Genomic DNA, 288,358 nt, shown 5'->3' with positions numbered 1-288,358 from the left:
GACTGATGGGACATTCATGCTCGTGGTTGCCTTTGCAGGCACTTGGGGCATAGCTGCGGTTCTGCCAGTTCGGAGTCTTGGTGGTTTTATATTTTACTGTTTTAAGAACATAACAAAAGCTGCAGGGACTTCCTGCTCCCTTCCAGAGGGAGCAAATAGAGATGCCAAGGCCAAACCAAGGGTGGGAAACAGGAGAGTCAAAGGAAAGAAACATGCATGGAGCCAAATCAGGAATGTATCCTGACTACACAGGACAAAAATATTTGCCCATTTTAATCAAGCTTCTTACTGGAATCCCCATCGCCCCTTCCCCACCCCTCCCCAGGCCTGCTATACCTCCGCCATGCTTCACACGAGCCCACAAAGAATATCGTCTCTTATTCCTGCGTTGGGGTTGGTTCCCCCCCACCGCCATATTCTTTCCAACATTCATGGCCTGTCAACCAGCCCTGGTAACAAAAGCCCCACTAATTGGAATGTTCATGGAGATCGTTCGTCTCGCACAAGAACAACACACGCATGCAGGAGCAGTCGGGGCGCCTTTCTTCCTAGCAGTCCGCACCTGTCCTTTTTCACAGCTGGATTTCTCCAACCTGGAACCTAATCCCAGGAGGGTGGGGCGGGGGGTTATTTTATCTTCAGAGAAAACCAAACAGGATGGGCGCTCATCGATCTTGAGAGAGAAACATTAGCCAAGTCAAACACATGATGGGGGCTGAAGCAACAGGATGGCCATGCTGCAATGCCGGGATTCACCTTTGCTGTCTCCTTTTACACTCAGGACATTCTGAAGAGTGGCTCCAGCACGAAACAAAAGGAAACTTTAAAAATGCCTTACCCAAAGCAGCTGCAAATCAGTGCCAGGATCCCAGCTCCACAACAGAAAATGAGTGCAGACTTGCTGTGGACAATCAATACATGCAAACGTAACAATACATCAGACTCCACTTCAAAGAGCTTCCCTGATAGATAGCAGGGAGAATCTCTGTCCTCGCTTCCAGGCTTATGCCATACCACCAGCTGCAAAGCAAACTTTTCAGAAGCAAATAATTGCAAAATGTGGGTGAGAGCATGCAGCTGTCTAGCTACCTGACATCAGGACACTAAAACTGCATTAAAATTATTCTACTGGTCTCTATTGATTTATGTTGATTAAACTGGATTCTGCTGGTCTGTTAGTTTGGACTGGAAAACCAGTAATTCCGCAAATCACTAAGCCAATAGACCCATTACTCTGTTCCAAAAACCTATCTGTGAAGTAGGAAGCAGTTAAAAAGTCTCCATGAGGCTCAGGTAATTATATGTCCAGGTACCATCATTTGTGACAGCAAACTAGCCCCAAAAATCAATTTTGCATGAGCCAAATTGGAAGCAAGGTCCTTAAAATTCTACAAAATCAGGTTGGCACCCTGCAAGAATGTTCTATTGCATGAGATTTTCAGTGCTTCCTGCTTCTAGTATGGGCCCCAGGTGCTGCAACAAGAGTCTTTGGGGACTTCCACTGGAAGTCCTGGAAAGAACAGAAGGATGAAAATGAAGACTGTTGGGGGTGGGAAGGGAAATGACAGGAACACTTAAATTGGTTCAGGTTTGGTTTAAGCTGAAGGATCAAGTTAATTTTTGTTTGATCTGAACTACTTCATTCAACATTAATTCAGAGTACAAACTGCTGGCATGAACCTCAGTTTATTATTCCCTTGGCCTCTCTCCCATGCTTATGTTGCCTCCGTTAACAAAAACACTATATAATTAATAGACATCCATTATTGCTGAATTCCATGTTAACTCATGAATGGAGAGCAAACAAACCTAATATGATCATCCGTGCATTGATTAAAACAAAATACCCAAGAGAAGGGATTCAACAGTGGGGAAGTCTTTAGCATTAAAAACCAGTCATTTTCTAGTGATTTGCCTCATTAACCTCAAGCATTGTGGACTTGCAGTCTCTGCTCAGATACTGAATGACACTTCAAGCAGAGCTGCAGGTGAAATGCCACATCACCTATGGAGGTTTCCTTAACCAGCCTACATTCGGTTTTGATTCTTTAAAAAAAATTCTTAAACCTAATATTTTAATGCCCAAAGCAATATTTTTCAGCTGAAGGAGTCTTTGTAAGTTTCCAGAAGGAAACAAGATTAGTATTATAGATGGTCAAAAACCTTTTCACTGGAGAAGTTGTTCAACAAAACATTTTTTGCCTTTTGAAAAGCAAGTTTCCTTTGAAAGGTTTTGATTTGTCAGTGAAATGAAAAATGTCTCTCTCCTATCAAACATTTGTTTCATTTCAGTTCAAATTAAAAGAAAAAAAGTGTCATTTTCATTTTCAGATTCTTCATTTTCTTCCCAGATTGAAGAAAATAATAAGCTGAAAAGTAAAACGAAACAAAAATTTTATTCAATTTGTTTTATAAAAAAATTCAATGAAAATTTTAAATGAGTCCAAAAATTCATTTTGCTCATAAAATTTCACAGAAAATATCTACTTTTGGCAACTAGCCTGGGCTAATTTCACACCGAGTACTTCCTTTGTGACCTAACCCATCTATTCTAAATGCAAAAAGAACAGATTCCATGTGCATGAATTAGAAATTAGAGTGTTGCCAGCCATTTAAAGTATTAACGGCTTTTACTTTCTCATGGAACTAGCGGCAGGTTTGAGAGAGTGGGATTTGGTTTTGCAGAACCCTGATTTTGATTTTGGCAGGCAAAATGCCAATCAGTAGAATTGGTCAAAATATTTAGAATGAAGTTTGCCAAAAAATATCCTTTAAATACAAGCAAACATTTTCTTCATGGAAAAAAGAGTTTGTGGTAGCAATTTTTAAATTGTCATTTTTGTTGAAAGTGATACTAAAATGGTTATCAAAAATTTCTTTTGCCAAAAAACTATTTTTCAGTCAAAGTTTGATAACCATTTTGATATGTTTCCATTAAAATCTTGCAATTAAAAGAAACCCACAAAGAGAAAATGACTAAAATTTCAAAACTGCTTTTCCATTTTTTCCACCTGTTCTAAAAAGTCAGGGAACCATTCAGATCTAGTCTCCAGAAGACTAAGAAAGTTTCAGATCAAAGTCCTGGTCCACCTTCATACAGCAAAACCTTTCATGATTTCCATTGCATTGAAAGAGTCAGTATCACTATATTTTGGCTTGCAGTAGCACGGAGGGGAGGATGAGGAGGGAGTATTTTTTTAATTTTGTTTTATGGCAGGCAGCTTAAAACACACACACAGGAACTGAAACCAAAAATAGACTTGACCCACAAACAATCACCTCATACACAAGAAGAAAGTCACATGACTGGGTGGAAGCAGGCCAAATGCAGCCCAAGAAAGAAAGAGCCAGGAGCAGACACTTGTGTTTATTTTCTCTTGATCTGCAAAGTAAGCTGCCAAGCTGAATCACTTACCTCATGAGTCCACAGAATCACTGCAGCCGGACAGGCAAGAGGTGAAAGGGAATGCTCAAAGAAAGTTCAATAAGCTGCCTGAGAATACAAGGAGTATTTTCCCCTTAAGTTTTCATCTGAACTGAGCCCCAATTTTTCCTTCAAAACTGAACTTTTTTACACTTCTGGGTTCTATCCTGAGGCTTGGTCTTACTGCAAGGAAGGCAGTTCTTCCATTAGGATATTTCTGTCCAGTCCAAAAGCAGGAGGCAGCAGCATCCCACGAGAAGTCCTGTTCTCACAAGCCTTCCGCCCAGTTTTTCAGGCAAAGAGATTTTAGTTCCCATAAATTTGAAGAGGCTTCTGAACTTTGAGGTTCTCTATCTTTTGTGGTTAACCACACACTCCCGTCCTCTCAACATCCCTACCGCCTGAGAGACTGTTCCCACCAGATGAACCATCCCACCAGTTCACACAATTAAAAAAAAAAAAATTGAATCACCCCTTAAAGAGAAAACACCCAATGAAAAGAGGTCCAGGGACTGCAATCCACCTCTGCCACAACCCCAGACCCAAAATGGCTCATGAACCCTCAGATCCCATGAGGTCCCCTCATCACTAGAATCATAGAATATCAGGGTTGGAAGGGGCCTCAGGAGGTCATCTAGTCCAACCCACTGCTCAAAGCAGGACCAATCCCCAATTTTTTACCCCAGATCCCTAAGTGGCCTCCTCAAGGATTGAACTCACAACCCGGGGTTTAGCAGGCCAATGCTGAAACCACTGGGCTATCCCTCCCACCCTAGGCTGCAACTGTGTTGCTTGAAATCAGAAGATGTATTCTAATTAGAGTGGTGTGGGAACCAGAATGTCCATTATTGTAGGAGATTCCACAGATCCCTTCTGCATTCCTCAAAACAGCGGGCACCCCTGAAGAATCCAGGCCAGGCTTATCCCAATTCTCTAGAGCCAGTACATACAAAGGCAGGACACGTGGGGAGTTCCACTTCCAGTACTAGCTGTTTTACTTTAACACTATGCCTTTGCATGTTAAAGGGTCCCAAACGAAACTAAGTCACAAAAATCATCATTGTTCTTGGAAGTTGAGGCCACTATTAACCCCTGAAATAACAAAACCACCTTGAACACTCCTGGTTGACTAACAATGCTGAGACAGGTCTTGCAAGTACCATGTGAAAAAAAAGATGAAGACTACCTCCATGGATCCTTCCAGCAAGAACAGCAAGGTACAGTCCGGAGGGGACCCCACTCTACTTCTCTTTAATATGTAGGCACCTGAAATTACTTGGGATGCATCATCCTAAATCATTCTAACAACTAAAAACCCATGTGGTTTTCCTTTCTGCTGAACTCCATTGTTAACGTTGCTTAACATGTACCTAACCACGCACTTTTCATCTACAAAAGCACTTGACAAAGCTTAACTAATTAATGCTGCAACAACAGTCACTGCAACTGGCAATTCTTGCACCTTCATTCTTTCAGCCAAAGATGAAATTCAGCTAAAAGTCATTTACAAGAGACCAAACGATACATTTGGGCACAAGGTGCCTTTACATTTACAAGATGTTTACTAGTAGGACTCCCACACAAGGGTACTAATAAACCAAGTGTCTCAGCCCCTACAAAAGGCAGGAGAGTTTCAGAACTCAGGTCTGTCATGAGACCTCAGGATTATGATGAGGTTTCCACATCATCTGTGCTAGGGAGTAAAGAACAGCTGAACAATTATAGATCCAGCCTGAAGAACATCATTGTCTTTTGTAGAGTGTTTAGACCAGGATTTTCAAAGAAATTTGCAGGGAGAGCTGGGTGCTTAACTCTCTTAGGCCCTTTTGAGCATTCCATCTTTAATGTATTAGCCTGTTTTTCTAGGCATCCCCATCAAAGCAGCACATGTATTGTCCCCATACAGACTGATGTGGTCCAACGTTCTTGCCCTGTTTCATGACTCCTCTCCATTTGTCTGCTTTAAGCATTCTCATATCTAGTGGCCTCTTTCCTCTGTAAGTAGGGTACATCTGCTCTCTCTGGATCACATTCATTATGCTCACCAGCTAGGCACTGCCAGGCATGAGGATTGCAAATCTCTTCTGACACATGGACCCTGTGCGGGACCACATGCATCCAGAAACGAACTGCAGCAGGCCCATGTGGAACGTTCGCATTACTTGGCTACAGAAATGCCCCAGAGACCCTATCATCATACAGGGGGAAGATCTTGGGTCAGTTAGCAACTCCGTGACAGCTGCAAGCTTGAGTTAGAGGCACCATGTTGACATTCTTCCCATTACCTGCTATTAAATGGGAACAGCAAGAAAACAACCGTTGTTTCTCCCTCTGACCACAGCTGGTGACCTTTTTCCCCTCCAAAATATTTCTTTGATGTGAAGTGGCCGGTTTCCAAAAGCAAAAACAAAACCTTTCTGAAAATTCCCAGTTTTTTCTTAAACACAAAACAACCCCAACTGGCAATTTTTCAGTCTGGGGTTCTTCATTGACCCCCTCCCCCCCGTTTTTTCTCCCTTCCCCAAGAGTTTTCCACTTCTCCTCTTTCTTCCCTGTGGAAGCACTGCTCACCACCAGAGCGCCCCCTCATGAGTGGGTGTGGCGTAGCCACTCTTTCATCTAGCGCCCCCTGCTGAGGGTCACCTCAGCGCTGCATGGTCCGCCTCTTCTTGTGGCTCATCCCTCTCCCCAGGTGACTTTAACATCTCTCCCCTCCTGGGATAAACAATAAACTGAACTCAAATAAACATAGTTCTTTGCCCCTACCTGGACTGCTCCACAGATCTCCCCCTTCCCTTCCCAGTGGCTGGCAGGGGACCCCAAGCCCTCCCTCTGGGCTCCAGTCCAGGGACTCTGTGGCAACCAGCTAAGATCTGCTCCTCAGATACCTCACTGCCTCGTTGCACTTCTCCCCTCAGGCCCCTCCCTCAGCTTACTATACATCTGCGCCTCTCCAGGCTTTTTCTCCACTCTGTAGCAACCAAAAAGGGCTGCAGAGTCCTTCTTCCTGCAGCTTCTTTGCCTCTGGGCTTCCTCCCTTTATACTCACCACGCAATGCCTCTCCCAGCTGGGCTTCATCTTCAGTTGGTCTGGCCTACCCTCCAGGTGCAACCAGGCACCTTAATTAAGCTCTGGAGCTCCAGCTCTTAGTTCCAGGGTGGGGTATATGCCCTGTCATACTCTCCTTTTCCCACTTTGCCCCTGAAAAAGGTGACAGGAAGAAAAAAGGCAAAAAAAGATGGAGGGGAGAAGGTTGAAAGCAAACACTGAAGAAAACAAAAATGGAGAGGAGGGTCAATTTTTTGTTTTACTCTTTTTTAAAAATTAAATTTTTGGTGAATTTAACAACAACAGCAGCATTTTAAGTTCTCTTGCAAGACACACGCACCATTTTTCAACCAGCTGTCCCTGCGACTATTTTTAAGGAGCAGGGTTTGGACTGTTACTGTAGGTTACTATAGAACATCAAGAACGGGCTGCATGAGGAGATGAGGAATTTGTAAGTCAGGGGAGACCAGTTCACCAACAGCCCAGTCCAGCAGAGGAAGAAACTCTGACTGTGGAAGGAAGAAAAATCTTGTTGGAAAAATACAGTTTTGGTCCAAATTTAAAAATAAATGGATCCCTCTCTGGTCAGAGATGACTAGCAATGTGTAGTAAAGTGGTCACCAAGGATTTAACTGAGTTACTCAGAGTATTATGGGCTGACGCCATGCTCTGCCTTCTCTCTTTCTTTCTGTTCAGTTAGTGTGTTCCCCCACATATATAGTTGAGTAAAACAGCTCATTCCTAGCCTGCGGTACTGTAAGGACAGGATGTTTCTTGTGCACTGAGCACTTGACAAAATAGTCATTTTGCTTCTGGGTTTTCCCAGGTTTCACTGTCAGATCATTGTGACCTGCTCACTCTAGTCATCAACAATCTCCAGCTGGTTTCACAGGTAGAAATCCCAGTCTCTCTCCACCCTTCCGCTGACAGCCTGAAAAATAGCCAGTATCCAAAGGGTTAACATGCATTCTGTCTTCAGCAACAGCAAATGGCTATTGCATCCCCATGGCTTTCCAACAGTTCCTTGGGTTAAATGCAGATTTCATCCTATGCAAATCTACTCCAAGTTCTCAGCTGCTGGGAGAAAGATAAACTAGAAGAATCTCTGAATAAAAGAGCAATACAATTCGAATACTTTGCTAGTCGTTAAACCCACCTTCAGTACCAATCCAAGTCAAGGGATGTCTGTAAAACACTATTAGATTTTTGTTGGTTAAATTCTGTATCAATAAAGGGCAGCAGAAGGCTCTATAGCAGGACATTTTCAAACCAACCCATGGTGCAGCATGTGTGGACACTCAGACTTCCATGAAGTGCTCACAAGCTGCACTGGGGTCTCCGCCTAGCTCCAGCTTTTGAGCTCTGTGAGTACTCTAATCAGGAGCACTGGGGTATTTGAAATCTCAATTATTTATGTGTTCATGCTGCGGGTTAATGCTGACTGACACTAAAGCACTGCCTAGATTTAGCTTCATAAAATTTTTATCCCCACTATGAACTGCAAGTCTTTCTCCAATTTCATTTAAAGGAAACGGAGTATTGAAAAGCCTACTGAGGAATTCATGAGCATTCAGCTACAGCCCCACTATTCCTCCAAGCCAAATCCTGGGACTCGATTACCATGGCAACATATCATAATTTTAATTCCCTTCCTGGTTGCATTTGCACACAGACAAATAAATTTTGCTTGCTTTCGTAGTAACCAGCCATCTACTCCAAGTATTGTTCATGGCTCTTGCTTCCTACATCATGGCACAAGGAGGACGCAAGGCACATGTTGATGTTAATTCATTCTGCGTGCAAAACATTTGGAAAATGTAGCAGTGAATTCAGCAAACTCAATCAAATATATATTTTCAGTTGCACTAATCTTCAGGTGTTGCATTGCACTCCAGTTGAGAGGGCATCTGTATGTGACCATACAATTTATAGTAGAGGTGAGATTTTGTAGGTAATTACACTTAATAGCTGTTGTGTGCCTTTATGAATTATTGCAACAAACAAAAATAACTCTTACTAGACTATAGGCAGAATTAAAAAGGGAAAGGGGCTTTTATGGAGGTATAGTCTCCTCAATGGTGATTTCATTCACCCACCTCAGTGACTTCTCTGGTTTTTCAGAAGAGGCCACAAAATTATTATACCCAGGTAGTTAAAAATTCTTATTGGATTATAATCCCCTCCCCTTCCACAACATCGGATTACAAACACAATAGATGCCTTTCTGATTTTATCCACTGTATATTCATGACCTATAGTGATACAGTGTCTTTGGACATACAGGTAGGGTTTGAGCAGAACTATTATAAAGCTCCTTTCTTGGGGATTTATGGCTGGGATGTAGATTTGAACTTGACGACAGAACCTGATAACTATAGTGTCAAATCACAATCATTATTTCAATCAAATAAAATAATATGATTTCAGCCCACCATGCCCCCTTTTCACCCCATGCCCCATCAATGAGGCCCCATCATTAAGTTTTAGAAATGTTTTGTGTATTACTTTTAATATGCACTTACAGCATCTGAAAGTGAATGTTGTGACTGTCTAATATGGGCAACAGTGCCATGTCCTGTTATGGATTCACAATCACCTGAGCTGCATAATATGTGAAGGCCAAGACTATAACAGGATTCAAAAAAGAACTAGATAAATTCAGGGAGGATAGGTCCACCAGGCCAGGATGGGCAGGGATACAAAACTATGTTCTGAAGTGTCCCTAGCCTCTGTTTGCCAGAAGCTGGGAATGTGCGACAGGGAATGGATCACTTGATGATTACCTGTTCTGTTCATTCCCTCTGAAGCACCTGGCATTGGCCACTGTCGGAAGACAGGATACTAGGCTAGATGGACCATTGGTCTGAAGCAGTATGGCCATTCTTACTTTCTACTATGTATTGTTGATCATACACATTAATCGGAGGGGGCAATTGTGGTCTAATCTGTGCATGTTTATTTGCATGCACATAAACACATGTTTGTGTGTCCCCCTAGAGTTTTGTGGGAACCAGAATTTCCATTTTGCAAGAAATGCCACAATTTTAAAATTTTTATTCATTGTTACTGTTGTTGGTTTTGTTTGACCCAAAATGATTAAAACATAACAAAGTGTTTTGTTTAGATAAGATTGAAACATGACATTTCAATGTTGAAATTATTTAATTTTCCTTTAAGAAATTAAAATATATTATAAAAAAATTCAGAATGTAAAATTGGAACGTCCCATTCCAAAAATGTCAACATGGAACATTTCAACCTTATCAGGCATGCTTTCTTTCCCCCTGAAATGAAATTTCATTACATAGACATGCTCCCGTAGAAAGTGTTGGTTCTGACAAAATGGCAATTTCCCAACAGAAGAACGCTCCATTGTAAAGTTTCCAATCAGCTCCATGTCCCACTATGAGAGTGTGCACTCTTTGCCCCTAATGTGCTGGGTTCTCCTGGGTATTGCCAATGAGGCATTCCAAGGAGTAGGTCTCCTCTACTTTCCACAGCTTACACTTGTCTACTGTAAGAGGCTCTTGAGGTAACGCTAAAATTCAGCCCTCAAACTGAAGGGAGGGTGAAGTTGATTTCCCTTCTTCTGATGGAGTCATTCCTGCTGCCAAGGACTCCTACTAGACCTAATGATCACCAGCAATTATATGGCCTTCAGTATGGGCCAGACTGCACCAAAGGAAGGTATTTTTGGAAGGTGTTCCCAAGGGACAATCCCTCCTCCTGACCCCTCAAGTTGTCCACACCACCTTCCTCCGGGGGAAGCGGCACACTGTGCTGCATCCTCAAAGAGCTCGGGGCAACATCCTCAAACAGCAAAGGATGAAAGGAAGTGCAGCTCCATGTATGGTTGTTGAATCTGTTATGAGAAAGCTTTTTGTGCTTAAATGAAAAAATGAATATCTAGATTCCTTAGCCCTTTACCCAACCCCTCTGTGAAACAAATGCATCCCAATACATGGGATGTAGCATAATCTAAAGGTGGAACATATTTGCAGGAGTTTTCTGATAAAAATATTAGCAGCAAGTCACTGTTCTGGAATCTCCAGTCATTTGCCCCAGTCACAGAGCTGGTACAGAAATGTTTTTCCCACCATTAAAAACTTTGATGAAACATATATATTTTTACAATTGAGCATTTTCTTCAAAATGTTTCAGGTTTTTGGTGAAAAATTAATTGTTTTCATTTTTTTGGCAACTGAAAATTTTCTCTTTGCAGCTCTTTAGGTTTTCAATTAAAACCTAATCATTTTTAACAAAAAATGAATTATTTTGCAAACAGTTTTGTTTAGTCCATTTTCCATTGGGGAAAAAAAAACATTTCAAAGGACAATCTGCAACCAGCTCCACCCTGGAGGTATGTATTCTTCTCCTCTAAGGCTCAGATGTTGCCAACACTTTGGCTCATGCTTAAGTTTAAGCAGAGGAACGCTCCATTGAAGAGAATAGGTTGGTGCAAGAATATTCTCTACAGAGCCATACGTGTGTTTTCTACTCCATCTTTAAATGTAAGAATTCTGCCTCCCTCTCTGTTAGGGACAAGAAGATTCTGCATAGAAACCACACTGTATTCTCCCTCTTTCATGGAGGCTTTGTATTCGTTCTTTCTTTGATGTTTTCCTTAATCACAAAAAAAAAAATTTCAATCATAATCATAAAACCAAAGTGAATAAGTTCAGTGCTGTGGATGTTGTTAACTATATGATCACTTTTCTGGGAAATGTCATCTCTGTTGTACCTAAACTTTTTAAGGTGTGCCCAGAAATTACGATAGGCACCTCATAAATGCTTATATGTCCTGAATCAGGAAAGCACTGAAGCACATTTGATTTCACCCCCATTCAGAAAAGCGCTGAAGAATGTGTGTAAAGTTAAGTGTATGCTTAAAGTTAAACAAGCGCTTAAGCACTTTCCTGAATAGGGATGTTTTCCTTAACTGGGGCTACAATGAATATGGACAAGACGGTCTGATGAGCCTGCCTACGATGGCATTTAGCTGATCTACAACTGCTAGCAGCAAATATCTCCAATGAATGGTGATAGGACACTAGATGGGGAGGGCTCTGAGTTACTACAGAGAATTCTTTCCCAGCTATCTGTCTGGTGGGTCTTGCCCACATGCTCAGGGTCTAACGAATTGCCATTTTTGGGGTTGGGAAGGAATTTTACCCTGTGTCAGATTGGCAGAGACCTGGGGGGGAGGGGAGGGGAGGTCACCTTCCTCTGCATCATGGGGCATGGGTCTCTTGTTGGTTTGAACTAGAGTCAATGGTGGAGTCTCTGTAATTTGGAACCTTTAAATCAGGATTTGAGGACTTCAGTAACTCAGCCAGAGGTTCAGGGTCTATTACAGGAGTGGGTAGGTAAGGTTCTGTGGCCTGGAATGTGCAGGAGGTCAGACTAGATGATCATGATGGTCCCTTCTATAGAGTCTATGAGTCTATCAGTCTATGAATAATAGTATAATATGCTAGCTCAGCAAAACCAAATACCTGGGGCCAGATCCTCAGCTGGTGTGGATCAGCATAGCTCTATTGACTTCAATGGAGTTTTGCCGATTTACACCAGCCAAGGATCTGGCCTTTATTGTGCGTTGCATATCCAGATATAAAACAGCCCTTTTGCTCAGGATTTTGCTGCTTTTACACCCTATTCATTTTTTAAATGGTAAACTGTTCTGGGGGGCGAGGGGATTCTGCCTTAATAAAGGCAAAGAAAAATGAAAAATTGGCTACTGGGCTGAGACTTCCAGTTGACATTGCCTTTAGAAATTACCATTTATTTTTAAATTCATATAAAATCCTCTGAAAATTAGAGTTGTGGACAGAAATGTTGAGAGACCCAAAACTCTGGCAGGGCTAGCTGTCATTACTTTAAATGACGGGTATACTGTACATAGACTGTATATGTGAGGAGACTGTTAATGGTTATGGATTTTGCACACACTGTTTCAAGGGTCTACCATCCAGATGAACTCACTGTAAATATAGGCCAGTGTCAACTATAGCGATTACTCAGAGTTTGCAAGGTAAGTATCCAACAGTCATACGTATCCAAAACCCACCATTAGAAACTGTGTACGGCATACTGCGAAAGTGGGCTTTAGTGATCATTCAGGTACATGGCCCAAATCTTATTCTCCAAAACCCATTTCTGATGGATGCCACTGTGTTTCCTGTTACTCTGCTTAGAGCAATCAGCCAGGCAATTTGATTGTAAGGATCTGATTAGAAGTGATTTCTCTGCCCCTCTGATATTTTCAAAGGCAGAAAAGAATTTCTCACCTTTTAAGTACCATCCGGCTCCATTTTAAAAATGTAACAGCTTGTGGGAGAGAGCTAGATAGAGCAATGACAACCTGTCGGACCTGCACTGGCTTTCGCTGTCTCGCAGAAGTGGGGAACGCACCATGTCCTTCTAAGGTAGAGAATTTGTTTCTACACTCGTATCTGCTTCAGGAAGTTCACTGTTTCGTGCATCGACAGATCCAAATTTGAAGTGTTTCTAACTGGATAACGGACACTTGTACTCGTTGTACCATGCTGACAATGCTTGTGACAGAATTTCCCTGTGCTTGTGTGAGAGTACATCATCAGATGGTATGTGATGAATATTACCCATCCCCAGCATATAAGCGTGCATGCTCACACCCACACAGCCCAGTGTGAATTGTGTTGCACCGTGGAGCCTTGCCAGGACTTTTATTTTATATTTTTTTTGCAGAATTTCACAGGTTTTCCCTCACTTGACCAGGGCTTTGTGGAACAAACTCACACCATTTGCTTATGCTCATGGAACCTTTCAGCTGAGCCCGGAATTCTAAGAAGCATGGCCATGAACCAAAACCTCACATCCGAACCAGCCTGAGCTTGAGGAAAGTTTTGATCTAGATCCAGATTGCACAGCTGAACTCTACACTTAGTAACAGGCAAACAAAACCCCTTGAACTGAATCTCTCCAAACTTTAGGTCTGGGTCTCTTTGAGGATGTCTACCCTGCAAAGAAAAACCCACAGCACCACATCTCAGAGCCTGGGTCAATGGACTCGGGCTCGCAGGGTTCAGGCTGTGGGGATAAAAGCTGCAATGGAGACACTCGGGCTCAGGCTGGATCCCGGACTCTGAAACCCAGCGAGGAGAGGTGGGTCTTGGAGCCCAGGCTCCAGCCCGAGTGGGAACATCTGCACTGCTGTTTTTAGCCCCACAACCCAAGCCCTAGTCAGTTGACCCAGGCTCTGAGACTTGGAGCTGTGGGTTTTTCTTTGTAGTGTAGACCTTCCCTCTGGGACTGAGGCTCATAGTTACTATCTATCTGAGGCACTTATTACCATAGAATCTAAGCGCCTCACAATCTTTAATAGGTTTATCCTCAGAACCCCCCTATGAGGTAGGGAAATGCTATTATCCCCGTTGGTCAGATGGGGACTAAGGCCCAGATCTGCAAAGACATTTTAAACTGATTTAAGTGGAAATTAGGAGCCTAAATACCTTTGGGGTTCTGGCCCCTGAGTGATTTGCCCAAGATAAAGGCTGGGGTAGAGCAGCAAAGTGAATACAGCTCCCTTCAGTCCAAGGTAGCACCCTAAGCATTAGACTGTCTATCCCAGGACTCGGCACACCACTTCTGAAAGGTTGCCGACCCTTCATTTATTCACTCTAACTTAAGGTTTCATGTGCCAGGAATACATTTTAATGTTTTTAGAAGGTCTCTTTCTATAAATATATAATATATAACTCAACTATTGTATGTAAAGCAAATAAGGTTTTAAAATGCTTAAGAAGCTTCATTTAAAATTAAATTAAAATGCAGAGCCCCCCTGGACTGGTGGCCAGGACCCGGGTAGTATGAGTGCCACTGAAAATCAGCTCGCATGCCGCCTTTGGCACGTGTGCCATAGGATAGACCATGGGTAGGTAACCTATCAAAAGCACTGAACAGCCTAAGGTCCCATCAAGGTCAAAGGTGATCAGCACCTCTGAAATTTTGTCCAGCACTATACAATTAAATTACCTGATTCCCAGAATGCACTGGGGTGATGCTTTTGTTTGGAGCGGTTAATAAGTATGAAGCAAAGGGCCATCCAATCCATCACCAGCTAACTGAGCCATCAGCAGCCATGGTACCCACAGCTCAAACACTTGCCAGGGACTTTGGTGAACATCCAGGCAGTCAAAAGCACCAACTAGGGCCCTGAATAATAACATGCATTTTTATGCTAAGTACTTTTTTTTTTTTTAAATGCGCTGATTTTTTGGCAACACGACAGCCAAGTTAATCAGACCTTTCATTTCTCTAACCAGCTTTAAAGGATTTGTAATATTATACTCGTATATTAAAAGGCAGAAGGAAATTGTTTGTCTGATTCAAAATCTGTTATTTATTGTGCATTACCAGTGCAAACTCTTTATGCAGTCAACAGCAGGATACTTTATCAGGGCTTGGGGGGGGTGAGGGGTCTCCAATCCTACCAAATGGCATAACCTACTCTGATCCTTAGAAGCCACCTCTCGAATACTAAAGAGCAAGGGCATAAAGAACATACTTTCCAATTAGGTCATTGGCTTCAAACACAGGGTGTACTAAATTAGTAACATTTGGTGGTAAATTTCTTTGAAGTTCTCATTAATCTTGCTGTTGGGTTTGAACTTTTCTTGGCCATGTTCCTCATAGAATCTGGATCCCAGTTATGTCAAAACAACTGATTAGCCCCACAGTTTGAAGGCAGGGGGGGATTAGGTAGGGCGGGTGTTAGATTTCATGAAAGGCCTATTTACCTAGTCATTCAGCATGACCAAATGGGAGGGCAGCCAACAAGGGCGACGCGCTGGAAAAATTCCAGGGTTCCTGGCTCATTAGGGATCTCCATAGCGAATGGTCGAGTTGCAGTTGTGATAATAACTGGCATTAGAATTCAGCTGCGATTAGGACTAGGACAAGGCCACTTTCATTTAGTCTCATTTGCCATCATGACAGAGCTCTTCAGGCTAGCAGAAAAAGGCATCACAAGATCCAATGGCTGGAAGTTTAAACTAGAAACAGCAACCATGGAATCTTCTTAGAAAGACAGATACAGCCAAAAAACTATACTCGGCATCAATAAAATGTTCACAAATTGGGGACAAGCCACTACTGGAATCAATCTCAGACTCAGGCAGATTTCATGTACATTCAAGGTTCAGGTCAAATGTTTCTTGTAGCTTAAGCTACTGCACACTGGCTTGCAATGCTTCAAGTCCATTTTAATCTCTTTCCGTTATAATATCCCATACCTTGGTTGCAACATGCTGAGCTTGGTTGGAACCAGGATTGCAATGAACAACACAACTCTGGTGATAAATGCCTTACATCAGAAGTGGTGTTATAAGAGAGATTTTGGTCTAACTACATATCAGTTAGACTATGCCAGCAATATCATGTAAAACAGCATTTCTTCTGCTATACTAGCAATTCAACACAGATTCTGGGCAGAACCAGGTCATCCTACACCGAGCCACGTCATCCTACACCGAGCCACATCTTAAATCCATCGGCAACCTACAACCGATACAGAATTTGGTGGTGCGCTTGCTAAGCGGTATTTCTTATCATAAGCATATTAAGCTGATGCTGTGATCTGCACTGGGAGCCTACTGGCCTGTGTTGATTTATAAGATGTTGGTGTTGACCTATGAGCCCTTAAAAAGAGTGGGACCTACCTATTCAAGAAACCACCTCTCAGCCTGGGAGATATTGCCACAATTGTGTACAACAGAGGTATCTGAGCTGGAGTCCTATTGGTATAAATGAGAAGAGACTGCTAACAGGGCATTATCTGTGAGGGGCCTGTGTCTTTACAACTCATTCCGCGCCCTCCTCCCCCTGCCGCTTTGGGAAAAGTCAGACTTTATTAACATTCAGGGTGCATTTGAAAGCCCATTTTTTGCCGTTGCCCACAAGGTGGTGAGTGGGGATGGTAATAGTTTAGGGGGATGTTGAGGGGAGGGTCTATATTACATTTTGTTATGTCTATGTTGCTGCTGGATTATTTGATCTTGGGATAATTGATGGGTCTGCAAATTTATATGGGTATTTTAAAAAAAGATTGACAAGAGCATTGAGGGCTTTGGATGGGTTTGTAGAATAGTAGAAATAAAAATAAATTATAGCCCACAGGCAGCAGGGAAGACAACCAAGATCTCAGAAATAAGCAGTAAACTTCACTTCATTTAGGAAAAACACACACGAGTTTAGGGTTCTGTTTGAGTTTGGTGAAAAGGTTTGGTTTGATTCTTATTTTATGAACCTCATCTCTAGGGTGAATTGAATATTCAAAATTTCACCTAAAGCTTCCTCACTTTCTCCAAAATGTGACATGAACGATGATTTAGATCCTGATCCTGCAAACACTTGAGCATGTGCTTAACTCTAAACACACACACTGTAGTTTCAGTCACTTCAATGGGGACTACTTCCGTGAATAAACTTAAACCTGTGTCTAGTTGTTGGCAGTATCATGGCCTTACAATTTAAGCAGAATAAATTTTAACAAGCATAATTAGGGTTATTCAGAAATGTGAAAAAAAGTAGCAGCAGAATCTTACTGGCTGGAAAAAAAAATATCACATGTATGATTCATCTCTGAGAAGAACCATGTGGTCAGTGACCTCAGGGTAGCACTTCAGAAAACCCTTCCCATAAAACTGGAATTATGGGGAAACCACATTGGCTGGTCTGGGGTGAAGCAGAGGCACACTTTCCATGGGACTTATTTTTTTCCCCCAATTTTTTTCTCTTTAATAAATTTTGCCTCAGAATCACTTCTTCCATATTTTGGGGCTACCTCATGTCACACACTCAGAATGATGTCACAGTATGGAAAAAAATTAAAAAAGGAAAGAAATAGCACAGAACAGCCCCCTTTCAGAGCAGTTAGAGTTGATCTTTTGAGAGTGAAGGTGGTTATTTTCCAAAGTAAAAAAAAAAATAAAGTCTCTATTTTAGTGCGTGTTGTTCTGCAGTCCTCTGAAATGCTGGATAATGAAACTAAGCTTCAGCAAAAGCATTGGGGTTAGAAAGGTTTATTTGGTCAGTTAAGTGCCTAATTTGTGTATCATATACATTACAAAATCTTTGTATTTTAGAAGCAATAGTATTGTTACCTGCCTTGTCCATTCAGTTAATGAAGGTCTTCAAGGCATATTATCTCTTACTGTTGTACAGCACCTAACACGAGGCCCCAGTCTCTGCTGCTGCTATAAGGAAGGAAGAATGATCTAGTGGCTATGGGGCTAATCTGGGATTTAAGAGACCCAGGTTCAGTTCCTCATTCCAGCATGGACTCGATATGTCACCTAGGATAGGCTGCGTATACACAGCCTAAGCCATGCATAGGCTAGCATACTAGCTGGGTTCAAGCTAATGTAGGTAACATAAGGAGTTAAGATAGTGTAGTGTGAGCTTCACTGTGGATAGCGAAAGCCAAAGCGGACTCTGGGTGCGTGCTTGGCTCGCTGGCTTGCCCGCACCTGTGGCGGCCCACTCTGGCGGAGTTCAAGCTAGATCAGGTAGGCTAGCCTACGCACAGCTTTTGCGGCATAGACACAGCTTCAGACAACTGCCCTGGTCTGTTCATTCCCTTTGAAGCACCTGGCACTGGCCACTGTCAGAAGGCAGGATACTGGGCGAGACAGGCCATTGGTCCGACCCAGTATGGCCGCTCTTAGTCTGTCTATGCCTCACTTCCTCACCTGTAAAACCTCCAGCTGACAGAGGTGTAGGGAGGATGAACGTGTTACCAGTTGTGAGGGATCACAGATGCTATGATGATGGAGGCCAGATAAATACCTAACGGTAGGTGCTACTGTAATACCAACAAGAAACATTAGCTCGACAGTTAGCTGACACTTTGCAAATGTGCCTAAGGGTGAAGGGAGGGGAGCACGGAGAGACGGTCTTTCCTTGCCCTGCCCCTCCATGCCTCACCTACCCACCCTTGCCAAATGGATTCTGCTAATGGCCTACCCTAGACCGGAGTGTTAAAAAAAGCAGATGAATTAGCATGTTGTGCGGTAGTAAGAAAAGGCAAGACTGTTTTGTGGAGTAAAGTTTTTCCTCTGGTTTGAGACCAATTAAAAATCATTAGGTGGTCTACAAAAAGAAAAGGAGGACTTGTGGCGCCTGAGAGACTAACAAATTTATTTGAGCATAAGCTTTCGTGAGCTACAGCTCACTTCATCGGATGGTCTACAGCTTCTTCGCATCTGGCATAGCATGAATTCACACGCTATTTGCTATTTCAGCACAATTTACAGCCTTTTTGGAGAAAGGGGAAGGTGGTTATTTAGTAACTTCTCTGCTCACCCTTAGCAGGGTCACATCTTTTTGTTCCTTGCCAGAACAGTGCAAGCCATAAACTACGGGAGGGAGAGTGTAACGGGAGGCAGATTATATTACTCTGCACCTGGGTAGCACAACAAGCAGCAATGTAGCGCAGGAAGGTGGTGTATTAAGAGGCTGAGTATTATGGGATTGATGGGTCAGAGATGGTATGCTGAAGCAATGTTATAGGACTACGGCAGTATATTGTAATGCAGATTGGGATTAAATATATTCTGATGGAATCTGCTGCAGCCAGTTTAGGATTCAGGGGAAACTGCGAGGGGCAGGAGGGAGAAATCCTGCATCTTTCCCAGCAGAACTTCTCCCATCCGAAAGAAGAAAGTAGCAAGGCACCTTCAGCCTCTCTCTGCCAGAGCTGTTGCCATTCCACAGAAGAATGTGGAGCCATCCACAGAATTATACAGTTTAATCCACATTCTGTGTGGGGTTACTGCAGTTTACAGAATAGCACAGAGCTATCAGGGAGTGGAAACATAGTAAAACCTGCTGCAAACCCCTACCACAAGGGACTACGTGATGCAAACATCAGGTCAAAAATATTCATAACAGTTTTCAAAAGTTTTAGCCATTTTTCTGGGAGACTTCTGTGTTTTTGAAAATTTTTAGCCATGCTGATAAAAAAGTGTCACTGAAGTTTTGGACATTTGAACTTCTTTTTTCAAATCAGCTTTAGCGGACATGATCCACCTGATGCCATGCAATGGAACTTCCACCACCTATCTGGAAGGAATGTTGTCGTGGACCTGGCTCTGAAGTGGATCCTTGTGCACGTTCAACTATAGCATTAAAAGAATGGGGTAGGTTTGAAAAGCGTGGAGGCTCAGCACAGACATCTAGGAAATGGCTTCCCCATATTGCTACACCCATTTTTTAGCATTTCATCTTCCATCCCATATCATCAATGGAAACTAACCGTTAAACACAAAAGGACAATGGCCGATGGTCTGAAACTTGCAAGAAGTCTTCACTGCAACTCTCAGAGGATAAAATGAATGGCTTCCTATGTCGACACCGCTTCCCCCCCCCACACACACACACCCCTACCTTTAGGATTGTATCTTCTGAACAATAATTCTCCTGGCTAAACCTCATTTATCCCCAGGAAGTTTGCAAAGTCTGGGAAATCAGCAACTAAAGAATCATCAAGCAAGGCATTTTTGAATAGTCTGGATAAAGATTGTAATGCAGTCAGATGAACTTCCCCAACAACTTCCTTGCCTTCATTAGCCTGACAATCAACATCTTATTATGCAACCACAACATTCTTCTGCAATTTAAACAGGACACGAGTAATGGTGTGTGATCTTCAAGGTCACATTATGGAGAGCTGTCTTTAGTTCGGCAGCAGCTGGCTGGTTAGGAATAAAAATAACAATTTCGCTAAAGTAAATTAAGTCTTGGATGCATAATAAGATTCAGCAAGTGCAATGGGGATGATCAGATGGCAGATCTAAACTCTGCTTACATTTCTTGTTACCATATAAAACAGCCTTCTGAGATCCACAAGCATTCTAGACTAGTCCTTAAAGGAATAGAGAAAAATACCATTATGTCCTGCTACACAGGTTTATAATGATAGACAATTGAAAAGGGGCAATTTCTTGCTACTGTATGTGGAAACCCACGTCTGTTTAGAGTAGGTTTCCTTGGATATCCTTTAACTTGCAAAGGGAATTCATCTCACCTCAGACAGCCACTTTCATGCACAGGAAAATATTACACGCTACACATTAAATAACCCCTCGGACCTGTTGTGCAATTTTCTCTCTTTCCCCACCTTCCCATCTAAAGAGAAGCTTACTTTTATGCAATAATTGGCTCCCTTTTTCCTATATGATTAGTAATTGCACATGGCTTCAAAATCATTTCCAGGATGATTAATTGTGATGTCACAAATGCCAGATTGTGACATCAGTGAACGATGGGGGTTCCTTATAAAGGAAGATGCATCCATTTGTTCCTATTTTATTTATGGTGGCAATCACTATGTGCTAGACACACACTAAGGAAAGACAACTAGACAGATTTGGGGAAAGGGAACAGCAACAGGCAATTTGTATACAAGTCAGCTTGATTCACTGTAAACAGCACTGCAAAATAGGGGACTTTGAGAAGGACTTAAATGTGCACAGCTTAAGGGCCTTGCAGATAAATCCATGGAGGTAATATCATGCAAAGGAGGCTATGTGGATTAATGCACCAAGATGATTGTGCAAGAAGCTGACAAAATGGATGAACAAAGATGGCGATATTAGCAGAGCATAGTTAGAGATACATATCTTGGTGATTACCAATGTGTCAAATCATGGTGTCCTTCCTGATGGTAAAAAGATATTACAGAATGACTTGTGGAATAATTTGATTCTTAGTTGCCACCAAAGACCATGCATGTCCTCTCAACTTGGGTTTGTAGACTGGCTTTTCTACAGAACAGTTGGGTCAGATTCTCATCCTTTACTCGAATGGAGCTATGCTAATTTCCACCAGCTGGGCAACAAGCCCAATGCAGACATTCAGAAGAGCCTGCTTTGAGCTATCATCTGGAAGCTGGAATTATCTACTGCTGTATTCATTTACAGTGTACCTTGCAAAAGTCAACACCACACCATTCCTTCATGTTGGAAAATATTAAGACTGTTTAGATCAGTTCCACCTTAAATGTAAGCCACCAGAGAAAAACCCCATTCTGAAGTTCGATATTTACAGTTATTCAAATTCTCAGTGCTTGCATTTGTTAACATACCAATTTGTTGTTTAAGAGGAGGGAAAAACTTGCAAATAGGATTTTTTTCCTTGCAAGAATGACATCTTTAATATACTAAGTATATTCCTTTGAGTTACAGTCCACATACAAAGAATTTTTGAGCAATTTAACACCATATAAGTACAGTTTGCTAGCTTGCAAAATAAAATCTGGGCATTGCTGACTATGGACTCAATCCTGCAAAGACTGACCCACCGCTCAACTTTAGTTCCATTGACTTCAGTGTGCTTACTCACCTGCTTAAAGTTAAGCACACATGTAAATCTCTGCAGGACTGGGGCCTGGAACTTCAAAATGGGAAAACGTATGTAGCTTTGAGTTTATGAAAACAGTGCTCAGTGGGCAAAGGTTAGAAGGAACAATTGTGCAGTGCTGTCCTACAGATGCTTACTTCTAAAGTGGCCACTACCATTAGTCAACAGCACAAGTGGGAAACCTCTCTGGATTTTGATGGTTTCCAGTTAGAATCATAGATTAAGGTTGGAAGAGACCTCAGGAGATCATCTAGTCCAACCCCTTGCTCAAAGCAGGACCAACCCACAACTAAACCATCCCAGCCAGAGCTTTGTCAAGCTGAGACTTAAAAACCTCTAAGGATGGAGATTCCACCACCTCCAGAGGTAACCCATTCCAGTGCTTCACCATCCTCCTAGTGAAATAGTGTTTCCTAATATCCAACCTAGACCTCCCCCACTGCAACTTGAGACCATGGCTCCTTGTTCTGTCATCTGCCACCACTGAGAACAGCCTAGCACCATCCTCTTTGGAACCCTCCCTTCAGGTAGTTGAAGGCTGCTAACAAATCCCCCCTCACTCTTCTCTTCTACAGACTAAATAAGCCCAATTCCCTCAGCCTTTCCTCATAAGTCATGTGCCCCAGCCCCCTAATCATTTTCGTTGCCCTCCGCTGGACTCTTTCCAATTTGTCTACATCCTTTCTCTGGGGGGGGGGGGGGCCAAAACTGGACACAATACTTAAGGTGATCTAGTTCAGAAGGTTGCCATGCGCCACCTGCCGCCTTCAGTCACTATGCCAATCCATCTACAACAATACCCCCACTTTCACTCAATGATCCTATTTTCCAGAGAAAACCTCAGCATTTGGAAGTTTCACAACCTTTGCTGTGACCAAAATACATTTTTTTCTCCAAAACTTTTTTTAAAAAAATCTGAAACTTTCACAAGCTCCAAAGCAAAAACTTCATAAACTCAGGCAAAATTATACTCACTGTTTTTCAGATAGCCCTAATATAAAACTCCCAGAAGGTCCCAAGAGAGGGTTGTGTGCCTGTTGCTGGAGGAAGAGGATATGTCGTAAAAACTATGGCCTTGTCTACCCTGGGGAATTGCCCCAGTTTTACAGTCATAAATGAGTGGCTGACAATGTAACTGCATCAGTGAAAACTCCTATTGTAGCTGCTATAAACCAAGATTTGCACCAATGCAGTTTACATCAGTTTCAAGCTACACCAGAGCTGCATGAAATCTTTCAACTAAAAATCTTCCCATCGCCTCTGGTCAGTGAAAAAAAATGCAGATTCAGCAACACAAATGCTTTGCAAGTTCATGTCATTTTCACCAGAATATCTCAGTCAGACTAAAGAGTTCAGAAAAAGAAAACCAGAATGCTTTGTTTTTACAGTTTCAAAATGAAACATTGATTTTTCAGTCTGAAGTGACTTCATTTCAAAATTTCCTTTCATTTATTTTTTTTAAATAAAAAACATTAAAAGTGGTCAAAACTGAAGCAAAACATTGTGTGACTTGAAAAATGTTTTTAAAAATCCTTTCAATTTGCCAAAATTAAAAAAAACAAAACAAAACACACATTGTTTTCAGTTTGGTCCCAAACAACCTCCCCCCTCCCTGCAATTCTTCAGAATTGCCAGGAATTAAAAAAAATAAACAAATAAAATCTATTATTCACCCAGCCGTAGTCAATACCTGCACAGTGCGGTTCTGTGTTTCCCTCTAGTTACTGGCCTGTCTATGGAAGTTTTAGTCTGCTACTGCCTCTAACCGAAGGGATCTGTTCATTTAGCTCAAGCACTAGAGCCATATACTTTAAGATGCAAAGGTTCCAGGTTCACTCTCCATAGATGACCCATCAAGGACCTGCCATTACAAGTAAAAATTGTGCCTTTGCTTGTCTACACTAACAGCTTGTACTGGTGCAACTATACCACTGGTTGAAATCCCCTGTGAAGCCATGTACCTTTCACTTAACTAACTGCTGAGGCAATTAACATAGATTAAGTAAATCTCCTATGATATTTACATTATGGAAAATCTGCTAACCCTCATGAAACTCCAAGCACTACAAAATATTCACCATGTGTTTGCAATAAGAAGATAAACTCAATATCCTTGCTTGCTTGTCATGCTGACCGCAAAATTCAAATGAAGGCCATGCTACTGCCGGCATCTTTTGATCAGTCCTGTTGTCAACAGTGCATCACCAGTTTGTTAAGCATAGTTTGGGTTTCTTTATGAAAGTAAGTTTGAAACTAAGTCACTGCATATGCTCACTGCCAGCCCATCTAAACTGAAGCTCAATAGGCTGAAGGCTGGTGCCACAGCCTGAGGTCTGTGACATTCAAGAGAAGAAACAGTCTGTAAAACAAATTCATTGGACAGAATCAATTGTTCAGTGGCGGTATCAGGTACCTGAGTTTTCCCACAGGACTGTAACGGAGATAAGTGCACGCTGATGAGGTGTGTCAAAATTAAATGACCCGCAGATTTCCATCCAGCAGAGAAAGTGCACTGGCCTATAAACAAAACATTTCTGGATATTGGGTGGAAGCATCACATTCCATAATGCAGAGCTCAGCAGGAGCGGAAGGGAAATGACCTACATATTCCCTTTTAACCAACTGCAGGAACACATGGTTTGTTTGCAAAAGTAGATCTCCATAGCTTGACACTAGGCTGGGTTCTGATTTCATGGAAATTGTTTCACCTAAATTAGTTTGCTACTCAAATCAGGAATAGCATCACCAAGCTCAGGCCTTGTCTGCACTAAAGAAATGTTGCAAACAGCCTGTGTGTGTACAGCGCCTGGCACAATGGAGCCCGATTTGGATCTCTAACACCACCACAATACAAATAAGATTCAGAAACATTTCCCAGTGTTAGTAGCGTAACTATTCAGCCAGGTGTTGTCAGCAGCAAAAAGAGCTGGGTTCAACTTTCTAAGGGTTCCTTCTAAAGTCTTAACATCAGCTTGAGCCCCCACCCAGAAACCTGGTAAACTATATATGCCATCCTGGGTTCCATGGGTGAGCAATATTTCCCCACTTGCAAGCACTGTAGGGGTTAAAATACAGAACTTTATAGTGGGGAAAGGAGGACAACAGAATGAAGACCCCTTCCCCCAGGTGTCTTACCAGTAGGCCTGTCATAAATATACAGCTAAGGGTAGCATAAAATCCCTCCTTACCTGTAAAAGGGTTAAGAAGCTCAGATAACATGGTTGGCACCTGACCAGAAGGACCAATGGGGAAAGAAGATACTTTCAAATCAGGGGGGAGGCAGGGGAAGGCTTTGGTTGGTGCTCTGTGTGTGTTCTTCCCAGAGACGAAGGGAGAGACCAAGCAAGTAATCTAGCTCCCACTGAAATGATACATTTAATATTACAGAAATAGTAAGCAATAGCAAGGAAATGCATTAGAGTATCTTTTGTTTTAATTTGTGAATTGTCCCTATGCTTTATCCCTGTTTTTGTAACTTTAAAGTTTTGCCTGGAGGGGAAATCCTCTGTGTTTTGAATCTTTGTTACCCTGTAAAGTTATCTTCCATCCTGATTTTACAGAGGTGATTCTTATCTTTTTTTTTTTAAAATAAATTCTTCTTTTAAGAAGCTGATTGATTTTTCATTGTTCTTAAGATCCAAGGATGGGTTTGTGTTCACCTGTACCAATTAGTGAGGATATTATTCACAAGCCTTCCCCAGGAAGGGGGTGTAGGGCTTGGGGGAATAGGACTCCAAGTGGTTCTTTCCCTGATTCTTTGTCTAAATCACTTGGTGGTGGCAGCGTACTGTTCAAGGACAAGGTGGAATGTGTGCCTTAGGAAAGTTTTTAACCTAAGCTGGTAAAAATAAGCTTAGGGGGTCTTGCATGCCAGTCCCCACATCTGTACCCCAGAGTTCAGTGTGGGGAAGGAACCCTGACAAGGTCCAACCTCAAATCTCCTGGCAACTGTCAGTAGCTGATGGGCTCTGGCCACTTCCCTGCTCCCCACTTACCATTAGCTGTCCTGGGCTGGAGAAGTCCAAGAACTCTAGCAGGTCAGTGCTGCCTGGGCAGGTCCAGGGTCTGTACTACCTGACCCAGCTGGCATAATTTCAGTTGCTTGGTATAAAGACCCACACCAGAGCACCTTAGACAGGCTGCTTTTTCTGCCTAGAGCTGCACCCACTACTGCCCTGACCTATTCCTCATCTTAGAAGAGCCACCACACTGCACCATCCATTAGCTTAAAGGTGTGGCTGCTCTGCATTCTCCACAGCTTTGCAACAGTCTCATCTCAATTCATCCAGATCAGCATTATCTCTGGTATAGCCCTTTATAGAGTCCTCAGTGTTACCTATGGTATAGCCCTTAATACACTCCTCATCACCCAACAGCTGCTCCCAGCAAAAGATACTACCTTCTCTTAGGGCTCGCTCGGCTCCCTTGCCCAACTGTTCCTAACAGTAGTCTCAGTCAGGGTGACCCTAGACACATTTTCTATAGATCCCTTGCCCCTTCATCTCCTAACATAAAGGCCTGCACTTTATTGCCCCCAAATGCAAAACTTAACTGCATTGTAACCAAAATGTCACAAACCATCACATAAAACTGAAATGCAAATGAATCTGGGCTTGGCCCGCTCAATCAATTCCCTTTGCTCTCCAGCAGAGGCCAGCAGAGAGTTCCCTTGCCAGTGGAGCCCTTGTCCATCTGGAGTTCTCAAGTGGGTGACAATAGTGAGTTCCTGCTCCCTAAGCCTGCAGGCACAGGGCTCACTCCAGCCTCCATCTAACGCCACCAGTAGTAACGAGGTTGGGAGCCACAGTGTGGACAGACCTCTTGCTTCCATTGGCATTTCAAGCAGCACGTTGATTCAACCTGCTCTGAGCAGGGTTAGAGAACACAGTGTTTCAAATGCTGTCAGCTGCTGGTGGCCCATCAATACGTGGGCTGCCAGTGTTGTCACTACCACTGGCACACAAACAGTGCTAGAAACTGTAGGCAAAGTATGCAAAGTTTCTCTACCTGAACATCTACCTGCACCTTACCTTTGTGACCTCCATGCACATTCACTTCACTCCTCCAGCGTCGGCCCCTCTTCTCTTCCTAAAACATCTCCAGATTTCAAGGGTCACTTGCTCTTGTGCTCTACCTCACTAGAATTCTCTCTGCCTGCTACCTCTAAGCCACTGCATCGTTTCGTCTCTGGGTATCACTCCCCTTTCTCTTTAGCTTCCAGTGCTGACTTTCTTAGTACTTTGGGAGATTCCATTTGAAATCGGCTTCAGAATTTCAGGATTCTGGAAACTGGATCAATGCCCCAAATATGGGAACTACCCAAATGCTCTGAGTCTGCAAAACTAGGTTAAAATCCCTTATGAATGTGGAATGTTTATAGAATCATCGAATATTAGGGTTGGAAGAGACCTCAGGAGGTCATCTAGTCCAATCCCCTGCTCAAAGCAGGACCAACCCCAACTAAGTCATCCCAGCCAGGGCTTTGTCAAGCTGAGCCTTAAAAATATATGGAGACTTCTGTCACTTCCTGTCACTCCACAACCAGCAGCAGGGAAGACTAAAATTAGTTTCTTTTTAAAATGTTACTTGAACTTTTTGGAAACTCTCATATATATTTGGTTTGCGTTTGAAGCAAAAATTCAAGGGAGTTATTCCTGTACCTTAAAGCAGGTTCAGTCATCATTAGCAACTAAGGGCACTAGATCAGAAGTGAAATATATTGTACCAGTAACATAATCACAGTGGACTTCCATAAAATGTAACCACATGGAGAACTGGGTTGACTGAAATCTGCCATTCAAGCAGGCTTTATAGCATTTATATATAGAATCATTAAAAATAAATTAAGAATGGGGATGACCCATTGTCTATCTAGAGGCCTAAGAAAGATGTTAGCCTGTGATACAGCTTGAAAATTAGCATTTAATAGGACCAGGGATGCTGCCTGACACACAAAAATACATTATTTACAGAATTTTAAAGTAAGTAAATTAACAAGAGATAGTGGCTGCCATGAATAAGACATGAGATAAGTACCTTTTCTTTTCCTCCGATGCCTTGAGGAAAAAGTGACTAGATTCAATTCTTTGGAAAAAAATGCAAGTATTCAAAGTAATGATGGGGGAAACAGAGATAAGCCAGAGAAACACCTAGCCTTGATCCAAAGCTCATTGAAGTTAATAGGAGTCCTGAAAGGAAAGATGGTCTGGTGGTTAGGAGATCCAGGTTCAATTCCTTGCTTTGACACAATTAGTGTCAGGGCTGGGCCCTGGGCAGCCTGCATGCACTGGTCAGCTACTTAGTTGCAGTTAGGAGATAAGTAGCAGGGAAGGGGTCGAACTGGGTCAGGATATCAGGAAGTCAGGTTTCAGGCACCACCTTGCAGGAGGCAGGCAAATAGAATCAATGACAAACCAGGCTCAGAACCCAGAGTCCAAGGTCTACAGCAAATCAAGATCCAGAGCAGAAGCAAGCAGGCAGCTTGTGTTGTTGCTCAGACAGCTCTCCATGATGGTTTCCTGGGTTTTATGACAGCCTGGGCCAATCAGTGGGCTGTGGGGGGCTGCCACTCAGGCCCTGCTGGGCGGTACTTCCTGCAGTGCCTAGCTTCAGGGTCCTCCAGCGGAAACCTAGCCTAAGCTTCCAGTAGTGCTGCAGAAGCATCAGCTGCCCAGAACCCCCATGGTGGCAAGGTCATCACAATTAGTCTCTCTTTGCCTCATTGTCCTATCTGTAAAATGGGGATAATAGCACAATCCTACCTCACAGTGGTGTGTGAAGATAAATACATTAAAGATTGTGAGGTGCTCGGATACCATCGTGATGGCTGCTGTATCAGTATGCAAGTATGTTGATGGACTCCACTGGGCTTTCGGTCAGGACTCAAAACCTTACCCAAATGTCTTTTATCTGCTAAACTAGCTGGGCAGTCTCAGAGGGGCAAGCCTTCTCGGAGATGTTATCTTCATGGGCCGGAAATACAACTGCAGTAGCCTTCCCTGGGATGCTTTGGCTTCAGATCCTGAATCAATACCTATACGTGAAGAGAAGCTTAGAAAGGATTAAATGGGATTGGCCAAACATTCTCAAATACCTAACATGCTTTGGGCTGGATTTGAATCTTGGGCAGAGGTGTTCTATTAATGCTCTCACTTAGCTGTAACATTCTTATTTCCATATTTATTAGTATTCGGTGACCCTGGTGGAGATCAGGTTTGGAAGACATCTCCATATTTCAGGGAGATGTGCACGCATGCAGACACAAATGGTTGCCCTATACACATTGTTTTATTACATTACAGTTTTAACATCTCCCTGATCCTTTTTTTCAGTCCCAATTATTTTTGAGTGTGTTCAAAATTAGGGCAGGTGAATTTGTACGTAGTATTTAATGACCTCAAGCTCTTTTAATAGATCATATAACATCTTGTGTGGGTGTACTTGGATCCATGAGGGCATCTTTGGCCTTGTGAGATGGTGGGTGCCGCCTGACCTTTTCACTGTGTTCATTTGCTAGATAAGGGTGTTTTCGATGGCACATGAATTGGCTGTGGTAAGTGATACCAAATCAGGTTTAAACCAGTCAGGTTGTACTGGGCTGAGTGAAAGAAGCAATTGGCACAGAGAGGTGAAGTGATATACCCAAGGCCACAGAGCAAGTTAGTGTCAAGAGGTGGAATTAGAACTCAGGATTTCCTGGCAGTCTGCTCAATCTAAGAGGTGTCTCCAAAGAAACAGCACAAATCCAGACTGGGATCAGCACCAGAGAGCATCCAATAGGCCATACTTGTGCACTGACAACAGGGACTAAGTGACTTTATAAGGCTTTCTTCATGTGGTGTTTCTAGAATTGATGAGTTTTCAGGCTAAGGGAATTTCAGGGGGATGGCATTTGTTGCAGGTGGTGACGTCAGAGCCTCAAGACCCTAGTAAGGAATGGCAGTTTGTTTTCTTACACCTTTCTGCAGAGGGTTCACCAAGAATCCAGCTTCTCATCAAACCATCTCCGTGTGGATAGCGCTGAGAGCTTTGGAACAAACTCAGTGCAGCCATTAAACTGCTAATGTCAGTTACTGCCTCGAGAAAATGGAAGGATTTTAATTCAGCTACTGTTACTGTCAGATTTGCCTGCAAGTTCTTTCTGTGGTACAGCCTTCAGCAGTCACATACATCATTGCATTGAACAGTACTGAGGGAGGACATGTGGGCCTCTTGCTGGAAAAGGAGCTTCTGCATGACTGACAGGAAACACGGTCCCTCCCTGACCCATCCCTCCCAAGCAAAATATTGCTGTGTCCTCAATTCTATTTCATGCTAATGTGGTGTCGTCCATGGATAGGGTACTGGGCTAGGAATCAGTAGAACTTGGGCTCTGCCCCCAGCTCTGCAACTGATTCAGTGTGAGACCTTGGATGAGTCATTTCACCTGTGAACCTCAGTGTCCCTGTCTATAAAATAAGGGTGATAGAGACCTACATTTTTAAAAGTGCTTTTAGATCCATGGATAAAAAAAAATGCTCAAAAATACATTCAAAATATTAATTATCATAGGCAGTACACCGTGCTAGGTAATACATTTCAGGATAATATCTATGGCACTTCCTTGCTGTCTATCTAGGTTTTTATACCATACCTATACCCAGTGCATTTCCCTGTGTTAATAAATACCTTGGTTTGGCCTAGTGGACACAGCATGGGACTGACACTCAGGAGACCTTGGTGGATCTGCCACTGGCCTTCTGGGTGTCCTTGGACAAGTCATGTCCCTCCCTGTGCCTCAGTTTTCCCCGCTATAAAATGGAGGGCATGATACTCATTTGGAGATCTACTGTTGAAAAGAACTATATAAGAAACTGGGGTTATTATTTTGACCTTATAACCCACTGATTAGATCTTTTTCTTTTTGGGGGGCCCCAGGAGCTCAGGAGGGTAGAGCGCTCACTATCCCATGTTTGATGAGTGAAGCAACATTCAGCTAAATGCCCCTGCTGCTAAACAGAATGGTGATCTCAGCAGTTCTTGCCTGGCCACCTTTAACTGGCTCTACAGGAGCAGCTGAAACAAGCTGTACACACATGCCCTGGCATCATTCCCACCTGGACCCACAGCGCACAATGCTCGTTGAGCTGAGGCATGTGCAGCCACTCATGGGCTGAGCCGGACACACAATCCTGCCTGCTTTTCCTTCACACATCATCTTTCAGGAGAGAGTCAGTGCCCAGAGGAAGTTCTCCACCCTGATTAACAGCCTTTCCAAGGAGGAACGACTCTCCTAGGAATCTCGACAGCTTTAGCATCTAGGGACGTCTTTCTGGGTCAGCGGCTCATGTGAAGCTCTAATTAATGCATTTTATAAGTCAAAAATCAACTCAGGCTGTCCCAGCTCAGTATGAACTCTGATATGAATAGGACTGTGTTGTTTATTTAGCTAAAAGAAAAGGAGTACTTGTGGCACCTTAGAGACTAACAAATTTATTTGAGCATAAGCTTTCGTGAGCTACAGCTCACTTCATCGGTTGCATCCGATGAAGTGAGCTGTAGCTCACGAAAGCTTATGCTCAAATAAATTTGTTAGTCTCTAAGGTGCCACAAGTACTCCTTTTCTTTTTGTGAATACAGGCTAACACGGCTGCTACTCTGAAAACTTTATTAAGCTAATCACACATGAATGTATGCTCTAAGGGAACCACAACTAAGCGACAGAGGGAAGGACACATCAGTTGCGATTCTTGTTGTATGGCTGACCTGGTTTAGATTGTAAGCTCCTCCCAGGAAGGAACTTGACTTTGTAGGGGTCTGGGAAGCACCAGGCACGCATATGGTGCTATAGAAATTGCAGGGTCCCAGTCACGTGGTTGGACCCCAGTACGGGTTTGGAGCCTGGAAAAATGACCCCTCATCACCCTGATCAGTTTACCAGGAAGAAGAATTACTGTTTCCTGGTGAAGGAAATCGATTTGTCCACACAGTGAGAAGTTTGAGAATCCCCTGGCCTAACAGCTTGCTCCTGGGTGAAATTAAAACAGTGGCACGGCTAGAGAGAGGAGCTGATCTTTCCCCTCTATATATGAACAGGTGATATTCTGCCTCATTTACAGCTGTCTCAGTGAATTCACTAACTAAGTTCCCCTCTTGCTTCCAGGCAGAATTAGCATATGCCTATTCTGTGTTTTCAAACCCAGGGCAGAGCTCAGGTCTACAGACTCCAGCTCATGTTACGGCGCTAAAACTAGCTATGTTGATGTTCAGGCTCGAGCTGGAGCTCTGGCTCGGAAGCGCACCCCCCACCCTAGACTTCAGAGCCCAAGGCCAAATGTCTACTCTGCTGTTTTTAGCTCTGCAGTGTGAGCCCAAGTCTGTAGACCCAGGCTTAGACTCGCTGACACGGGTTTTAAAACACAGTGTAGGTGTATCCCTAGTGCCTTGTTCATCCCCTCCATGTTTTGCAACTGACAGGATTAACGGAGTGGAAACTCTTCTCTTTTAGGTACAATTCTGTTGCAAGGAAGAAGGATGAGCGAACACACCTGCATCTCCATCCCCACATGGTACCCCTGCCATACACACAGTCTATGCATTTGCAGCCCCACGATTTGCTGCAAGAGGCTGAGCTGGGGGAGAGTCGCTCTCCATGGCATCCTCTCCCAGCAAATCAGCAGGGGTTTCCACAGAGGACAATACCAAGCTTGTTCGCTTTACTTTCTACCAACTCACTCCACTCTGCCAGTCCTCTCTCTCGAGAAGTGAGGGGAAAAGGGCTGGCCAAACAAGGCTACACATCCCATGAGACTCACAATCGTGAGAGAAAGGATGGTCCAGTGGTGCTAGTGGGGGACTCATGAGACCCGGGTTCAATTCCCTACTCTCCAATGGCCTTTTCTGGGCTCTTGGGCAAGTCCCTGAGTTCCCACATCTTTCAGACAGGTCTAATAGCACTGCCCCACCTCCTAGTGATGCTGTGAGGATAAGTGCTTTAACAACTCAGAGGCATTCACTGGCTATGGAAACGGGAGGCATGTCATGACCTTAGATTGGAGGCTGGCAGAGTACTTTTGAGTATTTTGGGTAAACAGGCCACTACATGAGCTCTGGGAGCTTTCTCCATGAATCTCAGGACATTGCCAGGGCACCAGAGCCATGCACACCCCTTTTCACTATTCAGAGAAGCCAATCCCCACACTTACAATCAGATGGTACAGTGGAAACTCCAGGATGTAGAGTTTCCCATTGAACTTTGGCGTTTCCATGGGCTTTTATCTGGACTTGGATGTCACGTCAGTGACTCTGATCGGTCTGTCTACATACCCTTCTCTCTCACCAGACTTCTAAGGAACCTACCAACTCAGTAGATAAGATTGCTTCAGAGAAAGAGAAGCAGGGCAGCCACTGTTGCATATTGAACAAATGGAGCTTTCTGCAAGCATCTGCACCTTCGCTAGCATCACACTGTAAGCAAAACAAAAATAAAAGCACAAGCTTTCTCTTTTGCTTTTTTATTACCCTCCTCAAAAGAAAAAAAAAGCCATAGGATTAGGGTTTTTTTATGAGGCCATCCTGCCATGCTATTGCTCCATAAGGACTTTATTAATGCCATTTACTGCTGAAATAATAACTAAGCTACATTGTTCGCCACAGGCTGGAGCTTTGGAAGAGTCATTACTTTGGTGATCACAGCAAAACCTAATTCCGACTGGCTACATTCTGGTAAGGCCAGAGTAGCAGTCACCCTACGTCCTGGCAATAAAATTAAAGTAAATTAAAGATCCCACTTCACCAAAGGCCTAATACTAATTTGTGTAAAGTTTCCATTAAACAATGCTGTCTGCAGAAAACCTACACTAAAGCTCTCTGCTGGCAACTTAATGGGAAGAAAATTCCAATAGAAACATTATTAGATTTTCCTATTAATGCTGCTCAGATTACACACTCGCTTAACAGGCGTTAATGACATTAGTGGGACTGCATATCCAGTCCTGTTGGAATCTTGTAAGTCATTCACACACCATCAGTCAGAAATGGAATTTCTGGAGTAACAAAAGGCAAAAATCGAGACAGGAAACTAGATCAAAACCTGCATTTTTTACCAACATGTTTTTAGTAGACCCATGTTAGACACAAAAACACTTTTGCAGAATGTCAGGTATTCTGCTTTCACATTTCTAGACAGACGTTTTTCCACCAGTTTCTCCGCTGCAAATATTTTGCCAAGCCATGGTCTTACTGGTGGAATGTACCTTTGACATACGGAGTAGCAAACAGGAAGAGCTGTTTTTTTAAATTTGCTTTATTTGTGAAACCAGCAAAAAAAATTCCATTTTCTCCACATTCAGCAAAGCACATGTTTAAGTTCCATTGACTCCACTGAGAAATCAGGGCCCGTTTGCAAAAAGTATTTGGCAAACAATTTCAGACCACAAATAAATGTAAGACAAATGGCAGTCTGCATGCAGACTGTTTGCACCAGAAAGAGGGAAAACTCAAATATTTACTCTGTCCTACTATTTTGTATATACAATTTCTCTTCAATTATATTGTTTTACTCAGGCACAAGGTAAGCTTCCAACCCATGTTCTGGCCCTTCTTCACTACATAAAAGGACCAGAACTGTGTAAAGAGGCACTAAAAACTCTCTGTCTGGCCAGGGGATGATTCCCATGGTGTAGGCGCTGCAGAAGACAGCCTTAAAGCTGCCTTCTAAGAATCACTCACAAAGAGCTTACAGTCTAAATATGCAAGGCAGACAAAGGGTGGGAGGGGACCTAGAGGAAGAGACCGGGGGAAGCAACTTGTCTAAAGTCACACATCAAATCAGTGGCAGGACTAGAACTCAGGTCTCCTAAACCACAGTCCAGCCCGTTTTATATGTGTGTGCAAGTATCTGTTATATATTTGGAGCTGGTTCACAGTAGTCCTGCATCCTGTATAGTCATTTGCACCAGCGCCAAGTGTAGAAAAAATGTTATCGGACCAGCATGGCAGCATTTCATACCCACTTTTGCAGTCACTTGTAAGTGACCAGTGTAAATGACTGCAAAAGACTCGCAAGGCGAGGGAGGGTCAGGCCCATGAGTTTTGTGTTTATATGTGTGCGCTTGTGCATGTCGAGACGCACTTATATACATAATAGTCCCCAAAGAGTTAATTAGTGCTACTGTATATTAAACTAAGTAGCAAGCTGATGGCTCTGGGCCCTTATACAGCACGTCTGCTACATTAATCCTTTTAGCATTATAAACACGAAGCACCGTGTGTAGTTTAAAATATACCCTAATCCTTCCCCTTCATCTAAACCACCAGTAATTCTACCAGATGTGTTGGATTATTAATTAAGACAAATTTAAGAAAAGATTATGTCTTCAGACTAGTCTCGGGAAAGGGTAGGAGATTAAGTACAGAAGCGTACAAAGAAAAATAATAATATTCTCATCCTTGCTAAAGAATTCGTTCTGTTAATTGTCTCTTTAAAATATAGCTGTACAGGTCGTCTACTCAGTATCCCACGACTCCCACGGTCCAGCTGGAGGGGAGTGCTACTAGTGTCACCCTAAAGTAGCACAGTAGGTAATCATGCCCAAGATCTCTATTAGCAATAATCTTTACATTTCCCCCTAACTGGGTTCCTTAACACTTGTAGAACCGAGTTCAGGATCATGTCCCTACGTCCTAGGCCCCACTTATTGTTTTTAGACCCTCATGATTCTCTGAGTCTGGAGTCTGAATGGCTGGCACAGAGAGGGAGCTTAGAGCCCTTCCTGCCTCCCAACAGTTTGTGGAGTAAGTCCCGCATCTTCCAGAGGCACAAGCCACCACAGAAGCTCTCCAGCAGCCTGGGGCAGAGCCATTCATTCACCTCAAGAATGGAACTTAGTCTCCAAATGGCCACCCAACCCACCAACAGTGGGGACCCACTTCCTTCCCAACCAACCACCCCACTGCCACTGGACAACTCACCTGCCAGCCCAGGCCAAGGAGCTACCTGTCTGCCAGTGCTGCCACCAGGTAAGGGAGCCAGCTCTCAGAACCTCAATAAGGAGCAGGGGAGGGGGAAGCAAGAGGTTTAAGGGACACTGGATGGTGGAAGAACTGATTTTGAGGATGGGGTGAGAGGACTTTACCAAGAAGGAAGATTTCTGGGAGAGCCCTTTGTGGAAACTGGGAGCTCACTTGTGCTTAATATCTACTGACCCATGCTGGATTTGAACCAGCAACAATAACCTAATGACGGAAGGCCCCATTTTCCAGTAACAAACCCCTCCAGGCAGGTACATTCTTGTATCTTTAAGAGCTTCCTAAATAGGAATGGCTATTTGCCTTCAGTACACCGGTGGGAAAGCAGCAAGAACCTGCTTGTCTGGAAATAAGATTCCTGTCAGCTTGTAAGCAAATGGACATGAACTGAAAACTCTCATTAGCAGCCTGTCTCCCCAGCAATCACTCAGACCCTGTCATTTTGGCTAAAGAGTCATTTAGACTAATTGGCCTTTCAAGGACTGGACTCCACCTTCTGAGTCCCCTCTCTTAACCAGCTCCTGACCCTCTCCACCAGCAAAGACGGCTGGGTTCAAATCATTCAACTAAACATTATGATAATGCCAACAAAGAGATACCTGTCCCACTCGAGGGACGCGGGCAGCTTAGGGTATGCCTACACTGCACTTAAACACCTGTGACTGGCCCGTGTCAGCTGACTCCGGCTTGGCTTGCCAGGCTATAAAACCACCATGTAGATGTCTGGGCTCGGGCTGGAGCCTGTGCTCTGGGCCCTCCTGCCTTGCAGGGTCTCAGTTTTATAGCCCCTCAGTCCAAATCAGCTGTTACAGGCCAGCGGCAGATGTTTAATTGCAGTGTAGACATACCCTTAGACACCTAAGGCGTTTCTTGCAGGACTGAGTTAGGTGCCTGCGTTTTATTCCAGTTTAGGCCACAGGCTTGCTGTGTGTGCTTGGGTGAGTCACTTTCTCCCCAGCAGTAAAACGGGGATTGTAATTCATATCTGCTGGTGGAAAGCTTTGAGATCCTCAGATACAAAAGGTGCCATATATACTAATGCATAGCTCTTTGCATCAGAAGGTCTCAAAAGGAGGTCAGTAACATTATCCCCATTGTACAGATGGAGAATCTGAGGCACAAAAAAAGGGACATGACTTGCCCAAGATCACCCAGCAAGACAGAGGCAGGAATAGAACCGAGCTCTCCTGAGTCCCAATCCAGTGCTCTCCTCGGTAGGAAGCCCTCTTATTACTATTATAAACAAACATGACACAAAATATGTAAAAGAAAACTCATTTTCATTAGTAATCCAGAGTATAAAGCAGCATCCTTCAGATCCCTGCACCCACAGAAAGAGACAAGGTTTTCTATCAGACTAGATGTTTCTAATGACACCATCTGCACAATATCTGGGCACCATATTCCAGGTAAGGTCACTTTCCCACACACAGCATTGTACTGTGTTCTTCTCTCTGCCCGCGGAGATTTAAGAAGCCTCCCCCAAGACACCAGGACGTGGCTCTGCCAATAGGCTGCCATTTATAACACCTAAGCAAGATCCAAGGTCAATTATTAAAAAGAAATTACTCAGCACAGAATCTCTGCGTGTCGGTAACTCCCAGGGACCAGCACTCTGGGCACAGCTAACGCTAAATAAATATCTAAACCGCCAGTGCCCACAGAGGAGCCTCATTCCATGCTTGATGTCGCTGCATAAGCCGTGCCCCACTGAGATACCAGGCAATGGCTTGGCTGGACAAGACAAATGCCATTCTCCAAGTGATGACCCCAAGGAGGTTTGACGTACTTAGCAATGCCAGGTGTTTATTCAGATCCCTCACAAATAAGCATTAGGTAGCAAACACGTGGCAGGCGAGTTACAATAATAGTAAGCCAAAGGACTAGGAAGGAGTGATAATAAGATCAGGAGGCGAGAGCAGAATGACAGTGGGCCCCTGTGCTAATCAGCCAGGCAATTTTTCCTGAGCAGCTTTCGATTGGGGAAAAAACTCTTCTCCTGCAGCCCTAACTGAGAGCATAGGGGAAAGATGGTTCTGGAAGTGGAGCGCACACGAGCCTGCAAAAGGAAAGAACAGAAAGCCCTTTCAACAACAGCTACGAAGCAGAGGTGGGCCTGAATCAAGCCGCTAGATCCAGACACGCTTAACTTTGGAAAGATTTCATTCTGGTTCCAACTTTGTCTCTTGGGCCCTACTCTGCTAGGAAGTTTACCTCAGGCATCCTGAAGTGGGAGGTGCAAACGTAAACACAAGGCATGATGTTCTAGTGGGTGAAGATTTTACTGTTTGTGGCAGGCGTACAGAGCACCCTGAACTGCAGCCCAAAGCACCCTTCAGAGCTGAGCCTGAAAAGTTAGTTGGGGATTGGTCCTGCTCTGAGCAGGGGGTTGGACTAGAAGACTTCCTGAGGTCTCTTCCAACCCTGATCTTCCATGATTCTATGAAAGTTGTTCCATCCGCTCCCATTTGTGAGCAAAAGCAAGCAGTTTGGGATCCAGAGACCCCCATCTCAATACCTAAAATGGGACAAGTGCGCAACCAAGGGCACACATACTTCTATGTTTGGGTGTCGAATCAGGGGCTGTGGCTGAAAATTTGCCTCTTTATACCACCATGGACCTTTAAGTTTCACAGCTTATTAGCCGTGCCATTGTGAAGCTGGGCCAAGGAATCCAGATCTCCCAACAAAGTACCCTCTCCTTCAAGTTTCAGAGTAGCAGCCGTGTTAGTCTGTATCCGCAAAAAGAAAAGGAGTACTTGTGGCACCTTAGAGATGAACAAATTTATTTGAGCATAAGCTTTCGTGAGCTACAGCTCACTTCATCAAATGCATCCGATGAAGTGAGCTGTAGCTCATGAAAGCTTATGCTCAAATAAATTTGTTCATCTCTAAGGTGCCACAAGTCCTCCTTGTCTGACCCTGTGCTCTCTCACTCTCAGGCATGTGAAAAGCTGCAAGCATCGCCCTCGATCTACGCCCCAAACTATCACTGACATCAATTGTCCCTACGTCCCTGTCTGAATCTTCCCTGTCATTATGAAAATATTCCTCTGAGTTTATTTTTAGAACCCTTCCAAACACAGAGACACCTTTGCTCTTTCTTCAGGCTAGCACAGATCCGCGTTTGTTTGGGTGTTTATCCTGCTGTACTGCCAAGAAATGGCTCAAGCCCCTCTCTGCAATTCATCACCCCATAAAAGTGTTGAAGTGCGTCATCCAAACTTCCAGGAACATTATCGAGGCAGGAGCTGCTGCTACTAATCCATGTGCAGAGCACACGGTGATTTTTATCAACAGCGTTCTAGGGTTTCAGCCAGAGATTAGCCTTTGTGATGTTCATGCCCTGCTTATCATTCCCTTTGTATTTGAATTGGATGGGTACCTTACAGACAGACACCCACACTCTGCGCCAGTGTACAGCTCCTATCTATATCCATCCAAGAGAGGACCTCGTCTGACCCTGCTTAGCTTATGAGATCACAGTCTCTAGAGGTATGGCTGCAGGCCAGTAAGAAAACAGATGGTGGCTATAGACACCACTCATTGATACTTTATTCCCATTTATTATTTATCTAATACTCACTCTAGGTCAATTGGGGTTATGTTCCTGAGAAACCTTCATTAACGTTTTTATATTAAAGGCTGCCTAAAATAACCATGCAAGAAATTGAGCGGCATATTTGACAATGAAGGGAATAATTCTTTCTAGTATCTTGCACTTACAGGATGTTTCTTTGCTTTTTGATACAGAGTATAACATGGACTTTTCTTTGGAAGTGAAAGCAAAGGAGTGGAAGCCAGGAGATATGGGTTCTAGTCCTGACTCTCTTACAGATAGGTCAATATTTTCCAGATTGGCCATTGAGTTCGAGTCCTTTAGTTTTGGGGTGTCCATGCCTCAGTGTGGAAGCACCCTACCAAGTTCACTGAGTTTTGGAAATGTAGATTTTACTGTGTGTCCTTAGCTGAGTCACTTCTGCTATGGTCACAACGCACTTTGTATATCTTAGAATCCAGAACGATACCACACAGTAATCAAAAACAGAGAGAGGCAAAGCAGGCTGCTCTCTACGGCAGCACAAAAAACTTGTTCAAGGCTGGCTCTTTCCAGGCTGCTGCTATGCCCAGATTTCACGGTTCCTTACAGAGCCCCTTAGCCTGAAAACTGCAGGAACCTGCCCCACCCTGATCCTCCCACACATACACTCCCAAAGTAACAGCCTGCAATTCCAATACAGTCCTCAATGTACCACAACTTCCCAACTCTGCTGTTGGTTCTGTGTGACCATGGACCAGTCCCAGAACTCTGTGTAAAATAGAATAGTAATAGTTGTCTTTCTGAACATAGTATCATGAACCTTAATTTATATTTATAAAGCGCTTTGAGATCTTCTGACAGAAGAAGCTACAGGAAAATGAGAAATCTGATTGGGCTAAATGTTAAGGTACTTGTCCAGTCTTTACCCAGCCTCCCCCAGTCAAAACTGCCTTTGACTTCAGTGAGAGTTTTGCATGAGTAGGGATTTCCGGATTAACAGAAGCTGATGAGTAGATTACCTGCCTCAGTCATTATCCTTCCTTGAACACATCATTTGATTAACCGCCCAGGGAATTGATCAGTGTTTAAGAACTGCTCCCTTTTACAGCAGGGCAATGACTCTTTGCTCATCCAGCTTTGTCACCTTTTAGGGGGAGGAGTCTGTATCATCTCCTTGGCTTTCTCTGCTACCACAACAATCATTATTCCATTTTTATGGTCCCCATAGCCACAGAGGGAGAATCTAGAAATGTGCCATGTGACTATCATATCTGGGAAGCGGGCGGGAGGGGGAGGGTGTTATTGTGGGGAAATCTTTTGTTCCCTTCACCTCAGTGGGTGTCAAGGGAAATCAGCACAGTTGAATCAGTGTAGGTTCCGCTGCATGGGAAAGCGCAAGGTGGGGCCTTACTTCCTAGTGTGATATGGAGCCCAATTCTGTCTCAGCTCCTCGCTTGCAACCATGGAGGTGATGTGGGCAGGGGGAGGCTTGGATCAGGGGCGGGGTAGGCAACACACAAGCAGTGTGAACAATGCAATGGCAGCAAACATTATCTTAGGTACACAGTGGGTTTAGTTAGGAAGGGATCCACTAAATGGAAAGAAATGGGAAGAGAGAGGGGGACAGGGCAGAGGAGAAGAGAGGAGGAGAGGCAGGTGTAAAGAGTGAAAAGACGGTGAAGGGCAGCAGGGTTGGAGCAAACAGCCAATCAGCAGGGGGCAGATAAAGTCCAGTCAAAACCGCACAAGTTCTCCAAGTGGCCAAAGGTCCCTGCTTAAGCTGCTTGTACCAGCTGGTGTCTCTGGCTAACTCCTGCCAGGCCAAACTGGGGAAGGGGAGGCAGCACCTGGATCCTAGTGCCCCTAGAATAGGGGGAGTCTTCCCCACAGAGTTCTGGGGAAGGGGTGTCCCCAGCTGGGCCACCCTTTACCCACTCCCCCGCCCCAGTGCAGCCGTCCATCCTTCAGGTGTCTGAGTGCGGCCTGCAGCAACTGGTGACCTTCCACTGCACCTACCTGCAGTCGCTGCCTTCCTGCCACAGCTGTCTCTGCAGAGCAGGTTGTCAGTTGCTGCAGGGGACACCCAAGAGTCCGGCTGGGCATGTGGGTCCCCAGCATCCCTCAGGGAAATGCCCAGAGTCCCAAACTCAGGTTTTGTCCCACAAGTCTCAGAAGAATGCTTGAAAAGCCTCTCTGTACATGGGCGCCAGGTTTGTATCATTTTTGGTGGGGCCCAGAATGGGTCCAAGCAGAGCCGTCCCATCCATAGGATGGATTGGGTCAACTGCCCCAGGCCCCGCGCTTTGGGGGGCCCCGCGCTTCAGGGCAACGTGGGGTCCAGTGCAGCCTGGAGGGTTAGTGGGGGACCTGGCGCCAGCAGCAGCGAGCAACCCGACCCCAGCCAGCCCCGCTCCACCCTACCCCGCCAGCTCCCGGTATCACTCGGGGGAGGGGGCGGAAGCCAGAAAGAAGCGGGGCGGGGGCGAGGGCTTGGAGGAAGGGGTGGAGTGGGGGCGGGGTGGGGCGAAGCAAGGCTGGCTGGGGCCAGCTCATTCGCTGCTGCCGGTGCCAGGCCCCCCGCTAATCCCCCAGGCTGCCCTGGACTCCGTGTTCCCCTGAAGCGCAGGGCCTCCCAAAGCGTGGGGGCTGGGGTGGTTGCCCAAGTCCATCCTATGGATGGGACAGCTCTGAAAACAGAACCCCAAACAGGCCCACGTTCCTGAATATTGGTGGAGCACGGGCACCATGGGCCCATTTCACTTGCCACCTATGTCTGCGTATGTTTCAATAATACCTTGTAGCTACAAATATATGCTGAGGGCCAAGTCCTGTATGGGGCCAGAGCAGCTGGGCTGTGCAGTAGAGCATCCCAGGGGTTCTGTGGGAAGAGCTCTCCACGGTTGCTTCTCCTACCCTGAGAAGCTCTGCAGGGGGGTAACAGCTGGTCTATCTGTACAGCGACCAAGCCTCTGGCCCTGCTTTGCTACATCTGGGGCATCCCACGCAGGAAGGCGGCAATATTTACCCTTTAATGATCTGGGGCTTTTAAAAGCTTTATTGAAAGGCACCACAATTCACCTTCCAAAATGCAAAACGGTGTCCCTGTCCAAGCGACGGCTCGGGTTATCAATCAGCTCCTACAAATAACTAACACCCCGCTGATGCCAAGGGACACGATCAATCATTACATATTATTATGACATGATGAAATTCTAATTATAGGAAGGAAACACAGCATTACATTTTCCAATCCATCATCCCAGTGCTTTGCACTTAGATGGCACCTTTCAATCAAGGCTCGCCAAGTGCTTACCAAACTGTATTCCCCTCCCTTCCCTGCAGTGCAGGGTGGGCAAATATCGCCCCATCCCCAAGAGGGGGTGGGAGGAAACTGAGGCACTGACTGGGTAAGGGGAAATTAACCCAAAGTGAAGTTATCATAGGAGAAAGACACCCTTCCTTTGAAGTTCATGTATGGCTGGCTCATCATTGTATTACCTAGGCTACCACCCCGAGGGGGCAGTGGACACTCTTGACTCCCAAAGCAGTATGAAACCCCTATGTTTGTCATCTGTCACCAGATAGGAATCAGTAGAACATTTAGGAAGGGAAGAATATGCATTGGCTGATTTTTCCCAGACAACTAGGATCTATTTAGATTAGCAATTTGAGGCAGGGACCATCTGCTACTCTTCCTTTACCATGCCTTGCCCAATGGGGCCCCATTCTGGATTGGCCCTTAAGTACTACTGTAATAAACAAGATTAGTAATAAGTCTTGTGGTTCTAGCAGTGAGCTGAGCTGTGGGAGGCCTGCCTTTCATTCCTGGCTGTGCCACAGGCTTCCTGTGTGAACTGGGTAAATCACCTAAACTCTCTGTGCTTGTCAAATGGGGACAAGAATATTTCCTTTGTCTCATCTCCTTAAATTGCCAGCTGACTGGGACAGAGACTGCCTCTTACAATGTGATTCTGCCCTTCCTAGCCCAGTGGGGCCTTGATCTTGGTTGGGACCACTAAGCACAGCTGTAATAATAGGAATCACAACCACCACCTCAGGTCAAGGCTGCATCATTTCTTCACCCCATTTTTCACCTTCAGGAATTCATTAATTTCCCCTGCATCCTGTATATAATCACTCGTGTTATGCAGTACATACTCTGGCACATTAATAACCACACTGATTTCTTCTGCTGTCTGACAGGCCTACAGAGCCCACGCTCTGCTAACATCTGCCAAAAGGGTCCTCAAGCAACGAACTGCCTGTAATTGAGCTCTCCAAAGTACCTGCCCTGAGGCGAGATGCAGAGAAACTTTACAAACGAAGATAATAGATGTGTGTGTCACACACAACTACAGATGGCAAGCCGCAATCACTCACTCCATGAATTCAACTCCAGTGGGAGCTGAAACTGCTTAGTCCAGAGCTGAATTTGCTTCTCTGTGCACTGCTGTCTGATGGCTGTCCATTGCTGTCAGTGCCCATGAACTAGCCTGTGACTCACTTTACCTTTTGCAGTGACTTGAGTTGAGTTGAGTGGCTCATCTAGCTTGTCGAGCTGGTCATCATGTTCTTTTGCAATAAATTCTCTAACAAATGCATCCCACTTTTCTGTTCACAAACTGATCTCACTTTTCAGGAATGGATTCATTATTGGTAAGTATTGGTCTGGTAGCTCCTGGCAAGATCTTCATCTAGGGTTACTTGATCTAGTTCCAGTGAAGTCAATGGAACAATGCTGATTTTCTCTGGCTGAGGAAGTAGCCCATATTTTTTTAGCCCCTGGGGAGATGAACCTATTGGTTATTCATGGTGCAGCTAAGTCACATGGAATTGTTTACTTTTTAAACAGTAGAATGATGGATGTTGAATAGCAAACACCACACATTTGTGTTTAAACAAGCACCAACCATAGTATCTGAATGTTTCACAAACATTAATGAACCCATATGAGGTAGGTAGGTACCTTTTATCTCCATTTAGAGATTAACATAGAAAGCCTGGGGCACAGTTAGGAATAGAACTCCAATCTCCAGAGTCCCTAGAATGTGTGTTAATCACAAGACCATCCCTCCTCTGATAAGGATGCAGAAGTGTTGACATTCCCCAGGAAAGACTTTTTTCATGCTCTAGCAGTCAGCCCAGAATCATATCCAGATATAGGAACCAAGGCCCAGGTCCTCAAAGGTATTTAGGGTGTCTAACGCTTTGGCTGGGTCATCTATAGGGGCTGAACCCTGGATTGCTGGCTCCATCCACAGTCTACTACCACTTGAGCAAAAGGACTAATTCTGTTAGCTGGTAGCTATCCACAGAGGATCAGCTACTGATGGGAACACAGACACACTTTGCCAGCATGTTACACACTTTCCACCCCAACCTGGGGAAACTCAATCCAAACTTCTAAGATCCCCAGCAGTTCAACCCTATGGGTTTCTAGAGGCCCAGGGGAGATTTCACCATCCTTTCTTTTCTTTCTTCCCATTTTCAGTCCTACTGCTCAGAACGTACTGAGATTATTGTTCGATGATGTCACATAAATATAGTATATTTTCCATCAGGATACTTAAACAGAGCTTTCAAGCCTGCTCTCAAACAAAGCAGTATACAGCAAACATGTACTGTGTAAATGTAATGAGATCCCTGCACTGTTACCCCTCCAGGGCTAAATGTTATCCTGCCACATGGTGTGTGAATTTCCTGTGGCCTGACAGCCGGCTGGATGTCTTGTACAACTGTATCATTTTACACATCTGTAGCCATACCAGCATATATGTCATCTGCATCAAATCCTGACAGTGCTGTATGACTGCTAGGGATGGAGTGGTCGGGAAATAGCCAACCTGCCCTGGTATGCATTAGTATCCCCCCAAAACCTGCATCTAACCAGACATTTACACACAGTACAGATCATGGATCAGATGTTCAGCTGATGTAAATATAGCTCTAATTAAGTTACTTAGACATATCCAATGGAGATATGCTGATTTATATTAGCTTAGGATCTGGTCCCAATGTGTTGGTATTTGATGAAGTTTACCTAAAAAAAAAAATCACTGCTTTGTCAGACTCTCTCTCTGTCCTGGAGTTCCCTGTCCCACAACATCCTCTGAATAAGTGACACACACCGCTGCGCATGGTTCATAACTAACCAAGTGCTGGTGCATCTGCTGACTTGGGAGTTAGATTTCGGAGACGTTCTCAAAGTTTTCGTAACAAGTAAGACAACACAGATTCTTCCTTCCTGGGTGTGCCACTGAACCCAGTCTGATGACGGATTACAAATGTACATCTGAGGACAGATTACAAATCCATCCTTCCGTGGATGCAAATAAGAACTTTGCAGTAGATGACCTAGAGTATTTTGCCAACATGGCAGCAACTGTGGCATTTCAAATTCACTTTTCACCATTCTTTTCTGTAGCAGAAAGAGACAAATTCTGTATGAGCTGGGACATGTGCTTGAATTCCTGCTGCTGATTGGCAATTGGTATTCTGAGTACCTGGAACAGACCGGTGGTAAATATACCTTACACATCCACCTGTGCGCCTGATCCACGGAAGTAGTGGGCATTACAGCCACCAGCTGGAAAAGCTGGCTTGTTAAACTCATGTTCTAGAGACATGTGCATTCAAGACTGAGATTCCCAGGTTTAGTCCCAGCAAGTTACTTTCTCCCCGAAGCTGAGTCACAATTAGAGCTGGTGAAAAGTTTTCTAGCTAAATCATTTTTTCAATGGAAAGAAAACACTTTCCACAGACCATTTTGACTGTTGAAAAACTGAAATAGTTTTTGGTTTGTCAAAGAAAAGTTCAACTTGACTTTTCCACAGAAAACATAGATGAAAATGAGTTTTTCACTGTAATCTTCCACAGAAAACAAAGACTTTCTGACCAGCTTTACTCAGAATTCATCTACCCTTAACTGAATAAACTACCCAGATGTCTAAAATGCCATGTTTATCGTATTCTCTACTTTATCAGCCATAAATCATTGATCGGCAAGTTTAAATATGCCAAGCAAGGAAAGCAAAGCATGGTGGATGATACAGCCATCATTGTTTGATCTGAATGCCTCTAGAACTCAGGACATTGGCTTAGGGAGGGAAGGAAAAGGCATACACCAAAGCAAGGCTGCATTTCCCACAGCAGGTTGCCTGCAGCATGGTCTCTTTCAATCTCTTTAGAACACAGGGCACTTGGCAGGGCAGAGCTGGCAGGCTGGACCATTGCTCAGCCCTTGCTTATTGGCCTGTAGCCCGCAAATCAGTATGCCCCCATGTTAATAACTCTGATAATGCAAATGTGACACACCCCTCAGCTTCATTCATGCCATGTTACCCTTCTGAGCAGATCCCTGGGAAGCTGGCAAATGGCCTGTCTCCAGAACCATGTTTGAAAGAGGAGGAGGGGCATTTCTACACTGCTGTTGTAGAAACAACTTGAAATGGCAAAGTCAGTGTAACAGGGCGCTCTGCCCCTTTAATAGCCTGAGGCAGGAGGGAAAACAGGAAGCTGCTGACCCTGCCCTCAAGAGAAGCCCAGCAGGCGGCTGCTAGAAATCAGCTGATCTGTACTGCATGACCATGACTGGCCCACTTCTCAGCTGGACAATATAAAGGGGGACAACTAGGTGAGAGCTGTCTCTTGTAAACAGAGCAGGAGGCTGCAGGCCAGCCGACCTTTTGGAGACCCACCCCCGCCGCAGGGTCAGAGAGGGCCATACCCAGTAGCTACCAGAGGCTGAGAACCCCAGTCTGAACCCCTAACCAGACCATTTGTTACTTTTTGCACACTTTTCTTTCTTGTTTGTAAAAAACAGTAAACAGAGCCCTGAACAAAGGGACAGAAAACTAACCTGGGAGAGGCTGATTGTCTATTCCCAGCTGATGACTAGGGCCACCAGTGTACAATTATTGTAGTTTTCTTATTTCAAGCCAGCACAGGACAGTTCACTTTTTCATGACTGCTCTGACAGTTCAGCCACATCTAATTTGAACTAGCCATTCACAGTCATTCTGGTGTTGCTTTGTTGTGTTTCAAAACTATTTTCACCCCGCGCAGTGCCTCTAAGCAGGCCCAGTGTGAGGTAAAGCCTTGAGAAGAGGGTATTCTAGGAATCCCAAACTGTCCTGTCATATCTGTTTTCTGTATAAACCTGTGCTTCAGCCATCTGCCTCTTGTCCCTTGTTTTCTTTGCAGCCTTATTCTTCCAGATAAGGGAATAGATACTCAGCAGGTGTGAATCAGTATCGCTCATTGTCTTCAATTTACACCCATGAAGGATCTATCTGCATGGTGTTTCCCTTCTAAATGGCATTTCCATACTGATGCCTCCAGGTGTGCATGCTTCCTTTTTCCCTCCAAGAGATGGTATTTTACACCAAGGACCAGTGGCCTGCCGTTTGTTTTCTCGGTCATTTGCTAACAGGATCACCAAACCGCAGATTGCACTGGAGCTGTGCCCTGTGGCAACCCAGGGCTGATCGGGCTGATGTTGAGCTTCTCCGGGTGACTTTGAAGGGACGGGATCTGTTTTGTTGTTAGTGACGGAGGAAAGTTTCAGGGGCTTGACTGAATGGGCATAAACATCCATTGGCTGGATGCTTCTCCATGTCAGAACGCCAGGCAGCCGGCTAAGGCAGGAACACACTCAGGACGGAGCAGAAGCAGGAGCAGGGCCCGGCTGGAACATGAGCAATCTGTCAGAACTCTTACACAATCCGAGTGCTCCTGACCCAGTAGCAAGGCTGTGCAGACTGGAAAGACTGCTTCCCTTAGGCGCCTATATATCTGCCTTGGGATCACCTGGGTGGGTCCTCACCTGTAGATTGGCTGAACCCTGGTTGAATGGTGTGAGGCCTATCGCATGACCTGCCTCTGATGACTCGTCAGGCTTAAGCAGGTTTAGGCTCAGAGGTAACTCAGGGATGGCTCATCACCCTCTAGGCTGATTTTCTTTGGTCTGCAACAAAGGGACTGGAAACCTCGTGAGACAGGCTCCCTCTGGAGATTCCATGAGCTCTGGGTCCAGTCTTGAGCAGAGATGGGGACCAGATGCAGTAAGAGGGGGACATGGCAGAGTGAGCACCGAGGAGTGTGGACTGAGGAGGACATAGGCCTCTGAATTAAGGGCTCACCGCTCAGCTGCAGCTGAACTCTGCTTCACAGAGCAGAAAAGAAAAATTTGCAGCTCTGTGGTCTTGAGGCTGGCCGGGGTCAGACAGAATATATGGCTAGATGAACCCCATGTCTGACAGAAATTCCTCTATTCCTAAGAGGCCAGTCCTCTGACTTGGAAGTGATCAGAGGTACCAGATAGGTGCTGAGGCCTAGAAAACCAGTTGTAAAGACCAAGTTAGGAACTAAAGCTGCAAAGTAGAAGGGCCAAGGTCTACACTAACCCAAGCTTAACACTTGGAAGGGATCCAGATATAGTAGCTAGAGGAACCAAGGTCATCACTGCTGAAGACAAATGGTAGCCTCTGCAGTAGTCTTTTTGGAGTAGAGCAGTTAACCAATTATGAAATGGACAGGATAATATGCCCTCCAATGTATGCCATTTTTCACATAGCACATTTACCCTGCTTTCCACCACAACCAAGAATGGCAGATGCACTGTAGACTAATTAAAATCTGCAGACCCAGGGGAGATCACATAAGCAAAGCTTCTGTACCAATGGCAAAGGGAGGGCCAAGTCAACTCCAGCTTCAGGAAATTAAAACTAGGATCCAAACTCCATCATTCAGGCTTGCTATTGAATTACCAAGGGGTCATTTCTTTAAACAAGAATTGCATTTCTTTGCTTCAATGCCAGAAAGATATATAAAATATAATTCATGATCAGATTAATGAGAGAGAGAAAGTCATTAGAAATCAAAAATGAGATAATTCTGCTGTGGACATGAGTGATGGCAGTAAATAAATTATATATGGCTGACATTACTTAATTAGTTGGAAACATAGCACTTTTAAAATTTTGCTTAGGTTAAGTTTTTCAGCTTTTGACAAGTAAATTTCAAGATAAGTATCCTAGATGCCAAGACACCCAGATATGTCTCATCACTCGTGTCATTTTTTGGCCATATAATTTTGAAATTTGATTTCATCATTTTAGAATTTTGGTTGCCGCCATAACACGGCATATTTTTAAATTGGAGTACAGTATTCAGATTATACGGTGTTCTTGAGATCAACTAGTCAGTGTCCTCTGATGCAGCTCTTAATACAATGGGCAAAAGATCAAGTCGGAGACAAATGGTGTTGTCTTAATTGTTGTAAATGCTTTGATAACCAATAACATTTTGCACTTCTACAGTGCTCCTCACCTGAGCAGCTCAAAGCACTTAACAGGCATGAATTAAGCCACACAAACTAGAGCTGGCAGGGTAATTTGGTTGCAAAGAATATTCTCTAGGCAAATTTTCATCAAACAATTATTCGCAAATGCATGTTCCTATTATTCTGCTTGCAACCTCCTTCTGCGGTAGGAAAACATTATCCCCATTTCGTATAGACAGACATGCCGAGGCAGAGAGGTTTAGCTGGCTTCTCCAAATCATACAGGGCTTGATCCAGAGTGAGTGGTAAAGGGAGAATTAGAACCCAGTAGTCCTGCATCAAATCCCTTGCTATGTCCATTATTCCACGTAACCATTAACTCTTTTGCTAATGAGTCAGCATCCAGGATCCTCCATTGTTCTGCAACACTTACAGTCATAATAACTCTAAATAATGGAGAATCCGAATTGGCTGACTGGCTTAGTAGCTTAGTTTTCCTCCAGGTGGAATATTCCATTGGAATGTTGTTTTTCGTTTTATCTTGTTTAAGAAACAGGCCATTTAAGCCTTGTGAAGAGTGCTAATTCTACATAGGGATAGTTGATGGTTTTATAATGAATTAGTAAGAATCATTACCTCTTGGGATATATGCATGAGAAAAAAAATAACTATGGAGGCCTTACCCAGCCAGACAAATTGGAGGATAATAGAGTTAGCTTTAAATAAAGTTACTGATGGACTCGCCCCATGGCTAAGTGAGATTTTTCAGGAAAAATAACAAAATGCAGGGGAAAAGTCACATTAATTCAGATTGCTAATGTTTTTGCATTTAGCAATACTGCCAGCTAATGCAGTTACTGGGTTGCACTGATTGGCTGGGAAGGAGGGTTAGCAGCACATTACCTCAGTCATTTATATACCGAAGATCTTGCATGGTATAAATCAGCCAAGGGGCAATGATGGTTTGAAAATGACAATAGACTTAATTCAAGAGGGTTCAAAGCTGTGAAGTTCAGATCCAGATCCAAAATTTCTCCACCTTCCGGACTGTTTTAAATTCAAGGATTTGATCCTAATCCTAATAACTTTAGGGGCCATCTTCAAAGTTCACAGCTTGGTCCAAACACCAAAGTTTTGGGGGCATTAGAGAAAGGCCCAACCCACAGCCCCAGAGCCAAATGTGTATGGATATAATTAACCACTTAGGACTGTGCATTTTGTGCTCTGTGGTGTATCATGGAACCTGTACTGGGACAGGAGAGTCCCTCAAGGAGAGCTGCAGATGAAACTTGTCATTCAGGCATTGGTATTCTTTTCTCTTTGAGTCAGTACTTACCTCACTGGCCCAGCGTATCGTGGGGAGATGCTGCGCTCATGGGGATGTGTCCCTACCAGTTGTGATAGTAAAGCTTTCATGGTGCTTTCCATGCGAGTATGGGTGATAGTTCTGGGTTCCTGTTTGGGTCATTACATTCTGCCTCCTAAATCCTGCCAGCTGTTTCTGTTACTGTCCCTCTCGCACGCATCCTTAACGTCCCCTCCACTCCCTGTCCCCTCCAAGTCACTGTGAGTAGTGCATCTGCTCCTCTACCTTCCTCCTTAGCTAGCCCAAACCCAGCTCTTATGTCTAGCTCACATCCTGTGGAACCCTGGCGTGAGCTGAAGAGTCCTGAACCCACTGAGTTCCAGGAAGTGGGCGGGCACAAGCCCACCCATGTATGAAGGCCCCTCCCCCAGCCTAAGAGGAGGAGTGACTAAATCCGAGGCCCACTTGCCTGGCTGCTGCTGCCATAATGAGCTCTGCCACATTAGGTGTTATCAGGGGACGAACAAATGAACAGGAAAATTGTGTAGCAATTGTACTGATTTACCAGCAGCATAGTGCTATGTCTTGAGCCCACAGCACTTAACCCGTTCCTGTCTGGTGCAGGGTTTGTACACCCCTCACAGAGCCAGAGGTCATCAGCTTTACCCTGATTTCCCTAATCAGCTTCCTATGCCAAGGTTCACCCATATAATAGCAATCACTACAGTCCTAGCCCCAAATGCTGCAGTATTGCTATGATAAACTACAGCAGTGATACTCAGACCTCAGTGGTTCAGGAGCCAAAATAGGGATCAACGTTACTCAAAAGAGCCTCAGTAGTGTGAATTCATTGTTTCATTTACTAGATATATAGTCTTGGTATTCTGACCAAGTATTACTATTTTCTCAACTACAATTGGTTAATAACATAGTAAAAGCATCCTGGTTGGTTAATAACTTTGATTGGTTAATAATTAAATCACCCTGTTTTAATAATACGTGCTGCAAACAGCCACAGGAGCCACCTTGAAGAGCCACTTGTAGCTCCCGAGCCTCAGTCTGAGTATCACTGAACTACAGCGTCTCAGCCAATCACTGTATCATACTCACATACCTCTCCATCAGGTCATTCACCTTCTTCGGTTTCAACTGATGTTTCTGAGTTGTGTCTCCTTTATCAGCAATCTCTAGCCACCCTATCTTTTGGAAAATCCCTTCAACCTGCTCCTCTTAGGAGCTTGCCTCTCTTTGCACTTAGTCTTTCCCTTGGTCTCCTTATTCCATTTAATGAAAGGATGCCATGCTGAGCTGCAAAACCTTGAGAGCCCTTTTCAAACAGGGAGAGAGACCTAGATCCTCAAGCTATTTAGGCACCTATTTCCCATTGACATCATTAGGAGAAAGACACTTAAATACCTTTGAGGATCTAGGCAGACTCTACTTGATCCTTCCATATCAGCTTATTAACCAGCACCTGGCATCCCCGGTTGGTGGCAGGGTTATCGCTAAAGGTCACCTGTGTTTAGAGATGTCTTGTCTGAGTTTAGTTCTCCTTAGCGAGGTGGTTCTGTTTTGCCATCTTTTTCCCCCGGGAGAAAGGAGGACCCAACAAGAGAGCTAGGCTGGGATTAGAAATTGTACTAGAGTGGCACCAATGTAACGACGCCGCTGTAGTATGTGTGGTGAAGACATTCTCTGCCGTCTGCATAATAAAGAGCAACAGGTGGGTGTTACATTGGCTGGAGAAGCTCTCCCGCCAACATAGCGCTGTCCACACTGGCACTTAGGCTGGTGTAATTTACATCACTCAGGGGAGTGGCTTAATCATACACTAAATGACATAAGTTATACCGACATAACCTGTAATGTAGACAAGCCCTGGGGCTCTGTCCAGTTCCTAGCGGACAAGTGCCCATGTCACAAAACTGCTCTCACAACTTCCCTCTACAAAGATGTCAGGGACTAAACGGACATGGGCCCAGAGCCTTACCCCCATTACTTTCAATGGGAGTGAGGATCTGGGCCATGGGGCCTCAGCTGTTTTGTCGGTGCTGTTAGCAGTGAGGCCATGCAGGGGCAGCTTGCATTGACTGAGCCCTTGGTGTTCATGATCCTGGTTAAATAGAACAGTGGTTCCCAAACATTTTATTAAGGTGACCCACCAACTGCATTTTTTTTGTTTTGCAATTCACCCAGAGTGCAGATTCATGGCAGGGGGGTCATAGGCCAGCATCCTTCTCTTCCTCACCCTGCTAGGAGGGCACCAACCACCCACAGCAGCACCCCTCCCCCTCCGCCCCCAACACTGCAACCCTAATCCTGGCCTGGTGTGAAGGGGAGGCCCTGGCAGGGGTGTTTGGAGAGTTAGCCTACCCCACACTGACCCTACAGCAGCAGCACTTGTCGGATGGGGCTGGGCTCGGCTCTCTGCTCCAGGCATTGTGACCTAGCACACATGGTCACCGTGCACAGGTGGCCAAGCCAAACTTGAGTGGCACTGCAACCCTGTTGCAATGCCCAGAGTGTGGAGTCAGGCCCAGTCCCACCGGTGGGTCAAGACCCACCATTTGGGAAAACACAAATAGATGGCTTTACTTTCTACTTCCCTTAGAGCAGCAAGTCTACTAGCACTAAGGACTGGGTACTATTCCAGTGCAGTCAAGGGCAAAACTCCCATTAACACAGAACAGTCTTTAAGGAACATCAGCGATGTAACGAATACAGTAGAACCTCAGAATTACAAACACCTCGGGAGTGGAGGTTGTTCATAACTGAAATGTTCAGAATGCTGAACAAAACATCATGGTTGTTCTTTTAAAAGTTTACAACTGAACATTGACTTAAGACAGCTTTGAAACTTTAAAAAAAAAAAAAAAAGAAAAGCAGCATTTTCTTCTGCATAGTAAAGTAGCTTATATTTAACACAGTCCTGTACTGTATTTGGTTGGGGTTGTTTTGGTTGGCTTTTGGCTGTGTGGCTGCCTGATTGCGTATTTCCAGTTCCAAATGAGGTGTGTGGTTGACTGGTCAGTTGGTAACTCTGGTGTTCGTAACTCTGAGGTTCTACTGTGCAGTGAATTTCACATCTGATGCAACTACTATAATGGCAGTAGCATCAGATGCTAAATTCACTCTGTTAATTACATCGTTGATGTTCCTGAGACGCTGTCTCTGCATACTTACTGCATATTACTGGCCAAGGCCTCCTCTATCCCTAGTGAGAGAGAGAGAGAATGTATTTCTGTAACTCAGGGTACTCAATCTACTGGTAAGAAGGACAAATTGTCCTCTGATGCTCTCCTGCCAGGTGCTGAGCACCCTCACCTCCCATTGAAGAGCTAAGAGCCCACAACTTCTCCAGGATCAGGCCCTCAACGCCCAATTCTGCATCACTGAAATCAACACTCAATTGATCTCACTGGTTTCAATGGAAACTGGGTCAGCCCTTGTGGCTGCAATTCAACAAAGCACTTAAACATTTGCTTACCACATGGAAGCCCATCCCTGTTCAATAAGGCCTCCCAGTTCAGGAACGGCACTTAAGCATATGATTACTTAATTGGGACTTAAGCACATGCGTCAGTGCTTTGCTGAATTAAGGCCTATATGCACATATGCAGCCTCCACTGATGTTAATGGGAGTTGCTTACAAGTATCAGGTGGCAGAATGCGACCCCAAATGTTACCAAAATAAGCTTGGAACGTGATGTCCTTTATTCACCTCCACAGGTTACAATGAAAACAAGCATGTCTATGATTTGGTAAAATATATTTTATTTGTTCATACAAAGAAATAGTATGAATTATCAGAATTTCATTTTCCTAGAAACATCTTTCTCTGTGTAAAATTAATTTGTGTTGTACATACCACAAAATACTTGATTTACAATTTTTAAATTTTTTTAAAAACAAATTGGCTATTCTATAGTACCATGTTACAGACAACACATCGCTAATATCTGTACTGCACTTCTGAATACAGGGCTGAATGAAACTCAGCCATAAATTAATGTTACAATGTGAAAAAAGAAAAACTAACCACACCTCTGAGTTTAACGGTTTATCATTCTTGAAGAAAACAAAACATGATGATAGCATCGAGTCCATTATTAGCAACCCAGATGCATACTACAGGGAATCCAGTCTTGGTTGCCATATTGCTTAGGTAAGGCCTTTTATATTAATTGGTCTCATATAAATTTTGTTACAAAGGCTGTTCAGCCAGGATTAGCAATTTGCTTAAGGTATTCGGAGTATCAAACACCACATATTTCTATAATCCAACATGGTTGCCTCATGAAACCATTCAGTACCAAGGCTTGATTATACCAACTAAGCCAACAGCCTGGTGAATTTTGTACAGTTGAGAAAGGCATCGGGAGATCAAAAATTGTTACAAAGAAAGCAATATACAGAGAGATCAGGGCACCTAAATCCTCCAGTATATATATATCTATATAAAAAACAACCTAAGGAAACAGAGGTGAAATGAAGAAATGACAAAGTGATAAGTACCTGAAGTTTGCCAAGTACTGGAAGAAATGGGATCACATGGTTGGACAATGTTGTCACTTCACCAGAAAGTGACCCTGGTTTCATGAAAGCTGAGTGAACAGCTGGAGAGTTATTCCTTCCTGGCCATGCAGGGCCACCAGAGTACAAGGCTTAATTCAACACACTGCATAAGTTCTTCAGTAGGAAGACACAGGGATTCAAGTTCTGTAATAACTAGTGTCCTAGGATGCTGCTTTACAAGATCTAAAGCTTTTTTCTGCAATCATTCAAGAACCTCAAGCTAGCAGGCCCTTATGGTAAATTGAATATGCTAGTATATTTATCACTCGGTAGTAGAGGGGGGTCCACTCCAAAAGCCTGGACCCAAAAGACACACACATCCAAAACGCCCCTTGAGTTTTCATCTCAATTTTGGAACCCAGGGCTCCCTCTGCACTGCAGTAATGAGGATGCCACACTCTCTATTGTGGCTTTTCACAGTATTGGCTAATGTGTCGTTCAGCTGATGGAACTGCCTATGGCAAAACAATACTGTTTCACGGGCGAGATTTTACCTTTCCTTGGAGTGGGAAAGGCTCGGAGGAAAAACCAAATCAAAGGTTGCACCATGCTCCAAAACCAACCAAAATTAGACTGACAATATAGAGCTTGATACCGCAAAGTGCTTAGCATCCCCGGCCTCACCCTGCTGGGATTTGAGGGTGCTCTCATATTCCTGTCTTTCTCCTCTCCCACCAACCTGGGTGTGGTCCCCTTCCCGACATTTCCCAGTGGCATTGATAAATAGGAGAGCTGGGACAGGGGAGCCTTTTGACTCTGTATCTACCTTTACTTGCCATGACATTACACGGCTCTCGTAAACAAGTTAAAATTCCCGGTTAGTCATTAGGTTAAACTAAGCACTCCTTGGGTTTAGAATGGGAGCAGATCCATCCACATTTCAAGGGACAGCATTTTACCGCAAATCTCTTTGTTACAGAGACAGAGGGCTGGCTTCTGCTCTCAGGACCATTAGTGTAAGTGAGATCAGAGCTGGACCCAGACAGAGCAACATGGGCCTGTTAACTGAATAGTTCGGAAGGAAAGTTATTGCATCTGCATGTCCATCATTAAGCAGCTGTACTGGACAGCTGTACAGAACAAGCAAGAGTAAGGAGGCTGTTAAAGTAAAAGCAACATCTGGGGAACGCTATATGACAAACACCACCACAGCTGGGTATTGTTTAGTAATCTGGTATTATAATGGAGGGTTTGCTGACGGGGGTGGCCACTGGCATCTTCAGCCTTGTGCTAAGATATATTGGTGACACATATGAAACAAACATATCAACATAATGAAATCATGTATCCTTTACCCATTTGCTGTTGCTGTAGCATTATACATGCAGTTGTCTAGTGTTTTATTACATTGCACATATATTATGCAAGTACTTGTTTACTTACACAGTAACATCATAAGGTTTATTTAGCAAATACCTTGCTGCTCCCACGACATAGTATTTATACACATTCCTGCACACTCTATGAAAGGTGCAATTAATAGCTTGTTTAATCTACACTCAAGGTTAAACTGAAGTCAAAAACAGCCACATGTACCCTGTAGTTGCCCTGGAACGATGGTATGGCCCTGCTTTAATTAAATTCAGTGGAAATTAGGATTGGGATTTTCTGCAGTTACCCTAGCCACTAAGAGGTCCATTAGAAATGGGTGAACCTCAGGCAGTGAGGATAGACACCCAAAGTTTGTGGAGATTATCCACACCACCTAAGCCTGCAAAATTTGGCCAGAATTCTTGGGAGAATCAGATTCATTCACTAACCCCTAGCTTCTGTCAGAACTGTAAATTCTGCAAGAATAGCCATTCTGGGGGTGGGTCAACATTTCTGGTTCCACTCCTGGCCTGACACCAGAAACACTCCTCTGAATAGCCCAGCTCCTCAAAAAGCATTTGGTTCAAACTACAGGCAAAATGTTTGGTTCTTATTTTAACTGGTTGTCCCATCCTCGCTTCTGTATTTAAAATGATCAACGGTTACACCTCTGAGTAAAGAGCGGTCTTGACGAATATCAGGGCCCTGTGCGATACAGAACAGATGTTTGATTCAGGGTCTTATTTTCCAAATATTTGGGGTGAATGTATTGCATGTGAAATGAGAGACCATTGGCAGTAATTGCAAGCAAGTACTATGCAAGTGTCCCTAAGCAGTTCTATGGATTCATCTGAATCCTGCCTGGTAACACCCCCTCCCAGTTCCAGATAGAGGCCCGTTCTGCACAGAGACTGTTGATGAAGTATTAGACTAGAATGTACGGTGGACAAGACAACATCCAATGGAAATAAGGCTGAAGCCGCCCCCCCCCCCCCGCCCTCCCCAACACATCCCCACACAATCACTGCACTGGTGACCTGCCTCAGATCCCCAGGTGTGGATGGACTCACTGTGTCCCCTACCCACTCCTCGGGGAACACTAAATCAGTGATAGACTCATACCCTGGTTTGTGCTAATGGCTCCTGTGGTTCTTTTGATTTCTTTGGTGTGTCAAAGCAGATGCTCTGCCTGCATGCTTGACTCTAGTGCGTTTTAAAATGGGTTGCCTACAAGGTAAGTGCATACATGTAGGAGCTGAATTTCATTTACCTCGTCATAGTTCCGCCCAGCACAAAGCATTTCACATCTTTAATAAGAATAAAGTTTTTCAAAAAATGCATAGAGTCCCCACCCAGGAAACCCTGTTTGGGCCAATGGGGGGAGATTCTCCTTGTTAAAAAAAACCAACCAAACAAAAAAACAAAGCCAAGAAGGAAAAAAAGAACAGACTGATAAGACTGCTCCCCCCTTGCAGCAAAATGTCATGCTATCGGTGCTCTTTTCCAAAGGAGCACGTTATGCACCAAGCAACACTTGGGGAAACAGAAGCAAGCAGAAGACTCCCAGCAGCAACACAGCTGGGCAGTGGGGATCCTGATGGACTTTGCACATTAGAACGCCCCTGTGAAGCAGCTGCTGTGTTAGGCGTAAGTATCTGAGCTCCACAGAGCAGCACAGCCTCTCCCTCCCCTACTGTTATTCAGACGGCAGGAAGGAAGGTGATGACGGGCCAACAGATCTCATGAAAAAGGTAGGGGGACAGATACTAGGGAGTGGGAAGATGACAAGTAAATGGTTATAAAGGCCTAATACCCGTAACGAAAATAAAATTGTGCTTTTTTCCCCCCTTTCCTTTCCTTTTTAATACTAATTTCCTCTAGGTAAATGGAAGCACCGTCAATTACAAACCAAACAAAATAAAAAGACCAATATTAGAATTAAACACCATGGAATGTTAAAAAAAAAAAAAAGGTTATGGGCTAATATTCTAGACAGTGTGGTTAGGCAGCTTAGTGAATTAATTACTTAAAAATTAAAAATAAATTATTATAAAATAGATTTCTGTACATTTTACATACACACACACACACACACATATATCTTTATAGAAGCAAGCTGCACCATGGGGTAATTACAGGGAGACACTGTCGTGCCAGCCTCAGTCCCAGCCGAAGTCGTGCCCAGTCATCTGGTAGAACTTCATGTTGAAAGGCCTGTAGAACTCCCGCAGTCTCTGCACCACCTCTCGGTCTATATTGGGGTGGGTCCTGCCTTTCGTTTTCCCCAGACAGTGGGGTTTGCTGCTCCCTTCAGCCTTCTTCAGGCAGGGGAAGCCCTTGGTTTTGTTGAAGTAGAAGTGTTTGTCCGTAATGATCCTCTTAAGGCCCAGAAAGTCCTGGACCCTGCCCAGCTCCCCGGCGGGGTCACTGATCAGCCTCTCCCCGCTGACAAAGAGGATCTGCCCAATGGGGAAGTAGAGGAGCCAGTTCTCCAGGTGCTTGGCGTAGATGCCGATCTGGATGGCGCTCCACGAGGTGTCGATCAGGCCTGTAGTCCTGTTTTTGAAGGTCAGGCTCTCAAAGGTGGGGATATCGGGCTTCTTTGAGAGAGTCTGTGTGTAATCGGAGATGGCTCGGGTCACGGGGTCCCGCACCACCACGATGAGCTTGGTGCCCTTCGACATGGCGGAGATTCGAGCAGGTGCTTCCTTGGTGACGAAGTAGCTGGGGGTTTTCTCCATGGTGATCTGCCCATCCAGGGTTCTGGGCATCAGGTCTCTGCCAAGAAAACAAATGCACTGGTTAGGACAGCAGGATAACTCATTCCTTGCAATGTAACCTTTATGGACCCTCCTACCAGCACACGTCCTATTAGCGTGACTTGCAAATACACAAAGTATTCACGCACGAGGTTAGACTCCTGGCAATTATACCACAGTAGTGATTCATGCTCTGTGTTTGGCTTGCTTTAAAGAGGCTAGTCCACCTCCGCAGGGTGTGAATTAGCTGAAGCCTTGAAACTACATCAGTTCAGCAAAATGGAATTGAAATACATTCATCAGAAAAAGCTGGAGCACAAAGAAAAGGAATCATTCACCCTCAGGTGCCTATGCAGATTGCCCAGCACAAAGGAAAATCCTATTTCCCTATTACTTTGCTTTTGTAAAGGTTACTGGGCTAAATTTCTAATGGGACACCCATTGCTCTTCTCTTTTGTAACACTACACTGGGAAGTTTTTCTAATGTGCATCACAAGAGAGACCATCTCCTGCTTGTGAAGCATAAAGCACGTACAAGCGTGTGCAACGCAGCAAGTTGAACAAACAACTGCATGGTGACGTGTCAACAGCAGGCCCACCATGCGTACTCAGAGGAAGAGGCCTCTTAAATTCTCTCAACTGGCCTTTCCTCTAGCTGCCCTGAAAGCGCACAACTGTTTCCTAGAATACTTGTACAGCATCTAGCACAACGGGATCCAGGTCCACGACTGGGGCTCCTAGGTGCTTCTGTAACACAAATAATAAAAAACAGCAACTCCTGTTGCGTTCAATGGGAGCCATGATCATGAACCCAAGGGAAAAACTTGAGCCCTGTGTTTTAATATCATGTAATGTGAATGTATAACAGCAAGAGAAGCCTTAGCCTAGGACAATAGCTTTCGTGCGCTTTGGCTAGTAATTGTACACATTTTACCTAATCCAATAATACTTAACTCCTTGATGCAATGTATCAAATCAACTGTAACTTGTATCATACTAATAGAGAATACAAGTGAAAAAAAAAAAAAAAAAGATCTCTTCAAAAGGCAGTATCCCACATACCTCTTCTCAGGCATTCCACCCACTAAGCTCAAACATATTGAAACATCATAAGAAAGGAGCATTGGGGCTCCGTAATTTAACATGCCAAATGTTTTCACATCTATATGCTCCTCTTTCATTTCAGGCAAGATTTGCTCAGGTACAGTCTAGAAAACCCATGCCCACAGTAGGTCTGTGCAAAGTGGCAAGAGGCAAAACCTCTGGGGGAGGGCAGCTAGTCTTTGCACCTACTGCATGCTGTGGGAAAGATCTCCATGCCAGCTTTCCATAGGTCAGCGTGTAGAGCAATGGTGGGGCAGACCAGTGGAAATGCTGTCAGATCCATGTTTAAATGGATGTAGTGTCCTACCATGCAAGCAGCCAGAGGAAGTGGATTTCACCTCTCCCATGCCGTTGCATTTCACCCACAGTGAGGCCTAACTCCACATGCTTCACACAAGTGCAGCACTTTCTACCCATTGCATGCCATGCCTGAACACTGGTGCCAGATGGAATCTGCGCTACTCTATCAAATTCCCAGGGTGAGTGAGTCTCCAAAAAACACTTTGCCAAGTAAAAGAGTAATTTTCAGGAGAAGCTGCTCTCCAACTTATGAATCCCATAAAAAGTCTATTTTCCAATCCAATCACAAAACATAGCAGGCCAATAATGGCACAGCAAACAACTACTGAATCTCACCAGAGCGGAGGCTGAATTTGACAGACCACTTGTTCACCAGTGTCTGTTTTTTTGAGGAAACTGAACCTGATCTCCATAGCCTGTACTGGCTGTCTCCTGGCTTAAGATGTTGGTTTTGACTTAGGCAGCTCCCAAGCCAGCCAGGGCTTCATATCTAGGAGATGGTTCACCCCTGCGACCTACTGCAGCAGCTGTGGTTGGCGGAAGTGCCTACGTTGAAGCCCCTTTGGAAGTAGAAAGAGGAGTCTGTTAGTGTGCTGGACCTTGGGAACAGCCTTTCTCCCAAGGTTCGTGAGAGCCAGAGCTAATTAGCCTTTGAGGCATGGTGGAAGGCCTGCTTTTTTTCCCTGGAGGAGATAGGTAGTCTGCATCTCTTGCTTTCTTCGAGACCAGATGCTTTAGCCAAGCAAGTTATTGGGCTCAACACAGAGTAACTGGGTGAGATTATAAGAAGGTCAGACTAGATGATCTAATGGTCCCTGCTGGCCTTAAACTCTGCAAATCTAGGAAAGGCTGGGCAGTGGTGATGTGTAGAACTCTTGGATTGCACAGGAGGGGGAAGTAGTAGGAATCAATTAATTTTTATTACATTCATAGTGTTGCTGGGTCAGTTGATCCAATTGGAGAGGAAGTGACAGGGGCGTTTATTTAGTTCGTTTTCTAAAAGAACATCCTGGGCACTAAGAACACTGGACAAGTACTCCATTATGCTTTGTAAAAATCCCAAAACTAATAAATCGCCTCTGGCAGGTACAGCAATTAAATCCACAGGTCTTTGGGATGCTGGAAATGTGGGGTTCACTGGGAGAAGAATCGTAAATCTCATGATCTAGTGGCCTCCTACCTTTATAGATGTACATCTACCTCCCAGAACAAGGAGTAATGGTCTCAAGTTGCAGTGGGGGAGGTTTAGGTTGGATATTAGGAAAAACTTTTTCACTAGGAGGGTGGTGAAACACTGGAATGCGTTACCTAGGGAGGTGGTGGAATCTCCTTCCTTAGAAGTTTTTAAGGTCAGGCTCGACAAAGCCTTGGCTGGGATGATTTAATTGGGGATTGGTCCTGCTTTGAGCAGGGGGTTGGACTAGATGACCTCCTGAGGTCCCTTCCAACCCTGATATTCTATGATTCTACGATTCTCCCAACAGATTTACAAAATAGCCACAACTGGCCAGAACCAGAATTCATGTGAATTGCTGCCGAGACACCATAACTCCTGTTGGCTTCAGAGTGAGCTGAGGGTGCTCCGTTCCTTACAGGATTAGCTCAAGAGAGAGTTTAAAGCAAAGCTGTCTGGGCTCCCCCTACTGGATCTGCAGTGGCATTTTGCAGAAAGATGATTGTTTCTAGAGCTATGAACATCCCTGCTGAAATGCTGGCACAGGTACAACAGCAGCAGCCAGACAGACTCATATTGTGCCTTCCTCTGCATGTAAAAAACCCAAAGTCTGTTCTTTGCCAGTGAAGAAGAATAAAACTGGTAGGGAGAGAAATGTGATCGTCAAGCTTTTCAGAAGGTATTCCAGGCAAAGAAGAGTAAGAATAAAAACCCTCTCAACATGCACTAGAGTTGTAGAAAGTGCCACTAAGATCTAGTTCCAAAGCAAAGCTTTCTCACTATGTGCTGACACTCTGTAGTACATGGGTAGCGTCCCAAGACCACAATCCCACCAGCAGAAGCACAGAGATTGTCTCACAGGGTCTGCCTTGTTTTAAAAGGCAGTGTACAAAGCAAAAGGACAACAATTGCATTTGATGGACAACGAAGCCTGTTGATACCAAGATGGGTTTGAACATTGGATTAAAACAACCTCATGCTTTAGGAAAATTAAGATCTGTATCTAGGTCCAACTTTGATGTTCTGGCCCATCTCTAGCAGAGATCTGCATATGGGTCTTCCATGCTTTCCTAAACAGGAGAGTAGTTGGCTTGCTTGCAACTAAATAGGGGAAGCATCAAAGTCACAGGACTACAGGTTTACCAGATGGCCTGAGATTTACACAGGTGGAGAAGTAGCTAATGCTTGTTGATACCTACCTTAACTAAGAATAGATCATGATGATTCCTAGGTGAGCCACCATTTGATTCATGGGTGTATACAAAGGGCAAACTGGTCTCATCTTGGCACTAAGGGACCAATCCCTACACGCACTGAAGTCCACAGTAAAACTCTTGTTAGCTTCGGTGCAAGAAGGAATAGGCCCAAGTCGCACAACCTAGTCGCTCTGAAAGGGACTGATCCCAGAGCTGCAGGAACAGCAAGAGCAAATTAAATCAGTGGAGATGCATTCATTGGAGAGAAGAAAATTAGAAGAGACAGTGATCAGAAGAACTGCTGTAGTGGACACATTGTCAGGCTGTAACCCATCAGGCTCAAAGGAGGGGAATCTAACTTTGCCCCACTCTTGCTGATCTGCTGTGCATAAAGGCTAAAGTGCTACCTGGATGGCTCTAATGTATTCTACAACCACTCCTCATTTCTAATACACAGGTGCGGCTCATGGAGACTATAGGGTCCAACCTGCAAGCTTCATCCTGACCTGCGGAAGACCTACATCCAAGTTAAAGGCCTGGATAGCTTCAGTCTGCTCTGTGCAAATGGGTGTGGCTCCTGATAAACTGTTAACACAGGGTGAGACTATGAAAGAGGAGTTAGCCATTGGCAACCTTAACACCCTTTTACATCTTAGACAACCTCTCCCATACTCTTTGGCTGGGCAAGGTTTGGGTGCCCGAAGCTTTCAGAAAGCTAACAAGAAACCCCCTCTTGGCAGTTCCCAGCACCCCCTCATGCAAACACTGCACCACACTGGGCCAGACCCTCAGCTGGTGGAAGGTTGCATAGGTCCATTGACTTCAGTGGAGCGATGGCAACTGACACCAGCTGAGGATTTGGCCCTTAAAACTTCCGTGGAAAAGGGTCTTGGCAAAGCCATGAAGTGGCTGTGTGAGCAGAGAGATGCATTTTCCACAGGCAGAGAGCAGACCTCCTAACTCCAAGCTCTTAAGATGTCAGGGAAGACAGAATTAAAAAAGCTTTTCCTTTAATGAATATTTGTTCAGCAAAGCTTCACCCATCGTAGGCGAAGTGATAGGCTTACCCTAAAGATGGATTGGCCTACTTTACCTATTAACCACTTAGACTAATGTAAGAATGAATAAAGAGAGCCTAACCGCTCTAATCCCCAGGCCCTTTGCAGGCCCCAATCTTTATTAATAAAGCAAGTGAACATAAATGTTTAAAACGAAGAAAAAAAAACTGCCCTGAAACTGCAGCATTTTAATACAAACTCTTCCAATCTGAAAGACAGAGAGAGATAAATTTACAAAGTCGCAATGACAGGTGGCCACATGGTAATCCAATCCCTGATGCCTAATTCTCTTTGTGGCAGCTTTTTGTCCGCACAGAGGGACTCTGAACTAATCTGTTGACACGTCTCAATAAAGAATATCAAGAGAGGCTATTGTCAATGGGAGGGGGGTGGGTGGATGAGGGAAGGTTTACAAACTGTTGAGCGGTTATTCGTTTGTACCAAGTCGGCAGGTACAACAGACCTACGTTTGCGAGAGAGACAAAAGCTTTCCCCAAGGTGCATGTGACTGACTAACTATACCGATGGAACAGAAGTATGTCAGGGCTGGTGTAGTGACCCTTCCTGGGAAAAAACCATAAATGAAAGAAAGGTGGGTGTGTTGGGGGAAGAGGAGGATGGGTGGAAAGATAAACGTGACTAGAAAAAACTAAGTGGCATGCAGAGCCCAGTTTGCTAAACGTGTGGCATGGATTCTATCCAATACAATTATTGCCCAAGTGGTTCTTATTGTCAGGAATCTGATCTGGAGGCGTATCAGCAACATCCACAGCATGGCATATTTTAGCTTTAGGAGTTTCTCCTCCTCTCCTGCATACATCCATAGAGATTGTATTCACCTCTGGCGAAGTCTGAGATGAGCCTTTCATTCTAGCCCGCTATTTCTGGCTGATCACAACCTATGTAATATTTACACTACACAAATATTGTTTTCCTGCCTCTGTATTTTTCTATCCACAAAGCCACATTATGCACAAGGCAGGTTCTCTGCAGTATTTGGGAGGTGCTAGGAGAGTGGAAACTGAGTAAGCACCTTTCTGGGGTTGCCAATGGGTGGAGCAGCCGCAGCGGGTGCAGAACTAGAGATGCCTGCTCCTATGTCTCTCTGAAGCCTCTAGCACAGAGACATATTGGGGCATGTCGGAGAGGGGAAAAGGAGCGGACAAAGTGTGATGTGCTTCTGCAGTTGCCAGAGGAGACCTTCCAACTGGAAAGCAGCATAAAACCCAACCCCAGACACTTCCTCTTGAGATAGCTTTGACCATGGGCTTGGGAGCGAAGAACTCCGGTATTCTAACTCTAGCTCGGTTCCAGGTGACCTTGGGTCAATCAACTCCCTGCTCTGTGCCTCAGTTTCCCAAAACTGTATAACAAAGATTATAATGCCTGTCTCATGGACGGAGAGGGATGAGATGAGAGAGGGTTGTATTTTGAGTGGTTTGAAGATTAAGAGAACTATTTAAATATTATTTGGATAAGCATCAATGTCCCAGATCCTCAAAAGGAATTTAGGTGCCTAATTACCATTTATTACAATGGGAGTTAGGTGCCTAGCTACCTGTGAGGATCTGGGTCTAAATGCCTGGATGCCTATCTAAACCTCTTGAGCCTATAAAACTTGGCAGGAAATCATGCTCTCTTGTAAAATTTACAGCTCTCCCCTCTTCAGCTCAGGCCACAGATACAATGAGAATGACCTTTTTCTGCTGTATTTCCAGACTTCACCTCCAGCTGTTCCCTGGAAGGAAGAGACAGAGGCAAAAGCGAAATTAAAAAAAAAAAAAAGAGAGAGAGAAAGAGAGAGAGAGAGCGCAAATCAGGCAAATTATTTTGGGCTTCAACAACATTCAGTTCAGGTTCAGGCCTGTAATCCAGAGCAGGGAGTGGAGGGCGGGGGTGCAGGAGAGGTTCAGGATCCGGCCCAGCGCCACTTACCTAAAGCGGCTCCATGGTGGCAGCAGCGCGCATCGGGGCCAGGCAGGCTCCCTGCGTGCCTGCCCTGGCCCCACGCAGCGCCACTCCAGGAAGCGGCTGGCACCACAACCCTGCGCGGCCCTGGGGGGGCTCGGCACGCTACCCTTGCCACGCCTCCAGGTACCTCCCCCAAAGCTCCCATTGGCACGGTTCCCTGTTCCTGGCCAATGGGAGCTGCGGGGGGCAGTGCCTGGAGGCAAGGGCAACACACCGAGCTCTCTGCCCTCCCCCCCAGGAACGTGGTGCTGGCCGCTTCTGAGAGCGGGATGGGGCCTGTGGCACCACAGGGGGCAATCCCACGGCCGGATCCAAAGCCCTGAGGGGCTGGATCCAGCCTGCGGGCCGTAGTTTGCCCACCCTTGATCTAGACCATCCCTGACAGATGTTTGTCCAACCTGCTCTTAAAAATCCCCAATGATGGAGATTCCACAACCTCCCTAGGCAATTTATTCCAGTGTTTAACCACTCTGACAGTTAGGAATTTTTCCTAATGTCCAACCTGAACTGCCCTTGCTGCAGTTTAAGCCCATTGCTTCTTGTCCTATCCTCAGAGGTTAAGAAGAACAATTTTTCTCCCTCCTCCTTGTAACAACCTTTTATGCACTTGAAAACTGTGATCATGTCCCCCCTCAGTCTTCTCTGCTCCAGACTAAACAAACCCAGTTTTTTCAATCTTTTCAAATAAAGCTCTTCTCCCCATCCTCCTTTGCAGGGCTACAGTGGGGAAAGGTGAGAGTACTCCACAACTCTGTTAGGGATTTATAGAGCACTTTTATAGTCAGTATCATCCGTAGGTGATAACAGCAAGGAGGTGTGAGGCAAATAAAAATGGTCTCTGTTCTCAGCTTACTAGGGTTTGGTCACTTGTATTCTTTCTTTTTTTTTTTTGCTTTGTTCCTATCGTTTATGACACAATGAACCATCCCACAGGTGCAACAGAGGGGAAAACTCTACAAGGAAACAGAATTCAGCTTCAGGCTTTGAAAGGTTATCTCCAGCAGGGAAGTGAGGGAAAGATTTCGGAGATTGACAGCATTCTTTCCTGTGCCTTACGCTAACCTGAGGACCACCATCATCCTCCGCTTGGAAATGGTGGGTAAAGGGAGGGGTGAAACACTGCTGTAAAGCCTCTATCATCTTAATGGAGGCATATTATTTGGAAGCACAAATAAACCCCTTGGATGCTCCAGTTTCACATACCAAGTCATCTTCGCCCATTGGGAAATTAAATGAGCGCCCCCCTACCTCCCTTCATTTGCATTATGAATATTTCCTTCGGTGAAAACGCACTCTTTAAAGGCTCAGTGGTTTTAGAGGGCCATCAGGAATATAAATTTAGCTGAGAAGAGTATGTTCAACTGGAGGCCTAGGAAGATTTGGAGACACTGTAGAGGGTGTGGGGGCGGGGAGGGGGGGGAAGGGAATATCCCCATTTCTGGCACCAAGCTGCTTTGCTTTACATTTCATGCACTTTGCCAGGGCGATAACCAGTTGTTCCTAGGCTCCAAGATAGCAGGTTGCTGACAGGAAAGTGGGAGAAATTTACAATAGTTATCAACGGAGCTGAGAGCTAGATTAAAAAAAAAGCTGTAATGGGGCCCGATAGACAAGAAAGCGCTGAATAAACCTGAGAAGCTGAAAATACCCAATGCAGCAAGGCAGCTTAATACCAGCCTTTGTCTTTAAAATGCAGTGTCAGTCTCTTGTTTGCTGCACACTTTATTGCAAGTAGGTCCTTTGCCAGCTTCCGTGGAGAACTAACCCAGGACTATTCTCATTTAACCCTGGCTGCAGCTTGCAAGCAGAGACCCCCATCCTTCCAACTCACCCTGATTTAAATGACAGCAGACGATACCCAGCACCCTGCAGGAGCCAGACCCCCATCACTAGCTAATGTGGATGCTAAGCGAGAGGGCACAAGCACAAGAGCTTTGAGTCATGCTGAAACATACTCCTGGGTTTCTTTTAGCCCTACTCCACTCTCCTGGAGTTGTGGCTGGGCCTGATCCAGAATGGTGCTGATCTTAGCGGGAGCTGAAGGTGCTCAGCAGCTTGCAGAACTGGGCACAGCTTCACTGGGATGTCCAGCGTTAGGGGGGGGGTTTGAAGGACTTCATGGGAAGAGGCAGGAGATGGCTAGTAATGCTGCAATAAAGACTATTTACTGCCCGGTTTAAACTTCTGGCACATGGCTTGAATCATGTGATTGTTTCTGACATCACAAGTAAGTTTTGAAGGAGCTAAGCAGCTTCAAGAAAGACTCCAATGTCAGGGAAAGATGGACTGGTCTGAGCATGGCTTGGGGGGAAATCAGAGGAGTTTGCAGAGGGAGTTTTGAAAATCCTATGAGAAATGTTCCTCCCTCCCACCACAAGCTGTGGAAAGGAAGCTACGTAAAATGTAAAGTTATTTCTCTGGCAGCTCCAAATGACGCTTGAAGTTTTAATGGCAGCTCTTTCCTCCGGCTTGATATGAAAATAATCGGATCCCAGAAATCTGGAAGAAATACGGTTCTAAAGCAAGACCCTGACAAGCCCAGTGTAAGAATGTTAAAGTAATAAAGCGTCTTAATTTCATCACGGAGGCTGCCATCCACACCGAGGTCAACTGGCTTTGAAATTACCGCTTGGCTTTTATTCAGCTTTCTCACAGCAGTTGATGGGGCAGGGGGAAGGATATTAATAAAACCCCATTTAAGAATCCGGTTCTCCTTTGTTTGGTTGGGGAGGAGGGGATTTTTTTTAAGAATATTTCATGTGAAAAATACATACACTGTAGGTTTAAGGAACGCCCCCTCCCAACATTGCACCCAGGGCCCTGACGGTAGCTCTCTCTATCACCTCCGTCCCACAGCACATGCCGCAGGAGCTCCTTCATCTCAAGTGGGAACCCGTTGTTCGGGATCGCAAATTACACAAGAAAACCCAGAGTGATTGCATCAACCTCGGCCGCTTTGGAAGGGGTGTAAGTCGCCGCCATGCTGTCAAACGCATGCCATGGAATTTACGCAAAACAGATTGTGGGAATTAATGAACTTCACAGGGTGTGTGTGGGGGGGGGGGGAATAAATAATTGGGGCTGAAACAGACTCACCAACTGCCTCCCGCACCTCTGACACTTCTCCATCTGTCGGGGGGGGGGGAGGGGCGGGGGGGAGAGGAAGAGACAAGGGAAGCTTCCTCCTCCACAATCCCATTCAGGATTTTGGTACAGCCAAGGAAAAGACCATTCCTGGGTTTCCAAGGCCCTCCTGATTCTGCTATGTAGGTTCCATTATATGCATGGCGAAGTATTTCCAGTCCAGTGTTTAGCCAAGTTACTTAGCCAAGGGCTAAGTAAGGGCCTCACCCAACTCCCACTGAAGTTAGTGGGAGACTTTCCACTGACAGTTGGATCAGGCACTAATTTCTCTGCCAGTTTGCTTTTCTTCTGTACACTCTTTGCGCTTCTATAGTGCTGTCCAAAAGTACTCAAAAACTGTACTGCTTTAACTACCACTAAAGCAGAGCACTGCCTCTAGTGTGGATGCAGCCACATTAAGAATCCACCACAACCTGTGGCAAGCTGTTCCAGTGGTTAATTACCCTCACTGTTAAACATTTATACCTTATTTCCAGACCTTTTCAAGGTATTGAACCAACAAACATCGGGCTTTGCAAAGGCTTGTCTGGGGTTTGAACCCAGGCCTTCTCACACCCAAAGCAACTCACACCTCTAAACTGACAAGTCACTTTCCATTCCCAGCCATTGTGACTCAGCTGGGAGTAGAGCCCAGAAATCCAGTTTCCCAGTCATAGGAACACAGGACTGGAAGGGAGCTCCTGGGTCACTGAGTCCAGTCCTCTGCCGTTGCTGATATCCCATCATATAATCCCATTCATAAATCCACCAAGCTCCCCTTAAGGGGAGTTGTGACACTGCACCCATATTCTTCATAGTGATATGATAATGGCATAATTATGATGTATTTTATGCAAGACAGGTCATGTAAGGGGTCACTGGAAAAGTTATGATTTGCTGAATAGGATTGTCCCATTTGTATGCATGTATCTTTTTTGTATCTGAAGTTATAAAAACTGACACTCTCTCTCTCTATATATATATATCTGTATTTCAAATGTAGTTACACCTGGGTAATGTCCACTAGACAAGATACTTTCAGTCTAGATATCTGGTTGGGAAAGGCCTATTCAGGGCAATGAGCCATTAAGGAAAACCATAGGCCTTAGGAGAAGCTTATCTCCCACCTGGTGAGCCTTCCTGAGAACACTCCAGACAGCCTGTAAGTAATGGCTGCTGTGACTCTATAAGGACATGTGACCAGGCCACATGATTCTGGATTCCATCTTAGGATGTCAGTATTTTTCCCACAAACTAGTCTGGGAACCAAGTTTTGAAACGAAGGGTTCCCACCCTATCCCAAAGCTATACAAGTCAGGGAGTGACATCATCTAGGGTTCTTCACTCCCCAAACAAGAAGACACCTGGAAACACCTGAGAAACAAAGACTGAACTGGGGAAAGTGCTAGACCCAAGCTAAAGGGATTTCTAGCGTGTGTATGAAACACCTGGGGATTCCAAGCTGTAAAGCAAGTGCAGCTTGTCCCATAAGAATCTGCAGCCTCATCAGCCAGGGTGAGAATTTGCTAGTTCATATCCTTTCTAATATCTTAGACTTAGTTTGTGTTTTGTTCATGTACTAGGTAATCTGCTTTGATCTGTTTGCTATCACTTAAGATCTACCTTTTGTAGTTAAACTTATTTTATGTTTCAATCCAAACCAGTGAGCTGTGACTAGAATGCTTGGGGAAAATATCTGCTTGATTACCACACGTGTGCATTGTTCTCTTCACACTGGGGGAGAGGCGGACTGGGTATTAAACCCATATACTGGCCAGATTTGACCAGAACAGGACGGTACTGCTCTGGGGTTCTAGGCTGGGAAGCTGATGGTTAGAGAGCCTGCGTGTAACTGCAGCTGGCTGTGTTACCTGTGTGAATGCTGGTGAAAGTGCAGGCTGGAGGGTTTTGCAGCTTGTCACAGCAGCACAGTGTGAGAGGGAGCCCAGGCTGGTGGGTCAGAGGGCTCAGTGGTACCGTAGTTCCAGGTGGCACCCCGGGGGGAAACCAGTCACAGGAGGCTGTTCCAGAACCTCGCTCCTTTGATGGTTACAAACCTAATTGTTAGCCTCAGTGTATTCACGGCCTGTGCTTTAACCCCTAGACCATGTCTCCACATGCAGAATATATTCCAGACTGAATGTATGTTTAAAGTATAGACAATTTACTGCATCACTGGCTCTTTGAAAGGTCTGATCTGCCACCTGCTTTTTGTCCTAGCGTTTGCCAATTTTAATTCACACTTTCCACCAGAACAACATGTTTCTGAGTGGGTTAGCCCTCACTGTCTCCTGGCTTCCTTTGGAGCTACGCAGGTGAAGAGGCCCATGACAGGATGGTTAAGGAAAGGAGTTTGCTGGTTGCCTTTTGAACAGAGACCTGTGTACTTGGAAACCACTGTTGGCTCAGTAGGACCTTCCCTGTGCCCCGCTTCTCCTCCTCACCCCAGCAGACATCAGCCCCTTTTAGAGACAATAGGGAGGAAATGACACTTCTAGGCTTCAAAAAAGCAGCAGCTCAACCAGCGCCCCAGGGGAAAGGAGCACATCTGGCTCATTCTGCAGGGACGTGAAGGTAGCATTAGAGACATGGGTTAACTTGCACAACTGCCTTAGAATCATAGGACTGGAAGGGACCTCGAGAGGTCATCTACTCCAGTCCCCTGCACTCACGGCAGGGCTAAGTATTATATGCTAAATACGGACCGAGTTTGTTATTAGGTGCCAGAGCTGGACTCCCAAGGCCTTAAATAACACAGGATCCCAATGTCCCTGAACTCAGGGGTGGGGAGAGGAGCAGTGGGGAGAAGGCATCTCTGACACCCTGACAAGAATGCTCCAATGGTACGGCCCTTTATAAATTAGAGCTCGTGTTTGAGTTTGCGCTGGCACTGGGATCGGTCTGAAACCAAGATCTCAGCTTTGCAGATGGAGCCAATCTCTACCAATCTAGAAGTTTCTTTCCCTATCCCCACCTCTTCCCAGTATACAGAGGCACTAATAACCAGGCTGGTTACTCTAACAAGCTGCACAGGGTTGCCAACTTCCTACTAGCACAAAACTAAACACCCCTGCCCCATCCCTCCTCCGAGGCCCTGTCCCCCCCCACCACTACCACCGCTCTCCCCACCCTCACTCACTCATTTTCACTGGGCTGGGGCAGGGAGTTGGGAGGGGTGAGGGGTCTGGCTGCGGGTGCAGACTCTGGAGTGGGACCAGGAATGAGGAATTTAGGGTGCAGAAGGGGGCTCTGGGCTGAGATGTGGGAGGGGGTATGGGCTCTGGGCAAGGGCCAGAAATGAGGGGTTCCGGGTGCGGGAGGGGGCTCTGGGCTAGAGTAGGGGTGTGGATGACTTTTGCTCTCAGGCCTGACCTATCCTTAGAAAGGTTTTCCCAGTATAACTATTTTTGTCAGGGGCGGGGCTGTTGACTGGAGTAGTTATACCAGTAAAGGCTTAGCGTGGATGCAGTTACATGGGTATAACTTAGCCTCCTTCCCCTCCTGGAATACGTTAGATTAGTATAAGCAAAACCACTTTTACACAAGTATAACTGCATCCACCCTCAAAGGGGAGTTGCCACTTTAATTACAGGAGAGCTAAAACTTTCAAACTCAGACAAGGCCTCAGAGTAGCTCCTGAAGAGCCTGGGTTCCCCCACCCCCGCATCGCCAACAGGAACTTTTATTTAAAATCCATCCCGGAGGGGTTGGGGCCTGTTTCTAAAGCCACTGCGTAAAGGTGCATCACTGACTTTCCGCAGGCTCCGGTCAGGGGTAGAAATTCAGCTAAAACAGAACCACCTTATCCCCTCCCCCACACCTTCACCCGTTAGCCATAGGCTTCTTTTGAGGTGCTAAGGTGTTTGGATAGCGTTTTGCTCTTCTCCTCCAGTTACCAGCCAAGAATCTGGAAGCACAATGTGCTGGGAACCTCTAGGAAGAAGCCTCTTCCTAGGGGATTTTCAGCCCAGTTTTACACTGTGGGGCGCGTTGGAGAAATACTCCAACACTCGAATGCTCACAGGAGCCCTCTCAAACCCAGTTTCCTGCCCTTCGATCAGTGTGCCATCTTAGCCCCCTGCTGCACAAAGCGTGGCCGTCACCTGTGAGCGCAGAACAGTTCAGAGACTGCATGTGCCAGTGGAAGAGAAGCACGTCTGGGTGGCTGACGGGCGTGGGGGGTGAGACGTTTCTTGGGGGCCTGATTCTCCACTGCTTTACACCACCCTGTGATTAACAACTGGGCAAGATGGGCCCAAATCATGACCACTCTGAGCAGGCAGCATTCACAGGGTGTAAGGCACTGAAGAATCAGGACTTCCTTTTGGGGAGGGAGAGACATGGGAGAGCTCCAATCCTTTTCTCCTTCCTCCAAGCTGCTTCTTCACTGGAGCCGGCTGAGATATTCACTGGGCCCTGCAGGCTCATTAGATGGAGCCTCCTTTTTACGTAAGCACGGCAGCCGCTTTCTCTCAGACTGAAAAGCTCTGAACTTCCACTAAATAATTATCTTCCTTTCTTGGGGAGGAGGCGGGGGCAGCACTTTGCATATCAAACACCTGCTTTGGAGGGGCTTACTATAATTTTAGGTGAAGTGGTAAATATTCTGTTCACTCCAGTTATAGTTATAATTCCATTAGTGAGGCCCCGAGAAAGCAATGGCATTATCATCTAGTGAGCATATATGGGGATTTGGGGGCGGGGGGGGGGGGAAGGGAGGGGGGGTGAAGGGAGCACACGGCAGAAGGCAAGTAATAAGATGCATTTGCCCACTCCACCCCCCCACACTCCTCTCCCCAAGAAAGATCTGATCTCCATTGTCCTGATGCTTCAATGGTGCTTTGCTCTGAAAGTAAAAAGCTTTCAAGTGCAGCAAGGGGCAGGGCTGAAATGAGCATCTTATTCCTTTTGGTCAGCTCCAGCTTCCTTTCATTCTTTGCAGGAGCCCCCCCATTCCCCTCCCTCGGGGTGGCAGATCCACCTAACAAAGAGCACCAGTTCCTGTTGGGGGTGGGAGGGAAACAGGGGGTAGCACTTAGACAGCAATTAGTTTTTAATCTACGGAGGAGTTCTTTAGAATATTTCTCACCATTATCAGACTTCACTGCCCACTGTCTAAATCAGACGAAATTAGAGTAATCTCTTTCCTTAAAAAAAAATTCATGCTTCTTGTGCTGAAAATGAGGGGTGGGGGTTTTACTGGGAAACATAAGTTAAAGAAACCCTCTAAACCCAGCAGGAAACATAATGGAGCTAAATGGCAAACTAGAATCAGCTGAAAAAGGCTTTAGGTTTAGGGACAGCTGCCTGGATCGAGTTGTGTGTTGTGTTTTTTTTTTTTTTTTTTAATTCTGTAAATGGCCTGTTAATACATCTTGTTAAAAAAGTTTACCTGGTTTTTTGCCCCTTCCATCAATATCCTGTTTACGCCCCCATGTACTCCTCCCCTCTACAATGGGTACATCTACACAACAGCCAGGAGGTCGGATTCCCAGCTTGGGTAGACATACACACACTAGCTCTGTTTGAGCTGGCGCCTACATATAGCGGGGTGGTTACACTGGTACGGGCAGGAGCTTGGGCTGGCGACTTGTGTATGGACCCAGAGGGGATATGGGGGGGGGAGAAGAGAATTGGGCTCTTGCAGCTAACCCACTGCAGCCACCCTATTTTTAGCACATTACCTTGAGCTCAATTAGTACACGTACGTCTACCTGAGCTGGGAACTGTGGCTCCAGCTGCTGTGCAGATGTATATGTTACTTTGTTTTCCCTGGCTTCATGGACATTAATATTAATCCCTCCTGACCATCAACATCTTAGATTTCTTTGTACAATATTCCTGACTCCGCCGCCTCCAACAGCGTTTCAGCCTACCGCACAAACAGGCCCAATTCTGATCGGTGACACTGATCTCAAATTATGTAAACCTACTCATTTCAGCTGATATAAATGGGTAGTGTGGTGTATGTTTGGAGTGACGGTTAGGCTCTCACCCCATGTTATCAAAGAGAGTTCATTATTCTAGTTGCCTCCTGGATTTCTGGTGCAAACATAGTTGTTTTTTGTGACTAAGACATTTCACTCCTGCCAAGCTCTGAATCTCTGTGGAGAAACAATTGTGGATTGTTGCAAAACACTTTTTTGTGTTTGTCTACAGAGATTCAGCACTTGGCCTTAAACGTGGTCTCAAAGGGAGTCTTTATTAGGATTTTAATGTTAGGACAACAGCATATGAGCCAAAAGCCAGAAGAGCAAAAACTGCTAGTCAATTTCCCCTTCCCTCAAAATCCATAACATTACGTCCATGTTAACAATTTATTGAAGGACTTTATAGTTCTGTGTCACCATCATTACATCAGTAGCTCTGTTCCTTGAGTTTTGAGGCCATCACAGACACAGATAACGGGAGCCAGTGGTTGGAAGTTTAAGTGGGACAAGTTCAGACTAGAAACGAGGCATTAGCTATTGGAACAACTTACCGTGGGTTGGGAAGATTCCACATCACTGGCAATGTTTCTATCAACCTTGGATGTTTTTCGTAATCGATACTCTAGTTCAAACAGGAATTCATTGAGGGATGTACTATGGTAGGATTGGCTGAACTTACGGACCCTCCGAGCTGCATACAATAATCTTCAGAAGTTTGAGAGCTGCAAGACATACACAAACTGCCCCATGGAACACCACCTGCCAGGGCATAGGGCTTCTTCCCCTCTACCCTACCACCCCTCCTCCCCTGCTGGGCTAAAGCCCCTAGTCCCCCTCCCTGCAGGGCAGAAACCCATAGTCCCACCACCCTGCTGCAGGGCAAAAGCCCTGAGCTCCTCCCTGCTCAGTCTGGTGGGTGGAGAATGGGGCGGGACTAGAAGGGCTCCAGAAGCCGCACTTTAACCGTAAAAGAGCCACACGCGGCTCACAAGCCACAGTTTGGCCACGCCTGTACTAGGGCCTGTGCTGTGCAGGGCTCAGGCTACGTGATCACAATGGTCCCTTTGGGCTTTCAGCCAGTTTAACATCCCCTTATGATAGATTTTTTTTTTAAATGCATTGAAGTAGCCTTCCTAGGATGAACCCCATCTTGCAGTGTGCATGGAGGGAAACCAGAACTAAAGCCAGCTGAACAAGGACAGATTCAGTTACAAGCAAGCCAACAAAACAAGGCGGGAGTCTGAATCAGTAAAATCTTGAGTTCTCATCTAGTGGAGATGCGGTAATGAGAGAGATGTGAAAATAAACTTGGCTCTCACAGGCTTTAGCTAGCTCAGAGCAGGCTTAAGGAAGAGGCTTCACTTGGAAGCCGTTTAAACAGCTGATTAAGAGGACATCTGAAAAAGTTTGTAGCTGCTGGAAAAATCTAAGACAGCCCCAGCTGCATGGGGGCTGAGAAAAGGCTGTAGAGATATCAGTGCCCCTTTGGGACCAGCCTGATCCTGTGAAGTTAAGAGTTGTGCCCCTGGCTTCTATGGGGGCGGGACTAAGCAACTTCATCATAGCTGCACCATTAACAAAAAAAACGACACTTTACAATTCTGCTATTGGCACCATTTCTCTCCTGGTTAATTCCTCATGATGAATTTGTTTTCATCCAGTCTTTGCACCAGACGGGGAAAGGGGCATTAGTAGCCTGATAGCGACAACTTTATCACAGGTTTCACAGGGGACTAAGCCAGGAGAGGGCCAGTGCCTCAGCCTGCAATGACAGCAGTTGGAACGGACTCATCTGTGTTGCACTCTGCTATGGCCTGGTCTAAAATAGCCCTTGTACAGGTACAAGTATGTTAGTAAGTGGTGTAATTCCCAGATCGCTACAGTTCCTAGTGTGGCTGCATTTACCAGTATAAAGACGCCTTAAACTGGTATAGCTGATTCCCCTGCCTGTACAGGAGTAGCTACATGGATACAAAAACACCTTCACAGGAAACAACTGCATCCACGCTAGGGGCAGCTGTGCAGGTATAATTAAAGCAAGACAAATCTATAGTGTAGACAAGGCCAAAGTCTTTCATGTGACACTTCCCTTTCTGACAGGTTTCAGAGTAGCAGCCGTCTTAGTCTGTATCCGCAAAAAGCAAAGAAGGACTTGTGGCACCTTAGACTAACCAATTTGAGCATAAGCTTTCGTGAGCTACAGCTATGCATCGGATGAAGTGAGCTGTAGCTCACGAAAACTTATGCTCAAATAAATTGGTTAGTCTAAGGTATCACAAGTACTTCCCTTTCTGGAATTCCTTCCCCACATCCCCCTTCACTCCCCACCCCCAAATACTTTTTTACATAGCTTGAACCAAGTGAAACTATCATTTGTGGATTTGCTTATATGAAACAATGGCACAGTCATTACAACTCATTTGCACCTCTCCTTGGAGTCTGCAGTGGGAAATGGCTGCAAATGCAGATTACTATCCAAGTTATCCAAAGCTGCAGCAAATTCTGCAGGTTCTGGAGGCCCTGGGTTGTAAGTTTTGCATCTTTTGCCAATGGTGGCAGCTCAAACACCTCTGCAGGGAGTCTGCTGAGAGCAGAGAGTGCCTGTCAGAATACATGTCAAAATTTCACAATAAGCATCTTAGTGGGGGAAAGCATAAACTGAGCAAAGAGCCCTAGATCTGCCAAATTGCTCTCACTTGGACTAATTTGCTTCCCTCGAATCAAAGCACAGCACCATGCTGTCGGACAAGGAGTTAAAAACCAGTCACCAACCACTCATCTGTATGGTGTTTAAGTTATTGCCTTCCCATGGTCCCAAGAGAGTCTATTGTAACAAAAGTATCAAATAACTACAGGGTTAATAAAATACTTGCTTAGAAGCATTTCCTACTTGCAGTCACACACAACGGATCCCCTTAAACATTAGGGTTTGGTATAATGGTGAGCCAAGTAATAAGTTCACGTTAACACTCTGGGGTAACGGTATTGGATGGAGTCAGTTGTCCTAGAACCACTGAGGATCTGCTCTCAGGTCTCATACCACATGGGGTCCACTTGTGGATTTCCATTTGAAGTCAGTGTTTCAGCGAGCTGCATGGGTCCCTTTCTTGCTAAGAAAGCAAACATTCCATGGAACCTCAGGTTCTCATCCAGCTCTTCACCCTTCTGAATAGAACTAGTCTGAAAAATTCAACGAAAAACAAGACTGACAAAACACACTTGAAATTAAGGGTCACAAATTTCTTCCCCCTGGTTTTCTGAACAGCTCTAAGGGCTCAGTCACACTGGTACAATGCCACTCACTTTAGCCAAACCCACTGAGTGCCATACTGTTTACCATGTTTGCCCTTTTGGCTCAGATGTTATGGAGCTATGGCCTTGTGCCTCCCACAAGGGCATTAACAATTCGATGGATATTTTAGTTGTGAGTTTGTTGCAAAGTGTCTGTACCCAAAGTTTCCCCTCCAAGTATTGAGCAGCATGCTGTAGCTCATGAAAGTATACCTGCCTGTCAGCCTTCACCCCAGAGGTAGCAGTATTTCACTGGTGTTGTATACTGGTTCTTGAAGATAATACCTTGCATTTCTATAGCACATTGTAATTGTGAGATGCCCAAGGGGATGACTCATGTAGGAGTCCAGTCTGTCAAGCCTGGATGGGTGTTCCACATGCATCGCGTGGAGAGCAGAATCTACATAGTATGTAGTATCAAACATTCTGCTGGATTCTTACATTAGTATCTAACCCAGCAGAGTTCACATCACATCAAAGGTGAAGCATCCAGAAGAGAAAAGCAACATTTAACATGCCACGAGCAGCTGTATCACAAGCTGAACACTTCGCAAAACTATTTAACAGAGGTGGCCTCTTTCAGAGTTAAGAGCGAACTACTAACACCCTGCACTGGTAGGAAAATGAAAAATCTCTGGTTAAAAAAATGCAATGGTTGTTACTGCATCAACATAAGTAGCAAATATTTTTTCCTAACAACTAAACACAATCCGAGATGGGAAATGGCTCACCTGTTACTGGGGTAGCTTCGTTATAGTAAATTTGTGGTAGACAAGTACAACAAACAGCTCCAGAAAAAAAAAGTTCTTTGAGTTTCAGCAAGGGTGGAACTCTTGGAGTTATAAACTCTAGGAAGAGGAGGGAGGGAGGAATAGAGCTTTGGCTTTAAGTACGAGTGATGTCCCGGCAAGGAAATACTGCATTATTCTTGTGGTCACACAGGTACTATTTGTGCTAAGGACATGGACACAAATCCACCATCTGAACAGGATAAAAGGACCACTGCAATAGGCTCTCATGGACACTGGAGTTGGCAGTCACAGCAGAGTGGCTAGAAGCTGAATGGGCCATGGAAAGTGAGCTCTCCTTTGCCCACATAGTGGTGGCCCCTTCCAAGGAAGAGCTGAGACACAGGGCATGTCCAGACTATGGAACTCATTCCAGTGGTTCACCCTTGAGTTACTACCCCCAAGTCAGCCTAGCACTGAGTGCATGCTGGACGACAGCAAAGCAGGAAGGTGTTTATTAACCCTGCCTCTGCTGGACCTGCACTACCTGCATTTAACACGCTACCCCTGAAAAAGAGCGATTCCTGATCACCTGGTTCCAGAGCTATGGCAGGGGGAGCACAGAACTGCCTGTTTCATCTTTCACCAGTGCCAATTTCAGTTTAGAAAGCTCCCTGGCTACGCACCACACAGGTGAGCAAACACCACAAACAATAGGTTTTGCTCATTGTGTGTGTCTTCGTTTCAGCCTTGTATCCTAATTACCTACATTAATCAAGCCCAAGTCCCTTTGCGAGCCCTTTCTGTGTTTGCCACAAGCACATACATTAACGCACTGATCTGTGTTCCTAGCACTGAGACAATCTGACAACAAGTTGTACAGGTAATGTGGCCCTCTGTTATCCAACTATTAAAGCAGCTCAAAACATTTGCCAGGAAATTGCATTTCTCACCACCTTGCCAAGTTTCCTCTAAAAATGCCCAGTCTCCTGGTGCCTTGCCTTTATCAGGAAGTACACTTTTAATCAATCCAGAGCTGACATCCGCCCCAGCCCCCTTTTTCTGTGCATAAAGACATCCCACCTTCCACACTCATGGTTAGTGACTGATCCTGGCAAAGGCAACACGCAGTGGAATGTATTGTTTCCTCTGTCCTCAGGGTGGGTGGGTGTCTTTAAAACCGATGAACATTAGCTGGATCCTGTATTTGATTAGAACAAGTGTCAGACATCCTGATAAATGAAGCTGTACAAGCTCAGACTTGCCAGAGCCAGAAGATAATGGATTTCGTGCCATGCTCAGTGCCTCCTGCGACGTCTCTTGGGGTCCCTCTTTTTCATTCAGTTAACTTCAGGCCTGGGGAAAAAGCAAATCTCCAAACAAGCAACATGCAAAAGGGGCAAGTTCCCCCTCAAGGAACAGCGTGAACGGGCAGGAACAATGCTGCATGGTCTGCCATGTGTGGAGCAGCTTTCTGGAAACATGAGTATTTGACATGAAGTTCCTGTTGGGCTGAATTGCTTTTGTTCCCATCTTCAGCAGGAGATTCCTGCCTCCCCCAGGCCAGTTTTTCAATCCTTGTTGGCTGCGTTCAGTCACTGGACTAGCAAAGGCCAGGCCACCCTTAAGAGCCCCAACCCTTCCTCCCTCCACTGCTTCCTCCTCCTCCTTTCACAATTAGTCTCTGTAATTCCAAATGAAAACAATCCCTTCCTCTTCAGACCCCCTTCTCAAGCCTGGATAAAAGGAAGGGGGGTTTTTAACTACAGAAGTAGCCACACTGCTGAGAAGAGGCCACTTAAGGAATTGTGTGAGGTTAATACCCCTGAACGGGACTGGCTACAAGGTGGTAGCCATGTGACAGGCCTGCCACCGACCGGTTTCTTTATGGTGGCTAGGTGCTGAGAGAGGGAGGGTGAGCGTCCCCTCCCTCCCCCCTAGCTGATCATACAGAAGAACCAGTTTTTGATTTTTATTTATCAAACAGCACTTCACTCTGCTGGGCTCAGCTGCCCTCCCTGCATCGAGCGCCCTCGGTACTGAACTCCTTCTATTTGGCTGTTAAATGCGAGCCGGTTTACTGAGGAACGCTGGGCCTGATTGACTTCATCATGCAGCAATGAAGGGAAAGCCATAAGGTTGGGGCGGGAGAGGCTCAATACCAAATTTAAAAGCCAGAGACATTGTCAAAGGTTTTCAAGAGCAACTAGTAATTTTCAGGTGCCCAGCCGGATATCTTAAAAGGGCCCCGACTTTCAGAGGGCAAGTGCTCGTTATCTTCTCCAAAGCAAACCCCTTGAAAGGAATCAAAATTAAGCACCGTGAATCAGTTGCAGTAAGTCACTTTGCCTTGCTGTGCCTCGTTTTCCCCACCTGTAAAGTAGAGATAACAGGAGCCAAAGATGACCAGATGAAGCTATTCAGTGAATATTTACATGTGGTGACAAATATTTTATTCACTGAATTAGTTGTCCAACAAAGATTTGGTCAGCTGGAGAGCTGGCTGCATAACAAAAATGCATTGCTGAACAACAACGTTTATGGAATACAATACATGGTTAATATGCAACCAGCTGTGCTACTTGCCCACTTCCTACAAGTGCTGAAACGCTTATTGAGGTGTGTAGAGTGCTTTGAGATCCTTAGATGAAAGACACTAGAGAAGTGGAAATTCTTATTAATCTGGATCTCTCCAGAGCTTTAGCCCCAGATTGCTGGCCATAGGTGTCCTTATAGCAGAGGCTTGGCTGATCGGCTCTATTGCAGGTTTTTCATTATTCTAAAAACCTCAGCCAATAAAGCAGCTCAAGATATTTACACATTAGTGAACTAATTGGATAGGCCAACATGCAATAGATTCTCCCCCTCCAGGAGGGCCAGATGTTCTGCTCCAAAGAAGGATAGGTCTGAGGTTTTTTTTTTTTTTTTTTAAACTAGGAGGGTGGGGTTGAAGAGGTCACTGTTTAAATCTACTTTAAACTACAATATGACCTGGACAGCATGTACTTGCACCAGGATGAACTATATTTGCCACGCTCTGGAATAAAAGATCTAGCAAATTCATACACTGTTGACCCTCTGTGCTGATCCCTAAAAGCATTTTAATACAAATGGGATTGCCTTCTCCAATCACTCACGATTGGATTTGTGATTACAGTCATAAAGGGAGTAGCCATTGCATTAAATTAGCGTGGCTGTAAACAAAAGAAACCATCAGGTCCAGGGCATGTTTGGAAAGAAGTCTAGTGCGGGACGATCACCTCTACAAAAATCTACTTACCAAGCCAGCCCCCACCTTGTCCCTCCCTCCTCAACCCCCCAAAATAGAAAAATGTAAAAAAAATTATAAGTTTCAGAAAGTGTACTGGGCAGCAATCCGAGTACAGTTACAAAAAGTACAGCTTAATGAGACTACAAAGTCAGAAGCCTGCCATCCACAGACAAATCAAAGCTAAAACGTGCTAGATCAGATGAAAACTGGCCTATGGAGAGAGTGAAACTCCCAGAAAAGTAGGACAGGTACTAATTAGAAACATTAAGCAGGTGTGTCTGCAGAGCAACCCACATTAGTTACAGGGGTTCATTATCTTGGCGTAAAGAGTAGATCCAAAATAGACGATCAACTCAACACTGCCAAGAGGTCTTTTAAGGAGGACTCAGCCATGAAGATGTCCTCTGCTGTATGTAGGTATGGCTTCCAACTACACTTCAATGAAAGACTTTGCATTTCCATACCAATGATCTGACAGACCGAGTGAGTCTATTGGACTATCCACACATGCACATGCTCCTGTTCTTCTTGCCATTTATTTCTGGGCTACCCAGATCATCTCTCTTTATAAGACTAGCTTCTCTTCCTATTCAGGAAGAGAAATCACATCCTGCTGTCTTCACTGGACACCATCAAATACATGGTTAAGGACCGATGGAGCCAGTTGGATATTTTGAGTCCTTCCCATAACGCTAACACCCACCACATGCCTTCTCAGCTTTTTGCACCCAGAGGTACCTACATGGTGTCAGAACCTCATCCAATTAACAGCAGCTCAGCCACACTGTGGGATGGGTGTGTGCGCAAACTCATACCTCTCTTTACTGTATCCTCACCCAGAGCTCGAATTGATTTTTTAAAAATTACGGTACTCATCTCAAAATTACTCCTAAACCCTTCAGCCACAATTTTGTTATTAAGAACCTAGTGGGTTTGTATGCAAGAACTTAGTAAAGCCCAAGTTAAATGACTTTTCCCTAACACTGCTCAGTTTGAATGAGAGCCATTGTTATTCAGATTAAAGCAAGTGTCAGATTAACAAATCAATGGGCATATGAGATATAAGCCTGGTTACCATTGAAGTCTTTCAAATACCCAAACATATGGATGAACCAAATCTGAATTGTAATTGACTCACCCCTCTTTGATCTCTGTACCCTATAGGCTCCCAGATGAGACAGCACCATCAGCCTCCATACTAGGGCTGAGGAGTGAAAAGATTCCATTGTGAACTAGCCACATACAATGCCTATTCTCTCAGCTTCCGTCTGCTGGATGTAGATGTGCCGTGGCACTTATAATTGAGACAGATCAGCTCCAAAATCAAACAGTGAGTAACAGAGCAGAAGAGCTCAATTGGGGTCATGGTGTTATGCAGAAATCATTTACAAACCCATCTAGTACAGGGAATTTTCCAGAGATCCCACATACCATTTACAAGTGGTCCTTGTACGTGCCCCAGAACTAACGGCTTCATCATTTTAAGCTACACAGAGGGGCATCGTGCAGGAGTTTTAAAGGAGGCTCCATGGCAAGCCAGTACAGGGGTTTGTGGTACTCATGGTGTCTGAAAAGGCCATAAAGCAGCCAGCCCTTGAGTTCATCTTACTGATTGCTCTCAGATTCAGAGGACCCAGTTGCATACAACCGAACACAGAAACCAAGGACTGAACTTCTAGAGCCACTGTACTTTATCCATTGCTAGCACTGACAATCACCAGGCAGTCACACCTCTGTGGCAGGCATAGGACAAGAACCTAGATAAAGCGATAAGCACTGCACTACAGAAACCTGAGTGTCAACCCAAACAAACGCAGGATCAACCTTTAACCATGTTAAAATGCAGTCTCCTCCTGTCAAGTCCAATTCTGCCACCCTTACTCAAGTGGAAATCAATGGGGACTGTTCGCTGAGTAAGGTACTACTCTATGCAAGTAAGGTCAGCAGAATCAGGCTTGCACAAAACTGTTCACCACCTTGTCCAGCAACATCCCATGCCTGGCCTTGCTTATACTTTAAGTACATCATTTCCTGCAGTGGTTTTCTTTATTAGATGGAGTTTTGTGGGAATTGATTGGGGGGGGGGGGTTGCAGCTGAATTCAGGAGCAACTAAAGCATGGTCCTTCAAGCCATAGAAAATACTTGGTTTTGAGTTTTGCTATGAACAAGATTTTCCTGGGTTTGGGTAGAGGCAGCCAAATAAAGGTTTGAATCATATATTTTCGTTATGTAAAAGTGGCAAGATTTCTCAAACAAGCCACATAACAAATATTTGCTAGGCTCAAGTTTCATCACCAACCCAATATTTGGGCTGGGTTTCCCAAAAGGTCTGCAGGAAACTTGCCAAATCCTTCAGCAATCTCCAAATCCTAGAGACATGAAAGGGAGAGGTCTAGTTTTTTGGGTTTTTTTTTTGTTTTTTTTTTGTTGTTTTTTTTTAACACCCTGAACCATCAAGTTTCTATCCCTAGGGTTTTGTTGCATACCCTTGGCTACCTAATAACCTTGGTAATTGGGTCACGCAAAGATCAGAAATGCCTTCTCTCTATTAGCAGTATTTGGCATATGATCCCAAGTTGAGCAGTTTTGATTCCATCCAGTAGAGGGCATACTATTCAGCTCCTTACAGGTATAAGCATGGGGGGAGGGGGAAAAAAAAAATAATCACACTAAATAGGTGGTCACAAAACAAATCAAAACGAGCTAGAAAAGTTCACCAAAACTGACAGACTTCACAGAGCTCCATTTATTGTCCAATCATGCAGTTGGCTTAACGCTGCCAGTGAAGTCTGCTGATGAAATCTAAGAGTTCTCAGTGTGGCAATTATAGGAGCTGGCATACAAGAATTGGGGAAAGATACGATACCTTTACTTTTTCCAATTAGAAAAATTCACAGGCTCTTAATCTGCTGTAAGACCACCTGGGCCTACTGTTTATATACAGCCTAATTATTATGCTACCTTTATCTGTGTGACTTCAGCATTGTCTCTGGGGAGAGCTAATAGCTGTAATGTTAAAGATACAGTTTGCCAGAAGTTAGCAGTATACAACCTGGATATTTTACACACACACCCTGCAGAAGCATTAGCAGAAAGAGAGCTCCACCTTCCACAACACAGATCCAGGCAGTACAGCAGAAAGAACCTGTAATTAACAAGCTTAAGGACAGACAACTAGAGCTCCCACCCCATATCAATTTGCAGTGAGACCTGGCTTGAAATGCTAACCTGCTATTCAGTTTTATCTGAGCCTGATCCATTGCACGTCTGACAACTCCTCCCAAGGCATCATTCCTCTCTTAAACTTCCCCCTCCACCCCATTAACTGGATTCTCTCAGCCTTTCAGAAACAGACAGACCTGCTGCTCACTAGCTACAAGAGCAGCAATAAATGGAAACAAAATCCGCTATCAGAATTATGTGTGACAAATTCTAACAAACTGATTGCAAGGTGGTGGAGGGGGAAGAGAGACATTACAATCCCCTTCCACCCACAGAAAGTGTAAAAGCCAAATCTTTACAACACTAATGAGCTCAGCCTGCAATTCTGCCCGTCAGAGCACTTAGGATTCTGGTATAGAGATCTATTATATGAAACATTCTGTTTAAATGCATGGTGAACATAGATTCACTTCCTATACTAGGATCCATCCATTAATTCCAGCAAAGCCAATGAATTAAAATGGACCCCAAAGATATAGCTAGCTCAAGGGTATAATTTCTACAAGCTTTTCTGACTTAAGAGCCTAACTCCCATTTGCAAGAGCGACTTTAACCAGTTAGCTGCTGACAGTTTAGTGGCTTGATGTAAAGTTTTCACTGGTGCCTCTATTGAGGAGTGCAAGTCATGAGAATTAGTGGAAAAATCTTATCCCAAACCACTAAACTGTCAGGGACTAACCGATCTATGAAACCCCACCATCTAGCACATCGCAGTGCTATGGGATCAGTGTTATAAGATCTTTGGATTTATTAAGATAATATAAAAGGAGGGACGAACAGGAGACATTCACCAATGCTGGACTGAAATTTAGTTAGGCCATTCATTCCCATTTTTAGCGCTGACTCACCACTGTTACTCTGGAGTTACACCTGGTATAGCAGCTGCAGCCCCTGAGCACATAATACTGGATTGTGTGAGTAAGTCCAGGTTAAGGCCCATTTCCAGCAATGTTTGCATATCCCGGCAATGAGGCCAGTGTCAGAGTGAGACATTCAGACTCACTTCTGCCGAGAGGAATTTGGTTACTGATTTTAACTAAGAATAGGAGTCAGCCCATTGTTTGTACAACACCACTAGCATCGTTTTAGAATTACAGTTTATTTGGCAACTAGTTTCCTGGGTATAAAACATAAGATACATTTTTACAAAGACAAATTATGTTGATGTTTAAAGGCTAGGATACTTGGTCTACTTACAGGAGAACCGCACAGTTCTTAAATTATTGATTTGAAAATTCATTAGATGGTAAAATGAAAACACCTCTATTTGGCCTTTGCACATTTCTAAACAAATATTTAATAGCCAAGTGTGGCAGTGAAGTCTATTAATAAACACTTCATTTTTTGTTAGCCATTGGCCTACCCTGCACTAAAAACACTGGAGTAATTACAGAATTACTGATGTTACTCCAGGTTTATGCCACTGTTATGGAGAGCAGAATTGGCATAAAGTAACAAGGTATTTTAGAATGCTATGAAATACTCTGTTTAAAAATGGAATGACGCTTGTAAAAATAAGTGATTCCCAAAGATTCATACAATCTTTTCTTTTGAAAGGTTTGTTAGCCTAGTCACTAATTTGCATAATCCAGTAATCTACAATTGATCTCCTGGTCACCAGTGCAAATTACTGGTTCCACTGAAGCGCTATACATATACAATACGATTAAAACTATTATTCACCTCCCTGGAGACAGATTGCAGCTTTGCAAAATAGTGGAGATTATTTTTTACATAATGCAACTGGCATTGAGGGGTTGGGGTTTTTTTTTGTTGTTTTTACACTCATTATGCAATAACCATTACAAAAGGTAAGGGTTGCATATCTTTATTGCAAAGTATATGTATATATTCATGCCCACAGAAATAGATGTGAAGGACCCAATCCTGCATTGCTTACTCTGTCAAAACTCCCACTGTGACTGAGGACTTTAACCAAGTATTTTGCTATTACCATACATCAGATCCTGAGGTCTACAGCTCCAGTGTTGTCTTTTAAAAAGCGTATCCCCTTATTAGTTACTTACATGTTAAAAGTATTTTTTGTAAGAGGATTTCATGTGCTGATTCCAGTGATACTTGGTTCTGCTCGTCACAGGGCCAGTCATGCAGCAGTGCAGGATCAGGCCCAGCAGCAAGGATGATCAGAATTTAGTCATCCTCTCCCCTACCTTCGCAAACATGCCATTCTCACCTAACTGATAGAACAAGCAAATTGAGTACTGACCAGCTAGGAATCCGCACTAGAGGAGGTAGAACATGCCAATTTAAACAAATAAAATGGAGTTTTCCAAAGGGAATCATGCGCCTAAAAATCATTTACATACTTTTTGAAATCCAACGCAGTGACGCTGAAGTGTTGCATTAGTAGACCAGCCAGATTAGAGCCCTGATCTTTTATGACTCATCCTTAATAGCATAAGACTTACTTATACAAACAGTCCCACTGATTTCATTGTGAGGACTACTTGGGCAAGGGTGACCCTTGCTTTGCAAGAGCCCCATTATACTTAGTTAAGCACAATACTAAGTTGCCACTGGTCAGTTTGGATGGAAGATTAAATTTAGGGGGGTGAAGGGGGAAATTTAGTACAGTCTGGACCTTGATCCTCAGCTGATGTAAACTGGCACAGCTCCACTGACTTCAACCTGCCAGTTAACACTAAGTGAAGAGCTGGCCCTTGATAGAGGGTCTCTTCCCCTACCACCATTTTTCCTACAGAGAAAAAAACATGGACCTTTAACTGGACTGGTTTGGGGGATTATTTTGGGCTCACGGTTTGATGACGTTAACTTACAGCAAGACAATGTATATAACCATTTTGTTATAGTCAAAATGTTCATTAAATAGTAAATTAGAACAGTTTCAGATTTTTTTCTTAATAGAATTGAAGGCAGCTGGAAATAAGTTTATTTTAATTAAAGAGAGTCTCATCCCATTCAATAAACTTGAATGGGCACAAGATTAGACCCTGAATTCCATGCCTTGGGATACACAGGGTGTTAAAGGGTCAGTATCAAAAGGCCACACATTTTTGCCTGAAGTTTCTTTTGCTGTTATTACTACAAGAAACATTTAAGCCCCCCAATCCTGAAAATATGCATACTTGTGCTTAACGTTACCCTTGTAACTACTCCCATAGACTCCAACAGGGCTACTCGTGTGTAAAGTCAAGCATGTGCATATAAGCTTGCAGGGATCAGGGCCCAAAATTCTTGGGCCTGAGAGACTCAAGAAATAATTACACTCCCCCCCCCCCCCCCCCGCTGGCGTTTATGTTGAGCATTTGACAGCACTAGGTAGGATTGGTTTCACTCTAGTCCATTTCCCTTCTTACCATCGGTTTTTTCCACCAGTTGCAGAGGAGTGAAGAGCACATTTAAAAAGAAATAATTTGTAAAACCAGCAAGTGGCTGAGGAATCTGGGCCAAGTGCAGTACCAAACACGAGTTATTCGAACTGGACTAGAGTTCAGGCTGATTTACGGATAATCCAGGATACCATTGTGCACCAAAGGTTGTAGGAACTCTTTTCTTACAGCTTTTCCTTACTGTCCCTAGACAGCCACCCTTGAGGCCTGGGGTCAGGGTGTTCTTGGGGGAAGGATTCTGGTTTAGACATTGTTGCCTGCATTGGTCGATCAGAACCCAAGTTTACTGACTTCAGAGCAGGTGGCAAAATACATCACTTTGGGGCAGGCATTTGCCTGGGGAAATTCTTCTAGTGGTAGCACAAGGATCAACGAGGGCACTGTTTGACTGATCAACTTTAATATGTTGCTTGTTTTTAATGTTCCATGTCATGGTAATGGGTGCCTGACAGTCAATAAAATATCATCACTTGCAACAAAAATTGAGATGGGAACCTGCTTAAACAAACATGTTTTGCCCAGCATAGAAGATTTCTTCCCTCCCCATTTATGCTGTGGCTAACAACCATGCTCTGTACAGCTGATCCGCATCAAGTCATGCATGTACTATGGATATAAAAGGAATTTTCATAAGATAGTCATTATTCCTATGCAGTGTGCCCCAGTCAAATCTTCTGCCTCGTGTTTAATATTTAGTTTATCTAGTGACCAATACTGCAGTCTGTTGGAGTGCTGCTAGTCATGTGAATCAAATTGCATGATCAGATCCTTAGGAGGTGAAGTTAAAAAAAAAAAATCCCATTTAGATTGGAACACCCAGCTGGGGAGGAGGGCAGGAGAGGGGAAAGAAAAGCAGATTTTGCTATCACTAGTGTCTTGATATTCTTTGCAAGCTTTTTAAAAAAAATATGTGAAGTGTTACGTGTAACATTACAGCCCAATTTGGTTTCTTAGTGAGGTTGCAAGTTTAAATTAAATCATTACAAGTAAAGAGATGTGAAAAATTGTTGGAGCACGAATGAGAGCAGATAAGTAAACTTCTCTGCACTTTAGATCTCTGGGACTATTTTGAATGTAACATTATTGTGCCTGAAAGTTTAATATACAATCACACAGGCATCACTCCAGTCACTCCTCAAACATCACATGGTGAAACCAGGTAGCAGCTGATGACTTCCTGACCTTCTCATTAAACTGCCGAAATATCGTGACCTGGTATTTGTTGTCCTTTGGAGCCCATATGTCCACTGTCCAACACAGACCTGGCCTATTAATTATCCCCCAACCCACTGATTACTGGTATTCACACCAACACAAGAGAGGAGTGTTCACGTTGAAAGAGGACTATACTTTGTTCTTACTACAAGGAGCCCAAGGTCTATGCCGTTATTCCATCTTAAGTCAATTAAACAATTAAAGCCCCCTCTTCCTAAGTACTCAACATCCTCAGTTTTTTTGTCGATGACGGTACTCAGCCCTTTGCAGGGCAGGAAAGAACGAACCGGTTTGGCAGTAGAACATAGTCAGAAATAAAAGTTTGGCACCTACATTTTTCAAATGACAATCAAAGCCTTCTACCTCCCAGAAAGCAGCTGAAGATATTCAGCTGCATAAGTTAAAGAGTTCACCTTGTCCACTTTAATAAAAGATACTAAGCACCAGGGATTCTCTTCCAATTATTTTGATGCCAATTGCTAGCATAATGTTCCATGACATGCCACAGAGTATCGCACTAATCAGATTAGCCAGGCAGATCCACCACCCAAATAAGCCTCACACCCACCCCCCAAATGCATGGTCAACTTTGAAAAAGTTCAACAACTCAACAGGTGAGGCTATGAAACCTGATCACAGCAGACAATGTAGCTCCTCTCAGCATCGTGCTGGGAAGAACTCATCACGTGCGTCATATCAGGCAATGTGCTTGAAACAGAGTAGCGCACTGAAAGCCCAGCAACACGAATAATCTTTGCCATCTGTTTGAACAACTCAACCCTCCTCAGATCTAAAGGAATGATCCCATGAAACACAAGGGCCTTGCTGACTGATCATAGCAGTCCACCCCTCCTTTCTGGGGCCATTTTCTTCATAACTCCACACAGTCACTAAGACAATGTCATTTGGATCTGTCAGGATCTGACTGGAGGCAATAAGTGCCTTGGAGAGCATGTTTTTTTGTTGTTTTTTTTAAAAAAAGACACAGAAGTAGTGATAGCCCCATTTAAAATCCTATTGGACTCTTGCCTGCAAACATTAATGAGTGGGTGGGAAAAAATCCCACATGACAAATGATTTGGGGGTGGGCTGTACGAGGCAAGCTCAATAATAGCGTGATCTCTTTTTGAAAGAAAAGGAGCAATGATCCCAAAGTGATCAAAAATGTTAAAGAGAAGCCATCCAAAAACAGAAGAACAAAGAAAAAGCCTTATTTAAAAAATAAATTGTAGCTTTCGTTCCAGTTAAGTGCAACTCAACGACATTTGCTAGAGAAGCCTGCCTTCTTTGTACAGATGCTATGATTCATATGCATGAAGTTTTTTAATCAAAGGAATCCAGGTCCAGTCCAGGTCACTCTGAAGTTTATTGTAAGAGATCGCTTTGCATCCTTAAAAGCAAGATCTTGCAAGGTTTGAGTGCCCTTGGAAGATGCTGTCAGTGGTAGTGGAGGGCACTCAGCACCTGGCTGCATTGGATCCTTGTTGCTTTATCAATAGTTTGCACAGATCTGCTGCAAGAGGTGTTGGAACCACACACCTGTTACCACTGTAAAGCAGGTATTTATAGTGCTGCAGCAATCATGGGTGAAATCCCAGCCTCAGTGAAGTCAATGAAAGTTCACTGTTAACTTCATTGGGGCCAGGGTTTTACCCCATATCATTAATAAACCACTTGACTCTGAGACTAATTATCCCCCTACCCCCTTTCTAGAGCTCTGACTAGGTACTAGGGGGCACTATGGGACAATTTGCTCATTATGGCAATTGTGACGTTCCTGTGGTAAGGAAGTTCACGGCTCACCAAGTCTCTGCAGAGTCACCGTGAAGCAGCACCTAACACAACGGAGCCCGGATCCTTGAGATTCCTTAAGTGCCAAGTAATCTAAGAAGATTTTCATAAATGCAGTTATTACCATGCTTGAAATAGATAAACCACATGTAACCAGACATGCCCACGAGCCTGAATCTGCAGCCACAACTCTCACTAAAAATCAGAGATTAGGGACTCAGCACTTGCAGGAGGATCAAACCCTAAAATTTGGCTTTCCAAGGCAAGGATTCCATCAGTGTTTTGTCCAGAGCACTGTACGTTATGGTGCTGTTATTTAGATTACAGCACGAGGGCACTTTCCACACACAGACAAAGCCTACAATCTGGTAGTCTAAATAAAAATTCAGTGGGGAACTAGGGATATTCAGCACATTGCAGGAAGTGCTTGGCACTGCAGCAAACCGGCCCTACAGCAGATGGAAAAGTTGTTAAAAATATATATATAATAATCCAGCAAGCAATATAGGGTCAGTTATACTTATTGAGAGACCGACTTAAGTTCTTAGTACTATTTAAGAATATCATTATTGCTGCCCCAAATAAAAACAGAGAAAATAGTTTCAAAATGTCATAGACCTGATATTCTAGGCTTGCAAGAAGGAGTGAGTTTTCTGGCAGTCCTGTAAAACAGCAATTGCATTATATACCAGACCACAAGAGGCTATTCCCTTGCCTCTCTCCCCACCACAAATGCACAAGGTTGTTAATGCTGCACACTTCAATTTTCTGAGACAATTGCAAAGAGGAAGCTTATTAAATATCAAAAATTCCACACACTACTTATAATTAGTTTGCAGTAATGGCTGGATCTTATTTCTTTTCTGTCATGGTAAATATTCTCATTTGAAGCAGCTAACATGCTGCATTAATTACCAGAAAAAATGCAACATGCTTACAGAATTTGTTTCTGTTGGATCTCCAGCTATCTCGCTATTGAAAATCCATTCAATTTTTCCCCTCTTATCACTTTGCTGCTTCAGGGACTATATTTCCCCAACATTATCTGATTTTGCTTTATTTTTGCAGCAGAAGAAAATCATGTTTTGTTTCGCTTCAACAACCCCTTTACCTTGTAAACAATTAAGCAGAGAAAAAAAAATAAAAACCACCATTTTGCTTCTCCTTCACAAGCCAACATCCTTTATACTTTATAAAGTAACAGTTCAGACAAAAATGATATATTGAACACTATTAGTCACAAATACCATTCCAGAAAGGAAACTTATCTAGATAAGCAAGTTCTAGTGGAAGTTGTGCCTTGCAGGAGTCAACTTTTAAAAAAAAAAAAAAAAGTTAAGTTGTCTCTCAACTAAAACTAAGTACCAACTCCTCAAAGATCTACCACCACCTCGGGGTTAAATATCTCCATTAACATATTGCTAGGGTGAAATATACCAAAAGAAGATCTAAAGTTTTAAAACTGGACAGTCTGATTTGTGCAACGAACACTCAATCCTGCAAACACTTATGCATATGAGTAACTTTACGAATGCAAGAGGCCCCATTGACTTCAGTGGGAATACTTGTGAATAGTTTTGAAATGTTCGTAGAGTCAGGATCAGGGGCAGTATGCATATAGCTGAACAGTGAGTAATTCATAGCAGTTTATATTTTCTGGTTATGTGAATGACAAAATAAGAAATTTTATTATTCAGCTACAGCTCTTTATCCTGTCTGACATCAACTTAAATTTAAAACATGGGGAGATTATGGAAATATGCAGGACCTTGAAACATGCTGAGGCTCAGTTAAGTCACTGGGAGTTTGGAGACAGAATCTTATTTCTAATTCATATGGTCAAACTCCTTTAGCTTATTTGGATCAGAGAGTTAGAAATTTGCAAAAAGTTATTTTAATAAAAAAGAGTGATGTGCTGTCAGATTTTTAGTTTGTGACATTTATAAACTGTGAAGCTGTTTGGCAATTGAAATGTTCATTTTCCAATTGCAATATTCATTTTTAAGTGCTAAACTTAGGCCCCAATCCTGCAAACACTTAGGCACATGAATAACTTTCAGGTATAATTTGCAAATGTGCCTAGTGATTTAGAAGCTTAAATCCCTTTTAAAAAGTGGCTGTTAAATTCCCAATCTCAAGCCATTTTGGAGACAAAGTTTTACGCTTCATCACATGCCGTTGAAATCAACGGGTCCACTTGCATAAGCAAAGTTACAAAAGTACATAAGTGTTTACAAGGTAAGGGGCTAGAGCTCCAACCCAAACTATTAAAGGAATTTCTATTCCAATGAATCGCTTCAGAATGAACGTGAATAAATTGAATACTGGCATTTCCAAACGTAAAGCAAAAATATTTCTTTTAAATATTGACAGTCTCCCAACTCACTGCATCTGGGATAACATTTATGATTAAATTACTTTTAGTTATTTTCCCCCCTTCACTTGTAAAAGATTAATCAACCATTTTATGGTCTAATTTAGATGCCTAATTAAAAACAGAGTTCAACACCTTCAACACCATTTTTGCTAATAAATCTTGACAGCTCTTCTCCCTTGTAACATGCAGGTTCTCATTTCAGAATACCGCATTATAAATGCAGTTAGCTTTTTTATTTTACCTTAACTGCTGTAGGGTTGGCAGTACACTGCTGAAGTCCCAGAATTGGTAGTAAGTGATTTCAAAGAGACTTCCGTTTAGCTAGATTGTATCTACTCCTCTCAGTAACCAATGCAGCACACATTGTGACCTTATTTTATGTTTTGCTAACAGAAGTTGGAGGGCGGGAGTCGTCTCTCCCTCAAAATGCATTAAAATTAAAATTTGGAGAGCTTGAAATCTTCACAGCTGCTACTTAAACTCACAGGGTTTCAAATTTAACTCCATCTAGAGTTCTATTTTTAGTATTCTTTTACACTGAAAAAAAAAGTTTGTGTTTCTTTAAATGTCAGTATTTTGTTAATCTTGATTTGACAATTTGAAATATTCATACCAATCTTCACCATGCTCCTACAGGCTGCTTATGCACATGCTTAATGCTATGCAACAGTAGTTCCATTGGCTCCAAGAGACTACTCACGTGTGCAAAGTTAAGCAGGTGCTTGCAGGACTATGGTTTTTATAAAGCCTAGATTACTGCTCTCTAAGGCCCCGATCCTTTAAACCCTATGAGTAGTCCCATTGACTGCTTGTGGGTAAACTATGTGTTTTTTCAGGATCAGGCCCTAGAACTGTAGATTTTAGAATTGAATAGCTCCTACCCCCAACCATGCAATTCCAACCCCACTGCCATTGAAGATAAGGAGTTCATAAATTTACTATTGCTCTGAAACGCCACCCACATAACACTGAACCTGGTATCTAACCAGTTTTAGCCCCATTAGTGCAACTCCACTGTAATGAATTAATTATCTTCATTCTGCTTCCCAAAATGACTAATCTGAGCAATTTATCAGTGGTGAAACTGATCCTGTGTGTGAGAGAGAGAGAGAGAGACAGACACTATCCTAATATGAACTACTAATGCAAAAAGTTACAAAATTAATTCTCTCCTAATTCATACAGATTCTAACCACCACCAAACAACAAAGAAGTTCCAGTCACAGGGCACACAGCACAGCCTGGAGTGATACCACTATATTTTTCGTATGGTCAAAAGAAAGATCTGGTTCTGCTAACATTTTCATGCTATGTTAGCTTGTTTCAATAGCAGAAGCGAATTTAATCCTAAATACGTCAAAGCAACACACAAAATCTTGAAAGTTAAGTGGAGGGAAAAAAAGTAGTGTTCACAAACTGAGCAGTATTTATGGTTTTGTATAAAATAGTTCAGTTTTAAGTTTACTATTAAAACCTCAATTTATAATTGACCTGTGGATAGAATTTTAGCTTGTTAACCTCAATAGAGGAAAACAAGCTAAAATTATTTGCACGATAGATAACTAAATAAATATTTTCCCTTATTAAATTTGCTATTAGACAAACTATCTAGTGTTCAAACACTTTTTGGCACCGGAGTTTAAGTAACTATTAAGTTGCAAACATGTTGTATACTGATTTTGGGGGGGTGGACAGGGAAAAGAAAGAATCATTCAAAACCACAGCTTTTAATTAGTATTTCCACCTCATCTTCAAAAGCATGTAAACTCTGAGGAAGTGATCCGGGACAGTATGAGAGTGAATAAACTAAGTAAAATCTGAAGCACTCCAGTCCTAGTCTAAAGCAAACTTGATTACGGGGGCAGATGACTGTTTCGTTTCTTTTCTCACAGCAGTCCTGAATCACAGCAAACAGAAGGGGGGAGGGATGGGAAGAAAAAAACCATCACCCAATCAACATCTTTAATGAGCTTCATCACCCACAAATGTCTTTTGTTTAGGTTAATGGTGCCTTGTTATGCCAAGTGGAAATACAATTAAATTCTGATGCTTAATGCAAATCTCCTCCTCTGCTTTGCCACTGTAGCTCTTGGGATTATCAACCTATACAATCATTACCCACTTAACCGGTTGTGAGCAGTGCAGTTTGTGCCGAAGAGACACTCTGCAGCATTACAGCCCCTCAAGTCTACCTTATACAAGTCAGGCAATAAGTTCTTTTTGACTATCCCAAACAGACAACATGGGCCATATATATGGTGTATATATAGTCTAAACCTTGATCTAGGGTAACAAATGCCTCTTCCATTCCCTCCCATTTTAATAATGTTATGAGCAGAGCACCACCACTGTTTGTGTGATGTATAAATACAAGTCATCCTTATTTATGGGCTAGGTTGTTACATTATTTTTCATAATCCCTGCAATAATTTAAATTACCACTGCTTTCAAGCAAGATGGGGATTCAGGAGTGCATTAATAATGAAGAGTTATAGAAAGACAAACAAAATCTTTTCATCTATTTTTTAATTCTATTGGGGGGGCTGGAGGGGGGAACAGACCCTAGTTTAGAGTTTACAGTTCAAATACATACACTGAAATTTAAATAGAATTAAAATAAACGTTAACTCCCAAGTTTGAGTAAAGTTTTGGATGAATTCGGTTGATAGGTTTAGATCACTGATCAGACCTTACACCCAGAGCAGATTGCAGGAGGAGCAGAGAAATGAAGGTGCAGGACAGAGCACGGGGGTGGGAGAGAACCCACCATTTTTATAGATAGGCGTTTACATTTTTCCAGGCAATCATCTTGCCCTGGTTGCAGTAGGATCCTAATGCTGCTCTTTCAGCAGAGATTAGTGTAGAAGTTAATGTTTGTCACCCTGACAGTTTTGCTCATTAATTTTGTGTTTAGTTTGGGGAGAATATTAAAAAAAACAAAAACAAAAAACCCCCAACCTGTTTTGACTCCCTTAATAAATCTTCCTTGAAAGCAAGAATAGTGCTAAGATTACCAGGCTCCTCTTAGGCTCTGCTAATGAGCCTGTTTCTGAACTGCTGAATAAATAAAAACAAAAAAACTTGACACATTGGTGCTTTGAATTTTGTTGTTGGAAGATCTTGAAAAAAAGAAAAAAAAAAAAAAAAGGGATTCCACCTTTACCACCCTCCCCCCCAAGAAAGTGTCCTAAGCACATACCTGAAGTGACTAACAGACTTTGAATGGGCCAGATCCCATACAGTCTTAACACAGAACTCCCATTAACTTCAGTGTCTGCTTATGAGTTTCAGGACTCAGTTAAAATAGATTTGACTTCTGTACCACGTCCCTGAATGAAAGAGGGAAAGATTGAACCGAAGAGTAATAGCTAGTTTGGTTTCTGTTTTATTGCAACAAAATAAAGTATTTTCTTTTGCTGGACTCCACCACCTCTGAAATCAACAAGTACCCATTCACTTTAAAAATCAGCAAAGAATTAAATATATAGTACTAACAGGGTTTTGTAACTAACATCCCTAACGAACACTGTGGGTGCTACTGGATTTTTCACTTGGTTTACAGTTCATTTTTTTCCCCTTTCCCACCAAATGTTTTCCAGCTGACACAGATTATACCTTCACCTTTCTTTGGGGATTAAATTAATTACTCCAATTCAAATGGAAACATTCCTTTATTTAATAGAGTCTGTTCTGGAGTTAGAATATTATATGCCTGAATGTTTTCAAAAACTAACCAGATTTAAAATAATAAAATAATAATCATCTTTCTTGAAGGAAAAAAAAAGAAAGTCAACCTACAGCTACAAAGCAGTCGAGTATACAATAAGTGTGACGTTCATGCTTTACATTATTTACTGCAAGACAATCAAATCTGACTATTGTAGAATTAGACAACTGATTTTGTTTAAAATGCACCCAGGCTACTTTATATATAAAAGTCGTAGGTGTATATATTTAATGACATGATTGTGTGACTGTCTATAGACACACGATACAGAGCTACTAATTAGGCTTGCACACTCATGCTTTATTATATGCATTTTAAATCTATAGCTATTTATTGATCCCCTCCCATCAACGTGAAGTCGGGTCTAGTTCTCAATTCGTCAGATGCCGTTGTCTCCTAGGATTTAGTGTTACCTTAAAGACTGACCAGATTTTATTTGAGCATAAGCTCTCCTGGGTGAAAAACCCACTTCAGATGCATCAGAAGAAGTGGGGTTTTTACCCAGGAGAGCTTATGCTCAAATAAATCTGTTAGTCTTTAAGGTGCCACCAAACTCCTTGTTGTTTTTGTGGATACAGACTAACACGGCTACCGCCGATACTAGGATTTAGTGGAAGTTATTCGCTTTCCATTTGTCAAAAAGCGCCACAAACTGGGCTTGCAGGAATTGTGCTCACAGCTTAGCGAAAAGGGAACCAGGCAGATGAAGGCTGCAGGTGAACAGCCTGCCCCTTCCCCCTGAAGTTGGGCTAACTTTTCTCCCCTGGATTTTCTGTACAGATCCGTCACCTGCCACTCAGTCCTCACCAGCGCCTTGAGTTTACAGGGTTTTGCTGTTCTGTCCCCCCACCCCAACAATATAGCTGCAGGGTAAAGCAAGGCAGCTCGCAGCCTGGGACATGGTGCACTAGCTGCCTTTCATCATCCAGCAAACTTCCAGACTTTTGTAACTCTTCAGAATAAAGAAATAATTGGGGGGGGGGGGGGGGGCGGAGAGAAGAGGACAATCAAATCACTGCAGTCTCCCCGGAGCTGCATTTTCTTTCTGCAGTCCCTCCCTTACACACACACAATTTTGTTCTTTTGGGAATTTATTTTTTTCAGCCCGGATTTGTTTTGAAGACAAGACTTTTTACAACCCTGCTGCCAACACAGTTTTAAACAAAATTCAAACAAGCAAGAGACATCACGCTGGTAAGAGAGACAGCCAAAGCAAACCCGTGTTTGGGCACCGCAAGGCAAGCGGGGAGAAAGAAGAACAAAGCGTTAATACGAGGCTGTTACTCAGCTCGGCCGAGTCCAGACACGTTGGACCGCAGAAGTTAAAGGGAACGCGGTGCAAAAAGAGAAAAAAAGAGACACGAAGCGGTAGCAATGTTTCAGGAACTCTATCGATGGGATTCTTTCTTTCCAAATCCCTCAAGCAAATCGGGCTCAGATTATCCAACACTGCGGGGCAAATCTAGTTTAAACTAATAATTTACTGCAAACTGGAGTTTGCACCCCAGAGCCTCTAAACAAACACAAAACTCATAACACTGGAGCAGCTGAGATCAGTCTCAATCCAGAGACATTTGACAGTTAACGCTTTTCTGGCATTTAAACGGACAAAAAGGATCCCGTGCATCTGAAGTATTTTCCCCTCTAAACTTTTCATGATCAAAATTTATTTTAAGGCAAAAAAAGAGGGGGGCGTTTTATTTTGTTTTATCGATAAAACCCAAACAACGGGTATTGCGAACGCTCAAAGAAAGTTGGTTCAGTTCGGTTCGCGTTACTGCGGAACGGTACCGGAGGTCTGGATCGATTCCCTTTTGCAAAGAAGGAGCCGAGAAGGGTCTGATGCGCTGGAAGAGATGCTGCAGTGTCCCTTTCTTCCCAACAGAGATCACTACATCCCTGCTCCATGCTAAAGCTGCCTCCCTCTCAGCGATCAAACCCCGTCTGGCCAAAGCAAACGACGGGCGCCAAAAATACATGCGAGGAATTAAAGTCAGGGGCACGTTTATACGGACACTGGCAAATGCCGAACCTGAAAAAGCAGCTCCTGGTGAAATGGTGCACGATGGGAAGGGGCACCTGCATTGCCCCATCGGTCACGACACTAAAGAACTGTTTCCATCTTCTAAATTGTGGGGACTTTCCCAGCGGCCTTATCTGGGCTTTTTAATCACCAGCTGAGCTGCCTTCAGCAAACAGAACCGGGACACAGCGCTTGACTTTCTGTCAGCCAAGAGCCTGACCGAGAACACCAGTCCTAACCATACGGGGTAATCTTACAAATTATGGGCCGATCCTGGCTCAGTGGCCCAGATGGCTATCGCCGGACATAGCAGCAGAATCTAGGCGCCCGATCCTCCCATAAACCAGGTGCCCCCCGGATTTCTTCGCCGATTTGTCAGAAACAAGGAACGGATCTAACCAAAGGGCTTCCCCTCTGAAGCATTTCCCTCGCGTAGCTCGCCGCCTTATGAGGGGATAGTAGAAAGTAGCTGAATGGTTCTCCAGGATTCAAATTTAATTGGAGGGAGAAGCCACTATTTTTTGCAATTTCTATATCGCGCTGAGAGAGAAACAATCCCACCCTCCGCCCCCTCCGATAGCAGAACAGGACAACCACTGCGGAGCCAACTAGAGAAGAAAAATAAACTTTCTACATTTTTTCCCCCTGGAGTCTCTGCGGTAATGGGAATCCCCAGCGGACATATCGATTTTTTTATATATATAAAGCAGAGCTCCCCATCTATTACCACAGAGGGCAGTTTACAGGAAATCTTGTCCGGCTGGAGAAATTAGAAAGGGAAAAATACACACTGGGTGGGTCTAGCGTGGGCCAGGGCAAAAGCCAATCCGGAGCTGCACCTCATTTAGACCTTTTCCCGCTGCAAAAAGCGAAGTTAGGGAAAGCTCCGGGAGCAGCATCTCTTGTATGTTCCGGGGGGCGGGCGATTCCTACTGCTGATCTGAGGCTATAAATTATGGATCTGTATAAAAGGTGTAAGTGGAACCCCCCCTCCCCTGGAGGGAGAAATGAAGCAGAAATGGCCTGGAGGGTGAGGAAGTTGATTTATGGGTTTGGTCCAAGTGACCCCGCAGGGGTTAAGTTTCAATCACGCACACGCATCAGGAGGCACATGGAGGGGAGGGGGCAGGGGGGTACCTGTACCAGGCGAAGCCCCGCTCGTAGTTGCGGTCGAAGAAGTGGGGCTCGGCCCCCACGGCCCGGATGTCGGGGTGCACCCTCAGGAACTCCAGCAGCGCCCGCGTGCCGCCCTTCTTCACCCCGATGATGATGGCCTGCGGCAGCTTCTTGGTCCCGGAGCCGTTGAAGAAGCTGGAGATGGGGCTGGTGGGGTCGGGGGCCGCGCTCTGCTCCTCCCGCAGCTCCGAGGGGGAAGCCGCGGCGGGACCCGCCAGCCCCTGGGCTCCCCCGGAAGGCGCCCGGCGCAGCAGCTTGGAAAGCACCTGGAGACCCTCTCCGCGCGCTCCAGCGGTGGCGGCAGCCTCCCCAGCCCCGGCAGCGGCAGCGGGCCTCCCCGCGAGGCCGGGCACCGAGGCGCAGGAGCCGGCGCAGGAGTAGAACATGTAGAGCCAGAGGAAGAGCATGATGCAGAGCAGCAGGAGTTTCCGTCTCACCGGGAGGAGCGGCGGCGGCGGCTGCAGGGCGCTGGGCGCATCGAGGCAGCAGATCAGGCGCTGTCCCATATGCCCGCCTGCGCGCCGGGCAGCATGGCTCAGCGCACGGGCACCGCCGCGGGGGTTGCTCCCGGGCCCCGCCAGTCGAGCCCCAGCGCCGCGCGGGGGTGCCCCTCTGCCCAGCCGCTCGGGAGCCGCGCTGGGCAGCGCAGAGGCGGGCTGCGCTCCCGGAGAGAGGCTAGCGCGGGGAGGCTCGGGGTGCCATGCCGCGCTCCCCGGGGCGCACGGCCACTGCCCCAGGGCAAGTCACTCAGCAGGCTCCGCGCGGCGCGCCCAGCATCGCCGCCTCTGCCCCAGCGCCCCGCGGCTGCTCCCCGGGAGCGTGCCTGCGACCGGCCCCTCGCAGAGCCTCCCCCGGACTGCCCGAGCGCCGGCCTCCAGCGGGCAGCCCCTCAGCCCGGCGAGGAGGGGTGGGAAGCGGTCGCCCGTGATAGGCAGCCCCGGTGGCCTATAAGAGCCGGGCTCCCTATGATAATTAGCTCCATTTGTTGATAGCAAGGCAGCCAACGGGAATGCAGGCTGCTCCGGCGGGGCGGGGCGCTGGGGGGCGGCTGGAGGTGATTAGCGATTCTAATTGGCTAATGAGCCGTTCAAGGGGCAGGGGCGGCTGTGGAGTCAAGGCTCCTTGGGGGCGTGGGGGGGTGGAAGGAAGGCGACGGGGAGGGTGGATCAGCAACCCCCTGCCCCGAACTCATTCCTCCTCCGCGCTCAGCCACGCAGCCGGGGAGCCTGGGCTGCGCGCTGGAGACAGCCCCGTTACCCGCCCAGATGTGCAGCGAGTCGCAGCCAGATGTGGCGAGCGCGCGCACACAAGGAGGTTGTGGAGGGGGGGCGGGGAGGGATACTGGCTCCGAAAGGCAGGGATCGTCCGGGGAAGGTCGTCAACCCAATGATGAATGTAGTTGGCTGAAGGGACCCGGTTAGTGGATGAAGAGGAAAGGAGACGCCTAGGAGCGGACAGTGCTGCTTCCAGCGCCCACCCTCCAGCTGTGCATAGAGAGAGCCCTGCCACCAGCAATATAGATGGGGGGCCCCACTCCCAAAAGCGCATGGCACTGCTACCCGGCAATCAGCGCAGCTCCCAGACCCCCAGGAGTATATGGCACTGCTCCCCAGCAATATATAATGGTGATATAGGTAGATCCCCTGTCCCAAAAGTACTTTATATAGCCTTGCAGTCAGCCATATAGCTAGCTATATCTCTCTCCAGCAATATATAGGGCTCCCTCCCGCCCACTCCGATACTATACTGCACTGCTCCCAGCCATAGGGACTTCCTTCTGCACCAGCCTGGCTCCCCGGTGCAGGGCTGGCAAGTTACAGCGCAAGGACCTCAGAACTACCCCAGGGGAGGCCATTGGTTTCCCCTCCTGGCGAATCGCTGCCCGGAGTTTCCATTTGGGGGCTTCGCTGTCGGAGCCGCTCTACCTTCCCTGGAAACATTTCGTTTTTCTTTCTGTCTCTCCCACTTTTGCCCTAGCCTGGTGCGGTTGCTCACAGGGGGGAGGCGAACTTTAAAGTGTTCTTTAGAGACGGAGACTTTTAACTGTAATAACCGCAGTTAGCAGGCAGACGAAGCCAGGGAGAGAGACAAACGGGGAGCTAATGACCTTAGTACTTAGTGGGGGGTGTTTTGTTTTTTAATGAAGTAACGCGCTTTAGATGCAGGAAGGAAAAGGGGAAATTCGCTGATAAATTCGATACAGTTGTGCTTTTTATATTTATATTGCGGGCAGAAGAATGCATATTCCATGGACAAATGCTCCTAAGATTAAGAAAGAAAAATATTGTCATGCCACGTTACTCTTTCTTTCTGTCTGTCTGTCTGTCTGTCTGTCTGTCTTTCTTTCTTTCTGCAAAACCAACAAGACCTCCCTAGCTCGACTTGCAAAATAGATAAACCCTCTTGCTTTCGCCCCACACTTAACGATTTCATTTTCTTTTCCTGCGGGATGCCAGGTCGGTCTGTTTTGGGTTGTGTTGGTTCATGGCAAAGCAGGATGCCCCCAGCCATAGAGCAGAGAGCTGCTGTATTTATCAGAGCGGGCTGCCTCATTATTTTTGTCTTTCCCTAACAGCGGGATAATCGTTAAAGGCCCTTCAGGACTGCAGTGCAAGTGCGCTGAAGTTTGCAGAGAGAAAGAGGCAGCGTGTTTGGGGTAATAGCGGGGGTTATCTGCCCACCTCACTCTGTGGCTAGCCTGCAGAATGGCTTGGAATCTTTCCCCGTGTAGAAAATGGTGCTACCCGGGGGGAAGAGCTGCTTTGTTGCCCACTGCCTGGGGCAGCAGCTGGCCTGTCCCCGCGGCAGTAATTACACGCGTGACCGGGATGGCCAAGGGACACAGGTTTCCCCAGCGATCCGTTTGAAAGTGGCAACATGCAGCCTTCCAATGGCCCTTTTCCCTTCCAGCCGGGCGGCGGGCGGATCGGCAGCCCCTGGAAACCCCGCCGGAGGAACTTTCTGAAACAAGCGGAGGTCCCTCCGCAGCCTAGAACAATGGGCAAGGTTGGCGGGCCAATGCGGATCACACCCACACCCAGGGAACAAGACGGTCAGTGCTCAGTCCCGGGGGGAGAGACTTCGAGACAAACTCAACTTCGCGACAGGGGACCGGCACAAAGACTCTCATTTTAGATGTAGGCGCATGGTTTCCGGACACACAAAATGCAACGCTTCTGGAGTTATTAAGGGGAATCAACATTTTCCTTCTTCCCTGGGGCTTTAAACCAGCCTGGATCGTTCAGTTACATATGTCTTCGTTTGCTGTTGTCAAAATAAACAAGCGCTGCAAGAAAACACAACACTGGGTTTCCATAGGAGTTAGTGGGGGTGAGGAGAGGGTGTCTGGAAGAAAGAGGGATAATACAAAGTTAACAACATTTCTTCCCAAGGAAAATACAGTTCTGCTTATGGATCATCACTGCTAGTCGCTTCCCTCTGAAGTGTGTAGAGAGATTCAATGGATTCAACAAGAGAAGATCGGGCCCTTGAATGAAATAATGTTTAAAAGAAAAGGGCAATCCGATTTTTTTTTTCTGTCGAGTTTAAGCACTTTTTTCTCGGTCTAAATCTGTTGAAGATGTTTCGCAGAATATGATCATTATTCACCCTTAGATCATTTTTAAAAATAATTCTTACAGCGTACACAAATTCGACTGAAGGGCAGACCAGATTTGAATCCACCTGAATAGAATCTGCGTTATCACTTTTCAGGTTGATTTTTTAAACCAACATTTCGTATTCTCGACGGGGTGGGGGGACCTCCTAGAGATTAATGTGCTGTTTCACAGATACCTGGTAATGATCCCTTGAAAGAGGAAAGGCCAGAGGAAAAAACAAACAAACACGTGTTTGTATTCCTACTCAAAGAACAAAAGAGAACTACAGATTGTAAACAAGCCGGACTCGGTTAAGATCGTGTTGTAGAGACATGTCAATTTCGCAGTGAAAACAACCCAGGGCAAATATCTGTCTCGTTTGGCCATACCAGCTATGGAGCTACTAATTCCCCCCCACACTTCTGTGGCAAAGACATTTGCAATTTGTTTGTCGTGATTTATAGACAGAGGATTGGTTGATAAGTCCCCAGAACTTGTCAAAGCGACACTCCCAAGTTTTATTGGTAGGAAACCGTGTGTGTAGTCTGTGTGCTTGGCCGATTTGCACGGGAAAAGCTCCGTGGAGCCCAGCTATCGAAAGCTACCTTGGGATCTTCCAGGGGTTTGTGCGGTTATGTCTGTCGCCTCTCGGAAACTGGTCATTGGGATGGAGCAAATGCCTAAGCAATTGCCTAGCCATCCCAAGAGAAGAAATGCAAAGGGATCTCTTCGCCGCCGCGCACAGCCCGGCTGGCTGGAGGAGGGAAGTTTAGTGCGTCCCTCGGCCAGGAAAGGAAGGCGATTGAGTTTCAGTTCGTTGCAAACCTGTCTCGGAAAAGCTTTGAGGCCAGCCGGCAGGTACGCTGAAGGCAGCAGGGGCGAGGGTCTCCAGTTCCCCGGATCAGGGCGCTCCTTATGAGAGCAGTCACCCTCCGCGCACGGCAGTAACACACGTCCCCGCTTCCCCCGCCCAGAACATTGGACCTTTCGCTCCGGGACGGCCCAAAGCAGGCAAGCCTCGTGGGTAGGAATCGGTGCAAATCTGCGCTGCCCCTCAGCCCCCAGCGAGAGCTGGCAAACCACACAACTCCTGTTCTTTTCGCGGCTACAGGCTAACACGGCTGCTACTCTGAAACCACACCGTGTGCTTGCCACTGTGATCAGGCGAGCTACCTCCCTCTAGACTAGTCCTTACCCATTTGAGCCCTCAGCGCTGGGGGGTTTCCGGCCCCCGGGTCTCCTAGCTGCAAGAGTGCAATAAATAAACTAATTAGATCCATCAAATCAAAGCAGCACCTTAACGGAGTCGAGTGCAATTCATTGCTCTCTGATCCGTTACGATGCAGTGACAGATCTCCCCCCTATCCAGCTCGGCCCTTTTTGTCTCTTCCCAGGAGGACTGGCAAGCCGGGCAGAGAAAGCCACATGCCCAGCTAGCGAAGTTCACTGGCTGCTCACCAAGTCTGCTTTGATTTCTCTTTATAATCTTGGGGGAAAACCCAGCAACCTCCCGAACCAATTCCCCCACCAGGTCTCTAGCAGGCGACTTCCCTTGTTTGCATACAGTCACCCCATGCTTTTCGCAGCTGTCCCGGGCTTTCAAAACTTCATTAACTCCTAGGCTGTGAATTATTTTTACAGCTAAGACAACTGTTTCTTGTACCTGTGGCTGCATCGCGCATAGCCAGCCTCAGTCCAGACCTTCTTAGCGCCTATGTCGCCTCCAGCTTTGTTCCCCTTCCAGATCTTCTTTGTGGGAAGGACAGAAGCTGGATGAGTTCCCCTGGAAAGAAGCGGAGTACCTCGCGGCATACGCTTCGGCTGCTCTCCATAATTAAGCGTCCCGTTGCTACCAAACTCTGCCGCGGAACCTGACCTCGGATCGAGGGAATCTTTACTGACAGAGAAGTAGTAGGAAAAGTCTCAAATTGCTCCCATGCCTTGACACATGCATGCAAAATAACTTCTAGGGGGTTTAAGAAAAGAGGATCCCTCAGTAGTGTTGTGTTGGCTCTGGGTTCACACACGGAACATTTTCACTGTAGCTGTGGTCTGTGAGGGGCATATTTCACGCCACTTACCCAGCTGGAGTGTGACACACTCAGCCATGCTTTACCCAAGCCTGAAAGGCGAAATTCTGTGGCCAAACACTTCTTTCTTCTCCTCCCAGTTATCTAGTTAGGAACCGAGCTGGGGAAGCTGCAGCGTGAGAGCTGTTTATTCTTCTTAGCATGCCAAAATAATCAAGGTTAACAGGGCTGGGGGGAGTTGAGGCAATAACCAGTGTAATGAACAGAGGGAACCTGGGACAACCGACACTGACCGGTGCCTGTTTTCTAAGGAATAGTCGCATTTCGTATTTATTTATCTAGCTTTTGATGGCTAATGCAAAATTCCAGCACATCGAAAAGAGACAAGAGTAGGAATAATACCAAAATAAGGTAGAAAAGGGCCTGATCCTGCTGTATTTACACAGCTAGAACTCTCGTTAAAGTCAATGGGGATTTTGCCTGCCCAGTTCCAGACGGTAAAAGAGCGTTCAAAGATTACCTCTTGTGAGAGTAAGATGTTTTGTCTCAATACCTGCTCCAAGGATACTACTTTTGTGACATGACCGCCTGGCTGTAGGAGAAGGGAATACACTACTGAGTCTGGAAATTTGCTTAATGCATCAGAAAAAAATGTTTAAATATCTTTTTTTAAAAAACCCTGGCATCAAGAAACATTTCACATTATATTTAACCACTCAGATCTTGTCTATTATTATTACAGAAGGGCCCAAGCATAGGCATGTAAAAAATAAATAGCAACATAATGATAGGCATTTTACCGTAATACAAAATGTGATGTACAGACTGTTTTGTTTCCACTCATGGTGAAAATATTAATAGATTCACAGATTTTAAGGCTAGAAATGACCACTATGATCATCTAGTCTGACCTCCTGCATAACCCAGGCCAAAGAACAGCATCTAATAATTTCTGCATCAAGTCCATAACTTCTGAGTGATCTAGAGCATCTCTTCTGAAATATATAGCTAGTCTTTATTTTAAAAGGTCATGCACTGGAGAATCCACCACAACCCTAGATAAGTATTTCCAAAGGTTAATTGCCCACACTGTTAACATTTTGCACCTTCTTGCTAGTTAGAATTTGTCTAGCTTCAGCTTCCAACCACCGGATCTTGTCACGCCTTTTCCTGCTGGATTTAAGATCTGTCTGCTATCAGAAATCTCTTCCCCCCAAAAGGCCAATTTCCTAACTTTTCACAGAACTCTCATATTAAGAGAGTGAGCAAAGCGTGGGAAACATCCGATTATCACAGAATGAAAAAAGAACATCTCAGCCATGTTGTTTGTTCATGTGTCACACTGGGGTGATTGTGGCAGTGGTGGATTAACGCACAGGCCCACCAGCAGAAACAAAGAAAGCCCACAGCTCCAAACTGAGTGCATAGTAAAGCACTCGAACCCCAAAGTCTGTCTTTCTTGGAAGGATGGTCCCGTGGTTAGAGTAGTAGCCCAAGCTGTGGGCAAGCTGAGTTCAGTCCCTGCTCCTCCAGAAGTAGCCTGTGTGGCTTGTAGTGTAGCTGGGCCCAAAGCCTGACAATTATATTTTAATAGGATAGTATTAGGGAACATTCAGCTTAACAGGGGTGCATTTGGCTGGTGCCCAGAGGGTAAATGGTATTTAGGTTTTAAATAGTGGTGAAATGTAGAGATATTGGGTGAAATTCTGGCCCTGTGGAAGTCAATGGCAAAATTCCCATTGACTTCAATGGGGTCAGACTTTCCCCTCTTTTCATTTAATGCAAATTGCCAAATAGAGATTCAGAGAAGAGGAATAAAGCTGAAGTGTGGTGACGATCATTTCTATTCAATACTATATTTATTTTCAGCGTTTGTATTATTTATTTGATGGTAGGCCCCAGTCAGGACCCACACCCCATTATGTAGGCATGGTACCAATCCACAGATAGACATGGTCTCTGCCCCAAAGGGCTTATGTCTCCTCTGTTACTCAGAGCAGACAGGCTGCTGATAGAGGTGATGCAATTAAGAAGATTCTACAGTAGAATTGGTCACCAAGTTTTCATCAAAACACTTTTCTGTCAGAAAAGGCCCTTTAGATGAACTGGTTACAAAATCATTTCGCCTTAGACACAAATTCATTGAGAAACAGAATCAGAACACAGCTCCGGTTTCAACATAACCAGTTCCAGTTTTTCACTTGCAATGACTTTTGACGTTGACATTTACTGTATGTGATATTTAAAAAAAAATGTAAAGAGCGTCAGACTAGAAAGAAATGATTTCAATTGACTTGGAACTTTGGGGGTGTTTTTTTTGGAATGTCAATTTACAGAACTGTTGAGTGTTGCATGTTTCGTGTTGTCCCAGTTTGGGACAAAATTGTTTTGTGGAACAGAAAATCCATTTTCCGCCCAGCTGCGTTCAGCCGGGCCAGCACCCAGCCATGTGCTTCCTGACAGGAGAGGACTGCATGGTCCTCCCCAGTGGTTTGAAGCCTGGACAGCTGCCTCAGATACTTATGGCAGTGAAGCAGGATGCTGGCCAGACTTTCCCATAAAGGGCCAGAACCTTTTAAGGTCAGATATTCAGGGCATTTGTAACCCACAAGGGAGCACCTGGCTTGAGCAAGGCTGGCAGGGGAAGCAGGATATAAGAGTTCCTTGTGGGAGGTTTGGTGAGAGGAGCAGCTGGCTGGGCTTGCTTGACCCCAGGAAGGGAAGGATCCAGAGAAATGAGCCAGAATCTAGTGGGGAAGAACTGCTTGAGTCCCCTGTTCAAAGGGGAGAGGAAGAAGGGCCACAGAGGCCCTGGGAAGGGAGCTGCGTCAGAGGATTAGGTCTGGGGAGGAAGGTCTGGGCTGTGCTATGACACTTGAATTTTGAAGGACCACGAGCAGAGTCTGGAGAGTGGGCTGCGGAAGCCTGAGGGGTGAATGTGCAGAAACAATAGTATGGGAATAAACCGGGGTCTAAGAAGAGAGGCTCTTTGTTGGTAGCATAGTTCCCTCTCCCACCCCAAGTACCTCAGACTTGGAGGGGAACCTGAGATAGGGTGGTCAGTGTGTCCGCTTCTAACAGGGGTGTGAAAGATCTACACATTATGGCTCCTGCCGGTGACAACCCCATGCCGGGCCCATGCCATCCCTTCCACTCTAGCCTTACAGAGGTATGAACTGCTACTGACACAACCGTGTTCTACTCTTCTATGTTATTGCACTGGCCAGTCCAGAAGCATCAATCTGAAAACCCTGCCAGCTTATCCTACCTGTTCTTGGTGTGCTGTGCATTCCCTGCAGCTCACATGGTGGCCTTGGGTGCTCTTGGAGAAAGTGGCACTGTTCAGCAGAGCGCTCATTTTTAGCATTTTTCTGGGACCGTGGTGGTGATAATCCCACAGGGGATTTATACCTGCAGAGATGGAAGCAGGCAAGATTTCCAGAACATCAGGACCAACCGATTGTGTCTGGCCAAGTGGTGTTACTATGAACTGGGGACTGAAGACCCTCACCTTTCAGCAACAAGAAACAGTAAAACTGAAAAGCCAGATTTCCTCTGCCAATAAAAATAAATTTCATGGTTCAGGGTATCTAAACTGACCTGTTTCCAGTCTTTTTGGGAGGCCTATATAGCATCCTATATTCTCTCTCCAGGACAATTTTGATCCAATACACTACACACTGAGAGGAGTAGTTTGGAAGAATAAATGGCTTGTTTTCTTGGTTTTCCAAGACTCTCACAGCTGGGCCGCATGCTCTCCTCTCTAGATTGTTCCCATTCAGTCAAATGTAACATAGCATGAAGGCCAAGACTATAACAGGGTTCAAAAAAGAACTAGATAAGTTCATGGAGGATAGGTCCATCAATCGCTATTAGCCAGGATGGGCAGGGATGGTGTCCCCAGCCTCTGTTTGCCAGAAGCTGGGAATGGGCGACAGGGGGTGGATCACTTGACGATTACCTGTTGTCCATTCCCTCTGGGGCACCTGGCATTGGCCAATGTCGGCAGATTGCATACTGGGCTCGATGGACCATTGGTCTGACCCAGTATGGCCGTTCTTATGTTCTTATTTCTTTTTGTTCTTCTGTTGGAGAAAGAATATGGTGGATTTCACCTCAAAACCTACTGGGGATGGGCGGGAATCTTATAGCTCCTGAGAATCCTCTGCAGCTGGCATTTTCAAAGGAGCCCATGGGAGTTTGGTATCCGGCTCCCTTAGGCTCCTCGGAAAAATCTTATCCTACACTTTTAAGACAACACTTCTCCAGAAGGCCCCCAAAGACCATGACAAACCGTGGGCCAACTGCTGAAGACCTCCTTAACTGGGACAGAAACTCCTATTAGGTTCCAAGTGAGCATGAATTTATGCTTTAGCTTATTATGAAAAACGGAGACAATCACACACAGCTTCCTCGCCAAGAAAAAAATTCTAATAGGTGCCTTTACATGGTCTAAAAATCTCTGCTGTCTTGGGTGCCTACGGATCCTCTACAGAGCTTTCTAATCAACAGGGATTAGACAATTTGTGATTGACAACTTGCCCTAGGTAGTTGGCGCTGTAAGGGTCCAATCCAACTTCCAGTTAAGTCTGAGTGAGTCTTTTCATTGACTCTAAAGGATGTTGGATTGGGCCATAAGGTACAATACTAATAATTTTCACGAGTGATCTAGAGCACTACAGTAAGGCTGCAAGCCTCGGCCCTAAACTTCCCTTCATCCCAACCCTGAAATGTAGCCACCTTTGGTATGGAATTTGTCATTCTGAGGAGCTGCACACAATATAAGCAGTATGTTAAATGAGAAAATGAAGACCAGCTCCCCCAACTGAATCTACATGGAGGAGTTTAGATAAGCATGATGTAATTACCAGAACCAGAGTTGGGTCTGACAGTTGAAACATCTGGAATGCAACAAGTACTTCATGAAATGTCGGTCTCTCTTCTCTGTCTTGTATCTGGGCACTTCACAATCTTGAATGTATTTAGTGCTGACAGCACACCCATGAGCTAGGCCAGTGCTGTTATCCCCATTGTATAGATGGGGCACTGAGGCACAGAAAGACTATCCCAAGGTCACACAATCAGTCTGACAGAGCAGGGAGCTGAAGTTAGGTTTCTTGACTCCTAGACTCGTACCTTAACCCTGTTTCTCTAATTCTTTTGTTAGCGCTCCTTAAAGCTCTGACTGTCCACCATAGTGGAGCCTGCTCTCTGTATTTACAAATCCATGTTACACTTTCTAATGAATTCAGAATGGGGGAGGGATAGCTCAGTGGTTTGAGCATTGGTCTACTAAACCCAGGATTGAGAGTTCACTCCTTGAGGGGGCCATTTAGGGATCTGGGGCAAAAATTGGGGATTGGTCCTGCTTTGAGCAGTGGGTTGGACTAGATGACCTCCTGAGGTCCCTTCCAAATCTGATATTCTCTAAGTCTCACTGATGGATTCCCAGGACTTTATAGTGCATGAATTATAGTGGATCTCAAAGACATTTATGAACTACATATAAAACTTATATACTATTGCAGTTCTGTGCTCAACAGCTGCCAGGTTTCATCCCAGAGGTGGCTGCATTTCAGTAATGGCTGAAACAGGATGCAGCTACCTCTGGGGTGGTAACCTGGCAGTTGTTTAACAGTGCACTGTAACATTATGTATCACTGTAGGCAGTAAGTAAAGGAGAATCCTATATCTAGCTATCTCAAAGCTATAGGGAGGCACAACGTATCTGCTCAAAAATGGAAGACACATGAAATATCACCTTGCTCCAGCAAAAAGTGCCTTGGGCTACAAGCATTCAGGACTTTGACAGCTCCTCCAGTAACACAGCTCCAGCTATCACCGTGCTAGGGCACTGGACACTACTGTCTCCAAGGGAACAGTACCACCTATTCAAGCATTAGCGCCGCTCTGCACTGCTCCTGGTAGACTGCTTAAGGAAACCCCTCTAATTACCAACCTGCCCTGGCCTCGCGTAGCTTAGCAGAACTGATACGATCACAACCCTCACTGGCTGGAGCTGCCAAAGCTAGTAGTAGGCCTCAATTTTGCATGGTGGTGAGGATGACGTATCCCAGACAACAAAGCACTTATGCACGTTGTGATTGGGTAGTCTTCCCCTTAAGGGCAGTGGTGCCTAGTGGTCAGCCCACCCCCAGTCATGTGGCATAGCCCTTTAAGCTGTTGGAAGTTTTCGGGGTATGCAAAGACCTAGGACATTAGAGGTATTGGAGGAGAGGAAGCGGCCAATAAGTGTTTGGAAGAAAGTCAATTGGTATTTCTTTAAGGGCTTGGGACCAGGGACTTTGCAGAATGGAAGGCTACCTTCTCTCACCCAACCAATGGGGAGCAAGATGGGAGAAGGGGATTAGCATATATTCTGCCTGCTTCCACCTGAGTCAGAGCTGGGCAGGTAGCACTGGGAGAAGGCTATCTGCTGAACCCTCCAATTGGTGGACTAATTGGGAAAGCGTGCCCAGCTCAAGGGAAAGTTGGCTAAAGCCTGGTAGCTGGCCTAAAATCCCAATGCCAACACTGAAGAGGAGAGCTTGGGGGGACAGATATCTGCCACGAGGGGTGAGTGAACTGCCTAAACCACTAGCCCAGCTCTGTGCAGGAGAGTTGGGGCAACTCCTATTTGGAGATGGGTGACAGCCTGAAATCCAGCCCCAGAAACAGGACTGAGGGGGAGACTCCTGTTCGAAGGAGGGAGCTACTGACTGCCTCCAGGGGAGAGCCAGAGGGACTGTTCAGAATAGAGCCCTGCTGCTGTGAGAGGGGCTGGGAGCAGCTTCCAGGAAGCACCTCCATGGCTGGCTAAGATGAATCCGTGAGGAACCACAGACCCAAGGTGGGAATAGCAGAGTCTGCAGAGCTGGTGAAGATGCTGACCACAGGGCAAAGGTAGGAACAGCTCAGGGAAATGGGTGAGGGACTGAAAGAACAATCCTTATCTGCCTAAAACAAGACCCCTGGGCTGTAACCAGAGGAGAGGGTGGGACTGGGTTTCTCTCCCTCAAACAAAGCGGGAAATTACAGGCATCCAAAGTGAAAGAGGCCAAGAACTCTGAGCCCCAAACAGAGGCAGAAGAAAAGGGCGGGCTTAGAGGCTACTAGACTTTGGGTTTTCTTATTTGGGACTTTTCCATTAACCTCAGAAGGGGAATGGACTGGGAGGTGACCCGGCTGGTGGGGTAGGCCACAGAAGCAACTGACTTGTGGAACCAGGGTGAGACAAGGGGACGCTAGAGTGAAAGAACCCCTGCAATACTGCATCCTGCCATGAGGGGCTGCGCTGGCATAGCTATCTCAGTAAGGAGTGTGGAAAAAATCACACCCTGGCCAACATAGCTAAGTCGACAAACTCCTCTAGTGCAGACTCAGTCATATTGGTAAAAAAGTTGTTTAGCTGGTTATAGCTTATTTTATTGAGGCATAAGCCATGGTGGCAAAAGGACAGTATAAGCAGTGTCTCCCTAGGAGGGTTTGCTGGTGTAGCTATAATGGTAAAATGCTTTCTAGTGTAGACAAGATGGATATAGGATAGGAGGGGAAATGGAGGCACCGAGAGACAAAATGACTTGCCCAAGGTCATACAGCAAATCAGTGGCAGAGCCAGAAATGGAACTTAGGCTCCTGAGTCATAGTTCAGGGGACCATGCTGCACGCCTCTCCTTTTTGGGGATCCCGGTCACTACACCCTACCTACTAAAGAACTCTTACCCTAGTGTTTACTGTTTCCGCCATTGTGCAAAAATTCAGAGACATTTCCTAAGTCTTTGCAGGCATTTTAGATCTGATTATTTTCCCAAAGCCAGTGATGGCATCAAACAAGCTCTGGTAAAATACAATCCCAGAAGAACAATATTTTCTCTCTTTCTAACATATGTAGCAAAGCTAGAGCTGCAGAGGACAGCTTGTAGCTAGCAGAGGGCTGTACTATATCAGCAGCTTGACTACAGTAATTGTGACAGCAGCTTCAGAGCAAATGAAATTAGATGGGAGACTCCCCACAGTCTGTTTATAAATCAATATTATAGGCAGCATTTGTTCAAGAGATAATGGAAACTGGCCTGTCCGTCTATGATTGTAGTGTATTTAGTTAGGTAACTATTATTCCTTTATTTTATGCACCGCACCTTTTCATTTGTAAAGATTCTGCTGTCTGCGGAGTCAGGCAGCCATTCTGCATTCAGGTCAATGCAGGAGAGACACACACACTGTGCTTTCTCATGGAAACTCAGTTTCTGTTCTTACTCCTAAAGGCCCTTCTGACTGCCAGGGTCTCGTTGCTCCTTGCACATGGCAAAAACCTAACCAGGCTAAAATCAACAAAATGGCACAGAATGATGTTTCTGAGCCTATAAAGTATTTACTTGTATCTTATAAATTGAGCTCAGCTTTTAAGACAAATTTTTTTTCACCAAGATGCAGTTATAGAGAAATCTGTCTTAAGCAGCTTCTCCAGGGAATGATGAAAACTCGTGCTTTATGGAGATGACTTCCTTGCAAAGGTGCGACAGAATGATCTATTGTTTGCACTGTAGTAGTGCCTACAGGCTCACCTTCATTGTATTTATTATTAGTTAGTTGTATGACCATATTGCCTAGGAGCCCCAATGCTAGGCACCGTACAAACGGAACAAAAAGACAGGTTTGTAGACTGTAAGCTCTTCGGGGCAGGGACTAACAGTCCTTGCCTTGGAGACCGTAACAATTGAACGTGGTCAGTTGGAGATACTTTGGGGGCACGCCTCTAATATCTAAGAAGGGTGGAATCTTGTATGGTTTTCACTGCATTTAATTATATTAGTAAATTCAAAGCTGGGGGCAGGGCGGAGAGGATGACCCACTCGTCATTCCTTGCAGCTGACATGGCACTGAACTGTCCGCTTAATTCTAGCCAAATGCAGCCTGTACGTCAAATGCAGCCCACAGAGCTCTCCAGTATGGTCTGTAAGCTGTCCTCAGCTGTAGCTGGAAGTGAAGTCCTCTGGGGATTGCAATTCACATCATAGCATGCTCTGACCAGAGAGAGAGAGAGAGAGCACAGCATGCTGGGATCTGTAGTCTTCATGGGGCTATATGAAAGAGGGCATCTCCAGTTTGCATCATGGTATTCAGGAAAACACTTAAGCACACACTTACTTCCCATTGAAATCAATGCAATTTAATTGCAGGCTTAAAGTGAAGCATGTGCTTACGTGCTTTTCTGAGCAGCCCTTGAGCTCTTGCTACGATGCCAGTGTGGTACCCAACTGAGCACCATTTAGATGGAGATGGGCCAACAGTCTAAAAGTCGCTGTTGCAACAGGAAAGACCATGGAGAATCCTGTCAACTCTCTGGATGGAATAACTAGAGAATTTCAGACAGAGGCAATGGAAAAGATCGGTCAGCCCCTTTAGGCCACCCCCCTGGTGTCAGTGCCAGATTGTTCCCTACCGTATATTCTCCAATCCTGTGTGCAGTGTAGCTTTGAGTGATATGACTGCCATCACATCCCTGGAGAGACTATTTCACAATTTATGGTCCTTGCCACTCATTTAGTATTTAGCCTAAATGCACTTTTCCCTCCCTCAATTTCATCTTGCCACTCCTGGAGTTGTGCTACCGAATAAGAAACTATTTATGTGATTTGGGAGCAGATGCCCCTTTTCTAGCCACAGAACATCTTCATTTCTAAACTATGTATATTTTTTGCTGAAATTGTTCTTTGATGCCTGGAAGCGGAAATTGGAATCTCTTTATTATAGATGACAATTTCCTAACTCAAAGTGTTGCATCCAACTGGAAGTGGAACTAAAACGTCAATGTAACTTACTAGTAATCATGACTTGATCACACATATAATGTGCAAACAGAATAAAGACCAGACCAGTGATTTTATATATATAAATAATACACACACACACACTTTTTGCTTTAAAAGGGCCAGTTTCACAAAGCTGAAAACAATTGACTCAGATCATGTGGGAGGAAGAATTTAATCAGAAAAATGTGATTGATCCTTGGGAATGGTTTAAGAACACTTTCCTACATATCCCAAAAGCCACAATTGAGGAAGAAGGTCACATTGGTTAAAAAACCCAATGTGGTTTAGAGGGTCAGTGAAGGCAGCTATAAAAAACAAACAAACAAAAAACAAATGGAAGAAAGAGGAAGTTAATAGTGATGAATATAAATCATAAGCTAGGAACTGTAGAAAATTGATAAGGGAAGAAAAGGGACACAAGGAGAGGTATATGGCCAGCAGATTTAAGGACAAGAAGAGAGAATTTTGTAGGTATATAAGGAACAAAAAGAAACCTAACAATGGTATTGGTCCACTACTAGATGGAACTGGTAGACTTATCCGTAATAATGCAGAAAAGGCAGAAGTGTTCAATAAATATTTCTGTTCTGTATTTGGGAGAAAAAACAGATGTAGTCCTATCATAACACTCTTTCCATTCCACTAGTATCTCAAAAGGGTGTTAAACAGCAGCTACTAAAGTTAGAAATTTTAAAATCAGCAACTAGGCAGCTTCACAACTCTGTCTCCTCCCTTACAAATGACTTGCTTTGTAGCATGTCCCACGGGTCAGCAGACTGGGGCTAGTGTGAACCAGTGTGAGCGGAGTGGGGAAAAAGAGAGGCAAAGCAGAGGGGCCCTTGTGGAGAACTGCCTAACAGCCTCCTTGTCTCTTATAGCAAGGGGATTCCAATTCCAGTACCCCGACAATTCCAAGTGCAGTCCCAGGGCCGTGAGGAGAGAGCTGTCTCTTAGGTAGGACGCTCCCAGGCCATTTAGGACTTTGAGCATGTTAAAATTAACCCAGGAACCAGAAGGCATGCAGCGCAGGTCTTGGGCAAGAGAACTGGCATCAAAAGTGAATGCAAATCCCGTTCTTCAGAATTCGCTGCCAAAATATAAAGAGGCCGGGGTCGTTCTGGTGGTGGGATGGCATGGTATCGCCAGAGGGAAGGTAATCTGAATTTAGGAAGGTTCAGTCACTGGCGTGGAAGACATCATGTAGCTTTTAGGTGACTTCCCACCTCTGACCAACTCCTGAGAAGGATGGGGGTGGAAGAAGGGGGAATGATGCGTACATGCAGTAGTGCATTTTATGCCAAGGAAAGGCTAATGGGCTCTCAGACATCACTATGCACTATATCAATGCCCTCAGGGTATGTTCAGCAAATGGCAGTTGTTCTGATGATGTAATGTGCCTCCCTTGTGCCTCATTGGTTCTCTCCGAAGCAAAGTGGAGATGCCATCAGGCCCTAGGTGTTCTTTTCATCTCACTCAACAGAGTTGAAATCACTGGTTTTTTTTCTAATTTGCCTATGGAGCTTTAATGCTTATTTCTTTAAACGGCACAGGCCAAATGCACCGCCAGCATAAGACCACGGGCTTAACTGGAGAAGGGTGTTTAAGCTGCTCTGAGGAGGAGGTATAAGTAGAAGTGATGTGACGGAATGGAGTAAAGGAAAATACAGGCTGGCTGTCAAGAGTTTCCAAACAGTGAAATCTATAGGCATGGGTAGAAACCAAATTGCTTGAGTCATTTAAAATGGAACTGGAGAATAGGAGAACAATCCAGGGCTGGCCAAAGGGAAAAGACTAGATGACAGAATACTGTTTTACCTTCTCTAATTTCTCTAGCCTCTATTGCTTTGTCCATGGGTTCATTTCCATGGAACTGATTTTGTTTTTTCTTGTCTTCAGTGCAGTGAGGTGGTTCTTGTTTCTTCTGGACACACTTCAATTCCTAAGCCAAATTCTGTGCTGGATTTCAGTGCCCACTGCAACCTCATTGGTCCCTCTCCCTGCCCCATTGTCTGCATTATCCTCCTTTTGGGTCGTCTCAGCTTCTTTACTGAGTTATTAAAGTTTCCTTCTCTGGTTCCATATTTACATAGCTGTACAAAATTAGTCAGCCTAATTTGGGAACAATTACCTGGCTCCCTCGGGGCTAAATCCATGAGCTCCAAACTCTTGAAGAGATAAGATGCATTTGTAACTCAATGGGGAAAAATAGTTATGAATGGAAATTACCAAGTCTTCCAAAGATCCCTCAGACCCATTCATATAGTGCCTCTGCAGGAATATTATAATGGTAATTAGCACATTATGAAACATGTTTCTCTGATTTTTATTCCCAATTACTATAGCATGCATGTATATAAAAACGTGGCTGTATACACACGAAACGCATGTTAAAAGATAATGGCTTTTGCAATCTCTTGTGCATGGAACTTGCTAATTGTTGCTATTAACGATTTAACAATCTCTCATCATTTTCAGCTTTACCATGTTAAAAAGCTTTGCAGCTAACAACCTCCTACCTCGCACATTTCCCTGATAATTACAGATTAGAACAGACTAATTTTTATTTTTGTAAAGCTGTCAGAGATCTATGTTTGTTATTATTGTCTCCTAGGTTGCCAGTTGCATAAATACATGTGTAAACCCCTTTGATCTCTAAGTGTAATGACACAGATTTATCAAATGTTTGCCTTTTTCTGTCTCTTTGAAAAGGCTGATTTATTGAGTGCAGCCCCTGCCTCCCTTCCTCTCTTGAAATATGAAGTGTTTGTGAATAGCCAAGGTAATATTTAATATCCTGCCAAGAACCCTTTGCACTTCCTAACAAATGAACTACAACCTAACCAAATGGTTCACATCTGTTTAGCCTCTTCTCTTTTTAACTAAACAAATTAGCATCAGAATACCTGGGAGACATACAAAGTCCCTTTCTAGATGACAGAACACAGACAATTATTAGCAAGGGGAGTAACTGTACTGAAAGGATCAGGCATGGATCCAGCAGATGTTTTTACATCTCCTGTCGCGTCCATGAATGATCTGCACCGCAGTGGATGTGCTGCCGCAGCCGTTTGAAGTAGGCCGGGGAATCCATTCAGATTCCCCTTCTGAATGAAATAAAAGGCAGTGGCCTAATTTGGTTAAATGTTGCATTTAAGCCCCTTCCAGCAAAGATAGTTTTTCACTAAGTGGTTAAACCAAAGGACCAGCCACCGCTTCTCCCCCCACCAGTTGAATATGATTATTCAAAACAAAATCCTCCAAGTTACAGTTCAGTGGGGGGGGGGAGCAACTGTGAGAATTTCACGCTCTTGGCGTTTCAAAAGGTCTCCTAAATCCCCATTGTGTGATCTATATCTTGGATCTCAGTGCGTCGGGACAGTCTCTTCTACTCCTACTCCGCTGCAATGCATCTCAGAACAGCGTGTGCAAAGTGGTCACCGGGACAATGGATATTTCTTTGGAGATAAGCAGGTTGATTCAGTTTTCCTACAGATAAGGGAAGGTAACTGCTTCCTGTGGGGTTTCATCTGCCCAACTACAGAGTACAATTACTCATGCTCTGACTGAGTGTGGCTCAGTGCTTGGAACAGGGAGTTCTGGGTCCTACTGCTAGTGCCTTATCGGAAATTGGTTAAATCACTTAATGTCACTGCACTTTAATTCCCCCCTCTGTAAAATGGAGTATAAAACGTTCCAGTTTCCCAGGAGTATTGTGAGTGTAATGAATCGTAGTGCACTGAGTCCACGACTGAAACATAGAAATGCATAACAATCTGTCCACAGGCAAGCCCTAACTTGGTCTCCATCTAACCCATCCAGATATTTATATTGCCCACACTGCTCTTGAATTTAAGTACCTTTCAGGCAATCATTCAGACAGCTGTTGCTAACCTACCAGTTAGGGTACTGGAGAAGCATGGGATGATGTTGAGCTAGACTCCTTTGAGCTGAGCTCCCATTTGACTTCAAAGGACGCAGCCCAGTGAGGTGTCATTTTTAGCAGGCCCAACGCTTAGCTTTTGTTTAAAAAAAAAAAGTTTTTACAAAATTTAAGCCCAGTTGAAACGTTTCCCTTCATCTGTTTAAACAAAGCCCAACTGAAAATTCATTTTAGAAACAAGCCTTTCTCTGCAGCATTTCCAACCCAAGCTTTGCAGCTCTGGGCTAGTGCATGAGACCCAGCAAGTGAAAACTGACTATAAACAAAGGTGAGTGATCTATTTACTTCTTTAAAAAAATTCTGAGCTAATAGTTCTGCTTGTTTACCTGTTACCTAATGATACAAAGTGATTTAGATTGCTCCTGTTCTTTACTGTATTGAAGTAAGGGGCTGTTATTAAGAGATAACTAGGTTGATTTAAAAACATTGTGTTTCTTACCCCAACGCTTTCCCCTCAAACTGGGACAAGGGGGGCAATTTCAGGGTAAACTAACTGAAGGAAACATAGGGTAGCTGATGCTGAACGTGGCTAACAGGCCTCAGCAGAGAGCATCTCTAATCCTCTTTCTCCTTAGCTCAAGGCCCTGTCTTCTTAATTTCCCCTATTGTGGGGAAGGTCAGGTGTGGCTACAGTAGATGCTACAGGTACAGTTCCCCAGTGAAGGAGCAAGAGGGGCTTCGGGGCAAGGAACAAAATGGCTTTTGTCAGACTGAACAGATACAATGTAGAAGCACATGGGGTTTGATCCAGGGAAGAGGCTCATTGACTTCAATGGGCACTGGATCAGACCCACAAAGTGGCACATTGGCAAGGCACAGCATGGGGCTCCCCATCACTTGCCGAGTCCTGGGGCTATGGTACCTTTCAGGGTGATTTTCCACACAGCCATAGGGGATGGGGCAGGGGGAGCCACAGCTGTGGGGCGGCCCTGCTACTGCCCCTGCATCAGATTTATCAATGACCCATAATAGGTGGTCTTTATTCAACCTATTAGTCACCATTTAGCTACCAATCCTTCCGTTTTTCCATCATCCAAAAGCAAGCAAAAGAAGGTAAGAAAACCAAATTGCACATTGATTCAGGATTAGAGCTGTGCTGACGGCACTGGCCTTGTGCAGATGCCCTGGGGTGGCTCTTCCATGAGGCAGGGGAGCAAACTCCATCCCCAGTGGGATGATGGGGGGTGGGGGGGATTCTCCACTGGGATTCTCCAGTGGCCATATGGCTCTGTGAAGTGTGTGGGGGTCAATCTGGCCCATTGTTTCTCCAGTCTCACCATCTACTGCAGTTCCCTCTTGCAGCACTCTCCAGACGGGGGGTCCTTACTTACCAAGGTGGGCTCTGAATTCTTGGGCCTGCAGAAGGCAGCATGGGCTAGTGCATCAGTTTTCAAACTGTGGGGCATGCCCTGCCTTCTCCCCATCCTCCCTTCCCTGGGTACTCCCTGCTCACTCTCCCCACTGCTGCCCTGCTCTGGTCCAGACACCCGGTAGGTTGCAGCCCTGCATATTTTAAACCCTTCTGAATTGATGGGTGCAAGAAGCTCTGGGAAGATGGAGGCAGGGCAAGGAGCCCTGGTCTGCTTTGCGCTGTGCTGCCATGGACTCCTCCAGGGAGGGAGTTAGCCAGGTCCTATCGCCCCGAGCATGAGGTGCCTGCTGCCCTCAGTGTGCCACTATCTGCCCTGGATAGGCAGGAGTTTGGTGGGGGAAGGAGGTAGGTGGGGAGCTGTTATGTGACTTCCATAGAGAAGGGGGAAGCGGTAAATAAAAGATTGGGACTTTCTGGTCTGGTGGATGGGATGCAGCAGGACACCCGAGTTCTAGTCACGGCTCTGCCCCTGACCTGCTGTGTGACTCTGAGCAAGTCACTTCCCCTTGCAATGTCTGTTTCCCTCCCACCCTGTTTTGTCTATTTGGATTGTAAACTTGTCAGGGCAAGGGTTGCCTGTACAGCACCTAGCACAAGGAGGGCCTGATCTCGGCTGGGGGCTCTAGGCACTGTTGGAATACAGATATGACTAGGATCCTCCAAGTGTTAGTAAATTCGCAGCCTGTTCTTTGCTGTTTAACACTTTCCCCACCTTGGATGCAGTCCAGTACCTCTTTGAAGTAGGGGTGGTGGGAGGGGAGTGCAGTTTAGTTAATTACCCTTTTTGTATCTCTGTTTCAAGACCTTCCTAGCTCTTCCCGATAATGCGGTATCTCTCACCAACAAAAAAGCCTTGAAAAGCTTTTGCTAACAGCACGTCTTAAGCTCCTTGGATTCTCAAACACACATCCCAAACCAAACATTTCTTTGGGCCTGAGCTTTGATTGCTGGGGCTGTTTGATATATTTACTCCCAAACTTAACGCATTTTTTTCAGTCCTTAATCCCTGACAGTCCGTTCCCATTAAGAACAACAGGAGGAAATTTGATGTGGGGTATAGAGACTGTGGTGTCCAGCTGCCCTTTCCCTTTCATTCACCCGTGGTCTGTCAGGCTCTAGGTTCATTCAGATCTGTAGGACAATGTGCAATTTGGTTTTCTTACCTTCTTCTGCTTGCTTTTGGATGATGGAAAACGGAAGGATTGGTAGCTAAATGGTGACTAATAGGTTGAATAAAGACCACCTATTATGGGTCTCTTCTAGGTAACTCACAGGGCAGCTCCCTCTGCATTTCTTTGTTTTACTTTAACCTCTGCATTTCTCTTGGCCCAAGGGCCACTCCAGCTGCTACTCCACCATCCTCCCATACAGAATAGTAACTCTGAGCCTGGGGTCGTGCTCGGCATGGCTGGCATGAAGGGCGATCTGTGGGGCTGGATCATGCTCAGTGCAGATGGAACGTTGAGAGATGGTAGCAGCATACTTCTAATGAGCTCTTCCAAAAGGCAGTCTGCAGAGGCCAGCGGGGCCTGGTCTGTGGCAGGTGCAATCACAGTACAAAGAAATAATAGATCTAACATGCAGCATAAATAAGTAACTTTGCCCTACAGCTAAGAGTGGCCCCATGGTCCGCTAAATGCTTGACAGGAGAGAGGGGTCTTATGTCTCCAGGGACCAATTTTATCTGGGAGTTCTTGTGACGGTGACTTTAGAGCGGGCCTGAGGTCCATCAGCTCAGGTGTCATATTTTACTCCAAATTAATCATTTGGCGTAGAGGGGGTGTGTTTGAACCTGACTTCCCTATAATTTTTCCAAGATAAAATTACTTGTAGGTCTTTTTGATTATTAATATTATTAACAACATACATTAATTATTCCAGTAGCCTTCAAATCAGCTCGGGGCCAAGTTGTGCCTGGCACTGTACACATACAGAACAGAGGCAGGCAGTCTTCCAGTGTAAATAGCCAAGGCAGACAAAGGCTAGGAGGGGAAACAGAGGCACAGAAGAAGTGGCTCACCCAAGGTTGCGCAGCAGGTCAGGAGCAGAGCTGGGACTAGAAGCCAGGTTTCATGACTCCTAAGCCAGTGCCTGAGCACCATGCTGCTTCTCAGACTGGCTCTTTGCAAATTTGCACAGTCGTTAAAATCCCATTGGAGACAGGCTGCAACAGCTGTTGCTACCAAGAGCAGAACTGCCCCAGTACAAGAGCCTACAACTCAGGAGAACTGGATTATCCGCCACTACTTTGCTGGGCAAGTCACTTCCCTCCCTGTTCCTCAGTTTCCCCATCTATAAAATGGGGATAGTGACACTGACACTGACCTCCTTTGTAAAGTGCTTTGAGGTCTATGAATGAGAAGCTCTTTATAAGAGCTAGGCATTATTACTGTGAACATGGTATAAATCTCTAACTGGATGGATGTAGTTAGGTAGAAAAGCTTTTTAGTGTCCGTTCTCATTTCCATAATGACATCCTGAGTGTAAACTGGGCATCCTTAGAAGTACACACTCTAATATCTACGTGTAATTGGAACACAAGGTGTGGCAGTATTTTGATATTATAAGGTGCTTTCCAGGCACTCTTCAAGGCATTTAACACATTAAACACATTACAGTAGGTCACGTCTCCGGGCCCTGGAATACAGTCGCCTCTGGAGTGCAGCACAGCAATACCCATCTCTGGGGGTCAGTAAAGGATAGGTTTTAAAAGACACCTAATCTCTATGTCCAAGATCGACTTTCTACAAAATTATGCTAATCTCTTGTGGTTGAGCTAGGTTTTGATGCAGGCATCACTGGATGAAATTCTATGGCCTTTGTTATGCAAGTCAGACTAGATAATCAAAATGGTCCCTTCTGGCCTTAAAATTGACAAAGGCTACAGACATTTTTAGAACAGGCCATGAAGATAACGGCTCTCTCCAACTGGAACCACAAGGGGAGTTTTAGGAAGGCAAACCTCAGCCAGGATGCTAAGGGCATGTCTACACTTACCAGTAGATCAGCACTGCTGCAATCGATGCAGCGAGTGTTGATTTAGCGGGTCTGGTGAAGACACACTAAATCGATGGGAGAGCACTCTCCCATCGATTAGTGTACTCCACCTCCCTGAAAAGCGTCAGGGAAGTCGACGGGAGACGCTCTCCCGTTGACACAGCGCAGTGTAGCCACTGCAGTAAGTGGATATAACTACACCGACTTCAGTGACATTATTCATGTAATTGAAGTTGCATAACTTTGATCGATTTAGCATGGTAGTGTAGACCAGCCCTAAGGCTAGCACCGCTACTCTTAGGGAAAAATACCACGGGAGCCTTAATAGCCCTGAAAGGAGCACAGTGTTCCTATGCCATGCTGGGGGGGCCTGCTTCTCAACTGGCTCAGTGGGAATGAGGAAAGCCACCTCTTCTTGTTCCCAATCTGTCCTCTCAGCATGCCAGTTCCTCTGACCATGCCACGACTATTCTGAGGTCTGCCAAGCCCACCACCTGCTCTCCAAGTTCCTCGTGTTCTTCTGAGCAAGTGAACCGTTCACAGAATCTTATTTCATTTTGCAAAATGTTGCCAGCTTTCTCCACTCACCGCTGCATTTTCATTTTCAATGGAAGCATTTTGCAACATAACACACATTTCCCATCCGTTCCCAATTTATGTAAGGCTTGATCATATGACACAAATGTTACTGCTACTAGGGATGCTGCGAAACCAGCATAAGGTGGCTCTTGTATTAGGCTAAACAAAGTGAATCACGTACAAGAAATGACACCCCGCACTCCATTGCTCTTGTACAGTATGTGTTTTACTGCAGAACAAATTCATATATTTTACAAACAGAGAAGTTGTACTGGGTTGTAGACTGTTTCCAGGTATTCCTATGCAGTGTTCCCACAGTAAACAACCTGAATACAATGGAGTCTGCTTCAGAAAAACAGTAATAGGGACTCAGCACTGTTATCTGCAATCAGTTGAGAGAGGCAAGCATCTTATGTCTGATTGTTTAAATGTCATTTAAAACACCTGATTCTGTTCCCATAGAGCACTGTTGCCAATAGAGACCGAGGGCAATGGAGTCACTCCTGATTTACACCAGTGTAATTGAGACCAGAATCGTCCTGCAGCATTAAAGGATGCTTTCAAGTTTTTATATCCGGGTGACAAGGACACTGGCAAACTTGTGAAATTCCTTGAAGGGCTTTCCTGGATATCAGGTTAGATAAAATATTCCATTTCACCACTGGCAGACCTCGCCATCAGCAAAAGCCTTGGATCTGGTGCACAACAGTATTAGAATGGACCTTGTACACACTGGAAAAAGCTTGGGGCTTGTTTACAGTGAGGAAAATCCACAAGTTATTATACTCGTTAACTAACACAATGTAAACTACTCCTTGTCTACACAGCATGCTGTTGTGTTTAACATCATGTTAGTGGGTCATGGCTAAACGTACAGTGCACCCTGGGTTAACCATGACCCACTAACATGACTACAAACAAGTCAATGCTTGTCTACACAGACTGTCTTACATCATGTTAATTAACATTATAACATGACACATTTTTCTTGTGTGGCCATGCCCTTATAGTAAACTTCAGCTATGCTGGTTGCAATTTGAACTTGCTGAACTAGTTTTTAAGTTCAGGCTGTAGCTGGAATGAAAACTGGCTTTTCCTCGAGACCGAGAAAACGTGATTCCCGACCAATAATGCACTTCATAGCGATCTTCTCTTGGAGCCGCAACTGTGCCATGATACGTAATAAAGTTGTCGTATTTCTTAATGCGAGCTCAGAACTCAATTAATTACAAGAAATGCCTCACCAGCAGACAGGCTCTTACACTGAATACGTTGGCACAATTCATGTTAGCATACAGAAAACCTCAAATTATTGGATTCTGAGGGCCTGATCCTGAGCTGGTATAAATCAGCTAAGCTCCAGTGAAGTTGACATAGCTGTGTCCGTTTATACCAGTCGAGGATCTGGCCCTGGGCATTCAAGCCCTAAAGATTTCTCACAGAAAGAACTCTAGCCAGGGTGAGAAGTTCCTCGGTGATGGAACACAATAAAAATCGCCATGAGCATGTGAAAGGTAGAGACTAGGAACTATCTCCATTCAGCCAGAGCCTGTTTAAGTGCTAATGTGCTCTGTGTGTTGTATGATCTACAGAGTGCTGAAGACCTAATAGAAAATAATCTGGGTTCTCTGAAAATACATCAAAGTGCACTCAACCCTTGTGAAAGGTGCCGGATTGACAGTCCCGGAAATTGAAGCCCTCCATTTAGTCACAGAGCAGGGACGGCATGACTGTGGCAATGCAAGCTTCCCCCTCACTACCCTGCCAATGTGCCTCAAGCCTATTCTGGACAGAATACCTGCTTGCGGGACGATAGAGTAAAGCTCAATATCCAATGAGTCTCCTTGGCTTCCTCACTAAGAATGTCAAAGATGAGGGCCAATTGTGGGGCTGGTGCTTCTGCAGTGTAGATACCTGCTCATTTCACTCATTCATCAAACTCATTTCATGTAGGCTAGCAGGAAGCCCAGGGAAACACGATTAATTTTTCACCTAGGCTGGATTTTAACTCATGACCTAAGAAGTGAAAGGGGCTTTGATCCCATTGACCAAGCCCATGAGCCATTTAAGTCCCCCAAGTTCCTCCCTTTAAAAAAAAATAGAAAACAATTATGTAAAGTGGTCACCGAGCACAAGGGATTCTCTTTAAACACACTGCCATAGATTTTCCTGCCCATAATTAGCAAAAGACCCTCTGCTTGACAATAAAAATAGGTGTCATTTGAGCTCTAATTGACATTAAGACAACCCGATTTCAACTGAGAAGCTCACTTTTGTCTTCTTTCTCTAGCAGGGATTTCTTACATGTGAGCATGAGAAGTAGAAGCATTGGTAAGTGCCACAGGCTGCAGAAGAAAAGTTTCCTGGAGCTGCTGCGATCTGCATCCCTGTAGAACCGAAAGCCGAGGTAGGAAATGTACAGGTTGATAGGGAGTGAAATGAGCGGAAAATTCCATGTGGTGACATTGAGGATGGGGGCCAATGTCGAGAGTCCAATTAAGGCCAAGCAGTGACGCAGAGCAACCCGCCGGCACATCGCAGGATGGGTGACAGACATCATGCAGTATCCTCCTCGTGAGTAATCCTCCCGGAGGCCCCAGCTCAGGGCATTGAAATGAGGAAACTGCCAGGAATAGAGAATTCCTCCCAACAGCAATGCACCTGCAAAAGGAAAGAAAAGGAAACATGCATTAGAGTGCTCATCTTAGATCATTGCAAAGGAGCACTGCATACAACATTACCACACCTTTATGAAGCTTACCCATACCACCAAGTGCTACCACTGCAGAGCTTATGACAACTGCCCCCCACTCCCATGGAACTAATCACTCATAAATAACCTATCACACTCAAATACTGTAAAGAAGTCAAGGGGATATTCTCTGTTTATCAGAAATTATGCGGTTTTTGGAGAATTTTTTTTAAACTTGCAGACGGTGTTTCTTCAAATAATTTATGTCTGATGCACCTGTCACCTCAATATCTAGGCACCAGTTCAGTTTCCACCTGGGGGTTATTTGTTGAAACTTAAGAGAAGTTTGGTAGAAGAATTTTTTTTCACAGCTTCTAGGACACAAACTTATCTCTCCAAAATTCCCTCACGGGAGCACTCAGAGCAGGGAAAACACAGTAGAAGGAAGGAAGTGTGTGACAGGATAAGAAAGTTATTGACAAGATGAGTCCTACTCACTGAGATGCAGTGAGAAAAGGAGCCTACGCAGGAAAGAGTCACATCCTGAAAACTGTGATACCAGTGATGACAAAATAATTCAGAGGCTCAGCTGGAGTTTCTCCTTCTTCAATTTGTGAAGACTGCAAATTGCTCACAGGCGTAGAGGCTTCTCAACTGCTTAATCATTATATCCTGGGGTGACAAAGTACAAACATGGCAGGGCAGAGCAGCAGGCAGCGGAGAACTGCTTACTTCCCAAGACCAACTCTGAATACCGGCTTTAAATACAAAAGCACCTAACTGATGTACTCTTCAGGGACTCCTAAACATATGTGGGACCTGATCCAAAGCATGTTGAAGTCAATGGGAGTCCAATTGACTCCAGTGGGCTTTGGAATGGGCCCTCAGACTGGGCTATATACATGTGTGTCCCTCATCTACACTAACATCACCTGTGAGTTCCACCTGTAGACCATCCCTGTTGTTCCCTTCTCTTCTACCTCCCCTCCACTCCAGATGCGATATCCTATTTGCATCTTCCAACCTCCATGTGTTTGTCCTTTCTGGGAATGACCTCCCACTTCCACTCCCACGCTACCACCCCTTCTTGCTCATCTAATGGAAGCAGAATCAGGCTTTAACGTCAATGGCAAAATTTGGCTTCAGTCAGAAGATCAGGTCCTTTACTCCTTCCTAAAAGCTCACCTCTTTCCAGAAGGAGTGAGTTCATAATAACTAACACACACTAAGTCCCACCTCTACAAAGGCACTTGGGCACCTAAGCCCCACATTTAGTTATCTAAGTCCCAGTTTTAGATGCTGATGTGATCCACAAAATCACCAGGGCTCCCTAGGTACCTAAGTTTCTGCCTCCGAGCATGTGCACTGCCGCTTCTCTCAAGCGTCCGGATGCTCATCTCCCACCTAAGCTTCAGCACAACCCATGAACTGGGGGAAGACAGGTGGAGGAGTTCCTGTTTTGCCAATAGGGCCTATCCAGTAGGTGTGCTCTGAGCACTCTGCAGAGATCAGACCCCATTCAAAACCCAGCAGGAGGAGGAGCAGCAGCCCACCTTTTAGCTCAGTGGTTAGAGCACACACCCAGGATGGGGGAGACCTAGGTTCAGTTTCCCACTCTGCTCAAGGAGGAGAAAGGATTTGAACAGAGGATTTCCCACCTCTCAGGAGAGCACTCTAACCACATCTATTCTGATGTGGGTCGCTCTAGATCTCTCCCATTTAATCTGTATAAATACAGTCATTAAGCCTGACAGAGAGAGTGAGTGTGAGAATGACTCTATAGCCTGAATATTAGGTACCCACCTGGGAGGTGGCAGACCCAAGGTCCAGTTCCCCTGCTCCAATGATTCTTTAGTTATTGATCAAAGAGCAATAGATGTGCAGTGCCAAAGTCCCTTTGTGGATTGGGGCCTAAGTTATTTCCTCAGTGATTCAGGTTTTCTCTGGGTCTGTTTTGGTTGTGAACTCCTTGGGGTTGGGAATGTTGATCTTTCTGTCTTGTAGCGCACAGTGTCGTTGTTACCCTCCTCCAAATAATAATCCAGGCTGGTACCAAGGCCCATAGCTCATACCACCCCAACCAGCCAGAGGATGTCACTGCTGCATCATCAAAAATCTAAATATAAGGGCAGTTTGCTAGCTGCCCATAAGATGCTGTGAGAGACGAGGTGGATGGGAGAACATCTTTTTTTGGACTGGTGAGAGAAACAAGCTTCCGAGCTTACACAGCGTCCAGACCCGAAGAAGAGTTCTGTGTAAACTCAAAAGCTTGTCTCTATCCCACAGACAGAAGTTCGTCCAATAAAAGATATTACCTCACCCACCTTGTCTCTCTAATATCCTGGGACCAACAGGGCTACAACAACATTGCATATAAGATGCCTTGGCAGTCTGAGCATTTGTCTCACATCTTTTTTAAAATTATGAATACACTTTTGCTATTTTGTGAGTTCCATGTCCCTGGAAGCTGCTTACATTAAGTACAGAGACAAGGAAAGGCTACCAGGATTGGAATTCAGATCCTTGGACAATGTAGTTAGCAGGAGAATTAAAGGCAAGCATGGGCTACGATTTTAAAATGTGATTAGTGATATTTGGGTATCCAAACCAAGACTCCTTGAAGGGGCCTGATTTTCAGAAAGGCGATGTCCAACACTTTATGAAAATCAGAACCTTTTAAGATGATGAGTTGGGCACCCAAATATCACTAGTAACTTCTGAAAATCTTGGCCATGGTGCACAAAACACCATTTTCAAAGTCTGATGAGAATCAGGATTGATGCTTCTTCATTGAAATCAAAGCAAGTTTCTCCACTGACTTTGCAAGGCAGCAGGATTGAGCCTATAAACAGTACATCTCTGTAGTATTTGTTTCTTTAGGCTTTTCCTCTTCAACTGAAATACTTGCTCCCGAAGGCAGGATACCAGACTTGAGGAACCAAAGACAGTAATACTCTGCACTTAACGCAGGATTTTTTATCTTCAAAGGGCTTTACAAACATTAGCTCATTATTTCTCACAACACCCAGGGAGATAAGTTACAATTATCCACCATATGGGGAAACTGAGGTAGGGATAGAATCAGAGCAAGAATTAATACATGCAAGTTCTTTCTGGTTCCTCTCTCTTTGATCTGGTATGACAAGCCCTATGTTCCTGTGCCTTTGGTCTGTAACAGAGAGTCTTCACCTATGAAGTTGTTCAATCTTTGGTGTGCAGCCAACCCCCAAAAAGCATACAAAACCTCAAACACACTGGAAACTGTGGTAATACCCCTTACTATAACACTACATTTTCAATTAAAAAAAATCATCTTGAGGCAACTTTTACACACAAACAAACCAGCCAGAACTACTTTGAGACTGAATTCCCATTTGCAAAGATCTGGCTTTAGTGTGAGCGCCTTTGGAGTTTTTAAACTACTTTTATTACATCACTACTTCAGAAATAACGGGTATTTTATAGAGAAGCTAAATAGTAAAACAATTTAACAGGCCATTATGGGGATTTTAATTGATCCAAACCTGGAGCTGCATTTCCCCCCTTATTTCACTGGTGATCCATTTGTTAGTTTTCCAGATGCCTTGCTGACTTTGTTGGGTTTCCAAAGACTGCTAAGTGTCATGTACGTGCTGATTTAATTGGAAAACAGGAGAGGACGTACTCCAGTGTCAAATGAGCCCTGGCTAGGGACATTACAAACTTCCAGCCAATGACAAGAATTAAAAGACTCAAATTGCTTGACAAACATTAACTATGTCATAACTATGTCAATGGTGTTTGTAAGCAATGTTATTACATGAAGGACTATAGCTGAAGAATGGGCCAGTTCACTATTCTATAGACTGCACTGGTTTCCCTGTGGAGTTCTTGATAGCTGTGAATATAGGTATAACTAGCATAAATGATTTCTCTCTATGGAGTTTAATTATGGTGAGATCAGATTAGTTAGTTCACACCCATGATACATTCTGTTGGCATCTTCTCAGAGTTGGCATAGTATGATCCAAGGCCTAACTGGTTCATAATTGTAAGAACTGCCTTTAAAAAAAAAAAGTTTGTTAAAGCCAGGAGTTTGGAAACACCAGTTTAATACAAGAAATACCCTGGCCTTCATAAGCTCCATTGGTTTCTCTGTGGCACTGGTAATAGCAGTGAATAGAGGTATACCAATTTGTAACCCTTATAAAATCTTTCAGCTTCTCCACAAGCTTTGTTAACTGGGAGCCCACAAATATCAAACTCTTTGGACTTCTTTGCAGAGTTTATAATAGCTGTGAGTTCAGGAACAGCCACGACCATCGCAAACTCCATCCACTTCTCCAGGGGGAGATAATTACAAATGCTGATGATTTGGCAGAGGAATTTCATTAGATTTCTGAAACTCCATTGCCCTCCTTTGCAGCCATTTTCACCAGTGTAAAATGTGACCATTCTGACTGGGATCATTTCAATTCCCACTTTGCAATGGTTTAAATGATCACACAAGAAATAGGGTAACAGAAAACCAGGTCCAGTCTCCATAAACTTAAAGGCACAGACTGTGATGAACATTAAACTTCAGTGTCTAAGATTTAACTGTTAGCAGTTTTCTTACAGCTTTAATTTTAAATCCATTCTAATGGCAATAACACATTTCTTGATAAATATAGCAAGCTGAAACATCTTTTGAATTTTTTGTTTAATTGAGATGCAGCCAAAATGTTAACTATTAACCAAGTTCCCCCCCCACCCTCCCATGAAGAAAAGGTTACTGTTGCTTGTTAAGGTTTTGAGGTTCCATAAAATGTTTCTTATATAGGGGAAAGTGCAAAATCCCAAAACATTTCACAAAGCCTCATGGTAAGAAATTGTCAGGTGCCAGAAACGTCTTTGGTCAAAATTTGAGAGTGATGAGTGATTTTGGGCTCCCAAATGGACACACCCCTAAAGGGTCTGATTTCCAGAAAGCACTGAGTACTCGTCCTCTGAGAACTGGCTCTTTACGTTGTCAAATTGGTCACCCAAAAATCAAGCCAACCAAAATCACTAGTCACTTTTGAAAATCTCTACCTCTATTCTTTAGTGTCTATGGAACATGTCACAATAACATCTCTGGATTATTAGTAGTTTTATTAATTATTTGTAATACCACAGCTCCAAGAAGCCCTAGTCATAGACCAGGACCCTACTGTGCTAGGTGCTGTATAAACACAGAACAAAAAGATGGTAAATCCTCCACCACCAAACTTCCCCATCATTGTGCTTCAATGACTATTTGCTGAAGGGCCCAAATTTCAGGTCACTAGAGCAGTTCAGTCTCTGGGCCCACTCAGTCCTTGGACTCTCTGCCATTACAAGTACAAGGTTTTTTATTATGTGAATACCTGTGGAGTAGGATCTGAACTCTGATAACTGATTCACTTCACACAGGGCACTGGACAACCATCAGATGTCAACAATGTCTGGTCACTACAAACCTGGGCCCGCATTAGAATCAGTGATCATACATGAAAGGTTCTACTCTCCATTACTAATTCCCTGAACAACTCAGTAAGGATAACATAGTCTGTTCACATTAACTATGGGAATACTGAGTTGCGTGGCTAAGAGGAAAAGTCAGAAAGAGATCGCAACTGCAGCATTATTTTGAACAGACACTCCTTTTTTATAGGACAAAAAAAGAGAAGTCCAGACCCAGCTCCTCACCCACTTACTGCAAAGGATGGCATATTTCGGATACTTTTTGACATTAATATCTTGACAATATTACATTTGTTAAGCAGTCAGTTGAAATTCATATCCTGCATTTCACTGACTTACATACAAACTATACACTGTATAGTGACGATTTCATCCACCATCACAAGGCAGCCACCTCTGGGATTAAAAGCAGCAGCTGTTAAACAATGCACATTGGTTTAGGACAGGGAGAGAAGTATACTCTTTGCAGTTATCTTCTCCCACCATGCTCCGAGGGAAATTTCTGAAGGCAGGCTGTTGCAGAGGAGAGATTTGGTCAGGACACCATTTTTAGCCCTCTTGGTCTTACAAAATGTGCATGGACTTTTTAGTGACCACAAGTGATCAGGACCCCCTGCTCTGTCTCATCTTAAAGATGATACCTTCAGCAACACGGCGTCCCTGAGTATTGCTTAAATACTGACTCAAAAAAGGGGAGAGGGCCACCTACTGACAGGAAAACCCACTTGCATGAGGTGGTGTTGGTTTGAGAGGTGCCCCATCTAATTATTGACCTGGTCCGGCATTAGTGGTAGCGCTGCAAAACTTTTGATGAAATTGTTTCAAACAGCTTTGCTATCATTTGCGTGTTTGCTTTATAAACCCCAAGTATTTCTTCTAACAATGCCATATTTCTTGTACCGAGATTACACCGAAGAGATATAAGCTCACTAAACACAAATCAGCCTACAAGGTTCATGTAACATGCAATAATGAACCGCATTGACTAAAAGAGAAGAAATTGACATCTTCACTATAATGCATTGGCTTCACGGCAGCACAGGGAAACAAAGTTATTTTAGGAGTACAGAGATCAATACATGCATTACATTCCAGTAAATGCACTAAGAGCATGAATAGCTTATTCTCTACCCCTATCCCACTCACTGCTCTTTTGACTAAGCAGAGAGTCTTCTAGTCCATAAAAGCATGGTGGTTTGCAGAACACTGATTACATTTGTATGCCCAAGTTGGGGCAAACAGGTGTTGTATGTCATCAATACAACAAAAAAGTGGGGAAGTGTGATCTGGAGTTGCAGATCAGTATGGATATGCTCCCTTTTCTGTCTCTTTTTTGGCCCCCCATATGTATGACTGGGAAGTGGCCAACTAGGCATGTAAAATAAACATAGAATGGTTAAAATATCAGCTCCAAAACAGATGTTGAAATCTTACTGCATTTCCCAAAGCTGGTGTTTACTGCCTTGGCAACCTAAGAATGCTGTTTTGCTTAAAGCACAATTTTAGTAATTCTTCTGCCTTGAATAATGTGAAGGAATTTTAAAATTATTTCCAGACTTTGGTAGCTGACTGACACACTAGGGGAAAGCACCAGCCTTTCGTCTCAAGGAAACTGGGTATGAGTTTGGCTCATGTCAGAAGTGAAAGGTTTGCAAGTCTAAGCTTAGCTTTTAACGGACTGTAGTCAGAAAACAACCACACATAGCTCCCTTTGATATGACACAACTGGCTCTCCTTAGTTAAAAGATGTTGAACAAATTACTCCTCTTTAATCCAGACAAGGTAGATTAGAACTGGGAGACTTGAATTAGTCCAGCTGCAGCCATCTGCCTATGGGTAAACTTGATTTTCCAGGCTTTGTATTCCTCACCTTTCTTAATTAATCCTAAACTCTTTGCAGTAGTCCTGCATGATTTTTATAGAAAGTTACCCAACAGAAAAGGCATTCGATGCTCCCTGAAAGACATCTTTTATCCCTTGCTTAATCTCAGTTTTGTGTTTGTTTACAGCCAAAATTTAACATGCCCAGGCACTTTACGTTGAGAATCTGTAAGTGTGCAACCGTTGTAGGCCTGGAGAAAGATTTTAGAGTTCAGTTATGGTATCTTGTCTTTCCCCATAACTTATCATTCAAGATTGAGATTCAGTGCAATACCAGCCCCAAAACGTACTCTTCTGAGGACTTGGGGATGAAGAACTATGATTCTTAGGTGGATGTGGAAGCTGATTCCTAAAGTGGCATTATTGTCAGTCTTCAAAGACATTGGCTGTTCTATCAATCTACACAGCCATAGCTAATACACACACACGGGCTGTCAGGCCATTAAAAACATTAATCGTGATTAAGCGCATGCTTAAAAAAATTAATCGTGATTAATAGTGCGATTAATTGCACTGTTAAACAATAATAGAATACCATTTATTTAAATATTTTTGGATGTTTTCTACATTTTCAAATATATTGATTTCAGTTACAACACAATTCTAAATGTGCAGTGCTCACTTTATATTCATTTTTGATTACAAATATTTGTGCTCTAAAAAACAAAAGAAAAAGTATTTTTCAAGTCACCTCATACAAGTATTGGAATATAATCTCTATCATGAAAGTTGAACTTACAAATATAGAATTATGTATAAAAAATAACTTCATTCAAAAATAAAACAATGTAAAACTTTAGAGCCTACAAGTCCACTCAGTCCTACTTCTTGTTCAGCCAGTCACTCAGACAAACAAGTCTGTTTACATTTGCAGGAGATAATGCTGCCTGCTTCTTGTTTACAATGTCACCTGAAAGTGAGAACACACGTTTGCATGGCACTGTTGTAGCTGGCATTGCAAGATATTTATGTGCCAGATGCGCTAAAGATTCATATGTCCCTTCATCTTCAACCACCATTCCAGAGGACATGCGTGAATGCTGAAGACGGGTTCTGCTTGATAACGATCCAAAGCAGTGCAGGCCAACGCACGTTCACTTTCATCATGCGAGTAAGATGCCACCAGCAGATGGCTGATTTTCTTTTTTGATGGTTTGGGTTCTGCAGTTTGCGTATTGGAGTGTTGCTCTTTTAAGACTTCTGAAAGCATGCTCCAAACCTCGTCCCTCTCAGATTTTGGAAGGCACTTCAGATTCTTAAACCTTGGGTTGAGTGCTGTAGCTATCTTTAGAAATCTCACATTGGTACCTTCTTTGCGTTTTGTCAAATCTGCAGTGAAAGTGTTCTTAAAAAAAACAACATGTGCTGGGTCATCATCCAAGACTGCTATAACTTGAAATATATGGCAGAATGCGGGTAAAACAGAGCAGGAGACATATTATTCTCTCCCAAGGAGTTCAGTCAAAATTCACTTAATGCATTATTCTGTTAACGAGCGTCATCAGCATGGAAGCATGTCCTCTCGAATGGTGGCTGAAGCATAAAGGGGCATATGAATATTTAGCATACGTGGTATGTAAATACCTTGCAATACTGGCTACAAAAGTGCCATGCGAACTTCTGTTCTCACTTTCAGGTGACATTGTAAATAAGAAGCCGGGAGCATTATCTCCTGTAAATGGAAACAAACTTGTTTATCTTAGTGACTGGCTGAATAAGAAGTAGGATTGAGTGCACTTGTAGGCTCTAAAATTTTACAGTGTTTTGTTTTTGAGTGCAGTTATGTAACAAAAAAAAAATCTACATTTGTAAGTTGCACTTTCACAATAAAGAGATTGCATTATGGTACTTATATGACGTGAATTGAAAAATACTATTTCTCTTGTTTATCATTTTTACAGTGCAAATATTTGTAATCAAAATAATAATATAAAGTGAGCACTGTACACTTTGAATTCTGTGTTGTAATTTAAGTCAATATATTTGAAAATGTAGAAAAACATTCAAAAATAGTAAATTTTAATTGGTATTCTATTGCCTAACAGTGCAATTAAAACTGTGATTAATCGCAATTAATTTTTTTAATCGTGCTTAATTTTTTTGAATTAATTGCATGAGTGCAGTACTGTACAGCAAACATATCCATACATCTCTGGGCATGATTGTGTCATCTGCATCACAGCTGCACTGCCTTGAAACGCAGATATTTTTCTCCTTTAACCTGATGGCAGAATTTTCTTCTTGGGAGTGAGAGGTGGAGCTTGTGATCCTCTCCCCTCAATTAGTTTCAGGGACAGAAAATAACTGTTTGGGGTGCGTGAGTTGGCCTGCGTCCTATTATCTATGTACAAAATGTTGCATAAGGATGTTTTTAAAATAACGTCATTTAGGAAAAAATGCAGGCTGCCATTTAACTGTCAATGTCCACTGTTCTTTTCGGGGGTGGGAGTGGGATTACCTCCGTACGATAGAAATCTCCATGTGTGACCATAGAACATTCTCAAGCATCAAGGCATCTCAGAGTTGTACATTCAGTAGTCTTAGCAAGACTAACTGGTGATAGAATTCCACTGTATTTCACAGCTCTAATATTTCTGCAGTGGTGGCATGGTAAGCCTTCAGCCGGCATTTTTTTCTACTACAAACAGAATACACTATTGATTGTGTCAGTTGACATGTGAGTGGCTGAGTAGCCTTGAAGAGAAAAAAAATGTATCCCTTCTAAAGCTTGTTGCATTTATATAAGGTCTCTACACTGCACACAATAGGACTGACTATCAATGTAGCCCTACATGGCTCTATGCTCCAGCCTCCACGTTCACTGATAATTGTGTGCTTTCAAGGTTATATGGTTATGTAAACTAAGGGCAAGGGGGAAAAAATCCCAAACCAAAAAAGCTTCATGGTCATGGGTTTCAATAGCCGTTTCTTTTGAAGGGTGGCACAAAGGACCTGTGGAACAGGACTGCTTCAGTGGAGCAATAGACTTCTGTGCCGGAGTACATAAAAGGAAGGGAATGTTGTATCCGTATATGAACTGCAAGCAGAACAAAAGGTGGATCTTAAATATTCACTGGAAATGGGAAATAAAGGTAGCAATGAGATTTCCATCTTGAGGCCTTCTTTGGGACAACCTCTAAAGGAAACAGTCCTACAGATTTCTTCGGTTGTGTTCGCCATGTGTATATAATATGTGTGTGTGCGTGTGTACACACACACACACACACACAATTTTTTACATGATACTGTAGACCCACACACATGCTGCTGAAGGCCTCATAGTTGAAATATCTTTCAGTGTGAATGCAAGATGACCCTTTGCTCTTTGTGGAAGACCCGGATTAGAGAGGAAGACATGGGTAGTATGGAAGAGGCAGTTGGACATATTGTTTGTGGATTCTCTGGCAGTCTGATTAAGGAGTTAGTTCAAGACTGCTTTTGAAGGACAACAATGACCCGCTCTTTTGATTAATCTTAACGAGCTTTAGTATCACGTCTATTGCCTCAAATGTGACTGTGTGACTGAAATGACTCAGGTGTTTACAGGTGCAAGTATGTTTAGAGAGTATCTGCAGAAGTGTCTCAAAGTAACATTTTCAGCCAAGTACTAAAAACTTCCATAGCCACAGATGGGGTTATACTCAAAGGCACTTCAGCCTTCCTTTGCAGCTACTAGGCTGGCTCACTGAAGTCAGAGTCTTTACTGAATCCTGCTGCTGTTTTGGTGCCCCCTACTGGCACAGACTGGGGCACCGCGACAGCTGCCCCACACAGTTCAATATTGTTCATCTGGAAGATGAAAGCACTGTGCTGGTAACAGCTGTGCATGATGCATAGAATTGGGATAACGGTGAATTTATTTGACTTTGATTTCATCTTTCAGACTGAGTCAGTCCCCCAAGGTGCCTCCATGGTGGAATCACCACTTCTTTTGTGTCTCACATGACGAAAAAAACCACAGAATAATTCACTCACTTTTGTCTTAAATTTAAAACAGCTGCCTACAAGCACTGCCCATCTGCCTCAGTTTTTACCCACACCGAGCACACTTCTGGGCCGCCAGCTTCCTATGCTCATATGTCAATGACATTAATCTCTCTACCTTCCCATGAAACAGAGTAAGAACTCCTTCGTCATCTTGTCTTTGAAGAGAAGTGAAACCCTAAAAGACTTGATTTTGTTAGCAAAGATCCCAGGAACATTATAATCTAGTCTTGCTCTGGGCACCGAAAGCTCTCACAATAGACCTGTGTCCGCGTCAATAGGCTTTTAAAAATTCAAACTGTTTAGTCAAAAAGACAGTGTAAAAGAAAGAAAAACGCAAAGGGCTGTAATATTTATTTCAGCCACAATTATGTTTTTGCTTTACCTCTCTCTTCCTGGCAGACAAGGGCTATCCCGGGAAAGGTATCAGAAACGGTCCTTTGTCAGGTCATGAAACAGCCTCCTCTCTCTCCTTCTCTTCTCTTTTTTGTTACTAAAACCATCCATCTGCAAAATGTCACTTGCAGATAAGAACTGTCCATTTTTAAATCCCCATTTGTAAATAGATGTTGGCTGACATAATTAATGTCTACCACACAACACAATTTGAATTACAAAGTAAAGGCAATTTAAAAGTCAGCCTCCACATGATTACCATTGATACTCAGTCTATAAATTCCATGGCCCCAGGAATTATTTAAATGTCTGAAAATGAATGAAAATCAGTACAAGATGTCTTTCAGGAAAGAGAGACCAGAAGTGGAGCATCTGAGATAAACTAAATAGTCTCTTGAGATAAACATTCCTGGGTGTAGTAATACCTATGGCTCCAGGCCACCATGGGGCTGCAATGTCTGCTACGCTGTCAAGACGGTTATCTGCTATGCCACCGCCACCTACTCAGAACAAATCCCCTTAACTGATAAAGCACATTATGCTGAAGATCCCCGCTTGTCACGTCTTTTGAACTGGGTGGTTTATATGAATGCTGTGGCACTGAACTACTCAGTTCTAAAACCTGAGGAGGTTTCAGTTGGTTGGCATCAAGCCAACATACATCACCGTATGGAGTTCATTGAAATGAAAAATCTGAAGGCAGCTTGTGGCCCTTTGGAGCTGGGAATATTCACTATAAATTCTATTTTGCTATATTTGCTAATTAGGAAAAAAATAAGTCAAAACTGACAATGAATACTTCTAGCAACAGGCAAGCAGCAGCACGAGTGTAACTTAAAGCACATATGTGGCTGTTCTCTTTTGTGCTAAAATAAATAGCTCTATGTTATTTCCTACAGACATCTGTACTACTGAACAAACTATAAGTTCAACCGTATCATGGGCAGGAAGAGTGCTTAATCTGGGTCTCGGCCAGAAGGAGAATCTAAAACAAAGAGAGAAAAGCTGTACCGATGCTTTCCTCTGACCTTATCCTAACGCTTATGATTTAAAACAAATTTGCTGTGATTCTCCCCTTCATCAGAGTGAAACAGGTCACTTCAGAACCTGGCTTTATTAATCAAACAAATAACCTTTTATTTAACTGGAAGGAAATAGCACCACAAAGGAACAGTAGGAGGGGCTTTCAAGGAAGCAAATGCGGCACTGCAAACCACTGTCTGGCAGCCAAGCTGTACATAAATAGACCAGATATGTGATGGTGAGAAGCATGTGGTAAGTGGCATTCATCATACATCTTTGATTACCTCACCTGCATTCTGCTCACCCTTAGGACTTATGTTCACATTCCAAATCTCCCAGCAGTTTCAAATAGACACCATTTAAAAATACCAACTTTCCATAGAAATGTTTCCTTCTTTCTCCTGAAATGTGTATTCTGTCTCAAATTACACTGGCCCAAGTTCCAGGCTAGACGATGTTCATTGACATCTTCAAGCGCTGATCTCTCAAGACCCATCAGGGCTAGAAATGGCAGCAACAGGCCACTAAACGCGTTTTGTAAAGCACTTTGAGATCTACTGATGAAAAGAGGCATATAAGAAGCGAAAACAACGAGGAGTGCTTGTGGCACCTTAGAGACTAACAATTTTATCTGGGCATAAGAGCGAGGCATTGTTATTACTGGAAATAAGAGAATCCCAGACTTCCAGTGGGAAATGCAACACCTACTTCTTATCTTGGAAGTTGCTGAGACACCAGACTTTAAAGTTGTGGCGTTTTAATGTGCATTTATTTTGGAAAATAACAACAAATTCCTAAATGGACTTTGGAAATAGAAAAAAGGTTGGTCAAACCTGAGGCTTTTGGAACTAAACCTGACTTATTTTTTTTACCTCTGCTGAAGTCTAGATGTTATAAAGGCTGTTTCAAAACCTGCACCTTCAGCTCCAGAACCACAATCCAGGAAGTGTCTTAAATTACGGCAAAGGAACAACATGATCTTTCAGCAGTAAGCCCTTCCCGAACCATGTCAGTAACATTTGCTGTTCTCTGATACATGCAGGTAGGGCAGTGATGGCTATACAAGTTTGCCCACCAAAGGGGGAAGTGAAAGAAGTTCTATCCTTAATGGCTACCTTTGCCATAACTAGAAACACGTACAATAATGTGATTGCTCTGAACACAGGTGCTTGAGCAGACTGCAAGGGGAGAAAATCCACAATAAAATGTAAACCCAAGAAATTCCAGTGAAATGGTGAGCGTTTTCCTTAGCGTTCTGACTGCCCTGCTACACATTCTTCATTGTTATTCAGCCGGATATTCAATCCTGTTTTTAAAAAGGTGCAAAGGTATTTTCACACCTTTAACTAAAAACAGGTTAGGTCTGCTAGCTAATTACACTTCATTAACAGGTTCCATGACCTTGGTTATGCGGGTTTAAGAGAATGGGTGCATGTGCTCATATATGCTCAAGTTGCAGTGGGGGAGGTTTAGGTTGGATATTAGGAAAAACTTTTTCACCAGGAGGGTGGTGAAACATTGGAATGCGTTACCTAGGGAGGTGGTAGAATCTCCTTCCTTAGAAGTTTTTAAGGTCAGGCTTGACAAAGCCCTGGCTGGGATGATTTAATTGGGGATTGGTCCTGTTTTGAGCAGGGGGTTGGACTAGATGACCTCCTGAGGTCCCTTCCAACCCTGATATTCTATGATTCTATGTGTGTGAACACACATACAAACCTCTTACAAAGGTCTAATCCTGCAAGTGCTGAATTCAGGGTGTTCAACACTGGAGAACTGAGCTTACAGTGAAGTCATTTTCCACTATTAGTCTATTTTCATTATAAAGACGAATTCACTTTTCATATTGCAATGCACTGAAGCAGTCAACTCTAAGTCACTATTATCCAAAGTTTGCTATACATGGATTCCACTATATAGATTCATATTGACCAGTACCATTTCTGCTGAGCAAGCAGCTCGGCCTCACCCAAACTAACTGTGAGACAAATTTAGGGAGTTCTACCTCCTGGAATTGAGAATGTGGAGTTACTTTAAACACTGTGCAATAGCATACTGATACATACATAGAAACATAGTGTGACGAAGTGAGGATTTTCCCTTGTTATGTTGTATGTGAGCCTATGAGAGTCTTACTGTTTTCCATGCTGTGCATGCCTCAGTTTCCCTGTGTACTGCACCAATGTCTAGGTGGTGGGAATAAGGGTGTGTGACTTTTGTGGAGGCTGCTCCAGCTGCCTGGCCCCTGCCCTGCCCGTTGCTCCTCTTCCGGCCTTTGTCTCGCTTCCCAGGCCAAGAGTCACCTAGTTGCATCCCCATCCTGGCTCACAGGTTATGAAGGGGCGGCTATAGCATCAGTGCAGGCAGCTGGAGCAGCTTCCGAAAAAGTCACACCCCCTTATTCCCACCACTTAGACACTGGTGCAATACACAGGGAAACTGAGGCACGCACATCATTCATGCAAAACAGTAAGACTCACATAGGCTCACATACAACATAACAAGGGAAAGTCCTCACCTTGTCACCCATAGGAATTGCCAGACTGGATCAGATCCAAGGTCCATCTAGGCCAGTATCTTGTGTCTGACAGTGGCCAGAACTACATCTACTTTATTACTTTTTAAAATATATACAAATACTTATTTAACATTTTAAAAATCATTCTCTTCTCTTCAGTAACACAGAGCTTCCTAAAAAGATCTCATAGGCATTCCACAACACAAGATTTCATCATCTTTTCTTAGGAGACATGATAAAGTGAATTAAAACCAACATGCCAAGTAACGTGCAGTTAAAAAACTTTCAACACAGTTCTGAATTAGAGCAACATCAGAATAGATTACATACAGCGGCAATTCAGGCTGATTTCCAAAGGAAGTACTAACGTTTACCACAAAAAATGAATGGTTTGATAAGGACTTTGCATGGATTTTGAGTATTTCTGTTTAGAATTCTGGTTATTGCAGTACAAGAAAAGTCTTAAATATGCCAAGTAGTGAGATGGGTGCATGCTAAACAATTCCATAATCTATATCATCCTGCTAAACTGGTTATATAAATGATTGTTATATTTCTCAATGGGCCTGTTACGTGAACTACATGAGTTTCACTTGAATATAACAAATTAGTGATACTTTTAGGCTGTAAGTTCCTAGCTGGCAGGAAAAACAAGCTCCAATTGTCTCAGAGTTTAGCTTGTGAACAGATCAGTTTTATATGTGATGTAAAAATAATTCACAGTTACTTAAAGGAACCTCCACACCCTCAGGAGGGGAAAAAAAGGAACTTTGAGAGTTTAAAAGGAGGCAATTAAGTACTCTACCAATAAATTAACATTCTAGGATAGTTTCTAGAATGTGGTGACATAGTGGTACACCTCACAGGACTTTTCCTGTGAACCCTTTGCCCCCCCCTCACTCCACGACTGAAGTCAGCCTAACTTGATCTGTTTCTATTCTGAATTTCTATAACATTTTGTTCTATTCACAGCCCACATGCTGTGTCAGTGCTCTTCATCCTGATTTTTGTTCCCAGACAGTCTTAACATATATTCTGTGCAACTCATCCTGCAACTGGTCCTTTGTCTCTAAAGGCAGAATGACAAGATCTCTGTTTATTTCTTCAGTCTTAATATGGTACAGTGCCATGCGTGTTTGCCAACACAAACAAGTCTTTATTAACTAAATGGAATACAAACCAGTTTTTGTAGCATTGTGCTACAATATGTATTGAATCATCCTACGCTACTACCCGTGCTTAAGAGAAACCAATAGCTTTGTCTCCAGGGTGGTTATTTTCAGCTGTCTCAAATGCAGTAATGGCAACCGCCTGTATCTCTGCCTGTCTCTCCAAATATGAGACTTATATTTTATACTCACCAGCATCAAGGCTGCCGGTCGCTGCAGTCCAGCCCATGATAGGCGGAATGGCACCAACGACAGCTCCCACCCACGTGTTGACGATGCTCATTCTTTTCATCGGTGTGTAACAACACGTGTACAGGAAAATGTTGAAGGCTCCCAGCACCCCAGTGAGAGGATTTACTCCCAGGGTCAGCAGGGCGATTCCTGGAACTGCACAGGAGGCTGCAAAGGACACTGCAAGCAGAGGGCTGTAGGGAAAAAAACAAAAGCAGAGGACACACATTTGTTAGCAAAAGAGCCTGCGGTCACCTGCTATTCCATTCCCATCCCCATATCTCTTTAGAGCAAAAGCTAAGGTTAAGGTTGCAAAACATTTTCCATTTACACCATTGTTTCCAAGATGCTTGTAGCTTTTTTCAAAAATGTTCTTTTATGGCTGAAATTTCCACACTCAACCTCCGTCTTAAGGTGAGCCTTTCTAGAAAAGCGGAGCCAATTCCACTGAGTGGCTTTAGAGTTATAACTAGAGTTATAACTATAACTAGGACAAGTTCACTAGTTCTGATTCTAGTGACCAGTGCTGATAACTCAAAAATGCCTGACCTGTGTCAGCTTATAGTACTTTTCATGTAAAATCTCCTCACTGAGAATTAGTATCTTAACAATTTGGTAGTGATCTTAGTAAGTTACGCACATGTGGAGCAGGTACATTAGGAAAAATGCCTCAGGTTTGTGTGTTTAAAGCTACTGAAGAAATCAATGTTCAGTGTCCAAAGAAAGTGAATTGTTGTGGCTTTGTCAGAATTTCAGTTGATGACAACTTTTGCAAGGTGCATTTTTTAGAAGGTTTGAGAAGAATCAATTCAATTTTGGAGTTTTCTGAGTAGAATTAAGCAGTTTTTTGGATTTACTAAAACATGGCTGAAGTTTCCAAGTTCAAACTTGGCTGGTGTATAGTGCTCACCCGGGGAAATTTGACAAAAGAACTTTACAGTGACAAAATCAAATTAAGATTTGTTATTTTCTGAGAGCAATAGCAACCAATTGGCTTCCATTAGAAACTCCTGTTTTCCAAGGGTCAAACTCAGAGAGAAGGAAATGGTAGTAATTCCACTCACAATCCCAGGGTAGCTGGAAGTTTCTGGTACAATGATTAGAAAAAGTTAATGCTGACAATTTAAACTGCCATTATTAGGCTTCAGAATAAACACCCAATGAGATGAACAATACTTAGACCAATTATTTCAGTCAGTCAGCAAATCCACACTGTCTGGGGACTCAACCCTGGTGCCAGTATAAGGGGCCTGAAATTCTGCTCACCTGGATCAGTGTTATACCATTATCGCTCCACTGACTTCAACAGAGACGCACCTAGTTTACAATGGTGCAAATGAGAGGAAAATGTGGTGCAAGTGGAAAAGGCTTCCCTCTGCTTGAGTTAGTTGAAAGGGAAAACTGGAGGAAGAATGGGAGAAGCATGAAAGGGAGGAAGGTAGTATTAAGTTAGCCACCTTTAATAACCTGTACGCTTTCCAGTACACATTTTACAATAAAATTAATACATTTAGCTAAACGTTTACCAGCGACAGGAATAGAAAATACACACTGACAATATAGCTGAGTTAATAACACTACAAGAATGTTACTTTACAATTCTAGACTCAATATTCTATGTGTTTTTAGCAGCATGCTTCTCCCCTCCCACAAAGTCTTTAACCCTGTCGTGTGTACTGCGGCCAGCGCTCCATGCGTAGCTATGGAAGTCCGGCTAGCAGTGAAGATGAATTTTAATAAGCCATTGTTAATAAAGAAGATAAAGGTTTAATTCTGATTTTTAAAGCCCTGGTCAGGCCATTTGCATCCCAGCATTTTATAAATGCTGCAATAGTCAGAACTGTTAAGATGGACAAACTTCAAGTCAAAATGTTGGGACTAAATAAAAGTCTGTCTTCAATTTAAATTAAATTGACTAAACCAAGAGGTTGATGAAATGCAGGAAGATAATTCCGCCAGCTTTTCAAAATCCAGCAACAGATTTTAGATTACACAGTGTGGAGGGAGTGTCATCATTTCCTTCAAGGATAGCAGGAAGCAAGTCTTGGTACATTACAAATATAGGCAAGGTACTGTGTTGTCATCCACCGACAATGAGATGTAGATTTGAGAATTCTGATAATGAGTAACACTATAAAAGGACCATACGGTGCCGTGTGTCCTTTAGTTTTACTGTTAGCTGTGTTTTTTTATGGGACTGCAGCAGAATAAGATATGCACAGTAAATTGCCTCAGTACTATGTCTTCATATGCTACAATTTCTCATCATTGCCTCTGCACAGCAAAAGCCTGACTTGGCAAAACAAATATAACTCATTTAGGTCCTGAGTAAGGTAGAGTTGGACTGTAAATTCGCAAATGGCACGAGTGATAAAGAAAATGTGTATCTACTACCGTGAAGAAAAAGGACCAGCTTCAGCCCTTGCATCCCATGTAACTCTTATTCACTTCAACAGGGCATTAATGAGGGCAGAATTTGGCCCAGCGTGGTGAATGCTGCTCTCGCTAATAAAGAGCAGTGACTCCAGTCTGTCTCTTCATTCCAGACTAACGCTACACTGATCCAGTGGCACAAGAATAGCAGCAGATCCATGCACTTCACCATTCACCGTGTGCAAAGCAAATGGTAGAACTGCCTGCGAACAAGCCTGACACCAGAGGGAAGTCGATAAATCTGTTCCTTCTGCAGAGTTGACATGGATCAGAAACAGCCCTGTAATACCAATGCTGAGTATAATACCCAACCTATCAACCTCATGATATTAGAGCTGTGAGCTGCTATCATGAATGGCTATTTTTTGTGTTCTGTCATTGGGTGTGAGAAGGTAAGACCTTGCAGATCAAAATATGGTCACAACAGGTCACAGTTGAGTCTGGATAAGAGAGAAGCCTAATGGTTAGAGCACGAGACTGGAATTCAGGAGTCTTGGGTTCTATGCTGCATGGCCTTCGATAAATAATGTAACCTGTAAAATAGTCGTCATGCTAAATGACCTCACAGGGGTGCTGTGAGGCTAATTAATTAATGTTGGCAAAGTGCTTTGAGATGCTCAAATGAGACACTAAGAAATACAAAATTTGTATATAATCCTCTGGGTTATGAAATAATTTAAGAATTTAACTTTTTAAACTGGGACACAGGATTGACTAATATGCTTTCTGGTATTATACACTGGCACTAACAAATAAGGAGACTGGCTATATGAAGGGATGAGTTTGGTTGTGAGCTCATTCCCTAGCACCTGGACATGGTGGAGAGTTGCAGTTCTGCACAGACCTACAATAGCTGGGGATGGCCATTTCATGCTCTCTAGGAACTCCTCTGCTTCACCCACCCCTCTTGGCCAATGCTTAGTTGGGGTGATATCTGGCTCTGGAGGGTAGATCCCCACAGTAGGGGATATTTTTTGTGGGACCGTGTTGTGGGTGGCATGGAAAAGACAGAGTGACAGGAGAAGGACTTGGAGATTTCTTGGGAAAAATAATAGAAAGGTTTGGACCTCCATGTAGCAGAGTTTTTAAACATCTGCCCCACTTGTTGATGATCTTTTTGCTCAGTGATTCATTGGCACTTCAGTAGTTGCTTACAAAATAAAAAAAATAAGTGAATCTGCGATAAATAATTCCCAACCCAGCTTAACACCAGACTCAGCTGTTTCTGATCTTTCCACAAAACTAACAGCAAAAACAAGCCCAAAGTACTAATCATTATTATTCAAAGAGCAATATGTGCTAAGTCATTATGCAAGTATGCATCCGATGAAGTGAGCTGTAGCTCACGAAAGCTTATGCTCAAATAAATTGGTTAGTCTCTAAGGTGCCACAAGTACTCCTTTTCTTTATGTGCAAACTGCAGTTCCTTCAGGAAAAGGTAAATATTTTGCGTTTGTTATTACAATTTTCAAATATGTTCACGGCTGCCAATTGGTCAGAGTTCTGAGGATGTTACTTCCGAAGGGAAATATACATCTGCTCTGAGAAATTCCCACCAAGAAGCTGAGAGATAGGAGATGACTATTAGAACTGCTCAGGGAAATTTCCATCAGGATGTCCTGAGATCTCTGGCCACTAGTACAAGCACTTCCCATAAATCACAAAGTAGTTTGTACTGGTGCTTAAAGGAAATGACCTTGACATAAAGTCTATGGCACCATTTTTTGCCCTGTACAAAACAACTTTTTTGTTTATTTTAAACCTTTCCAATAATGGCAGATAATATACATACCTGCGTTTGTGTGCATGTATATTATATTACCTTCATACTTAAATGCACTCATTGTTACAACTAAAGGAATCAATATCCTTAGTCAGTTACTAGTTAACTAATCCCTGTGTAGAAAATAAAACCCAAAAACAAATCCTCTTAAGGATCCAGTATGCAGGAAAGATACTTTTACATTAAAATAATTATTCAAAAATGCAGACAAAAACTACTCATTTGGGCTCTTGACTAAATACAAAAGTATTTCCCTAGAAAGAAAATGATCAGTTTGAAAAAGGATTTTAAATCTAAATTTAAACAGTATTTATTTGAATGGTATTTTCCAAATGTCAATAATATTCTGAGCAGCTATTGTATGTAAAACTATTGTTTGTGAGACAGTGTATAGATAAGACTTCTAACTTGCCTGTTTAGGCAAAAGAAAAACTGTATTTAACCCCCTCCCCATTGTGACGTTGCACTCTATATGATTTTATAAAAATATGCTAATAAGTGTGAATATAATGTAACTGGAATATGCTTCATGCAAAAGGTATCATTACAAAGCTCTTGTAAGGTATCATTACAAAGCTTATAATCTACTGAGTGTGGTCATCCTATAAATGTATCAATCTTGTATCTGAAACTAGAAATACGAAATATAACTCTGAGGTCCTATTGTAGTTATGCAAAGTGTGGGCCATTGATGGTGGTTTGGAATCTTAATGGCTCCCATTAACCAGGACAATTACCTGTAGATGGCTCTGTTTTACTTGTAAGTTTTCCTGTATACCCGTGGGCTGGCAAGTGGGTAATGAAGTCTTAAAGTGGCATGCGATCATGTCACCTGAACTGGAATCCATCTTTAACATGGTGCTTTTCCATTGAGAAGGAGGGGTGGGAACCCAGAGGGACAAAGGATTCCTGCCTCATGCAAAAGATATATAAGTGGGTGGAACAGAACAAAGGGTGTGGCCATCATGAGGAATCCCCTAGCTACCACCTGAGCTGGAACAAGGGCCGTATCGGGGAAAGGATTGTGCACAGACTAGGAAGGCTGCCAGTCTGTGAAAGAAACTTATTGAAACATCTCTGAGGGTGAGATTTTATCTCTATTCAGTTTTCTTACTGTACTAGACTTAGATTTGTGTGTTTTAATTTATTCTGCTTGGTAATTCACTTTGTTCTGTCTGTTACTACCTGGAACCACTTAAATCCTACTTTCTGTATTTAGTAAAATCACTTTTTACTTATTAATTAACCCAGAGTATGTATTAATACCTGGCGGGGGGGGGGGAACAGCTGTGCATACCTCTCTATCTATGTTATAGAGGGCGAACAATTTATGAGTTTACCCTGTATAAGCTTTATACAGGGTAAAATGGATTTATTTGGGGTTTGGACCCCATTGGGAGTTGGGCATCTGAGTGTTAAAGACAGGCATACTTCTTAAATTGCTTTCAGTCTGCAGCTTTGGGGCCCATGGTTCAGATCCTGGGTCTGTGCTGGAGCAGACTGGCGTGTCTGGCTCAGCAAGACAGGGTGCTGGAGTCTCAAGCTGGCAGGGAAAGCAGGGGCAGAAGTAGTGGCACATCAGGTGGCAGACCCAAAGGGGTTTCTATGATCCAACCCATCACACCCATTACCATATCTAACAACGTATCACAAACAGAACATTCTCTATAGATAACCCTTGACAGCATGTACACTAAATAATCCATCCATCCTCCAGGTATTTATTTCATGCTCATCATGGTGGTATCTGAGTGCCTTACCAAACTAAAGAACAGTGGACTATACAAGATTAGAATCCTCTCTTCTCTGTTTCTGAATTCAAGATAAATCAGTGTTGTCTGAAACTAAATACAACAGAGATCTTTAAATCCACGTGCCTACTCGCAAGCAGCTCCAAGTAGAGAGATTTCACTCACCATTCGCTGCTTGACTCTCAGGCTCCCTTGTTATAGGGTGACCAGATGTCCCGATAAAACCGGGACTGTCCCAATATTGAGCAGTTTGTCCCGCGTCCCGACCGAAGTACGGTTGGGACGCCATTTGTCCCAATATTTTGTTTCGGGCGCGTTTTTTTTTTTTTTTCTTAGGCGGCAGTGACAGGCAGGGGGAGCGCTTTTTCAATTGTTACACTCACCTGGCCTGTCCGGGTCTTCGGCAGCAGGTACTTCTTTCTTCGCCGGCAAGATTTATTTCCTGCCGCCGAACGTGCTGGGTGAGTGTAACAATTGAAAAGGCGCTCCCCCTACGGCGGTCCTGATATTTTGTATTTAGCATCTGGTCACCCTACCTTGGCTACAGGTGCTAGACAGCCTTATTCAAAATAATGCTACCTTTTACCAGACAGCACTGCAGGAAGACACAATGTATGGTCAACGTGCAATGTATACGTGGCACTTGTTGCCCTCCTAATACTTGTGAGATCTGCCCATGCCACCCATGGACAAATCTGGTGCTCACACAGGCTAGTGGAAACTGCTGTACTCCTATCTATGTATTTATACTGTGACCATCCACATAATAAAGCACTGCATTCATATATAGAAATCTTTCACCATGATAGATGCAAGTAATAATGCACAAGTGTCTGCTGTCATACTATATAGGAGCTTATCTTAGGAGCATAGTGATGGGCCTGAAAAATATCTTCAGGCAACATGGCTCTACCAGAGACTACAGCAATGACAATTCCGGGGCGGAAGGATGGTCTTACGTTGAAGTTACATGACTGAAAGCCAGGAAGACGTGGGGTCTGTTCCTGGCTTGGTCAAATCACTTAGAAGCTCTGTGCTTCAGTTCCTCATCTGTAAACTAGGGACTACAGTACCTACTTCAGAGGGGTGTCATGAGGCTAAATGTATTAATATTTGTGAAGTGCTCTAACATTCACATATGGAAGGCAATATATTAGTAATGACTCTTACTTCTGTTCCCAGGTAGTTGAAATGTATGGATTTATCTGTAATAGAGTCCATCTGAGGCAGACCCTTTCCAATCCCACACCATCCACAGGACCCAAGAGGTGGAGGAATAAAGGCTCAGTTTTCTATTCATACAATACAAAGCTGCCACTGGCACGATGGGATTCCAGACACCCTCAATCAGGCTGGGGAGAATCACTCAGCGATAGCTTGGGGAAGGTAGGGAGCAGACAGGAGGGAATCCCACAGGAGTAAAATTCAGGCTTCCATGCCTTACACAATTGCTAGGCATTCACCTGGAACCCTACGTATCATGTGTGGTGGATTGTGACTTCAGAAAATGTAGCAGCCTGCTGTCCCCTAATTCATGTGTGCCTGACAGGTCTTTGCGTGCGCGCACACACACATGTTTAGGGGTCATGATTCCTGGGTTCAATTCTTTACTCTGCTACTGACTCACAGCTGACCTTGGACAAGTCACTTTAATTTCTTTGTGTTTCAGTTTGCCCATCTATACAATTAATATATTTACCTACCTCACAGTAGTGTTGGGAAGCTTAATTCATGTTTATAAAGTTCTATATTCTCAGTTCTCATTTAATACCCATAGGAATCTTAGGCCAACCACTTTGTGAATATAAGACATATACTGGATGTACAACCTTAGAATATGTTAAAACTTTATTACAATTTAAAAACCAACATTTGAAAATGACAAAAATTCAAAGCTTAAGAAAAATAGTGTTTGAAAATCAGGAAATTAGATTGTTGTTTTTCAAAGAACCTAAATATCGAGAAATAATTAAGGTTCCAACATCAAACCCCTTCTCCCCCTGGAACATACACATCTATAGATATATAGACATACAAACCTGATACAACGAGCTTAATTTCTGACCTTGCGCTAATGGGTAATTGTGCATGTAAAACATGTATTTGCATATAAGAATAAGCTTGAGAGTAAGTGCCCATTTGTGTCCTCTTGCGTATTTTGTAGGTGAAACCTAAGTGCCTATATTTGAAAATGGGATTCAAAGGAGACCACACAAGTAATAAACTAAAACCCCTTTCCTCCCTGCCTGCCAAAACCATCCCTAACAACCCCTATATGAAGAGCTTAATTTGTGACCTTGCAATAATGGGTTACACAAAGACAAACAAAGGGTGGCCGAGGAAAGAGAAGCACGGAGAGGATAAGGGACTTGCGCAAGGTCACCCAGCTGCTTAATGGCACAGCACCCCAGGTCTCCCAACGTTTATTCCAGTGCCCTATTCAATAGGCCCCACTACATCTCTATAGAACAGGTAGCTGTTTTTTGCCCTGTTTTTTCCGAGACACTATGGAGAACTGGAAGGATGCACCAGCGATGCCATGGGGGACATAATCATCTTATCCATACTGTTTTGCTTTTGCTACAACCTATTTAACTCAAATTCCTACACAAACAGCTGGGAGTTAAGCGATAGCTTTGTTAAAGATTCAATACCCTGCTTTGTCAATTACAGAAAAAGCTCTCACACCCGATAAGTCCTCCAGCACAAACAGAGAACAACAAGCTTTATATTCCTGATATTTTCTAATGTAAACAAACCTAACATAGTCCCCAGCCCCCTCCCCCTCCTACTTTTATCTTTTTGTGTGTGTGTGAGTGAGATATACATATACATATATACACACACACACACACTTACTTACCTGTATTGTAACTCTTGTCCTTTGAGATGAGATGCAGACATGTATTCCATGCAGGTGTGCATGCACCCTGCACACCAAAGCTGAAGAACTTTGCCTAGCAGTACCCCTGGGGTGGCGCTCACACCCTTTGGCCCCTAGCCCCTCCCCTGATATGTAAGAGCGGCAGTGTCCCAACCTCCCTCAGTTCCTTCACGCCGAACGCCATTAACACAGACTCCAATGCAGAAGGGAAGGAAGGTGTGTTGTGGAATACACATCTGCATCAGATCTCAAAGGCCAACAGTTACAATACAGGTAAATCGCCACTTTTTCTTTTTTGAGTTGATGCAGCTGTTATTCCATGTAGGTGACTCAAAACGGTGCCTGCAAGAGGTGAGGTTCGGAGTCTATTTAGACAAGGACCACAGGATTGCCTCCCCAAAGTTTGCATCTGATCTGGATGAAGTAGCAATGCCATAGAGGTTTGTAAGTATATGTACAGAGAACCAAGTGGCAGCGTGCAAATGTCCAATATAGGAACGTCACTGACAAATCTCATCAACATCATCAGGACCCTCGTGGAATGAGCCTGCACCCTTTGAGGAGGTACAGTCTGAGCTACTTTGTCTGCTGTCATGCCATGTCATGTTATTCACCTGGAAATTGTCTGTGTAGAGACTGCTCACCCCTTCATTTGGTTCGCATATGAAACAAACATATGAGATGAAGAATAGAAAGGATTAGTTTTATCCAGGTGAAAAGCCAAACATTGCCTAACATCCAACTTGCCAAAATGCTGCTCATCTGAGGTTCAATGCAGTTTAAAGAATATTGGTAGATATATAATTTGGTTCCAATGAAACTGAGAAGCCACTTTGGATAAAACATTAGGGTGTAACTGCAAGGTTACTTTGTTTTTGGAAAATTGCATGTAAGGAGGCTCTTCTATCAAAGCCTGCAACTCACACATTCTTCTTGTAGATGTTATTGCCACAAGGAAAGCAGTTGTCTGACACAGATGGGAGAATGAAGAAGTTGACAGAGACTCGAACTGGAGGTCCCATAAGAGCTGCTAAGACAACATCAAGGTCCCACAAAGAAACTGGTACTTTCACAGGCAGGTGGAAATGAGTCATTCCTTTCAAGAAGCTCACTACCATGGAGTTTGAAAATACTGACTTCCCATCGATGGGTAGATGAATCACCGAAATCGCCACCAGGTGCACTCTCAATGAACTAAGTGCAAAATCAGAAGAGTGAAGGCGTAACAGGTACTCCAAGATGTCCTTCATACAAACCATCTTTGATTGAACTCCCTGGGCTAACGACCACAGCAAGAACTGTTTCCATTTGGCCAAATATGCTGTGCTTGTGGAAGGCTTTCTACTGTTAAGCAAGATTTGCCACACCACCTACAAACATTGTTCCTTCTCATCTAACCAAGCAGTACCCATGCTGTGAAATGCAGGGAGCTGAGTCCTGGATGAAAAATCTGACTGTGATGCTGAGCCAGGGTGAAGAGGAAGGAATATGGGAGACTGAACCGATAAAGTGAGGAGGTCAAAGAACCAACACTGTCTTGGCTACACTGGAGCAATGCGAATGAGCTTGGCACAATCCAATTTCAGCTTGAGAATGACCTGAAGGATGATTGGAATTGGAGGAAGAGCACCCAAGAGTGCAAAATTCCCAGCTCAGGTGAAAAGGATTAGTCAGAGAGCCCAGTCTGAGACCCCCTCAACAGCAAAACAGACAGCATTTCTTGTCTCTTGTGGAGATCAGGTCAATGGTCAGAATGCCCCAAACTGCAAAGACAGCACAGGATGCTGGGACCACGTGATTCCGGGAGAAATTTCTGCTGAGGTGATCTGCCAGGTGATTCTGGATCCCAGGTAAGTGATCATCCATGCAGGAAATGTTTTCCCTGATGTAAAACTACCAGAGCCTGATCACCTCCTGATAACAGCATGTTGGAGTGTGCTTCCCCATCCTACCCCCCTGAACGGTTCCTGTAATACACTGCATGGGTATTGTTGGTAAGGATGTGCACCAGTGAGTCCCTGATATGATCTCGAATGGCCTGACAGGCATTATGGCATGAAGCTCCAGGACACTGATATCCAGAGAAGCTTCCAGTTCTGACCACAGGACTTGAACTTTCAGTGACTCCAGATGCACTCCCCAACCTATTAAGGAGGCACTGGTGACAACAGTCCTGGACGGTGGGGACTGAGCAAAGGGAATGCCCAGGACACATTGCCCTGAACTGTCCACCACTGTATGCAGTTCAAGATTGGCAAAGGAAGTTGGACCAGACTGTCCAAAGTATGATGATTCGGATGATAAATCAACTTCAGCCACTGAAGAGGACTTGGGCTGTGGTTGAGGGTTGAGACTGCAGTTCCAGACATGGGAGGTGAATTGCGTGGAAACTGGTCAGTTGGCAGAAACATTCTGGACTTTGTACAGTCTATCAGGGCCTCAGTGAATTTGCTTCTTGGAGTTGGGACCAGTGTTGACTTTCTGCTGTTTAGGATAAGACCTAGACACAGTCAAGTAAGCATAGCGTGAACTGAACATGAAGAGGACTTCTTCTCTGGACTTGTCCCTCAGTAACCAGTTGTCAGGATAAGGGAGGATATGGATTCCTGCCTTCCTGATGTATGCTGTCACTACAACTATTCATTGGTAAAAACCCAGGGAGCGGGAGAAAGATCAAAAGGGAGCATGGTGTAGTGATAGTGCCGATCCACCATGACAAACTGAAGAAACCTGTGAGTTGGGAGAATTACTGTGTAGAAATAAGAAAAGGAGTACTGTGGCACCTTAGAGACTAACCAATTTATCTGAGCATAAGCTTTCGTGAGCTACAGCTCACTTCATCAAGCTTATGCTCAAATAAATTGGTTAGTCTCTAAGGTGCCACAAGTATTCCTTTTCTTTTTGCGAATACAGACTAACACGGCTGTTACTCTGAAACCTGTGTAGAAATAAGCATCCTGAAGGTCTAGGGAGCAAACCAGTCATCGTGATTGAGCATGGGAAGGACAGTTGCTAGGATGACCATCCAGAATATCATGTATCTGATGTATGTGTTGAGATGCAGAGGTCAAGGATAGGACTCAACCCTCTCTTAGGTTTAGGAACCAGGAAATACTGGGAGGACAATCCCTGTCCCCGATACTGAAGAGAGATCTCCTATACAGCCCCCAAGGCCAGTAGAGACTGAACCTGCTCGAGGAGAAGTACCTTGTGAGAGAGGTCCCTGAAGAGGGATGAGGGATGGAGAGGAGCGGTCTGGCATAAACTGATCAGACAGTGCTTGGGACCCAGCTTTCTGTAGTAATAGAGTCCCAAACTCAGTAAAAACAAGCCAGCCCACCCCTGGGGAACAAAAATGGAGACATCACTGACGCCCTGGCCACGCAAATCAAAATGGATGCTGGCTGGATGCTGAGAGAACGAGCCAGCTGGCTGTATCCGGAATCAGAGGGCCTTCGCCTCTGGGATCTATGCCCCTTTCCTGGGGGGAGCCCTGCTGCCTTACAAGAAAGGAGGACTACGCAAAGAATGCTGCGAGCGGTATTGCTGCTGTTGCGGCTCACGGCTATAGTGGTGTCTCTGTGCAGACAGAGTATAAACTGCCAAGGAACACAAAGTAGCTCGGAAATCCTTAACAGAGTGCAGGGTCTTGCCAATCTTTTCCGAAAACAAAACCCGACCATCTAAAGGTAAGTCCTCAATGGTCTGCTGCAAATCAGGCACAATGTCTGAATTTTGCAGCCATGTGGCCCTCCTCATGGTCACAGCTGATGTCATAATTCTGCCCAAGGCATCTGTCACATCCAGAGTTGATTTTAGCTACCATACAGTGTTCTGCAATGAACGCCTTAAACTCTTCCGTAGAGGCTTCTGACAACTTGTCTTTGAACTTAGACATGGCCACCCAATTAACAAAGTCATATTTAGAGAGGAATGGCTGCTGGTTCATGATGCACATCTGCATGGAAGAGGTGGTATAAATCAGCTTCCCAATCAAGTCCATCCTTTTGGACCCTTTGTCCGTAGGTGTGGATTTATTCCTTCCGTTATGCCCTGTCGTGCTGCAGTTACCACAAGAGAGTTAGAGGCTGGATGGGAGTAGAAACCCTCAAAACCCTGAATGGCAACAACATACTGCTTCTCTGCGTGCTTTGCCATGGGAGGCAACAAAACAGGAGTATTCCAGAAGGCCTTGGCAGGCTCCAAGAGGGCCTCATTTATCAAGAGGGCTACTCTCCCTGGAGCTGATGGTTGGAGAATATCCAACAGCTTATGCGTATTCTCCTGCAGAAATTCAGCCTGGATGCCTAAGATAGCGGCCATATGCTCTGTGACACAATCCAGAAGGTGCCAAGGGCACAATGGAGGGATGAAGCAGTAGAAAACATGGCACTGGAAAATTCTGAACTAGTGCAGACTCAGGGACTGACAGGCAAGGAGCCTGAAGCTGCCTGATATGCCATCAGTAGGCAGACAGTTGGTCCTGGTGCCGATGTCATCTGTACCGGATTCAACAGATGCCCAATGGCTTGAACTGGACTCAACTATATGGACTGTGGCTATTTTTGGAGTAGTACTTGCGAGGTGTTAGATGGACCTGCTCCATCCTGTGTGCTGGAAGGAGTACAGAGCCGTTCAGCACTCCTCTTAGAACAGAGGTCCCCAAACTGTGGGGCATGCTCCCCCTAGGGGGGCATGGAGGAACCTTGGGCCAGCCCCTGGAGGGGGTGTGTGTGTGGAGGGAGCGTCACCTAGTCCCTTCCTGCCCCCAGCTCTGCTCTGGTTCTGCCCACAGCTGTGTCCCCGGCTCCTATCCCCAACCTCAGCGCAGATCTGCTCCTGGGCCTGTCCCTGCCCCCAGCCTTGGCTGCTGGCCGTGGCTCCGATCCTGGCCTGGGGCCGAGGCTGGGGTGGGGCTGGGAGTGGAGCCGCACCTGGCCACAGACCCACCTGCTGGCCCCCAACGCAGCCTGGCTGAGGCTCTGCTCCTGCCGCCACCCCAGCCTCGGTCCCTGGCCACAGCTCCTTCGTCATCCCTGCTCTCAGCCCCAGCCATGGCCCTCTTTCCACTGTCCGCCCCTCCCCCCCGAAGAGCTGCAGCCCCACTCCTGGCTCCAGATAACTGTTACCTAGAGGAAAACAAAAAATTCCCAGAAATCTGACACTGAAAACATGAGGTGAAAACCCCACACCAAGCTCTGACTCTAGCCATGGGCAGTCAGAAGGAACAGAGGGGTTTGGGAAGGCACTGCTCTGATATATATATATCTAGGGCAGGGGCATGGACTAAGGCCACAGGACACGAGCGTCGCCCCTACAGGTACTGCTAGGCAAAGTTCTGCGGCTTCTGTGCGCTGGGCGCATGCACACCTACATGGAACACATGGCTGTGTTTACTTGAAGAACCACCTATCAAGCCTTCTTCATATATCAAAAAGAAGCCAAAAAGTCAGACCTTCATTTTCCTCTGCACAACCCCTTTAATGATGCCAAATAGCCTCATATCTATTCATAATTAAATTATAATGTTGCATGCTTTTTGCCAGACCAAAAAACATGGCTTAGTTTCATCTGAAGAGTTTTCTGCTTTATTCATTTGAGATACAGGCTCATCAACAATGACATTTATTTCCCTCAGAGCTATAATTTGTTCACTGCTATCCACAGAAACAATGCTAAATTAGCATTGAGTTCATAATGTTCTATACTGACAGGTAAAGGATATTGAGACAATAAAGGTGAGATTGATGTCTTAGATTAATCTCAATATTGCTACTCTAGATGAGAATTTCATCTGCATATGAGACTGTCAAAACAATTTATTGTAATAAAAAGAGGCCCAGTCTAAAATCTCCCAACAACACGCTGTCTGGAAATGGTGGAAGCCCTGAACAAGTTAATAGAGAAAGAAAAAGATCAGGAAGTGTGATCCTTAACACTACCAGTCATTTCCCCATTATATTCTTGTATTAATTTTTGAGACAGAAGTGCCAAGCATGAAGGCTACTCTAAAACTTCAATTAATTCAGATTTCAGAAATAAACATCACCAGCCCATTTTCTTCTTTTATGCTGTCTGTATCAGAAAACACTAGGGCTGTCAAATGATTAAAAAAAGTATCGCAATTAACGCACTGTTAAACAATAATAGAATACCATTTATTTAAATATTTTTGGATGTTTTCTATATTTTCAAACATATTGATTTCAGTTACAACACAGATTACAAAGTGTACAGTGCTCACTTTATATTTTTGATTACAAGTATTTGCACTGTAAAAAAACAAAATAAATAGTATTTTTCAATTCACCTAGTACAAGTACTGTAGTGCAATCTCTTTATAATGAAAGTTGAACTTACAAATGTAGAGTTATGTACAAAAAATAACTGCATTCAAAAATAAAACAATGTGAAACTTTACAGCTTACAAGTCCACCCAGTCCTACCTCTTGTTCAGCCAGTCACTCAGACAAACAAGTCTGTTTCCATTTGCAGGAGATAATGCTGCCCGCTTCTTGTTTACAATGTCACCTGAAAGTGAGAACAGGCGTTCTCATGGCACCATTGTAGCCGTCGCCGCAAGATATTTACGTGCCAGATGTGCTAAAGATTCGTATGTCCCTTCATGCTTCAACCACCATTCCAGGGGACATGTGTTCATGCTGATGACAGGTTCTGCTCGATAACAATCCAAAACACTGCGGACTGACGCAAGTTTATTTTAATTATCTGAGTAAGATGCCACCAGCAGATGGTTAATTTTCTTTTTTGATGGTTCGGGTTCTGCAGTTGGCGTATTGGAATGTTGCTCTTTTAAGACTTCTGAAAGCATGCTCCACTCTTCTGAAAGCCTGTCTCAATCAGAGTTTGGAAGGCTCTTCAGAGTCTTAAACCTTGGGTCGAGTGCTGTAGCTATCTTTAGAAATCTTACATTGGTACCTTCTTTGCATTTTGTCAAATCTGCAGTGAAAGTGTTCTTAAAATGAACAACATGTGTTGGGTCATCATCCGAGACTACTATAACATGAACTATATGACAGAATGCGGGTAAAACAGAGCAGGAGACATACTATTCTCTCCCAAGGAGTTCAGTCACAAATTTAATTAATGCATTTTTTTTTAAATGAGCTTTATCAGCATGGAAGCATATCCTCTGGAATGGTGGCCGAAGCATGAAGGGGCATACGAATGTTTAGCATATCTGGCACGTAGATACCTTGCAATGCCAGCTACAAAAGTGCCATGCAAATGCTTGTTTCTCACTTTCTGTTGACATTGTAAATAAGAAGAGAGCAGCATTATCTCTTGTAAATATAAACAAACTTGTTTATCTTAGCGATTGGCTGAACAAGAAGTAGGACTGAGTGGACTTGCAGGCTCTGAAGTTTTACATTGTTTTGTTTTTGAGTGCAGTTATGTAACAAAAAAAATCTACATTTGTAAGTTGCACTTTCACGACAAAGAAATTGCACTACAGCACTTGTATGAGGTGAATTGAAAAATACTATTTCTTTTATCATTTTTAGTGCAAATATTTGTAATAAAAATAATATACACGGATTTCAATTACAACACAGACTACAATATATATGAAAATGTAGAAAAACATTCAAAATATTTAATAAATTTCAATTGGTATTCTGTTGTTTAATAGTGCGATTAAAACCGAGGTTAATCATGATTTATTTTTTTGAGTTAATCGCACGAGTTAACCGTGATTAATTGACAGTCCTAGAAAATACTGTTCAAAAGTGCATGGCTGGCCTCGGGTAGCCACCCATCCTATGTTTTTCCTGGGCTCACCCATGTGCTATTACAGGGGTTCCCAAACTTGGTTCGCGGCTTGTTCAGAGTGAGCCCCTAGCAGCTGCAAGATGCTTTGTCTAGCAAACAGGCCTGTTTTGGAGATCAGCTAAGTAAATGAAGGAAGGCCCTGAACTTTAAGAAAAGCTTCCCCTGGCCAATCCCACCCAAGCCAATGCTCTTAGCCTAAGGAGAGAAAAGCAGAAGTCTGAGGATCTTAGGGGCAAAGCAGTTGCAATAACATACGTACAATAAGGAGAACTCTTCCTGCTTGGACAAGTTAGCTAACGGGGAGGAAAATCCACCCACCTCCCTGATGCCCTGCAGTGTGTTGACATGGATCCGTGGCCCAGCTTTCCAACTGGAAAGCTACCCTCAAGCATCAGCTGGGTATTTCTCTGGGACAGCTGAATCCCTGGGTGGCATAAAGTTGGTGAAGCTGGTTGTAGAAGACTGGTCAGAACGCTGTAGAAAATAGGTCTTGCCGTAAGTCGCAGGCTTTTCCTTCTAAGCAGCACCATGTCACCTTGAAAGGGTTTTTGATGGAAGGCCAAGAAAGCGCCTGTGTAACTTCTGAACTCAAAGTAACGAAGAGAGCATTCAAAACCAATCAGTAACCACCAAAGACAATTGAATTATGGCAATCCACCAATGCTGAAAGTACATTCAACTTTCTGCATAAATCCTTTCAAACTGTAGTATTTATAGCTTTAGTAATAAAAGCCATATCCACGAACATTGGCAAACTGGAAAAGTAATACAGCAATAATAATACTAAATAAGGGAAACTGAAACTGGAATAACATTCCCCGGACCAGTAGCTCTCTATCACTGATGGTTTTTTTAAAATTTCTAACTTTTGTTACGGACATGTATGTTCTGAAATATGAGAGCCTGACAGTTAGCTTATGACTGATGTAAAGCTATCCACACACAAATTTGATGTTTTAAATCAGTGGTTAAACAATTAAGCGTTATGCCTTTCATTTAGTACAGTTACACAGCATATCTTCCCTATAAAACACTTACATGCATAAAGAATGACAAAATGTTTTTACATTCAATTACAATTTTTAATCAGAGATTTGGTTAGTCTCTAACGAGAGATATTTCTTCCTAATTAAAAGGAAAAAATAGCTTTTAGCTTCAGAAGAATGGATTTATTGCAGGGAGAACACTTTTCTTCACTGATACTGTTGCTTATGTACATCTTATGCAATATCAATCACAAGCTTTACTAAACATGGAGAAGCTGCTCTCTCACTTTTAATGTCACCTTCCATAGCCAGAGTGCAATTTTATATTATGAAAGATGTGAAAAGCTGCTGATTGGGGTCTGATGTTGCAAAGAACCGGAATTTCATTAAACTAAACAGTATCTATCAATGAGCTAAAATGGCACTATTTTAAGAAAAAAGAAAAATGGTATAGAGTTGGGGAAAAAATCCTAATAGATATTCATTTATTCTCCCTCACTCAATCATGCAAAAAGGTTCTTGACTCATGATGAGGGCTGGAAGATGATTTATTTTAAAACTAAAATGTAAAACTAAATTACAGTTCTAATTGAGAACTCAACCCCCTTCACCCTCCCCCACCCCTTTCACTTCCCCATCAACTCAGGGCATCAGAACATGCATTTTTCTGTCATTCATGCCTGAAGCTTTAGAGAAGGTCTTTTGGGAGGGGTTAAAATATAGCAGAGACGTGTCAATCCCTTCTATGAATTATTTAACTTCCACTTCAAATGTAAAAGAAGCAGTATCATCATGCCATCAATATCTCATCACTTAGATCTCCGTTACTCTCAATGTTTGCAAGCCACATGGATTTTGGTTTAGAATCTCATCACGAAGGGTATGTTGGGAATGTTCTAGGCCCAATCTGAACAAGACCTGGTACAGTATCATCGTCCCCTTATCTAGCTGCAACACTACTGGAATCTGTAACGTAGATCGGGGTTTACCTGTGCTCCTTAACAAGGTCAAATGGACTTCTGCTTGGTATATTGTTGATTTGGATTTTTGTTGATTGGATCTTAGCTTTCAGATAACAGAACCCACTACATTTGAAGGGTTTGGTAATAATTTAAAACCTGTTTGTAAGCACTTCAAAAAGTAAAAATATTGATATGATGAAGATCTGAAAAATGATCTGTAATAAATAAATAAAATTTGAAATGGGAGGAGGCGGGAGGAGGATCTATCTGCAAAAGGAGTATAAAAAACACTGTGGTACGAATGCCCTAATGAATTGAGTTAATGGTCCAGCGCTTAAAGACACTTAAATGAGGAATTTAGACCACCATTATAATATTGTCTCTCCTGACAAGGAGTTTACAGCCCCGATTGTCTCAAAAGAAGTTGCTTTGAAATGCAAGGATTTAGGAAGGGGTCCCTTTTGAGCCAGCATTACCTTCTTCTGCGTACAGAGTAAGCCCAGTCTCATCAGCACCAACCTGGAAGTGGTTTTGATTGACACCTAGAGCACCCCACCAGGAAAGGGGGGATCTGATATTGAGTGGCACCTGGATATTACAAAGGATTTAATATGTTGAGAGTATGGTGAACACAGAGTCCTGCAATGGTAAACATACAAGTCTGGGTGGAAACTGATATAGAGTTGCTTTCTTGAGTTGCGGCTCTCAGTTGGAAACTGCACTCTGACTTTGCTATGTATGTGTTCAAAAGTGTACTTATTGTAAATAAATATAGAGTAGGGTAAAATATGCTGTGTCTGTGTCAATTCATTTCTCTCCCAACGAGGAAATAACCCATGCATGGAATCCAAACCTTCCTGTCATGACAGTATATAGCTGTTGTTTAAAAGTGTAATTGACACTGTATTTTAACCAAATTGGAGGCAATTAGCTTCTCCAGATCCTAAAGAATCTGAGCTGCAGATGTTCTGTCTCCCTTGCCAGAGCCAGTGACTTTAAAACTATCATAAACTAACAAGTCTAGGTTGAAAGAGACATTTCATTCTAAAAGGGACACATCTTTCTTTTTCATGCATGCATTACTCAAAATTGGCTTCATCGATTTTGCTGATTTCCACAAAGACGTTAGGTTTAGGATGAGACAAAGCAGAGGGATTTCAACAGAAAATAAAATTACGAGGGAGTGAAAATAGGAGTCCGGGGTGGACTGGCTCTTTTAATCTAAAGCTTTATACTATAGCTCTGATCCTGTCCTCCTTTTATATGGAGTTACACTGGTACAATGATGTCAGGATCTGGCCTTAGGAACAAGTACACTTTGTGTGTCATTTCTGAGCCAATGGGGTTCTGCATGGGTAGTGGATCAGACTGCAGGATTGGGATCATAGTGACCACAGGTTTGGAATGAAGTTACTACTGAGAAACTCTGAAGAGACTTGGTTTACTTATACTAACTTACAATTACTTGCACTTGTATCATACTAAGGCAGATAACACAACACAAGAACAAGGGGTCACCCAATGAAATTAACAAAGCAGCACACTTAAACAAAAAGAAGTAATTCTTCACACAGTGCACAGTCCACCCGTGGAACTCATTGACATAAGATGTTCTGAAGGCCAAAAGTATAACTGGGTTCAAAAAAGAGTTAGATGAGTTCATGGAGGATAGGTCCATCAATGGCTATTAGCCAAGATAGTCAGGGACACGACTCCATGCTTGGGGTGACCCTACATCTCCAAATGCCAGAAACTGGGAGTGTACAACAGGGGATTGCTCACTCGAAATTACCCTGTTCTGTTCATTCCCTCTGAAGCATATGGCACTGGCCACTGCCAGAAGACAGGATATTGGGTTAGATGGACCACTGATCTGACCCAGTATGGCTGTTCTTATGTTGAGATAAATTAACTTCCTTATGCTAGCTGTCCTTTGTGATAAAACAGAAACTGCAAATGGCCTTGTCACTTTATTTAAAAGACAACATTAAAAATAAAAAAAGATCTATACTTAAAAAATGTTTATGTTCTTATTACATTTGCTATACACACCATAATGCTAATCATAACAATTCTTAGCAATTCTGCAGATGGTTAACATGCTCCTAGTTATATGTCTCTGATAGATAGAGAGGAGTGATAGGGTGAATAATATTCGCAGCTCCCCTGCAGTCAGGAAAATGTAAATTTTTTTTTTAAAGTGCTTACAAATCAAACCTACAGTAAATTTGAAAAATGCCCCCCATAATATTTAAACTAAATCCTGGTTTATAATCTAACAAAACTGGCAACTAAATGATCCACTTATTTTACTTTAAAATCTCAATCCTCTATTCACTTAAAAACCAGTGCAAGATGACAAAAACTGAAATGGGTAATATTTCCTCTCAAAATAGCAACCTTCCCCTCTCGAGTTGGTTCTTATCCTATAATCTCTTCAACACACACTTCCGCAGAGGCCTCCACAGTGGATGCCCTTAGAAAGCAATGGATGAAGAAGTTGCATTAGGCTGATCAGGATGGAGAATTTCGCAGTGCAAAATATTTATCAATTTTTTTTCTAAAAAAATATCAGCAGAAAAGTTGGCCAGCCATTAGAAGATTTAATAGGAATAAGACCAGAAACTATAAATCCTTTCAAGAGACCAATAACAATGACGGAAAGGAATTATTCACTGTATCAGAAGATGGCAGGAGCAATAGTCCAAGGGAAAACTAGACTCTAGACATTATTAGCCTTAAGATCAAATGAACAGTCAAATTACAATGTAAGGAAGCTACATTCTGCCTACGTAAATCCCCACTTCAATTTCTAGTGGATACTCTTCATTTCTTATCTTACAGTATTGTGCAGTGTTATTAAATAGCTGCCATGCTCCCCCCTAGTGCTGATTCTCTTGGGATGAAAGGCATTATGTAAATAAATATAGGCTAGGATAAAAGTTATGTAAAAGTTATTACTAAAGGGAGATAGTCAAACCAGCATCCCCACAGATAATCAAGAGCAGGCTTAGATTAAAATATCATTCCTGGGAAAGATATAGGTAGGGAGTAGTCAAGTAAAAGGCAGGTAGTGAGGATGAATAAAGTGAGTTCTATTTTTCTAGTCGTATCATCATAGGAGTTGTTTATATTACAAAATTATCAAGTCTGAACATGTTAGATAACATGATGCTGACTATGATTTACTAATCAGAGTAGACCAGGACAAATCATGTTCAGCATGTTATGTCAGGTACCCCTATGGTATGCCAATACTGTGTTATCTAACACAGTTGTTCACAGTTGTGTTCCAACATGATAACATGCTGTAATGCAGACTTGCCTTGAGAGTATATGAAATTTAGAATACAGCAGCAGAAAAAAGAAAGAAAAGTCTTAAAGTCATCAAAAAATGGAAGGAGATATGGTTTAGAGGATTGAACACAGGATAAACTACTGATTTTTAAAGCTAACTATGGTACTGATTCTCTTTTTGTGGCCTTGATCAAGTTACTTTCAGTAGGACAGTATGCATTAGACACAATCCATGATAAGATGAGTGTGGAAATCATCCCTGTTCCTTGGATATGGGGTGCAGAGAAATGAGATGATAAAGGAACCTGCTTTTCATATAGTAAAATAATGCATTTTGGTAGAGAGAGATTTCTTTTTTTAGCTTTTGAGACTCATTCATGGGTTTTGGGACAGTGAAAGACAGACTAGCAGCAGCTGATTGAGACAGAGAACTTTCTCCTGTGTATGGTACAATAGTCTTTGTATTTAAACCCACAGCCTATGCTTTCTGCATTGATTAACCTAGCTGTGTTTATAATCTGTGATGCTGTTTTGATTGTGATTTTCTCTACTTTTTCCCTGTGTGAAACACACTTTGATTTAAGAACAGTGAAGCTGGGTGAACAGACAATTATCTTGGAGACACCACTACTGGGTGTCTATGAAAGAAGGAAATGGGCTTCTGAGCATAAGCTAGACAGAAGCAGGAGTGACGAGCTGACAGACACACAAAATGCAAAAGGACCCTGAAACTGTTCCCTGCAAAAGTGCTGAGAACATTTGCTGCAATCAGTGTGGGGATGGACAAAGTCAAATGACTTGAGAGATGCCAGACTCGGTTCCAGCATCACAAAGCAAGAACCATTTCAACAGTTCTTTCAGTGCTAATATTAACAGATCTGAACTAACAGCTCCTCTTCTACAAACCCAAAATTAAACATGCAAGACTTCTGAGAAACAACAGCAAAAATTTCTCATCTCTGTAAGAAATGACCAAACGTAGAGTGGGGGGCAAGTTACAAACATCCTCTAAAATATGACTGCTAAGATACACACAAAACACCAGAGTACTGCACTATGAGCAGTGTACTAAGGCAATAGTCCCAAATTTTACTTTCTGTTTTTTCAGGCTGTCACTCAAGGAATGAAGTGAGGGCTGGGGGGTAGTTATATTTATGACCAACCTTATGTATTATTTGGTATGTTTTAACCTTTCAGGTAGGTGTCCACAGCATAGGATTGGCATCTAGAGCTATATTTGACTAATTTGAAGAAATACAACAACAAAACAATGAACATCCAACACCACAGCACATGACTATATAACGTCCTATCGTCCTGCAGCTACCTCAGTGAGAATCACTGTGGATTGCATCTATTTACTCTTTGGTCTATAACAAAATATTCCATGTGATTCTATGTCCTTATCAAGTAGATTCACATAAAATGTGAGACAGGCTCTTTGCATATCTTAACCTCAGGAATGCGGCCTCTCTAGTTATAAAGACTGAGCAGCACGGACTATGCCAGCAAAAGCTAATTAAAGTATAAGAAACCCCCCTGCTATCTGACTTGCCAAGTTGATAATGTGTAAGGTATACCTTGTTTAAAGACTGGATAAACTCTGTCCTTTATAGAAGAAATGAACTTTTAACATGACTTACTGTAAACAGAATTCAAAGTATAACAGCTTACAATCACAGGCAGCGCTGTAATGGACTTGTTGAGGAGTGACATTTCTTGGAACACTGGGTACATGTTGAATAATGGTGCTGTTGTGGTTAGACCAGATAAGGTTCAATACTATTAAAAGGGAATAAAGTGTTAGGGGTTTGATTGCGTTAAGCCAAAATTTACAAACATGGATCTGAAATGTTTGAGACACTCAGTAAAGAGGGGTCAGAAGGAAACATCTCTGGACAAGATGTGATATTGGGCTTTACAATATTTGCTTGTTTTTTTATGAGCCATAATGGATGGATTGTGAAAATCCATTTCAACAACTGTCTCTGAAGCAAAGTAAACTGTTTGCCACAAGTTAGTTTTTAAAAATTGAACAGCTCAGACCACAGTGTTCCAAAAAGCCCGTTCATATCGAACACAAAATCAGAAGAATTAGTATACAATGGTTTGGCTCCTTCAAGTTAACTGTGTTCTACCCCCTGGTGTGGCGCTGACATGGGAGGATAAAACAACTCCATTAGGAGTCCATATCGCTTCTCTGTAGTGTTCCTCACAAGCAGATGGAGCTGCTATTTAGCCAAATGCACCGTGACTTCTGGTTTATACATGAGCATCTGGGATGTTTCCTAACGTGATGCGATGTACAATGTACTCAAATTTATCAACTGTCCCACATGCAATTAAAGATTCTGATAAATAATTCGGTGGTAAAGGCCCCACAGCTGAACTGAAAAGCAGCAAGTCGTGAGGGGTCAAGTGTTTCCGCAGGATTTATATTTAACAAACAGAAAGCTGCCTACAAAGGAATGTCTCTATTGAGCTTTTGCAGAATTATTTTCAGACAGCAGGAGTTAGCTGAAGGAACAAGCTGAATAGCTAGTAACTTCTGCAGTCTTCATTTTAACCAAAATGAATGTGAATGTAATGCTGGTGTTAATAAAAAGAGGTTTTTTTTAATTGCTCTGAGAAACAAAATATATATGGAGGTATTAATATACAATTTCCTGCTAATATACATTTTGATCTAAGGATAATGTGCAGAATCAACATTTTTCTGTGAATGCTACAAAAGGACTCTAGTGCCTTAGAATCATTTAATCAACATCTTATGCACACAGTGAATAGATAATTGAAATATAAGTACTGTCATCCATAGTCCCTTTGGGAAAGTGACACAGCAAGCATTATATCATTCCATTAGTCCACCCTTTGATGTGGGTTTTATTCTCATTAAACTGTATTTTAGCCCTGAGGTTCTCCCCATCCCCCCCTATGACATGGCTATGGAAAGAATTAAGGGTGGGGGGGGGAAGAGCCCCGCTGCTTAGAATGCATGGGCTACATTTTTACAAGTAATTGGACATGTCAAAAATATAAAGCTGCCTTTTTTATTCCTTATTTACCAAATGTAGCCAATGCCAACTTCCCCGTCTTCTGAAGAACATGGGAAAGAAAAGGAACCCAGCAGGAGAAAAATGCACTTACTTGTTTTCAAATAATAATAAAAAAGCTTGCATACAGGCAGGATAAAAGTTGCTTGAAAAGGTTGCCGTGGTGGTGTCTGCTTTGAATTGTGCTCTGTTTAAACAAGACAAAAAAACCTCCCACCGAAAAAAGTAACATTTTTATCACTTACAAAGATCTCAGGGCCGTCCCTTTAAAATCAAGTATTTTCTAAGCAAAACACTGGAATGTTTTCCAGAGGGAAATAAGCATCTGATCTCCTATAATGATTATTTCTGAAGAATTACAGATTTATGGAGTTTTTGTTTTAACTTTTGTTTTAAATACAGTGAAACCTGCCTGAAATGACCACCCAAGGCACCAGAACAATCATCCATTTAAGTAAAGGTTTAAGCTTTAAATGGGAACCAAAATTGTACTGAAACCTTGAGGAAACTTTAAAATGCTGGTTTAAGATAGCAGATTGCTAAATCCTTAGTGCAGGTTTCAGTGTAAACCAAGGTCATAAACTTCTCTCACATACACCAGTGTGATTCCATTGACTTCAACAGAGTTACTCCTGGTTTACACGGGAGTTAATGAGAAGAGAATCATTCTCATTACACATTAATTACAGGAGAGACAGGTTTGTAACCCATATGACATTTCTTCAGCATGTTCTTGTTTTGCTAAGCTGTTAGTAGGCCTGCCACAGACAACCAAATCCGTGAAAAGCCATACATTGATGAATTGGGCTTGATGTGTTGCTGAGCTTTACCAATCCTGGATCTCAGCACAATCTTAAATAAATACAGAACATCTAACCCATTGGAGTGTTCCACCAGTTTATGCAATCCCCAGCCTATATATTTGCAAATGTATTGCAAATGTTTGTATTTGCAGCAGCTCAGAAATGGTCACGTTTGTTCTTGGATGATGTAACCCAATCAATTTACATTGACAGACTGGTAGGACACAGGGTCTTTTCTGTTTGATTCTCCAAAGCTGTGGGCTTACGAGCTACACTGGTCAGAATCGACACTCAAGTCACACATGTCAAAAAGTGGAAAACTCTTCGTTTACCAAGAGCTAATTATGGCTGTAAGAACGAAAGAGGCAAAATACAGAAAGTAGCTGTTTGTGCACTGTAAAAGTGAGGGGGTAATAAAAGTCCCAGGAAATATATTTATCAAACTGAATTAATATTTAATTCATTTCTGCAAATATCTGAGGCATTATCAGGGTTGGTTAAGTAGTGTCTTCTGCCAAATTAAGTGCCAAGAATTTGAGTTTATTAAAACACACATGAAAAAGCCACGGTCAAGAGTGCAAATTTTCTTTGCAGAGAAGCTTCCAATTATATTTTAAGTAATTGTATTAAAGTAAGTTAATTATTACTTGTCTGATAGGTCAATTGTTCCCAACCTTTTGAGACAATTCTACAACTTCAGTTATACCATTCACCACTGGGTGCACACCGACCTACAGCAGAATCCAGCCTGCTCCAAACCCATGTTGTGAGGCAAGCATGTGCTGTGCTCTATGGCCTGGTGCAGAGCCATGTAATTAAAGGTGGAGCTGGTGGGAAGAGTGTAACACTCCAATCCCACAATGGAATCTGCACCCTTATCCTCAAACAGAACTCCAAGCCAAAGACACTCAGTGCAAGTGTAATGGTAGGTGCTGCAAAAACCTGAAGTACCAGCACTGTTAGGTGTACAAAGAACCAGGAACTACTGAAATAGTAAATTATTCAGAATAGAGGATTTAGTGATATTTAGAGATGAAAACCTACATTTGTTCTAGAGAAATGTGTTCCTGTATTAACTTTTTATGAGTGCTTAGCATAGCTAGTCTAACTGTACTGTAATGCATGAAAACAGCTGCTATTTAACAAAGTATATACACAAATGTGTGGTAGCCGGAAAGTCAAGATAGTCACCTTCAACCTATAATGGATCAGGATGCTTGTCTTCCGAGAAGAGGGAAACTAAACTAGCTCTAGTTGCTGGTGCTAGCATAAGACATTTATTTAAACTAATCTGCAAGAAAATCAAATCCATCGTCTTAAAAAAGCATGGAATAAATCATACTGAACAGGAAACTAAAAAGAACGGCTGTTGCCATTTCATTGAAATCAAAGGTGTGTGTGTGTGTGTGTGTGTGTGTAAATTCTTCCCATCAATTACATAAACACAATTCACAGCAGGAAAAATAATAACTGTTTTTATAATGCGGAACATAAATATGCTCAATGAGTTTAACACTGCAACCAAGTATGAAGAACATTTTAAGTAGTCTGTTTCCAAACAGGGCTTGAGGGGTCAGAATAAGGAGGAGGACACGTGGACAGGCTAGGATGATGGATAGTGCTTTGCGACAAGCTGCATTCAGTTCTACTTTTGTTATTTTTGCAACAGGATGACCCAGCCTCAGCCTGAATGTCTACACTACAATTTTATAGCCCCACAGCCTGAGCCCCGCAAGCCCGAGTCAGCTGAAACAGGCCAGTTACAGGTCATTTATAGCAATGTAGACATACCCTTGAGGGCAAATCCACCAACTAGTTCTTGCAGAGGTCTCCTGGGAGCAGAATCAGTGTGGTTTTTCTATGCAAGGGGCTGGGCGACTGCGTTTGGGGCTTGTGAAAGATTATGCATGTGTGCCCTCTATGGCATAGGCTCCGACTCGGCAGGGGCTTCGTGCATCACCACATGTTCTGTTTGGATGGCTGCAGGGCCAGGCCAGTGATCTCGCAGCACAGGCATCAATGTAGCTCTGCAGGTGCTCCAGTGAGTATGAAGGAGGATTCTTCCTCCAAAACTCACTCTCCCAGAGATCATATCTGCACAGCTCCCTCACCATTCAAGGAAGACTGTTCTACAGAACTATCTGGTCTATGATTTGTAACCTTTAGGATATCCCTCACCCCTAATTTACACTCTGATCAGTGTAATACAATTTTCAAATTTAGGGTAAAGAAAAACCCTATTCCCAGTCATGCATAGACTGAATAATGATGGAAAACTATCTGCACTCCATAAAACAACCTTGTTGTCAAGGGCCCTCTCTTGTGAAGTGCTGAGAATTCTCACTGAAACGTATGGGAATTGCAAGCACTCAGAACTTGGTAGGAGGAGCTCAGGCGTAGGCCCTATGAAATCTTAGAAGCAAAGCGGACATACAAGTAAATGGGTATAGGGTAGTGAAGCTCAGGGGGTAAGTTTACTTTAAACATGCAGAGAGGGAAGGTGGAAAATGTTAGAATCAGGTTCAATTAAAATCCTCCCCCAGTTTTTCTTAACCTGCTATGGCTAAAGGTGGGACGGAAACCCCAAATAGATCACAATGAAAAATATGAGGGAGAATGAGACATTGAGGTAATAATTTCTCTAATATACTAAACAATTTTCTAAAAGTACTTTCATAAATTAGCTCATTTAGAGTAAATAAACAGCATACAAATGGCTTATATGGGGACTGGATGGCTCAAGAAAACAGCATTTTTAGGCATCGGTTTGATTCCTGCCCAAGTTGGCAGGAATTGGGGATGGTTTTCGGAATTCTGTAGCCTCTCTAAAGTAAGTTGGTAATCTCAGCATAGCTCCTTAGTGGGAAGATGTCCATGTCAAAGCTGCCATCCCAATTGGGAGCCACTTTTGAGAGCCTTTGCAGAGAGCCCAAGGGTCACACGAGTCAGACCATGAAGATTTAACTACCTTCTCATCCCTAAAAGGGAATCCTCCAGATCAGAACTGAAGCACACTTTGGAAGATCACTGATGACTGCCGCCTAGCTTGTGTTAATAGTTTGCACTCAGATGCCACAATGAGGGGTTAGTTAAAGTGACTGGAACAGAAGAGAATTAAAACGTATGCCAAACGCTTCAGAGTAAAAGCAACCAAAGAAAGTCAAAACCAGACTAAAAATGATTTAAACACATTTTAAGCATATGGGCAAGAACTCAGTGCAAAAACCCAAAACTTTTGGATCCATTCCCAGAGCCAAGACACCAGCCTTTTAAATACAACGTATCCATCTCTGTCTAGTCTGTTTTGACTAGTTTTTAGCATAACCACTTAAGAATTTTATTTAACCGGCGTGGAAAGAAAGAGGTTCAAAGAACACTAGGGAATATGTGGCAAAATATAACATGGTTGGATCACTTCCACTGGATTATTCTACTCCGCTACACCACTGAAGAAACAATCTCATACAAGGGCTGCATGCTCAAAGTCTACAGGGAATTAGGTCAACATCATTCAAGGTAAGTGACACTTTAAATAACTTTAAATTAGCTGTTGACAGTCAGGTACATAGATTGATGAGTGATTACACGAGGTCCCCAACATTATCATTTTGTGGTGGAAGGGAATATTCAAGAAAAAAGAAGAAAGGTAAGAAAGTTTAAAGTATGATAAATATGGTTTTGCCAATCTGTGATGCCCTCAACCAACAGTGAAGTTTATTTAAGGATGCTGGAAACCTGTAAAACAAATTGCTCTCCCTAAATCAAGAATTAAAAAAAAAAAGATTTCTAATTATGCTAACTTGGGTCCAGGAATATTATAGGCAATGCTAATACAGAGTGATATAAAACTCTCTACTGAGTATGACTGGGATGAAGAAAGGAAGCTTTCCTCTTTTTTTCAAGTTACTGGGCCAAATACAGACCTGATGTAAGTGAGCGGTGATAAACTAGTATATAGTGGGTGTGAAATTTGGCTCACTTTGTGCCTGACAGACATCTTAATTACAGTATTCCGTAAAATGTGCTTTTAAATAAAATTAACTAAACTTACGAATCCGTAATTAGCACCATTTTACAGAACTAATCAGAACAAGTTTGTTGAAGCACTCCAACTATTTACAATGAGAGTGAATTTAGCCCTAGGGTTCACTTTACTATTTTGTCTCAATTTTCTTGTAATTTCATCCATCACTTTTTTCCAGTCCTCCAAAGGTGATGGATAAAACACAGAAATAAATAGGACCAACTGTTCATAGAACCCTAAGGGAAAACGTAATTTTGTTATAAATAATACTTGGCACAAATCATGGAAATGCTATACTAAAATTGTTTGTTGAATCATTTATGAATGAGGGCTTCATTTTAAATTTGCAAATAAGGTGTAATGTTTTTTAAAAAGTTTGGAACCCAATCCTCGAGAAACAGAATAGACATGCAAACAGAAATCAGGGTTGCTTTAAGTTTCTTTTCAAACGGGAGCCCCATGGGATGCTAGATTTTTATTTGTATTTATGGAAAGCAGAAGATAACATGTTATAAAATTCTTTTCTTAAAAAGTCACCATCTCAGTTTTATTCTGGCTTTATGATTTACCAAATGGAAAACAAAGTTGTACTCTATAAAGCAACCAAAGAATAATATGAGTTTTTATATGGGTAACTTTTAGCAGCTCCCCCTATGGGCATTCTACAAATTTGCAATGGGCTCCATTCACTTTTTCTCAAGTGATAAAATGAATGCATATATGATGTACAAATGAGATCATTAAAATACTGCAAGAGGGAAAGGGGGACAAAGAGGAACTAATGAAAAGGAGAAATTCTAAATTTCTTTCAAAATTAAAAATCTGAGGGTTTATTTTACAAATTAAGAGGTAAAGTTCAATTAGATGTAACCCTTCTGCAAAACTGTATGTTACATTTGGCGTGCTCTGGTTTCAGAAGAGGGAATTCTGTTCTCTCATAAAGAATACAAGGAACATAGGATGCAAAAGTCACGCACAAGTTTTTTTTAAAGGCAGCCATCTTTTGTCCATCACTATTCAACATCTGAATGTCAGATATTTGTAGTGTTTCATAGCTTCTTGAGTGTCTGCTGTCTCCCCTTGTAATGTGCACACTACTGCTGGGGTTGTGCTGTGCTTCATGGCAGTGTTCCTTGAAAGTGCCAGCGTCCCACTGCAATGTCAGCACTTCCAAGGGTAACACACTTAGTACAGGGGCCCTGGTAGGAATGGACTTTGCTCAGTGAATGAGGTCGGGTAAGCTGGTTAAAAGGTTGTTGGAATGTCTCACAATTTTGTTGTATGCTGCAGAGTGACTCCTGCTCAAGCTGTTTCCTTTCCAAAGTACAAGGTTAAGTAAAATTCAATAGAGATTTAATTAAGTATGCTAGTTTGTTTCCTCTCTTTCCGAGAACTTATTGCACAAAACATAACAAAGGCTACCATGTAAACTGATGACTTTCTACTTGATTTACATTATAGAGTTTGGTCTGATTGCAGGCCTGAATCCTGACCCTCTGGTAAGTGCTTTAGATTCAACATGATCAGTTTGGGGTAACTACAACATCCCTAAAAAGAAAAGGAGTACTTGTGGCACCTTAGAGACTTTTTTTTTAAACTTAAGTGACTGGTACATACTTTCAACCATAGCTCCATCTTAACATAGTTTTTCGTTTGTAATCAGGTACTTGTTTCACTGGTACCTAGGGTATATCGGATGAGCAGCTCTGGAATACCATGCTTAGAGACAACACAATGAGGGTTCAGCAAACAGCAATGATAAACAATCCAGACATTACAAAATAAACATTTTCTCAACCATAGCTCCTTCCTAAGAGAAAGATGCTTATAAACTAAGGGCCAGATTTTCCGAAGTGCTCAGCACTCAACAGCTCCTACTGAGAACATAGGGAGCGCCCTTTAAATTTACCATGTACTTCTTAGTCTGAAACTAAAATGAGAGAGGTCAAAGCAATATGACTGGACAGCATCCTGGTAGGGACTCCAAGACCCTCCCCTCTTCTCAGCAGTAGGGTGTGAAGGTCGAATTCCTCATCAGGGCATTAGTCTCTGTACCTCACTGATGCCACCCTGTCCCGCCTTGCGCCTCCCCCGCAATCTTCCATACTGATTTCTAGCTAGTAGACTTAGTCCTTTGGCTAGTGATGGACTAGTAATTTTACAAAGCCTCATATTAAATCGTCTAACAGATTTAGATGGATTCCCTACTCCTTTAACAATACTGGTGGAATCACAATTTTTATTTAGCACATAAGGGAGCAACAATTAGGATCAGCTGCTTATTTCTAAATAAAGCTCACTAGTTTGCTTTTGTCGGAGAGATTGCATGGGCTCATCACAAAACACATGCAGATGGTAACTTTTGATTACCATATCTACAAAGGCCATTGTGCAATAACCACTATCTAATATTTGAAAGAACAATTCATTATCCTGACAAACTCTTCATGGGACTATTACAAACTTTCAGAGTTATCAAAACACAAAGAGTGGCATCTCTTTCTTAGTCTTTTATCTGCACATTGAAATATTTGCTTATCCAAACAGACCAAGAGAGAAGACACATAAAAGGAACAATAGGTTCATTTCTCATTACAGGGAACAGGTGTGGGCAGCCTTACCTGATCTGTCCTCGCACCAGCGGTCTGTTTTTTGTCCTGTTCATATTTGAGTCAAAGGGAACCTCAAAGAACTGTATAAAAGAAAAGGAAGGATTGAAAGGATGCCAGAGACCATACCAAGCATAGAATGTACTGTCTGTTTTTGTAGGTGCTTTAGTCTTGATTTTTGAAGGTTCAGAATAACAATTAAAATGGCAACCCCCCTTTTACATTAGTTTTGATAGTGTACATTAATACCTTTGGCTTCCCCTTAAAAAGAAAACTACCTGGAAGACAAAAATATTTTGAATGAGTCCATAAAATGTAATAATTTGAAGTAAAGCCCAACTTCAATTTCTGCTCTTGATAAGTTACATACACACATACCCATAAAAGAAACAGCCCCCTCCTCTGCCTCCAGTTGTACATTATGTAAACAGTCCTTGCAAATAAGGTGTTTCTGGTTTTGCAAGATGAATGCTATAAATGTTTTCAAGATCATCCAACTTCTGAGAACCCATGACCCGCTCAAAAATCAATCACCTCTGGTAAATGCTACTGCAACTACATGTAGCATCTAGTGATATGATAAATGGTAAATGAAGAAGCCATATGGAATTATTTAGTGTGACAACCCAACTTGACTTTAAACACTGCCTATGTGAAAAGTAGAGTACTATCATGCTATGAACTCCAGTGGGGTTTTATTGGACAATGTTTTAAGAACTTATTATTCTTATTCTTATTTCTTCTTATTATTATTATTCTATTATTATAACAAATCCAGTTTTCCATATAGCAAGACCCTGTAAAGCTATTTAGATCTCAATAAGCTAATGACATAAAACAACCAGGGTCATTTCTCAATGGTTCACCAATACACCAGTGCTTACTGGACACCAACCTCTATTTGTGGAGTGAACACTCGGGGCAAGATACCAGTTATATGGGACATAAATATATGGAAAAAGTAATGATGTAATGAAATGTATGATTCTGAACAAAGCCTGAATGATTGAATACTGTTGCCTGCAGATAGATGCTTGACTTATGATGGGCTGGACTGTGCTATTTTTCAGCCAGACAGTGTACCTATTTACCCACCTTGAGTTAAAACGAACAAACATCTTAATTTTGACAATGCCACATTACTGGCTTGGCTACTTGCCAAAGGCAAGCTGCTACCCCCATTACAAAGACAAGAAACTCATGTGCGATCTGTGCAGAAGGCTAGTATGTGTCAAAAATAGTTCGGGTATCACAGTCCTCAAACCATTTTGTGACTTTAGTTTCTCACGTTTGCAAAATTATTGATTATAATTAATAAAGTCACATCTATAGTGCTGTTAATTCACAAGGCATAATCATTTATGTCACAGTAGCGCCCTATGATGAGAGCCTTGTGCTAGGAGCTGTAAGAGACTATGTCTTCACTAGAAATGCCGCAGCTGAGTCCGCTGTAGCGCTTCAGTGTAGACAGTCACTACAGCAATGGGAGGGATTCTCTGTTGCTGTAAAAACAACGAGGAGTCCTTGTGGCACCTTAGAGACTAACAAATGTATTTGGGCATAAGCTTTCGTGGGCTAAAACCCACTTCATCAGATGCATGGAGTGGAAAATACAGTAGAGAGGTATAAATACACAGCACATGAAAAGATGGGAGTTGCCTTACCAATTGAGGGCGGGAGGGTCAGTGATAATGAGCCAATTCAGTTCAGGTGGAAGTGGACTACTCTCAACAGTTGACAAGAAGGGGTGTCCAGGGAGATTGTATTTATACCTCTCGTATGGAGGGGAAAATACAGTAGAGAGGTATAAATACAATCTCCCTGGACACCCCTTCTTGTCAACTGTTGAGAGTAGTCCACTTCCACCTGAACTGAATTGGCTCATTATCACTGACCCTCCCGCCCTCAATTGGTAAGGCAACTCCCATCTTTTCATGTGCTGTGTATTTATACCTCTCTACTGTATTTTCCACTCCATACATCTGATGAAGTGGATTTTAGCCCACAAAAGCTTATGCCCAAATAAATTTGTTAGTCTCTAAGGTGCCACAAAGACTCCTCATTGTTTTTGCTGATACAGACTAACATGGCTACCTCTGAAATCTGTTGCTGTAGTTAATCTACTTCCCAGAGAGACAGTAGCTAGGTTGATGGAAGAATTCTTCTGTCGACCTAGTGCTGTCTACACTGGGAGTTAGATCTTCTTAAATATGTTGCTCAGGGGTTGGATTTTTCACACCCGAGTGACATAGTGGGTTCGACCTAACGTTTTAGTTTAAGCCTGTCCTAAGATACATGCCCTGTCCTAAATGGTTTACAAAGGATCTGGAACATGACAAATACAAGAGATGTTGAGAGGAAGGGAAGAGGAGCTTACTTGGAGAAAGATGTGAAGAACAATAAATATGCTTTGAGAGACAGACTGTTTCACGCAAAAGAAAGTAACACCGTGGAAGCCACAAAGTCAAAAATGAAAGATGATGCTGAAGCAGGGAATGAAGTGAAAGGAAAGGGACAAGTACAGGAACCAAGGGGAGTATAGGGAGACATGGGAGCAGAGAGGTATGTAGGAGCAAAATTACATGGGACCTTATAGGTGAGAAGCAAAAGCAGCAGCTGCCGCTTGGATTTTATATGATAAGAGAGGGATTCAAGGAGGCACTGATATAGTTCATGTAGTGGAAGAAAAGATGATTTTGGCGCTAGCATCTCGGAGACTGTAGGTGGAGAGGTAGAAGTCAGAAAGGAGAAGGGTACAGCAAGCGATGAGCAGATGCAAAGAAGGGTTTTGGCAGTGAAGGCAGTCTATATAATACAGATTCATACACAAGAAATAAAACAATTTGTACTTATCACTTGTAGGTCTTAATCTCATATTGTACGTTAAGTTCTTCACCACTGGGAGTTTTGAAAGATTCCCACCTCACTCATTACATTATAATAGCATTGGCCAGTTCCATCACGGATCAAGTTAAAAGAGATTATTCCATTATAAATCCCAGTTTTATGTGGCCTCAATGCTGAAAAATTAAATTGGGAATGAAATGTAGCACAAGTGGTCTTTGACCCTGAATGAATCTTTTCCATCACATTTAAAAAAAACCCAACCCTGCAGCTGTAAAGTATTAGTATTATAGGCAGAGCTGGTAGAGACACCTATAGTTGGTTAACACTTTCCATTATAAGACCCTGTTTTAAATTGCTTATAAATTTGGCAAACTTTAAACATTCAGGCTGAAATTTTCCATGCCGGCGTCTGCCTGAGGCTGAATTTTTCTAGAAAGCTGCAACCATTTCCAAAAATAAGGAAAAATAAGTTTGGGGGAATTTTTTTGGCTCATGTTAAAATGTTCTACAGCTGCTCAACTGAAAAGCTCTACCACCTCTATGCTTTGAGCAAGAACTTGATATTTGGCAGAGGGGTCGGTCTCGTGTCAGGGATGTGGCTGTGAAAATCTACTAATGTTTGGCCAAGTTACAAGCTTCTAAAAACTGCAGTTTGCACACGCCAAGGAGAGGTTTACCTGCCATTGCTCTTCCTGATGCAGCTGTGGCACCAGATATCAGAACTGAGAGCAGGAACACAGTTTTTCCCATGCTTTCTGTGTTCGCCCTGCTGGTGCTGCCCGTGAGGAACAGGAACAGGAGTCAAACTGACTTGAATGCAGGCGGGCTAGGAGCAGTGTTGGGAAAGCAGGAGATGGGAAGGAGGGATGAGAATCAGGCAGTGGAAGAAGACATGGACAGGAGCCAAGAGGAAGCAGGGATAGAAACAGAGGTGGACAGGGACTGAGGAGTCTATAACCAATAGATCACACTACCCCTCAAGAAACTGGAATAGGAAGCAGGATTCTTGAGTCTCTGCATTCCTCTGCTCTCAGCAAATAGCTACGAAATCCACTGGAAAAGTGGGTCTCTCATCTCATCTCTCATCTCATATGGCTGGCCCACACAGAAATTAACAGCCTACTACTATTACTATTAACTCAAGGAGTAGATCTAACCCTGCTGATGACCCAACTGAGAGTGAACATGGTTCCACAGGATGGATTTCTGGTTTTGTCAGTTTGCTTTTAAAAAATGTAACAAACTACATTACAAAACAAAACAACTATGTTGAAAGAATATTAAGATTGCAAAGTCAAACACAAATGTTATACAGAATTAAGGTTGCCTGTAGAACCTTAATGTGGTCCCCTTGTGCATATGCATTATGATGTCGTCTTTAATTACATGATCGCATCCTGTTTTTTCCACAGGACTCTTTACCTCCTTCAGTGCACAGGATGGACCGGGACCCGGAAATGAATCAGAGTTGTGTAGTTAATGAGCGTTGTCTGTAGTACCTGTGCTTTGTTGATTGCAGAAGCTGGAAGGTATGAAGTGAATGAGGCAGGTGATTGCAGGAAGAACAATGATGATCTTGTGGTTAAGTCAGCTGAATGCCACCCTGGAGAACTAGATTCTATCCCTACCTTTGCTACACTTACACCAAATAGATGACCACTAACTGAATGTCTCATTTTCTGGGACTCTGAGGTCTGATTTGCAGAAAACTGCTGACTGTTCACAAGTACAACTGAGGTCAATGGGAGCGGTGTTTTCAACATATAAAGTTTTATAAAAATACTGATAAGGAACTGATGTACAGTTTAACTAATGTGCTAGGTGCTGTATAGACAAATAGGAAACAGACTATAAACACTCCACATATTTTAGGCAGTTTATTTTAAAACTACAGTTTGTGTTTTGAGTGTTATAGTTTTATCACTTAACTGCCCTCCCCCGCCCCCACCAAAAAAACAAAAGGCGGCAAAGAATTACAAATGTTCAGAAAAGGAAAAATGCTCCGTTTGTATTTGAAACTAATGATTGCTTCTGACAGCTCAGCATTTTGCTAATGGTTTGTTTCACAGTTACATTTCAGGCACAATTACATTTAATGAAGGAAAAATATCATTTGACATCAGAGTGGTAAAGCAGGAAGGCAAATTATATAATCTAAAGTATTTTTCTTGAAAACATCTTTGGCTGTGCTCAAATAGGCTTTTTCAAGAAACTTCTACAAAACTTTGCTTTATTTATAGTTGTAACTCTGACTTCAGTGCATTTACTCCTGATTTACACTGATGAACTGATCAGGAGAATCTGGCCTGTAAATTATTTAAAATTGGCCAAATGTATTCACTCTGCAATGGATGGAATAAAAATGGTAGTGAGGTTTTAACAGAACTGTGTCCGGAAAAACATAAAATGATTGTAAAACAAAGGGCAGCTAGACATTTGACATTTACTGTGTTAAAAGAAATGAAACACATTACACCTACTGTAATTATTATATGAAATATTTCCATATCTTTAATATAGTAGTTAAGCACCTGAATGTAATATCAGGTTTCAGAGTAACAGCCGTGTTAGTCTGTATTTGCAAAAAGAAAAAGAGTACTTGTGGCACCTTAGATGCATCCGATGAAGTGAGCTATAGCTCACGAAAGCTTATGCGCAAATAAATTGGTTAGTCTCTAAGGTGCCACAAGTACTCCTTTTCTTTTTGTGAATGTAATATATATTTCAAACAGGGCATCTGCTTGCTCAGTTAAGTAACTAGTTAAGAACAGACTATTGTAATGCAGACATGCAAGCTGACAGAATTAAGTTGCTGTGGGACTCTTAGCTCAGGACTGCCTCACTTTTTTCTTATTTAAATCACAATCTAATATTTTATTAATGTCATTTTTGTGTGTGGATTACATATTTGATTGAAAGAAACTATATTTATTAGAAAAACCCTTTTATACATATCACACCAAATCTTTAATCACACCAGATCTTTACTGAGCTAGCTGCAATTACATGTCAGTAAGATGCCATTTATCAAACTTTTCACATTATGTTCCCAGATGTTCAGCAAAATTCTCTTTCCACTTGAAATTATTTCCCCCTGATATGTAAGAAAAATGAAAAAAAAAATGTATCTGAAATATTGTTCCAGAGGAATGAAGGGGGAAATCAAACATAGATTATCTCATTACAGGCCTGCACAGTTCTGCCCATTTTAGCAAATAGTAAATTCAGTAAGATGAATCCTGGATAAATAAATATTTCAGCAGCTCTCATGAGGCTTTTTCCTCAGGAAGTCGGAATGCATCACTTCATCTGGCCAAGGCAGAATATTATCTTCCCTGCATTTTTGGCAAGCGAACCATCACAAGGATAGCCACAGGGTTAAATCTACAGCAACTGAACACCCCAAGTGTCATAACTTGGCAATGGTTTTTGAGAGCCTAACCTAAATTTTAATCAGCACACACAAACATTTAAAACACTATGTTGAAAAAAGTCACACTAACCAGAACATTGTGGTTTATTTCTGAATCAGAAAAATCCTTCTCTCTGTATAGTTCTCATCAAGTCAACATACAATAATTATATTCTGTGTTCCTAACTAGTGTTAGATCAACTGTCATGTTAGTGTGTACATTTATTTACAACCATGTGTTTCTTATCAGGTTCCCCCATATTTTTTTTTTCATTTTTATGATTGTAGAAATGTAATTTAAAGATTGTTTAAAATTTTCAACCTATACCTTGGAAGTACAAGCTTAGGTATAAGAACAGAACTTGCTTACATCACAAGTAACTCCTCCTCCAATAGTTACAAATACCTCCACTTGTTTCAGTTAACATCTTTATTATTCTTACAGTTTATGCATTTGGGATTGTGGCATCATGTCTTAGAACAATACTGTTGATACTGGGCTATACTCCTTCCAGAAGCAGTTAGCAAAACACCTAGTAACTGGGCAGGGAGGTGTAAGGGAAAAGATAGTATTGTCCCTCTTTGAAAACATTTTACCTCTACTTTAAAGATGAGTTTAGCCTGTACTAATCACTTTTCCCAATAAGATAGAATTGCAAAATAGCTTACAGCAATGTCCCTCTTCAGCAAAGCTATTACAGTAAAAAGATTTATAATTTCTGTATGAAATTATTGCACTATCAATACAGGTGGGAAATGTTTGCATACTGGTTGGGTACGGCCTCTGTAAAAGGAGACAGGAATGTGGAACTGAACTCCTTCTGCTATGTGTTTGCAATCAAGCTTTCTGTAGAGGCAATCTTGGGGCAAAAGGAAGTGAGAGGATGAAGGGTGATGTATCCCTGAAAATAAGTTTGCTGGGTACATTGAATGAACAGGTTAGATGATCATTAAAACTTATTGGGACACATTTTTTTTTAAACAATCTTATTCAGTATCACCCAAGGGTCCAGTGGCTCCGCATTCAGTACATTGTAAATTCACATGGTTTTGTACTGCGTTTTATCTTTAGGTTCCAACAATCAGGGGGCCTAACTGCAGTACCAGGAGATCTCTCATTGCTGCTGTATCAACAGAGAACCTGAGTAAGCACAATCAGCAAAGGGGGTCCTGGTCCTGGATTTCTGGCTTCTTTAAAGCAGCAACCTCCTATCAAGTCGTAGATTAACAGAAAATGGCCCATCCCATCAATATTAGGAATCCAAAGTGACTGAAAGACAAGCTCTGCATAGGTGATCTACTTATACACTCTTGCCATTTCTGGTGGCAAAGGATTAAAATATAGAATTATGACAATATACTCACATTATTCCTGTTTAAAACCAAATATAATACTCGTATTAAGAAGAATGTTGCAGACTATGAACAAAGGACCAGCCACACTTACACTATTGAACTTTTTCCATATATCTCAGTGGATCTAGAATATAACAAAGAAGGGCACCCTGAAAAATATCAATCCATACCCCTTCACAGAACATCCCTAATCTATGACATATGATGAAAGCAGCAGCAACAGCAGGCTGGAATGGGCAAACAATTTTCTGTGTATTGACATAACATTTTACTCTAATGCTATATATATATTTAAATCAGGGCTGATAATCCAGTTAGGCTAAAGACAGAATGTAACCCTTCTATTAAAAGAAAATATTAATTCAGTCAATTTAGTGGTCCCCTAATCCTCTATGGTAAAGGATAAGAAGACTCCTGTGTCTGCATAAAATTCAGACTACCCCCTTGCACTACTGCCCCCTTTGCAAAGTGTATCTCGGATGGAAGGGACATCCCTGGATTAGCAATTTCTATTCATTCTCCTGCATTTCGTCTAAGCATAAGAACCGAAAAACGGCCATACTGGGTCAGATCAATGCTCCATCTAGCCCAGTAGGTGCCTGATGCTTCAGATGGAATGAACAGAACAGAGCAATTAGCGAGTGATCCAACACATGAGAAGTAATTCTTCCGTTCTACTCCATGCTGATTGGACCTCAACTGGAGTACTGTGTCCAGTTCTGGGTGCCACATTTCAGGAAAGATGTGGACAAATTGGAGAAAGTCCAGAGAAGAGCAACAAAAATGATTAAATGTCTAGAAAACATGACCTATGAGGGAAGATTGACAAAACTGGGTTTGTTTAATCTGGAAAAGAGAAGATTGAGAGGGGACATGATCACAGTTTTCAAGTACATAAAAGGTTGTTACAGGGAGGAGGGAGAAGAATTGTTCTTCTTAACCTCTGAGGATAGGACAAGAAGCAATGGGTTTAAATTGCAGCAAGGGAAGTTTAGGTTGGACATTAGGAAAAACTTCCTAACTGTCAGGGTGGTTAAGCATTGGAATAAATTGCCTAGGGAGGTTTTGGAATCGCCATCATTGGAGATTTTTAAGAGCAGGTTAGACAAACACCTGTCAGGAATGGTCTAGATAATACTTAGTCCTGCCATGAGTGCAGGGGACTGGACTGGATGACTTCTCGAGGTCCCTTCTAGTCCTATGATTCCAGTCATCCAGTCCCAACCTCTGGCAATCAGAGGTTTAGGGACACCCAGAGCTTGGGGCATGTTCCTGACCATCTTGGCTAATAGCCATTGATAGATAAATTTCTGGAGGATAGGTCCAATTCTTTTTTGAACCCTGTTATACTTTTGGCCTTCACAACATCCCCCACTAACAAGTTCCAGAGGCTGACTGTGTTTGTTTCTTATGTTTGTTTTAAACTCGCTGCCTATTAATTTCATTGGGGTGATCCCTGCTTCTTGTGTTATGTGAAGGGGTCAATAACACTTCCCTATTCACTTTCTCTACACCAGTCATGATTTTATAGACCTCTATCATATTCCCCCTCAGTTGTCTCTTTTCTAAGCTGAACAGTCTGTCTGTTTAATCTCTCCTCATATGGAGGCTGTTCCATACCCCTAATTTTTGTTGCCATTTTCTGTACCTTTTCCTATTCTAATACATCTTTTCTGAGATGAGGTGACCAGAATTGCATGCAGTATTCAAGATGTGGGTGTACCATGGATATATATATAGTGGCATTATGATATTTTCTGTCTTATTATCTAGCCCTTTCCTAATGGTTCCTAACATTGTAAGTTTTTTTTGACTGCTGCTGCATATTGAGCAGATGTTTTCAGAGAACTAGCCACAATAACTCCACAATCTCTAGAGTGGTAATAGTTAATTTAGACCCCATCATTTGGTATGTGTAGTTAGGATTATGTTTTCCAAAGTGCATTGCTTTGCCTTTATCAACACTGAATTACCTCTGCCATTTTGTTGCCCTCTCACCCAGTTTTGTGAGATTCCTTTGTAATTCTTCACATTCAGGTTTGGTCTTAACTATCTTGAGTAATTTTGTATCATCTGCAAACTTTGCCACCTCACAGTTTACCCCTTTTTCTAGATCATTTATGAATATGTTGAACAGCACTGGTTCCAGTACAGATCCTTGGGAGATCCCGTCATTTGCCTCTCTCCACTGTGAAAACCAGCCATTTATTTCCACCCTTTGTTTCCTATCTTTTAATCAGTTACTGATCCATGAAAGGACCTTCCCTGAGTCTTATTCTATGACAGCTTACTTCACTTAAGAGCCTTTGGGGAGGGACATTGCCAAAGGCTTTCTGAAAGCCCAAGTACACTATATCCTCTGGATCACCCATGTCCACGTTTGTTCACACATTCAAAGAATTCTAATAGATTGGTGAGACATGTTTTCCATTTACAAAAGCTGTGTTGACTCTTCCCCACCATATCATGTTCATCTATGTGTCTGACAATTATGTTCTTTACTATAGTTTCAACCAATTTGCCTGGTACTGAAGTTAGCCTTATCAGCCTGTAACTACCAGCATCACCTCTGGAGCCATTTTAAAAATTAGTGTTATAGTAGCTATCCTCCAGTAATCTGGTAGAGTGGCTGATTTAAGCGACAAGTTACATACCACAGTTAGTAGTTCTGCAATTTCCTAAATCTTGGGTTAATACCATGCGGTCCTGGTGACTTCTTACTGTTTAATTTATCAATTAGTTCCAAAACCTCCTCTATTGACACCTTAATCTGGGACAGTTCCTCAACTCTGTCTCCTAAAAAGAATGGCTCAGATGTGGGAATCTCCCTCACATCCTCTGCAGTGAAGACCGATGCAAAGAATTAATTTAAACTTCTCCACAACAGCCTGGTCTACCTTGAGTGTTCCTTTAGCACCTCGAACATCCAGTGGTCCCACTTATTGTTTAGCAGGCTTCCTGCTTCTTATGTGCTTAAAAAAATAGCTGTTAGTTTTTGAGGTTCTTCCCCTAGTTGCTCTTCAAATTCTTTTTGGCCTGCCTAATTATACTTTTATACTTGGCTTGCCAGAGTTTATGTTCCTTTCTACTTTTTTCAGTAGGATCTAACTTCCAATTTTTAAAAGATGTCTTTTTGTCTCTAACCGCATCTTTTATTCTGTTGTTTAGCCATGGTGGCATTTTTTTGGTCCTCTTACTGTTTTTTTTATTTGGGGTATACATTTAGTTTGAGCCTCAATTATGGTGTTTTTAATAAGTTTCCATGCAGCTTGCAGGAATTTCACTCTTGTTCCTTTCATTTCCATTTAACTAGCTCTCTCATATTTGTGTTGTTCCCCTTTTTGAAATTAAATGCTACTCCGGCAACTGGCCCCTTTTCCTTAATTAGTCTCCATGCTTCAGGATGCTCAGCAGGCCAGCCTTTCCCTGCTAATATCTCCTGGTGTCTGCCCTGCTATGCATGAAGAAGCAGCATTTAAGGTGGCCCTCTTCTCCTAGCTCATCCCCAGCTGGCTGGGGGAAAAGGGCCCCACCCTCTCTGTAAACCCCCTGGCCTAGGGCCCTTAAAGAAACAGTAGCAGGATTGCATCCCAAATACTTCTTACTCTCGGGACTGCTTCCTCTCTCCCAGTGTCTCCCAGGTCCTTGTATAAATAATCAGACCATTTCAAAAGGACTGTGACAAAGTGAGCTATTAGGCACCACTACTTTAAGAGGTAGACTACCGTGTCACAGGTCACAAGCATGATTTTATAAAGGTATTTAAAAGTGCATTAATTGGGGAAGCAAAGCAAAACAAAACTGACCAGATAGCATAGCATGGGGGTAGGTGGGCTCCAAATTAATTAATTTTGGCTAATTTTTAGATATTACCTTTTTACTTTAAATTTCCTGATTTTGCCATGCATTCAAAAGGAAATTTGCATTTCTAGTTTTCTTTATTGCAGCAAACGACAGTGCCAATTTCTTGCTTGGATTGTTTTTTAAATTTTATTTCATTATTTTAAAAGATTTCTATTATTTTGTCTTTTAGTGATTTACCCCACACTGTTAGTAGGTATGATGATTAGAGTATCTTTTACAATAAATACATTATGCTTTCCCTTTACTATCATGATAAACAAGGTGAAAGCAAACATTATTAGTTCACCTGCTTGTTTCCTTTCAATCACTTTTCTATGAAATATTAATGAGCAATTAAAAAAAATTACGAAGATATTTTTAGTCAAATATACACAGCTGTGATTAAAAACAGAAGTTAAGGATGGGATTTTTCAAAGCACTCAGGCACTTTGGGACTAACTCTTCTCACTGAAGTCAGTGGCAATTTGATTTCAATGAGAGCAGAATTAGGGCAATGCGGAAGACTTTTGAAACTCCCTCCTTAAGAAAATCCCACCTTAATTGTACAAAGAAGGGAAGGCTTTTGAGATTGTTGGCTTGGAGAACGTACATTTGGATATCAGAAAGGGAACTCTGCACCTGTTTGTCTTCAAGATATGAAAATAAAGCAAGGTAAATATTTTAAGGATTAGAAATTGCTTTTATAAAACTGTGGAAGTAGCTGAAAACCCTCTGGCCCTGCAGTTCCCCATGTTAGCTACAATCTGCTTTAATATTTTCCATTTCAAACAAGGGTCTAATTAAAAACAAGACCAATGCAAGCCTAAACAACGTTCCATTACTAACTCATAGGTAGGTAGGACTTCTGCATTTTATCTAAAAAGCAAAGCTGTCACATCCTGGAAGAACTGGAGACAGATGTGTCAGGAAAATGAGCTGCCAGAATTTTTTTTTTTAATTTTTATTTTTTAAAGCCTCCACTCAAGCCATATCCCCTTGTTACATAGTGTTCAGGATACTCTTTTTTGTCTGTAGTGGAGAAGGGGAGGTAATTGCTAAGAAGGTGTTGGGATCTGTCACTTGAGAAGGAAATATTTTCAGTATAGAACACCTAAAAATCCAGATTTCAATTAACACTTTATCTGTCCTGGAAGATTAATAGTATTCATTGCGGTCTCAGCTTTTAAAAATTCAAGAAATGACAACTTGTTACTACTCTGCCAACAGTTTATAACATAAGAAACAACGTAGGTGTAACAATCCTTAAAAATCCACAGGCCAGATATCTGAAATGTTCTACAGAAAGTACCTTTGTTTCTTCCATTGTAACTAACATTTAAAGACAGCTAGGTGATATTATGGAACATGCCCATTTCCCAAAGGGAGAAGGGGGGACACATTCTTTACTCTTGTAGCTAAACAGGGGCTTGCTGTTCTGCCCTCCACCTGGATTGTTACTTAGAAGGTATACTCTATGTACTTTGATTGCTTGGGTCAGTAAGCTCTGGAGAAAACGAAACCCCAAACACATTCAAATTACATTAAAAGGAGAAACACCAGGTACTCAAATAGCCCAAACATTCCATTTTAATTGTTGCCTGGCTTTCTTTGAATAATACGGTTCACTTCACAAGACCATGTATGCGTACACCCTATATTTATATTTGTTTTCATTTGAACCAAAACTCTTCAGCAAGATTGACCAACAGGACAAGCATGATCATTAGACTCCCGGGGTTTGATCGCCTCTGCAGCTACACTTTTGCCAAGCAATACCCTTTCATGATATCACCACCACAGTACAAGGAGCTTGAAGAGTACATGATTATGTCAACACTTAGAAGTGTCAAAGTGACATAGCTTGAATTCAACAACGCCCTCATTACTAATGCGCTGTCTTCTGTTCTTGTCACAATGATAAAGGCTTGACACTGACAGCAGAATAACAGATGCACCCTGAAACACAAAGCATATGACTGATGAAGCTCAGACCAAGCAGTTACTGTTACTGCAGGTGTGGATACGCTTGTGGCATTCACCTGGGCAAAGACAGTGAATGGGTAGTGAAAGGACTCTGTGTTAGAGTGAGATTGTGTGTATGGGAATAACCGAGGAATTAATTAAAACAGAAAAAACAGGGAAGGGTCAGACTCAGAAGCTATTTGCACATATAGGTCAAAGTAAGGGTGCACGTGCAGCAATTATACTGTTCCTACAAGTAACATTTACTTTCTTCTCTCCCTTGTACTTAACAAATGATATTTACTAGACACAAACATGTGCCACAATGAAACTTTCCTCCTCTTGATACTTTCAAACCACAGTATGTCAGAGACCTGAACTGAAGGGCACTAAACCCCTTGCTTCTTTAGAAAATAGGAGAGAGCCTTCCACAGGCTCCGGGGAATGTTGAAAACCTAATCTTCAGGTCTAAATTTATATTCGATTAAATACAGATAATTTTAAAATAAAATAAAAGTTAAAAATCAGATACTTCTTGTATAAACTGCTGAGATCTGAAAACCATTGAGGCTATCAACCATCTTTTCAGAGCCGAATCGGAACTCCTATCTATTTTGATTTAAAAAAATAAAGACATATATACACAAGCAACCCCCATGCACCTCACTCTTCCCCAAACATTCATTCAAAAAGATGGCCATTGCACTGTGTAGTGAAAGTCAACTATTTGGGCTTCTAGGACAAATGGGAATGAATTCCAAAACCCTCACATTGATTGTCCTGCCAGCAGCTTTCTCCCTTATGAATCAACAGACTTAGTGATATATGTAATATATGCCATCATGTGCCAGCAATGCCCCTCTGCCATGTACATTGGCCAAACTGGACAGTCTCTACATAAAAGAATAAATGGACACAAATCAGACGTCAAGAATTATAACATTCAAAAACCAGTTGGAGAACACTTCAATCTCTTTGGTCACTCGATTACAGACTAAAAGTGGCAATTCTTCAACAAAAAATTTTTCAAAAACAGACTCCAACGAGAGACTGCTGAATTGGAATTAATTTGAAAACTGGATACAATTAACTTAGGCTTGAATAAAGACTGGGAGTGGATGTGTCATTACACAAAGTAAAACTATTTCCCCTTGTTTACTTCCCCCCTTACTGTTCCTCACACGTTCTTGTCAACTGCTGGAAATGGCCCACCTTGATTATCACTACAAAAGGTTCCCACCCCTCCCTCCTGCTGGTAATAGCTCACCTTAAGTGATCACTCTTGTTACAGTCTGTATGGTAACACCCATTGTTTCATGTTCTCTGTGTATATAACATCTCCCCACTGTATTTTCCACTGTATGCATCTGATGAAGTGAGCTGTAGCTCATGAAAGCTTATGCTCAAATAAATTTGTTAGTCTCTAAGGTGCCACAAGTACTCCTTTTCTTTTTGCGGATACAGACTAACACGGCTGCTACTCTGAGACTTAGTTTGAGTGCTTCTGTCAGTTGCAATGTTGGCTAGATGACACAGTGAGAGACCGAGTCTTTCAGGTAGGCAGGTCCCAGGCCATTTAGGGCCTTATAGGTTAACACAGAGGTTCTCAAACTATGGTCCGCGGACCACCAGTGGTCCGCGAGCTCCATGCAGGTGGTCCACAGATAGTTCTTTGTAAGTGGAGCTGCGCATGCCTTCTCAGCCCGGTGGCTGCTGCGGTAGGGGAAAGACGCCCCACCCCCTCCTTCCCAGTAGCAGCTATGACGGGGAAGAGACATCACCCCCTTCCCAGCCTGATGGTTGCTGTGGTGGGGAGAGACACCCACCTCCTTCCCAGCCGCAGCTATGGCGGGGGAGAGACACCCCCCCCTTCTCAGCCTGGTGGAGAGATTTAGTGGTCTACGGTAGGTGTAGTTATTTAATTGAGCCTTTGGTGTTATTTTATTTTTATTCACATTTAATCCAGAAGCAAAATGTGTGTTTCTTAAATTGGTACCCTACGACACTACATACATAGTTTTAATTGGTTTCATTTTTCAGCTGCGTATGCGTGGTTTGCATTGGATGCAATTCAGCTAACCTACCTATTGTATGTATTGGGCATCATTGTCACGTGGAAAGTACTGACTCTACCAGAATCCAGTGCTTTTTCAAAAATTGTAACAGTTGTCAGTTCAGTAAGTAGGATAGTAGTCAACCCCCAGACACAGATTTGTGGTTGAAAAGGGGATATTTGAAAAAGAAAAACAACAATAAATAATCAAACCTGTGACAGTGAGATCAGTGAAAAGTTCAAAATCAAACACGAGAGTACAGCAAACGAACATGCATCTGCAAGGGAAATTTTGAGTGCAGACCCATGTTTACCAGGAACCAGTACGAGTACCGGTAATGGTAATACACTGAAACGCCGAAAACTGGTAAGACAATACCACTCAAGCTATATTAATGTAGGCTTCACATGTACTGGTGAACAAGGTGAACCAAGGCCGCAATGTGTGTTATGCTACGCAGTGCTGGCTAATGAAAGCTTGAAGCCTGCAAATCTCTGGTGTCATTTGGAGACAAATCCCACTGCTTTCAAAGATAAACCTCCTGAATTTTTTCAGCTCAAACTGAATGAGTTGAAACAAGGGAAAGTAACAATGTTTGCTCATGCAAAAGTAAATTTAAAAAAAGAACAGGAGTACTTGTGGCACCTTAGAGACCAACAAATTTGTCTGAGCATAAGCTTTCGTGAGCTACAGCTCACTTCATAGCTCACGAAAGCTTATGCTCAAATAAATTTGTTAGTCTCTAAGGTGCCACAAGTACTCCTTTTCTTTTTGCGAATACAGATTCACACGGCTGCTACTCTGAAACCAGTAAATTTAAAGGCTCTGGAAGCTTCATTTGCACAAGCTTTAGAATCGCCAAAGCGAAGAAGCCTCACTCTACTGGGGAAGAAATTATTCTGCCTGCAGCTACAGAACATGCGTTTATAATGTGTGAAGAGAAGACGGCAAAGCAGTTACATTGTGTGCCTCTTTCAAATGACACTGTGTCACACAGAAGTCAATATATGGCAGCTAATGTTAAAGACATTCTCGTGAAATGTGTGAACAACAGTAGGTATTTTGCATTGCAGTTGGATGAGACGACTGATATTGCTGACATTGCAAATCTTCTTGCGTACATCGGGTATGGGTGGGAAGGGAAAGTATTTGGAAGTTAATTTGTTTTGTCGTTGAGTGCCAAGAAGAACAACCATTGAACAACTTTTCCAGTTACTAGATGAATTTGTGAAGGAATGCAGTATTGATTAGCAATGTTGCGTTGGAGTATGTACTGACGGGAAGACACGGTGGGGTAATGGCTTGTATCCACGAAGTGGCACCGATGTCACATGGGTGCACTGTAGCATTCATCAAGAGGCACTGACTGCCAAGAAAATGCCAGTGGAAATGAAGGGTGTTTGGGACTCTGCTGTGAAAACTGTTAATTTCATAAAAGCTAGACCTATGAATTCTCGAATTTTTAGTGTACTGTACAATGAAATGGGTAGTGTTCATGTACAACTTCTTCTTCATACAGAAGTACGCTGGTGGTCAAGAGGCAAAGTATTTACTCATTTGTCTGAGCTACATTCAGAAATACAGCTATTTCTAACAGACCATCCATTCCAATTGAAAAGCTGTTTTGAAGATTAATCCTGGCTCTCATGATTGAGTTACCTCTCTGATACATTCACACGCCTAAATGAGCTGAATGCTGGGCTGCAGGGAGTTTCAGTGACTATATTGGATGTGCAAGACAAAATCAATACAATGATCAAGAAACTTGACTTGTCTGCTAGTCACGTAAAAAAGGATGATTTCAGCTCATTCCCAACATTGGAACGTTTTCTGTCTGAAAATGAACTGGTTCTTGACAAAAAAATTAAAAATGACATCGAAGAACATCTTGTTGCTCTTAAGCAACAGTCTGAAGATAACTTTCCAGTAGAAGCAGAACCAAACAACTGGATACGTAATCCTCTCAGAACTGAAATCAGTGAGCTGTCCTCTGGTTTGTCCAATAAGGCACAAGAGTGCTTGTTGGAGCTTCCTTGTGACGAAACATTATGGTCAGTATTTAAAAGACATTCCCTAATTGAGTTTTGGGTTCAAAGAACTGGACAAAGCAGTGCATTTGCAGACAAACCAGTGCGTTTTCTGATGCCATTTGCTATTACGTAATTGAGCAAGACAGGATTTTCATCACTTACCACCCTCAAGTCCAAATACAGAAGCAAGATGAATGCTGAACCTCACCAAAGGCTAAAGCTGACAAACATTACACCCAACTTCCCTGAACTTTGCTCATAAAAACAGGCACATCCATCATATTAGAAAGGTAAGACTACTCATATTAAAATGAGTTGTGTGCTTTTATTTGTAGAACAAAAAACAATTATTATTAAGGTTTTTTTTATATAGTGCTTTTATCCAAAGCGATTTACGATACTTAGCTAATGGTACAAACAACATTTGGAAAGATCATTAAGTGGTCCGCTGAGACCCTCAGCAATTTTCAAGTGGTTCGCAAAAAAAAAGTTTGAGAACCACTGGGTTAACAGAAACACTTTAAACTCCACACATCAACAGGGAGCCACGGCAAATCACAGAGCCCTGGTATGTTTTCATTGTGAAATATTCTGCTCAATAACACAGCAGCTGCATTCTGCACTAGCTTGTTTCCAAATGGTTTTAAGGTATAGCCGCATATGGGGCTCATTCCTGCAAGATGCTAAGCACCTTGCATCCTGCAAAGCATATAAGCACATGCTCAACTTTGTGCATGAGTAGTCCCATTGATGGCAATGGGGCTATTCAAATGCTTCAGTAAAGCACGTTTAAGTGCTTTGCAGGATCGGGAACAGAGTGCTCAGAACCTTACAGGATTCAGACTCTTGAGTGCATGGCAGCAATTTAAACCTGAGGCTGACAGAAGTGCGTGTAACCCACACACCTCCTAGGTGCGGTGTTCTGTCCCATGTAGTAGCAATAAGACCACTTACAGAGAGAGATTAATGAGTCTGCTCTACAGCTTTAGCTAAGAGCCAGTTGGCTTTTAGCTCATGCGGTAGAGGCCTATGCACTAAGGCCCAGAGGTCCCAGGTTTGGTCCCGCCTGCCGATGACCAGGGTCTGTCGGCATTACACATGCACCACAGTAGCAAGGTTCACACCCAAAAGGGAAAGATGCAACCTCCTGTGACTGTAGCTTTGACTCTGCCGCTTCCAACATGCTGGATGAAGCAGCTATGCTGGTGCATCAGACCATGTATGTTGGGAACCAGAGCAGCCGGGCAAATGGGAAGGAGACTATGGGTGGGAATGCTTCACAGGCAACCCAACATGTTGCCCTTTACTTGGCAGATTTGTCATGTCACAATCTAGCCCTATAAAAACAAGGTAAAGCACAACAGAGCAGTGCACATATCTCTACACACTGTGAAGTGTTCCTCTTGCATATCTAGAAAAATGGTGTGGTCCTTTTATGTTTTTAAAAAGACTTTTGCCCATAGCCACAAGAATTCAAACTCCTGGGTTTGGATCTGCCCGAAACCATGTACCTGCTTCCCTCCCATACTGCGTTTGTTTTGTTTGAAATGGGGGAAGTGAAGGAGGGGACTTGTACATATTTAGCAGGCTCATTTCTACATTCTTACAACTATTTATATTATACTGTTGGAACGGTATTATATTTTTTAGGGACAATTATCAAGAGTTCAATAAAATCGTATTTATGACTTACTATAATGCACTTTGAATTACTTTGCAAAGTCATTTATAACTTATAATTTAAAAACACAACCAAACACTCTAACAATTATCTGAATGCTGAAGATAAGGAATTGCACTTAATCAATATCTAGCTTTAATTACTGTATGTGCCATAACAATATTTATTAGCCCAGATCCTCCAAGTGTGGCGCAGCAGCCAGTAAAATCTGACCCTAAAGATGGCTTTCCTTACCCAGAAATCCTCTTGTGAAGAAAAGTCAACACTAGTGGAAGAGCCCCCACATTCCCTCACCTCCTTCTTGCTGCTGCCATAGCTAGGAAAGAGGTGCATGAGTGGGCAATACTGTGCTATGCTGATACTCAGCTATGTTTTCAGACTTTTGTGGCCACTGCAGCCTGATATAAATATATGCAGCTTTGAGGCTGCTCTTGCATGGCACAGGAACCCCGTACAGAACAGCAATTGGAGCAGGAGGAGAGGAGTGCAAAGTTGGGCTTTAAGACATCTTTGCACATACCTCCTGACTTCCACTTGGTGCAGTTTATCTGCACAACAGGACCTAGCCCATTATTGTTACTCAGCTATCACCTGAAGTGATAAAAAGTTATTAAGAGCAGCAATCCATTACACTCCATTTCCTACCAGGCACTTTAATATGAACCAGCACAAGCCAATTATTCCCTTGCATTACATGCAAATGTGTTCTTACTACATCTACTCATGGTTGATACCTTTTGCTGTCTTATTATTTATTTGGTGCTAATTATTTGTTACAAGGAAAACAAATGTGGGGCTTTGTGCAGAATAGCAGGTATGCCTGCTTATGGATATTTAAAGATTATTTTAATTTCATATGCCTGATCATGCTAATGTAATACCTAATCTACACATTTGGACAAACACTTTTTGATTTTGCAAGTATGCTTAGCTGTCGTTATTGACAGCTGTACAAAATTGATTTGCTTCAGTGACTATTTGCTGTGCACACCGCTGAACAAAAAAAAAAACAAACAAAAAACACCCCCCATCCCCGTTAGCCTCTTCACTACATCCATTTAATTTACCATAGGCTACTGCAGTGCTTTATCTGCTGTGCAACAACATGCTAACTGTACAAAATCAGGTAATGAAAAACAAGGTGCCCCCTGAGAGAATACTGTAATTCAGCCAATAAAAAGCCAAATTATAGACCAGGGTGTAACATGACACTGGCATTTATTAATATTTAATGTCTGAGAAAAGCATATAATAGAAAATGGTCCAACAGTCCTTGGGCTGCATGTATCAGACAAAGCAAACTTGATTTACAAGTGACACTACCTCTTAAAAATAATACTAAAAGCAGGTTGCAAGGACTCTTCCTTTAAAATATTTAACTAGTTTCATTATGAGAGTCATAAATCACAGCTTTAACATATGGCAAATTTGGGGAAACTGTAATCTACAAGAAGAGATTATTGACCCTGGACAGTAACTGTGGTTCTTCAAGATGTGTCTCCTTATGGGTTCTCCACTTCAGGTGCACATGTGCCTCCCCGATGGGAGATTTTCCATTAGCAGTGCCCCATTTTGCCCGCACATGAGTCCTACACGTCCTTGGGCCACGCACCCAGGCTATACTGGACAGAGTGGTGAACCACCCTCAGTTCCTTCTCTACCCAAACATCTCACAGAGAACACTCCAAAGCCATGGGGAAGAAGGGCAGGTAGTGGAGGGGGACACATCTCAAAAAACCACAGTTACTTCACAGCAGGATGAGCAACCTCTTCTTCTTCTTAGTGTCCCTATGGGTGCTCCACTTCAAGTGACTCCTAAGCTGTAACCTTGTAGAGAGGGAAGAGCTTCAGAATTGAGTCCAGAAGTGAAAACAGAACAGCACTACCAACTACCACATTGGATCTGGAGGCATGGATCAAGGGAAAGTGCTTAGAAAACGTATGTATTGAAGCCCATGTAGCAGCTTTACATATGTCAAATACTGGAACGTTTTTGAGTAATACCATGGGTGGTGTTTGTGACTTGGAAGAATTTGCTCCACCCTGTAGGGGGGGTTGAGCACTGGCTGCATTGTAATAAGCAACAATACGCTCAGAGATCCACCTTGACAGCCTCTGGGTGGACATTGTGGATCCCTTGGATCCGTCTGCGATGGAAACAAATCATCTAGGTGACCTCAGAAATTGCTTGGTCCTATGTAGACATAAGGTCAACACCTATCTGACATCTAAGGTATGTATGGAGCCTTCCTGCTGAGACTTCTGGGTTTTTTTTTTTTTTGGGGGGGGGGGAGATGAATGGACTGGTTAAGATGAAATTCCAATAATACCTTCGGTAAGAATTTTGGGTGAAAGGCTGATACAGCATCCAAGTGAACTTTGACCGTGGTAGAGCAGATAGACTCTAGCCCTGCAAACCACTGAGGAGCCATGCCCTGAGGCAGAGGACTCCTAGGTTGGGATGAAGTAAAACTACCTGTTTCTTGGAAGAGGAGATGAGGAATGATCAGAAGTTTGATTGCTGGGCAGATGGACAGGTGAAGCAGGTAAGGATGCCAAGCTTGTCTTGGCCAAGTTTGAATTATAAGAATAACCCTGACTTTGTCCTGTCTGATCCTGTTTATTACTCTCAGTATTAAGAATACTGGGGGAAATGCATAGAATAGGCTTCATCTAACGTGGGAGAAAGGCATCTCTCTTACTGTTCATAGAGGTGCCAATAAGGTCCACCTCTGGAAGTCCCCAATTTTTGAATATACCATGGAGGGTTTTTGAGAGTCCAATTCCCATTTGTAGTCCTGGGAGAAATGCTTCCTGAGAGCATTGGCTGTGGTGTTCTGAATGGCGGGGAGGTAGACAGCTGAAATATGAACATGATGGATTATACACCAGTTCCAAAATTTCATTGCTTCAGCGCACAAAGAGGGGGCTCTTGCCCCTCCTTGCTAATTGACAAAAAACACGCAAGCCACATTGTCCATCATGATCCTGATTGATTTGCCTTTGAGGAGGAGAAGACAGGCATTCCTGACTGTCCTGACTTCCAACAGGTTGATGTGGAGACTGGTTTCTTAAGACAACCATCTGCCCAGGACTGTCAGATTATTGAGATAAGCTCCCCATCCCAAAAGAGATGCATCTGTCGTCACGGTGATCACTGGAGTTGGACGAAGGAAAGGAATGCCTATACCAACATTGTGCTGATCTTTCCACCAGTCTAGAGAATCATGTGATGGGGAACTGAGACTTGTTTGTCTAAACTGTGCTTGTTCAGTAAATAGGTCATTCTGAGTCAGCCCTGGAAGTAACGAAGGCATAGCCTTGCATGATTGGTAACAAAGATGTAAGTTACCATGTAATCCAGGAGTTGTAGACAGTTCTTTACTGAGGTTCAAGGAATCTCTTGAATGGTCCTGACTAGATTTGATAACATTATGAATCTGTGCATGGGAATGTAGGCCCTGGCTATCGGCGAATCCAAGGACACCCCTATGAACTTTATTTTCTGTACAGTGGTTAACGTACATTTTTTTACATTGAGTTGAAGACCCAATTCCAGGAAAACAGAAAGGCCCTTCTGAGTGGATGACAGGACTGCTGTGTAAGATCAAGCCTTGAGTAGCCAGTCATCGAGGTATGGGAACATTAAAATTGCTTCTTGACAAAGGTACGTAGTCACCACCGCTCGGATGTTTGAAAACTCCTTTGGAGCCAAGGAAAGTCTGAAGGGAAGTACCCAGTGTTAATTAATCAGAACATCACACAATAAATAAATAAATAAATAAACTAAAATCATTGGCTACATCTTCCCCCTTTGAGGAGGTATTATTTCTCTATTAAGTGATAATATAAGAAGAGCCCTTTCACATACATATTACATGACAGTGTAAGCAATAATTAATACAGTAAAACACAGCAAACATAATTGATAGAATATTTAAAATTTTATATGTAACAACTTTATATGCACACCATTATTTTATACTTATTGTGGATTAGGGGTTTGGGTTTTTTTTTAGAGCTTATTTTAAGTGACAGGTTTCAGAGTAGCAGCCGTGTTAGTCTGTATTCGCAAAAAGAAAAGGAGTACTTGTGGCACCTTAGAGACTAACAAATTTATTTGAGCACAAGCTTTCGTGAGTTACAGCTTACTTCATTGGATGCATTCAGTGCATCCGATGAAGTGAGCTGTAGCTCACAAAAGCTTATGCTCAAATAAATTTGTTAGCGTTTAAGGTGCAACAAATCCTCCTTTTCTTTTTATTTTAAGTGGTAGATTCTTTTTTTTTTTTGCATTGTGGTACATAATTATAATTATATAGAGCGTTTGGAACTTGATGTGGGCTTCTGTTATGCATGTTTTTATAATATTTACATTTTTATATATTTTTCTATATTAGTTTAGCTGCTGCTGGTCATGACACAGGTACCAATGGTGGAGCTGTGCTTGATGGTACTGGCCTGGAGGGCTTATACTTGTCCTCTTTGTCCCATGTAGATGGTTCCGAGGCTTGGTCAGAGCTGTGTTTGCCTTTAGATCAGCTCCAAGACTTTCCAGTCCCACCGCTATCAAAGGAGTCTTTCACTTCTACAGTACAGAGAGGAGAGGCCGAGGCTTCTCAGAGCATTGATCTAGCGGGGAAGCAAGGTCTTTTAGGAGCAGTCTACTTACGAAGGGAGCCAGAGCGCCTCTTCTTGAGAGCCTTCACTGAGGTCATTAGAGTCTTCCCTTTCCTGGGGGAGACCTAAGCCAAGCTGAAAAGGATGCTGTATCTGTCCAGAGACTGGTGTCTGGGGGGAGGGGGTCTCCTGACCAGTCTCTAAAGCAGGGCAAAATGAATCTTCCACCACCAATAGCCTCAGCTTGATCTCCACCTTGTCCTAGATTTAAGGGCCAGGCAGAAGTTACACTCCTGGGGAACATGTGACTCTCCCAGGCAGCATGCACAGAGTGGCTGGCGCTAATCAGGATACCTTCCTGCAAAATGAGGCCATGTTTGAACAGTGGAGAGGCCAGGATGCCCTTCCAAGGAAAGTAAGCCTCCTTTGAGAAAGGGAGGGAAACAAAACTAATCCTGTCATTACTAACAAAGCCTAAATCAACTAACTATAAACTATTTAACAACTAAACTAACAACTCTAATATAAAGAACTTTTGCCAAGGCACACTCAAGGTGGACATGCTAAGGCTCCGTCTCAGGCTGAGGCGGTTGAGAAGAAATTGAGGGAGGTTCACCTGCACAGTCCTACGTAGCCTCAGTGCGTGGCATGACAATGTATATGAAGCATGCATGGGCCAAACGGACACTGCTAACAGGAAATCTCTGATCCAAGGGCTTGAGAAGCGGATGCGCACTTGAAGTGGAGCTCCCATAGGGATGCTACTCAAAGAAGAATAGATAGTTTATAAATGACCTACTCATGATATCTTAATTTTAACAATTTTCCTTGATTACTCAGATGTCTACTAAAGAGTGATATACATTTTTGTATGGGTTTTTCCCATTAGTGCTGTATTGCAAGTGAACATTTTTACATCACTTTACTCCAGCATTTGCTGCTCTAAGAGTCAAAGGGTGTTTAGTTTCTTATAATCTGAAAAGCTTTAAAGTTGAAATTGACACCATTATCAAAGGCACCCTGATACTTTTTTTGGTCTCTAAGGAGTAACCTAAGTGAATCGTCACATCTTCACTTGTATCAGACTGAAAGAAAGATCAGGGGGTTTTATATTTTGGTAATGGAGCATTTAAAGGATAACTAGCAACTTTTCCCCTACAGAAGAGTTATACTGAATTTAACAGAAAGACATAACTTTTCTATCACGCATTTTCTTTCTAATCTTTTTATAGACTATAATGGAAAGTTATCGCTGTACTATGGAATTTTATAAGACAGTTTAAAACAATTATTAAGTCTACAGTTGAGAGTCAATTCAGTCGAACCCTATAATATTTCTATCAAATCATATAGACTTAATTCTTATTAAATTGTTTCCCACAAGGTTCTCTCTCCATCCAGCTATATTTTTTATGCACAAGGTAAGTGTTTATCAAATGTGGTAACGGACTTCAATATACTAAGAATAAATTGAATTAACATAGAGATAGCAAAAATTTATTTAACCAAATAGCACGATATTTGAAGGGAAAGTCTAGAAGCCATCTTCTGTTTTCTTTTCTTAACTATTCCCTGCATATAGTGCCTGAACTAGCCATTAAACTGAATCAGCACAATATTATGCTCTCTTATTTAGTTAAAGGCTGGATGACAAAACTATATAGTCACAAGTCAAGTTACAAAGACACTTATATCCAATAAACAGGTCTCACCTTTTCCTCCCCTTCATCAAGAAGGAAAGCGGAATGACAGCCTCACAATGACTCATTAGAAAGCACAAACACGTGAACCTGTTGTAGGGGCATCAAGTCATCAGTCTTTCGAAAGCCGTCAAGAAGTGTTTGTCATTCCAATACTGCTCATATCTCCCAAACTCAAAGATAAAACTCCAAGATAATACCCCCATTAATCTTAGAAAAAGTTAAAAGAGGAGTCAAAAAATAAACAGTACCGAGTCATGTTACCAAGCAGGATTCCATATGCTATTAATTTCAACTTAGAAACCAGTTAAGACACCTAATCAGCCATTACCCTTCTGAAGGTTACAAATGCCCTATCCACTTGCTTAGAATAAATAAAAAGTGATATTTTCAAATACTTTAGAAAATGTTTAAGCAAACAAGGTGGGTTGGTTCTGGCATTCAGCAAGAGGACAATTTTCACCACAAGCAGTGGTACAATTATGGAGCATGTTTCTGATCTGAAAATATGGTGAAGGCTATCTCTTAGCATGATTTTTCATTGTGTTTAAATAGGTCATCTTCAATACAAAGGGGTGAAGTCAAAAGATACAGATGATACCTCTCATAGCCCCAGTATAATCAGCTACATAGAAGGATATGGAGAATTGTGTTTTGTCTTCATTAAACTCAATAGCTGCTAGCACAGAATGGCTTCTTGCTTTTAACAAGCTGTTGACCAAAACTGGACAAATCCAACATAAATAGAAAACATTTCCTGATTATGTCAATGTGCAGGAACTGTAATGAACTGGGCTAGCTAATAAATATTTTGCATTAACTTGCACTTAACAATAGTAAGCATACTATGATCAAGATTCTCGAAGTTCTTTGTGATTATGAAAGACTAACAGCCTCCCTTGTGCTATAGGTAAATATTACTTCTCTATTCCAAATGCATAAATTGAGGAGCAGAGAAGTTAAGTGTCTTGGTCAGGGTCATACAGCAAATCAGTAGCAGTGTTAGTAACGGATCCCTGAACTCTAGTGTCTAGTATCCTCTTCTAATCTACAAATCACACTTCCTCCCTATATGTTTCACAGTCTGTACCAACAGCCTTGGTTAGACACAATGGTCTGTTTCATTTTTCAAGAGACTTCTTCAAGGCCATAGACCATTCATTAATACTTTTCAACAAACGATATTTTGAAAAGATGTGACTCACAGGGTGGGAAATGTGAGGGCAGTCCTAACAATTTATTTATTGTTTATAAAAGTCACTAGTCATTACAACGGCAGAATATGATACCCTCATATTTACTGGCTCTGTTGAGTCTCAGTATTGCCAAAATCAATGTTGTTGGATAACCATACTGTTAGGAAAGTGAAGGATGTGCAAATATTAGCCCACTTTTTAAAAATTATTCAGCTTATACTGTAAAACTATGCAGTTTCATAATAAAGGCAAGAACTTTTAAAGATTCCCTGCGGGGGGGGGGGGGGGGGGACATTTTGTATCCTTAATAATGCCCCCCCCCCCAGCTTCTCCCACTTTAAATGTGTTTTATAATCTTCTGCTCTGTGCCCCCACTATCATCAGCAACTTTCTAGATAAAAGGGGCCTGATGAGGCTTCCTTCTGAGTTGATAAACACTAGTTCTTAATCATCTGAAGGGAATGTGAAAAGCTTTGCACAATGCTCATATAAAAAACACTCAGTGCATAAACAAACTGATTCAAACTTTTCACCTGAAACCTGGAGTTCATACAATGGTGTGATCACAAAATAGCGGTGGGTTTTCAGATCTCCTGGATATTGACATGAAGATAATACCATTACAGATTCTTCTCACAGGCACTGCAATCCCTTGCCTTTTCAGTGCTCACCCTTATAAAGCTGGCTGAACAGTTACCAGATACTCAAATTTGCATCTCTATGGCACAGATTCCCTCCAGTGATACAAGAGTTTGCTCAGCAGTTTGTATTTCAAATGCTTTCCTGACTGTATGGCTACTGGGGTCAGATTGCTTTGGCTGTGCTGGACTTACCCTTGAACCCTGAATTTTATGAAGGTCCAAGGAACATCTAAATCTTAGTTAAACAGGACGGTTGGATAACTGAGGTTTTACTCAATTACAATACATAAAATCATCCAAAGCAACAAAGGAATAGACTGAGGTATGCCAAGCAGAGAGGGATCAAGCCAGTTTCTAGAGCTGGTTGAAGGACGACAATTCTGTCTCACAGCAACTTTCAAGGTTTAGAAATTTGTTTTTGTTCTGCATTGCAGCAAAACGAAACCTTTCAAACATTTTTGCAAAAATGGAATTGTATCAAAATGTCTGCTTGCACCTCGAAACCTGAGCTTTTAGATTTGGGGAGGTGTGGGTGTGTGATGTTTAAGTCCCTTTTCTACCTGATTTGGAGCAGAGTGTTTCATCCCAGATCACTCTGAATCAGGGAGAGCAGAGACCTGAGCATGGGTCTCCCACATCCCAGATTAGTGCACTAACCACCAGACTAAAGAGCATGAAGATTTCTCTCTGTCAAACCCCTCTCCCTCAACTTTTCTAATGAAAATTTTGTTGAAACTGGCAGGTCTCTGAAAAGAGACAAGGTGGGTGAGGTAATATCTGTTACTGGATCAACTTCTGTTGGCGAGAGAGATAAGCTGGTCCAATAAAAGACATTACCTCACCCACCTTGTTTCTCTGATCTCCTGCGATGGACACAGCTACAACACCACTGCATATAGGCCTCTGCAAAACATTTTGCCTTTGACGAAACAGCACATTTTGATTAAATGAAAATGTTGAACACCGCAAGCAGCCAGCTCTATCAGTTTCCTCATGGCCTGACTCCTCTGCAGGGAAGGAGAAGGGAACGAGTCCCATGGAGCTCCAAGATGTTATCTTCTCCCAGGAGCTCCACAGCACCAAAGCTCTGTTCCTGCAGGTCTTACGAGCTCTATGGGAGCTGTGGCCTTCAATCAGTGTAACCCCAGGGAGCAGACTTGAGACTTGGGCCAGGTCTATGCTACTAAAGATTTACTGGTACAGCTACACTGGCAAAACCTGATAGTGCAGACACCATTTACACTGGTTAAAAAGTGCTTTTACTCATAGAGCTTATTCCAGTTCCCACAGTGAAATAAGCTAAACTGGCAAAATCACTTTTTTGCCTATATAATTGTATCTACACTAGGGCTTTTGCTGGTATAAAATGTTGCAAGAGGTCATACCCCCCAAGCAACATTACTATACCATCAAAAATGTATTGTGTAGACCAGGCCCCAGTTAACTTGGCATATCAAATAACCAGAATTCAGTAAATTAAGGGTTGCACTGCATTACCTCTGAGAGCATGTCTACACTGAGACCATCAGGAAAGTTAATCCAAATTAATGAAAGGTGTGAATTTAAAGTGCATTATATAAAGTGCATTAAATCCCTGTGTGAACCACTCACATTCACCAGTAACGTGGCCATAGCTCTCTCTAGCTTAAATCACAGGTAAATTTAGCGTAACTTTCTGCGCAGACAAGCCCTGAGACACACTGATAGGATAACCCTTAAATGAAATGCAATGAAAGAGTATTACAACAGCCAGTAATACTATTTATTTACATGGTAAAATTCATATAGAAAGCACGAAATAAAACTGGAATGTACAGAAAAGCACATGGTTAAAAATATACCAGGGTTTGTATGTGCTATTGAAAAGCTTGTGCTATAGAGAAAGATAAAGAATTAAAGGAATCATAGTGAGACTTCTGCCTTAGGAGCTGCCACTGACCCCAGATATTTATTTAATGTGACTGCATTTTTACATTGTTTTAAGACTCCTAAACTACAAATTTTACAAGTCACTTAAACACTGCACACACTATGAAAATGATTTGCAAAACTACTGGGCTAGTCAATAAGTACAGGGTTTTTCTGGTAGTTGTCCACCGTTCTTACCATTTGAATAAATCCACAACCAAAGCTTTTATTGCAGAATTTAAGTAGAAGAACTGCTATATGTTCACAATTCAATTAACAGAAAAAATATTGCAAAAAGAGCCATCGGCATGTAGCTGTTGGAATGATACAAATGCAAATGTCTCATGTTGTGCTCTTAGCAACGTGAAAGGAAGGAACAAAGAAGAACTAATTAGCAAAATAGTCTTGGTGTTAAGCACCCAACTGCAACTGAAATGTAGACAGGCGCCTAACTCCCTTAGGCTCCTTTGAAAGTCCCAGACTAATGTGCATTTTGTATATTTTTAAAAGTTACAAATGATTAAGTACATCCCCTATATTAAAACACTCATAAATTAAAATAGGTTTAGAGGGCTGATTGTATAGCTCATAAATACTTCATTTACACAAGCATATAGATTTACTGCATAAATATTTATAGTTAGGAGGTTTATTTTCCAAATCTACACTGATTTTTTGTTGGCTTTAACCAGTGATATTTTTCCTGAATTTCCACAATTCCAGATGCTTTGCTCATACAGACTTGATGGGGAACAGTTGTCCTTATTAGCAGACAAGCTGTTGACAACTCAGTCAAGCTTCTAAAAGCTGGCAGAGATCTAATCTGGCACCAAGATCTGATAACTTTAGAGAGGAGAAAAGGAGTACTTGTGGCACCTTAGAGACTAACAAATTTATTTGAGCATAAGCTTTCGTGAGCTAGCTGTAGCTCACGAAAGCTTATGCTCAAATAAATTTGTTAGTCTCTAAGGTGCCACAAGTACTCCTTTTCTTTTTGCGAATACAGACTAACATGGCTGCTACTCTGAAACCTTTAGAGAGGAGAGTCATAGTGGCCTACAAACACACAAAGTCATAAGGAAATCTAGTCAAGCCCTGAATCTTTCCAAGATGCTCCACATCTCCTTCCAGAGAACTTAGCTCAATTACAATGAGAAAACTTGCCTCATGCAATCATTCAGGAGACCAACATCATTCAGTTCCTTAACAGAGATGGTTGTTTTATAAAGGGGAAGGAGAAATGTACTCTGCCCCAAATAGGGTTGCCAACTTTCTAACTGCACAAAACCGAACACCCTTGCCCTGCCCCGAGGCCCCATCCCTACCCCTCCCCTTCTCTGATGCCCTGCCCCCACTCACTCCACCGCCATTGCTCGCTCTCCCGCACCCTCACTCACTTTCACCAGGCTGGGGCATGGGATTGGGATGTGGGAGGGGGTGAGGGTTTTGGTGGGGTGTGGGCTCTGGGGTGGGGTTGGGGATGAGGGGCTTGGGGTGCAGGAGGGGGCTCCGGGCTGGAGCTGAGGGATTCTGAGTGTGGGAGGGGGCTCAGGACTGGGGTGTGGGCTGAGGGCGGGGTTAGGGATGAGGGGTTTGGGGTATGGGCTCTGGGGTGGGGCCGGGGATTAGGGTTTAGGGTGCGGGCTCAGGGCTGGGGCAGGGGGCTGTGGTGTATGAGGGGGTGAAAAGTGAGGGCTCTGGGAGGGAGTTAGGGTGTGGGAGGGGGTTCCGACATGGGGCAGGGGGTTGGTTGTGGACTTTAGGGAGGGGGCTCAGGGCTCGGATAGGGGGTGGGGTGTGGAATGGGGGTGAGGGCTCTGGGAGGGAGTTATCATGCAGGAGTGGGTTCTGACCTGGGATAGGGGGTTAGGGTGCAGGGGGGACTTGGGGTGTGGGCTCTGGCTGGGTGGCGCTTATCTCAGGTGGCTCCCAGTCAGCAGCACAGCAGGGCTAAGGCAGGCTCCTTGCCTGCCCTGACTCTGTGTGGCTCCCGGAAGCGGCCGACAAGTCCGTCTCCTAGGCGGAGGGGCCAGGGTGCTCTGCATGCTGCCCGCGCCTGCTGGCACCGCCCCCACAGCTTCCAATGGCCATGGTTCCCAACCAATGGTAGGTGCGGAGCCAGTGCTCGAGGCAGGGGCAGTGCACGGAGCCCGCATGGCCGCTCTTGCACCTAGGAGCCAGACATGCTGGCTGCTTCCAGAAACTGCGAGGAGCCAGGGCAGCCAGGGAGCCTGTCGTACCCCCGCTGCACCGCCAACCGGACTTTTAGCGGTCTGCTCAGGGGTGCTGACTGGAGCCGCCAGGGTCCCTTTTTGACCAGGCATTCATTCTAGTAGAAAACCAAACACCTGGCAACCCTAGCCCCAAAGTAACCCAAAATTTACTGTCACTTAAAGGTATCTGTAAAAGGATATTTTAAAAATCGGTTTTGATTCTTTAAATTAGATTTTCAGGATTCCTTCATATGTTAGGCCTGGTCTACATAACCATGGCACGTGAGAGCGGTAGCTATGCCAACCTAACTCCCTGTGCAGAGGGATAGGTTGATGGAAGAATTCTTGAGCCATCTTTGCTACTGGCACTCAGAGAGGTGGATCACAGAAAAACCCCTTTTGTTGCTGTGGGAAGTGTCTACACTATGGCGCTACAGCACTACGATGGCATAGCTACAGCACTACAGCTGTGCCACGGTAGTGCACATGGTATGGGTCTTCCCTACTTTTGCTGGAAGAGGTTTTTTTTTTTAATTGGTGGACGGGGGGTGTCTCAGAGATGCTTCTTGTCAGCACTCACATCTTCACTGAAAGAAAGAGGGAGGAATCTTGGTATTTTAAGGAAGATATACTCTTTTCCAACTATTCATTGAGCACTGGAGCTAAATTGGTGTTAGCAAAACAAAAACCACCCACTCTCCAAGTTTAAACCAGTCTGATTAGAAATCCCAAACCCTCTGAACTGATTAGATTTCAATCTCTTTTCTCCTGTGATGTCACAATTTTACTAGTTCTCTAGCCATTATACACTGAGGAAATTTTGCAAGAACTCCCATCGCTAATACTGGTTCGATACAGCCAACTGTAGAAATATTGGGAGCTCCTGCGTAATTTGACAGCCAGCAGAACTGTAAGCCCTATGCTATTTTACCCTGCTGATTGCAGGTCTTATTGACGTGGTGCTCAACTTTTTGGTGGATCATCTACACTAAAGTTCCCAATGTTACTACCACTGGCCGTTCTGGACCAATCAGTGATGGTGGGAAATTTCTGCAAAATTTCCCTTGTTTAGACAAGACAAGTCTTTCACCATAGACAATATCTGAATTTTTAATGTGAAAGATCAGGAAAAAAAATCCTTGCCTGAAAAAAAAAGTTTCAGACTGTCTTCATTTATCATAAAGCAACAACAACAAAAAAGTCATCTTTAAAACAAGAGGCTGCCTAATAAAGATAGTCTCTTGTATAGGTTTAAACTGTACTGTGATACAAGAGTGCTGAAAAAAAATGAATATGCAGATAAGAAAGGGGGACAAATATTCATATGTTTTTTAAGTTTACTTAAAACAATTTTACAGCCACAATTAATAATGAAGATTATTTCAGTTTAACAAAAAGAAAAACTAAGTAGTACAGAGAGGAAATATTAGAAGCTATTCTTCATTTTCGAAGGAACACTGCGGTACAGGGATCTCTATATAATTGTGTTACTCATTAAGAAATGTCTACATATATCAGTAAAAGAGCTAATGGAAACTATTTTTAACCAGAGAATTATCAGCATTCAAAGATGTCTCCAGAATGCCACAGTTCAATAAAGTTATTTATTGAACTTTATTTATTCAATAAAGTATATAGAGGCTTATCATTTGTCCCTGAACATCAAGGTATTCAGAAATGGATTAAAACTTCCCATACGGTCAGTTTTATCCAGAATATGTTTTCAGGAACTAAATCAGCAAATAGGGCACGTATCAGTTGTAAGAAGAATGTGCAAACCTAAGGATTTTTTTTAACTTATTTTTTCTAGTTAGTAGGGGTTTTCCCCTTCATAAAGGGTCCTGAAACTTTTATTCCAGAAGCTCTTAGATTATCACACTATAGCCAGACAACTACAAAGCATCCTTGATGTCTAGACCAAATGAAAAGATTAGCAGGTCTGCTGGAGTCCTGATTACACCAGACTCATACTATTTTTCCAGCCGACTTCTTTGTAATTAAGTTTCAAGTAATAGGAGGCTCTAACATTTATGTCATCCTCACCTATAAAAATAATAATAAAAAAGTCTTTGCATGGGAAATACAAAGTATTTGAAATCACTCCAAAGCTGTAACAGCAACCCATCAGTCTGTGAAGAGAAATATAGATTTCAGCAGGGAGCGGGACTCCTGGGAATATCTCAGTGGTACTATACACTGGCACAGCAGAATACCAATCATATTACGCTTCTAACTAATACAGATAAAGTGGAATGAGCAATAAAATCAACAAAAAAAAACAACTTTCCCTCTGATTAGTGATAGCAGACTAATAGGTTTCAATTACAATTTTAAATTCAGCAGCACTATCAATCACTCCGATCTCTGTGGGTAGCTAAGGCTGGGACTGTTAAAAGAAATAGCATGGCTACCTTTAAAGAAGCCTTTCTACTCTTTGACATTTGCTGAAGTCCAAGGTTGTTAGAGCTAAGTAATTGTGTTAATTTAAAAGAAGTGAGCACTTCTTATAATGTGGGCCAGAGCTGAACAAGGAAGTGCCCTGAGGGCAGGGGCTCCAATCTCACAGATTTTTATAAAGTTAACAGACTTGTTCCAGACAGGTCTATCAACTCTTAGGGGGGAGGGAGGGAGACAGATTTAAAACACTTTGAACAGCTCTGCGTATACATAATGCAAATAAGCCACATTTCAAATTCACTCAGGGCTATTTGTGAAGATTTTCATATGGGATGAGCATTTATTCAAAGGAGTGATGCTGTTTTATAATTCTACTCAACATCAGTCTCTTCTTGGCAGTGTGGTCCAGTGGTCAGAATACAGGAGTGCAAGTCATGACTCCAAGGTGTCTTTTACCCATTCTGCTGTGTGACCTTACTCAAGTTACTAACTTCCCCCTTGGAAGAAGCAGAGTGGTTTCTCTTGGGCAGGGCATTGTTTCTGTGGTGCATAGAGATAAAAGAGATGATGGGGAACAGCATGGTTTAGTAGACAGGGTACTGAACTGGGAATCAGGATATCCGGATATTAATCTCAGCTCTGGCAATAACCTGCTGATCTTGGGGAAGTTGTATAATTTTTCCATGCCTCTGTTTCCATTCCCAAGTTTTGTCTGTCTCGGCTCTTTAAATTGTAAGCTCTTCAGGCCAGGAACTGTCTCGTGTTTGTATGGTGTCTAGCAAGGGCCATGATCTTGGCCTCAGACTGCCCAGGTTGAAAACCCATATGGTAGACCAATCTTCCGATACTGGCAGGGTTTTATGCTAGTATTAGTAAATAAAATGATAGCTGTTAATGGCACATTAAGTTGTAGCTAAATATGTAGGCATTTCCAGCAATTTGCAAGTTTTCCATTCGATTTCTGCAAGTTATTGTAAATGCCCATTACTTGTGCAATCTTGCGAAAAATTTCAATGGGTGCAAAATTTACTGAAAATGAGAAGAAAAGCCAGATTCAGACATACACAGATTCACCCAGGCATATCACAATGCATGAGGCAAGACATAAAAAGTTACCAGTAGGAATAGTGCTGGCTAGAATTACTCATAAAAAAAGAAAACTGCGAATAACCATATTTCCCTGGATATTTTCCTCAAGAGCTTTTATAAAATGCAGAATAGTGTTACAAATCCTAGCAAAGGAATATGTACAAGCAGCAAAGCTCAGAAAACTGAAACAAAACAAGTCCTACAGGGTATACGTGGTAGGAGGCATCAGCTTCCAACCTTCCCATAGGGCAAGAAAAAAAATGAAAACGCTACATATTAATACACCATCTATTTTGTCAGACACAAGGCTTGAGCTGGTTCAGCACTATCTAGATAGGCAGTTATATGTTTCCACTCACAAACAAGCATGCAAACAATAACAGAACAACTTAGCCACCCAACAACCCAGCCAGTGACAACCCCAATTAAAAATCAACTGGTATAATTACACACATTTTTTATTTTAGAATTCTATTTATACAAAAAATTCCTCCCTCAAACAATTAAACAAATTGAACGTATAAAATCTCAGAAAGGAAGAATGAGGTTTCTGATAGTCTGAAGGAAAGGTTGGGTCAGGGTGGGCAGCAGAATATTCCAGTCTCATCTGCATTTTCATTGCCACAGACAGCATGGCAGAAGACAAACCTCATCAAGGGAATTGACCCTGCCACCTCATACTAAGCTAGGTATAAGAGATTCAAATTGCAACTGTAAAGGAGCCCTCACCTCTTGAATGCTTCCGAGCAGCTGGGCACAGTACCACATTCCTTTTCTTGCCCCTGGTGCCCCCCTGCAGGCTTTCAGCTGACCTTGGTGGATCTTCAGTAGCATGGCCCTCTGGCCAAGTCACAAAGTCTGAACAAATCTCTTCCGGGATATTAAAGAATCCAATGAATAAGCAGTTTGGTTGCCTTCACTTGGAGCGTCAGCCCTGACTCTGGGGCCCTGTCCCCTTCTTGGGGTTTATGACACTTTACCTGTGGCTGGTAGGGGAGTGTGGGCCCATCCACTAATCTGGCTCCAGCCCAGGGACCCTAGACAGCAGCCACATACTGCTCAGTTCAATCCTTCACTGCTATTTCCCTGGGCCTCTTCCTACTGGGCCCTTCACCTCCAGCCCTATCTCAGGGCCAATGCCCTCAGATTCTTCTCCCTCCGCAATCCCAGCTGTGTAAATTCCAGCAGCCATGATGGTCTCTCTACTTCTCAGGCTCTTGTAGTCTGAGTGGAGCACCCTTCTTCACTCCTCTGATCCCAGCAGGATCTGACCTTCTAAGGCCAGGCAGCTCCTCTTGGCTGGGCCAGCAGGGCTCTGATTGGCTGTTGCTAACCCCTCTAACCCTTGGAGGACCAGGTTTCTGTGGTTTCCAAAACGGTTGCTTGGGAGAGGCATTTCTAGGCAAGCTTGGAGGACCCACTTTCGCTGCTGTTTCCATCTCCGCTCGCTGCTTCTTGGGACAGGGTGTAATAGGACCAAGGGGCCCCCAGCAGGGAGCTGCAAAGGCCGAATACACGTTATCACAGAACATAAAAGGCAGCATTGAATGTGTGTGTTTAAAAAACTGACTTCTTTATTATCAGAACAAAGATATACCCTGGGTGATTCTCATATAAAGCTAAACTGCTTCCGCAATAACAGTCATATTCAAATAAAAAATATATCCAACTCCCATGTTCAGGAGGAACCAAAGAACTAATCTGGTTGACTATGAGGGGAGACTTCAGTAGCTTTTCACAGGCTTCCCCCTGTGCTAATGCCAGAAACTTTCTTTGTTGAATCTGACCCTAAAAAGCATAAGGGCAACCGTGCCTTTTAACTGGTAAGATAAAGCTTCTGAGGCCAGTAAAGATTCCTTAAAAATAGTTTAAGAAGAAACTCAAGTGTGGAAAACAAAATAGTACTGCAAATAGTGACACATATGTTATCCTGGTCCTTTTTAGCTGTCACTATCACACATCATAGATTTTTATAACCTTGCAGTCAAAACAGAAACATTCTTAGTTAATGGTATGTGGGGAAACCTGCGCAGACAAAGGGCTGCTTAAAATAAGGGGCGCTTCAATAAAGAAAATAGTACTCCACCACCACCACCACCGCACCAAGGCTTACTTTGCTTTACAATTATACTCTGTGTTCAAGCTCTTTGCACCAAGATATTTGCCTCTAATATTTGGTGAGAAATCAGATTATCCAATTCCCAACACTTGGCCTCTATGGTTTATCTTTTCCCAGCTATTTTTTAAGCCAATTGTTCAAACTCACCCCTGTCTGGTGAACAGGGTTTAAGGGTCTTCAAGAGGAAAAATAAAACTTGTAATCTACTCAATACACACACACACACACACACACACCTTTCCCAGGGAAACTAACAAAAAGATCAACTAGCCTATTTATGGTAAAAGTTTAATTAATATGCTGAAGGAGACAGATTCGTGGTTTGAGGATGACCTTTGAAATAACTAGTCTCATTGGAACCACAGGTTTGAATTCCAGCAGGGTCTACCTAACTCTTTTTTCCTTCCAAGGTAGATAAATTGAGTTTCTTGAGGTTTATTGTGTGTGGATCTTTTGGAAAAGATATTAAGAGGCTTCCTGCTCTGAATGGATATTAAAAGGCGATAGCCATAGCTTTCTGCTACACATACTGTTGTACAGTGTGTTTGCCTGCCTACCACAAGTGGTAGCCGAAGTGATGCATTTTGGATTTTGTTAGTATGAAAGGCATTTGTGTGCATATAAAACACATGCATAGTCTTATACACACACACTATACATGCATATGCATTATACACACATTTAAATATTATTTTAGACAATATGAATGAATTCCAGTGTTTGTGTTTTGTGGCTTTTTTCAGCTCTAAAACACAGTTTGCAAGTTTCTCCTGCCTATGCTTTCAAGTCTTTGAGAACAAAAGGATTTTTCCACATTGAAATGGTGAAAAAACCCTTTCTTCATGAGCTCACTCTTGCAGGGACTGTCTCGTTATTTATGTTAGCTGCTATTTGAAAGTTGATCTTTGTCTTCTCTATAAGGAACCAAGATCTGTAAAATGTGAAAATTACCAAACGCGCCATCCTGAATATTAGTGATATTTTAAGGAGCTTAGATTTATATTAATGTGTAGGAGTTTTATATTTTATTCTTCAAAATGCATGATGAACCTAAGATCTGTAGTGGTTTATTATTAGTCATAACAGTGGACAGGTATACAGAACTTCATATTTTCTAAAGCCAGGCATAAACATTATCAAATTAATTCCCAACATCCTAATGGAAAGGCATTATCACTATTTTACAGAGGAGGAAACTGAAACACAGAGATTAAGTGATTTGTTCCAAACAAGAGAGGGAGTCAATTTCAGAGTTGAGATTAGAAAACAAGAATACCTGGGACCTAGCCCTATACTGAGTCCACTAGACCATGATACCACTCTGATCTGAATGTTTAATTATATAAACAGAAAGGGAACATACTGTACTATCCCAACTGCAGGAATTTCTACATATAAGAACTGTCATGGTACACAAAAAGGGCTGAAATACTGTTAAATCTACCTGGTGCTATGGCTCCATAAAATTATGCTACTCTGAGTGGTAGCATATGAGTAGGACTGAGTAGCATCTCTATATCGTGCCTCCTCTTGTCTCCAGCCTATCTGAGGATGGTACTTAGGCATGTGCTTGACTTAAGCCTGTATTTAAGTCTGACTGAATTAGGTACATGCTTAAGTGTTTGCTTGAATCCAAGGAGGATTCAGTTTGTCTGACAAAGTCTGAGTACACTGCAGAAAAGAGGACCTTTATACTTTTTTCACTGTAGAAACAATGTATAAGAAAGGAGTCAAAAGTCTCTCTTATGTCACAATCCAGCCAATACATTTGATGATGATAAACTCACCCCAAAATCTTTCTCCTCTTTTAGCAAGGTGATAAAGGGCAGACTGCCACGTTACCTCCCTTCCTGTATTATGCTTCGGTAATGAAAGTATGGAGTATATCTTTTCTTCAATGTGCTTGGCCACAGAGGGTCAAAGCAATAAGAACAGAATGAATATGGATTTTTTTTCTTTAATGGAAGGACAAAGAACAAAGGATCCATGTAGTATACAACAAACCTAGTTGACAAATATTTCTTTCGGGGCATCTTCCTTTAATATCTCTTTATAACCAAATCAAGAAGCTTGCCTAAGGTTGTTATTAGGACAGAAGTACTGTGTGGATCATTTCAGCACATCCTAAACTATTCTGAGACTATTTCAGACTTGTCCACCAGAGCAGGATATTCTTATTTTAGGCCCCTATTTCAGGAGGACATTGCTACAGAGCAAGAAAAGCCTAAGAAATTATTTAGAAAAGAATAGTCATAAAGAAAACTTTACATGGAAAGTCAATCATAAAGCCATTCATTATTGACTCATTGTATTTAGAGTCTGGGCCCGAACCCAAACTGGTGTAAATTGATATGAGTTCAATGGAGCTACACAGATTTAAACAGGCTGAGGATCTGGTCCTGAATCCATCAGGAAAACAATCTTGGTCTCTCTAACCAAACTGTTTACAAATGCTGATCAGTATAAATACAAAATGAACTCAAATATTGCCCACATTCAACCTGAGGATATGCCTTTTGATATAGATATGTTATCTACTTGCCCAACAATGACCTTCAGAAACATTTAAGTTGCTCATTGCAAAGTACATATCTTTATAAATTGATGCAGTTCATCAGCACAAAACTTTTAAGGTAACTAATACTAGTGTGCTTTTATTCCAAACTGAAGAGTAACAGAATGCTATTTTTTCATATTATGATAAATTATTACTTCTAGTAAATGATATCTTAAACAATATTTTTCATACTCAAACAAAACATCTGAAGCTTTGTCTCCGTGAATCACTATAAAAGACTATATGTCAGAGTCTAGAATGGCTAGAAAACCAATAATTAAAGCACAAGTCTAAGAAAATAAAACCAGTATGTACTAAGGGATTTCTGAGTAAAAGAATTATATACTAGACAAAAATAAAAGGATATACCATATGTTGAGTAATAAAATTGGCAAACCTAGTAAGGTTCAAATACTGCTATTATACACATCTGGGCAAAACGGGGGAAAAAAAATCATTAAGCAATCTGAGAACCCCAAACAAAGAAACTGTAAAATTCTGAACTGTAAAGCAAAGGAAACACACTTAATCCCTTAGGAGTTTAAGTATGTATTTCAACTGGGTTATCCCATCCCTCATAAGGACATAGAAACACACAAAAACCTAGAGACACACAATATATCCACTGTGAGCTTGTAGGCAGAAAGCCAACTGGCTTCAGTACCCAACAGCCCTGGCACCTGTTGGTTTTATCATCAGCAAATGCATTACCTCTTTGTGGCACAGAGTGAAGGAAAACACTGTGCTAAAAGTGCCCATCTACCACCAAAAATGCACAAGATGTACACAGTGTATATATACTTTATCGAAGGGAGAGTAGGGTGTGAGTGTGTCTATACACACACATATTCCTATGCAGCACATATGTAGGTAAATACCACATATGTACAACACAGGTTATATCGCCCTATTTAATCTACACCCAGAGGCGTAACCCTCTGATAAAGGAGTCTAGGACTAACATTTCCCATCACTGTTGGGAAAGGAGGCATAACTAAAGATATTTATTTAGGACCTAATTTTGCCACCTTTAGTCACACTGAGTGCCTTATTTTGTGAGTAATCCCATAAAAGACAGGGACTACTCACAAAGTAAGTTACTCCTCAGTGTGAATAAGGGAGGCAGAGTGAAATAACTTGAAATGAATCAAAGTTCTGGCAGGGAGACTCCTCTTTCCACAGTTGCTCTTAGTCTGTGTTCAGCTTGCCAGGTTCAGAACACCTACTTCCACCACCTCCTCTTCACCCACCTGTTATAAATCCCACAAATTTTCCGTTAGGAAGTTTTCAAAATTTATCAATTTTTATTGATCTCTGAAACTGCCTCAATGAAAAATAGATGCAGTTGTATAATCCAAAGCAACACTGATTTTAACCTAAATATAATCTTGTTAACTATGATAACCTGAGCTGCATTATATATTTTTGATGAAATCACTTATTGGTTCATTGGTTGTTTTTTTGGTAGCATATATTAAAAGGTTCACTTATTAGTGTTCAGTGCCAGCCTGCTGCTCGGTACTACAGCAAAGGAGGAAATGGGGCTGTCCATTTCAAGAAGACATAAACCGTGCATGAGGGGATAGCGTGGACTGGAAGATGCAAAGGAATTTTGCAGACCGTTTTCAAAAGGCTTCATGGAAAAAGTGGGTTGTGAGGAGGTATTTGAAGGAGCAGAGGGAGGCTGTTTGGTATATGAAAGCAGGGTAGCTTCCTCAAACACAAGGAACATCGTGGGGAAAAGCACAAGGGCAAGAGAAAGATGTAAACAGGTAGATGGAGAGGGGATTGGGACAGGTGGAGGGAACAAGGGGAAGAACTAAAAGCAGAGATGTCTTTGAATGTTCAATACAGAGGAATGAAAACATCTGCGGCATTTTTTTCCATGAGAATAGTTGATTCTGTTCAGGGACTCTATCACAGCATGAGCAAAGTCTTGAAAAGGTCTCCAGCCATGGAGAAAGACCATTACGGAAGACCTTCATCTAGTGGGACAACCTGGCAAGCTTCTGACAGCTTTCAACAGCTGTGCTTTTGGTCCCCACTGCTAGCCTCTCATCTAACAGACTGCTGAGATTGCCCCAGCTCTCCCGCCTGTCATTCTCAGCCCATATCAAATAAAAAGGAGATAGGGCAGCCTTGGCATTTAGCATGATAGACAGAGAGGAGTGGGACCACAAGAGAAGCTGCTGAAAGGTCTGAAATTGCTGATGTGTCCCACCGCATGCAGGACACTTGCCATATATAATGGATAGGATACTGGGTATTTTCCTCGTATCCCAGTTGGCCTATATACCATTTGCTGCATGTAAGTTTAAAAAAAAAAAAAAAGGCCAAGTGAAATCCTATGACATGTGATATAAGAATAGCTACTCTATTTTGAAAAAGTAGTTTGCATATTACCAACTTGCAGAACAATCCAAAAATAATATGCTGGCCAGTCTAGGAAGGGAAAGCTTGTTGCCCATATGCAAAACATTTTCAGTCTTTCATGTTCAAAACAGATTGGCAAGAAGTGTTTAATTTTTCAAAATGAGTAGATAAAGTTCTTAGCAGAAAGTTTATGAACCAACATGGGGGAAGAAAGGACAGGGAAGACATCACTGATGCTTTGAAATCAAACATATTTGTCCCCTTTAATAAATAAAAAGAAACACATTTATTTAATTAAACAATAGACATTGCAGCCACAAATAAAAAGACAATTTACTACTTGAAAATATTATTCAAAGCAGTTATAAAACCAAAAGCTTCCAAGACTTTTTACCTGCACTAACTATTTTGCTGAAAGCCTAGATGAATGGTATTTCCAATGAGAAAATCGGAACTTTTCCAGTGAAATTGACACTGATTCAAATTCAACGGTGGATTAAGGGAGAATTGAACAATCTGGGCCTTGATTTCTAAAGTGGTCAAACTTTGTACCTCTAGTCCACCTTCCCATAAATATATGTGCAGGTTGCCTTGGGCCACATATTGCCTTAACCTGGTCACAGTCCAGATCAAAATGGACTAAGACAAGTATCCTTTTCTTTTCCCATCATTCCTAAGTAAAACTGGGGTAAAAAGTGACAAAAATATATATTGCTAGTTTTGAACACTAAAATTCCAGATTTTTCCTTACAATTAAGATTTCACGTGTCATTTGCATGTTATTGGAAAAACTATTTCAATAACTTCTATGTATATATCTTTTAGCATATCTGACTATATATTATCGGAAAGAAGGTAAAAAGGAACAGACAAAAGGCTCAGTTTGATAAACTATGTCTAGTTTACACACCACGGAAGCCAGGGCAAGGCTACGGAAACTGCGAAAAATCAATTTGCTTCAGTTTCCGTAAATGTGGAATCCAGGATGTGTGTATATACATTTTTATATTTTTTACCAAAGTAAGACCCCAAATGAAATTAAATCCACAAAAGCTATGAGGAAATTGAGTCTATACCAGATACTAATACTAAACAAATTCATGAATGGTGCACAAAGGAAAACCACAAGGAAAGAAACATCAAAATCTAAACTTCGGTCAAACAGAGAAATGTCAGTAGGATTTTCTAACAAATTTCCCTTTTTGTTTTGCCTAGTTATAAAAAGCAATAATTATGAGCCCAGTCTTGCAAACCTTTATTTGTGAGAGTTGTAACAGTGACTTCACTGGGACTACTGACCCAAGAAAGGGTTTCCAAGATGGACCTATCTTGTTTTCATACAGTTGAAAAGTAAAAGGAACAACAGATATTGGTTTTTCAAAAAGCAAGAAACAGCACATTTTTAATATATTAAAGAATGATAAAAAGACATAAAGAGGAATTTGTTATATTTTATAGTCTACCAAACCAGAAAATCAATACAACTGTGTCAAAATAATGTCATAAATGCATGAGATTTTGGATTGTAATAGTAATGTTTCTTCTATGATGTACGGGGGAAGTTAAGGATTGAGCAGAAGCCTTAACTGTGAATTTCCCAATGTATTTTTTATGATTAAAATCAGAAATCTAGTATCTTAAAATTTTGTTGTAAAAATATATTTAGTATATGTTGATTATATAGGTTAGTGGGAAAAAAATATCCTGTATTCTGAAACGCTATACACATACAGTAATCTCAGTCCCAATGATGACATATTTTTGATCTGTTAAATTAATAAAAGCAATCTGACACTCTGGTTATTCAAAACAATTTTATTTGTACACAATTTGTTTGTTGTTGTTTTTTTTAAAGAGCATCTAAAATGCTAAAGACTGCACAATTTTATTGATCTTAGGCTTTTTTTAAACATGAAAGAGGGCTTTGAGATGACAGTGATATTCCCAGATACAATCCAAAACTGAACCACAGAGTTTATAAACCCTGTTTTTTTTTCTCTCTCTCTTTTTAGGGCTTTATAAAATCAAAACAGCATGTGATCCTTAACAAGTGTGGAGCTTATAGGTGCTTCTATCATATTTTACAATCATATCTAATACCTAAATAACATAAGGGATTTTGTTGATATGACTGCTTTCTATAATTATAATTTAGAAGATATTAGCAGAACACCATATCAATAAAGCACCGTTATCTTGATCAAATACTTTATGTTATTTGATTGACACAGGATAGTATTTTGCCAATATATTGGTAAAGTCAGTAATAAAATACTGATATTTACATATCTCTTTATCAGATTCCCAACCTATATTTGCCTCTTTATGCGTAAGGAGAGGGGATGCGGGAGAAAATCTTATAAATGCCAAAAGTCATATGAGACTTTCCTTGTATATGTGATTTTTTACATTTATTTCTAGACAAATAATATTCTGGCATTCCACCAACTTTTGGGGGGTTGTCGTGAATCAGTCTAGTCTCCTTCATGCTGCGTGTGAAACGGTATGTCACAGGAAACAATCAAAGATTTTAGGATAAATATGGAGTGCAAGCTGTATACCACATCCCCTCCAGCATTCCCCCCAAAAAACAATCAGCATGTGAACACTGAAAGAAAAACTGACCATTTAAAAAAAAACCTGTAGTTGGAGGGCGTATTCTCAGGGTATCTGAGAACAAACAAAGAGTTATCTGATGGTTTCAGGAAAAGGAAAGTGTAGGAGGAGGAAATAATGTTAGTTATCCTAAATGTACTTTCACCAGTTGGAGGAGGAGAGACTGTGAAAGGAAATATTGCAGCACCATGAGCCCCAAAAGGATTGTAAATCTGCTGGCCCTTGGGAGCGGGTAAAAAAAAGGCATTTCAACTCATTAAATAATAAAGAACAGCACTGAAGCTTTATTAGTAATAGAATGTGCAATAGGTGTTAGCCATACATCCTACTGAGACTGATTTGTTACAAACGTTTCAGCTGGTAAATAGGTTCCACTTTCTTAATAAATCCAGATTAATTTATTAACTTTAAAAATCAAAATCGAAATTTGGGTTAAACTCTCTAAAGCCGCCATGTATGCCATTGTTTGGGATTTTGGGCCAAACCCCTACAGATTGCTTACTATTTTTAAAAGTCAGCAATAAAAATAGTGCAAAGTTTTTCATTTATATTATACACAATAACTAGATTATTTTAGCAATTATGCCAAAGTAAATTGCAATTTATATGCTTATCAGATCAATTTATTCCCTTTACACTGTGGGAACATCACATAAATAAAGAACAGATGATCCTTGTCAATGGGGACCACAAATATGTCTCAAACTGACACTGCGACTCAAGACTTTGGGAGCTGCAATATTAAGAAAAACTCTTCCAGGGCAAGATCATTTATTAAACTAAGCAGCAATTAAAGACTGCCAGTGGGACACATCATATGTGGTTTACAATATAGGAAGATTTTTTTTTTAAACTCTTGGTTCTCCATGGGCCTGATTCAAGCTCAATTGAAGTCAGCGGAAAGAAACTTCTATTGACTTCAGTGGGATTTAGATCAAGCCCCAGGATGTGAATAAAAAACCCCTAACACCACACTTTATTTCAGCTGTAAATCATGTTTTCCAATACCAGTGCAACCCAAAACCCTTGATACAATTAGCAGTTATAGAATGAAATAAAAATAATACACAGAACACAAGAGTACATTTATAATAGAGTAAAAGAAGAAAAACATTCAGTGGCTGAAGCAAAGGGGTAGGAGGGAGATGGGTTTTCATTTGAGTTTTTTGTGGGGGGGAAAAAAAGTTGATGAGGGGAAAAATATCAGAACTGAATTATCCTGTTAGCTAATGGAATAAACAGAGCCCTCAATAAATGGGAGACAATTTATGGAAAAATCTCCGGTGTCTTAAGTTGAAGCTTTAAAATTTGTTTTGCATAAGCATATACTTTAGTATATTGACCACTGAGTCTAATTAAATAATGCTAGTGAATTATTCACTATTCTTATGAAATTATATTGCAATCTGTATTTACAACAAAGCGATGAAACTATCGTCTAGAGCTACATGTTATTAGCCAGTTTATTCCTAAAAGCAAACTCTGGGGCCTGATCCAGCTGAGACTACACACCCCTCAATTCAGGACCAGGACCAGCAATTAATTTTGCTTTCAATTTTTCATGAGTATTTGAAGAACAGAAAATTTGGCTGTGGCAATTTCTCTCATAAAAGGATTTTGCACTTAGCTTGCAAATGATTTTACTTGGTTCAAGATTATAGATTTTTTAAAACATTTTAAAAACACACTGCCCTAATCATGCCACTTGATGTTTTGTTCTAAGATATGTAATCTATAATTTTAAAAATATTTTCAGTCTGAAATAACTCATTCAAAACATTTAATAATCAAATTTTGGAAGCTGGTTTACTTTAAATTATTTTTCACTTTCTTCCTCTTAATTCAGCCTTTAGATCTGGAAGCTGATAAAGTACTTTTTGTTTTATAGGTGTTCATAAAAGGTCATGCTAAACTAATGGCATAGAAACCTCATTTGGAAAAGGGGTCAGTGTTTCTTTAGGAGATACGTATCCAAGTGCTGCTTTGTGGGATTTTTTTTTTTTTTTTAAATCATAGATTTGATTGTTTCTGTGACCATTCCTCATCTGGTTTTTATCACTATGTTAATTTGTCAAAGAGATTGTAATCATTAAAAAAAGCAAGTCAAGCGACCATGCTAAATATTGTGTCCTATCACAATGCTACACACCTTGTTTGGCATACTACAGGTAGACGTTAGCAGGATTTTTTTTTTAAATGGGCATTAAAAGAAAATATATCTACAGCAAAATGGATGAAATTTAACAGCTTAAAGAAACTAAATACCTGAAGGTGCAGTCCTGCAAACATTTTGTGCACAACTCAAGTTTACTCATGCAAGTAGTCTTATTTAGGTAACAGGATCACTCATGGTACTAAGCGCTACGCCTAGTATTAAACGTTTGCAGTACTAGGCCTTAAATTAGAAAGTACCTTCCAGTCCCCAGCCCCTCCTTCCCTCCATTAGAGCTTCTTTCACCTTAATAAAGCTTACTTGCAAAATGGTAATGAAGTCTTTTTCAATACCTATTAGCACTTTTACAGGGGGGCGACCTCTCACCTTTGTATGCAATGAGTAAGGGCCACAATTTTTATAGATTTTTCTGTCAATCCACTTTCCCTCTAGCAAACACTTTATGCTATTTGCTCTACTTATTGCCAAAGGAATGCAACCTTGCCAAAGAATACTGACCGTTTCTACAATGTAAAACTGCCCCAGAATCCATTATTTCTATTCATTCAGTACTGAATTAATTTTATAAAACCAGCAACAATATATTTATAAAATTGGGCATTATGATAGGGAGCATCAGATTCGTTGACCAAAGATAAGCTTCTAACCACCTCTATCCACCCAAGTCATACTGTTTTCTCTCTAACAGATCATAATCAGTTAAATTTCATAAAGGATTTGAAGACGTAAACCACTTTTAAGTGCTCATTATTCTTATGCTCATGAAAAGGAGGAATTATTATTACGATTACATTGCTTAAAGCATGCTACACATTTAGCAAATAGTAAATGATGGCCCTTGCCCCAGAGAGCTTACAATTTCCCTTATTACTTTTTTTCCCTTAATTGAAAACAGGCCACCTACCAGGCTCCAAATATTTGAAGGTGCAGTTGGAAATACGGAGCTTTCACTTTTCCATGGTCCGTCACAGCTGAAATTGGCACAACAGCCATTAACATTGCTGCTATTCCCACTTGTGTCCATGGGGGGGGGAAAACTGAAGTCAAATCGGCAAAGACAGATCAATGTAACTACAACAACTACTACTTTTTACCAATACAAGGTCAGTTTCCACCAGAGCAGGGATATTATCTGGAAGCAGAGTTGTTTGAACTCTTGAATTAATTTCAATTTATGTAGTAACACGGAACAGGATATTTTTTGGTTTTATTTTTGGGGTTTGGGGTTATTGTTCTCCCCCACAGCCCAAACAATAAACATAAATATATATATACACAATATTATTTTTAATTGTATCTATATACATCTGTGTACGTCCACACAAAACAAACTTTTATTAAAAAATTGTGAACTTAAACGTAGTGATAACTGTAAAAAATTGAACTAGTCAGACATACACAGGGAAAAGGTTTTTAAGAACAATGGAGAAAATACAGTGATACAGTGAAAAAAACCTTGACATACAGTTACTTACACTTACATTTAAAAAATCATAAATAAAAGGTAACGTCACAAAACGTACTTATTCTGGATTCATTCACTTCTCAGGTGGGTGAACACTCCCCTGTCCTTCAGCTTTTTTTCCCCTCACGCTGCACCCAGAGCATAACACTATCTAGTCAGCCACATGCTTTATTGTAAATTATCGCTAATCTACCTACAGTGATATAAATACATAATTAACTGGAAAAAAGCTAGCTTTCTCTTGAGTGCTAGATGAAGAATAAAACACCAGATTCATTTTTATTTATATTTAAAACATTTTATTAGAGAACACAATATTTGTGTGTGTTTTCATTGGATATTTGTATTGGTCACTTTTTTGAACATGGAGGCAGAGGAGAGAATCTGCTCCATACATCAGATGTCAAGAAAAAACTGCAAACGTCCATGATTTCAGAACAAAGGAAATAAACCATAAGAACAATAAAACTATATTTACTTATGTTCCGAAGCTCTTCTCTCCTCCCACTTAAACTGATACTCTAGTGAAAGCAACCAAAAAAGTAGGAGTAATACCTGAGACTGCTGGGAAATCTCACAAAAATCACTTGTAGCATTACTAAAGTTCTGCAAATAAGGAATTAGAAAACTTGACATTTGATGGGTAATCCATGAGGATAGTGCAAAAAACTAAAGTAAAATGCAGCATTACCAAAGATGAAAAAGAAAAGCAATGTACTGGAAGAAGAAATTCCTGACAGCTCGGACACATGGGACCCATTCTCCCCTCGGTGCACACGGAGAGCTCCTAGCACCATAACATGAGATGTGCATACACTCAGGAGAGAAGAATACCTCAAGCACAAATCTCATTTTGACCTGAAACTGTGACAAGTTGGCAGCACACCACGACCAGGTTTACTTGGACAATCAGATGCACACATCAGGAGAAATTAGATGGAAAAGGTTTTGGGTGAAACTAAACTCCCATGGTGTTAACTATAGTTAACTTCACAAACAACATCAAAAGGGAAGATGTCTGCATGGTTGGAAAGATGAACTTTGCTCAAGATTATTCAAAGGTCGATTTTAAAAAATTAAAAAAACAGGAATACCAGTACCGCTAGTATATTACCTTTCCCCAAATACTCTCAGGATGACATTTTCTGCCTCTTCCGCCAATACAAGGTTTTCCCCTTTTTTGAACATCCTCCCTTACCTTCAAATTAATATAAACACCAAACTAAACATCTTTAACTGTTTTATAGAAATGCCTAACTGGGAAACACGAAGACTATTTGACGACTTATTCCCAAGCCTTGTCTAAAATGCTGGGGAATATTTTAGACATACCACAATACTAATTCTACAAATTTCTACAAAAAAGCTACAGACTTAAAATGCAATGTCAGACAAGGAGTAAGCTGTATTGGTAACTTTTAAGGCAAACTGACATGTTTGCAAAGCTTTTACTTCTCTTCAAAGTAGAAGTATAGAAAGGCAAATGTTTATAACATCTCAGAGAATGCCTAATGTCTAAAATCAATCATTTGTCTACTCAGAAGATAACTCCGAGTTCCTAAAGTAATAGCTACATCAATCCAATAGAACACAATGATAAGAAGATTGATTGTAAAGGAAGAGATTTCAATGATTAAAATACTATTGTTGAAGAGCACAATTACTCAAATACCTCCATTTAATGTCATCAATATATTACTTTTGGAATTGAGATAATAGAGAACTTGTTACTCCAGAACAATAATCTAAATTTCAGAGAAGAGTAATTGAAACACAATAGCACATTAGCTGTGACTAACATATTTATATCTGAAATTGCATATGGTTTCAAGTACTAAAGTAAATCATTCTAGATATTAAGAATAAATTTGGCCAGTTCACCAGTGGGCTCTAACTTTGTAATTCAAATCTTTCCCTTTTATCCAGCTACCACAGATATAATGTAAAACCTTCAAAATTTCTGAGGGTAGATTTTGATGAATTTGCTTCTTTGGGTTCTAACCACTGTTTTTCTTATTTAACAATAGAAAAAATTGAGAAAAGTCTCTCGTTTGTGATGGATTAGAACATAAAGGTCCTTCAAAACAATAGGCAGTTTATAACAAAAGGGTCATAAGAAATGACTCTCTACTAGCCACAGAATTGCCACTGAGAACAGCTTTCTACTGCTTAAGTTGTAGACTATTATTTTCAGTGCTGCTTTGCAGAACATTAAGTCCATTGGTTTTCAACATCTACCACAACAACATACTGCACAAACACATGTTGTACAAACCTGGTCTAATCTCCTTTTACATGTAACGGCGTCCCTTTTTGGAGGTGAAAACATCTGTGGCTCATATACAAACTAAAGTTAGACATCTTACAGAGCCACACTGTGCTCTGAAACTTTATCTGACAAAGGAATAAGCTTTTCACCTCCATTGTTTCAACGGCCATAAAATATATTTCCTAGACATCACTCATTTCTCAGAAAACTTTAACTTATGTTTTCTTAAATGTACATTCCGCAAATGTAAGATGCCTCTGTCTTTTAGATGAAGGACAATAAAATAGGCAGTTTTGCAAGTTTCCTTAAGTCCATCAGGTTTTTCATACAAAACTTTCAACTGGAATGCAAACTTGAATGTTAAAAAGATTCCTAGCCGGCAAGAATATCAAAGATTGCTACCCAACTTCAAACCAGCAAACTAAAACCTAAAATCAGATGAGATTCTTTTTAGTTGATCATTACATGACTCTTTTAGTCTATAATGTGGAGAAACATGAGATGTGCAGTCCTTTCCCATATGAAGTCCATTACGTTACAAATGCTTTCAAAACAACAGGATATTGTAGGTAAAATCAGAACTCTTAATAGAGCTTTAAAATTATAGATTCAAGAGGAGGCCATATCCTGTTAGCCAACATCTACTGAATATTGCACACTATAAGTTTTGGGTTTGTTTAATATGGCTATGATTTATATAATCCATCTATTATATTAGCTACAAATATAATAAAGTCTTCTTCCTCTTTAATGCGCTAAGTTGTGTATAGACTCTTCTTGTATTAATTCCTAGAAATCTTTATAAAATCAAATAAACTGCTGTAAGCTATCCCTGAGAACAATTGCTTACCTGTAAAAAAGCCACTAAGAAAGGAACGACACAGTATGAGAATTAAAATGAGTAACCTATACGAAATTCCAATCACGTTCGAGGAGTTTGAACTTTGTTTAAAAACATTACATAAATTTGAAACAAATCATTCTTAAGATCATTATTAAAAATCAAAAGTGAATACAAACAGTATTGATTAACTTGAAAACATTACAGAATAAATCTTAACAAAGAATTTGGATAAATGAAGTACATGTAATGTAATAGAAAGCTGCTTTAATAACATTCTGTATTTTTTCATAGAGAAATTATAATTTACAGTACCAGCTTACAGAAAAAGGAATCTGAGAATTGAAACTATTTCACTGTTATAGGGCCTGATCTGGCAAAACCTTACAGAGATGAATAACACGTTAGTCACAAAAGTAGTCCCATTGACTTCAATAGCTCTATTCACATGCATAAATCTTTGTAGGGCCACATAGTGTTCTGAATGTTGAATTGGAAATCCTATAAGGGCCTTGATCCTGCAAACATTTTCACACAAAATTAATTTTACCCATATGAGTAAATCTCATTGACTTCAACAGGATTTACGTTAAGTTTATACACAAGTATTTACACAATCAGGTGCAAAGTTAATAGAGGCTAAAATTTTACTTAACTTGTTTTTCTTCACTTTTTTATATTTGCTATATGTTTATTATAACATTACTTTTATAAATTAAAAACTACTTAAAAGAACACCCAAAGCAGACCACCGGGACTCATGAACAACCAGTACAATAACAAACCAGTGAATCAGCCTGGGGTTCATGAATAACCCTTTAACAACAAACCAGGATGTACACAAAGGAAGGAAAAACGGAGAAACAAAAAAACAACTTCAAGAGGTTAATACTACATGTAGAACATTTAAAAGATTTTAAAATGATGAAAGATATTTTAAGGAGTCTTTAACCATTTCTTACTGAAATGCTGAAGGACACTGAAATGTTTTATGATTCATGATTTTGATTAATTAGACTCACACAACATTTTTACATATGATCTAAAATGTTTTAAATAAAATACATACACCACTGTTTAACATCCTCAGTCCACAGAATTCTTGGGTAGAATTAATTACACATAAATACATTTTATGACAAAACATTTGAAATATTTCATTCACCTGCCAGGCCTGGAGTTCAGGGATTCCGTATTTCCCTTTCTATCATTAATGCCTAAATCTGTGAAAAAAACACAGGTCCTTGCTCTGCTGAAACAGTGAGCCTTGAATTAGGGCCTTGGCAGGTCAAACTTTCAATCTCCTTTCAGAATGTATTCATCTCTGATTTTTCTTTTTAAGGTTACCCAGGGTTTAAAGTTAGTCTGAAACTCATTGTAGTGCAAATGGCCAGTGGTGCCAGGCCCCAAAACACACTGCAGTGGTGTGGGTGTGGGTGTATTTATATACATCTGAGTTATGCAGAGGTGGCTGTGCACCCAACTGGGCTGTCCCACATAGGTCGACATGGAGAATGGGATGAGGCAGGAGACAGATGAGAAGCCCGGAGGTTCCATCTATGTACTAATCCTCAACAACCAGCTAACCCTTTTTTAAACGTGATTTCCCCTCACTACATTAGGTACAAAGCCATGTTTAAAAGCATATTCGTTAAAACACATGTTCAAACATGATTTCTTCCCCCCCAGTCCAGAAAAATCCCCTAGAAGCTGGAGTAGCTGATAGGAAGAAATATCCAGCACCCAACATCCTGGTCCTAGGTTTGGGAAGTGAAATCTATTTCCTAATATATGTGCACATTTCCCTCTTGATTGAACATGCATTCACTGTAAATGATACACATATTCTATATAATGTCCGTGTGTATAGATATGCATTTAAATTCACCTTTAAATAATTTTCAGAACTTCAGGGCTCTCCCCACCCCATTTTAAATAAAATGGCTACAACTTCTGAACCACTGGGTAAATTAAGGTTAACTACGATTTTGGCAGAAAGGGCCTTCATACTGAACTGGGATATAAATTAGGTGGCCTCTCTTTCATCCTACATTGTTACTATTTGCAAGAAATGTGAATGGCTAAGCTTGTTCTCTTCCAGAATCTTATCTCAAAGCAAGTGCCATCTGAGTGACTAACTCAAATTTAACAACTGATCAATCAGTGCACAAGTGACTACACATCAGCACAGCCAGACTAATAGGAATCTACACAGCTAACTTCAAAAAGTGTCATTCCTAAAAGTTTTGCAAACAAGTACTATATTTTCAGCCCAAGGTGTTATCACCCTTTCCCCCCCTCAATCAGAATGGACTTTATGAATGGGGTGGAGCACAGCAGAGTGATCTCTCTTCCAAAGCTGATATGTAATTACTTTTGTTAGATTTACACAACACACCTACTGGAATTCTCTAAATGCTTGCACAGAATGAATAAACATTTGTTAAATAATATTTACAAGATTCAAAATCCCCATTAAAAAAACAGCCTCTGACTCTTCAACAAGTCTGTATCAGTAGCTGGCTCTAACGACCACTAAGACCAACACATAATATCCTGATAATATAAATGCAAAGAAGTCTAAGCTTAGGAAAAATGAGAAATGATATCATACATGAAGATTAGTGTTTTTATAAATAAATAAAAAGTGTTCCTCATGGTACTTTTTACTGGATATAAAAAGTACATGTGAATAAGGATACAGCATTACACAGTAACACTAGTTACTGGAATAAATAGTAGACACCAGCCGTCAGCAGAGAAAATTACCCACAAATGCATGCATTACTCACGTTTCATCAATCTTCACTCAGAGACAGTTTTCTGAATTGAGAGTTCCCCCAGGTACAACAGACCTTGTTCAAAGTCACGCGCTAAGGCTTCACATGCTCACTCTGGCCCCAAAGCTCCCCGACCAAGCGGCAATTTTGCAAGGTGTAAGAAGCTGGTGTTACCCACTGTATGTGAACAGGCTTTAGGGTTACAACCACGTCATCTCCATGTTTCTCGGCTTCTATGGCTCACAAATAGATCTGAAATCAATGTGGAGATTCTGAAGCGTGCGGTAGTAGCTCTGCAGAACTCTCTCTTCAGCATTGGTGGAATCTGTGCATTTCCTTTTGTGTGTTATAAAGTGTGTGCATTATTACAGGTGATAAACGGAAGAGAGCTCAGATACTGAGGTCAGCAACAGTGCCAAGAGAAAAATGCAGCTGGGTTTATCTGTAAAGAAATTTGGCTCTGGGAAATTATTTTTCACAAATCAGCCACGATGCCGATTAAAAGTAAAATTATTCTTAATAAGACACTGCCTAGATGAAAATGTTATTTCCTTTAAATGTCCTTATATATATTACCAACAACACTTTATATTAACAGGGAACAATCCTCAAATCTGACTATTTTTCTCCTAAAATTTAATATTTCATATTATTTTCTGATGTATCCTTAATTTTTTTACATTTCACTCAGCTTGGAGTGAAACTACACCAACCATTTTCACATGCGCTAGCATAAGGCAGGTGGTTTTGCGCTTCCAGCAGTACGGGGCAATGTTTAAGTCAATAAAAAGAGTTTGTCACGGAAATAAAAATTATTGAAACATTTCTGTTCATATTGGGTTTTTAAAAAATTCTCTAATTTATTGTGTACATTTATTTATTGAAGACAGCATATAAGGACATTACAGCAATTCCTGATGCATCAGGTAGGAGGGCAATTTTACAGACATGGGCTCCACTCCTGCATGCACTTAAGTCTTTGTCTACATTAGGGATTTTTGCAATGGTGTAGCTAGCCAGAGTAAATCACACCAGTGCAAGCCCTATTTTACACCAGTGCAACATATCTTTACTGAAAGCTACAATAGTGAAAAAATCCATTATGTAGGCAAGCCCTCAGACACAAGAGTGTCTATGAATGACAGAGTCCATTGAACTCAGTGGGCCTATTCACTTGTGTAAGTACTTGCAGGATCAGGGCCAGAGGAAGTACAATTAAAGGAACATTTTTTCGTACTATTGTATCTTGCCAAGAAATTCCAAATGGTTTAAGAAGTCTTATTACTTCTCACTCTATGCAAACTCCACCACTTAAATTTTGATCCTAAACTGTTTTGACAGTGTCCCTTTAAAGTTTATCCACTGCAACAAAGGTAAAGTCAAGTCAGTTATATCCAGGAGCTGCAGAAGTCTAGGCTATGGGCTTTTTGTCCTTGTGGTTTGCTGCTATAATTTAAAAAGCACACAGAGCTGAAGACTCAGAGCACTATTAGAAATGTAACTTTTGAATAAATTAAAAACACTCTTGTGGAGGAGGAGGGAACTTTGATGTGCCTTCTTGTAGACAGTTTTGGCACTGTGGAAAAATAAGACGCTATACAGTAGCGGGTAGGCAATTAACCAACGTCTATATTGGGACCTATATGAATCATCCATATATTGAGTGGTATGTGCAGAGAGCATATGCAGAATTTAGTCATGTTCCAGTTAAACATGCCTATTGTCATCATATCATTCTGGAAAATACTAGGAGATTTTCAGTAGTATATGTATATATATAGGAATCTGTATGTATACATATATGTATACATACATATACACACTTATGTGCAATATTATATAGCTGAGCTAAGAGAACAGTATCAGGAAAATGATTTTGTTCTGTATCTTTTGACCTAAGTTACGTTATTATTATTAGACCTTTGGTTAAAGGAGATTGTTCATTTTATTGGGCTCTTTAACCACATAGGCATGGTGTGCATGCAGAAAGAGGGAGAATATACTTAAAGTAAAATGAAAAGGAGTACTTGTGTCACCTTAGAGACTAACAAATTTATTACGAAAGCTTATGCTCAAATAAATTTATTAGTCTCTAAGGTGCCACAAGTACTCCTTTTCTTTTTGCGAATATAGACTAACACGGCTGTTACTCTGAAACCTAAAGTAAAATGACACTCCTGTACATTCAAAAAAAAATTGTGAGATATTAAGATTTGAGCAATTCAACTTTATGTATATTTTTAATTAAAACAGACCTGGATAGTTTTTACTGAAGATACAGAATTACATATAAGACAAATTATCTAATATAATTAAAAATCAAGTGAAGCATTTTTTGTAGTTAGAAAGTGCTGTGTAATTTTTAGTGATGGTCTACCACTCAACCTAATGCAACCAGTTGATGGAAGTTACTGTGAAGCTCTTCTTCATGCTCTCTTTGGGCAACTAGAAAATAATGTTTGAACTAAATTAAAGGAACGACATCAAATGAAACTGATAAAACTTTAAGTCAGTTAAAAGTTATTTTAGGTGTTATAAACCTAAAATGAGTCTGCCTGCTAATTTTTGTGGTTTACTAATAATATTTTCTTATTTTAAAAATGTTTCACTCTCTCCTGCTGAGGTAGAAAACCCCCACACAAACAAATGGCTACTTGGAGGGAAACAAAGAAAGTGACTACACACAAAGTAGGTACAAAATTTTCAGACAGATGTAGGATTTTTAAGTTTACTATGTCTTATCATTTACTTTAATTATAAAATCAAGGACATTTAGCTCTTGGCAGTGACATTAACATCAGGATGGACAAGATCATACACTTCCACTATGTGATGTTTTCTTTTGGGATTCATCGTCCTCCTTATCCATACTTTCCATTAGCAAAAAAAAAAAAAAAAAAATCCCAGAAGGTTTGGCTCTAGGGATAAATCCTGGTCCCATTAAAGACAGTGGCAAAACTTCCACTGACGTCAGTGAGATCAGGATTTGACCCTGGAAGGCATAAGGAGAAAATAACTATAAATATAGAATAAACTCCACAAAACAGTAAAAACCATTTCCACAATTAGGCACATTTATGGCTCAACCATGGTTCTCAGTAAATTATTTTGTAAAGAAAAGAATCAGGTGATGTTATCAAATTATTAATTAAATAGTTTAATGCTCTTTGAGTAAGTCTTTTCTGCCTATCAATGTAACTTTTTTTTTTTTTGGGAGGGGGGTCTTTCTCCAAATTATAATTGACACAAAAATAATATATTTAGTCTCTAACAGAGAAATTGCTGTTGCAAACATTTAATGAGGTAAATACTGATGGTAATTTATTTTTTTTAAATGTAAATTAACATTATTTCTAAATACTGCCATCATATTTGTTGGCCAAAAAAAATCTAGAGTAGAATTAAAACATAACTGTGGTAAATACATGGAGGCAATTAGTTTAGATAACAGAGTTCAAAAAAGTGTGAAGAATCCCCAGAGATTACTGGTACAACGTATAATTGCTACAGGCATGTTGTACAAACCTCATGTGATACACTCCCCCCTACAACCAAACACAGATGCAGGATTGAAAAGGCCAATAAAAGGCACATTAACCTTTAACCAAAAATATAACAGTAGTTTAAACTGGGGGGGGGGGGGGGGAGAGTATGCAGGGAGGGGGGAGAGAGAACAGAATGTTATTTCAAACTCCTTTTCCTATGCTGGCTAACTTAAAATGTTACCCATTTGTTTTTGTTTTATGAGGGCAACACTACCTATAAAACTAACATCTTTGAGGTTAACACATGGCTAACATGGAGAAACAATGTTTTGTCTAGGAATGTAGTTGCAGAAAACAGCACTTATCTCCTATACACATTTCGAAAGTTAAGATGACAAAATAGGTCTAAATTGGTTTTCACTTGTGACTGGATCAAATATATAAACGGAAATACACACACATTTTTACACGTTGCAGTGCGAAACTTATGTACTTTAATTTAGCACACATTTCTAATTTACAAGCTACACACTTTACAGTATAGAGGAAAAACTTTATATTGGACTAATTCAGAATCTAACCAACATTTGCCTGAATACTGTAATTCAGTAGCTTATTTTTAACGTTTTAAATGTTAGACTGAAGGAATTTAATGATTTTCTTGCAGACGGAGTTCTAAATGAGTATCAATATAGAAGAAAACTTTGGGATAAACTTTAAAATAATGGTAAAATAGTAAAGTGCATCCAAGCTAAACTCATTAAAAATAACAAACAGAAAGTGGTGAAAGACGTATACAGTACATAGAGCAGATACATCCCTCTTCCCCCCCACTTCTGCCCCCGCAATGAATCAACAGAAGTGCCTCTTATTAACTGCAGCACCCTGTAACAGGCATTTTTCTAATTGACACTGAATTAGCATTTACTATCCCAGTGAGAGATTCTATGTGGCAAACACTTTAATGGAGGCTGCTTGATGGTTTTGGCTCATATTAGAGGTGTAACAAACAAGATTTAGTGAGCAGAGCTAGCTACGGTGTCACAAACTGCATAGCGTATTGGTTCTCTCCTCTTCACCCATATGGTGAGCTATGCATGAAGCTCTTGCCCTTGACCAATATATTAGCACCTCTAAAACAATGCATTAATTATGCATTCACCATGAGTTTAGAGACTGTGTTTAATATGATTAGTGCTGCTGTCTACCCTACTTAAGTGCTGACATGTATTTTAAAAGCTGAAAGTAGAGTGGATGTCTTCTGCTACCCAGAACATTAGATCTGAAGTCTTCTCAGAGGGGATATAATAAAGAAGGAATCTTTTCACAAGTGCTATAAAAGAAAAAGCCAATACACATACACACCTCCTATACTTCTAGAATACTTCTGGGGTTATTTTTCTTCTTTACCCTCACAGTTAACAAAAAAACTCCATTTCCCCATATGTTTACAAATTCACAAAATTGTCTGACTACATGGGAATGCTGGAACCTAGTTAGCTTCTGTATACTCCTAAGCATAGTCTCTCTGATTTGCCAATTTAGTCTTCCTGAAACTATTTTCTATTATGACTCAAAATGTTCCCATTTGCTGAGGTCTTGCTGATCCTTACTGTAAGGATTTTTCTAATCCTTTACTGTAGGGACCTTACAGGATGTCTTATTCTGTTAAATGCATTTTCTAGAAGTATTTTAATTAATCAAAAGATGAAATAGTACATACGTAATTCATCTTACAATTGATCATGATAATGTTTGGGAGTTTCATGATCCACCCACCCTCAGGCTCATTTTAAACATCTATTAATGTTATTTTTACTAACCACCCTAAAGGGTTTGAAAAATGAAATCTGTATTTTACGGCTCATTCCCCAAACAAAAAAATCTGCCAGAATCTCATAAAACAATTTGTCACCTGATTTTTTGGGGTTATTTTCAACAGAATTCTCAGGCCAGAATAAGAGTGGGGGGAAAGGGGTGGGAGAATGCCCAAAAACACAAAATTCAGAATTATTTTAATACAAAGAAAGAAAATTATATTTGCAACTTGTTACTCCATTTTTGAAACAATATGTAGTCAGGATTCTCAAAATTTTCAGACAGCACACCCCAATCAATGTTATCTGATCAGATAAATCTGTAGTGCTGGGCTGTGTGTTGATAAGATATTCTCTGTGTGTTGATTATAGCTTCAGAAGGACCACCCAGCAAGGCAACCACATGCAACAACAATTTATTCCCCTCTGTCAACTAATAAGAGCTTGTCATAAGCTAAACCTATTGGTTGAATACTGAAATACTCATCAGTAACTTAAGGCTAGAATCTGCCCTCTGTAGAAAGTGAAGAAAACAAATACCTACTGTTTGGCGTATTGGTGTTGGCTGAAGCTGTTATGTTCAGACTATTCCAACCAGCTCTGCAAGCCTTTTTTGTCCTAACTTGAGTGCACTCCTATCTACTGTAAAACTATTTATTTCAGTACAAGAGATGCTGGTAACATATATGAATGAATTCATTTTCACACTCATGACAGGAGCAAAACTGCGTACTTGTTGGTAGAAATAATCGCTGTAGATTAGCTTCCGATGATTTTTGCATCAGCAAAAACAGAGAATGTACCGCAAATACTTCCATCTCTACATCATATTTATTCCTTGTTTCCATTGCATCTGTTTTATGGTATCGCAAATGACTCCGTGTTGAAAGCTAACAACCAGACCAACACGCTACTCCTTCAGGGTCTAAAACTCAAAGTCACGGAAGGAGGACAGCATGATTTCTAAATCTGATTCTGAATTATCCCTAGTGGCACTGGGATGCACTAGCCCAGCCATTTTATTTCTGCACTCTCCAAGGCATGGAAGGCAAACACACAGTTCACCAATCACACCAGCCACCACCTATGTAAAAGCGGAAAATGAAGAAACTGGCCATCACGCAACTACCTGCAGCTGTTACTTTAGAGCAGACAGATTAAAATTTCAGCAACTGGACATTCTCTGTCCCATGGTGGTTGAGTACTGCGGGAGACTGATCCATAGGCAGAGAGAATGTCTGATTGGATAGCACTAGAAAAAGATCTTTCTAGTCATGGACCCATATGGTTTGACTTAATATTGACTGATTAAAGATATTTTGACTAGTTCTGTAGTTAAATTACATGCACCTGTTGTATACATATTAGTAGCACCTACACCCTACTGCAAACATGGGTACACTGGCCTGTGGACATAAAACCCGAGCAGATTACATTTCAAATGCTTAGCCCTGGAACAGAGTAGATTTATTCATCAATTTCACAGTTTCCTTAGAATAAACCATTTACTTAAAATAATTCCACCTAATGCGCCATAAAAATAATATTTAAATACTCTAATTTATACCTTTTAATACAAATTGTACAATTAATTTTATGATCTGCGTAATTATTTTTTTTAATCAGCATCTAGTTTGCTTTATGTATTTTGGCTTTTTGGCCAAGCTATATGAGCCATGAGAGAAAATTCCTCTAGTTCTGTTAATAGCTTTAAGTTCTGTAATTAGCTGTCACAAATAAAACCATATTTCCATTTAAGATAAGACTTGCATCAAATTATTAATTTTGTCCTGACCAACTTTATTATGCTCTAAAACAGATTTGTTTCTTCCCAAAGAAAGGCTTGCCCAGTGGTTAGGGCTCTAGTCTGGGACTTGGGAGACCACGGTTTAATTCTGTGATCCACCACAATGACTTTGGACAAGTCACTCAGTCTCTCTGTGCCTCAGTTCTCCATCTGTAAAATGGGGGAAATATATCCTTACATACCTTAAAAGATTATGGATACATATACGAAAAGATTATGGGGCACTCTTATACTATGATAATGGGGGTCATATAAGTTCCCAAGAATGGTAGCTTTATTACTTGCTTTTAGGTCACTGTAGAAAACTGTTCCTTGTTTGTGGGGCTAAGGGTAAGGAGGAGGCACCCTATCAAGAAATACTTAATGGATATGACAGACTCCTAGAACCTGATTAAAGAATACCTCCATTTTATCCCCCCAAAGCCTATACAAATGGATTGTGATTATTAAACTCTCCATAGCAGTAGGATAACAAAAAAATATATTGTATAATAACTTGGGGACAAACTGACTTCAGAAGCATATGCGTTGTTCTCATGGACTTCAGTGGCAACAATCACATGCATACATCTGAGCAGAAAATTCAGTTAAATGGGAATAGCATGCCTTACTGCTCTACAGTCCTTGAAAATGCCAGCCATAACCCTGTGGGGCCTTATGCCATCCGTTTTTCAATAGAACTTCCCACTGATTTCATTAGGGTGTTGTGCGTTACGTGATGATATGATATGGCTGCTTGATAAGGAACTTTGGTCAAAATTTTCAGACTTGGGTGTTTGAAGTTAAAAATCTACAATAAGTGGCCTGATTTCCAGCAGTCCTGATCGATTAAGCAGAAATTGTGGGTGTCCAGAACCTCTGAAAATTAGATCCTTTATTTAGGTTCCTAAATATGGATTTAGTTGCCTAATTTAGGCAGCCAAGTCTGAACATTTTGCACTTAATACTTAAATTCATCATTCCAAAATTAATCATGAAAACTTGCTAGCCTGGGCACAAAATCTACTCAGACAAAAATCACTGGATGATCATAAAAATGTATATTTTACTTGCCTATCAAAAACTTACTCACCCCAGGTGAGTAGAATTTTACAAGCTTGGATAAATACATAATTATTGTAATTTAATTTATACTGTAGGTCCTTGGGACTGGGACTACAACAACTAGTCTCTTGCATAGCACCAGTCACAGTAACGGCATTTAATCAACAACACAGTTGCTTTAATTGAACTTGTTTATTTGTTACAGCAGTTTACAAAACAAGTTCATCAACAAAGGTGGCTTTGGGAAGGATGGGGGAATAGAAGAGGAGCAAAAAGTGCACTTGTAAATTTTAGCCTTTGGTAATGCAAGATACTGAAAGCAATTAATATAGCTGCAGTACAAACAAATACTGTGAAGCTCGTACATTGTACAGGCGCTACTTTATGACTTGATTCAAAATTGCTTCTCTTGTCTCAGGCGTCTTCTAAACAGATTGCCACTCATGTCAAGTTGTACAATGCATTTGTGATGAGGACTAATATTCCTTTAGGAATTAGAATGAAACACACACACTCATTACACTTGTGACGTAGCCAGATTTCACTGTGGATTTGGGACTCTAGTGACAAGCCAATGTATTAAATTAACTCAGTAGAGGAAAAAAAGATGAAAGAAAACAGAGCAAAACTGTGACTATTAAAAAAGGAAATATTTAAAAGGGAATTTTTTTTTAAAAAAAGCGCTTGCTTATGACTTCATCCAAAGGGAAAAGAGTGCTTCTTTTTGAACAAATGAAAGAATCCTGTTTGATGAAGATACTGAACTGAGACTTAAGAGAGCTGAGTTAAATACTGGCTCTACCACACACTTCTTATATAATTTAGGTAGGTCACTCTGAGTGCCTCAGTTTCCGCATCTCTGAAATAGTGATGATACTACATCCCTACTACACAGGGATGTTTTCTGAGGGTACATTAATAAATATTTGTGACAGGTGAAGCCATAAAAACAGACAGACAAAGTTAATTCAGTCCCTCCACCGTCACAATCCATTTTGAACAACTGAGCAATTAGGAAGCTAGTTATAACATATTGCACTTTGTCTAGATGTTAAGAGTAACACCACATTCTCCCATATGCACAATACAGATATAAAAGATATCATAATTAAACCGCTTTTAATATTCAAGTGCAGACTCAAAAATCAAATAGATGATTGATTTTGAAGACTTTAAATGACATCTGGTGAAGTAAAAATATGGTTTAGTAAAGGATTGTAAAAAGATGACTACGTTATTACCAATAACTTTTACATCTGTCATTAATTTTCACTCGGTTTTATCTGCTCCCCTAGTCTGCATCCAATTTCACCTTGACTTGTGTTTTATTACAATCCCAATGCGGATCCCATCAACTGAAAAGACTAATAATTGCCTATGAAAATGCAGTAAATAGCAAGGATATTGTTTCCCTTTACCTAGCAAAAATGTTGTGCGTTTAAATGATCTGCACAAAATAATGTCAATGGGCTTTAAAAATATATGTCCTAACCTTTTTTACATTCCAGGAAGCCACCTTTATTAACCATAGCTTGTCACATACAGGCCTGGGAAGGGTTAATTAAGTTACACTCCTTGAACTGGTTAGTGAATGATGCTGAAATGGCACAGAAATATTTTCTGGCACAGTGCATGCTAGACAAACTTCCCCCAGTGATCATAATTTAAGGCTACCTTTTAAAGATCCCTTTAAAGCTCAATGTTACAGAGAACTGTTGGTGCTTGTAATTGTATCTCTCTTGCCTCCCCCCACTAAAAATACACTGAACTCAAAAGTATACATTTAACACCCAAGGGTCCTACCTGTCTTTAAGGAATTTTTATAAAGTAGATGGTAACCTCAGGCCATTTAAGTACTTTGTAGTAAGACATCAATGGCATGTACGGAGATATTCTTTGATCACTACAATACTTAAAAAATAATTCCTTAATTCTTCACCCACCCATGTAAACTTATACTTGGAACACAACTACATCAGAATGATAATACTACAAAACCACTAATAGGGTCCACTTTATTCTGCTAAGATGGCATCTTTTGTTATTTTAGCAATGGAAATTGAAGTCATTCTTCGCTGCAGGGACGCTTTTAGTGCATACATTTCTTTTTCATTTGGATTTTTCATATGAACACAGTAACAGCTGAAAATACCGAAGGGCGGAAAAATCAGTAAACAAGACAATTACTATTTGTAATTAATTTGTAAACAAACATGAGCGTAATTATATGAGAATAACTATTGGAGAGGTTATTTTTTTTTCTTTTGTGATTTTAATAAATGAGAACCAAATTTCAAAATACTTAAAAAAATTCTTTATTTTTGCTTTTCAGTTAGAACTCAAATGATGTCAACTTAATTTGTTAAAGATTATAATTACAATTTGAAGTTGATTCAGATTTTCTGCTCAGTAGTTATGATATTGTCTTCCTACACTTGCATACTGTGGGGTGGGAGGGGGGCAGAGAGGGAGAGGAGGACTTGAAAAATAAATTGCAAAGTTTCATTCCTCTTAAAGAACCAGAGGGTGTGAACATCTGTGGAAAAATAAGTGTAGAAGGAAGACAGATATGAAGATTAATCATTAGTTATATTAAGATATGAAACAGGCACCCGAAGAATGGCATAAAATGTAAATGAACTTTGGGATCTGGTCTCTTAATTTGACAGCTGTTTGACAACTGCAAAATGGAAAACTGACCTCAGACAACTGTGTATAAATGAGACTACTAAGCAGAAGAATTTCACATGGAATGATACAATATACACTGCAGTAACTTCTCACATGGGAATAGATAAATGCAGACTGGAATTTTTATTGTCTTTGAAGGTGCTGATGTTAAATAGACTTAAATTTCACAAAGAAGAGCTGTTTGTTACATTATCACAATTAATGGCACTTTCTGAAATACAATGCTTGTCACATACAGAAGTACCAAATTAATTGTACATACATTTGTAACTTCTGAGTATTTTTAAAGCAATATTTTGGCAACTGAACAACTCAAGGGACTGATAACAGAACACAAAAGTCTTTCACCTCCTGATCACCACTCTGAATCTAGCCAAGGTCTGCAATGACCAAATACAGTAACCATCTAAGAGCTTGGTGGCTTTTGTGAAAGGACTCGTGATCTCTGTTCAGTCCGTTATAAACAGGTATCCACATCACAAAAGCACCACCACAAATGGCACTCTTGTTGATCTTCAGAGAAACCAAGGATTTAGTGGCTAAAGGAACTTAATTCTGCACTCCTCAACTCTAGAAACCAGCATTTCTGATATCCATTAAAAGTCCGGTTGGTGTGGGTCTGGCATGGCTCCATGTGGCTCCCCGGAAGCGGTGACATGTCCCTGCTGCTCCTAGGTTGAGGAACAGCCACGGGGGCTCCGCAGCTCGGGAAAAGCGGCCAATGGGAGCAGTGCCTGCAGGTGGAGGCAGCATGCAGAGCCGGCTGGCCACACCTCCACCTAGGAGCAGCAGGAACATGTTGCTGCCTGCGGGGAGCCGCACGAGGTGAGCGCTGCCTGGATCCGGCACCCTGAAACCCCTCCTGCACCCCAACCCTTAGCCCTGAGCCCCCTCCCACAATCAAACTCCCTCCCCTCCATTGGTAAGTAGAACTCTTAGTTAACCGGAATTTCTGACTAACCGGCACCGCCCATTCCCACAACATGCCAGATAACAAAGCTTGTACTGTAGTACAAAGATGAGACACATTGGTGGGGCAGTGAGGGGGAAGTTTCCACTGCCACTTTCTACTATGTACATGTTTTGTAGATAAACACAGGACTTCAGCCTCCAGGGACATGAGCAATACACCCACTTAAAAAATGTACAGAAAAAGAAAATCTCTTCTATGTTTACCTGTGCATTTACCTTTATAAGACCAGATCCTGTTTCCAATAAAATCAATGGCAAAACTTCCAACATCAGCTCCACAAAGTTCTCTTTATTCTCTCCTCTGGCATAAAACCAATTGGCAATACTGGAACCTCTCCACTATATATGTGGTTTCAATCCAGAGCAATTAAATAACAGTACTATTCATTTTGTTTCTCTTCTCAAAGGGTATATCAGCAAAGAATTCCTATCTGTGTTTCATTTGCACCATAGGACAATCAAGTTCACACAGCTTGTCACAGAACAGGCGATAAAGGCATGGTGACTATAGCAAGGGCCGTATTTGACAGTAAAGGTCATACCCTTCCAGTCAAGAGGAGTGGGGGAAAATAAGCAGTCTTGGCCACTGCTGCTACACGGGCATCAAGGGGCGACTGAAGATCTAGGGGGAGATTTTCAAAGATTGTCAAAGGCATAAAGAACAATTAGGTGCCCAACTCCCATTGACATTCAATATGAGTTGGGCACCTAGCTTCCCTTTATGATTTAAAATCTCCCCACTAATGCCAAGTCTCATTCAGATGCTAAACTACAGCTGATGAGTCACAGAAGATGGAAATGCAGAACTGAGTGTCATCAGTATATTGAAGACACTTAAACTTTCCAGCAAGCTTATATGAACAACAGGAGGGATGACACGATGGAATCCCGCGGGACTCCACATGACAAAGCCCTCATGGCAGAAGAGCAGTTGCTCACCATATCAGCTCTCTCCAAAAAAAAGGAGCAGAGTCACGTCATAGACATGTTAGGGACTGAAAACAAATAACCAAAAACTTAGCATCCGTGCCCGCGCCCTGCGCGCTCCGCCGCCCCCCCTCCCAGTTTATTGAAGGCAGCTGACAGATCCAAAATAATAATACAACTAGAATATGTCCTATACAATGCCAGGCCTTAAACCAGACCCACTGACTCAAAGAAAACTGAGGACTCTAGATACTGCTAGAGTAAATGTGCCATAACCTCTTCAATTATCTTTCCTCCCCAAACAGAAGTTTAGAAATAGGTGGACAAGTGGCAAGAACATCCGTATCAAGAGATGGTTTTCTTGAGTAGAAGTCTAATACTTATTTTCGTAAGGGAGGCAGCCTCCTGCCCTTCCAAAGGGAGACACTGATGGTCTGCACCAGGAGCAGCCCCAATAGTCCACCCCAAGGGCTTTAACCAACCATGAAGAACATGGGTCCAACTCACAGGCTGCAGCTCAAAAGCTCCCTCATCACACCTCACTAAGCAAGAATGGTTGAAACTCTAGCAGAGGAAATATTGCATTTGTCCCTTCCAGACACTGCTCTGCTACCCAGGAGGATTTGAGTGATCTTATCCACAAAGTAACATGAAAATTCCTCACAGTGAGAAAAACTCAACTGTCACTGAGTGGAGACAGCCAGGATTAACCAGGCTGTTCACCACCCAGAAAACTTCCGCTGTCTGGGATTTCACAAAATCTATGATAGAAACACATTAGGAATCAAGCCATAATCATCACAAGCGGTAAGTTAAATATGGCAGATTCCTTAACTTCACCATCTAACTTTGCTCTGTATTACCAACTTAGTTGCCCTGCTGGCTCAGAACACTTCTCATAAACAGTTTTATAATGGAGGCTTTTCCAGGAAAATATTTTGTCTTTCTTGCAATTTAATAAACACAAGAGTTACTTATTCTAACTCCTAATGCATCTTGTAAAATATTATTATTTAAAAAAACATTTCATTTCAGAACATAAAAATGAGCTTGAAGCTAACTCCATTGTGTTTGCTTTCAAAGCCCATCACCTTTATGATACTCTCTGAAGTTCAAATGGATTGTCATGTCTCTGTTAGTAATATCAACATAAATCTGAACTGTAATAAGAAACAAGTCTTTAAAAAAGGATTACAGGAATAGAGATTTTCATCTGCTAGAAGTCTGTTTTACTTCAAGAATGCACATTATTTTATTTGTGTGTGTAGATACATATACACACATTTCTATAAATAACCACACAGACTGTTTTCAAAGGTTGTTAGACTCTTTTTTAATCAAACCTTTGTGGAACATGGGAATATCAAGCCCCAGAATAATCTGCAGATTTCTGCTGTTTGGTTTGAAGTCAATGTTTTATTTTTTCTCATAGTTGGTACATTTTTTTAAAACTTTTCAGGCACCTCTGCCATTTTATTTCAGGTCTTCATTTAATGCTTCCAATACATATAGTGCATTTTTATCTGACTGATGCATCTAACCTGATACTGAAAATAAAAATTACCCTACTGCTTAAATTTCCTTATAAACATCAAAAAGCAAAAGTAATGGATTACTGCCCAGAGTTGTGGTTCAACCGTTCAATCATTCAAAAAGCCTATTTGCTTCTATGCTTAGAACCTCCTTAGAAAGTCATTTGTGGTAAATGGGTATTTTTGACAACTACACATTCAAAAGTTATCTTACTCTTAGGACCAGTACTATGGTCCTCCCACACATACTACTTATTCTGGGCTCCAACAAGAGGGGCATTTACCAGCAAACTCTGAAGTACCAGGGAGGAGGACATTCCTTGCAATTGCAGCTCTGAGCTGCTGAGGGCCAGGCTGGGCCAGCCACTGGAACTGAGAGGTAGGGAACTGCCTCTCCTGTGCTCCCAATGTCCCCCTTCTAGGACCAAGCAGTACAGATGAGAAAGCTATTTGATTTGGATGCAGAGCGAACAAGAGCTGGACCGGGCGGGGGGAAGAGGACAGAGTAGTCTGGGACAAGGAGCCTGGAGTAGGGAGAATGAACTGGAGGTAGGTGGGGATGCAGAAGGGGAGAAACTGAGACTGGACTTTGGGGGGCAAGAGCCTGGGCAAGGAGCCAGGGAGGGGAATGAGGAGACAGACTGGATGGTGATCTGGGAGGGCACTGGGCCTGGCTGGAGAAGGAGATTGGGATTTGGGGGGGTGGGGGAAGGGGGAGACAAATCCAATGGGGAGCAAAGGTGCTAGGAAAGAACTGAGCCTGGCTAAGAAGAGAGACAGGGGCAAAGGATCTACGTGTGGGGGACATACTGATATTGGATGAGGACTGGGAGCCAGAGGGAGTGTGGAACATGGGCAGAGGGGGAGCAACTAAACGACAGGAGAAAGGAGAGACAGACTGGATGAGGAGCTGGGAACTAGGACTGGCTGGGCAAGAAGAATGGGACTGGGAGCAGAGTGAAGACTGGGACTGTGCTGGGGAGTCTAGAGTGGGCAACTAGGACTCACCGGACAAGGAAACCGGAACTGGGATGAGAAGCCTGATGAGCTGAAAATGGGACTGGCTAAGTGAGAAGTAAAGGACTGGGATGCAGAGCCTGGGTGAAGAGGAGACAGGATGGAGACAGGAACAGATTGGAGGGAATGGCTAGAAGAATCTGTGCTCGCTAGAGAACGCTCCCCATTCCCAAGCCTGGAATGGATCAGTCTCACCATTCCTCTACTATAAGAAAATATCTGTTAACTAGCAAAGCGTCCCATTCCCCCTAGTGCTGGCCTCTCAGAGAATAACAACCTACTACTGCTATTAGTTACTCCATTAGCTCAAGTGGTAGAGATCTGCGTGGTGATTCTAAAGGTCCCAACATTGCTAATGACCCAATGGGGAGCCAATGTGAAGCCACATGATGAAATTTTTTTTTTTAAATTGGCAAATTACACACACATACAAACTATGATAAAAACATGATTAAGGTGGCAAAGTCAAGCACTCAAAAGCTAGGAAATGTCAGAATTAAGTTTGCCCATCGAACCTCAATTTGACCCCCTTGTGTGTATACATTATGGCAGTGTTTCCCCGCCACATCCACAGGTTCGGCTGATAGTGGCTCCCTCGCCAGCGCCGCTTTCCGCAGCCCCCATTGGCCTGCAGCAGCGAACCGCAGCCAGTGGGAGCCACGATCGGCCGAACCTGTAGACGTGGCAAGTAATCAAACCGGCCCGGTTCACCAGGGGCTTTCCCTGAACAAGCGGCCTCCCAAGTTTGGGAAACACTGCATTATGAGATACTTTAAAATGATCAGGACAAACTGGAGAAATGGTTGAAATACATAGGATAAAATTCAATAAGGACAAATGCAAAGTATGACACTTAGGAAGGAATACTCAATTGCACAAATACAAAATTGTAAATGACTGCCTAGGAAGGAGTACTGCAGAAAATAATCTGGGGGTTATAGTGGATCACAAACTAAATATGAATCAACAATGCAATACTGTTGCAAAAAAACATCATTCTGGGATGTATTAACAGGAGAGCTGTAAGCAACACACGAGAAGTAATTCTTCCACTCTACTTAGCTCTGATAAGGTCTCAACTGGAGTACTATGTCCAGTTCTGGGACATCATACTTTGGGAAAAATGTGGACAAGTTGGAGAAAGTCCAGAGGAGAGCAACAAAAAATGATTAAAAGTATAGAAAGCATGACCTGCATGGAAAGATTGAAAAAGCTGGGTTTGTTTAGTCTGGAGAAGAGAAGATTGAGGGGGGCCATAATAGTCTTCAAATACGTAAAGTGTTGTTATAAAGAACAGAGTGATAAATTGTACTCCTTATCCACTGAGGACAGGACAAGTAGTAATGGGCTTAAATTGTAGTATGGAAGATTTAGGTTGGACATCAGGAAAAACTTCCCAATTGTAAGGATTGTTAAGCACTGGAACAAATTACCAAGGGAGGTTGTGGAATCTCCATCATTGGAGATTTTTAAGAGCAGGTTAGACAAACATGTCAGGGATGGTCTAGATAATACTTAGTCTTGCCTCAGGGAAGGCTTCCAGTCCTACATTTCTATGATTCTATGGTTTATTTGTCAACAAAGACTGAAAACAACATTATTGCTGAGTTTCCCTCCACACTCCCCAGAGACCAAATATGGGAACTCAATAGTTTAAAAAGAGAAAGAAAATAAGCACATTCATAAGCATTTTAAAAAATATTCTGATTTCTTCAATCTTCCCCTCCCTTTTATACTGCTCGTCTTCTCAGAACGCAACCTCTACAGGACAAGGTTATGTCTTCCTGTGTTGGAACAGCAATCCGAACTGGGGCCTCAGGATACTACTGCAATATTAATATTAAACAATGTTGTCACCAAGACCCTAGCAGGCAAAACCAACCCTGCATTCCCAATAGTCTGCAAATGCTGTTTCAAAGGAGACAGTTTTAAACTGCCTTCAGAAATCTAATTCTTAAACACCGTAGTGTTAAGACAACTATGTACGACTGTCATCACATTTCATGGTAAGCTGTCAACAATGCAACCACCCACTGGTACATTACGTAGGTCAAAGAGAACTTCATCACACTCTCAAAAAGAAGATTGGAGGGACTTGATAACAGTCTTCAAATATGTTAAGGGCTATTATAAGGAGGACAGTGATCAATTGTTCTCCATGTCCGCTGAAGGTAGGAAAAGAAGTAATGGGCTTACTCAGCAGCAAGGTAGATATTAAGAAAAGCTTTCTAACTATAAGGGTAGTTAAACTCTGGAACAGGCTTCCAAAGGAGGCTGTGAAATCCCCATCACTGGAGGTTTTTAAGAAGAAGTTGGACAAACACCTGTCCAGGATGGTCTAGATTTGTTGGTTCCTGCATCAGTGCAGGGGGCTGAACTTAATGACCTCTCAAGGTCCCTTCCAGTCCTTCATTTCTACGATTCTCTGACTCAGTGACCTGCTATGCTATCTAGTCCTAGGAGTACCTTTCTGATAAATTAAGAACATAAGAACAGCCATACTGGGTCAGACCAAAGGTCCATCTAACCCCCTATTCTGTCTTCTGACAGAAGTTTAGCAGACAGTAAGTTCTATTTTAGTCACAATCCTATACAAACTTTGAATTTTATTGAAATTACATAATATTAAGTAACAGTGAAAATATTCTGTGTTTTTTATTCTTTTGAAATAATTTAAATTGAAATGGATTATATTAATGCTCTGAAGTTGTGTTTCAACTATATATTCCCTAAACAGACAATGCTGGATAGTTGGAGCCAGGGAAGAATTTTCCTTAACCTGTTATAATCTTGGTCTTCACAACATCCTCTGGCAAAGAGTTCCACAGACTGACTGTGTGTTGTGTGAAAAAATACTTCCTTTTGTTTGTTTCAAACCTGCTGTCTATTAATTTCATTTGGTGACCTCTAGTTCCTGTATTATGAGAAGGAGTAAATAACACTTCCTTATTTACTTTCTCCACACCAGTTATGATTTTATAGACCTCCATCATATCGTCTCTTTTCCAAGCTGAAAAGTCCCAGTCTTATTAATCTCTCCTCATACAGAAGCCGTTCCATTCCCCATGTCATTTCTATTGCCCTTTTCTGAACCTTCTCCAATTCCAATATATCTTTTTTGAGATGGGGCGACCATATCTGCACGCAGTATTCAAGATGTGGGTGTACCATGGATTTATATAGAGGCAATAGGATATTTTCTGTCTTACTATCTCTCCCTTTCTTAATGATTCCCAATATCCTGTTCAGTTTTTTGACTGCCGCTGCACATTGAGTGGATGTTTTCAGAAAACTATCCACAAGAACGCCAAGATCTCTTTCTTGAGTGGCAACAGCTAATTTATACCTCATCATTTTATATGTATAGTTGGGATTATGTTTTCCAATGTGCATTACTTTGCATTTATCAACATAGAATTTCATCTGCCATTTTGTTGCCCAGTCACCCAGTTTTGTGAGATCCTTTTGTAGTTCTTCACAGTCTGCCTGGGACTTAACTATCTTAAGCCATGAAGTTTGAAGACAATCAAAAGAATAATGTCATTGTAGGGTGTAAGCCAGACTATTGGGCCAACTAAATTCTCTATTCATCTAAAAAGAAACTGATATTATTGTAACTGAGGAGGGAGAGACGGAACAAATAAATAATCCATGCACCTATTTGTCATCAGATCTTTTGCCATTAGTGTCAGCACAGATAACGCATGGCAACTCATCCAAATATACAATATAAGAATATGAATGTATACTAGGTCCCTACGGAAACTATTAAGTACAGTGGTACTGAGTAGAGCTGTGTGAACAACCAATTTTTTTGGCTTTCTGGCGGTTGCAAAAAACCCAAAACTTCTTTTGGGTAAACCCAAAACTGAAATTGTTTGAAATTTTGAGCAAATCCAAGAGTCAAAACACTTTTGTTTTGGGTCAAACTAAATGTTTTGTTCAGATTTGGGGCATCTTTAACCATTTTTAAATAAAAGCAAGGAACTGAACTGATTTACAAAGGGATTTAGGTGCCATTCAAAAAATTCTGGTGGTGGTGTCACTACACCTCCCTGCCATGCCTAACAGCCCAATAGTTAGGGATGTGGGAAACCCAGGCTTAAATCCCCTCACTGGAGCAGGGATTTGAAGCCAGGTGAGTGCCCTAGCCACCAAGCTATTGGCTATTCTGAGTTGGGAATCTCTCCATCTTTCCTGCTGAAGCTGTTCCACTTTGTATAAATAGAGAGTCATTTTCATTCACTAGCCCAATAAATATTATTTATACAAAGTGGAACATCTTCAACTGGAGAGATGAAGACCTATCCCAGAAAAGCCAATAGCCTGGTGGTTAAGGTACTCACTGGGGTTCAAGTCCCTGCTCCAGACTAGAGATTTGAACCAGAATCTCCCCCATCCAAAGTGAGTGACCTAAGCATTTGGCCACTAAGGGGGCACTGGCACCACCATCACCTCCTCTGTTTTGTAAAATGGTGCCTAAGTCCCCTTGTGCATCTAGCATGAAAAATCAAAATGTTTCATTTTTGAAAATGTCAAAATGAAGCATTCTGACACTTTTTTTTCGACGGAAACAATTTGCCAAAATTAATAAGAATTTGAGAAACATTTTGGACAACCCAAATCTGTATTTTTCAGAAAAATAAATTGGCTGAAAAATGTCACCCAGCTCTAGTACGCAGCTTTTTGCCCCCTCCACAAATATAGTTATAAAGTAGAGTTTCCTTGCGACAAAACAAGGCATCTCTTCAATGCAGCAGTTGTGGAGGCCCTGCCACCTACGTGGGAGGGATCCACTCCACTTCTAGTGGGAAACAGCTTAGCACTTGGCTCTTCTTTATTCCATGCTGGGAGCAGCAGTGACAAGATCCTCCTTACCCCTTTCCTCACAAGCTGCATGCAACTTTTCTTCTTCCCCTGCACTCAACTAGAGCAGAGAAGGAGACGATTTCTTTGGAATGAACTTAATATTTACCTGGTAAGCAATGGATTACTGGTTTACAGGAAGAGTAATCCAGTGGAACCCCCACAGAGCTTGTCTTTTCTACAAACTTTTATTGTCTTCGAAAACTGAAGAGTAATGTTAGCTAACTCAGTGCTGATCACAACTCTGCAGTCAAAGGACAATTCAGACACAGTATAATGCCCATGTTTGCCTTTGTCTACCTGTATAATGTCCATGTTTGCTTGTTAGCTCGCTGGAATCTTCACATTCATGTTCTAATACAAGACTGCATAGTGATGACAAAGCAGAGTGAAGCTTTATTACAGAAGTAGTGATAGTCAAATGAAATTAAATGGCTTGGAGTCTCTACTACCACAGATTTCACTGTATGTAAGTTGTACAGTAGTCATAATCCTATACAGACTTTGTATATTATTACAATTACATAACATTAAGTAACAGTGAACATTTTTCTGTGTTTTTTATTCTTTTGAAATAATTATATTAATGCTCTGAAGTTGTGTTTCAACTATATATTCCCTAAAGAGACAATGCTGGATAGTTGGAGCCAGGGAAGAATTTTCCTTAACCCTTCTGAGTCATACCTCACTTCATGCTCATTATTGTCCCTAAGGCACACAGTGTACACAGCTAACCTGCCATTTTCAAGGCTGTAAGTAGTTTCACCAAAGGCAGTATACCGGATAGACATAAGACCATTCAGGTACACAAAGGATGAAATTTCACTAATTCTTTCATCCCCAAGGCTGTTTAGCTCATCAACTCATCTACAACTTAATACCTTCTTGCAGTACTAAAGAAATGCTTACCAATTTGCAAAATGTCAAACAGCTACTTAAATGAGTACAAAATAAAAACTATACATTTTCACTTTCTGTTTTAAAAATTCTGGGTGTTTTGGAAGGTAGTGCCAGTGCAGATCACAAGGGAAGATAAATCTTATTAACTACTATATTTCCCCTTTTGTCTGATGCTATCTCCACATTCCATCATTTCAATCCTTTGAAATTCCTTTGTTCTCCCTGAGATCACTACTTCCAGGGGAAATCTGGCACTGGATCTAAAGGGAACTCCACAACTAACACGGCTGCTACTCCACAACTAAAGTTTCCCTGAAGATCAAACATACAGGTAAATTATTTCTCCTCCCACCCACTTTCCATTGCCCACAATATTTAAAAAAAGAAATTTTAGTAAGTGCTAACAAGATTGCATTTCCTGTAGTATGAAAATGTGAGCTCTCGGATTCCATTATGCATGGAATTTAAAAATGGTTTCAGCATTTGACCATCTATAACATTTTGGCAAAAAGGAAGCATTTCAGAATAGAGATGGACATTTTCTTGATGTTTATATTTAGGAAGTGTATATCTATCAGAGTGTACACATAAAAACGTATTTATTCCCCACCTAACATTCACTTGAGACTGTCCTTCACCTACCAATGAATGCAGAGTCCCTTGTAATTTAAATGTATGTGTTTTCTAATTAACATATTGTACTTTTTTAAAATTTACGGAGCATCATTCATTGTCAATCCAGGAATCCACGACCATATCAAAAAAGTAGAAAATTACCAGAAAAGAGGCACAATACTCTGATGTGGAAAATATAGATCGAACTGTCTTAATTAGGACATTAAAATAAGAACTTTGTACTTATTTACAGATTTTTACAAAATGTAATGTGAACACAAAATGAATCCAGACAAAACCTTTTTCATTTAAACTTTCTCCAAAGTCTACAACTCTGTGCTAGCATACGAGAACCATAAAGGGAAACTAACTAGAAACAAGACAAACTAGCCAGTTTTACGTTCACTGTCCAAGTGAATGTCATGGTTTGCTGAATCAGGTCTAAAGTGTCCCTTAATTCTAGGTATGGTGCCAGAACTTGTTCATTTTCCTCTGTGGATTTCTAGTTCACAGCACTCACTGAAGGAGATGCTTATAATATGAGAAGTTCTCCCAACAATGGCATGTATTAATTTATAATATTTTCCCAAGATCCTTTATCAAGTTTCAGTTGTAGGTCAAATAATTTATGCTTCAGAAAGATAATCTCTGCATTTAAAATTTATTGTTCTTTCTGAGGTTGGTTCTCATTAGTGCTCATCATTTTCATTGCTCATGAAATACATCTTCACTGGCTGCACTATTCCTGCTCAATAGCAAGGATTTCTCCATGCTGACTCGATCTAGCAGAGTTACAATTATAAATCATCTGACTGAGACATAAGTTATGATCCTCAATGACCACTAATGAAGGTTTCCTAGCCGTTAAAATATCAAAGTAGTATATATCAGAACACTTCAGCGCATAAGATAGACTTCCAGTGTTGCACTACTCATATATTTATTGTGTACTGTAAATTACATCATAGGCTGCCTCCAACACTGACAACCTTGTACCCCTGAGCTAAAACACCAGGTTTTAATAACCACTTCTGACAATCTTTTGATCACTGGGGGTAGATGAAAGGCAATGCCGTCTGCTGCAGGCAGTCTGTTCAGTCAAAACAAAGGAAATTTCAGAGTGAGACAGAGATGCATCAGGTGTTAATCTCAGACGAACAATGCAGAAGGCAAACTGATTGGCTGGCTGTCCTCATTTCAAGTTACAAAATGCTAAGTGACGGGAACGGGCCTCACCCAAAATGCATGCAGGAAAGAATGGCACTACAGTTCTCATTAAATACCTTGCTTTAGAAACATGTAACTTTGAAGATTTCTCTGAACTAAATCAGAACATTTATTCAACTATTTGGTTTCGTACAGCAGATTCAGGGGAAAAAACCCAGTATTTATTTTCTTTTGTAAAATGATATTTCTACTGAAATACTGTTGTGAAATAGAACAAGGAGTACTTGTGGCACCTTAGAGACTAACAAATGTATTTGAGCATAAGCTTTCATGGGCTAAAACCCACTTCATCGGATGCATGCAGTGGAAAATACAGTAGGAAGATGTGTATATGTGTGTGTGTGTGTGTGTGTATACACACACACACACACACACCCCATGAAAAAATGGGTGTTGCCATACCCACTATAACAAGAGTGATCAGTTAAGGTGAGCTATTATCAGCAGGAGAAAAAAAACCTTTTGTAGTGATAATCAGGATGGCCCATTTCCAACAGTTGACAAGAAGGTGTGAGTAACAGTAGGGGGAAAAAATAAAATACTACAACAAAAAAACCCTCCAAAAACAGACTCCAACGAGAAACTGCTGAATTGGAATTAATTTGCAAACTGGACACCACTAAATTAGGCTTGAATAAAGACTGGGAGTGGATGGGTCATTACACAAAGTAAAACTGTTTCCCCATGCTTATTTTTCCCCCTACTGTTACTCACATCTTCTTGTCAACTGTTGGAAATGGGCCATCCTGATTATCACTACAAAAGGGTTTTTTTAATCCTGCTGATAATAGCTCACCTTAACTGATCACTCTCCTTATAGTGGGTATGGCAACACCCACTTTTTCATGTTCTCTGTGTGCGTGTATATATATATCTTCCTACTGTATTTTCCACTGCATGCATCCGATGAAGTGGGTTTTAGCCCATGAAAGCTTATGCTCAAATACATTTGTTAGTCTCTAAGGTGCCACAAGTACTCCTCGTTCTTTTTGCTGATACAGACTAACACGGCTACCACTCTGAAACCTGTTGTGAAATATAGCCTCCCAAGAGAAGCATTGGAGTCACGTGGGTCCCAGGATATCAGAGAGACAAGGTGGGAGAGTAAAAGATATTACCTCACCCACCTTGTCTCCCAAGAGAAGTGGCAGGAACCCGTGACTTGAGACTTTTTAAAAGTATATTGGACAGAACTCTTGAAAAAATATACTGCAGGGAACAATTCTGCACTGACTGGTGAAGGACTGGATGGTGTAATAAGTATTTTGCTCCCCCATTAGAAAATGTTTGTAATTCTAATATGATGATTTATATTATTCTCATAGTGCTCCAAAATGCATACTAGGTATTTTCAGACATATAAGAAAACAGGTCCTTGCTATGAAAAAAGTTTATCTAAATAGACAACATAAGTGAAGTGTGTCCAGGGTAAAAGCTACCACAAGTTTTCATTCCTGTTTTTCTCCACTTCTCTCTCTCTCTCTTTTTTTTTTTTTTTACACTATTTTTCCCATTTGGGGGCTGTTTTAGAGTTTTGCTATTTGTCTTCTTAGTTGTCCAACTCATGCAATCAGAATGTTAATTTATTTGTAACCTATGACTTTTTATTTAACCCTTGCCTGTTTTGTGTATTTTAACTTTTACCTAGCTATTCACTGATTTGACCCCTTAAAAAAATTTTTTTTCTTCTTTGTATAGTTGCTCAGAAGTTACTTCTAATAGACTAATGAACGCTACAAACTAAAGTTCCAGTCCTGCAAGTCATTCCTCACGGGCAGACCATTGCACAAAACAACTTGCAGGGTCAGGGCCTAAAGGCCTGACACAACAAACCTTTATACATATGAGAAGAGTTCTTATTTATGTGAATAGTCTCACTCTGTTCTATGGAAATTCACATGAATAAGATTGTGAACATGAAAGTAAAAAACAAATAAAAAAAATACCTACTTCGTAAATAAAAACCCTAACAAAATGCAAACCTGTCACATGCCACCCATTTCAAAGAAGCATTTTGGGTCCTCTTTTTGCTAATGTTTCAAGCATCTCTTTCTGGGGATAAACAGTGTTTCAAATATTTAAAATCTGAAGAAAGAAGAAGGAAGAGGAAGAAGAAGACGAGGACGAACTGTTACAATTTGACAGACCTGAAACAAAGTTTGGAGTCGTTAAACCAGAGATGCCATACACCTTCACTGTGGTGTGAGACATGCAGCCAACTGTCTGCCTCTTTCTGAACAGAACAGGTATCCAGTATAACTGCAATTCCTGATGTTTCTTATTTCTACTATTTAAAAAATGAGTTACGTTTTTGTAACTGTCTAATTAATCCAATGCTGTTATGCCTGATACATCTTTCAGAGTAACAGCCGTATTAGTCTGTATTTGCAAAAAGAAAAGGAGGACTTGTGGCACCTTAGAGACTAACCAATTTATTTGAGCGTAAGCTTTCGTGAGCTGCAGCTCGCTTCATCGGATGCATACTGTGGAAAGTACAGGAGACGGTTTTATACATACAAACCATGAAAAAAATGGGTGATTATCACTACAAAAGGTTTTCTCTCCCCCCACCCCACTCTCCTACTGGTAGTATAATGACGTAAAATAAGCTATTACCAGCAGGAGAGTGGGGTGGGGGGAGAGAAAACCTTTTGTAGTGATAATCACCCATTTTTTTCATGGTTTGTATGTATAAAACCATCTCCTGTACTTTCCACAGTAGGCATCCGATGAAGCGAGCTGCAGCTCACGAAAGCTTACGCTCAAATAAATTGGTTAGTCTCTAAGGTGCCACAAGTACTCCTTTTCTTTTTGCTGATACATCTTGGAGACCAATGAATCACATTCTTTCTCTCATAGCATCTCTTTTAGCATTGAAATCACCTGTTGCTGCTTTCTGTTTGTTTCATGATTTTTACATTGTACTGAATCTTGTTACGAGGCCTTATGTGGCACAACGTGATGCAGAAAATTACAAGTACTTTACAAAAATCAGTTTGCCATTGTTAAATATAAAAAACACAAATACATGAACATAGGCGCTGGTGCTGGGGGTGCGGCCGCAACCCCTGGCTTCAAGTGGTTTTCATCAGATCCAGGGTTTACAGTTTGGTTCAATGGTTCGCAACACCCCCAACTTTACAAATTGTTCCAGTGCCCCATACATAAATAGGATGAAGCCAGCTGATATTCTTTTACCATTTTGGTATTAACTATTTTGGAGGGTCTCCTTACCAGTCAGTCTCTATGATGGGCATTCCTGATTAATCAGTGAAATAGAAAAACAGTTGTAAAATGATGACTCTACCAGCTTTCTACAGTGAGAATTAGCACCTACTACAGGAAATGGAAGCGTGATGTGTACGAGAAACAGAGTAATATAAAACCTTACCATGCCTCAGTTTCCCCTTCTGTAAAAGAGGCATAATATTTTCCTGTTTCGAAGGGGATTTGTAAGGATTAATTCATTAACATTTGTATAATGCTTTGAATGCTCTTCAAGACAAGGTATTCCAGAAGTACAAACTATTACACACCATGAAGACTTCGAATTCCTTCTGATGATGGAAAAAACAGTAAAGAACAAATTTACAGGGACAGTCTATCTAGGTTTCTACATGGCACTCTTCACTGTAGTATCCAAACACCTAACACACATTGACGAACTTTTCCTCACAATACCCCTGTGAGCTAGGGCCATTTTACAGATGGGGAACTGAAATAGAGACAGATTATGTGACTTATACAAGGTCACACAAGGGCGTGTGTGAGCTGACAACTGAACCCAAATCCTGAGTCCCAATCCACTACTTTAATCACAAGACTATCCTTCCTCTGCTTTAAGGCTAGGCTTTTAAGAGATCATTATTGTCAAGTGATGTTGATGTTATATGAAGAACAAAAATTAGCAAGTCTTTTATAGTAGCCAGCTGTCAAAAAGCACAAACATTGCAGCTACTAAATACCAGTGCCCATCAGATCATAACCCTGAACGGATAGCAATGCTAACTGCTCTTAGATTTGTTCTTTTCCCCCGTGTTAAAGAATTTGCTTTATTTCTAATTGCTTTATAACTTTAGCTGAGATATTCAATTCCACCTGTTTCCTTTTCAAGGTACTATCAGTAAAATCCAAGCACAGCATTTTATCCTTCAGTTACTAAATTCAAACGGTTTTAAAACATCCTGCTTTCATCTTTACAACCCTCTTTCCTACTTTTAAACCATGCTACGGTTTTAGAAGAATGTACTTGACTTATAAAATGTGCATGTGATTCTTTTAACATTTTCATGCCTTGTATTGTGTTGTAAACATCTCTTCATGTTTTATCTGCTCCGCCATAAATCAGACTAACATCTCATAAGCCTCACAAATGACAATTTTTCTACATAAAATAAACCTGAGAGACTCCAATACTAAAAATCTGGCTTTCAGCTTTCACAAGATCAGAGAAAAAGGCCTACAAAGCAAAAAGTGGGATATTCAGCTAAATTAAAAACAACAAAGAAAAAAGTGACAGTGTGATAAAGTTAGTAAAATATGGGAACAAATAAATGAACATTTCAGTCCTGACTAGGCTGACAATATGCCAACATTCTGCTAATTCCCAGGCGCTCCTCCCCGCCTTTTGTTTTGTTCTGTTTGTTTCTATAGACTGATGTTTTGAGAAAACACCTTCAGCGTTCACATCAGCATGTAGAATTCTGTGGACACTTAACTGGACATTATGTAGCCTCAGGGAAGTCACTGCCTCCCTCAGTATTTCAGTTCCCCCAACTGTAACAGGTAGGAGAACATCTACGCACAGCACAAACATGGGGTGAAGATTAATGTTTGATAAAGCATTCTGAATATGTAAAAGCATTATAGAAAGTGATATATTAGAAATCATTGTGTTTGTTTTATTTAAATTGAAAATGCAGTGTTTAAGAGACCGATTTCCAAATACCACTTATTTTGTGTATTGTAACTGCAAGCAATAAGACTGGCTCATGCAGAGTTTTTCAGGCTTCCATGGTTGGCTTACATATCACAAGCTCTGTCTTTAAACTAGAAATGAAATGTCACGCTCTGTTCCTGGGTAGTTAGGTTAAGATTTTTTTTCTATTATTATGATTAAAAACATTGCACAACATGGTGTTCTTTCATTCTGAAGTGATCCATGGAGAGCACCTGAAGACAAGAATTCTAAATTATTCCAGTACCGGAAAAGAGAGGGGGCACTCAAACAAACAGAGTGGAGGAAAGCAGTTTGAACAGGTGGGAGTGAAAAGCAGTGACATGTTGTAGTACACTACCAAAGGGGTGAAAGATATAGTGCAGTGTTGTATGATGTGGAAGAGAACGGGGACCACTGGGTTAGAATGCCACTAAGATGCTAGATTAGGTGAGACATACAACTCTGAAGTACTGTGATATTGAAAAGTGATGCAGAGACAGAACAACTGGTGAGGGACAAGAGAGACACTAAGTGTTCTGCACCTTTCTGCAGCAGTTTGCTATTTTATAGTCCATGGCACCATGCTCAGTTCTTCAGACCACTGCACATTCTACAGAACTATACAAATTTTCCCAGTATTTACCCGGACCAGCAACTCTCCTGATAACATTTTCCACAATTCTTTGATAGACTGTTTCTATAAAACTTGTGCCTAACAGAAAACATTCCAAAATATTTCTCTAGACATTTTATACAAACAAATCATACACTTTTTAGGATGACTTTCTAGATCACTCATTGCACATTTTCCCCAACGTTACCCCAACCTCAAAGATAATTTAGCGATATTTTCCAAAATATTTTGAACTCCATAACATTTTTAATACTATTTTTCCAGGATTGTGAAACATTTTATACTCTGCTTCTTCTATTGTACCTAAAAGGCACAATCAATTTAACAGAATTGTCATAGAAGACATTTGATTATTTTTACTTACATCAGAAAATTCAGTTACAGTTTACCCCTTGTGATGGAAAACTAATTTATAAGTACATACCTTTCTTCAGCTAGATCTATAAATAATGGAAATTGCAGTGTTGACACCTCATGCAGTATTTGGTGTTTTTCTTAAAGCCCCAGCTACTCGAGTCAAGTGATTACTTGAGAATCTCAGTTTTCATTATTAAAAAAGGTTTCTAGCCCTCACATGGTTGCTGGGAAGTTTGAAAATGTGACCCCTAAAGGTTCAAATCAAGAAAGAAAATAAAAAACTCAAAATTTATTACTTTAAAAAAAAAATCTCATGATTTTTAAAGCCGGCCTTATTTACTGCACACTATTGAAAACCTCCTATGAAGACAGAATTATAAATTTCCAAATGGGCTCAGAGCTTCTGCAAATCAGATAGCACAGTCTCAAGTCAGGTACCCAGAAATGAGGAACATGATTAGTGACCTCCTCTGAAAAGTTTGGTTTAAGTGGCTTGCCCAGCATCATAAAAGAAACCTGGCAGAGGCAGGGATAAAATCCAGCTCTCCAAGGCAGTATTCAACTGCCTTAACCACAGTACTATCCTTCCTCTTCCTCCCCTGCCTCATTCACTATACACCTTCCAACTTCTGCTACAAATAAGTCTGAGGTCATACAGCCAACAGTCTCCACTATATAACCCTGATTCATCCCCAGAGCAGGTCCATTCTGTGCACCAGGAATGACAGAAAATAGACCCACCCCCCACCCCAAAAAAAGAGGCCAGAGGCACCACGAGAAGAAAAAGAGAGACTATAAAGAACTGTCCCACTGCTCAGTGCCAGGTAATGCGACTGATGCATGGACAGGGTATTAATGACACAGAAACGGCACCTGGGATGGGACAGATTCTACAGAACTTCCAGATCTTAACACTGACATCAGGATCAAACAATATTCAAAATGTTAATAATAGCTCTAAAATGAAAATAAGCTAAGATCAGAAATTTAACTGCAGCAACATCACTACAAGTCTTTAGTCAGAACATTCCCACTAGTAGATTCTCTCCCCAGTGAAATCTGGAAAACAAAGCAGAGCCATACAGTATTTAAAATCAGTTATCACAATCTAGAAGAAAATGGGGGCACAAAACACAGTTTGCTTCCTTTACATACTTTTTCAAGTATGTTTGTATGTGTATTTTCCAAAAAGAGCAACCTGAAGACACAGAAATTTCATCATGTGGAACCATATTGACTCCCCCATAGTCATCATGAGGGTCAGAACCTTTAGATCCACCACACAGACTTGTGCCACTTGAACAGAATAACCGATAACAGTCATCCTCTATGTGAATCAGCATTAAAGAGGGATAAGACACTCACTTTGCCAGTGGATTTCACAGCTATTCACTGATACCAGACGAATGCTGAGACTCAGGAAACCTGGGTTCTGTTCCAAGTTCTCAGGGGAATGTGCCCTAGTGATTACAAACCCCTCTGTCCTTGTCTGCACTCAAGCCTGACCCCCTTCTGCCCCTCCAGCCTGTCACTGACACAGTGCCTCTCCTGTTCACCTGCCTCCCCACAGTTCTTTGTCTCTACTGAGCATGTGTGATCTTAGCTTTTCAGAGGCTCACAGCGTTGCCAGATGTGGACAGATTTTCATAGGGATGGCAAAAGGCACATCCCAGATAGGCATCACTCCCTCCCCCACCAAATTTCAAGTCCCTGCTCCAAAGGATGGAGGCACCAGAGCTTCTCAATAAGTGCAACAATTCAACATGGACAAAACAACGCATTTTTCCCAAACTTCATTATGAGAAACAGCTGGCTCATTTGAGCGGATACTAAAAAATTAGCCTGAGGCAGATGCCCAGCATGAAAAATGTCAGACCAAATGGTTAAAGCCTGACAAAGTTACAAACAGTTTAAAAAGGATCTTATATTACAAAGTGTCAGGCAACCTTACCTATCGGCATCACTACCTGCACCACCAATAATACAGTGAGGAAGCTGGAATGTAATGGAGACCACAATTTTTAGATGGCCTCAGGTATCATCATATTTGGCCCACTGTAAATTCTGCCCCAGAGAAACACCCATCAGAACTTATGAACTTGCTGGCAGGCATCTAGAGGTGCCCTCTTTAGCCTCTCAATCACAGTAAAGTCTTATTACACATCTTGGTTCAGGCTTCCTTCTCAGAAGCCGCCGCGGTCCTTCCTCTGACAAACTTGGTCTCAATGCTATCGTTCCAGTCTCAACTCTCTCAACAGTCCTCGCCCATCTGCTGCAATCTGAACCAACAATCCATGATGCTAGCAGCCGAATGGGCCTTTACAGAACATAGATGTTAAATCTCAGTCTCATGCATAGGTTTGACTTCCCGCCATCCCATACACAGAATACCATTAGCTCGCCATATTACCAAATCTTCTCCACACAAACCTTCTGAGGTTCAACAAGAGGGGGGGGGAAAACTATAGTAAAAAAAAAGATCCACTGTTGTACAATGTCCTGAATTACAGCTATTTCCCTGACTTTGTAATAAACTTTTATTCCTTTGCTTTCCTAAATAAAAGTAGCTGCCCTCAGAGCTTTGGACTCCAAAGTATACTGTGGCATTCTTACCATCCTCAGCTATTCTAAGTGTTTGCAAATACCTTCTAAAAAGGCTAGTTTTGAGAAAAAACATTAATAAGGAATGTCTATAAACTAAAAGCTGTGAAATCAACCCCTGGTGCATACAGAACCATTTTCTAAAACATTTACCGGAATCTTAAAAAAGGCAGATTAACAAACAGCCTTCAAACAAAATTTCAATTCTCTTTTTAGCCCTACAGCATTCAGTTCAAAATGGAAACTAAACCTGCTGTCAATCCATTTCAGCTGTTTCTGTTAGGGTACAAACTGAATTCTGAATATAGGCAAAGCTAAAAAGTATGGGATATAAAAGAAGAAGAAGAAGAAAGGAAGGCTGGTGGGACATCTTCAAAACTGCATTGCATCAACACAGAGGAAGTTTCAGGCACTCAAGCTTGTTTAAGAGACAACTTTCCTATTCAGCTCTATGCTGATTTTGTACAAGTTATGTACATTGTAAGAGAGAAAAGTACTTTGTATAAAAGTATGGTTTTAATAAGAGTTCTTATGTACTGTGTAAGAGCTTTTATCTGAAGATCTCAAAACAAACAGATTCCATAGGTTACCCAATCCTGAGTCCACTGAAAAAAAAATAGCAAAACTCCCACTGACTTCAGTAGAAGCAGGATTGGGGCTTAAATGATTTGATACAGCTCACACAGTAAGACAATGGCAGAATTAAGGATATAGCCCAGAAGTCCCAATTCCCATACTCCAACCACTATGCAATTCCACCTCACATCATTCAGTGGTACACTTTTTATACTACCAAAACTAACAATATTGCCTTTAGGTTTGGAAATGTTGTCAGCTCATTTTTGAGTATGCCAACTACTTTTGGGATCTACATTTTTGATTATCGGTACATAAACATATACACAGTTCTGTAGTGCAACTTCTAGGTGTTCATAACTCATACCGAATACACAGCTCCCCTCACATCACCATATTCACCTAGAGTCCATGGAAATACTTCTGGAGCTAAGACAACATCACTTTACAGTACAAGCTAAAAGATGATGGGCTCACCTGATTGATGGAGTTGGCTGCACAAGAAGCAAGTCCAGTTCCAATGGAGGTAAGCAGGAAACAAGTTAGATCAAAAGGGACCGGAGCCATAGCAAACCCAGCAGATGCGGTACTCACAACCAGAGCTGTAACACAAAAACACACAGTATGTTTTACTACCACAGCTCCAACAATAAGTCATTTCTCCTGTATGTACGTAACCATTACAGATCCATTTTACAGAACACTGTAAGAACTCCACAAGTCTACTTCTGACATTAATTATTTGCATCACAGTAGCGCTTACAGGCTCCAAGTAGGGTTGACTTATTGAAGTCAAAGCAATTCAAATCACCAAGTTTAATCATGCTTTAAATCAGTAAGCAGTAAGCCTTGATTTAAAATAATTCATTTTAACTGTGTTTTGCATTTGTATTTTTTTATTTGTATAAAGAAAGGTTGAGTCTCATTGGTTGGCAACCAATACGACATGTTGATTTGCAACTAAATATAGCCTTTGCACTAAATGTGGTCATTCTTTTTGTTAACCAATAGGATACGCCATATCCATACACATTTAAGCATTAGATTGCTAAATTTACATTTATTCAGATTCTTAACTTTTATATTTTTTATGATGTTAGAAAATGATGAATGATGCAATAGATGCCCTGGCCCCCTATAAAATATTATTTATTAGATTAATTTTTTATTTGTGAGTAGTGTCAAGCTCTGTTTGGATGGAAATTCAGATAAAATGCAGAAAAACAGTTGTATTAGTTATTGTTATTAAATAAAATTACCTTACATGTTCTGGAGACACAAGGAAAAAAGTTTATCAAAACAAATTTTTCATTTAAAACCAACTGATTTATTAAAGGACGTGTTAGCTGCAGTCAGGGAACTGCCCTGATTATTTCTGGTCACTATGCTTTTCAGAATTTTAGAACTAGTAGATCTCAAACTCTCCACGTGTAGGTTTTATTCAGAGATTGGAAAAGGAAAACAAGCTTTTCTGCTTCTTCAGCTCACAACTTAACTTTGGATGAACAAGCCATTGAACTGAACTAACTGAACAAGCTGAAATGAAGATAATATTCTCTCTGCACCTACAGAAGAGGTTATTGCTGTCAAAAGCTGATTTAGCCCTTCAACAAACTCTGCTTCCAGATGCTTAGCCAGAGACTTACATCAGTTCAGTGGTTTGACTTTCCTTGAAACTTGGCAGCAAATATGTACTAAATATTTTTTGTATTTAATTTAAATGATTTTAACAGATTATAATACGTTAGGCCTCAGCATAGGTGGTCAATTTCAAATTCAATTTTATATAGGTCCAGTTTTAAAAAATTAATTTAATTTGTTTTTCAATATACTTTATTACTATATTTAAATACAAAATCTTTTTTTACATCATTTTTATTCACCCTGGCTCTAACCAAGAACATGGCCTCACTGTCCTACAAATAGATGCTGAGAAAATTCATGCTTCACAATCGAAATAGGCAAGAAAAAGGAAGGTGGAAAGAAAAACAGTCACAGAGAATTTAATTGATTAATCCAAGTTCATACAGCAGGTTAGTGGCAGCACTGGGAATAGAGCTCATATCTCCTTACTCTCCGTCAAGTACCTTAGTCACTAGACAAACCACCTCCCAAAGTATATGTATGGGCCGTAGGTTCCAGTAGCTCTCATGCCACTGAGTGAAGATTGTCACAACATGCAGAAAACATGGCTGGTAACCTCATAAGCAATGAAAAGTAGAGCTCTGATATGATGCTATCACAAAAAATACTTCAAGGCAGAAGCCCTGAACCTCTCAAGGAAGCATAAGAAAATCCAGTGTGCCAAGACTGGTGAAGCTAGTCACTAAACTCTGTGTGCATCTTTGCTGTATATTTGACACATCTTGTTAATTTATCTGATCTGCCCAATTTGGGGCAGGGGAAGGTGCAGTAGTCAGCAGTTAAATCCAAAGGTTTAGAATGTGAGTGGATTTATGTGGCAAATAGATTCCAGATCAGGAATTTGAATTCCAGAAATGGAAACTTGTCAGAATATTGCATTCACTGCTCTACAGCTAAGAAACCCATATCTAAGTACTAAAATCATCCAAAGAATGCATGACACAAACCTAGCTTTCTTTAAGAGAAAAGTAGTACTAAAAAGAAGACTCTCTCTTCTTGCAACAAATCAGCCAACACAATTATTGAACAGCTTGTTTATGGCCTTGAACCTTGTTATCTGAACTTAATAAATTTATAAGAGGGGAAGAAAAAATTATCATAAATTGTAGATCTTGTAAGAACTGTTATCTCAGCAGTTTTCTGACTACACAAATAATATGCTCTGTAGCGAAGTCAAAAGGCACACTAAAAACCTACATTGACCACAAATATCTGGATTATCTACGAAGTAATGTTGCTCGCTATGAAGGGGAAATTCAATGCCAGGGAAGAGACTTGCTGGAAAAAGACACACTTGCAAAGGGTTCAGGAGTCACAGTAGAGAGCCAAAAGAACATGAACTCCCGCTGCCAGGCTGCTGCTAAAAGAGCTAAAGTGATCGTTGGATGCAAAAACAAGGGAATGTCCAGTGGCAACAGTGAGATATTACTTCAGAATAAAACAATTGTGAGACCACTGCTAGAATATTGTATCCAGATTAGGTATCCACATTTTTAAAAGAACATTGAAAAGTTAGAGGGTAAGGCTTTATGAAAGATTTAAGGTCTAGAGAACCTGCCATATAGTGAGCGACTTAAGAATTACAACATATCTAGTTTAGCAAAGAGAAGGTTAAGGATAGGTCTATACTGCAATGCAAGCCTGGGCTCAGACTCAGGCTCGACCCCAAACCCCCATTTTAATCTACACGCAAATCTGTCTTACTCAGGCCCGTAAGCCCTCGGGACCTGGGCCTTAGGGCCTGAGAGGGGCGTGGATTCGAACCCAAGTCCAAAAAACAGCCTCACTTTGCAACATGGACACAGCTCAGGCCAGGGTCCCCAGAGTCATGTCCAAAGAGCCTGCCAATGCTATCCCACAACCCCATCGGACAGTGTTCCTTGGCTTTTCTGCCCCAAGTCAATCAGCTCCCAGGAAATGGAAGCAACCCCCACCCCCACGGTTCAAGTACAGCTGCTCAGTGTTTAACCCTTCCATTTTATTCTGACCACTGAACTGCAAACAGATTGAACCATCTGCTGTGTTAGCTATGGCCAATGACAAGAAGAAGCTCTTTGCCAAGCATGCTGCTACCTGGTCATGGGAGCACAATCAGATTCTGGTAAATCTCTGGAGCAAGGCAAACAAGATGTTCGACATCACTAAGAGCACCAAAAATGACCACGTGTACTAAGAAACAGCAGACAGGCTGGCAGCACTGGGGATTAAACAGACCAGTGACCAGTGCAGAGAGCAGATTACGCATCTCAGGGGTGACTACCGGAAAGCCAGGGATGAGACCTGCAAGCCTGGGAACTCCCCATCATCCAGCCTCCTCTATGAGAGACTTCAAACAGGTGCTTGAAACTGTACCAAGCACTGAGCCAACAGTTAACTTAGCCAGATCAGACTAGCGAAGCAATTCTGGTGCTCATGCATGTCCCCAAGGAGGCTTTGCTGCCAGAAAAGCTGAAACATGTCCTGGGTCCATTCTTGAGGAACTGTTTGATGACATCCCCTCTCAGAGGAGCAGCCTGCCATGGAATTGGCAACGGAAACAGAAGAGGCAGAAGTAGTCCTGGAACCTGGTAAGTTTTAGCTCCATGTCTGTTATTGATACACAATTTCTGGTTTATGACCCAGTGCAACTTTTATTACAAGTCACAGATAGCAGCATGTATCCGATAATAGGGGCATGCACACCAGCACCTTGCCTGAAAGGATTGTGAAACCATAAATCAGTAAGCTATGGCACCCCCCACCCCACAATGCTAAAATGGCATTCAATTTTTAAACATATGGCATTTGTAAATTTCACCTTACTATTGTGAGTGTAGGCTTCACATTCTGCTTAACTCTCAGTTCTGTCCACAGAGCATCTGGGAACTTAAGCCTGGCTCTGAGAATATTTGGCAGCTGAGTTTTACAAAGTATCATTTTCTGGCCTTGAGATTTCAAAGGCACTTTCTTCTGATGATAAACTGAAACTTTTTCAAAATACTGAGACAATAATGTTCAGTTTGACATCTGTTTTCAGGCCCTTACACCTCTGTAGTCCAGCCACAGTAAAGCAGGAGCCTGGGATTTCAAACTGAGCAGTGAAAAAGGAAGCATGTCCATGACAGGGCCAACAAGCAGTTACAAAAGCAAAGGGAAAAGGATGCACAACAAGTGGAAAGGCACAGCCAGACTGGAGTACACAAGGAGAAAACTGCAGCTAAGTCTCTGGAGCTGGAACTTCACTTGAGGGAGGAAGAAAGACAGAGCACAGCAGAAAGACCTCTTTGAGAAGCTGCTTGAGCTAATTCCCACAACTTTCAGGCTCCTGCTCCACCCACACCACACCCTAAGTCCCCACCATGGTACCTCATCCTACTGACCAGGAATGCACTGGACAATACCATGATTGGGTGGTTCACGTAACCAGGCCTGAACTGTAGTGGGACAGGGCAAATATACCCCCTGCAATCAGCACTGCTGCACGGGAGTGGAGAAGTGCATCCTAAACATAGTACAAAGGGAAAGGAGAACAGGAGACCATGGGACACACTGTAGTAGGAGAGTTATTTGTTTGCAATGGTTTCACTGTTTTGAGGCGTTCAAGGTTTGTGTTATACACTTTATTTTATTACCGGTTTTGATGTTTTATTGGTAGCTAGCCTCTGTCAATTTTTTATTTAATTTTTTTTTTTGTAATACAGCCATGTTAACAAATAAAGGCTTTTATTTCATTAAGTTTATTACCAATCACGGCTTATAATGTGTATATTTCAAAGAATAAAGACACTGCCAAGGGAGATTGTGGAAGCTCCTTCACTGGAGGTTTTCAAAAGGAGGATGGATTGATTCAGAAACCTCTGCTACCAAAGCCTCCACAGTTGATTTGCCAACACCAAAGTGGTTAGCAACGGACCTGACATAGTCAGGAGTGGCCAGCTTCAAGATGGTAATAGCAACCCACTTGCGGACTGGCATGGCCAACCTCATACATGTGTTAGGACACTGGAGGATTGGGGAAAGGTGCTCACTGAGTGTCAGAAACATTGCTTTCTTCATGGGAAAGTTCTGGAGCCACTGTTGGCCATCCCAAGTCCGCATGACAATATGGGCCCTCCCTGTCTGTTGTTCATGGCCTTGCTCTAGAAACACCAGTCTACATACAGGGCATCAGCTGCTATACAGAGAGTCACGAGCAGTATCAGCCAGGTTGAATCTTCCAAGACTGTGGTGTCCTCCTTCTCCAACAAGTGTCTTTAGTAGGTCAGAAAATGCCACCAAAATGTCCACCAGCATCTCATGGATGCTCTTGCTCTTTCTTGACATGAGAGTGAAAGTGGAAGCCAGACAAGTTCTTCCAATGGTTACTCTTCCATATTGCTGGGTCCAGTTGCCAGGAGCATGCAGACCCAAAAGGCGGGATGTATTGGCAGGCTGAGACTAAAGTGCTGCAGGATGGACAGTCCAGTTTTCCCCACAGTGCACCATGAACAAAGGACTAAAGCAGCTATAGATGGGGAAGGTGTTAAGAAGCATGAGATAGGCTGGTTTGACTCAGGTCAGCATAGTGTAGTGTGGACATATGAGCACAGGTGTGAGATCTGGGTCCAGAACTTCTAAACTTAGGTTCAATATTCATCATGAATGCTCAAGGGCAAGCTTAGAAACACCAACCCTTAGGCTTACAGCGGAGTGTAGACAAACCCTAAGAGGCAACTTGATCATGGCCTGTAAGTATCTACAGAGAGAAGATAGGATGCTTCAGGGCTGTGGTTTCCAAACTTCTGAGTACTATGGCTCTCTTACAAGTATTTTAAAGTTGATAGCTCTCCATGACCAAATACATTCCTCCCCCCATAAATTTTTTTTTTTTTTTTTTAAAACACCAACTCAGGATACTGGATTAAGAGTTCAGGACACGAGAGTCTGGACTATTTTGTGACTTCATTCAACTACATACAGTTTAATTATACATTCTGACATAATCCAGGTTTTTAAAGCTATAATTTAAAAATATGGATTTTTGCCATGTTTGGAAAAACCCTAAGATTTTAGTGACATGAGTGGGCCTGTTAAAAGTTCTTCAAACTATTGTGCCTGCTTTGACAAAACTCATGTAACACAAAAGCTGAACTATGTTGGGTATGTCTGGATTCATCACGCTGCAGTGCAAAATACTGCCTCCTTTTAACTTGGATGTTTTCTGCAAGGTCATAATTGAGTTGACAGATGATATTAATTAACTAAGGAATGGTTTTCAATGCCATGACTGCTTGTTCCCCTATTGTAATTCTACACATCTATTTCTCCTAGAAGTAGAAGACTCTCATCAACCTGTGCTTGTTTGCATTTTGCAGTTCGCATGGCTATTGCATTAGATGCTTCTTGAGGTACAGTTGCTTCTTCAGGCTTTTTTTTGGGGGGGGGGGCGGGGGGGGAGGGCTACTGCTGCTTTAATTCTTCTGGTCTCTGAAGGAATAAAAACATGGCTCTCGTTTATGAATTCCAGGTGTTTGGGTTCTAAATGTCTCTGTAGTTACCCTAGCCTCATATTTTCATTTACCAACACTTGAACACAAATACACATTGTGGCTGTGGACTTTTTGCAGCAATCCTAAAACATGAAAATTCAAAACAGCCAAATGTTTGCTACATGTAGGCTGAGCACTCAGCAAAATCGTTCCATTATCAAAATAAGATGGACTTCTCTCCCTCGGCCGCTTCCCCTATCTGCTGGTGCTGCTGGCACTGGGAGCTTCTCTTTGGCCTTCAGGGGACTTTCAGCCTAGAGAGTGCCTGATGAATGCTTCCCCCAATAGGAAGTCTCTGGGCTGAAAGTCCCCTGCTGGAAGAGAGGGCAGAGAGCAGCCCCAACAGCATAAGATGCAGACCCATAGATAAGATGCAGGTGATTTTTAAGCCTAGTTTAAACAAACAGACATATCCATTACAATTTTCCCAAACACTGGTGGCTCGCCTAGGAACACTCTGTGGCTCCCCAAGCTGAGTTTGGCCCAGAAACGTTAAGCAGTTTACATAAAGTTACACAGCAAAGAAGAGGCAGAGCCAGGAGCAGAACCCAGGAGCCCTGCCTTCCAGGTCTCAACTATGGTCTACCAGAGCCTCTGAACTTGAGGCTCATATGGTGAAGAGAATGAATGCCTACAGACAGAGCCGCAAAAAGGAGCAACAATGCTGGCCATTACGCTAGAAGTCACTACAATCTTTAAGAAGAGAAGCCCATAGCCACTAGCAGGAAAAGATAAGCCATCAAAAACAAACACAGGAGTCAGCAGACCCTTGGGATTCATTTTAGAGAAAAGAAACTAATTCAATTTTACTATTATGTGCATGTACAGATTCACCAACTGTCAATGCTGCCATGGGGTTGGGATCATAAATAGGTTTCATGATGGGGAAGGGATGTGACCATGAGATAGTCATAGTTGTGGACCACTTCTTAAGAGAGAGACTACATGAGAACTCCTGCACTAAACAACACTTACAATCTGATATAAGATAGTTAAAAGAGTACACATTTGGCACTACTGACCCAGAGATTATGGCCAAAATTTTCAAAGCTGGTTGCTAGCAGGAGCTACAGACACTCAGCCCCTCTGAAAATAAGGTCACTTATTTAGGAGCCTAAAGTAAGGCAGCTGGGTTTGAAAATTCTGCCCTGTCTCTCTGTATACAGGACCAGGTAATATGAATCTCAATGAAATTCATTGTTTTTCAATTGTTTTTTATTAACTTAATCAGTCAGAAAGGGATGGTGAAACAGTGGCGTTTGCATTTCTAAGAGTGATTACATTCTTTTTTTGGTATTATAAATCACACTTTCACTTCCAGACAAGAATTTAATTAAAACTTATCACAGAGAACACTTTACATTCATTTATTATAGCACAACACCAACTCATTTACAGAAGGAGAAAGGTGGAGCAGATTGGCAAACAGTCTATGTAACATTGCCATTACACTGACCTCAAAGAAATTCTAATACAGTACAGCCAGAGTGCTAATTAAAGTCTCCATTGATTTCTCCAGATTAATTTCAGTCAGTCATTTCACTGTGACTTATCAGGATCTCATTAAAAAAGGCTATAGTACATTCCCTCATTTATCCAGCTGAAATGGATATTTTTAGATGTTTGTCCAGTGTTCTGAACTCACAAAGAAAAGTTCTTGCTGTCTGCCCCATGAACAGAGTTTCAAATGCAGCATGTTACAGCAAATAGGGCTATCTTCCCACCAGAGTGGGAAGTTTATTTTCCTTTTGTTATGAAGGCAAAAGTGAATTTTATAATCTCCTCCTCATTTTCCTCCTAGAAAAAATGTACATTTCATTGAGATCACTGCAGGCAAGGGCATGAGGTCATTGACTCTATATGTTTGTTTTTTGACCCCTGTTAGCTTAGTGCTTTAGGGGCAAAATTAACTACACTTCACTACATAATGGGTGAAACTGATCCTTTCAAGGTTTATTGGTTAGACTTGGCAAGAGTCTTTCAAGAGTAATTCTCAATTGAAACTTACAATAGGATATCAAAGTAGACATGTTTTTATGTCTTACAAATATACCTAGCTTTACTAGAAATCGGAAGAGCGCATTTGTTTACAGACAATTTCAGATTAAATAAGAAACAAACTGTGCACTCATAGGAAATGAAAGATAAGAAAGAGACCTATTATGGTGTTTCAGACATAAGAATATACTCAAGGGAACTCTAATCCTATATTATTTTTACATTGTCCTTCAATTTCATTTTAATGTGATCTCTCTCTATAAACCTTGATATCTGTATTTATAGTGCTACATTCTTAGTGCCACTTTATGCTCACCTTCCACCAAAAAAATAGTTGAAACAATATTATATATGTATATATATAATAAAAATAAAAGGTCCAAAACAATTCAGCTAACCAATCAATTTTCTATTTTTGTTTTGGTCACCAAATAATATGGAATTTTGTAGACATATAGACTTGCAGATTTAGCACCAGATACTATTGGGGGGAAGGGGAGAGGAGGAGAAAGGGTAAAAAGAATGGATTTCTACTTTAATTTGGGGAACAATCTGCTTGTCTTACTACAAATATTAATATAGCCCTAAGGAAAACTAGTTTTCTTTACAGCTTATCTATCAGAAGAAATTCCCCCCCCCTAAATTCTCACACTTCATTCATTGGAATGCTAAACGTAATAGTAACATTAATGCTGCAGGACTGACCAATGTGTTTTCTTTGTAATCCTAGATTTATTTGGAGTAGGCATAAGTAGGTTTTATTGCAAATTACAACTTGCACATTAAAAGAAAAAACATGCCTTAGGAGCTTGGCTATTTTGGAACAGTAATTTGAACCAAATGTTATCATTTAATGCAGAAATTAAAATACAATATTACAAACTAGAGCAGATTAGGTTAATACTACCTTTTATAACTGAACATTTGTAAAACACCTGCGGCCGGGGGGGGGGGGGGGGGGGAGGGGATAAACTAAAGTAGCAGTTTGTTTGTTTCTCTTCCTTGTAGCAGAAAAATAATTTGCTAAAAAGATACGGTTATTATGCTGTGTGTCTTTGATAAGACAATGGTAAGTGTTTTAAGAATCACAGAGATGAGAACTATTTTCTGGCAGACATTACACAAAATATATGTAGGATCAACAAAATCTAAACATTGCCAACTGATTTATCTTTGATAAAGCTCCTAAATTCTTGCCTTAATGCAGTTAAGACCAAATTCTGCTCTCAGATACAACTGGAACTTCATAAAAACAAACTCCATTGAAGCAAATGGACTTTTCCACTAGTGTACTTGTGAACAAAATTTTAGCCTACTTACAGAGCCAGGGACAGAACCAAGGTCTCCCAATTCCCAGTCCAATGCCCAACATGCAAAGGACCAACCCAGTGCAACAAAGTTCTGAAGTGCCCAATAAGTTTTACAAAATTCTATTTCAGACATTCGTTTAAGAAAGAGGCAGGGTGAGCAAGATGGACATCAGACTAGGTGCATTTTGCAGACTAGACTAGATTAAGTCTTTGAGACATGACAGATAACTTTCTACAGTGCCTAGAACACATTTTGAAAGCTACCTCAATAATCAGCTCAGTGTGTGACTCTGCCCAGGAGAGTACTTCTCAGACATACGCACTGATATGTTTGTAAAGAGACCGATGAAAATTTTAGCTGCAGATCAGACCTATACTAGGTTTAAAGCATATGAGGAAGGCAAATTAGTTTGAAGTATGTGGGTATTGACGTGCCTCTCTTTAAGACTCTAAAGGAGACTGTATTATTTGTATTGTGGTAGCTCCATGAGAGACCTGTCAAGAATCACGCCTCATTCTGCTAGGCATAGTACAGATCTGCAGTCAAGAACACAGTCTAAGCGCCAAGGATCTTATCATCTAGATTGGAGAATTACTGGTGAATTTCACATATCACTGTTATTTACATATCCATTTTGCAGGTATTTGTTAAATTTCATTATAAACATTTGGCCTCTCTTCCCCACCAAAAGAACAATGTGTTTAGGCATCCTTTTGCCAGTACACCAGCCACTTTCACATTTAGAACTTGTTCCCCTGTAACACAATAGTGAGCTAATAGTGTATCTCACACTGTACCTTTAATTGGGGTGGGGGGGGGAAGGGGAGGGAACACCATTAAAAATGAAAATTAAAAATTGAATGTTTGTTCATGTTCTTGCCTAATATGTTTGTAACTACTATGCATGTTAATTTCCTTCTGTAATCATGGAGTTACTATTCATTAAATATAACCTTGAGGTAAAATTTAAAAAGATGAGATTCAGCTTAAAAAGTAGTGCTGCGCTTGTGTTACAAATTATATGGGTTTTCTCTTATTACCCCGCCTTCATGTCTTTTTCTCCTTTCAGTTACTTATGAATTGGGGGACAAAACTAAAAACAATGCCATCTGTAACTTTCTTTTGTAGCTCAGAAAAAGCAGGAGATGGATGCATTAGCTTTGCAGAGTGCCAGGATGGTAAAATGCAGCTGTTCAGACATCAGCCAACAGAGAATGAGCAACAAAAAGAAGGAGGAAATCTAAACCAAAAAAGTGGATTACACTACAAATAATTAAAAGCTCCCTCCCCGATCATTTTTCATGGCAAAAACTATATATATATAAAAAAATGAATCTTTTACCATTGTGAAGGCATAGTTCCTAATGACAGTGGCATCAAGGCTAAAGTTCACATGAAACAGGAGGGTAGAGTAATAGCTAAAGTCATTTCCTTTCAAAGGTGATTTGCAGTTCTTAATACAAACACTCTTTACTTCAGCAGTAGGGAAAATCAGGCATGGGGAAGGTCCCTTTTAGCATAATGCAAACTTTGTTTTTTGTTATTTTATACTCCAAAAAATAGAAATAGAAACTTTGCAAAAAAAAGTATGCAAGATATTAAACTAATCAGAACTTCATAGATTAGTTCCACAGAGGCACTATGTCATCTGTAACATGAAAACAGACCTGGAATAATTTACATTCTCAAGAATCAAAGAACAGCCTGATCAACAGCCTTGACTCAGCTCTCTTCAGTTTAGAAAATATATGAAAGCACCAGTCACAATAGGTCTCTGCATAGATCATAACACCCTACTTCACCCCTTTATTTATTTTTATATGATGTCATTTAGTCTTACCATTTTAATATCCTGATATTTGTTTCTGGATCTATTTCAGAGTTTTAACTGCCTTCAATTTCAATTACTAGTGTAGGGCCCCACGCTTCTCAAGAGAAGCCACTTAAAATAATCTCACTGAAGAGATAGCAGGAAACTTAGCTATCCTTACAGAGTTTAAAGATCCATGCACGGAAGACATTATAGAAGCTCAAACTATTACTACTAATGAGCAGCAAGAAAATAAAGCAACCACTGTAGTGAAAGGGGCAGCATAACTGAGGGCTACAAATAGACTGTGTAGTCATTTAATATTTGTAAAGAACTCTTAGATCCTTGGATAGATGCTGCTACATAGAATTACAAAGCTATATTGCTGACAAGTCTGAAGTCACTAACAACTGGCAACAAAGATGTCTATCAGTCTCCAAGAGCCGTTTTTTCCATCCTCATGTTTTATTGATCCCAATCATACACTAGTGTAGGAATACCCTCCAAATATGTCCAAGGTGGAAAAGAGAATTCTTATGCACTACTGATCAGATGAGTATTGTCAAGTCTCATTCTGGATATCTCCAAAGCAGTGAAGAGCAATGTTGGGATATACATTCAAAATCAGCTTCCACAGATGTAAAATCCATGTGTCTAACAGATGTTGAAAGCAAAAAAATGAACTTTAAAGAGAAGAACCCCTACATATCCCCTGTACATTGTAGCTACTCAGTAGGGGGTTTTTTTGTGGAAAATTAAGGGATAAGACATGAAATAGTGTAGGACAAAAGTAAAATGATCTTAGGAATTTTATTTGATGAACTAGAACAACAGTTATGGTACTGTTGTGCAGTTCTAACACCAGGGAAATACTGTGATCCTGTGGAGAGGGCACCAGACTGGAAGTTAGGAGATCTGATTTGTATTCTTGGTTCTGCCACAGACTGGATGTGAGGCATTAGCCAGATCGCTTCACTCTGAACATTTGTTTCCTCCTGTATTCAAACGTAGATCAAAGTGCTTTATCCCCTGTTTTAAAGTGTTTTATAAATGCTATACATTACTATTAGAATAATAAAATATTGCTACTCAAAAATGTGTGTCCAAGATAACAAAAATGATACATAACGATAACAGATATTTAACAAGCTGTTTCCTTTGCTGGTTTGGAGAACGAAGAGTAGAGTTTCACTGACTTTTGAAATAACATTTTATTTTAGGAAACTAAGTTGATGTCACTTAAAAACTTTTGCCAGATAAGTTATGGAATGTATCCACATTACTGCCTCAATGCATTTAACATGAGATTGACAAGAACCACTGCTAAACTTAAAGACAAGGAGACCAGATAGCATAACGCTGATAAGAAGTGAAGAGATAGGGCTTTCTTTTAAATATTTAATACAACCATTGTAAAATTCCACCATAGCCCAACAAGTGTTTCCCCTAAAATACAGAATGGTTCATATCAGTATGAGATAAAAAACTGAAATAGCTCATACAGAAAATATTGATTACAAAAAGATACCATCACTATAATTTATTTTGCCTTCTTCTGGTGATAGATTTAAGTTTAAGTTAAACTTGCTGTCCATAGACCACAAGCAAGTGCTCAATGGACTACATAGCAGTTTGTAGACCACAGTTCGAGAATTTCTGTTCCAACTGTATCTCAAACTGTGGTCTGAGAACTGCTAGTAGTCCACAGAACACTTGCTTGTGGTCTATGGACATCTAGTTCATCACATGGTGCTGGCTCCTTATTTCAAGCAGCAAAATTTGATTAAAAAGGAACTAAAAATGACATGGGTACATTGCAGTGATCTGTGGGATAACGATTGGGAAGGAAGGTGTCCATGAGACCAACCTCTGTTTAAAATGTGGACCACACTATTAACAAGATTGAGAACCCTGAATCAGAGAACCTGCATGAAACTCAAAAGTTACCAATAGTACCTGTAAGTTTGATTTTGGACAAACGTGCCAAAATTCCTGGTAAATCATCCAGCTGTAGCTTCATTTCTTTCCATTGTTTTTCTTCTTTGGATTCTGCTCCTACGGCTGTTGCCAAGTCTTCTACAACTGCAGCTGAATTCACTTCTTTGAACTCATTTCTGTTCGAAGTCTCAGACAAAGGTGGGTGCAGAGGTGAAACTGGTCTGATCTCACGTATAACTGTTTTTTCTTGACCCAAATGTTTTTTCTGAAGGAAAGGAGGTGCAACTGGATCTGACTTCGGTTTTGCTTGCTGACTGAGGTCTTTGTTGTACTGTGTTACATACTGAATAGAAAAATATAGACTAATCTGAGATATTTTTAACAGGAAAGTTAAAAAGCTTTTCCTATCAATAGCTTGCTAATGACAATAGAAATAAATAGTACTATTACATTTTACTGCTATATTTCTTTTATGATTAAAGAAGAGAATTTCATGGTGCTGATATTGCTCAGTTAGCCTGCAGTTCAAGTGCTCACTTCATTCACAGAAGGGGTCTGCAATTGCACAATATACAACAAAAGAAGCTTCCAATTCATTGCTGCACAAATAACAGTTTAAATTCAGGGAATTACTTCAGGCCTAAATAAATTTTCCCTTGCAGTTTCAACTGGAAATATTATTCTTTACTACTTCTTGTTCTAATCTGTTGGGTACTGTTGTTTGTTCTACAAACATTTGCTCCACTTTAAAGCATGTTGTGGACATGTATCGTATGGACACGTGTATATATAATCTGATGTGCAATTAATCTCCAATTATTAGAAGTGGTAGGTGTCCTATGGTCTTTGTAAGATACAGTCAACTGGTTCAATAGTCAGAGAAAGATCTCTAAAAGATAATCCCTTACCCACTAGAAATTATCATCAATTCCTAATTTCAGTTTAGTTTACTTAACCTGCCAATTTTAGAGAATATTTGAAAGGAAAAGTATAGAAAGACAAAGACTAGAAGGGTGTTATTGCACATGATGCTTCATTTTTCCAACTGACAACAAAGAGGCTGAGCTGCAATTAAGTTTTATATTGTGTTATTTGCTGTATTTATAGCTCCTCTAGAAAGTGTCAGGTAAACAAAAAAAAACACACTTAGTTTTTCCAACCCCCCAAATTTCATATATACCAAGCCAAATATACAAACAAGGTGTAGGTTTCAACAATCTGTGGTGCAATACTTGTACAACTGAGTAATAGAGATTACTAAAGGGGCTTTCTGGGGTTGGTAGGGAGCTTTTCACCTCTGAATGACTAACCTGAACGCAGGCCAAGTCACTAGCAATAAAAAGTCTGACAGTTTGGTGACCCACATGTGGAATGAGTTATGATCTCACTCTGGTTCCTATTAGACAGATGTCCAAAAATACCACCAACATTGGAAGTATCTGGTCCTTTCATGGCAATCACAGCAGACACACCACATAATAGACATAAAGACTGAACTATCATCCAAGCACTAGAGATGGTCCTTGCAAGTCAGGGTTGCAGCACATGAAAAGGGACAGCGAGGAGAATTTTGCACCACTACTATCCATTATGCATCTGTTCTGTGAAGAGGAGAGGGATTTCCTTGAGCTGTCAGTGACAGTTATAGCTTTGTGATATGAACAGCTAATGCACTGCCTATTTACCATACTACAGAAAAAAATAACCTATTATTTTAATCTATTCAGGACTTCTCTCAATGAATTAGGACATAAATTAAAAATTCTGCTTTCCTTTTTGCACGTTCACTCTATTCCAAATATAAACATTTAAGAAGCAAGCCTGACTTTATACTTTGCCCTCAAAAACTTTGGCAGAATTAAATCAATACGTTTAAGTTTCAGAATAAATCTTTTAAAAAGAAACACACTACTCCAGAAAATGAGTGCCATATACCACTTGTAATTGGTAAACATTTTAATTTCCTATGTAGCATAAGGCAAAACAGAAAATAAGACACTCTCTTGACTTACCATTCGTTTGAGGAAGTTAAGGTGTTGAAATGTAATCCATCTTTTATTGGCTACTCCACAACAATGCATAAACTTGCATGGCCATACTGCTGGTTTCGGAAGGTGCCAGACAAATAATCCTACACAGAAAACAGAGAATGTTTGGATCTTGTTTCTTCACAGTAAGAATTAGAAACAAACCCATTTGCAATGCTTACTGTCCTCAGCACCACACAGCATTCTTTAGGAGGGCTACGCACAGGTCCTACTGAGCTCGTAGAGATGGTGAGGGAGCCTACACTAAGCTTGCAGACTAGATAGAGGAGCTGAGTATTTTACTTTCCAGCCCCTCACAGAGTTAGTCTTATAACTTTTTCCCCTATTCCCACCTCCATATGCTATAAATGTATTTACCGAGACAAACATAAGCAACAAGCTGGAACATTTGCTTAGAGCAAGTACTTCACATAAAAATAGCACTAGAGTTAAACAGTCACATTAACAGGAATTTTATGCCAGCCCTAGTGCATATCTTTACAACTGATCTTAAAAACCTGAGCTAGTCAAGTGTGTCATCTAAAACCACCATAAAAGGGAGAATTCAGTTTTAACAATGTTTATGAATCTGGTGTGTGTGTTTTACAGATCCAAAACTACACACAACAAGTCTATGGACCAATTACTAGAATTGTAGGTTCTGGGGAATATACCACCTCATGATTTCGTTAACAGGAATTCATCATATTGTTGTGCAAGTTACTGAGAAAAGAACTACATAATCATTTTTATTACTTCCCATTGACTTTCTATACATAATGAGGATGCTTTCTTAAAGGAACACTCAAGTAAGTAGTTTCTAGGTTTTCATGGCAAAAAAAAAAAAGTTATACAAGTGTTATTCAAAAATGTCAGAAAAAGCTTGTTTGTTTTTCTGGCCAGGGAGAAAGACTGATAGTTTGAGGATTTAAATACTTATTTGCAATTTTTACGCCAAATACCACAACAGCATGTCACTGCATGAGAGCAAGAAAGAGAAAGGGATGGAGATAGGTGTACTTTATTTGAATTTTCATCAAGAATGTTCTGTTGCACCACTACTTTAACCACTGCACATGGCAATTCAGTTGACAAAGCCTTGTTTGTTTTAACTAAATTCACACCTTTTCCAGACTATGCCTCATTAGTGAATATCTTTGCCATATCAATAACAATTTCTGAGTGAAGGAATCAACATTCCCACTCAAGGCCATAATCCATAATAAGAGTACAACTACTTGCTAAATAATGTTTCTGTATAATGTGTTGCTAAAACTGTCCATTGTACACCCACTAATATTGGCAAGGATTTTTTTTTCTTTTGCCTCAGACTATGTCTACACTACCACGGTAAGTCGACCTAAGCTACGCTACTCCAGCTATGTGAATAATGTAGCTGGAGTCGACATAGCTTAGGTCGACTTACCGTGGGGTCCACACTACACTGGGTCGATGGGAGACACTCTCCTGTCGACTTACCTTACTCTTCTCGTTTGGGGTAGAGTAGCAGTGTCGACTGGAGAGCGATCTGCAGTCAATTTGGCAGGCTTTCACTAGACCCGCTAAATCAACCCCGGTGCATCAATCCCCAGAACGCCGAGAGGCGGGGGGGTGGGCGGGGAGAGAGAGAGAGAAGAGTGTAGACATAGCCTCAGAATCTTTTTAATAAAACCATATGTATATCACTAAATAGGCTATAGTTATTTTAGGAGATTGAGGTGGTAGAGTTAATCTATAGCAGCAGTTCTCAAACTGGGTCAGGACCCCAAAGTGGGTTGGGACCCCATTTTAATGGGGTCATCAGGGCTGCCTTAGACTTGCTGGGGCCCAGGGCCAGAGCAGAAGCTCAAGCCTCACCGCCCAGGGCCGAAACTGAAGCCTGAGGGCTTCAGCCCTGAGCAGCAAGGCTCAGGTTAAAGGCTCCCTGCCTGGGACTGAAGCCCTTGGCCTTCAGCTTTGGCCTCCTCACCCAGGATGGTGGGGCTCAGGCTTTAGCTTTGGACCCCCACCTGGGGCAGTTGAGCTTGGGCAGGCTCAGACTTTTGTCCCCTCTCCTGAGGTCATGTAGTAACTTTTGTTGTCAGAAGGGTGTTGCAGTGCAATAAAGTTTGAGAACCCCTGATCTATAGCGCAATCTATAGGTAAACACTGTTCTCAGAGAAAGAAGTCTCTGTTTATGTATTCGCTATTATTTGTACTGAAGTAATACTCAAAATCCCAGTGTACTTGTCCTATATAAACAGAATCCCGGTCCCAAAATATTTATAATCCAAAACCCTGATCCTGCAAACACTTACTTAACTGAATAACTTTACACAGGTGAGCAGTCTCAATGGGACTCACCTGCATAAAATTAAACACATATGTATTTGCAGGATCAAGATGTAAAAGACAAAATGATAAACAGAAGGGGAAAAGGATAAAACATACAAGTAGTTACTGTGTAATAAGCATATGATGTTATTCAGGGTTTCATTATTGTTTTGGTTTTTTAAAAACAAACAAATCAGCTTTGCCCAACTGTCCTCAATCAGCCCAATATTTCCTGTAGACGTAAAAGCAGATCTCGAGGAAGGATTTAGAAAAAGAGAACACAGTGTCTTGTCAGGTCAATATGAAAGTGACAGGATTCTTGACAATCCTGCTGTTGCTTACAGATTTGCTAATAGCAGCCATGAAACTTACTAATGTCACGCTGCTGCTAAAGGCAGCAATGGGATCAGAGGAGGAGTTGTCTGTCTGCAGACTCAGCCAAAGGAATCCATCTCCGATCACATCTAGAAGATTTTCTCTGCCACTCTGAGAATTGTATTTACTTAGTGAAAGATCAGACTCTACAGGAATTCATGGCCCAGACCCCCCTGTTCAACGGGGACAGACGTTCATTAAGGGTGGGAAGTTCCGAGTCCTGCTGTAGGAGAACTAGAGAAAGTCCTTGCACCCAGTACAGACAGCACCAATATGACACACACACACCCGGCCCCACCCCTCCCAGAAGCTGCTCTAATCCACTGCCCTCAAGCTACTTCCCTGGCTGGGGCATCCTCCCGTCCCAGGGCTCCCAAGCGCAGCCCCAGGGACATGCACCGCAGGGGGAAAAGGGAGACGCTTGAGGGGTGAAGGGTCCCTCGGACCCCGGTAATGGGGGAGCTGTCTCCTCAGACGGGGGCAGCCGTCGCCCCCCTGACAAAAGGTCGGGCAGCTGCGAGCCCCCCGTGGGCGCAGGGCTCCGGCGACCCTTCCACCCCCCCCGCAAGCCTCTCCCGGCTCGCTCCCTGGCCCGCCCGCAGCTCCCGCCCTGGGTGAAGGGTGCGGAACAGCGCAAGGCAGCGGTGCTGCCCCCGGTCGGTACCTGTGAGAGCCCGGGGTGGGCTGCAGCGCCAGGCCACGCTCATAGCCCGCCGCAGCTCCTCCCGCTTCCTTCTCCCTTCACCGCCTGGGCGCCGCCATCTTGACCGGTTCGACCGCCAAACTGCTTCCGGGTCAGCCCTTCCGGGGCGGGGGATATGGGTCACTAGGTGAGGGGACGGCTACAGCCCGGTGTGGAGCGGCTGGGCCGCAGGTAGCCCAACCCGTGTGGGATGGCGGGGCGCGGGGAGCCGGGGCGCCCTGGCAAGGACAGGGATGGGCACTTGGTACCCAAGGTCGGGAAATGGGGATGCTGGCCGAGTGGGCACTGGTATCCTGTCCGTCAGGGGAGGGGCACTCTGGCGTGGGTGATTACGTCCAGACACATAATTCACATGAGAAATTCGCTCTGATTTAATTTGAACCTGTTTTTAAATCAGTTTAGTTCAAACAAATCCCCTTCAGTTGAAGAGTATCTTTTTCAGTTTAGTTAATACCAATTCCTCACTAACACTGAAATGAGCTTGGTTTAAAACCAAGTAAGTGTGTTCACACAGCCTTTTTACAGCAGTTTAAATAAGAGTTTAAAGATATGCCTTTAGTTAAACCGGCGCAATGTTCTCATGTAGACTAGAGTTCTCTTCCTCATCTGCCAGTGGGGGGAGAATAGAAAAAGATTCGTGTCTTAGTTACATTTGAAGTTGGTCGTAAAATAGGAGACCTGTCTAAATGGCAGTGAACATAGTGAAAACATATAAAAAGGGAACGAGAGCGATGAGAAGCATGTGGGGCAGATAAAAGGAGACTCAACTTGGGAAAATGCAAGGATGTGGAGAAAAGTTATCCAAAACATAGGGACTGTCTACTACTCTGTGTTTGTACAGTGCTTAGCACAATGGGGCCCAGTTTTTGGTGGGTCCCTAGGCACTTCCGCAATAAAGATGGTTAATAAAATCTTCATGGGGAAAGGGAGACTTGGAAAGCAGTATAGCTGAAAGGCCGAAGGCAACGGAAAATTAAATATAGTAATTATTATAAACATGGGTATGGTAACAAATAAAATATGTTTTATAAGACACACACATACACGTGTGTAACATAATAAAAACCCAACAAAATATCCAGGATTGCTGCTACTGTGTTCAGTTTTGACCTGATGTCTATAAGTGAAATGGATGTAACTGCTGAACACTAGCATATTTAAGAGAATAGATGGGATGATAATACATCGTTTTATATAACATTAATGATAAATGCATTTCATTCTTGCCTCCCTGCACTTGCTGAGTTCCTTTGAACAGCCAGTGCAGATGTTCCCAGCTCCCCTGCTCCTGAAAAAGAGACAACTGATGAACAGATACCATACACAACTAAAGTGCAGATCTCTATATCCTTGGCTGCACCCCATACTGTGCATCCTAGCAAAAGTCAAGCGGCTCCAAACCCCAGTGTTTTTCAGGGGATCCATTATACATAGAATATTGGACTCCATTTTGTACACATTGGTTCAATATATATATCTGTTTTATGAGAGAATTGTCTAACAGTTTATACAAAATGAGTGCCAGGTCACCTTTCCAGCAAGCTTTGCCTTTGTATCCACCTATCACTGTTGAAGGCAAGAATTACTTTAGTGCATTATATAGTTTGCTGGGGTGGTGGTTTGTGTGATGGGTTCCCCCCCGGGGTGCCACCTGAAACTGCGGTACCACCGAGCCCCCTGACCCACCAGCCTGGGCTTTCTCTCACACTGTACTGCTGTGACAAGTTGCAAAGCCCACCAGCCTGCAGTTTCACCACCATTCACACTGGTAGGGACACACCCAGCTGCAGTTACACGCAGGCTCTCTAATCACCAGCTTCCCAGCCTGGGACCCCAGAGCAGTACTGTCCTGCCCTGGTCAAATCTGGCCAGTATATGGGTTTAATACCCAGACTGCCTCTCCCTCAATGTGAAGAGAACAATGCACACTTGTGCTAACCAAGCAGAGATTTTCCCCAAGCACTCCAGTCAAAGATTACTGGTTTAGATTAAAACAAAAACTATTATTAACTATAAAAATAGATTTTAAGTGACTATAAATGATAGCAAACAGATCAAAGCAGATTACTTAGCAAATAAAATATACTAGATAGATTGGAATATGAATAGCAGATTCTAACCCTAAGAGATGATACAAGCTGGCTGCACTTACTTTACAGCTTGGAATCCCCAGGTGTTTCATACACAGGCTGCACTTGCTTTACACTTGCTTTACAGCTTGGAATCCCCAGGTGTTTCATACACAGGCTATAAATTCCTTTAGCCTGGGTCCAGCACTTCCCCCAGTTCAGTCTTTGTTCCTCAGGTGTTTCTAGGAGTCTTCTTGTATGGGGAGTAAAGAACCATAGATGATGTCACTCCCTGCCTTATATAGCTTTTGCATATGGCAGGAGCCCTTTGTTCCCAAAGCTTGGTTCCCGGACCAGTCTGTGGAAAAATACTGACATCCCAGGATGGAGTCCAGCATCATGTGGCCTGGTCACATGTCCTTATAGAGTCATAGCAGCCATCACCCTAAGGAATGCTCACCAGGTGAGAGATAAGCTTCTAAGACCTATTGTTCTTTCTAATGGCCCATTACCCTGCATAGGCCCTTTACAACCAGCTATTTAGACTGAAAGCATCTTGTCTAGTGGGCGTTATCCAGGTGTAACTACATTTGAAGTACAGATACATAGTATTTATAACTTCAGCTACAAAATGATTCATGCATATAAACAGGATAATCATATTCAGCAAATCATAACCTTTTCAATGACATCTCACATGACCCATCTTGCATAAAATGCATCATAATTATGCTAACTATGTAATATCACTATGAAGAATATCGTGTGCAGTGTCACAGTGTGATTAGTAGTTGCATCACAAAGCTCACTGGTGTAAAAGCTGCATTACAAACAGCCCACAAAGTGCAAGTAAGAGTTCTGGGTGGGATCTCAAGCTTATTTCTCATGAAGAGGCCTCTAAAGTCATACAACCTTCCCTGCTCACAGCATTACCAGTGGACTGCTTGCCTCCTTTATCGCTGTATTTTCCTTGGCCATATCCCTAGAGTCATCATCAGTAAATGCTGCAGGTTTACATTCCGTCTATAGTCGTGAGGTAAGAGAGTGCCCTGGAATTTGAAGAGGTGACCACATTGTGTTCCCTAAAGCAATTGAGCAATGCATGTTCAAAAGCATCTTTTGCTTGGGGGGGTCCAACCGATGAGAGTTTAGTCAGGGAGTTGTGAGACAGGTGGGAGCTTCCACATTTACGCTGGCTCAAGAGTTTAGAATTGGATACTAAGCTGGTAGTGCTCTGACTTCCTGGTGGAGAACAAAAAGGAAGAAGCTGAGAACTCTGAATAACCTTTTTTCCAGCCTGAAGTCTGTTGGTTATTCTCACATTCCTGAAATCATAGAAGAGACTGAAGTGTTGAAATGAGTCTCTGTTGAGAGGCAGTAGGAAAGACTTTTTACAATCGTAGGATAGATAAGGAAGAGTAATAATTTTTCAGACTAATACAAGTTCTTTAGTATAATTCTCCTATGTATATATAAAGTATTTTTTCTTATGTTTGATTGTGCATATACATTAAAACTTTGGTTGGTAAATCTGTTATCTGTAGATAATTAATCCTTTGTTTTTGTTATCCTGATGAATGATCTTGTTTTTAATCATATTTTCTTTTACTTTGTGTTGTATAATAATCGAAGATAATAGTTCTCAAACAATTTCATATCTGAAAGCCATGGGTAAAATTTTCAAAATCAAAGTGATTTAGGAGCCTATGTACCTTTCCCAAAATTACTTAGACACTGAGGACCCTAAGACTTATTGAAAGTCAGTGGGACTTACGTGCCTAGTCATTTATGAAAATAAGACAGGCTCTTAAATCACTTAGGCACGTTTGACAATTTTACCTCCAGGAACCTATGTTCATGGGATTTAGGCTCCTAAATGACTAAGTAACTTTTAAAAATAGAACTTGGGTGCCTAAGTCACTTGGGTGCTTTTTAAAATGTTACTCAGCATCTTAAGATACAGCTCTTCCTATGGACCATTTCCCTCCTATTACTGGCCTACACTATTGTTCTTGGTTACACAAAAAAGTCATGTTAGGGCACTATTCAGGAGATAAGATGGAAACAAACTCACTTTAATGCAGTGAATATACCCCCAGTTTGTAACATTTATTTCCATACTGTTTAATTTCTCTCTCCTAGGGGTAGGACTTTATATTTATTAGGAATGAATCTTGTTACCATGTGACCCCACTGTTCTACTTACTCCATGTCACTTTGCAGTTTGGGTCTGTCTCTCTGTGTGTTTGCAACTCTCTGTTCTTCGAGTCTTCCACAAATTTATCACAGTTACATTTTCATAAAAGAAACACCCAGAAAAGAAATACATGAAACAGCCAAACAGGGTGTAGAGAGATGGTTGGTTTTAGTTCAGTTGATCAAAAAAAAAAAAAAAAAAGTCTGGTCTGGGTTATGAAGGATAAGGCAGTCTTTGAGGTAGTCAGATCTCAGTCCATTAAGTGCCTTGTAGATCACGTCCAAGATTTAGGACCTGATTTTCCACTGCCCTGTACCTTGTGTAGTAAGTTATACCGTGGCAAAGTGGGTGTAAAGTGCTAGTATTCTAATTAAGAAGCATTGTACACCCAGGTACGTGGAAACAGGGGAAACAAAGAATAATTTCTCCTGATGAAACTCTGAGGATAGTTTTAGGTAGGCAGAACATAATACCCAAACATGGAACTTAACCAACCGACCTACCTTGCAAAAACGCCCTAGGATTTTTAATGGGCATGATCATCAAGCCCACA

At 41.9% G+C, this 288,358-nt stretch overlaps 2 protein-coding genes across 7 annotated transcripts; both read right to left on the bottom strand.

Annotated features, from left to right (window-relative positions):
• Positions 1–54,765: 54,765 nt before the first annotated feature.
• HS3ST3B1 (heparan sulfate-glucosamine 3-sulfotransferase 3B1) lies at positions 54,766–102,586 on the bottom strand. The gene is made up of 2 exons (XM_007072501.4): positions 101,664–102,586; positions 54,766–59,672 (listed from the first exon to the last, which is right to left on the bottom strand). The coding sequence occupies exons 1-2, from the start codon at positions 102,206–102,208 to the stop codon at positions 59,054–59,056; spliced, it is 1,164 nt and encodes a 387-aa protein (XP_007072563.2). The 5' UTR covers positions 102,209–102,586; the 3' UTR covers positions 54,766–59,053.
• A 23,653-nt stretch (positions 102,587–126,239) lies between these two features.
• LOC102932338 (protoheme IX farnesyltransferase, mitochondrial) lies at positions 126,240–283,658 on the bottom strand. 6 transcript variants are annotated; one of them, XM_043527772.1, is made up of 10 exons: positions 283,501–283,620; positions 282,834–283,056; positions 281,628–281,710; positions 280,134–280,252; positions 278,140–278,464; positions 264,391–264,515; positions 182,111–182,164; positions 177,777–177,847; positions 145,347–145,579; positions 126,240–128,692 (listed from the first exon to the last, which is right to left on the bottom strand). In XM_043527772.1, the coding sequence occupies exons 4-10, from the start codon at positions 280,200–280,202 to the stop codon at positions 128,286–128,288; spliced, it is 1,284 nt and encodes a 427-aa protein (XP_043383707.1). In that variant the 5' UTR covers positions 280,203–280,252; positions 281,628–281,710; positions 282,834–283,056; positions 283,501–283,620; the 3' UTR covers positions 126,240–128,285. The 6 variants fall into 6 exon arrangements, with proteins under 6 accessions (XP_043383707.1, XP_043383708.1, XP_037769656.1 ...); XM_043527773.1 differs by having other exon boundaries at positions 282,834–282,947; positions 283,501–283,607; XM_037913728.2 differs by lacking the exon at positions 282,834–283,056 and having other exon boundaries at positions 283,501–283,623.
• Positions 283,659–288,358: the final 4,700 nt, after the last annotated feature.

The sequence above is a fragment of the Chelonia mydas genome, chromosome 14, assembly GCF_015237465.2.
Source record: "Chelonia mydas isolate rCheMyd1 chromosome 14, rCheMyd1.pri.v2, whole genome shotgun sequence".
NCBI lineage: Eukaryota > Metazoa > Chordata > Testudines > Cheloniidae > Chelonia > Chelonia mydas.
The sequence above is the reverse complement of the archived record's forward strand: the minus strand, read 5'-3'. Positions and strand labels throughout refer to the sequence as shown.

Coding starts and splice junctions, on each gene's coding strand:
- HS3ST3B1 (XM_007072501.4), bottom strand. CDS start 102,208: ATGGGACAGCGCCTGATCTGCTGCCTCGATGCGCCCAGCGCCCTGCAG. Junction 59,673..101,663: donor CGGGGCTTCGCCTGGTACAG/GTACCCCCCTGC, acceptor TTTTCTTGGCAG/AGACCTGATGCCCAGAACCC.
- LOC102932338 (XM_007072582.4), bottom strand. CDS start 283,543: ATGAGCGTGGCCTGGCGCTGCAGCCCACCCCGGGCTCTCACAG. Junction 280,253..283,500: donor CCCACCCCGGGCTCTCACAG/GTACCGACCGGG, acceptor TTTTCTGTGTAG/GATTATTTGTCTGGCACCTT. Junction 145,580..177,776: donor CTGGTGCGAGGACAGATCAG/GTAAGGCTGCCC, acceptor TTTTCCCTACAG/CCCTCTGCTTGCAGTGTCCT.